Source organism: Grus americana, chromosome Z (assembly GCF_028858705.1).
Source record: "Grus americana isolate bGruAme1 chromosome Z, bGruAme1.mat, whole genome shotgun sequence".
In the NCBI taxonomy this organism is placed as follows: Eukaryota; Metazoa; Chordata; class Aves; order Gruiformes; family Gruidae; genus Grus; species Grus americana.
Genome location: NC_072891.1, coordinates 64,985,605 through 65,273,962, shown reverse-complemented (window position 1 = coordinate 65,273,962; position 288,358 = coordinate 64,985,605). Strand labels below are relative to the sequence as shown.

The window sequence follows — 288,358 nt, the reverse complement described above, 5'->3', positions numbered from 1 at the left end:
AAATATCTGGGCAAAAATGCTGCCTAGTGCTTTCAGAGAGCCAAAAACTGCTACAATATTTGTGCATACCCAAAATCCAAAGTTAAAAGAACAATTAAAATAACCAGAATATATATATTTAAATTTCTGCTCTATTTTTCCTCCATAGTTTTCCTACATCTAATTTGCAACCCAAAGCTCTAGTTTAATGGCCAGTGTGAAACCCTTCTTTGGGTATTTTATATGGTCTTTTGAAAAATCCTTTTTGGTTCTCCCTCTCTTGGTACCTCAACATTTTTTCTTCAACAGAGTTCAACTATTTCAGCTGCCACCTCCGTCTGGCTGGCCTTCAGAGTTGGTTTGCTTCCAGCTTTAATGACAGCAAGATTTGCTTTCTTGGGTCATTATTCAGATAACGTGGATCACCGTTCTTCATATCCTAAAAAATGTTTGTCCTTATTATCAATGGTTTATTAATTATGAAGTCAGTGGTACCATTCTGACCTTAGCATATTTTCTATATGGTCAAGTCAGTAGTTTAAATTGAGGTAGATAACTGGTTTAAGCATTATCAAAATACACTGTCAGGAACATTTAGCTCATGAAAAACAATGCTGTACAAGCTGTTGTCATAAGACCCTGTGTATTATTGCATTCTAGTTATTCTTATGTCAGTTGTGCTCTGTTGACAAGTGAAAAGGGTTTGGGTTTTTGGTTTTTTTTTTTCCTTAACTTTTTGGCTGTCTAATTCCCAAGGGATCTGAAAATGCAAGAGATCAACAGGAAGACAAAGGAAAACAGTAAAGAGCCTGACAGGACATAGAAAATGAGAAAAAGGAGACTGGTGAAGTTCAGTTAGTAAAAATAGCATCTACACCAAAGCTCATAGTGTCTTGAGAACCACAAGCACAATTTTGAACTGGATTTGGAAGTGAAGAGAAACCCAGTAAAAGAGAGAGAGAGAGTGTTATTGCCCTTTCTGGTGTGGAAGATTAGCTGAGCTTACTGAAAAGCATAATTTTTTGGTATTTTTTCTCTAAAAATAGCTGTGAGTTCTTGTGTGGTTCTTTTGAATGCTTCTAAAATAGTGGGAATGCTACCAGTGTGTACATAGATAGACTATGCATATTGTATGCTGTTAGTAAATAGAGTTTACTCATGCATAGGAATCTTTCTATTTTATCTGTGAGATAAAGTGTGAAAGGCATGCCAGTAGGAATGCAGCCATAGTATGAAAATGGAAATGTAGAAATTAAGTTTACAAAGTGTTCTGGTTTCTGTATGAGTTACAGCAAAACCAGGTCTGATTTAAAGAAAAATTCTGATGTGTGAGGTGGAGGTGGGGAGACAATGATTGATTTAAATGAACTGAGTATCCAGTCTATACTCTAAAATGCAGGTACTGTGGCTGTAATTGTCAAGCATGTATTCCTGTACATAATTGACCATTTGGATTGCTGATGCTAAATTCCCTGTTTCAATATTGGATGTACAGTTGAGAACTGTATAATATTTGTAATGCCTTGAAAATGAGGCCTGCAAAGGAAAATATTTTGTTTGAAGAAGTATTCTAGTCCATCACATTTTCCTCATTTACTGTAAAAGGACAGTATGTAAATATAAACTATATTGTATTATTCATGTCTCTTGTAAGTTAAATTGACACAGCTTTCAGAAGAATTCATTTTTTTGCTGCAGTTGTGCACTTCTACATTTACCCTTTTCTTTTCTTCTGAAGACTGATGGGGGTAGTGGTTTTGATATACCTCCATGTGTGATGTTTATGCATTTACTTGAATCTGATCCAGTGGTATAGTCACGCTACCCATGAAATAGCAATTGTGTAAACAAAACCCTATCATCTGCTTTGTACTTTACAACCTTCTTAGCACCATAGTTGGTACTCAGATTGCTGAGTCTGCTTTCCAGAAGTAATTTGTATTAACATCATGCATTTATGAAACTTCTAGCTGGTTGCAACTTTGCAATGACTTTCAGTTTATTTTCCCTATGACAACACAGCTTTCTTTCCGATGTGGTAAAATTAAGATTAGCTTTTGGGAGATACCGCTTAGCGAGGTCAGATTCTTTAATAATTTAATAATTCTTTAATAATGCTGTGAAACCCACTCAGGACCAAGAAAAGTAGGTAATTATTCTATGTATGGGCATTCCTCTATGTAGCAATGGTAGAGAATATCATATGAGAAGCAGAAAGAGAACTTATTTACCATCTCTCGATTCCTGTATACAGAAGTACACAATATGAACTGTCTGTCCAGGTATCCAAACAGTAACTTGCAAAAATTTTGAGGGTGAAGCTTAAGCAAATTCTCCCTGAGAGTGTATTATCGGAGATTTCTTGAGACCATTCTCTAAGGATGCATCCCACAGGCCTCATGAAACAGCTTGATGCATGTTGTACAGCAGAAGTTCTCTGATTCACTGGTAATGCTTTTTACCACAGGTAACCTACTTTCACTAAAACACTAAGTTAGGCTCTGAATCAACAGATATTTAAAGGAATGCTGTGCTTCAAGGCTGGAGCAGTCTTGCCTTTTAAAATATCACTTTCAGATCATCAAACATGTTACATTTCTTTATGATGACAACACTGACAGCTGGGAAAAACCCATGTGGGGTCATATCACTGAAAGGATGTAATAACCAGACTACTTGTTTAGAGTGCTAAAAATTGGGTTTTCTTTTGTTTTTACAAGTTACTCCACAGGAAGCTTTGTAAGAATGTTTTAGGTAGATAGTATTTTTGACACTGTAAAAACCCTTGGCCAAGCAGTGGCCTCAGCATTGTGCTAGAACTTAGTGGCAATGATGAAACCAGAACATTTCTATAATTAGAAGCTGAGCCTTTACTATGCAAGGTTTTGATGTACATGACTCATGTAGTCTGTGAAGTTACTGTAAAAGTGGTGTACAAGGACTTCTGAGAGGTACTATTGAAAAAAGCAAGAGTGGCTTGACGGTTGACTCATCATATACAAGCATAATTTTTCAAATAAGGGTTTTTGCAGGTATTTGCAATACAGACAGTGTAACTTATGCCATGACTAATAGCTATCCATGTATCTCCATGGTGCTATCCAGATGTCATGATGTTGTGGTTTAACCTGGCTGGAAGTTAAAACAACCACATAGCTGTTGACTCTCTTCCCCCCTACAGTGGGATGGGGGAGAGAATTGAAAAGGTAAAAAAAAGTAAAACTCGTGGACTGAGATAAAGACAGTTTAATAGGATGGAAAAGGAAGGTGATGATGATGGTGATGAAGATGATGATGATGATAATATACAAAACAAGCGATGCACAGCACAATTGCTCACCACCTGAAGCTGATGTACAGCTAGTTCCTGAGCTGCCTTGCCTCCTGGCCAACCCCCAGTTACACACTGAGCATGATGCCATATGGTATGGAATATCCCTGTGGCCAGTTGGAGTCAGCTGTCCTGACTGTGTCCCCTCCCAGCTTCTTGGTTGCCCCCCGCTTTCTCATTGGCAGGGCAGTATGAGAAGCTGAAAAGTCCTTAACTGCTTGGCAACAACTAAAAACATCAGTGTGTTATCAACATTATTCTCATCCTAAATCCAAAACACAGCACTACACCAGCTGCTAGGACGAAAATTAACTCTATCCTGCGAAAACCAGGACACGTAACAAAGTCTGTGGATGGATGTTGAACGGATTCACACACAATAAAATAGAGGCAGTCATCAGAAGAAGAAAAAAAATTGTCTTAAAATTTGTTGCAATTACTCTCCCCATAAACTCACATTAATTGTAATACTGACTTCATATAAAAATAGCGATTCAGATCTGTGAGCTGCCATTTGAAAAATGGGCACATACGCATTTCTACCCTGCTGTCTGTTCACATGCTGTGGAAGTGTTCATCATAATCTCACTTTAAAGCTTTTTGGCTGTCAAGAATAAGATGGCATGCAAATTACTCCATAAATTGTGTTTCTCGTAAAAATGGAACTGCAAAAACTGCTTTGTATCAGAAACCCCTTTTTGAGTTTTGTGAACACAGACTGGGAGCATTTGCAGAACAATTGCTGAAGTCAGTGTTGGAGGAGGGAGGAGAAACACCTAACTTAGAATCATAGATTCATAGAATGGTTTGGGTTTGAAGGGACCTCAAAGATCATCTAGTTCCAACCCCCCTGCTGAGGGCAAGGACACCCTCCACTAGACCACATTGCCCAAAGCCTCGTCCAACCTGGCCTTGAACACTTCCAGGGGTGGGGCAACCATAACCTCTCTGGGCAACCTGTTCCAGTACCTCACCACCCTCACAGTAAAGAATTTCTTCCTAATATCTCATCTAAATTGACCCTCCTTCAGCTTAAACCCATTACCCCTTGTCCTGTCACTACACTCCCTGATAAACAGTCCCTCTCCACCTTTCCTGTAGGCCCCTTCAGGTACTGGAAGGCCACAATTAGGTCTCCCCGGAGCCTTCTTTTCTCCAGGCTGAACAAGCCCAACTCTCTCAGCCTGTCCTCATAGGAGAGGTGCTCCAGCCCTCTGATCAGCTTCGTGGCCCTCCTCTGCCCTCACTCCAACAGCTCCATGTCTCTCCTGTACTGGGGCCCCCAGAGCTGGACGCAGTACTCCAGGTGGGGTCTCACAAGAGCGGAGTAGAGGGGCAGGATCACCTCCCTCAACCTGCTGGTCACGCTTCTTTTGATGCAGCCCAGGACATGGTTGGCTTTCTGGGCTGCAAGTGCACACTGCTGGCTCATGTTGAGCTTCTCATCAATCAATACCCCCAAGTCCTTCTCCTCAGGCTGCTTTCAATCCATTCCTCACCCAGCCTATGGTTGTGCTTGGGATTGCGCTGACCCGCATACAGGACCTGGCACTTGGCCTTGTTGGACTTCATGCGGTTCACATGGGCCCACCTCTCCAGCCTCTCAAGGTCCCTCTGGATGGCAGTGTGTCAACCGACCACACAGCTTGGTGTCGTCAGCAACCTTGCTGAGGGTGCACTCGATCCCACTGTCCATGTCGCCGACAAAGATGTTGAACAGTGCTGGTCCCAGTACCGACCCCTGAGGAACACCACTCGTCACTGTTCTCCACTTGGACATTGAGCTGTTGACCACAACTCTTTGAGTGCGACCATCCAGCCAATTCCTTATCCACCGAGTGGTCCATCCATCAAATCCATGTTTCTCTAATTCACAGACAAGGATGTCATGTGGGACAGTGTGAAATGCCTTGCAGAAGTCCAGGTAGATGACGTCAGTTGCCCTTCCCTTATCCACCAATGCCGTAACCTCATCATAGAAGGCCACCAAATTTGTCAGGCACAATTTTCCCTTAGTGAAGCTGTGTTGGCTGTCACCAATCACCTCCTTATTTTCCATGTGCCTGAGCATAGTCTCCAGGAGGGTCTGCTCCATGATCTTGCCAGGCACAGAGGTGAGACTGACCGGCCTGTAGTTCCCTGGGTCTTCCTTTTTACCCTTCTTAAAAATGGGGGTTATGTTCCCCCTCTTCCAGTCGGTGGAAACTTCGCCAGACTGCCAGGACTTCTCAAATATGATGGCGAGTGGCCTGGCCACTTCATCCACCAGTTCCCTCAAGACCCGTGGATGCAACTCATCAGGTCCCATGGACTTGTGCACCTTCAGGTTCCTTAGATATTCTTGAACGTGATCTTCTCCTACAGTGGGTGGTTCTGCATTCTCCCAGTCCCTGCCTTCTGTGACCTGGGCAGTGCGGCTCAAGCATTTGCCAGTGAAGACTGAGGCAAAGAAGCCGTTGAGTACCTCAGCCTTCTCCATATCCTGGGTAACCCGGTCACCCATTTCATTTCAGAGGGGCCCCCCATTTTCCCTCGTCTTCCTTTTATCACTGACATACCTATAGAAGCTTTTCTTGTTGTCCTTGACATCCCTGGCCAGACTAATTTCTGCCAGGGCTTTGGCTTTCCTAACCTGCTCACTCGCTCCTCGGACAGTTTCTCTGTATTCTTCCCAGGCTACCTGCCCTTGTTTCCACCCTCTGAAGGCTTCCTTTTTTTGTTTGACTTTGCCCAGGAGCTCCTTGTTCATCCATGGGGGCCTCTTGGTGGATTTGCTTCACTTTCTCTTTGTTGGGATGCATCGCTGCTGAGCTTGGAGGAGGTGACCCTTGAATGTAGGCCAGCTGTCTTGGGCCCCTCTTCCTTCCAGGGCTTTGTCCCATGGTATTCTACCAAGCAGATCCTTGAAGAGGCCAAAGTCTGCTCTCCTGAAGTCCAGGGTAGTGAGCTTGCTGAGTGCCCTCCTTGCTGCCCTGAGGATCCTGAATTCCACCATTTTGTAGTCACTGCAGCCAAGGCTGCCCTTGAGCTTCACATCCCCTACCAGCCCCTCCCTGTTGGTGAGAATAACGTCCAGCATGGCACCTCTCCTCGTGGGCTCCTCTATCACTTGGAGGAGAAAGTTGTCATCCACGCATTCCAGAAACTTCCTGGATTGCTTGTGCTCAGCTGTGTTGTCTCTCCAACAGATGTCGGGGTGGTTGAAGTCCCCCATAAGGACCAGGGCTTGTGAGTGTGAGGCTGCTCCTATCTGCCTATAGAGGGCTTCATCTGCTTGGTCCCCCTGGTCAGGTGGCCTGTAGCAGACCCCCACTATGATGTCCCCTGCCCCAGCCCTCCCTTTAATCCTGACCCATAGGCTCTCAGTGGGCTCCTTGTCCATCCCCAGGTGGAGCTCCATGCACTCCAGCTGGTCATTGACATAGAGGGCTACGCCCCCTCCTCACCTGCCCTGCCTGTTCTTCCTAAAGAGCCTGTACCCTTCCATCCCAACACCCCAGTCATAGGAGCTATCCCACCACGTCTCTGTAATGCCAATAAGGTCATAGCCTTGCAGGCACACACACGTCTCCAGCTCCTCTTGTTTATTCCCCATGCTCTGTGTGTTCGCGTAGAGGCATTTCAGTTGTGCCCCCGATGAGGCTGACTTATTGGCTGGGGTGGCTGGAATTCTTTTGATGTATCTTCCCAGTGTTACGCTGTTGGTTCCTGTTGCATCTGGAGCCCCTGGCTCGTCTCCTCTAGGCTTCGAGCGTGCTGTAGTGCATCCAGCACATCTCTGAGCAGTAGGCTGAGGGCCCTCGCTAGCACCCCGTCCCTCCAACCTGGGCACATCGTCCCACAACATGTCGCTGGCAAGCCTGATGTTATCACCCTCCCCCTTCAAGCCCAGTTTAAAGCTCTGTCGATGAGCCCCGCTAGCTCCTGGGCAAAGATCCTCTTCCTCCTTTGAGAGAGATGAATCCCATCAGGGTTCATCAGGCCCAGTGCCGTGTAGGCCGTCCCATTGTCAGAGAACCCAAAATTGTGGCGTTGATACCAGCCACGGAGCCATGCATTTATGGACTGTGTCTGCCTACCATTTACACAGAAAGCAGTTATGGTAGATAATTTTGCAACATTGATAATGACAGGGAAATGTTTAGACCAGCCTTCCTGCAATCCAGTGCTAACTTTTACAGTATTTCTTCATGGTGGTTCACCTTGAACTAGAGTATATTGTTACAGAAGACTTTTTTTCCTCTGGCTTCCTTTACTTCAGAAAATACGTTGTCAGCCCAGAATACCTTTTGGGTTAATGGTGTTTGTACTTGCTGTCAGTGTGTTCTAGTGCACTGTAATGGCTCTCCTTCTTGGGGAGAGTCTATAGACACTCCATAATCAGTAACAGATCAAGTAAATAGCATTTATTTTGTAGAAGTCTGTAGCACTTCAAGTTCACAGGAGCTCTCAAAACAGAATTCCTTGTGCTGGCATCTGCAAAGGGATTTAGGTTTAACCTAGTAGAAGATTCAAGCAGAACTGCAAAGTGGCTCTGGATGAAGTGCATATCTCCCAAGACAGATGAATGCCTAATGCAAAATTGGGTCCAGTTACTTTTTAATATGCCTTCATACTGCATGCTACTTCCAGATAAAACCACTCTTTTTCACTCAAGCTGCAAAGGAATAACCAGACAAATTATCTCCAGTATAACCAGACAAATTATCTCCTTTGTGTGTTCCTAAATGTCTTCAGTGTGACACTGATTTTTGTAATATATTTGCTACCAGTGATGTACAAACATATGTAAACAATTTTCTGTTTCTAATATGTTTTTTAAAATAGTCTTGCTGTATTTGCTGTTCATTTTACATATGTTACAAGACTGGGGTTTTTGCCACATAAGGTGCAGGCCCTAGATGTAGTACACCTAAGACTGGAGAAATCAACAGTTCAGGCATACTTTTTTTAAAAAAAAATCAAACCAAACAAACATGTAAACCATATTGGTAAGTAATTTTCAGCAATTTGTTTCATGTCATCATGAAAGCTTAAGACATATAAGAAATATAAAGGATTTGCCTTGAAGAGCAAGAGACCACAAATTCTACCTCTGTCTCATCCACTCTGTCCATAAAAAGTAGTGGCTTTGGCATTCCAAGATAGCCTCTGTGTGTGTGTGTACACCTATCATAATATACTTTGGTTTTGTGCAGGCTTCAGGCACACCATAACTTAAGTGGTTCATATTAACAGTAAATCAGATAAAGAAACTTTTATACTATAACAAATATGTCTGAAAACCTTTGTAATGAGCTGAAGCCATCTGAAAATTAGGAGTCTAATGAACTTGAGGGAATGAGGAACATTTTACATTTCAGATTTTGTTATAAGGCACATTACCATGATCTACCATAGATTCATGCTCTAATGGTTTAGAGTTTTAGTGTTACAGGATTCTTGGGTTAATTTTTGTGGCTGTGCTAGGAAAAGCCTCTGTAAATATTAGTAGATTTTTCAAAAGTAAACATTTCAGTTTCCCAGAGTTTTCCAGTCTGTATAATTCAGTAATGGCTAAAAAGATGTCAAACCAGGGGTCTTTATGTTTTCTTCTTAACTTGCAATTAGAACAAAATTGTGCTTAGGCCTTGAAAAGTATATGTATTTGAAGAAATGTGGAATTTCAAATCCATCTCAATCAGAGCTTCTTATATTAGGTCTACAAGTGATACACTGTGATATCAGAACTTTCAACTTATGTTATAGCCTTGAGTTAGAATCACCAATGGCCCAAGTCTACCAGGATGTTTTCTGATAATTTCATATCTGTGTAGGCTGACCTAAATCTCAGTCCTGTGTACTTTCAGTCAGATAGTGCACAGCACAGTTGGATGTCTTTGTTGCTGGGTTTCTCAGTGCACATGTCAAACTCTTAACTTTCTTGCCTGATAAATATTGGACCTCACTGGGAACATGAGGTGAAGGGAAGTAATGCATGTGCTTCCCACAGCAAGAGATGACATCACCTAGCGTATTTGGGGCCCTGGGTGTAAGTACTGGACAATAGATATGTTAGACAGGCCTAACTCCTGCTACAGTGCAAGAGATTTGGCAGGTCCATATGTGTACTATTTCACTCACATTGAGAGTAGTAATGCCAGTGTAATAACTGTTACCCAGTACAATTCTGACCAGTGTTCCTGGGAGTAAATACGAGTTTTTCTATCAGGTGCAGTTACTCTAGGATTAGGCCATAAATCAGTCTAGCATTTTCTGTGGAAAGTATTGTGTGTTTGTGCACCACATGTATGCATGCATGTATGTATTTTGTGCCTTGAAATATGTCTTTGAAATAAAACATGCTTCTCATGTACTCAAAGCACCCCTTTGCTATTGAGGAACTCACAAAAAGCTACCTTGTGATTCACTTTCTGTCTATTCTCAGTTTATTTCTTTTTGTGGCTTTTTTTTTTTTTTAAGATGCCATAAAAGTAGCAGTTTCTAGACTTTTCTAAGCTGTTGCCCTCCTCCAGTTCAGTTGGTGGCCCCAAATATCACCATAAATGTTTGGATTTCTGTCTGGACCTCTGAACATCAGTTGGAATTGTCATGAACCCAGCTGGGACCATGACACCTTTGAAAACCGTTATATTAAGGTGAATGTTACTGCACAGCTGAAGAGGGCAGCCAGTAAAAGCAGTCAGTATAAGGCAATATGTGATACTGTTTACATGGAAGTCATTTCACCTATTCAGTTGCCTGAATTTGGGAGTCTTGTTATTTAGTAAACCACCAAAATAAATGGAAATAAAATAGCTACTTCCAACACATGATTTTTCCCATCTGAGAAAAGGTAGTGAAAACATATGGTGTAAATTACTACCCGGAGGCACCTGTTTCTGCTTGGCGACTACAGAGAGAGCCTAGGTAAATAGCCCAGATACATCAATTTTAGAATATGAAGTTGAATGAAACAGTTCCTGTTCTCTGTGTAGATGGCTTTTTACAGTACTCATTCCCCACAGGCTGTGGTGGTGAATCTTGCAGCTGTCACAGCTCCAAAGAGCTAATGGCAAAATGCAGTTAAAGAAACAGCTTCAAGCAATGTCATCCCATGGCTTCTAATAATGATGTTCCAAATGCAGCCTCTGGCTCAGCAAGTTAATAAGTTGTAGGTTGTCGGAAGATGGGGGAGTTTTTCATATTTTAACCACTTAAACACTCTGTGTTCTTAAAGGATGTCTCTAATTATTTGACCCCCCAAAATAAGCACGATTTCTAAATCCACTCATGTTACCCATCTCCAGTAATGTCACAGATAAAAATACTATGGACCAAGTCCTGCAGTCTTTGCTTATTTCTTACAAGCATCTAAATATTTTCTGCCATAGATGCTTTGTAGCCATTTGTACTTCCTTGCAAGCTTAATATAAAATATCACTATTCTGATTGATCAGTGCTTTAAATCTACTTTGGGTGAGGATAAGTGAAAACTACAAAAAGCAGTTGTCATTTGGTATCTAGGGAACAATTTCAATCATGGCAAGAATGAAAAATAGATTTTGATACAGCATTGTGGGAATAAAGAGTAGGAAAGGAAGGTATTGTACAGAGGGCAGAAGTTGTAGAGACAGAATGAGTAGATAATACTTGAGTCCTGGATCAGCAAGTGAGATAAAGCTAAATAGAAAACATTTTCTACAATGGTGACAGATGTTTGCCCCTTTTAGAATATTTTCACTTGCTCAGGATCATAACAAAGTCTTTGGAAATAAACATGCACTGGGTTCACATTCTTCATTAGTGGATATAGGTATATTTGAGCTTATTGACTATGTAAATATAGACCTACATTGGAATAACTGATATCAGGATGCAGAAAGAATGTATTTTGATTGCCAATTCAGTAGTCTTCTGTGGATTTTATGACCTAACAATGAGTCAGTTCAGAATGTCTGAACTGTCTCTCAGTGTGTTATTCAACCAGTACATTTTGGTCTTTATTCCTCACTATTCTGATATGAATTTTTAAGAATTCAAGCTTTTTAAAAATATGATTTATGCCAGTGTTTAAGCAGCATTTGTCCTACTTGCTTTACACAAGCTTCTTACCTTTAATTTTGTGTCTACTTCTGTTTTTATAGTAGGGCAAGAGGGAAGAGGTGAGACAAATGAAACCTAGTAAATTAAAGAGGGATGCCGCCTGTAACACTTGATGTTATCACATACATACAAATATATTTCAGGGATTCCTTTTGTTTCTAGTGCTAGTTGTTAAATAATCAAACATCTTTACTCAAACTTTCCTAAATTTATATTTTGATGTATGCCCCAGAAAAGAATTGGATATGTACACAGGAAAACTGAACAGAGATCTGGATTCAAAATCCAAATATTATCTATTTTATGGCCCAAACCACTATGGTGAACTGGAGCACATTTCCCTTTGGAATGTTTAAAACTAGCATTAGCTGTGTAGGTCTCATCTCTTACAACAGTAAACTTCAAAATGCTTTGGAAGTTAAACAGTAATGCACTGGAAATTAAAAATGTCAACACTTTGAATCTGTTATTCTCATACATACTGTAAATTTGAGTTATGCCACCCAGACTTAAAATTTCCTTTAAATTCTCACTATTATCTCAGCAGCAAGAATTTCTGTTGTTGACCCTTTGATGTGCACAGGTGGGTATTTGAAAAGGCATTAGCACCTTCGGACTGAGGATGCAAAAGAAACAGTTGTCTTGCCATTGCTGCCACATGACAAATAGTGGCTCTGTAAAGATAATCTAAAATGCCCTATGGAAGTAAAGAGATGACTATGACTGTTATTTTTCCCGAGGGAAAGCTGAGTTTATACATCTGTGTGTTTTATTACTGCATATATGTGTGTGTATGTGTGTGTATATATACATGCATGTATATAAAAGAAAGCAACATGATGAAATACAATGTGCTAAATATAAGTAATTCATGACATAACCTTATAGAAGCTGTAAGGTACTGTTTTATGAGGTTTACTTAGCTTATCTAGAGACCTGGCAGCTCCAGAAAAATAAATATTTGATTTAGAAGACTATTCATTCCTTGATCTAATTGATACCTATCAATAGACAAGTCTGATTTGCTATGGCTAAAAATATTACTGAGAAAAAAAGATCTTTATGACTTTAGAGATCAGGTATTTCTGTTTGCACTCTATGTTTTATACTGCCTGGATCATTGTTTGCAGCAATGATTGTAACATCACAGAGATGCCATTATGATGATTTTCACCTGAGGGATAGGTAGCAAATCAGTAACAGAAAGCTAATGTTCTTAGTAATAAAACCATGGATAAAGAGCAGAAATACCTCATATATAGATGCAATATCTGCAGAACTGTTTCTAAGTGGAGGCTTTCTAGAGGTTTGTGTGGTGGTTCTGTAACTCTTTAAGGATAAACAGACAGTAACTATGCACAAAATCTATCTAGGATTAAAAAGCTCTATGGACAGTTCTCAAAAAACAAAGTGCCAGCTGGTGTCCTTTTATTAAGAAATATTACACAAATGGCATAATTTCTGATAAGCCATTTTCAGAAATAAAAGAGGTTGTATTGAGCAAAGATTTGGAAGCAGCATTTGGGAATATACATTTTAAAGAAGGCAAAAGATGGAAGCTACGGGCATGCTATAAAGAAAAATATTCCACAGAACCCATCTGCCTTAATCTGACATCTAGTTGTGTTTTATTTTTAATAGTTCCCATTGTTAAAGTATGTTCAGGTCTAGTTTTATCTCACTCTCGAGCACAAAATTTTGTGATTTGAGGTCTGGACCTAGTTCTGATTGTTGTGTCTTGCATGTCCCTTGGTTTAAAATTCTCTCCAAACCCAGAGGACTTTCTGGCTCAGCCTCTCAAGTATTGAGTGTCCTTAATACTCTGTTTTGGAATAGAGCAGCAGCACCATTTGGTAACTGATACTAAGATCCACATCTTTTATTTAACAAAATTTCTGGCCACTAGAAGCTCTGCAGAAAGACACATATAGTTGAACTTATGCATATATTTCCACCACTTATCCTTCGCAAGGCAGTGTAGAGAGTAAATGGCTGCAACTGGTTTATTGTTACCATCCAGTAGGTTTTCCTGACACACATTCTCGTTTGTGGAAGTCTACACAGCACCACCAGTAGATCACCACTGCCTGCTGTACTACCACTCTTTTTCAGGAGGAAAACTACTGGCACACTAGGACCATTGATAACTTTTCCATCATTCAGCACAAGGATTAAGTGTCTGTGGAAAATGAGCCTGATGTTATGGCTTCAGGGCACTGGAAGAGCAAGTCAGGCCATCTTTACTGCTTCACTGCTATGCACTGTATCTCCTCTCTTGACTTTGGTCACCAAGACTTAGTACCTCTCTCAAGCTCAGATTCACTCAGTACTTAAGAAAGGAGCTTGTTTTGGATATGGGGCCCTGTATTTTGCTTTATCATTTGAATTCCTCGTTAAAGGAGTATATGTTTTATGCGGCTGTGATTTTAGAACATAATTTCTGTAGCATCAAATAACATAGCAATGAGTCTTGTTTAACTGAAGATACTATTTTTGTGTTAATATAGTCTATCCCAAACTGAAAGCAATCTTTGTCAACTGCATGACTAAAGATTTTTACCTCCTTCTGTGCTTTATACATTGTAGGTGCTGGTGCTTTAGATATGGTATGAACAAACTGCAAACTGAGAGTGAGCTTTCCATTATTCATTTATATTATTACTGAAATACCCACATCTACAACATACAAAGCACAGAGGAAGATAAAATTCCTGGCTTATTTAGTAAGAGGAAACGGGCAAAAATTATATAGACTGTCCTGAATGACCAAGCATAGTAGCATTAAAGTACGATGAATTCAACTGCTAACATCAGTGCACTTCTGAGGTGCTTGTTGGAAGTCACTGTTAACACGCTTAAACCGCATAGTCTTTCTGCACTGTGCAAGTAGGTTTCTATTGTGTATTCTGTCCTAGCTCTGTGCATGGAGCTTACTGATGTCAATAAGACATCTGCATGCAGAACTGGGGCAGAATATGCAATAAAAATTCACACTGCAGATATGATAGGGCTCCAGTCTGGTGCCAGAAGAAATGTATTGCCATTAGGCTGCTGCTTCTTGAAATAATACAGAAGAATCTGTCTCTACTCAGGTAGCAGGCACATCTGGTAATATGTTATGGATTTCACATATTTATCTTTTCTGGATTTTTTAAACAATGGATGTATACAACATAAACAATGACAAACGGTTGAATTTCATTTAAACCATAATAGAGATGAAACCACATCTGTGGCTCTTTCATGTAAGGCACCTGTCTGATAAACAAAGAATAAAGCCATCAAGTGCTTGCAGTCTGAGGGGTAGTCTGATATTCATGGCTTCGCTTCTTTCTGTTCTGTGTCCTCAAGAAAATAACCTAAGAGTATAGTGAATCAGCTGTGCTATTTGCTGATTGAGCATAGTAAGTATATTATGCCCCAAAGTGTCTCTGTTGGAATATATTACTGGAAGCTGTAAGGTGATCCATCTTCTCCTCTGAAAGGTGTAGTGGAAAAGCAAAGAACTCTTAGCCTCAGAATCTGCTTCTACCATGCTTTCTACAAGAAACTTCCCAGTCACAACTGGGGCAACTGGGATATTTTACATTATACTGCATGTTGCCTATCCATTTCTCTGACTCTTTCTCTTAGATTTTTGAAGTTTTCTGCCTGATATTCAGGGGAAAAAAAGAATAAAAGAACACTTAAGCTGGGATTCTGAATTCATAATTTGGAAAATATTGGTTTTGTCTGAAGTTATTTACTTCAGCACACGCTGAATAAGGCTCAGTACATTATCACATCTCAGATGTGTGTGTAGCACATTTAAATTTGTGGAGTTCTTTTTTCTTCCATTGTATCAGTAAGAGGCAGGACATTAATGAGATTTTTTTAAATTTTATTTGAAAGTTTTAAATATATATGTTCTATTCCTACTGAAATACCCTTGCCAAAAGCTGCCAAAAAAAATTTTCAGTCTGAAAAACAAATTATGGACATAAGCTATGACCAAGATGATACATTATTGTTTGCATGTTTCCCATTTATGGTATAAAACCATACATGTACTTTCTAGATGTATGCTTATGAAGCTTCAGGAATTCAGTGCCCCTGCAGATAATGCTGCTTTATCTTAGAAAACTTAGTGTAAACTAAGAAGCACTTAGCACTGGGAATTATGGCCTATACTCAATTGCTTGTTCTACAAAGCCATAGATGGTAAACTTTAAATTTTATTCAACCTATTTTCAAATGAGTTAGTTTCTTACAGATTTTGCTGTCTGAGAGGTTTAAAAGTCACTGTAGCTACAGTCACTGACTGAAACTGAGCAAGATAGACTCATTTAAGTTTCCTGCATGAATGGTGTCCCTAGGTCAACCAGTCATGGTCTTTTGAGAACACAGAGTTAACCATCTCCCTGTTAGAAGTTGAAAATGGCATTTTAATGATACGTCTGGTCTCTGTTGCTTGGTCAGAGGTCTGTGCTCTGGTATGCCACATGAGACTGGCTGACACAGTATCAGACAGCTTTACAGTACATTCATCTGCTGTAGCTTTTTGTAACGTACTGAAATCTCTTTCTTGTGGGAGATTTTGTGTTTAGGTTTCACATTCTCTCACAAAAGTTCATGCTGTGTGCTTTGTTTTGCAGTCTCTTTTTTTAAGTGTCATCTTGAACCCTTTTACATTAATGTAGACTGAAAGTTCAACCCGAGCAAAAGTTTAGGTTTAGAATCTGGTTTAGGTTTAGATTCTCTGTGATAGAGGCATAAAAAACATGATGCAAATGCTGCTACAGACAGAGCATTTCTATCATCTCATTCATATAATTCAAAATATTATAACAATATTTCTCTCACTCTTCAGCTGATAGCATCTTTCAAAGCAACATGAATAGCAAGTAATCTGTAGTTACATTTAAGTCATAACATTGATATGTGCAAATGGTAGGCAAATCTCACTGTTGTGAAATTTGTTAAGCTTTGCTTCTGCTGTGGGAAAAGAAAAGCCACCAAGAGTTAGAAAATAAACGAGAAAGTATACAGGATCAGTAAATGATCTTTGTGATTGTGGCAGGTCTTGCTAACTACAGCTAGCAGTAGTAGTTGCTTCAGTAATCAGTGGTTAATAATTGTTGGGTTTTAGGAGATTGTAATAAAAAATGGCTGGGAAATTGAGGAAAACATCTAAAATGTGCATGAGAAGTGTTTATTCTCACTTTGTAATAAATTACAAAGAAATCTAAGGCATATCCACTGTGGAGAAAAGAAGAGGCTTGAAAAAGAAGCTACATGAAAGAAAGCAAGTAGTAGTAATTTTTTTTATTTATTTTTTTTTTTACATGAGTGTCCTGGTTTTGGCTGAGATAGAGTTAATTTTCTTTCTAGTAGCCAGCACAGTGTTGTGGTTTGGGTTTAGTATGAGAATAATGTTGATAACACACTGATGTTTTCAGTTGTTGCTAGCTAGTTGTTGTGTCTACACTAAGTCAGGGACTTTTCAGCTTCTCACGCCCTGCCAGGTGCACAAGAAGCTGGGAGAGCACAGCCAGGACAGCTGACCCGGGCCAGCCAAAGGGATATTCCCTACCATGTAACGTCTCGCTCCGGATATAACCAGGGAAACTAGCCAGGAGGCAGGATCGCTGCTCAGAAACAGACTGGGCATCAGGTGGTTGGGTTTTTTTCCCTTCCATTGTGGTGAGCAATTGCATTTGTGCATCACTTGTTTATTATTGTTATTGTTATTATTAATTATTATTATCATTATTATTTTCTTCCTTTGTTATCCTATCAATCTGTCTTTATCTCAACCCACAAGGTTTTTTTTTTCATTTTCCTCTCCATCCCCTTGGTGGAGGAGGGGTGACTGAGTGGCTACATGGTGCTTAGTTACTGGCTGGGGCAAAACCATGACAATGAGAGTGTTTTTCTTGTGAAGAATGAAATTTAAAAATCCTTTAAGATGTTGCTTTGTGAGTGTGGGAAAGAGTGAAGTGCCACTTACTTTAAGTACATGATTTTCTTAATAGATCAGGAATAATGATCAGAAGGAAGGTTGGCACTTTTCAGGTGACTTTGAAATACATGGTGTCCTTGGGCAGTGTTTGAATTTTGCAGTGATTGCCAACCTCTTGTACAACGTTTCAAAGGAGAAGGTAATTTTAAGTGTCATTTCTGCTTCTGATATAGCTAATTTCACACGTCATCTGATGGCAACCTGTTCTGACCTAAAACTCTCTGAAGGCAATTTAAAGTTCAGTGTGCCCTGAAACTTCAATTAACCTAGAAGGAGTATACATAAGCATGCTGTTGTAAAAGTTATGGAAATGTCAGATAACTCTGACAAAGCAAACATTTAATTATCCAGCCCTTGCCTATATGAGAAAATATCCCTTCTCATATAACAATTGTGCACACTGATTACCTACCAGCCTAGTCTTGGAGTGCCCAAGAGCTACTTTTGAGTCACTGAGCACTTTCCACTCCTCTTTTCAGTGCTGGTAGGGATCAAGCTTTGTCATTTTAGTAGATTTTAAGGCTTTATTTTTCATCTAATTGTTACATCTAAACTGAGGTGACAGCTGATCTGAGGACAGCAGTGACACAGGCTATGCAATTAATGAACACCTGCCTTTGTGCAACTGGGAGCAGGGCAGGGTGGGGTGATGAAGTGCAATGTATTACTGGAAGAGAAAAGAACAAAATCCATAATAAAAATGGCTAATATATTTGGGACAAACATGCTGATCTGCAGTTCTAGACAGGTGTCTTAATCCTGTCAAGTTTCTTTCCCCCTTCCACTGTTGTGGGGGGACCACTCACTTTTCCTCTACTATCTTGAGCACAAACACTCTTGCAGCATTCTTGTCTTCATGTATGATCAGTCTACACCACTGAGAAATTTTACTTGCATAGGTAAGCTGGTTAAAGTTGCGATCTTCCTTTATACTTTTGACATGACAGGAAAAGCCCTGATACAACACGGCCCAAGAGCAATGCCAGGGAGGGAACTGGTATATGTTAGGACAGTAGAAGTATTTAATTTTTATTTGGAGGATGATGGTAAAAAAGTAAGACTTAGTCCAGACTTAGTCCAGACTAAGCTTTAGACAGCTTAATATGCAAAGCCTTAGGAGGAAGGATGAAAATGAAATTAGAGAAGTTGTGATTCTTCACTGATTTTCCATTTCTCTGTGCTTTTCATGATCAATGGCACAAGTGCAAGCAGGACTTGAAATTCTGTACCTCATGGTAACAAAGTATAACAGCTCTTTGTACATATATAAATGACTCTGCAAGCTACAGTTAATCAAAGTATAATACTTTTTAACTTACAATGTTTGGTTTTGAGGTAAATGCTTTCTCTCCATTTTTCTACAGTCAATGAGCATTTTGTCTTTAAGACTTGTGGAAATTTCATCCCTAGGAAAGCACATCTATTTTGTGATATGGCCGTGAGATGATGAGACTAAAGTGTGTGTGTTAACCTGACCAGATTGTAAGCATCACAGATGGGAAAGGATGCATAGAACAAGAGCAAAATTTCTGACAAAGATCCATTGTAAAGATCTAGATCTTAGAGGGAAAACTGGTAGAGCTTATTGATCTGGCAGTGTGTCCTGCTCACTTTTTATTGCTTCAGGAGAAAACGCTTCATATTACCTTGCTGCTTATGCTTTATTCAGGTTTAGTTTTATTTGATATTTTCTAAGCTTGAAAAAACTTTCTTTATGTAGTAAGAAAGTCATTAATATGCCATGAATGACATAAAAGTATATATCTCCAGGGGTTAAGTCAGAAGAGCCATCAGAAGTCCAAGAGTTTAGTGATGTTCTCCCAGCAGCATCCATCCCGTTAAGCTTAGCAATGGTGGCCAGCCCACGTCTTCCCTCATAGTTCAAGTCCTTGCAGCCGAGGTGGTGTGGGTACATTTGGTTGCTACTGAGGGAGGTGAGGGACCAGAGACTGGTGCCAGGGTGAGGAGAAGTACCGACCAGCCTGAAGGAATGGGGAAGTTCAGAACCAGTGGTCCCCAAATCCTAATCCACACATTGTTGTTCAAATTTAGTTTTGATTTGTAACAGTACATATCCAGAACAACTCCACCGAGATCAATAATCAACTGTATAGTTGCACGCATATAATTTTGAAACTCTGTCCTGTCATCCTCATTGGAGTAAGTCTTAAAAATAACAAGAAATTATTGATGAACTTGGCTAATCTTCAAGTGATTTACTTAGACTATCAATCTTCTGATTCCTCCAAAAGACAATAACTGAAGATATTAATTCTAAAATAGCATGCAAGAAAGAACTTGCATGCAAATTTCAAGGAAACTAGGCTGTAAGAGAGACACAGCCCTAATGAATATTGGATTTGTATTTCCCTTTAACTTGTAATCTCTGCTCAGTTGCTCTGAACTCAGAAGCTATTCATGGAAGGTGACATGATATATTTTTGATGTTTGCTGCCAAATCAAGATGAAAACTTGGAGGCAATAAAAGAAATGGTCAACTGGATACGCTTGGGAGAAGTTCACATTTGTATAAAACCAAAACAAAATTTGTGAGTGTAGTCCAGGGCCTCATATTTCTTGATTTCAATCTTACTGTCACATATAAGTGACTACCTTGCATTTTTGGATGAAATATTTTCTCTGGAAAACATTGAAGTGACACCAGAACACAGCAGAATTTAAAAGAACACAGTACTCAGTTTTTTTATGCATAACTGAGTAACTGCTTGCATTAAACAAAGTGTCAGTATTCAAAACTTTCAAGAAAATGAATTCTAACTTTCAAAACACAGTCTTGTTTGAACAAATTACAGGAAAGTACTTCTAACAATTGCCAGACTGTTTTTTTTCTGGTTTTTTTTTTTCTGGGTTTTTTCTGTTTTTTTTTCTGGTGTTTTTGTTGTTGTTGTTGGGGGGGGGGGGTTTGTTGTTTGTTTGTTTTTTAAGAAAGTATCTTTTTAATTCCTTGGGTAGATGAAGAATATTTACTGGACTACTGTGGCTTACATCAGTTACCAGTGATGAGTCAGTGCTTAACATTTCAAGTTATCATCCAATAACTGAGGTATTTCTTAGTAAAAGGGTAGCTGAGGTGGCTAAGATATCACTGTGTTGGTGACTACAGGTCTTTTTTATTTTCTTCAAATTCTTTCTTTGTCATGCTGATGATGTGAGTCATTGCTGTGCTGATGCTATCTCCTGTGATATTGCTCCTGTGTGTAATTTAAAGCATTTTTACTTTCAAGCATTTCAACTTAGTATCTGCCAACACAACAGTCATACATCTAGTAAAACTTCAAGTACATGTCCATTAATTTTAAGGCTATTTTTGTCTTCTGAGATTTCTTACATCATAACACCTGAACTCCTGAACAATTGCAGTGAAGGAGAAAGTTTGGTTGATGTATTTCACCATCATAATCACAGAAATTTAGACATCAGTTAAGAAAAAAGAAAATAAACACTTCTAGTTAAGGAAGGAATGATTATTACTTTAGGACTTCTGTGACTTTTATTAATATGAGTTTGATTTAGAATGAGAAATAGGAGAACCCCTCTTCATTCTTTGAAAGACCTATGGAAATTAATAGGAATTAATCTGCAGATAAATGTGGTGGGTTTATATGATCATGTATAATGATCATGTCATAGAGAGGAGCAGCAGCAATTCTACCAGAAAACTTTCTGTCTCTGCCTTAGTTGTGGTTATACTTACATTCATTTACAAATGAGACACTTTCTTGCAAAATGCCCAATAAATAATTGTTTTTAAAACTTATTCTTTAAGAGAGAGGATTTATTGAAGGTTACACTGGGCATCACAGAATTATCTCAATGGCCTTGTAGGCAAATCTGCTGAGATCATCCAGTCCGTGTGGCTAGCAGAAACAATAAATCTTTCTTTTGGATTAACAGGGATGCTCTGTTGTTACCCACAGCCTAAAACTAGGAATGATTCTGCTGTGAATTGTTTGAGTCTCCTTTCAGTAAAATGCCGAGCATCATCTTTCATAAGCCAATGTGGCCCCGAGTCTTTTCCTGATGATTCATTTTCTTTAATAATCTGCTTGGAAACTGGTACCAAATGTCTGCATCTAGGCCTTGTGATCCTTGTGGGGGAAGCTGTTAGACCAAATATGCTTCTCTCTGGCAGTTGTTACTACAGGTACCGCTTCTTTAAAAGTAGCCTTTAATTCAGGAGTGACAGAAGTGCTGTCTTGATTCTGCTGGTCAGTCACCATCTGTCAGCATCAGAAAACATCAGAGATGTGGAATGAGAAATGTTAGTGGGGCCAGCCGTACTAGCTCGTACTGTTGAGTCAGTCCCCTGGTATCTCATCTCGGGGTGACATGTGAGCTAATAAATCTAGCTGTTCTACATCAACAGAGATAGAAAAAGTGATTGTAGTAACACACATTTACCAAAACGCATAGCTCATTCACTAGGACTGCAACTCTTACTGAGATAACAGTGAATTAATCTACATGTCAAGTACATGTCCTTGCTATGCCATGTAACTGCCTTGCCTCCACTGCTTCCCACCTGTGAGCAGGGAGAGCCTGATGTATGTTGTATGAGAAACATCAGAGGAAGGACATTACTGAAAAAGGAATGCTTACCCATAGCTTCTGTATTTTTGTGCTGTAACAACTTATAGCAGAAAATCAAGGTAGAGTTCAAGCTGATTGACTTAATGGCTCAGCTATTACTAAATCATGCCATGTAATTACTGAAAAGTTCTCACAGTTTGCCACAGCGCAACCAACAGACTTTCTTTTCGAGCCATTATTTCAAATAGCTGGAAAAATATAACCAAGCAGTCTTGTGATTGCAAAAGCCTTTCTCTCTATTGTAAACAAGTCACAAAGAGCCTCCTACTACAGTTGCATAGAGAAAGGCGTAAGTGAGAAGGATTAGGTGGAGGGAAGGTCTCCTACTGTTCCTGAATACTTATCTTGCAACTCAGAGATGGGTCACCAGTAACTGGTGCTGCCCCCAATTCATGCCACCTGTCAAAGCAAATCCATTTCTGTCCATCCAGTTTGGACTGGAGTTAGATAACAATTGAACTCCTTATAAAACCAGCAAACTGAACTGTGGGCTTTGTGGCAGGAATGTATGCACAATAACTGCCTGCTTTTCAGCCCTTACCACCCTGCTTCTGTCAGTGGGACTGCTGGGTGCTCCAGTCAAGAAACAGCTGTTTCTCAAACTTCCCATTCATTCACATTCAGATCTGTTGAAAAACTTCCACTCATCCTTGGCAGAAAAATAATGAAGCCAATCATCAGTACAATATGACTGAGATTAGCTGAACAACTGGTGCTTCTGGACGGCTGGTGGTACAGCTGCTGCAGGTGCCCCAGCCTGCCCTTCGTATTTGCTGCCAGGGCCAGGTACTAAAAGATGGGAAAAGGAGAATTAACCTGCGAGACAAGCAAGTTCACTTATGCAGCGCTTGAAAAAACACTGTTAAGCAGCAGCATAATTAGAAAGTGTCTTGCAAAATAAAAGAACTGCAGTGCAGTTTACAAACTGTTCATCAAAGACACCCTCTTCAGGAGAAGATGGGTAAGAATAGCTACTGACTGAGGAGGGCTTTATGAGATATTTTGGCCACAAAATTAAAGGCTGCTCTCATGAGGGGATAGGAAGTTCCACCTGAAGCTATCAGACTTTCCTTCTCCTGGGAAAAAGTAAAGAAGTTTGCCCACATTTTTGGTGTACATGGCAGAAATGCTCCCACTGTAGTATTTCCCATATTTTGTTCTAGTCTCTTTCTAAATGTTCTCCTTCTAAATGTTAACTGTCAACAGTAAATATCCTGATAAGATCATGTTGTCCAGAGATTTCAGCATTACCAACCCATATACATATATATATATACATATATATATATATTCCACTAGATGCTGGCTGCTTTCTGTTGTGATTTATGAATTGTAAGAGTTCAAAAAAGTAGAAGTTCAGATTCTTCTTTAACCATCTGACTTGAAGAGCTAGGCTGTAAACAAAGACCAAGTACAGCAACACTGAATCACAAAGGCATGCACCATTAGAGTTTGGATGTCCATGCTCTGTAAGGAAATTTTTGTGTATGCAAAGGGAAAAAAAAAAAAAGAAAGAAAAAAAAAAGAAAAAAAAAAAAAGAAAACGCAGAACACAGCATTAAAGAAATAGTTAAACTCTGGTTTAAAAAGTCCAGTGTGCACCTCACTTCTCTAAACCAGAGACTCTGAAAATCTGTTCACAGCTTTACAATTCTGTGTATAGTCTGCCTGGCCCACGCACAGGGATCAAGGGACGAGGAAAGAATCAAGTGGAAAGCAAATGCTCTGGGTCTTGGTGGAATAAGAGAAAAAAAGGTATGTGACTCATCTATATAGTCATTAGTCAAAAAGGGGGTAGAAAGAAGTCTACATGAAGCAAGAACTGTTAAAATAAAAGGGTTAAAATTAACAGAAGTGCATTAAAAGAGCTCTACATTTGAAGCACAGCACAAGACAGACTAACCTTTGGCAAACCTGAAAGTCAAAATATAAGGTTCAACGTAAAAATGAGGCAAATGCTGAAAAGTACACAAGGGTACTGCAGAGGTGACCTAAATCATCTTCATTCTGCTCTTGTGTTACCTATCTACAACGATAATCTATAAGGCAACTGTGGGAACAGGCTGTCCTGTATTAAATATTTCTGTGTAATGCCTAGTACCAGTAGGCATTGACCCCTGACTGGAGCATTCAGGCATTATCAAAATACACATAATAATTACATTAGTATTTTGTAGAATAACTAATTACATCAGAATGCAGCAAAGGCCATAACACTCTGATTCTGCAAGTACATGCATAAGCTTCATAATGCCAGTGGAGCATAATTACCTTGCCATCTGACGCGCCTGCAACATTACAATATTTCTTCAAAGGCATAGCTGAAAGGTGCCAGTAAAACTATTTGAAAAGGAGGCTATTTTGAGAAAGAGTGACAAAATTACTTGTTTACTGTATTCTGTGCAGTTAGTGGCACAGCCAGGATGAGATTTGAAGATCAGACTTATGCTTATTCAGTCCCTGAGCAAATGGGTGTTGCACACGTCAAGTAAAACGCATATTCAGACAAGAGGCCATCCTCTGAAAACCTTGTTCCTGGCAGGTCCATGAGGCACCACCATCCCAGCCCCCAGACTGGTGTTTAGATAAAAGCTCCCTGCCTTGTGCTGATCTGTTTGCTGCCAGTGATACGAGAACTCCCCCAGACAATTCACAACTTGTCACTGCATGTCAGTAGTCCAATTTAACTGACTGTAAACTGCCATGGAAGAAAAAATAGGAAGAGGTTGTTCCCAGAGATTACAGAAGTAAAATTGTCTCATAAATTAAGTGTTCAGTGATGATAATTTTAAACCACCTTGGAGGCTAAACCTTCAGGTTCATTCATCTCTGAAATCAGAAATATTACATTTTAAAAATGTAAAACCAAAATGACTGAAACAGTATTTCTGTGCCATAGAAATATTTTTCTTCTTATGATCAAGTTTTCTTACATTTTGCTGAGTAAATAGAGAAGACTAACATTATGTCTATTGTACTGCAGAATTATTTGGTAACATAGTATTTAAAAATCTGTCAAGAATCAAGCTTCCTCCTTCCCCACCCCCTCAGAGAAGGTATAGTCAATCCACCAAGAGGTCTGTATGTGCCAGGAATAAAAGGTTTAAAGACAGGTTTTGCCAAAGTCCTTTTTAATTCTATCATTCTTTTGTTCGTCCACACACACGAATTACTGTGTTTCAGAGTTAACTTAGGAATAGGTGAGGCATCTGCTGTTGAGTGGTCTTTCAATTAATGGTTTCATATAGGTGTAAATCATACAGCAAAAACTCTAACAGCCATTGATATGCTTCTTCATGGAGAAATTTAAATTGCATTATTTTACCAACTGTATTTTGTTGTTGTTATCATTACTCTCTGCTGATTTGGAAAAACAACAGTTCCAAAGAGTATCCTGGTGCACTAAATGCCCTTCAAATTCTGGTAAGTAAAGTGCAAAGAAGGAGTTAGAAATCTCTACTGTCAGTATACAACATTTAAAATACTACTTAGTTTTGCAGTAGAGTTGACTGAATAGGTCTTGGAAGAATCACTGGTTCTGATAAAGTACTTAAAATCAGATTCTGCTGTGGTTTTTTTATTTCCTTTTTTCTTCTTCTTTTTTTTCTTTTTTTTAAGAAAAGATCTTTTTTAGAAAACTCCCTTTTCAAATTACTTCAATACTGTTTAATTTGTGTGAAATACAGACTTAATGAGAAAAGGGAATTTTCTCTATGAGATACTGGCTTGAGCTATAAAATTAATACAAGCAAAGTACAAAGACATGAAATGTATCTATCTGAATAACTTCCATCCTGGGACCCATTAACACTTCTCTCAAGAATTGTTTTAGATAGATGGCTAGCAATTTCTGATGACCTATGCACTATTTTGTATTATCTTTGGGAGGGCTATGGCTGACGTTCTGTCCTCCAGGGTTTTCAAATTAATCAGATGAGCATTCAAAAAATAGGGCAATAAAAGGCATAAATTATTTCAAAAGGATCAAGGGAATTAATTAAAAGAATAGATAGCTCCTTTTAAGAAGTAGGGAGAATTTTTAGTTTATATATTTCTCTGTCACATCAAGGGGAAGCTTTGGAAGTATAATATTAAACTTCTCAAAATTATCAAGAACCCTTATTATGTGCTAATAGTTGAGATTGGTGCTGCCATTACAATGATCCAGTTGTAGTAATTTTCAAATGTTTGCGTTCTTCATGAAAATAATCTGGTAGCTTGGGATAAGGCATCTCTTTGTACCCAGGTTTTCTGCTTCACATGGGATCACAACAGGTGCAGAGCTTCCACTAACCTTCATAATCATTGCTGGGCATTGTATCGCTCAGATTACTTTCTCATATCACTGCCAATCATGGCATAGCTACCAGGTGGGAAGTTATGTGCTGTGCTTCTGAGATGGGCAAAGATTGATTCACTTTCAAATTATTTAATATATGTTACAGAATAAAGCTCAAACAGTGTTTTCCACAGAGGATCAACTTCTGCAGAGCAATCCCCTTTATATAGCATTTATGCTAAAGTACATTGTTTTCCTTGATTGTAGACATAGGGATTATGTTTGTAGGTGTTATATATGTAAATGTCTCTTGTAAAGTTAAGACTTGGATTAAATATTTGGCAGAATAAAGCCTTTGGTTTCTAGGAGGGAGGTTTTCCATGCTCAAATATAGATGTTTGCAGACAGCAAGTGACTGATTGGGCCCCTTTGCCTTCACCTCCATTATCATGCAACTGGAAAAGATTATTTTTGAACTATCCCATGGAATTCTGTATGACTTCAGATAATTTTCATTTTTTGTAATTTGATTATATTTTCAACTTAACTAGTACATGGGGTGCCTGAAAGAAACATCTAATTTTGTAGAGGTACTGTGACAGCAAATGTCAATTCAGAAATCTCAAAATACCTAGTTTTCAGGTTAGAAAAGGGAAACATATGCAGTGGATTTGATGCCCATGCTTAACTGCTTCTATATTATAGAAGCCATAGATAATTTTGTGATAATTTTTATTTATTTTCCTGGTTTAAAAAAGGACTGCAAGTTATACGAATGGAATACACAAGTCCATTTGGTTGAATTTGCCTTATCATAGGGAGCCTAAAGCACTTGCTAGTATGCAAAGTGCAGGTGAACTCACAATTCCATTATAGCTTTGGTCTATAGGAAACCAGTAGGACCAGCATTATGACCTAAGATGTCAGCAGTGGCTAGCCACTAATCAAATCTAATCTCCAAAATCTTTACAGAATGGTATGTGCTGGACTGCAGACTTGACACTCCTACCACTACCCTTCCAAGCAGGACCTGTTTCTGCTTGTCATGGTTTTTGGCTGGGATAGAGTTAATTTTCACAAGAAGCTGGGAGGGGACACAGCCAGGATAGCTGACCCAAACCAGCCAAAGGGATATTTGATACCATAATGCCATACTCTGGATATAAGTTGGGGGAGCTGGTGGGGGAGAAGGGGTTGCCGCTCGGATGGGCTGGGCATCAAGTTCCTGGCCATGAGCAAATTGCATTGTGTACCACTTGCTTTGTATATTCTAAGTACTGTTGTTGCTATTTCCCTCTCCCTTTGCTGTCCCAGTAAACTGTCCTTATACCAACCCAAGAGTTTCACCTTTTCTTCCCATTCTGCTCCTCATCCCACCTGGCAGGGGGATTGAGTGAGCAACTGTGTGGAGCTAAACCATGACACTGCTACAAATGGATTTATGTCACACACACATAAACACATACTGTGTTGTATAAACCAGAAGGTTGGGTTTCCTCATGGTTTATACCTTCCTATCCTTATTCCCAAAACTCAGACCCAGACAAAACTGCTCATGTGCCAGCCTTGCCAGTGTCCTGCAGGCTGCTTGTCAGTGTTTGTTACTGCAAGAAACTTTGCTTGCTCTGTGATGGGGAGCGTAAGGCTGCAACAGAAGCGCATAAAAGCATACCAGCACTTTGTCTCCTTCTAGAGGGCATTATAAAGGTGGCAAAACCCTCTTTCAGTCTGAGCTTACCACAGCTGATCTGGAAAATACCTTCCTGACTCCTGCTAAACGCACTGGTGAGACCTCCTGGGAGGTGTGATAGATGGGTTCCTCACCTTGTGCTGGAAATCAGACAGGGAGGTGCCTTCGCAGCCAGCTGTGATGTACAGGGAAATCAGACCCGTGCGTGTTGAAAGCCCTGGGTGCTGGAGACGGGTGATCGCCCAGGGGCAGGGTGCGGAGGGATGCCATCTGCCCCTTGGGGGATACGTCACCATGCCCCCCATCCTGAAGGTTCCCCCATCATGTCACGAGGTGGCAGTATTTCGTTTCCACGCTTCTGCTCTAGGTATGCTTACCATCACGTTCCGTGCCCCCCCCCCCCCGCCTTTTTTTTTTTTTTTCCAGTGGACATTTCTGCAGCGTGGTTGTCAGCGGTTCATTCTGTATACTCTGGACGTGGTCCTCAGCACTTGGTTCAGAGTGTCTGATCTGTGAGGCCACCTCAAAGTGAGGGGTGGGGACTGCATGATGAGTTTAAATATTTTGTTTCATTGCATTCATATTTCATCACTACAGCTATATGTGTGGTCTCAGATGTGCCAGGTGAGGTATGACCCCTAACCTGAGGTCTTTGGTTTATTCATTGGACTATTTAGTCTTTCCAGGAATATTTCTTTATTCAAGAGAGTCTGGATCAGGACAATGCAGATCCAGGGTCTCCCATCTGCAGTGGAAGTGGACTTAACATGACAGGAGGCTCTTGGCAGCCCTTGGAGGTTCATAGAATCATAGAATGGTTTGGGTTGGAAGGGACCTTAAAGATCATGTAGTTCCAACACCCCTGCTATAGACAGGGACACCCTCCACTAGATCAGGTTGCCCAAAGCCCCGTCCAACCTGGTCTTAAACACTTCCAGGGATGGGGCATCCACAGCCTCTCTGGGCAACCTGTGCCAGTGCCTCACCACTCTAACAGTAAAGAATTTCTTCCTAACATATCATCTAAATCAACCCTCCTTCAGCTTAAACCCATTATCCCTGATAAACAGTCCCTCTCCGGCTTTCCTGTAGGCCCCTTCAGGTACTGGTAAGCCACAATTACATCTCCCCAGGTCCTTCTTGTCTCCAGGCTGAACAACCCCAACTGTCTCAGCCTGTCCTCACAGGAGAGGTGCTCCAGCCCTCCGATCATCTTCGTGGCCCTCCTCTGGACTCTCTCCAACAGCTCCATGTCTCTCCTGTACTGGGGCCCCCAGAGCTGGATGCAGTACTCCAGGTGGGGTCTCACAAGAACAGACTAGAGGGGAAGGATCACCTGCCTCGACCTGCTGGTCACAGTCGAGGTCGAGATGCAAAATATTTCTTACATGTAAGCTTGGGTCAGCTTGATATCTGGAATGGTAGAATGTGGGTATGAAATGCAAATATCCAAAATGCTAGATTGCCTGTAATCAGGAGTTAATAGTAAGAATATGGTTGATAATCTGAGGTTTTATTCATTGAAAGTGAAGGAACATGAGGGTGACCTCAGTGAATTCAATCATCACAGAATTACTGTAGTTTGAATTGACTATGAGAAGAATAAGTGTGAAATGTTAGGCAAGTGATTTGCAATAGAGAGAGACACATTAATGTTCTTGTACAAGGCCATGGTGATAAATCTTACTGGGAACCTCAGAGACACTTCTGGTAGGGGATGCTCAGAAAGGGTGGGCTCAAACTGCAATAAGGGGATCAGGTATACAGAGATGATCTAGGGAGCAATTCAAAAGCATGAGTTTTCCATTGTCTTACATTAAGGCAGGGAGGAAGACTGATTGCTATCTATACGTATGTCATACTAGAGATGAAGTAGAAGCAAGATCAGAGCAGTGGGCCTTCCAAAAGGAGTGGAAAGAGAACATATCTACCTTAAAGGTGATCTTTAAACCTTTCAATTCAGAAAGAGGCATTATGATGGAAATAGTTCTTGATGACTTTTAGGAAGGCTCCATCCTGTCCTATTGTTCCTAGGAACACCTTTCAGTCATTTATCACAATTGCTTGAGACTGTCTATCTGAAATACCGATGAACTAGCTCAACATTAATGGATTTTCCAGATAATGATGCTGGAAAATGATGTCCAATTTAGATTAAAAAACCCCATTCGAATCAATGAAATATTATTTTTAAATCAAGCAGGGAATGTAGGCAGAATATTTCACAAGAAACAGGCCAATCAAGCTTGTAATGACATTTTCATTTCTTAGTACAATTTCTCTCGAATTTCACAAATCTATAAGATAACATATACCAAATTCTGTAGTCTCCACATGGATGAATAACTGGTGCTTACCTGTCATTCAGAAGCTTCTGAAAAAAGCTTGTTGTCTTCTGAAAACTGTGTTTGTTCTGAGATGCCTCTGCACTTTGCAAAGTGCTACCCCATTTTCCCCTCAGTCAGCTTTGGTATGGAGAGTGACTGTTCTTCGACCTCAGCCAATGCTATCCATATAAAAAAAAAAGGAATCAACACCACTAAAAAAGGTCAAGGGACAAAACCTTAATATTTTTCTACTGTAGTACATACATTTTTTACTGACATAAATTCTTGCAGTCTTACGTTGCTTGTAAACAAGAATTTGGAGAAAAATAATATATATATATTCTGGCTTGCAGTTTTCCAGGAAGGTCTCTTTAATGACTCTGCCCTGCTAAATAAGGCATTTTATTGGCTGTATACAGGCGTTCAGGAAAACAGAAGTTGAAGTCAGAAGAGGGAGAGGATCACAGGCTTTGTTCCACAAAGTATGAATAAAACTCCTGAGTTGATTTTTGGTCAGTTAGGATGTCTTCAGCTTTTTCAATTTGCAACCAAGATTACCAAGTGTACAAGTATTTAATTTCCTGTAACATCAGCTATAAGTCATTGTTGCATCTTCTCAAGTTTAATCCATCCAAATAATGAACAGAGAATTCTACAGGCTGCATTGTACAAAGTGTGCTCATTTATAGTAGTTTTCACATCCAATCAACCACTTAATTGACATCTAAAATAAAAATGCTTGAACATCCTATTAAATGAAGGCATGAGCATTTGTTTTTAATGTGTCTTCCTACGGGTTATGTGTAGCACCTTCATTTAGACCATTTTATAGCCTTTAATTTTTTTATACTGTTGCTGAAAGGTGGCCAAACATTTAAGGTGCCCAATACAAACTAGCTATGAAGCCCATGCTAGGAAAGCAACAGCTCCTTGTTAAGATCTTCACTCAGTTTCTGAGGCTTCAGGATTGAAAAATCCTTTTTACCCACAGTTGTTACCTGTAGAATGAAGTCCAACACAACTGACCGCAACTACAAAGATGGGCCCCAGCTTCAATCCTTCTGCTTCCAACAAATCACAGCCAAACCAGAATGGTTTCCTTAGGACTGCTGACCTAAATTCCTCTGAAACACAGGAAAATCATCTTCCTTTTCCCAGTCACTAAGGGTAAAGCACAGGTTCCGGTCTGTGTTTCCACAGACCATAATAGAAAACTCAGTAAAGAACATCCAGAATGTCCATATGTTTTAATGATCTAAAAAAATAGTCATAGAGTCAGTAGACAGTGCGAATAAAAAAATACCTACAGAATCATCCATGTGCACATTCCCTTCTGATCCCCTAAAACTTCTACCTCATTCTTAAACTAACATCGTATTTCACACTAATCTAGCAGGTGAACCACAGTTTTCAGGTGTAGAGGAGAGAATTCTGCAGGTCTTGGCATCTCTAAAGAATCCTAAAAAAACCCTTTGAAATGGAGTGTCTGGGAAGAGTGACTAAATGGTAGATGTACCTGCTGCACCGATGTCAAAGAGTGAAGAGTGCTTTTACTGCAGAGGTCCTGTTCAGAAGGATGATCTCAATGGCGGTTGTGGCTACACAGTTTCTTCCTGAGCTATGACACTCACAGCTGGAAGCTACACCCCAGCGGTTCCCTTGTTGCTATCTCATAACCTTCTTAAGCTTTAAGCTTAAGGTTTTTGTAAGCAGTCTTAGAGCTTCCATATAGTGTGAGGGAATTTGAAGACTTTCCCCTCCAACACACGCACAACCTGTCATTCTCCACCTTTGCCAGCATTTTTTTTTTCTTCTGGAGGAGCTGAAGCTTTGTTGTTGATTATTTCACACGATATTCTTTGCTCCAGTAGCATGCTCCCTCAATCAGCTTCTCCACTGAAAGAACAGCCTCGTGCAAACTCCAAGGCACTGTAGGAACTGTCCTCACAAGGAGAGTAGATAAACCAGCTGAAATGGGTACAATTTCCAGCATTATTCTGCAATAGGTACACTATGAACTGTAAAGAGAGGTGAACCCTTTCACCATTTCACAACCAGCAATTGTTGGAGGAAGAAGTTGCTTGTAAGTTGTCTTTGCAAGAGGAAATATAAATACCCTCATATACAGTCATTCCCCAACTCCTCCACACTCCACCCCCCACCCCCCCCCCCCCCCAGCTTGCAAAGTAACTGCATGTTTAGTTTAAGCTGTAGTTTCAAGAAATTCCAAAATTCCAGACAAGCTTGGAATGCTTTTTTATTTGGGAATGCAGATATTTTAAAGAAGAAAAAATATGAGTTCATTTTTATAAAAACAAAAGAGTGGCAGTTGTAGGAAGAGGAGAATTATTGAAATTAATTTACTGTTTACATCTTGAAAAAACACTGTAAGATAGTGTTTGGTATTGTTACTATGAAAATGTTATTTGCTGTAGAAGTAACTACCTACCTCAGAGTTGAAACACAGATAGTAATGCTTTTACTAGTTCACCTTGCATGAGTCATTCCCGAGAGCTCTCAATAGCATTCCTAGAAGTCTTAAGACCAGTATTTCTCTGGTTTTGCCTCTGATGTTCTACTGAAATTACCTGCTCCCTGATTATTTTGATTAGGTACAGTTTTCTTAAGTGCATTATTGAGTACCTCAACTTGGTTATTCACTTTATTTGCCCAATGTTACTGGCATTCCAGTATGATGATAATATTTTTTCCTTTCTGCTTAAGCTTTTCATCTTTCCATACATTTTCTGATCACAGATTCTGAATTCCAGATCTATCATTACTGACAGACATTCATTCAACTATTTCCAAATGCATTACATTTTCTGAAAAAGATTGGCATAAATATTCTTTGCTATAACAAAATGTGAAGGAAGGAAACAAAGATTTAATTACCAAGATTCAATTGCTGGCTCAGGCTTCTGCTGCCCTATAGAAATTGAGAGGAAAGGCTTTAATTAAAGTAAAATTACATTCTGTGTTCATTTTTTCTTTGTCTGCTTGTTGACTTCCTTGACAGGTTCCTTTCTTTTCCTGTGTACCTACCAGGATAAAAGGTTTTAAAAAGGTTTATTTAAAAGTAAACAAACCTGATTTTGAATGGGCTATGGCAAAATTGCCTAGTGCTTTCATGCTGCCTGTTTTGAGTTCTTTCAAGTCTACTAAATTTCAATATTTTGGACTGATACTTTCTGGTCAGGTCTCTACTTGAAGCTAGTTACTTGACAAGAGGTTTGACAGGAGAGAATGACAATCAAAATAGGTCCATTTATGAGAGGAAGGTGGAAATTTTAAGGCCTAGTACTTGAATCTTCCTGTGTGCTGGGCATTACAGCTTTCTGTTTTGCAAGGACTTGCTCTTCATGTCAGAAATACATTTTTGCTACCCCTAAATTTTTTCAGATTTTAGATCCTTGGGAAAAAAATACTGTCAGCAGAAGCACAGTCCAGAGTTTCGGTGATTTTTAGTGGATAATATCCCAGTGATTTCCTCTGTATTGAGCTCCAGGCAGGAGAGTGAACAGTTTATTTTGCAATTGCAAGTATGAGCTGTTCTGCTCTTTGCCGGTAAGGTGGCATCTTGAGTATGGTCCACATTTCAATAATAAGTGGATCAGCCTGCATCTAGAGGAGGACAGCAAAACCCAGGAAGCTGAAAAAATACAGCTTGTCTCGGCTATAATAGAGAAGACTAAAGCGAGACATTAGGGTAAGACAAACCAACTTTAAAATTAAGAAGGAAGACTGAGGCTGGATATTAAATAGTCTTACTAACAGCATAGACAAGCAATGTAATATGCTACTTAGCAAAGCTGTAGAACACCTATCATTGAAAGTTTTTCCAGAACAGTGAAGAAAAACATTATCTTCTGTGGTTGAGGCATGCTTGTTCCTGTCTTGAAGCAGATTATGGATTTAGAAGGTTATTTCCAGGCCTACGTTTGTATAAACATGAATGCGATCATAAACATTCAAAGTGAGACGTACGATATATGCAGCTTTCACCTTTACAACCTGCACCTGACAAAGATGGAAAATACAACAGACAAACTCTACAGTGGTTATGAACTGAGGCTTGTCTTCATTGCAAGAGTAACCATAAATTAACATCTCTGAATTATTCCTTCAAGGCAACCTCTTTCCAGGGAGAGAAGAATGACAGTGGCCATGATGCAGAACAGCACTAGAGCAGTAGAAGATGTTTTCTTAGCAGTGTAATTACATAATCAGCTGAAAAGCTGCACATGCATCTCTTGTTTTGCAATGTTGTAACTTGAGCTACTTTATCCCTCTTTCATTACCAGGTCAGATGTCGGCAGCACTTTAGTTTAAAGCCCCTTTCACCAAATGGCCATCAAGCTCTATACTAAAGTACCATTTAAGTCAAGCTGCAAATGCTTATGGCTAGAAAGACGCCTGGATAGGAACAAAATCTGAATTATAGTTTGGACAAAGGTCTTCGACATTTAGCAGTGCAAATCATACTGTGGCACACTATTAAGGAGCTACTCTTATCATATGCGTGCACAGTTGTCTGGATAATAGTTACCAGACCTATGCTAATGTGGCAGGAAGGAACACGAGTCAAGGTGTCAGGAGCTTTAGTTCACAGGTTTAATTTAAATTTCTGTTGTAAACTTTGATAAAGGAATGCTGAAGGCATAGGGACTATAATGTCCTCACCAGCTGCTTCTAAAATTTGCTTACTCTTAGGGTAAACTCGTTGTTCAAGCAATAGTTCAAATTTTCTCACCAAACTGATTTGTATCTATACATGACAGACCTAGTTTGGATCGTCTGACAGAGTGTCAACAGTGTAATGAATGCAGGTTCTCAGCAGCAAACCACTTAACTCCACAAGGAATCCATGGTCAGTGAGTACGATATCATGTCTGTGCTTTCAGTTTATGGAGTCATGTGGAGGAACTCCTTCACATTAATGAAGTTAATACCAAATGTGTATGCTTGGCATCCCACGAGCATAGGGGATTGATTATTTTAATTATTGATGTTAGTTAACAAGTGAGTATTTTTGTATTTAAAGTGTCTCTTGGTACTCTGCTTTCTATACATGCAGTGCAACAACAGCTTGTTTTAATAGCAGCTTCTGGTAGCCAGTAGCCAGTAATATGCTGTTATTGTTATTATAGCCCTACTTTTTCTTGTCTATATTTCCTGTAATTTTGACTCAATAATAAGAAATTATAGACGCAGAGAACTTTTTTACCTTATTGAAGGTGGAAGAACAGACTGAAATTAAAAGAACATCCACATCAAAAGAAAATGGGACATAGGAAAACACGAACAATTTTAAGTGTTCTTGTCTGCTTTCCCCAGTTTGCAACATATCCTGATTAATGGAATATTCATAAAAATGTTCAGAAGACTGGGAAAGGAACAACAAAGTGAGAGATCTCAATGTGAGAGCATTACTTAGACACAAATAGATACAAGTTTTGTAAACTACGTTTTAGCAAACAGAACTTATCCAGGGCATAAGGAACCCATGACAAATGGTCTCAAGCAACTCATACTTGGACAGTAAACCATTTAGAAAAGGCAGCTGAAAAAGAAAGAGACAGCGGGACTAAGTCAATAGTGTTTAAGCGGTATATCCTTTTCCCATTCATGAGGCAGAAACTCATTAGGTAAAATGGTGTTCATTTTGGTGTGGATTGAATTTCTGTCATCGCACATTTCTGTATCCACTTTGCAAAGACAAAGTGAGATGCAGGGGAAACTTCTGTCTTTCAAATACAGACAAAAGGGATTTGGGTTTCCTGACTTCTACAATTCTATCTAGTCAGTATGACTTCAAGACCATCCAGCATATCTCCTTATCAGACTGTGGGGACTGGAGACAGACACTGAGTACTGTCTTAATCCAAATAAGAAGAAATTAGCACTTATGAGTAATGACCAAGTGAAACAGGAAAAGATGCTTTTGGCTATATTGGCAGGAAGAGATATAAATTATTCTAAGTACCTTATTATTTTGGTTGACGTCCTCTGTAGAAGTAAGGCTAGAAGGCAGGCTACATGCCTGTGGAGTAATAAAAGTGGTAGAGCTCAATAACATCACAGACATGCAGTGATGCCCAGGAAAGAAACTGGTCAAATAAAATAACTGGAAGATAGAAGGTTACAAACTATTCTTCTCTCACTGCAGTTATGACTACTTGCATTGAGTGCCTGTTGATCATTTATATAGAAGCCACAGCTTTCTCTCCTATTTTATCACAGAAACTATACAAGGATGTGTCAGGAGCACATTTTTCATTTCCTATTAAAGTGACTTACAAAGACACACAAGTTAAAATTGGTGGCAAAAGTTGAATTTACACCCTTTAACTGGAGATTATCAAAACAAAAACAAGCCTCAGTACTTCTTTTTGTTTAAGTGGAAAGTGGAAGAGCTGAATATTATCTGAGCAGTACTACTGTTATTTCACTAATCCACTGTAACTGGAATTATCCTGTAAAACCACTTTCATTTGTCCTTCCTCAGATTTCTGGTAAATGTCCACTGAACCAAATGCCATGGGGTGAAGCCTATGCCAAGGCAATCCTCAGAGGAGTGAGACCTTGGCTACTTCTGCCCACCTTTATCTGATTAAAACAATCTGATATGAGCTGGAAAGCAGAAGCAATAGATGAACCTTGTTAGGTAAATGATGATAACTTCACACTCATGTAATATATTTGGAGTGGAATATCAGAGAATGAAAAAACACCTGTTGACAGGAGGAGACCAAACAGATTGGCCCGGGGCTATATCATCAGTGAGGCCATTGGCAGCATATGCCAAGAATCTACTGTATCAAGCTAAATCAGTAGGCCATGTTTGGCGGGGAAAACCTGCATGGGCATCCAACACTATGTTGAAGGCTAAGGGAGGTGGAAGTGCTCCATGCAGGGCCTGTGTGTCCAGCCAGGACCTGTTCAGTCAAGGAGTGGGAGCAAGCATTCTGCTTCCAGTCTGAACTGGCCCAGAGGAGCAGGGCATGTTTGTTGCAAGAGAGAAGTCTTAGAGCAGAAACCACTATCCACCCACCATGCCCATCCTACTGAGTAAATAAATTTTAGATTATATGCCCTTGAGGGTGCAGGTCGGTTCCTGTGGCCATCCCACCTAAATTCCCCTGTGACAACTGAGGAAACAGCTGCAGCGAGCTAAGAGATTTTTTTGCTGGCTGTTCATTAGAACCTTTTTTGGGGAGGCTATTGACCTCTTGGAGAGCAGGCAGACTAGAAGACATGCCCATGCCACAGAACTCACATTGATGTTCTGGTGTCTTAATTTAAAATCACTTCTTAGTTAGTGATGTATGCTAATATGCTGCTTTGTGAGCTGGAGTTTGGAGCTGAAGCACCACAGCTAGATTTGCCAGAGCAAACTGTCCATGTAATCTTTGCTATTTTTAGACCCTGATCCAGAAGAACCCATAAACACGTGCTTGTCTTTAAAATGCTTGCATGCTTAAAATTGAACATAGTATCTGAGACTTATCCACCCAGTGCTGAAATGTTTTAGTAATGTTTACATTAACATCTACAAGGACCCTGGATGTTTGAAATTACTGACAAACAGAAAAAAAGCTGGTTTAATGCACTATAGCATTTCTAATTTGGCAGAACCATTTCCCAAGTATTTCCCACACTCTTCAGTTAGGTGCATTTGACAATAACTTTTCAATTTCCATTAGTGTCAGGAATTGCCTGCACATGCATTTTTAAGTAAATATCTTCCCCAGTATACTTCGCAACAGACTATCTGAAGGAGTATTTCACGTGCTTGCTGATATCTATGATTAATTGGCAAAACTGGTCAGAATTTTTTAACTGAAACAATTTGGTATTGTAACACTACCACATTCTTTTTTTCAAAATCACATGTTTTACCAAAAATTATTTTCAAACATTCTGAGGAACATCATTAAGGTAAACAGTGTTGAAAAATTACTTTTCCATTTCCAACTGTATTTTGAAAGGTCTGTTCTTTAGAGGCAGCCTTTCAGGAGCCCTAGAAGCACTGCTGAAAAACTGCTTCACAAAAAAAAAAAGTGAATTTTTGATTGATTATCTCAAATCAGAACAACTTATCTCCTGAAACTTTAATTTGTTTCCCCAGTAAAGAAAAAAGAGAAAGGGAGGGGGAAAGGGAAAGTCTTCTCACCAAACCTGTTAATTTATGTGCAGGGCATTTATAGCATTATCTTGCAAAGCACTTTAATGAATTATTTTAAGTATTTTAGTTGAAACATGTCTTCCAGTTTGGTTAAAAAAATAAAAGTTAAAAAAAAAAAACCCAAACCCGAACCCTGCTTCTTTTAAAATGACGCAGAAGACCTCTTCAGAAGCAATGCAACACTAACTGGCCATCTAGATGTTCCAAACTGATTAAGAGCTCCCTCAGCCCTGACAGACGTTTATTGATATTTGAGGACTCTCTGTCAGTGAAAAAGCATCCTCCATTGCCTCCCTGCTTTCTACAGCTTGTCAATCTCAGGTGAAGATGAACATGTTAATTGACTGCCTTGCTAATTTATTAACGAGTAATGACAGAAAGAGTAGTGCTGAATGCTCATAAAATTCGTCTTTCAGTGAAGAACTATCCATGTTTTAAGAGAATACTTTTAACTACCTTTCATTACTAATTTACTCATCATTGTGCATTATACTTAAAGACCAACAACACCCAGCAAACTGCTGCATTATTATGGGGGTGAATGTATTGAAGAGGAAAGAATTACATGTACCAGACAACATTGGGGCTTTCATCTGTATTGTATTACAAGGAGAGACGAAACTGCATTAGCATTTGAAAGTAGGATGCAGAATAATTATATTCAATTAACTAAGGACTCCTTGGGCAGCAGCCCAACAGAGGACTGCACATGACAAGACCAGGCAGAAGGGAAGCAAGTAAACTGGTTTGAATTCTGCACTCCCCAAGTGCTAATAAATACAAGTACTGTGCCATGGCTCTTAAATATGCAGTTATCAGGAATGAATAGTTGGTTTAATCCCAGTAGAAGTGGCATTGTTTGCTGCTTTACAATAGTTCTGTAAGCATTACTGAGGCATGCAGGTGGTATTTGGCTTTGTCTGCAGGAAGTGCTGTCCAATATACACATGCAGTCCTGCTAAATACCTGTTTTCATACTTCACATTCTGCCTTACTCTGAAGTGAAAGAGTTTGCATTCATCATCAGGTATTCATGACTTCTTAAAGCTGCAGTAATAGCAACAAATCTTCTTACTAACAAGCGTATTCCACCACACGCAGGACAGTCATGTCTTTCAGAGGATTTCACTTACTGGTGTAAGTGAAGCAAATTGTGTCAGTCTCTGAATCTGGCAGTGAACAGAGGAGATGTATTCCCACACACTATATAGAGAGTGGACACACAGAAAGGTAAGTGGCTGCTTTCAAGACACTGCCATGAAGTCCCCAACCAAAACAGCATTAATATTTTCTTCAGAATTGCTTTCTACCCTCTGCTCCAAAGAGGAGCAGAGTTTTTTCCCAGATGCCATGACATTCACTGGGGCACATGTGGATATGGAGGCTTCCTCCAGCAGAAAAACTTCGCTGGCTAATGGAGAGAAGACTATGGTTGCAGCTAGTCAAATACCAGCTGGGAACACGTAAATTCTGTAGGGTTATATCCTCTAAACATGACCTCTTGATTAAAAAATATTAACATGCTTTTAAATGCTTTCATTTCTGTGAAACTTTACAACAGCTCTTGTAAAGACACATTCTAGTGAAACATTTCTAGATGGTTTTAGTAGTCTTCTTCCATAGCCCTTCTTTTTAAACCTGGTTGTTTAAAAGGTGATATGTCTGGGTTAGACCATATCTTGCTCAGTTGGTCGGCCTGTGTTTTTTATCTGCAGGAATGATGTAAGTGTCCTTCATAGAATCCTAGAGTACTTTGGGTTTGAAGAGACCTTAAAGATCATCTAGTTCTAACTCCCCTGCTGAGGGCAGGGACACCCTGCACTAGATCAGGTTGCCCAAAGCCCCATCCAACCTGGCCTTGAACACTTCCAGGGATGGGGCATCCACGACCTCTCTGGGCAACCTCTTCCAGTGCCTCACCACCCTCAGGGAGAAGTTTTTCCTAATATCTAAATCGACCCTCCTTCAGCTTAAACCCATTACCCCTTGTCCTATCACTACACTCCCTGATAAACAGTCCCTCACCATCTTTCCTGTAGGCCCCTTCAGGTACTGGAAGGCCGCAATTAGATCTCCCCAGAGCCTTGTTTTCTCCAGGCTGAACAACCCCAACTCTCTCAGCCTGTCTTCATAGGAGAGGTGCTCCAGCCCTCTGATCAGCTTCGTGGCCCTCCTCTGGACTCGCTCCAACTGTTCCATGTCTCTCCTGTACTGGGGCCCCCAGAGCTGGACGCAGTACTCCAGGTGGGGTCTCACTTCCCAGCTTGAGTTCATTGATACCAATACTCTCTATTTGTTTATATCATGAGTGTAGTCATATAGAGGCATGGCAATTAGCAGAGGAATTGTAACTGTTACAGTTTTGGCAGTGGCTTTTTGTACTTTTACTGCCTCCTTAGTTGTTACGTCTCAAATATAGGCAACTTTTTGTGTGCCCTAGTTTAGATGCCAAGGCGGATGGATAGAATTTCCTGCAACAAGTTAATCTGCATGGTCTTCTTGGTGTTTGGTTACCTCAAGAGATCAATAGGGTTCCTGCAAAGATTTTGACATGCTAGCAATTGTTACTATAAACCTAGCTGCAGCTCAGTGGAAGATGACTGCTGAAAACCCTACGTGAAAACAATCTTCTTTGCAAATACTTAGTATTATTATAAATAAGTTTTATTCTGGAGTTTTGTCTCAGACAGCTACTTTGTGTGCCAGTAAAAAAAAAAAAAAAGGGAAAAATATGCTTATGTCCGTTAGTGCTTCCTGATAATGCAAACTGCAGGTTTGAAGGTGTTCTCTTAAAAGATTGCTTTTCCTTCATACATTAATGATTTATGCAATGTAAGAATAAGTGGTGACAGAAGAACTGAAGTAATGGATTTGAAAGAAATGACTGAGAGATGGGCAGCCAAGAACCGACAGATTTTTTTTTATCAGACATTTGGATGCTTTGTTAGTTTCTCTTTTGTTAATAACTGTTTATCTCAAAGCTTGAATTGTCACTTGGGTGCAAGGATGGCTTTGGCAGCATTTCAGCAATGCCCTCTCAAGTCAGATCTTGAAGACACCTCTTTGAAAATTCTGACAAGTCCAGAATAATCAAGGAGGAGAAAATCTGAATTCATTTTATCACTTGAAACACACTTATGTGTAGTCAGTGGTGGAGGAAAACAAAGGCCCTAAATTTTCCAGATGGCTAGTTCATTAAACTTTAGGCATGTTTAGGAGAGAAGGGAAGAATGTCAGAAAGATCTTTAGGAAAAGTAAAGGAGAGAAATACACCAACATCTTAAATAAACCACATTAATCACCACACCCTCTAGGACTTGGGTCTTAACATTTGCGTGGCAAAACTATATAAATGTTACCTGCAATTCAATTTTAGTATGTTGTCTAACATATGTTAATGATACATTTATTAGTGGCATCCATGAAGCCTAGAAGGGAAAAGAATTTTGAAGAGGATTTTTACAGTGACTGATTTTTTTATTCTCTACTAATCCTTTCTGTGGTGGTTTCAATTTTTTTTTTTTTTTTTCAAAAGATTTATTCACTTGATCCAAAAGTCCATAGGAATATTCTATTTAGCTTCAGAGGACTTTTGAGGATGCTTAGTAAGAATAAGGATTAGTGTCTCTTTAATTAACATAATATCATATGCCTGTACAGTTTATTGTTCTGTTTTCACTGTTTGGCAAATTCTGCAAAATGTGGCTCTGAATTGCTATTGCAATAGGGAATGAATCTTGCTTTTTAAGAGAGAGACCTCTGATTTTGCAATTGAGCTGCATTGCTAAGTTAAGCTGTCTGTTGTCTTTGTAGGACATCTAAAGTGACATCTTCCTTGGCTTCAAGTCACAAATCTTATCTGAAAAGTGCATGGCTAGGCAAGTGTATTTTTTCTGAGGCAGCCCTTATAGAAGCTAAAGGAAGTCTGCTACTGCTGTGACTTACAGAGAAAAAAAGGGAAGTCACTTTTCACTCCTACCTGGAAAGCTCTCCTGAAATGGGGAATCTACTGATTTTAGTTGCAAATGTGTTCTCCTAAATTTGGGAAGAATCAGCATCACACACTTATCTAAATTGCTGCAGATTGCAGGTGACAGCACTAAAGTTAGGTACAAAGGTATCCACTGTAACAATGGTATGCAATCTCCTGAAAGTTAGCTTCAAATGAATGGGAAAAATATGTTTCCAAAGTCTCGTGTCTCAATTCAAATTTTGGTCAAGGTGTCTTTTGAAGTTAAATTTTGGCATTTTTCTAGTAAGAGTATTCCTTTTCTGGACCAGATCATGGCAGCAATATTTACAAGATGCACTCAATTTTTGATGAAATACTTTCTAAAGTCAGATTTTGCTTTCTCTTTCCAAATGAACTTTCCAAAGTTCATTTTCACCTCTCTTTATAAAAATCCCATTACTGATGAATAAATACCTATAGATTACTGCTCCCTTACCATTCTCATCCACAAATACATGCTTTGCTCCCCCATAAACTAATTGCTGTAAATCCTAAGAACAAGGGTTTGTCCTCCCCAGAAGAGCTGTGCATCTCTCTCTCTCCTTGTATGGCTCCTTTCCATGGAAATCAAGTCAGCCAAGTGAAGCAACCTGGAACCATGTCAGTGCACACAGTGTATCTGAAAGCTCTTTGTAAATCAGTCCTCTATAGTGAATGTTTTCACTTTACCGTATGTTACTGCTGAGTAATTTTTTGGGGGGTATTTTTTTTTTTTTTAATTCCTAATATGCCAAGGGTATTTAAGAATAGCATTTAAAGATAACAAATCCTATAATTGTCATTACTTGTTGTAGTTGTATGATAATTTATTCCTCTGTATCACAGCTTAATTTGCATCAGTGCTTAGCCTACCTTTGACAAGCCCAAAGGAAAACAATTGCATTTTCTTCGATCACATTAAACTTCACAGGAACAAGAGGTAGTACCTAACATTTAGGCACATTACCCACAGAATGGCTTTTTTTCCCATTTTATTTTAACAGTCTTGTAGATCTTTTATATTTGATGGGAGAGGATAAAATAATGAATGGCGTGCAGTAGATGTAATTCATATCGCTTAGAGTGCTCTTGGAAGAATCTCAGGTACAACTGAGAGGAGGGTGGGAATTAGAAGAAGGTAAAGTAGAAGAGAAGAATTTAATGAGTGCAACAATGCCTTTCAGTGGCTATTTCCAGAAGCAATATTGTCTCCTATTATCTGTCCTTGGACAGGATTTGCAAGACCAGCTTAGAATCTTCTAAGGCAGGTGTGACAGTCCTAGGCTTTTGAACCTGTGGACAAGAGTGTAGTCTCATCTTTTTTTTTGCAATGTATATAGTAGCTGTTGCTTGTTCTATAGAAATTCAATATATGCAGCTCATATATTATACGTGCAAACTCAACCATGTGCTTCTTCCTTAGGTTCCTAAAGTAATTTAGAAGTTTGAATGGGTATTCACTTCCTTCAGTGGAAATTTTTGCATCTGGTTGTAGTCTTGGCACATTCTAGCTAGGTAACTGACCTGGAAAACGAGTATCCAGATCCAGAGGTGAAGTAAACAGCACGTGTTTGTTGCTGTGTCAGAAGGTTTTGCATGTACAATATTCAACCTCAAAGCTAAATAAAGTTGCACTGCAGCAATTTGTATATTTGTCAGTGCTGAGGTAAAATACAAATAGATAGTCGTTATATGACCTTTAATGGGAATAGAGATTTGCAGGTGGAAATGATACCTTTAACAGAAGAAAACCAACCTCATCCTCGTCTGAGTGATGCCAGAGCAACCATTATCATTTACTTAAAGCTGAACTGGTCTAATTGGTAAGTTTGATTCAAGTTTCCACTGCCAGTTTTATGCTAATGAACTTCCACTGATTTCATTGTTTCTGTGCTAATGTAAAAGTGGAGTAATATGGAGAAAAATTGAAAACTTGCCTCTGAATAACAACTAATTATACCACCCTTTTTCATAGCTGAAATTTAAATTGTTTAATATAGACAGGGTAAAGAAAGTGGAGCAGTACTTATAGACAGTATTATCTTTAAATGAATCTTTAAACTGACACAAGAACTATGTCTGTGTGGCATATATGGCAGTTGGTGAGTAACTGTGAAGGGGAAGAATGTGCACTGGAGTAGGGCTACAGTAAATTTACAGCTAGTTTTTTTCTCTTAGGCTGCATGAGAAATATGTGCCTGCCTGCTCTCATGGCTCTCTGCCTGTTTTAGCAAGCTATGGGTATTTCATCTATGCCTCATCCCCTTGCTATGAACTATTCTTGTAAAGAATCTTATTCACTGTGTCATACTCACCAACGCAGAAAACAATTTAGAGCTCAAGCATGGAGTCATGATATCCCTGAGATCTTCTACTATTCTGTACCTACTTGAGCATCTAAATAGACGCTTATCTGACTTTGTATTTCAAACATAAGTCTTTGGAGTCTCCTTTCTAACTGCTGAGGTATGAAAAAAACAGTGTTATTGAGTAACAGGGCATTAGTCCATTTTAGTATACCTGTTATATTGTCTTTCTGGGCACCAAGACTGAACCAAAGCCATCCAGAGTTACCAGCGGGAGTTGTTGCTGTTCAGTTTGCTCTGCAGCAAACCGGGAGGCCTGTGACTGAAGAGGAAGGCAGGCTCCGCAGAAGTGCGTACTTACCAGTGTGTGAAGGCGGGCAGTTCGCTCTGAGCCTGCAAGGCGTGCATCCCTGGGCTTGGATTGCAGTTGTCATCAGATGTCTTCCTGGGACAGCTATCGTTTTGGTGGACACTGCAGACTGAACAAAGTGACCCGGGGAACTGACAGTGTGTCTTACCCACTTGAAAGAAATAGGGGGTGTAACCTTTATGAGCCAAGTGTGGCAAAGGACACATGAAAGGCATGGACTGGTGAGTTATGTTCACCTCAAACTGAAAATATTTTTTTTTTTAAATTGCTTTGATTCAAGGCAATAAAACAATCTTCAGAATTTCTATTTTTTTCTCCTCTTTTGTGTAGTTTAGTGTAAACTTCACGTTATGAAAACAGCAGAAAACTCAAAATTAGCCCTGAGGATCACAAGGGGAGAATATTCTAAAGTAGACCTCTAGGAGTAAAAACTTCTGGTTTTTTTTCAGTATTAACATATCTTGTGTGCAATTTACTTTAATTATTTTCCTGTTAAAAAAATTAATAACTTCATCCAGAAGATTTTAAATTGTGAATTAAGAGTACTAGTGCATTATTTAGTTAATACAATATTGACTTTTAGCTGCAATTGTATAAGAAAGGACAAAAACCAAGGGAGATTCAACATTCAGTAGTCAGTAGTTTAATCAGTTTGTGGGGACAAAAAGAAATGTGGTGAAGGTAGGGTAGGAGTAATGGGTTTGTTTTTACAAGGAATTCCACAGCTTTTCGTTACAGACTCAAAGCAGTCAGAATCAGAACTAGGTCTTCCTGTTTTCACAGCCTTATCTTTTTGTGCAAGGTCATATAGCTAAACATGAGAGGCCATGAGAGGACATGTAGCTAAAGTGCTTGACTTCTGAAACTCTTTAAACGTATGTTATTGATACAGCCTATAAAAGCAGTTTTTCTTTATAATATATAATTGTTATCAGAGTACAAGGAAACATCATAAGACTATTTATTTTCCCAGTAACACAGCACTACTAATTAGAAATGAAACTTTAGGACCAATGTATCAGGCAATAGAAATCAGTCTGTCCTTTTCTACCACAAACCAAAGCTGTCAATATTACCAACTTCTTTTTTTTTTTTTCAAAACAGCTACAGATACTGCACTATCATCTAGAAATGACTGCAAAGCTTGCACATCTGCATAATTTTTTTATGCAGGATGGGATGTTTATACATATTCATTTGGACAAATCTAGAGGACAGCTAGAGGACAGCTTGCAGCTTGTGGAAAGTGAACATGTAAGGACAGCAGAGAATGCATTGCATTCAAGTTAACTCACTCAAATTAGTCTGTCCCTGTAGCTTAGTGGTCAGACCTTATTGGTGTGATGGCATGGCAGAATAGGAAACATGAGGGGTGGATTTGAAAAGCAAGTTATCTGGCATTATTTACATTCATATTTATAATTTCCAAAATCTTCCATTTTCATTTTGCAGCAGACCTTTGTATTAGTTAATTGCTTTGGAGAAGTTGCCTAAAAGGAAAACAGAACCTCTTGCTTCTAAGTTCACAGTTTGAAGTTTTAGTATACTGGAAAATGTTTAAATTGGGGATCTGATGTACAATTGAGACTTTTGGATATAAGAAAGTAGATTTTTCCTAATCCTGCGGGAAGGACAAGTCTGACTTTATACCTGGGAATGACATGTTGCTCCTCTGCCTTCGGTTTCACTGAAATGTATACTTACTGTATATACCACTTAGCCTAGTAGCCTTCTACAGAGTACAGCACTGAAATCATCACGGAACAATTTCACACTGAACCAAAATGATCCTCATAGCATCATAATAGCCAAAGATTCAGAACATGATACCGTCAGTTTTGCATAAGTGTGATTCCGTGGATTCTCCTGAAGATGTTCTTGATCTAGCCCGGTATGAGAAAAGGATGAGATTTTCTCCTTCTCCTTTGTTTGTTTGTTTAATGGCAGCAAATATTTGGAGTCACAGTGATTTCTATTAGACAGTATTTTGTAGAGCTGCATGATGTATAAGTTCTCTCCAGAGCCTGCTTCTTAAAAAAGTATAACATAAATAGCTGTATCATCTACATCTGATTTTCATGAGCAGATGTATGCAATTACACACAAAATCATATAAAAAACATTGCACTTTTTATTTTAAAAAATTTGCTTATTTTGGAGAGTGAGAACTGCTATTGTCTCTTTCTGCTTAAGCTTTCTCTGACTGAGCTTAACAGCTATGCTAAATAACTCTGCTGGTGCTCTCTGGCTGCTCTGCCCATCACTTCTGTCAATGTCTGTCTGACTCCAATACTCCATAACCCATATCGTTTTCCTGTTGGAATAAGTCCTCATCAGTGTTGTCCGTTACTCCACATTATCACACTTATTTGTCTCCAGCCTAGTAATATCCCTTCACATCTGCCTTTCCTCCTGACTGTCCTTATTTGCCTCCTTTCTTATTATTCTTATCCTTTATCAGCTCTTGTTATGTGAACACCTACTATGAAGTACTTAATAAATAAAATTTTTTGGTAAATGTTTAATCAATTCATTATGCAGATCTGGAATTATTTGATGCATCATCACTGAGTTTCCCTTTGTTTTCCATTAGAAGGATGAGAGCATTTTTTTAAAATGTATTTCATCTGTACAGTTAACTAAGCATTAATAAAGAAAATAGAAAGGGAGGACCCCTACACATTTTCATATAGGTTATACTCAAGAGGCAATGCATGTAAAAATATGTGTTTATAGATAGAGTCTGTCTTTAACTCCTCAGTATCTAGTGTGCATCAGCAGTAACTCCTATGAACCCACCAGACTTACTTTAAACAAATGCCAGAGAAAGCAGTCATGGCCAGAGCAGCTGGGGCGATACACCACAGCATGGCATCAGGAACAGGCCTCTGAGGAGACAGAGCAGTGACAGCCGGGATACTGCGAATTAAATGTGTTCAGATTTCTGTTATTAATTACATGTCTGTTTCCTACATAAAACCACTATTAGTTCACCTTAAAACTGCCCTGATGTGGTGAGCTGTGACAAGTTTTTCGTGTGATTGAAACTTCACAAGACGAGAGGTTAAAAGATCCGTTTCAACAGAGGGGAGGGCTGTACAGCACCCCCTCCTCCGGACAACAGTAGATGCCATGGGATCCCTGGAGCCGAGGCTGTAAGGAGGCAGGCCAGTGCAGGAGGGTGATCTGGCACTGTTTGCTGGCATGTTCTTGGGCTTTTCTGGTTCTTTTCATTTTCAGTAACAGATTTTTTAAAAATATATAAAATCAAATGCTCCTTGCTCAAGATAAATTCTGAAAGTGTAAACCAAGTGGGAAGTAATGGTGCAATTTCAGCCCCCGATAGGGGTGCCAAGAGGGATAATCTCATGTACGCGCTGCAAACCACAGGAAGAAGTGGAGCCATGGCTGCGCTGACCCCCTCTAAAAAAGCAATCTGTTCCCCGTCTTATTTATGCCCTGCGGTACCCCATGAATGTCAGTAAAATGAAAATAGCCATTGTTTTCCTACCTATCTTAAAATGTTTTTCAGGTAAATTTGTCAGTCTTGGGAAGCACTCTCCTCATTATTAATATAATAGGTCTGTGATGCCACTTGGCAAACAGTTATGCAACCTTTAAAGCTCTTATACAGCAAAGCCTGAAAGGGCATATAAATTTAAGCTTTTCTCAAAGTCTTATGAAGGCACTTAGAGACATTGAACTGGGAAAGATTTCCTGTATACTGACTCTGCTCCTACTTTGGGCAACTGGGTCATACAAACTCATGAAGGAAGTCAGCAAGCTCCTTATGTATAAATATTTGGACTTTTTTGAGCAGTGAGGAAATCATACCTAACGAGTCACTTATCTCTAGGGTAAAGAAATATACCAGTATCAAGTAGTGACTTCTAAATATGATTATATATTCGCAGCACATAGCATTGGCAAATGTATTTGTAGATTAGGTATGGAACTGTACGTATATTTTGGATTTGCAAGAGGGTGACTGAACTGAAAAATCTCTTTGCTATTTTTTGGGGTAGGCACAAAGTGTGTAAATTTTCATTGATCACATATATCTTCTTCCTTCTTTATACCTAACTTATTATTCTAAAGCACAATGTTTTAAATTAAAACTCAGAAAAAACAAAGCAGATTGAAAGAAAGGGCTTCAACAGTATTAATATACCATTCTAAGTAATCCAGCTGAGTAACTCTTTCCCCTAACATTTTTGATCAATGCCAAAAAGGTCTCCTCAGTTCAAAATGCTATATATTATTTTTGTTTTACACTTGCAAAGAGGAATACAGAGATAAGAATCCCTTTCAGGCTTCAGGGTTATAGAAGCAATTTTCAAACCTGGCATCCCATACCAGCTCTGCAGATGGAGAGGTGCTGTCAGGGCTGCAGGCTGCTGTATGTTGATGCTGGAGACAGAGGCTGGTGGTTTCTAGCAAGTGAATTACCAAGGTCAGATACAGCAGTGTTCCAGCTCTTCGGGATGTAATTTCAGTGATATAATTAGCTATAAGCACATTAAAATAATAAGATTTTTCACTGTTCTTTCAGTTTCAGTATATTTGACCAATTTTATTGGTATCCTGGTTGGATCTGTGGCAAATTTTCCCATCAGTTTCTGGTTTAATGTTTGCCTGGCATTAGATTCCAGGTAGACATGAAGGTCCCCTTGCGTTGGCGACCATATAGTTTGCCCTGCCATAGGGAAAAGTTGTTTGTAGTCTGAGGTGATGATAGAATAATCTGTAATAAGAAAATCTGAGGTTTGCCAACAAAAAGGAGAGACGTGGTGGTAGTGAAAAATCAAGCCATGCACTTACACTGCTTAACTATTGCACAACAGGAGAGCCCCAAATTGTCTGAATTTTAAGACCATATAAACACACACAAAAATAACCTCAGATGCTATTCAAGCTGGCCTTTGCTTTTTGAAACTTGGCCAGCATTGCTCAGAACTTGCAGAGTTTTTATCCATGAAGTATGTTCTACACTAATAAATCACAAGGGTATTCCACCACATCCTGTCCTGTTCTGCCTTCACTCGGTACTGAGAGTCTTCCTCCGCCCTTCTGATATCAATGGAACAAATACCTACTTGCTAGTTTATGCTTATTTTAAATAACAAATCATCTTCTCCTTGAGAAAGACAATTAAAATAGCAACAAAATCACTGCTCAGAAAGAGTGAATATGGAATAGTTATTTCAATGCCTAGGAAAACACCTGAGGCAACTTTGAACAAAATTTTTAGGAGGTTTGAAACAGAAGGGATTTAGCACAGTAATTATATTTTTTTCCCCAGAAAAGCTGAAAATTTGCCTTCTTTTTTTGTTTTGATATAGAGAAACTTTGAGGCAGTGAGGTGCTGAGACTGATGATGACACAGTCTTTTTTCCAGCAGAAGCATAGATATTTGTAGAATTTCATTGATAGATTGTTCATATATAAAAGTAGGAGGCTATGTTTCTTTCTGTATAGGTCATGCCATAATGGTTCTGAAATGGGATTGTAAATTAGTGTGAGATTAGTCCATAGGGACAAAGACTCTTCTTCTCATATCAATTCAAAGAAGGGAGATGAAGGCTTCTCAGTCCTAAATTCCTCCATCTTTATCCTTTCTCTGTTCAATCTGATGGGATTACTGGGAATTAGGTAATTTTTCATTCCATTTTGTTCTGTTACATATGGATCTCTCTCTAAGTGCAATGTTCTCATGTGTTTTTCTCTACCACAGTATCAATCTCAATGCAGTTTTACAGATAGCTTGCAGCAGTATCAACTACTATCCAACTGATTCCATAGTATATTATTACAAGAACTTTGTTCAGAGTCTGTTAAAGATATAGTGGAAGAGATCCATCCATTCTAAGATCTAAGAAGAAAATCACGTTTTAAGGAGAAGCAGCCATTCTCTTACTTTGCCATCATATTCTTTAACATTATGAACATCACAGAGAGTTATTGTGTATTCACTCCCATCACTGAACAGTACATCAAAGCAGTATGTTCCCAGCTTCATCAGGTTTTCTAAAGTCACTTTTCTAACAGAACAGTGTAGTAGATCAACACATAGATCTGTCTGCCACTTGTTCTACATAATAAAAAAGTTTGACACTCAGTGCTTCTACATTAATTTTTTGTGCAAACTTGACTATGTGGTAGCACTAGAGAGAATTCACCTGGAAAATTATCAGCAGTCCCCAGAGAGTATCATACATAGACTTCTCATCTGGAACTGGTTTGAAGCATTTGGACATTTATTCACACACAGATTCCATTAATCTTACTCAAAAACACAGACACTTCACAACAAAATTTGCCCAGACAGCAAAGTCAAGTGTCCAATTCAAAGAACATAAAAAGCAGTATTAATTTTGTCTTGGAAGAAGGACAAAACAAGCTTAAACCATTCTAGTAAAAGGGCACTGAAATGTAAATCTAGACTAAATCTGATGGATTGATCTGAAAAACAGACTCAAGAAAAGGAAATGTAGTATAAATATTCAAAGGAGTTTTGATTACAGACATGCCTTCAGTTTCAGCAGGGCTGAAATAGAAGCTGTTCTTCAAATTGCAGCCGTCTACTAATGGTATATACTAATCCAGCACAGCAGTCTTCAGTTCTAGTCCAATTTTCATATGGGAATTGTAAGCTGAAATAAAGTTTTTTATGGACTCTTCCAAGAGTCCAACAAGGAAAATCCATGAAGTGTGGTCATAGCTATTAAATAAGTTTCCTGATAATGTTTCAAAATGGTACATTAATGCATCACAGAATTTATACTACTTGTTATTTAAAATGTGTTATATTTCAGTAAAGCCTTAATGTCCAGATACATTATTCTCAAAGGCTATGATACTCCAAAGACTCAGCTTTATATGTTGAGAACACTTCCTTGGAAAAGGATAGCTCACACCTAAGGATCTTCAGAGGGATCTGAACTATCGGGTGTCAACATGAAAGGGGTTAGCAAAATGTCATGTGTCCACATCTTTATCTGAGGTTCATTTTTAGTTCATGCCAACAGCAATTTCTTATTTCATGATAATCCACACTATCTTTGTAAATTCACTGTGTCTCAGTCAACACACATCATCACAGTTGACTCATCCTTAAGGTCATTTTGGTGCTTGCTGCTTGGTTTCTACAAACATCTCCTTTTCAAGGTCGTTTTCATTTACCTCCAAGACCTAATCTCTTCCTTTACGGTTGAATTCAGTTAACACATGTACTTACCTCAGAGTCTTTGAACTTTCAACACCTTTGACAGTCTTCCGTCAAGGCAAATATGTCGAAGTTGCAGCAATTCTGTGTGCTTCTGCCCACAGAACTGGATGAGCGGGCAGAGTGCACAACAGAAGAATAACCCAACTGCCTAAATCAAACAAGATCTCTAACAATAGAGATTACCCATGGTAGTGTGTCCAGTTGAAGCTGATGGGCCTTCTAGTGGTAGCTGATGGAAAACCATGCATTTCCAGATGACAGAGTTTCTACTACCTGGTGCATTTGCACCAGTAGAAACATTTCAACCAAGCATACTTTTGTTGAAGGACAGTGTTCTACTCTTTCTGATACCCAATTTTATGCATAAGTTCTGTATTTTTTCCTCAACATGACTGATGTTCAGCCTTTTCATGTTTTGGAGACCAAATAAGTTCTAAAGAAATGTAACAGAAAGAAATGTAACAGAAAGATACTTAAATTGCAAATGATGTTGCAAACCCAAACTTCATAATAAAATTGTAAAATGTGACAATGAAAGCGTCTTTTTTATTTTTTTTACCTCATTTGATAATGGACAATTTGATTGGCCTGGACTGATACACAAAGTTTGCCCTAATACATGCTGATACATTTTGAACAACATTAATCATATCCTGTCAATCCTATCGTAATGCATTGGCTTTTGAGACTGGAGTCATAGAGCTATAGAGCAGTCTTTCAATCAAATCTGGAAAGGGGGTCTATTGAGGCATCAAAATGAGAGCATTATGGATTTTAAGTGCTTCAATGATAGTGATTCTAGGTTGTCAGCTTTGATTTATGTAATTTTAAAGTTTGAAATACACAAATATACAGATTGCCCCAGCACTTAGCAAAGGACTGGATAGAATTTTGAAAGTATTGAAAGCTTATGGTCCTGTGGGTGGAACAACCCTTGAAGTACTGGGGCTCAGAAAATTTAGACGTTAAATCTGAATGGCCAGACAGATGTTGCAAAATATATATTTTGTCATGCTATTGCTTTAGCTGTTCCTTTCACTGCCTCTGAAAGTTTATCTATTTCCTGCTCTCTGAAAGTTTATCTATTTGAGTACCTATGTTGGAACTACAAAAACAAGGGTGGAAAGTCTGGCTGTGATAAGGTATACAGAGACACTATGACTGGTTAGTGAGCTGTTAATTATCATTCCTGTTTCTTAATTCTCTGAATGTACATGTTTACTGACCAGTCCAGTGAGCACAGGTATACCCTCTGGGAGATGGCAAGTCTACAAGCTATGGGTGCATTTGGAGAAGAAAAACGTTTGTTGTTTGTAAGGTGCCTGGAAGACAAATGTAGATCAGTGAAACCAAACAAAGTGAAGCCATCAGCCTTAGGAAATAGTTGCTTCCTTAACAATGAAAATCTCTTTACATGGATAAAGAACTGAAATCTCATTCCCTAAGTGTTACTCCTATTAAATCCCAAACTCTGCCATGAATATCTCCTAGATTTCATGAACCCTTACATCTAGCACTGAAGTATAGGAGAGATTGTGACAGAAAGCATGATTCTCTTTGTTTGCCAACATATATGCATGCTATGCATTATGCTTCAGCGAAAATGTATTTCTGGGCAATCTTGTCTTGGCTATTGCACGCTGGGCCATGGGAAAAATCTCTGCAAGTAAGTGGATATTTTCAGCAAGGGAGCATCTTGCTAGCATGCAGTGTCAGGCCAGGTGAAGAAAGGTACAGCCAGGAAGCAACTGAAGAACCAGTACAGACTCCCTGAGAGGAACAGAGAGGCAGACATCAGAGAGTGTGGAAAGAAAGAGACCCAGAAAGTCTGTAGCAGCTCAGGAAGTCACTGGAAAGTGCTGGACTGGGATCAAGCGTGAAAGAAATGGCCTGCCTTGAATGGACAGAGTGGGCAGCGTAGAGATTTTTGTTAGTTATTTTATTAATTTGTTCCACTGGGCAGATCTAGGACTCCCTCTAGTCAAAGTTCCCCTGTTCTGATGAAACAGCAAGAGAGTTTTGAAGATCTTGAGTACATTTTAAGGAAAAGGTGCAGGCAGGTCTGCCATAAAGCTCTGGCCGACACAGAGTCATATCAGAGTAACATGCCAAATTTCCATTTCTGATTCAAAGATTGTGTAGAGCCAAAGAAATGCTGTTAGCCCTTCATGGCAGAGTCAATATCTGCCCATGATTTGTTGTAATTAAAAAGATCCTTATATTGTACTTATGACCGTATTCTAACGCTGCTGTTAATTCTGAGTTCCTTATCCAATATGTAATGAATGCTTTCATAAGCAACTCCCATTGAAGCCACATAGGTATAAAAACGAGGCAAAACATAATGAATCTCCCACAATTAAGAAATTAAAAAAATAGACAATGAAAGTTATTGTTGTTAAACGATATCAATAAGCTGGGTTCATATAATTCACTTTCCCACAGAATCTCTCAAAGTACTTTCCAAAGAGGAATAATGTAGGTCTATGCCACCAATATAAACTAATAAGACTGTTTAACGTTTATAGATAATGTAACTGCGATTTGTAGCTTTTACAAAGATAATTTGTAAAAGAATTTCAGTTAATTTTCCATCTGTTTCTTCATTTAGAGAACATGTTTATTTCCTTATAGTAGATAGATAAATACCTTTAAATTAATCTGTTCTCTTCTGTATACCGGTGACATAAGGTATTAACAATCCAGACAAAAAGTAACCATAATACTGAAAGAAGACTGAAACGCGCGCACACACACACACGCACACACACAAAACCTGGCTACAGAAAAGATTCTGTTTCGCAAGGCACTTGAAAAGTAATTTCAGACAGGATAGAAGCTTCACTAGTTCTCTACATAATAGTAAAGCAATATTTAACAAATATTGCGATACTGTGTAGCAAAAAGCTACTGGAAATACATTGATTACTACTATGCAAGTGTGGACTAAGGAATGCCTACATGAATAAATCTTAAATGAAATGAAATACTGTAAGGTACATGTCAATATGCTTGTGCACGTGTGCCTCTGTGTGTCCGTGTCCAGAGTTCTCCTTAGCATCATTCTTTATTTTTTTTTTTCCTCATTTTACTCACTTTACTCTTGAAGGTTAAGCACAAGGTGGAGTGAAGCTAGAATCTATTCCTTCTCATTAGTCATGGACTGAACTGGTCCTGTACAAAATCAGTCAGCAACACACGAGCAAAGACATGTGAGCATAACTTGATGGTGATGGGCTGTACAAATATGGGTGTGCTAGTAATCTGAACCCTTTCTTGCAAGTCATGATGTGTAAGAGGGAAAAAGCCCAACTTGACCTTTACAGTTGAGGTTGAATATGCAAGACAGGTGGAGAGAAACTAATTGTTGTGAAATGGGCGAAGGCAAAGCCAGATGCATATAGACAGATGATGCATGTAGATTCACACAACTACATTATACAGGTCTCAGTGCAAAAGATTATTTTGCTGCTCATGTATTCTTATTTTTATATTCTTCTTCTCAACCTTTTCCCTTTCCTCATCTGACTCTGATACCTGGCTAATTCATAGCAAGTGAAATCCTGTAGTGCCTGCTTGTCATCTTCACTTTCCTTCTTTGGCACTCATCTGGCAAGGAGTGCAGATATCTTGATGGGTATTCATTACAGTGCCGGATGAAAGCTTGAGAACGCTGGCAGTGTCCGAATCTTTCTTTGATCCACAGATAGTATTTCAATCAAAGACAGATTTGGCAGTGCCTCTTGGTTTTCCATCAAACTTTACATCATAGCCTATTCCCCTTTCCCCTCCTACACTGGAATCTTCCAGGGAAATGTAATCTCATTATTATTATTTGTTTTTCAGACCCTTCTCAAGGACTTAGTCCTGGTCATATAACAGTACAACTCTTATTTGATATTACCCCTTTCAACTGTAGTGTTAGACTAGGATAATCCCTGTATGATTTTAAGTCCATTCTTCCCAATATAGAGTTCCTTTGTCTTCTATGCTTTATTTGCTTTGTTCTTAAGTATATGCCTTTACATTTAATGGTATTAAAACAGATTTTAGCTCCTTGCACTCAGTTTACCTGATGATGCACACCATTCTGTAGCAGGGACCCCACCTCTCATTTTGAAGAAGGTGAAGCATGTGTTGTATAAAGGAGAGGATGTTTATAGTAACAAAAAGAGTGATCGAAATATCAAATGAAATTAATTATTAAAAAAGAGAGCAAGAGTTAGAGAGTCTCAGAAAAAGGAGACTTGGAGACAAATTCATGCAGTTACAGGAGAAGAAGAGAAAAGTAGTATTTGTATGATTTAAAAAGACTTTACTGGATAAGTTAAATGCTGAAAAAAAAAGCATTTGCCAGTCATTTGTAAGAAATTATTTGGGCAACTGGAGAAACAGCTCACAAACAAGTAGATAAGCACTGGCACTCTTTCAATACAGCCACATCACAGTACAAATGGAAAGCTGGTAGTGAAGCTATGCTAACCAACACTAACCCTCCCTGCTGCAAACTCTAGGCAGATTTTTAGGGAAATTGCATGGGGGTTTTGAGACATTTATTCAAATCACAATGTCATCCCTGGATTCTACTAGGTGATTCTGTCTTAATCTGCATCCAGTGTATTATGGTTTGCAGTAATACATCACACTTCATCTTGAGAAGTTTTCAGGTTTTTTTATGTCCGAACTAGGAGAGTTTTCTTCCCAGCAGTGGTTTACATTGGGTGCAGATGGCATTACGTTGTCTTTACGAGTGCTGTTTACTGCTGCCTGGTAAGACATTTGTAACTTCCTTTTGTTCCTGGCTGCAGAACTGGGTGTTGGGGGGCCCAGGGGGTAGCCAGCCTGACAAAGTGAACCCATTGAGACACACACCCTGCCCAGCTTCCTGTGCATGGAGCCAGAACAAACCACTCTCTGGCTTTTCATTTAGAGCTCTATGTTTGACCATCATGAGCTGGCATTTTTTCCTTTGGCAGTTGATTTGTAACCCTTACTAAGGTTAGAATATAACACCTACACAGCAGTGCACAGCCCCTCTTCCCAGTTGCTGGCACTGAGATGTGAAAATCTTGCAACTTTTAGCTGGTTGGCCAAATAATAAGGTAGTTAGAGTGTAGCAACAGGTCATATTTAAATAACATATTATTATTAAAAATGCCTGCAAAATTTTTTAAAGGCCACGTATAATTTGTATAACTCTGATTTGTTCACACAAAAAAGGAAGGATTGGAGAACAACATACAACTGCCCTCAATACAGGACAGTCAGTCATTTCTGTTTCATCTCAGAATATGCTGGTCCAAAAAACCATTCCTGGTAACTTTTGAGATGAATAAACTCACTTGATCACCAACTAGTAATGTCCTTGGAACAAGATGTGTCTCCTAACAAAATCATTTTAAAGGAAAAAAAACCTTAAACCAAATCATAATTATATCTAGTTTTTCACTGAAATTTAACATTCTCCTAATCTGACATAATATAATCCTTCTAGGTTGCTGCCTAGGAAAAATTCTCTGCTGGCTTGTCCAGTGTTGGCTGTTAACATATGAAATTCTCCCACCTCAGAAATATTTTGTCTTCTGGCCTGTCATGGTTTGCAAGAAGAGGTAATACCTTGGTTTAGCTCAAACATCATAGTTACAAAAAAGGCAAATTTTTAGGTTCCAGCCCTCCTTTGGGTTTGGAAAACAGTAAATGTTTAGCTTCCTTTTGATCTCTGCACTTCCTAGTTGGTGAAATGAGGTGTTCAATACATAGGAGATAGGGACCTTGCAGAAGGTATTTTCCAAGAGTTCTTTTAAGAAGTGCTTATATTGAACTGTTGAGTGCTTTTTCCAGTTTGCTTTTTTCACAGTCCCATTTTAATTTAGATTGATAGAGTCTTGCAGTAAATTCTAGTTGATTTTCTGAATATCAGTGATTAAGGGACTTACAATACTCATACTATTGTTATATACTTATAGTAATACATTACTTATGTAATTACTTCAGTAATATTATTACCTTATGTAATTACTTAAGTGATACTTTACTACAAAGCACTGAACAAATACAGATGTACAGTTTTATGACTTCTATATTACATGCATATGGTTTGAAATGCTTTTCATTTGTGTGCCTGGGACATGAACTCGGGAAAGTAAGCTTTTGTATTCCAGGCAATTTATGCAAATGAAATTCACCTCTGGGCAGAGAGGAAGCACTGGTCTATGTATTGTGTAAGAACTTATTGTGCATATTAAATAAGCCCACGTGCTGGTTCACAGAGGCAAATTTCATCCACAACAAATGATTCTTACACAGACTGCACAATGACCTGTTAATGACTCCTCAGATATATAGTTGTTAATTGCTATTCTGTTAAGAAAGTGCACAGAATTATTGATGAGGGTCGTACTGTACTATGCTCCATTTCTTCCTATGTTATGGAGCGCAGAACCATGACAATGAGAAATAATATATTCTGCCATGTACTGGAAATGTAGTTTCCACTTCCAAAAAACAGACCACTGGATTGGTTTGGGTCACTGCCACATGGTACCAGGAAATACGGTGTGGAATAAAAAAAGTTATTCACTCAAAGGATGCTGTAGATTTAGACTGATTGTTGTAACTCAGAAAAATTTTCAGGCTTGAATTTTATCTGCTCTCCTTGAGTTCTGGTTTTCAGCTGTCACGTAATGGTGTTAACTACTTCAGGAATGTGATTGTGCTTCCTTTTGTTTTGTGCATTGCAGGCTCTTTCCTTGCTCATTATATACCTGGAATCTACGTCAAGTAATGCTCACGTTAAATGAAGTGACAGATAGAATATATAATGTGATTATATTAACAAGCCTGCTAAAGCTAGGAAAATTCTGATTGAGCTGCAGCAGGAAATAAAGCAAAATTGCCGTCAGCGTGAAAAGAAATGCAGGAAACTGCCACTTAAAGGGAGAATTACAAAATACACTGAAAGAAAACAGCAAACTCAGAACACATTTGATCTGAGAGACAAACGTGAGACTGACACAGCCCAGAGATGCTTCTAGCAGTATTTTGATTTGGGCCACTTTCTAAACCATTCACTGAGCATGGTCCTAAAAATGAAGTTTAGCTGGCAAATACAGGATACGTGTGGTCGTTCACAGAGAGAGACTACACATCAGAGACACAGCCAGAAGCAACAAATAGAGGAAGAAGCATGTCTTGCACTACAAATGATTATATGGATTATCAAAAATATATGTTGTAGCTGGGTCTAGCACAACTGAAACCCTTTATAACCAAGACTTTTTAAAACTTTTGTGGGAAGACCTAGCTGGAGACATTTCAAAGGGATTTGTGTCCAGAAGACAGATGCTTAGTATATTTGTAGGTTGGGACCCCTTCAGATTTAATCAGTAAAACTGAAGCACCCAGATGCCTTAATCACTGAAGAGTTTTTGTGTAGCCATCTGGTTTTGATGAGATTCCTCACAGAGAGCTTTGACTCTCATACTTCAGATTTGGACTTCCCTTTCTCAACAATTACTTGAATACAATTGCAAGTTGTTTGTAAAGATGAACTCATAGAAGATTACTTTCCTACTGAGCTGAAAGGAAGGAGGTCTATTCCTATGTAATTATTACTCAAGAAAGCACTACACAATCACTTTTTAGTTAGCTTTTTTCTTTAAATCATTTTAATTAAACATTTCAGAACTAAGGCAAGACAGAATTATTGACATAATCTTCTTTATTTCTGGTTGTGAATTCAATGCAGTTTTTGATTAATTAGGATTCTGTAAGGCAAGGTTTCAGATATGTTTCTGTGCTTACCAGTTAGCTTCAAAACTAGGATGTTGTTGCAAAATACCTGAAAACTTACAGTAAATTAATCAAATAATCTGATTGGCTTAGTTGCTTACCTGTCCTGAGGAGAAAGTCACTTTTCTTAACCAGTGGAATTCCCTCAGCAGTAAATGAATCTTTAAACTGAGTAAATGTATAGACAGTCTCAAAAGCATAAAAAGTGATTTTCCACAGTCTAAAGAGGGAATCTCATGGATGCTTCCATAATTCAGATTATTTTCCAAATCTCACATCACAAAATTATTAATGACAAAGAGCTTTTCTGATTTTTCTTAAGATCTTGATTTTTCATAACACATGAATAACGGAAATGAGGTAAAAGTTACTGTCTGCTTTGTGTCAATGATTTGACCTATTTCCCACCATTCCTTCCAAGTGGCTAAATCTCTCTCTGCCCTAGAAGTGAAACATATTGAACTAACAGTTTGGTTTGTTTAAAACATCTTTCTTAGTAACTGACTATATACATGTTTTGTCCTCTACTCAGTGAGGTTGTGTCCAAGTGAATCCCATTCCAAGGGAAAAAAAAAAAAAATCAGTTTTCCTGTAGATTGGAAGACTTTTAATTGTGTGAAATGGGGTCTGTTAAGAGTACTGATTACATTGAAAAAGTTTAGAGTAGCTCAAACCCTCTGAAAAGCAAATTGCTTTATCTTTGCTTATATTATATAAAAAATATAAACTATATGAGACTGAAAGTGTTTCTCAAATTTTGGGCAGTGCTACAAGCAATGATGCTGCTATCTTACCATAGCTTCTTAATAACATGTAACGTGTCAAAGCTCTTCTTATTTATCATTATCTCTGTTACAAATAAATATTATTAGTAGACTTATATGATAATTAGCACTATAGTATACAATACTAGTATTGCATTTCAGAAGTCTTTTATTTTCTTGTATAAGATGTTATTTTATATTCTGCCTCTCTTTTAATAGACCCAAGCTTTTGCCTAGTTTTGCTTAGGATTTCAGAAATTTAGTGACTAAATTGGACTTTATATAATCTCCTGATTCCTCTGGGAGAATTACTCATTGTTTCCATCACAAGCCCATCTCTCTGATGCCAGTTACATTCATAAAACTAAAATGCCTGTTGGTCCAACTCAACACAGCTGCCAAATAATAAAAATATTAGAGTAGCATTGTCCATTGTCAGCCTGTTTTGACTTCTGTATGATCATGCATATTTTGTTTTTAAAGGCAGTTTTATACTGTTAAATTTATTACTTGGCTACTTTTTCCATTTGGATTGCCCAGTTCTTGTTCAGTTCCATGCTGTTTTCCTTTGAGACTAATTACACTTCACACAGTGAAGAGTACAAGAAATACAACCTGTACAGGAAACATGGGGGGTTCTGATAGCATGGAAACTGCTGTCAAGGTGCAGTGTTGGTGTGCTTTCGTGAAGATCAGTTAAGGTACTATGAGTGGGAAATGAGAAGTTCAACTTTTAATAGTAATAGATTTCATTATTATTACAAGCGAACCTTCCAAGCAGCTTAAGTAGTACAGCCTTAGTGTCATTTTGTGATAGTAAACCAAGGAAAAATAATAGAACTTTAGCATTTTAAAAGCTTCTCTCTTTTTCCCATGTGTTGTCAGAAATTCTTTATGGCACAAGCCATTACGTTTTCCTGGCAGGCCCTTAATGAGCTGCTTATTACTCTAAGTAGTTGCTCTGTGTTTTCTGGATATTTGTAGCCATGTCTGTACTCTGATGCCAACATTGTGGTCCCTCTTGGCTTCACACAAGATGGTGCTTAGGCACCAACTTGGTCTCTTCCCACTGCTGTGCCTTGCTGCATTTTTTAATCCGTTATTTTTGGTATCTTTGTAGCTTTTTTTTTTTTCTTTCTCCGTATCCTGAGAATCAACCTCACTCTTACACAAATCCAAACCTCTGTCTTACTCTGATCTCTATCAGTATCAGTTTAAATGTAAACACGTGGTCTTTGTGTATATGAAGCCCAAACTTAGCTTGGCATCACAGTCTGAAGCTAGGCACTACACCTTCTCCTCACCTTTGTGAGCTAGACACCACTGATGCCAGTCCTGATTTCTGTCAAGAAGTGTGCCAAACACTCTTATTCCATCCAAAAGCGGTAGTTTGCTAAGACACATTGTATGGCTGCCATAGCCCTGCTGAAGTTACATTAGTTAAATTTATAACCTTGCATAAGGTTACCAATTAGACCAAGTGACATGAAAAAGCCAGTATGGGCGTTTAACATACTTTTTGGTATTTTGTAGGTTTTGGTACTTCTGGGCAAGATGAGAACTCTGGTTTGTCACTGACTGCCACAATGACCTAAGTTCAAACAAAGTCTTAGAGGGAGTTGAGTTGATGATCACCACATAACACCACATTACACAGAAGAAGGATGTTTGAGAAATGGCTAGGACAGGGCTTTAACGAAGCTTAGGTTTGCAGGTTTGATTTCATCTTATGTTGAGAGATATTACTAGACCATGGTAACAGAGGGGGTCAGAGGTACAGAGGTACAGCCAAGGTTTTTCATCAGATCACAGTTGCACTGGGGATGAAAGGAACTATTGGATCCCAATACTGTGGAACTTTTCTGACTCATTTGCATTATTGCGTTAAATTGACTCAGTTTCTCCTAAACAGTAGACTAAGCCTAAACGTAAAATGAACTCTGCAGCCTGTCAGGTACCTATGAACGCTTCTTTTACTGTAGCTTGTAGTTTCATTACATCCCCAAGACCCTAAACTCAGTCCTACTTTGAGGTCTAGTCCAGTAATCCCTGAATATAAAAAGCCAAACGTAAGAAGGGCATAAATTTCTACATCTAGTCTTGGTTTAGTCTAGATGATTTCTTTAACCTTTTTTAGATAACTGCACCTCATTTTCTTTTCCCTTTTTTAACCCTAACCATAATGAAATTCCAAACCAAGTCCGAAGCCTTTTGCATCAGCATTTACCTACCAAATCCCAGTATCACTAGCACAAAATCAGCACTGGAGTTTGACAGGCTCTAACTCTTATGGCTTCTAGGTCTCAATTGCATGTGTAATGCATCAAAAGTATTATATCACTGACTTAATTTACTTTTTTCCTGTTTTGTCTTGTTTTTCAAAAGAACAAGTAGAATGGATAAATATTCCTGTTAAAAAGAGGTTCTTTAACATGCATGATCAACACCTGAAACATTTTTCCATGTGAGCTATCATAAGATTTTTTACTCTGAGTTTAGGATAATCAAAAGTAATTTTAGCTAAAACAAAATTAAAAATTACAATTCCAATATTTCTTTAAATACATATTAAAAAGCACCCAACACTGGAAATAAGCTGGTTTAAACTCTGCTGAAGGGAATTAACTTTAAAGTTGTTTTTGAAAATGTTTTACAATGCTTTTAAAAACAGACTACCAGATGTAAGAATGGGAAGGCTTACTTTCTGGTAGAAGGCCATCTGACATACCATTCTTCTGAATCAAGCGTTCCAATAGAAATAGATTGACAGTATTCCAAGTTTATGTCCCTAAGTGTTTGCCTGCAACGAATTTTAAATGCAAAAATTTCTAACAAAAGATAAAACTTTAGTCTTTTATATTTATCTCAATTGCCTATGGCCACCACTGGAGACAGGAGAAATAGCTACAGGGATTTTTGATTTAGCACAGTGTGGTCATTTCCAGATTCACATTACTGTGAATGAAGTAGCTAGAGATCTAATTGCTAAATATTATTCTTCTAGTACATTGCAGTATTATTTGTGGAAGGGTCTGAGTTTATGTCTGGTAACAGTGCAAGCTCTATAGACATACACTGGTCATGCAGTTTATCTTGAATGTATTTCAGTTGAAAAGTTCAGGTTCTCTGTGTATACTTCCTACTTACACTGGTGCAGAAAACTGAGGATTTTTATTCCCTACACATAAGGTCATCAAAAACTTTTATCTCTTTTAAAAGTTTATCAAAATAATCAGAAATCTTATATGACTGTTAGGATTCTATGTTCCATCTTGATTGCCTTTCTTTCCTGAGCATGCTGTCCTTAACCTAAGAAGGAAGGGTGTGAAGACAGTCCATTAAGTTTGTGTAAAACGTTGAAAATAATTCTGAGCATATTTTTCAATCATTGTACCACTTTTTGAAATTTTAAATTCTTCCATCATGCTACTTTTAATCTGTAAAAAATCTGCAGTGATTGCTGAGTATATTTAAGTGTCCTTCATATGCTCAGCTAAGATGTGTGGGGATTTCAAATCAGGTTCTTTAAGGCAGCTGTCTAATTCCTCAGCACTGAAGTACTGAGCAACACAGAACCAAAGCTCATTTGTGGGTCTCAGCTGTGCTCCACTGTAAGGACTCAGGATGACAAGTTCCAAACTTTGGATAATTTTCTTTTTAGCACAAGATATACAAGTGAGGCTGGAATTTTCCTAAAATGGAGACATGCTTTTAATTTTCACAGAAGACAAAAATTGTTAAGGGATTTTGCTTAATGATTCCTGCTGAAAAAGGCAAAAAGCCACCCTGCCTGGTCTGAAACCCAACAGATGACTATCTCACAATGTAAAGACAAATAGACATATGAAACCAGGTCTTACCCCACAAACAGTTTTATAGTGTTTGCAGTAGGGAGGGGAACAATATCTGCTACAAGAGTGACTTGCCCCACCAATTGACTCATATATTTAAGTTGATCACTGTTGTTAGGATGGAAAGAGGGAAAACATGGAAAAGATTAAAGGAATATTCTAAGAAAGCAATAAATGTAATATTACAGTATTGCATAGCTAGCAGTTCCTTACTGAATAAGATGCAGCTGCAAGAATCATTAATCTCCTCTAATTCTTTGCCAATCTTGATGTTAGAGAAGCAGTGGGAGTAGAACTAATGGAATCTGAGTACGGATATTAATTCTCCTTTTGTAATTGCCTGTTTCATTTGTATTCAGTAGACTACTGTTGCATACAAAAGAGGAAATGAGACTTCAACAAGATATAAAACAAACAAGGATGTTAAAAAAAGAGATTAAGTAGCTCATAAGAATGAAGAACTGCCCAAACCTCAGTCATTTTTTATCTTTATTAGAAATGCCTCAGATTTACATCAGTTCATGACAAAGAATTTTCTTTCTTTTGCATATGTCCTTGCTGGTTCCCAAAATACCAGAAAAAACACCTAAAGAATTTTTCCTCCTTTTTATTCTCCTTCCTATTCTCCAATAAGCATAACGACCCTTATGTCAACACATACTCCAAATCTTCATTCCTCATCAATTTACAGTTCCCTCTAGGACTCAATAGGCTTATTCTATATTTGCCACAACTTAAAAAGCTACCATGGAATACCTCAGATAGGAGAGAGCAGTTCTGCAATCTTTCTTGTAAGCTTTTTTCCCTAATGATTACATATCATCTGGTTCATTTGTTGAATTATATTGAATTCAACCTTTTTCCTAGGAGTCAGCTCTGGTCTGAGTACTTTTGCCTCATCCAGCTAATAGCGGGGTGTAGGCGGTCCAGGGCAGAAGAACAAGCCAAGGGAACAACTGATCAGTGATGGCTTCACATTTACTTTTCTTCTTACAATACCTAGGATAAGACAAACAGAAGATATTGGACACAATAATGGGAGTCATCAGGAGATACACAGTCTCTGTGGAGGCCTTGAACTGCCAGCAAGAAGAGAGACTGCAGATTTCACAGACAGGGGAGCATGCTGTTCCAGGAGCTGGAGATGACAGACTAGTAGGGGCACCAGCAGCTACTATGGGTTTCTCAGCCCTATCCTATTTCTGGTGCTCCTGCTCCCATATCTGAGTAGTCAGAGCCCCACCAGCAAATCATCCCCTTCTTGACAAACTGACTGAGGGCCTGGAGTGGGTGGGTGTGGTGGGTTGACCCCGGCTGGAGGCCAGGTGCCCACCAGAGCCACTCTATCACTGTCCTCCTTAACTAGACAGGGGAGAAAAGGTATAACGAAAGGTTTGGGGGTCAAGATCAGCACAGGGAGAGATCACTCACTAATTACCATCACGAGCAAAACAGACTGAACGTAGAGAGAAAATTCATCTAATTTTTACCAAGCAAAACAGAGCAGAGGAGTGAGAAATAAACCCAAATCTTAACACCCCTTCCCCCCACCCCTCCCTTCTTCCCAGGCCCAACTTCACTCCCCATTTCTCTCTCTCCTCCCTGCAGCAGCACACGGGGACAGGGAATGGGGGTAGTGGTCAGTTCATCACACGGTGTCTCTGCTGCTCCTTCCTCCTCAGGGGGAGGACTCCTCACACTCTTCCCCCACTCCAGCATGGGGTCCCTCCCACAGGAGACAGTCCTCCACCACCTTCTCCAACGTGAGTCCTTCCCACGGGCTGCAGTTCTTCACCAAGTGCTCCAGCGTGGGTCCCTTCCACAGAGTCCAGTCCTTCAGGAACAGACTGCTCCAGGGTGGATCCCCCATGGGGTCACAACCTCCTTCAGGTGTCTCCACCTGCTCCAATGTGGGGTCTTCCATGGGCTGCAGGTGGAATCTCTACACCCCGTCATCCTTCCTCCAGAGGCTGCAGGGGGACAGCCTGCCTCACCATGGTCTTCTCCACAGGCTGCAGGAGAATCTCTGCTCTGGTGTCTGGAGCACCTCCTCCCCCTCCTTCTGCACTGACCTGGGTGACTGCAGAGTTTCTCACATCTTCTCACTCCTCTCTCTGGCTGCCAAAAACTCTCCACAGGTTGGTTTTTTCCTTCTTAACTCTGTTACCCCAGAGATGCTACCATCGTGGCTGATGGGCTCGGCCTTGGCCAGCAGTGGGTCTGTCTTGGAGCCGGCTGGCATTGGCTCTGTTGGACATGGGGGAAGCTTCTAGCAGCTTCTCTCAGAAGCCACCCCTGTAGCCCCCCCACTAGCAAAACCTTGCCATGCAAACCCAATACAGTGGGCAAGAGGAGGTAACTTCCCTGATACTGTGACAGTTACACTAAAGCTGGGGTTGCATCCAAACAAGATAAACTTTTTCATGTAGATGCATTGGCATTGCATGATATATATTGCGGTTACTTAAAAAAAAATACATTTCTGTAATATTAATTGGGGCTGAAATAATAGGGTTCCCATGGAGATTTGTAGGTCTTTATGAAATCTAGCTTCCTACAAGTCCCTTTTCCCAATTCTGCTAATTAATGGGTGAACAGGCTGTCAGTAGGTACAGCAGGCTGGCTGGGGACCCTAGGCTAGGAAGTAAATAGTGTGGGGTGGCAGCAGGGAGGGGTACTTTCTGCCAGAGTGAGTGTTAGCGGCCGCAATGATGAACAGCAGTGTGCTTTTAGCCCATGGGCAGGTGACTCAAGGCAGGAGGTAGTGATTGGTACCTGCCATTGAGATTCCTCTTGGGCTGAGGACCACAAGCAGGAAAATGGTCCCACAATGGCTTTAGTACCAGAGAGTGGTGTTGAAGAAGACCCCCAGTGCAGCTGGTGCCACTGATAATAGTGTCTATGAGTCCTCTCCAGTGGCCCTGCTGGGCTTGCAGGCCTGCAGAATGACAGAGGGAGACACTTGCCACTGGTGTCCAGATAGGAGCCACACCATGGCATGAGAATGCCAGAAACCGTCCCTTTGCAGTAGGGGAGGTCCTGCTGTACTTTGTTGATCAAGGGGATGTCTACCACAGTCAGGGTCTTTCTGGATCTTATCTAGCTCATACCGGTTGCCTGGTGAGATCTGAGGATAGTAAGGCTCCACTGCACAGCAGCACAAACAATGCCTCCTTCTCTGGTAAGGGATACTGGAAACTGACATGCTGATGCTTATTGTCAAAGGCCAGCTCTTTAGGAAGAGTTGTCCCTTCAGTTTATAAAGTTCACTATCCCTAGTTGATCATTCCCAGTAGTGGGAACTGATCCCATGATTGCAACATCTCCTCTCCACTGTGAGAACATTGGTAAGGGCAGCCATTGTCACCTCTCTATTGAATGGCAATATCCATGGCATCATCACTTCTGACAGCAGTCTTGTCCAAATTCCGGAGCTCCTTGACAAGCTGCTTACAGCATGTTTGGTGAGAGATGGTCCTATTGCCTGGATGTGAGCCAGCAATGTGCACTCACAGCCCAGAAAGCCAACCGCATCCTGGGCTGCATCAAAAGAAGGGTGGCCAGCCGGTCAAGGGAGGTGATTCTCCCCCTCTATTCTGCACTGGTGAGACTCCACCTGGAGTACTGCACTGAGCTCCTGAGTCCTCAATGCAAGAAAGACATGGACCTGCTGAAGCAGGTCCAGAGGAGGACCACTCAATCAGAGAGATGGAATACCTCTGCTATGAGGAAAGGCTGAAAGAGGTGGTATTGTTTAGCCCACAGAAGAGAAGGCTCCAGGGACACGTTGTTGTGTCCTTTCAATACTTAAAAGGGCTTATAAGAAAAATGGGGACAGATATTTTAGTAGGGCCTGTAGGGATAGGACAAGGGGTAATGGTTTTAAACTAAAAGAGGGTAGATTCAGACTACATAAAAGGGAGAATTTTTTTACGATGAGGATGGTGAGACACTGGAACAGGTTGTCCAGAGAGATTGTAGAAGCCCCATTCTTGGAAACATTCAAGGTCAGATTGGCCAGGGCTTTGAGCAACCTGATCTAGTTGAAGATGTCCCTGCTTATTCTAGGGGAGTTGGACTTGATGACCTTTAAAGGTCCCTTCTAACCCAAACTGTTCTGTGATTCTGTAATTCTGTGATTCTATGATTCTATGCAAAGTTATTAGAGCTGTATAGACGTGGGCAGGACTAAGCTGACTTTGAAATATTCAGAACATCTCAATACAACAAATGAACAATTCTGAATGTTTTTGCAAATTTCAAAGGCATTTGCTCTTGCTACTTTATCTTTTTTTGTTTGTTTGTTTATTTGTTTGGTTTTCAGTGTTTTTAATTATTTTTTTATCTGCATTTAGAACCTATTTCCTTTGATTAGGTGAGCTGTGTAGAAGAGACATGCTGAATGTCCTCAGAAGCAGGTTAGTCATGCCTTTCATGCACAAAGTTGGCAAGTCCCTTCAGTGCATCTGGTCTCACAGACCCAGTTAAGTAGGAACCCTAGCCTGATTTTAAATGCAGAGCTCCTAGATACCACATTTATTTGCAACAATCTTGCTCAGTTGGTTTCCCCATTTATTTTCTAATACGCATCTCTAATATACTTTATACAAATAGGAATTATTGCTTTTACTTCACATGATGTGCTCATGCACATCAACAATATTTAGTAACAAGAATCTTCATGGGATATATTTTAGGATTATTTAAAGTTTTGCTTATGCCATACCAAGTCTTCAGAGCAGAGTTTTCAACCAGAAAATTGATGTCAAATGAACTGGAGGATTTTGGAAACATAAACTTAAGTTTGTGGAAATGGGATACCGGCATTAAAATTGTGAAATGTATTGTATCCTGTAAAGCATCATTTCTTTCTCTCTGAGAAAGCAAGTAACAAACGATAGTTAGACCTGAAGACTAAATAAATTAAAAAGTGCAGTAAAACACTGAAATAAAATAGTTGACACATCTCTCTCTGACAGTTCTATCTTATTTCATCTTTATTTAGACATTTAAAATATGCTTTTGCTTGTGAAACAAGCCCAGGGCCATGGCTCAACAAGGCATTCCTTTAATTAGACATTATCTTTGTGGGCATAGTATATTGTAATGGCTTTGACAAGTGGACCTTCCTCAGATTCACGTAGGTAATAGAGATATTGATAGGTAATAGAGATAAGTAAGAATTAAAGAAGTTTTTACTTTAAATAAATCTGAAGAATTATTTGAAGAATCAGTTGCTTGAGCACATTTCTTCTCATGTTTTGCAAGTGTCTGATAGAACATACTATTTTATATAACGGACTCTATATCAACCATTTTGCTTTTGTTTGAGTTATAACAGTTTCTATCATATGGAAGAATTGGTTCTTGATATGTATTTGACCAACAACTAAAAGAAGATTTTTACCTTTATTTTATCATGATTTAAAAATTCCATAATAATTCTACTCTTTGTTACAACAATGTGCACGGTTTCAAGGACTGTTTCAACACTATTCCACCCAAGCAGATATTATCATATTATCAAATGCCAAGAAGATCTTTCTGACCAAGATGTGATATATTTAATATAAAATAAAAAAGAACAAAGTTTAATGTGCTCTCAAGGTTCAGCTGAAATATAAACCATCTAATTATATTTGAAATCCCAAAGGCCTCAAAGAACCATTTTCTGTTAAGATTTCTCCTTTTTGCATCCCAACAAAGAGGAAGTCAAGCAAAACCACCAAGAGGCCCCCAAAAAGGAACAAGGAGCTCCTGGGCAAAGTCAAACAAAAAAAGGAAGCCTTCAGAGGGTGGAAGCAAGGGCAGGTAGCCTGGGAAGAATACAGAGAAACTGTCCAAGCAGCCAGGGATCAGGTTAGGAAAGCCAAAGCCCTGATAGAAATTAGTCTGGCCAGGGATGTCAAGGACAACAAGAAAAGCTTCTATAGGTATGTCAGTGATAAAAGGAAGAGGAGGGAAAATGGGGGGCCCCTCCAGAATGAAACAGGTGACCTGGTTACCCAGGATATGGAGAAGGCTGAGGTACTCAATGACTTCTTTGCCTCAGTCTTCACTGGCAAATGCTTGAGCCACACTGCCCAGGTCACAGAAGGCAGGGACTGGGAGAATGCAGAACCACCCACTGTAGGAGAAGATCAGGTTCGACAATATCTAAGGAACCTGAAGGTGCACAAGTCCATAGGACCTGATGAGTTGCATCCACGGGTCTTGAGGGAACTGGTGGATGAAGTGGCCAGGCCACTTGCCATCATATTCAAGAAGTCCTGGCAGTCTGGCAAAGTTCCCACCAATTGGAAGAGGGGGAACATAAGCCCCATTTTTAAGAAGGGTAAAAAGGAAGACCCAGGGAACTACAAGCCGGTCAGTCTCACCTCCGTGCCTGGCAAGATTATGGAGCAGACCCTCCTGGAGACTATGCTCAGGCACATGGAAAATAAGGAGGTGATTGGTGACAGCCAACACGGCTTCACTAAGGGCAAATCGTGCCTGACAAACTTGGTGGCCTTCTATGATGGGGTTACAGCGTCTGTGGATAAGGGAAGGGCAACTGATGTCATCTACCTGGACTTGTGCAAGGCATTTGACACTGTCCCACATGACATCCTTGTCTCTGAATTAGAGAGACATGGATTCAATGGATGGACCACTCGGTGGATAAGGAATTGGCTGGATGGTCGCACTCAAAGAGTTGTGGTCAACGGCTCAATGTCCAAGTGGAGAATGGTGACGAGTGGTGTTCCTCAGGGGTCGGTACTGGGATCAGCACTGTTCAACATCTTTGTCAGCAACATGGACAATGGGATCGAGTGCACCCTCAGCAAGTTTGCTGACAACACCAACCTGTGTGGTGCAGTCGACACACTGGAGGGAAGGGATGCCATCCAGAGGGACCGTGAGAGGCTGGAGAGGTGGGCCTGTGCGAACCTCATGAAGTTCAACAAGGCCAAGTGCAGGGTCCTGCATGTGGGTCGGTGCAATCCCAAGCACAACTGTAGGCTGGGCAAGGAATGGATTGAAAGCAGCCCCGAGGAGGAGGACTTGGGGGTATAGATTGATGAGAAGCTCAACATGAGCCTGCAGTGTGCGCTTGCAGCCCAGAAAGCCAACCATGTCCTGGGCTGCATCAAAAGAAGTGTGACCAGCAGGTCGAGGGAGGTGATCCTGCCCCTCTACTCTGCTCTTGTGAGACCCCACCTGGAGTACTGTATCCAGCTCTGGGGGCCCCAGTACAGGAGAGACATGGATCTGCTCAACAGAGTCCAGAGGGCCACGAAGATGATCAGAGGGCTGGAGCACCTCTCCTATGAGGACAGGCTGAGAGAGTTGGGATTGTTCAGCCTGGAGAAGAGAAGGCTCCAGGGAGATCTAATGGCGGCCTTCCAGTACCTGAAGGGGCCTACAGGAAAGCTGGTGAGGGACTGTTTTATCAGGGAGTGTAGCGACAGGACAAGGGGTAATGGGTTGAAGCTGAAGGAGGGTCGATTTAGATTAGGTATTAGAAAGAAATTCTTTACTGTTAGAGCGGTGAGGCACTGGGACAGGTTGCCCAGAGAGGTTGTGGATGCCCCATCCCTGGAAGTGTTTAAGACCAGGTTGGATGAGGCTTTGGGCAATGTGATCTAGCAGAGGGGGTCCCTGCCCTCAGCAGGGGGGTTGGAACTAGATGATCTTTGAGGTCCCTTCCAACCCAAACCATTCTATGATTCTATGATTCTATGATTCTCACATTGCTTTCCAGATTCATGAAATCTGAACATTTAATTGCTTTGCCTGCCCTGGCTTTTGAGTTTTGCCTTTCATTGACACCTAAAATGCAGATGTTTGTTTTACTAGATAACTCTACAGAAAGCAGATAAGTGTGTCTAGGCCAATGGGATCAGTCAGAAAAACCAAAATGAATGCTACTATGCTAGAAAATGAAGGGATGTAAAAAAACCCCAACCAGCCAACAACAAAAACCAACAAAAAACTTTTGCAGCCTGAGATTGCCTTCAAACTAAGAGCACATACATACATTTTAAAGGCCCTCATTTTCAGGGGCGGGGGGGGGGGGAAGCAAGCTAGATTTAACAGCTCATGGGTGTCAACAGATCAAATAGGATAGTTGGACTATGCAGTGAAGCATTAGAAAGCTGAACACAAAGCTACAGAAAAAATTTTCACTCAAGAGTAAGGAGTTTAAATCTGAGTGGATTTAGTAACAAGCAAATCTTCAAAAGTTTACATATTGCATATTTTCTGTAACTAAAGAAGTACTCATCTTTATGCAAAGTATTTTGGAAGTTGTGGAACAATTTTTCTCTTTCCTTTATCTCTTTAGGAATATCTATGTCGTGCCAATAACCACTAAACCTTGCCCTCTCCTCCCATTGCCCTCACAAGCAGCTCAGCAGGATCATGCATTTTCATAAATGTTCTTTCTTTCCTTTCTACAAAAGAGAAGGGCAAATAAAGAAACTCTACAATTATTTTGTACCAACTGTAGCAACACTGAAAATCTTTGTAATCCAAAGCACTACTTTCCATGTGTGAAAACAGTTAATAGCAACTCCCTGTAGGTAACTGCAGTCTAAGCACTGGAGCAGTATTGAACAGTGATGTCTCTTTATGGAATATGAAGATCTTTCTTTAGTCCACAAAGTTGGCACTACTGTGCCTGTCACTGGCTGTCTCCCATACACAATGTCTGAAACCATAAGCATATGCAGAGGTGTTTGCAGTTACAAATGGTAATTTTCTCTTAATGAAGAAAAGAACAAAAAATCTTTTACAAAACCCCAAGCTGGGGAACACAAAAAGCAAATGCTGAGTTACCCTACCTTGTACATGAGCTGCATTTTTCCCTGATTGCACTTCAGCCACTGCAGGGAACCACCATACAGTGCCGGTGTCCATGGTCCTTCAGAAGAGCCGGTGGCAGGGCAGGGAAATATGTGTTGACTTCTACATCCTGGCATTTTCTAGGTTGTTCTAGGAAAGCAAGTCTTCACCACTGTCTGGACAGGGGATAAACCAACTGCTATAAAGACTTACTGGCTACCTCTTCACTACTCTCTGTTTAAAGGAAGGTGAGGTGGTAAAGGCACAAAGTTAAAGTCAATTTTAAAGACCTCTTGCCACCATGCTATGCAGTGTATAAGTATCGGGCTTGGTAAATTTCTAGAACACCTTCAATTACTTGTCAGCCAGGTCTCCCATTAGATCACCCTTTGAATAACTGAGAGGCAAAAGTGGCATCCAGCTGGCTCCAGGAAAGTGGTGAAAATAGCTTGATTTTTGTTTCCCTGTTTTATATCCCAAATGAAGACTGGCTAAACCATGCTTCAGAATCTGTACTGTTATGGAAGGGAACTGTCAGCTATGGCTTCTGAAATGCCTTTGAAGTGTTTTACGGCTAGATTTAATCTAATTCTAGGCAGTGTTTACAAAGACGAAGTGTGATACTACTACCTTTGTTGCTGTGAGTGAAGATTTGACCTATTTCACAACAGCCACAGTCAATTACTACAATGTTCCTTTGGAGTTCCCTTTGATTTTGCTTCATGCATGAATCTGATTGCCAAACTTAAAAGTGTCACTAAGAAAGACTTCTTGCTATGAAAGCTAAGCTAAAAGGCATCAGAAAATCATCTACATTTATCAGAACAGAAGAAGTTATTATTAATAGTTTCCTTTCTTCTGTGAGCTCAATGAGAAAAATGGTTAACACAAGAAAGTGCAGCGTTACCCTTTTCTAGGAAGCACAATGAAGCATTTTATACAACCCAATATAACAGAGAACAAAGTCAGTAAATCATTTCTTTGTTGTTATTGAGTTTAAAGGTGGAGTTAATTGCTTTACTAGGACAGTCAAACAAATCATAATGAGCAATATATTAATCTAATTGTGTCTCATGTGTTGCTCATGAAATATTTGGAAAGAGATCTTGAAATTAAACAATGCTGTTTTTTCTAAATAATCAACATGATAAATTTTCCATAACTTCTTATCTCATGATTTAGTATGAGCACCTCAGAATTCTCTGCATTTTGTTTCAGTGCAGAGTGGGGCTTCATTAAGATGCTGAATGTTCTTCAATAGTCTGGAATTTTGATTTTCCCTTGGTGAAAATTTTTGACCAGTTTTTTTCACAATTTGGTTGCTTTCTTCCACTTAGCAGTAGAGATGAGTTTTTCTCAGAAAAAATTGACATGGCTCCAAGGAATAATATTACAATGGAATCTCAAAGATTGGGAAGGCATTTAAGAAATAAGAAAAAATTTTCTGTTATAATTATATTAATTATATTAAATGGATAGCCTATTGCTCTTAGGAGGCTAGAGATTATCAGTAGGGACAAGTAGGCCTGGAGATTATCAGTAGGGATAGCTATGTCAAGTGAAAGATATCAGAAGAGAAGGATACATCAACATGACTAATGAAGAGGTCCAGGAGATGTGTTACAGCACTGGGTGCTGTGACTATCCACAAAATTTCAGTGTTAGTTCACTCCCTGACTCTGTTTTCAACCACTTAAATAGGGTCCTTCAAGGATAAATCTCTCCCAGGGGTGGCAAGCACTAAAGCAATGTCAAGACTAGCTGTAGCACCACTTGACACTTGGCTTTAGCACCACTGATCAGTGCTTGTCCCTCATTTATTTAGCAGTATGGACATAACAAGAGACATAGAGATGCTCAAAGGTAAGCAGTCAGTGATCTTGATTTTCACCTAACCTTGATGTTAGGCCCACTGTAAAAGCTTGCTCCTTCATCTTTTTTATAACACTTTTAGGTATACGGGTAAGAAGTGCTGTGTAAGTGCTAAATGTTGATTGATTACTATTATTACAAACATTGCAAGGTTGGCTTGCTGGGGTTGTTCAGAGTGAGGGCCCTAATCACAAGTAATGAGAGATCGGTGGGAAATGACATTGGTTCATGTAGCGTGCCATACTGCTGTACAGAAAGTGCTTTATTTTACCCCTCCTAAAACACTGATTGCTTTGTGTATTGTTTAGCATCCTGTAATTGCAGTAGTTGCAAAGAAGGAAAAATAAGTTGTTCTTTTTGGATTGGTTTGTTAGTGTGCATTTAGAAGGCCTAATGTGAAATTGTGATGACAGAGGCAAGTAGTAGGAAACCCAAGGGTGGCATAATCCCTTCTTAGAGAGCTTGAGCTTCCTATGTGCAAAATAAGATCATTAACATTTATAGGAGTTACACATGCCTATACTGCGAGGTGGCTAGCATCCCAGCTACAGAATATTATGGTGCAAATGCAATTAATGACTCTGCAGTGTGACATGCTAGTACCTCCCCATATATTGAACTGGAATTGAATTCCAAATGGCAAACAATAAGAAAGTTTAAGATATGCCTTTGTATTTTACAAAGTTGCAATTCTGAGATCTGAGATCATCTAGGGAAAATAGATGCAAAATAGAAAAAGAAGAGAAGCTTGTAATTGAAGCAGTTGTATACACAGACAAATAGTTTGTTACAGAATCTTTTAATAAAACATAGAATTGAGCTAAATGTATTTATTATGACTGTTTTCCTTACTTTCCCTCTGTCCGCAGTCAGTTTTCGTCCACATTAGTCTGATGGGGAGATATTTTGGTTCAGATAATATCTAGACTGTGACTGCCAGAGCAACAGCTGAAGGTGAGAGCTTGCAGAAATTAGGATAATTAGCACTGCTGGTCTGTGTCAACATATCCTAAGCCATGATAATCTGTTGATGTGGAGCTCTCAGTACTAAATTTTGTTTAAGAGTATGAATATATTACAGAAAAAAGTATACTTTAAAAGGTTAAGCAAAGAAATAAAGATATGTAATCTCTCAGATAAAAGCACTACTAAGAAAACTCTCAAGACTCATTACATATGCCAAAAATAAAACAAAATAAAATAGAAGAGCACACATGCTGATGTTAAAGAAAAAGTAGTTTCCTGAGAGCAATATAGGCATAGATTTTTCTGGTGCTTATTGAAAAAAAGTCTCTGTACTTGTCTTTTGTTACTGTGCTCACTTCCCTGTAATTTTACGTATTGAATTTAATGTTGTTAGACCTTGTGTACCTGGCACAGAGAAGTCTAATTATGAATGGGCATGCCTGTAAGCATATTGCAGGGGAGTATCTATTGAAATTCACAAATGTGCATTCTCATTATCTCCAGTATTGTATGTTAGTAGGAAACTGTGTCTAACACTCTTGCCAAAAACAGCCTGCATATTCTATTCCATAGTCAACACTGCTTAAGCATGGCACCAGTGAAGCACTCGTTCTCAAAAGTTGTAAGTACAGTATTTCTGTCTGTTGGTGTTAGTATAACTGGGAACTTTTACATGTAGAGAAAGACTGTAGAGACAGAACAACAAACTCAGACTGATTTGTCATCCTGACAGCTGCTGTCAATTCCTGAGCAGCATGGTGTGCCTACTGCATTCACGGAGAGCAGTAGTGTCACTAGGACTAAGCCTGTCCCCCTCCGACCTTGTCACAGGTAGTTCATCACTTTCTGCAATCAGGCAGGGAACCTGCTTAAAATTCCAAGCAGAAGGGAAATACTGGTCCAAAAGCTGCTCTTCCCCGCCCCCCCCCCATCTTTTTCTTTTTTTTTTCCTTGAAAGACAGTTTATGGAGAGCAGATGAGGGCTAAAACACAGGCTATAGTACAGCTACAAGCTATTGCATACTTTTCCCAGATAATAATAATCCTGATGTGTCCCAGAAGGGAAACTGAGATGTTTGTGTGACATCTGGGACACCTCAGAAACAAATTTAACAGTACTTGCTGCATAAATAGGCAAATTGAAATGCCTGTTAATTTGTTAATAGCTTTGTTTGAGTAGGAGAAGAAGATACTGGAATTTATCCATCAGCCCTTTTGATTTCAGTAGCAATGCCCCTGCACAATGAATGAAAGGTGACAGGAGGTTCTATACAGGTGTCTGTAGGGCCACATTCCAGATAAGTCATTCTTACTTTCTCTCCCTTTACTGCTTTTCCTTTCATTTCAAGTTTATTTGGTGGGAGGCTAGGGGGTGGAGAGGGTGGGGGTGGTTAAGGAGACAAGAAGAAATCACATTTTTAGACCAGTACAAATCTTTATTAAAAGAAATTTTTACGCAGTTGCTGCAACTGGAGATTTCAATCCAGTCATATAGACTAACTTTTTCTGTTATCCCAGACTCTTCTGCCCTGAAAATTGTCTTCCTTCTCCCAAGAGTCACACATTGTTACGCTCCCGTGCTGAAACTAGCAACACATATGTTTCATTTTAGCTGCCTTTTTTATGTCATAAGAGAATAAAAATTTCCACAAATGTGACATCCAATTTTCTTCTGATATTTGTGGTTCTTTCCCAAAGTCTTTTTTTTATCATTGGACCATTTCTACCAGTTTCAATCTTCCTTACATCACAGTTTATTTCTCTTAATCATGGTCTATGTAGTATTTTCTTCTGGCTGGATTTTTTTATCAGTTTATCACTACAGGCTGCTATGAGCAAATGTTTTGGTTACAGAATTGCTTGCTGTTTGCCATGTGGCTTCTCTAAACATTATTTCACTTCAGAAATAAACATTTACTTGATGTGAACCCTGTTCTCTTGTGTTATAAAAGGGTTTTCATGTACAATAGATGATTTAGTCAGTGCTTCACTGTACCCATTTCTGTTTCATTTCCCCCGTGTTCAACTTGTGGAGCCATTCTGACATTGCTTAAACAGGTAATCGATGCCTGAAGTGCCATGCTGATGCGTAGTGCTGAAACATACTTTTAGCTGTGGGTTCTTAGAATTGGCATAAGGAATAAAAGAATTAATATTTATGATACTAAAAAAACACTTCTGAACAGCGCATTCAGAAATTTAATTTGGCCCAGTATGTTTATTAGGGAATGGCCTGGGGCTAAAGAGTTATGATCTGAAAATTTAATTTGGAGACATTGCTAAGGGTATGTTTAATCTCTGTCTAACTGCAAAGCTTTCTCACATAAAAATTGCTTTGATGTTATCAGGCAGATCATGACAATAGCTGAGGTCAGCAGAGGTAGCAACTGGATGTCTACGGCAAGAGAGTGTGATCTAACTCCTTCCCAAGAAACAGTGGAATTACAGTCTGCAGGCCAATCATCTTGATTTGTGTGGACATTATTCCGAGCACAAGAGGAATTTTGAAATACTAGGGGCTGGAGGCAAGGAGGCAGATGATTAGAAGATAAATGGTCTTTGCATGAAGTCAGATAATTTTTCTGTAGGGGCCTTGTGATCAAATGTTCCTCTGGACATCTTGAATTAATTTCATCCTGAAATAGTACTGAACTCAGGTAAGTAGATGTAATGTGTTATGCAAACTTCCTTTTACTTTGCTCCTATTCTCTTTCTCTTATTTAAGACATTGTCTATGGATGAAATAGCATAATACAGAAGTAATAGGCCCTCTAAGTGCAGTGTTCTCTCCCTTATATAGAAGCTGAGTTAAGGCAAAAAGTGTGTCCATGGCTCAAAACCACAGTAACTGCTTTCATTAGGAGGCAGGAGTACCAAAACAAAAGGGATACCCAAAGTTCCTGCAGATAGATTGCTTAGGAAGGAGGAGCTATAGAACTCAAAGTGGAACTATGAGCCAAGGAAGTCTAGGTAATAAAGTTATTACCTAAAGCTTGTCGTGGTTTAGCCCCAGCCAGCAGCTAAGCATCATGCGGCCACTTGGTCACTCCTCCCTCCCCGGTGGGATGGGGAGGAGAATTGGAAAAAAAAAGGTAAACCTCATGGACTGGGATAAAGACAGTTCACTGGGACAGAAAAGGGAGAGGGAAATAACAATAGTACTTAGAACATATAAAGTGGATGATACACAATGCAATTTGCTCACCACCAAACTGATGCGCAGCCTGTCCCTGAGCAGTGGCCCCTCCTCCCTGGCCAGCCAATATGCAATAGCCCTTTGGCTACTTTGGGTCAGCTGCCCTGGCTGTGTCCCCTCCCAGCTTCTGGTGAAAATTAACTCTATCCTAGCTGAAAACCAGGACATTATCCACGCCTTATTCTATACCATCAACATCATGCCCAGATCTTACACTTTCCAATTAATTACCACCACTTTTCTTGTCTTTGATATAGAGATATATATATCTATTAAAAAAACCAACAAGCAAACCAAAACAAAACAGGACAAAGCTGAACACTACTGTGTTGTCTTCTGGCTATGTTTGAAACAAAAAAAATGGTGTGACCTGCTCATTCCTTTTAAAAGCCTCTGTGGTTTTGGAAGTGTGTAGACAGTAGATCTGAAATGGATGGATGCATCCAAGCTCCTGAGGGGCGTGGAAGGCCAGGCTGATACCAGTTAGTGAGCACTCTCCATTGCTTATCTGTGGCACACTGCTAGCGTGTGGTCTTTTCACCTTTCTGAAGCTCTAACTGTCCCAGCAAGCTGTATGGAGAACTGACTCTGGGTACTGGATTTCACTCGTGAGAGGCCTTTTGAGCTGTATTAAGATGCACAACAACACAGTATCAGCATATACATCAGTGAGGATGAGGTCCTCAGACTTGGGCTGATGAGTGAAGTTTGGCCAGTCTGAACATGGAAGTAATGAGAAGAGCTGAGAGTTGCCCAGGACTATTCTTATGCAATTGGCAGAGAAATGGCTGGGCTGAACCCACAGCCCAAGCAGAAAGGTAGAGGAGCAGCCCATGGATATGTGTGAGAGGAGATGTTAATTGCTGCTAGCCCAATGCTGGATGGGCATGCCCAGCCTGGTTTGGAAGCTGGGTACCTCAGTTGGCTTGCTGAGTGACAAAGTGTGTGTCTTGGTCACAGTATGTTAGCATAGATTTCGTCATTAGTGTAGCTACACAGCTTATGCACAAGAGCAGGCTTCAACCTGGCCAGCCTGAGTGCAGATGGAATAGAAGTTCTGCTTGCACTAAACTGGTACTAGACCTATTCTTAAACAGCTACATATAACAAGTGGAAGACAAAGGATCTGAAAGGAGGGCAGGAAAGTAATGAAGGTAACAGTACTTATAAATAGTTTGTAAAAGAGGAGAAGTAATCATGGCTCTCCAGTTTTTTAGTTTCCATTGAGTTTTGTCAGAGATTACCTTTAACTTTTTTCTGAAATTATTTACATACAAATTCTAAATGGCTGGGCTATTCCCATCTGGTGACTTCCATGAGAAATACAGCTTGGATCATTATGAAGTTACTTGGTGAAAATGTTTTTTCTTGGAAATTAACTGTCCTGGTTTCAGCTACGATAGAGTTAATTTTCAGCAGAAACTGGGAGGGGACACAAGCAGAACAGGTGACCCAAACTAGGCAAAGCGCTATTCCATTCCATATGACATCATGCTCAGTATAAAGGGGGCTAGTTGGGGAGGGGCAGCGTGGCTCTAAGTCCGGCTCTGGGAAGGTCTGAGTGTGTGGTTGTGTATGGTCATGTCATGTATGGTTGTGTCATGTATGGTCATTGTGTCGTGGGGTGAGAAATTGCATTGTGTATCACCCACTTTGTATACTCTTGTAGTCGTTATTTTCCTCTCCCTTTGCTGTCTTAGTAAACTGTCCTTATCCCACCCACGAGTTTTACTTTTTTCTTTTGATTCTCCTCTCCACCCCACAGTGCGGGGGAGGGGTGAGTGAGCAGCCACGTGGTGCTCAGCAGTTGGCTGGGGCTGAACCACAGCATAACAATTTCCCCTAAGAGCCCAGAAGACTATTTGACAATGGCAATATGAAAATAAGGACTCTTACACCTTTTGAAAGAAGAAAGTGAGAGATAAATACTTCCTGCGCTTTGGATATGCATGTGGTCCTCAGGGTCTAACCCATCATTTGAAGTGCTATCAGACTCAGAATTGGGACTACTGGTGTGGTGGGTTGACCCTGGCTGGGGGCCAGGTGCCCACCAGAGCCACTCTATCGCTCCCCTCCTTCACTAGACAGGGGAGAAAAAGTATAACGAAAAGCTTGTGGGTCAAGATAAGGACAGGGAGAGATCACTCACTAATCATCGTCACGAGCAAAACAGACTGAACTTAGAGACGGAATTCATCTAATTTATTACTAAGCAAAACAGAGTAGAGGAATGAGAAATAAAATCAACTCTTAAAACACCTCCTCCCACCCCTCCCAGCTTCCTGGGCTCAACTTCACTCCTGGCTTCAACCTCCCTCCCCCACCTCAGCGGCACAGGGGGGCAGGGAATGGGGGTTGCGGTCAGTTCAGCACATGTTGTTTCTGCCGCTTCTTTGTCCTCAGGGGGAGGACTCCTCTCATCGTTCCCCTGCTCCAACATGGAGTCTCTCTCACGGGAGACAGTCCTTCATGAACTTCTCCAAAGTGAGTCTCTCCCATGGGCTACAGTCCTTCACGAACTGCTCCAGCATGGACCTCTTCCATGGGGTGCAGACCTTCAGGAGCAAACTGCTCCAGCGTGGGGTCCCCCACAGGGTCACAAGTCCTGCCAGCAAACCTGCTCTGGTGTGGGCTCCTCTCTCCATGGGGCCACAGTTCTGCCAGGAGCTTGCTCCAGCACGGTCTTCCCACGGGCCACAGCCTCCTTCAGGTGCCTCCACCTGCTCCAGCGTGGGGTCCTCCGCGGGCTGCAGGTGGAATCTCTACACCCCCTCATCCTTCCTCCATGGGCTGCAGGGGGACAGCCTGCTTCACCATGGTCTTCACCACGGGCTGCAGGGGGATCTCTGCTCCGGCGCCTGGAGCACCTCCTCCCCCTCCTTCTGCACTGACCTTGGTGTCTGCAGAGTTTCTTACATCTTCTCACTCCTCTCTCTGGCTGCAAAAGCTCTCCCTAACTGTTTTTTTCCTTCTTAAATATGTTATCACAGAGGCGCTGATGGGCTGGGCCTTGGCCAGCGGCGGGTCCGTCTTAGAGCGGGCTGGCATTGGCTCTATCAGACACAGGGGAAGGTTCTAGCAGCTTCTCACAGAAGCCACCCCTGTAGCCCCCCCGCTACCAAAACCTTGCCACGCAAACCCAACGCAACTGGTAAAAAGAAGTTTTATGCAATTAAATTTGTGCTATCACAAAGCAGCTGGAAAGCAGCCAGGTTTCATCACTGATCATTTGGTAGACATTCTTTTATTATTCGCTTTCTTTTCACTGCCCCTCTGGATGAGCAAAAAGCTCCTGGAAAAACTCCAATGGAAGAAGGATGTTTACAATATGTGGAAAAAGGGATTGGCCACTTGGGAGGAATATAGGAATGTAGTCAGACTATGCAGGGATGCAATATGGAAGGCTAAGGCCCACTTGGAATTAAATCTGGCAAGGGATGTCAAGGACAACAAGAAGGACTTCTTCAAGTACATCAGCAGCAAAAGAAAGACTAGGAAAATGTGGGGCTGCTGCTGAATGAGGTGGGTGCCCTGGTGATGGAGGATACAGAGAAGGCAGAGTTACTGAATGTTGCCTTTCTTTGATCTTTACTATGAAGGCTGACCCTCAGGAAACAGAGGCCCTGGAGGTAAGAAGAAAGTCTGGAGAAAGGAGGACTTTGCTTTGGTCGAGGAGGATCAGGTTAAAGATCATTTAGGCAAACTCAACACCCACAAATCCATGGTCCCCGATGGGATGCACCCACGAGTGCTGAGGGAGCTGGCTGATGTTATTGCTGTGCCACTCTCCATCATCTTTGAGAGGTCATGGAGAACAGGAGAGGTGCCTGAGGACTGGAGGAAAGCCAATGTCACTCCAGTCTTCAAAAAGGGCAAGAAGGACGACCCAGGAAACTACAGGCCAGTCAGCCTCACCTCTGCCCCTGGAAAGGTGATGGAACAGCTCATTCTGGAGGTCATTTCTAAGCATGTGGAGGACAAGAAGGTTATCGGGTGGTCAACATGGATTCACCAAGGGGAAATCATGCCTGACCAATCTGATAGCCGCCTATGATGGCATGACTGGTTGGGTGGATGAGGGGAGAGCAGTGGATGTTGTCTACCTTGACTTCAGCAAGGCTTTTGATGCTGTCTTCCATAACATCCTCACAGGCAAGCTTAGGGAGTGTGGGTTGGATGAGTGGACAGTGAGGTGGATTGAGAACTGGCTGAATGGCAGGGCCCAGAGGGTTGTGATAAGCAGTGCAGGGTCTAGTTGGAGGTCTGTAGCTAACTGGGAGGAGTGACTGGTACACCAGAAGGCTGTGCTGCCATTCAACGAGACCCAGACAGGCTGGAGAGTTGGGCAGAGAGGAACAAAATTAAATTCAACAACAGCAAGTGTAGAATCCTGCACCTAGGTGGGAACAACCCCAAGCACCAGTTCAGGTTAGGGGTTGACCTGCTGGGATGCAGCTCTGCAGAAAAGGACCTGGGAGTCCCAGTGGACAACATGAGCCAGCAGTGTGCCCTCGTGGCCAAGAAGGCCAATGGTATCCTGAGGTGCATTAAAAAGACCATGGCTGGCAGGTCGAGGGAGGTTACCCTCCCACTCTACTCTGCCTTGGTGAGGCCACATCTGGAGTACTGTGTCCAGTTCTAGGCTCCCCAGTTGAAGAAAGACAGGGAACTACTGGAGAGAGTCCAGCGGAGGGCTACGAAGATGATTAGGGGACTGGAGCATCTCCTGTATGAAGAAAGGCTGAGAGACCTGGGTCTGGAGAAGAGAAGACTGAGAAGGGATCTTGTCAAGGCTTATAAATGCCTAAAGGGTGAGTGTCAAGAGGATGGGGCCAGACTCTTGTCAGTGGTGCCCAGTGACAGGACAAGGGGCAACAGACACAAACTGGAGCACAGGAAGTTCCATCTCAATATGACGAAAAGCTTCTTCACTCTGAGGGTGCCAGAGCACTGGAACAGGCTGCCCAGAGAGGTTGTGGAGTCTCCTTCTCTGGACATAATCAAAACCTGCCTGGATGTGATCCTGTGCAACCTGATCTAGGTGATCCCGCTCTAGCAGAGAGGGTTGGACTAGATGATCTCCAGAGGTCTCTTTTGTGAAACTGTGATTCTGTGATTGTGACATACAGTCAGCATATCTGTATTGTTTTACTACATCAGTTCTTAGTCTTAGACTTGATTTCCACATGTCACAGCCCAATCCAGCAATTACTCATTGTTATTTATATGTTAAAACATTGCATTGCTTGCTAAGACCCACGTATTGGAAATAAATATACCTCTGAGTGCAGTTCAGACTGTGCTGTTAACAGCACCCACATTTTCATTTGGGAATTTAAGAATCTGGGGATTTCAGAAGTAATCTTCTTGATTCCCTAGCTTCTTTATAACAGTCTTTTTTTTTTTTTTCTCATCCTCAGACCTACATATCTGTCATCAGGCCCTCCTCTTTAAAGAAATTCTTAAAAATTATAGAACTGCAGAGACCATTAAAGTAGACCTCCTTATTTAAAGCTAAGTGGATATCTTCCAAAGTGGTTTGATGTTTCTACCATATACACCATGATAGATAACTGCGTGAATTGGATTTATGAAGCAGCCGTAGCAGCCTCTGTTAAATACTACTCTCCGCTTCCAGTGAAATGGCAAAAGAGTCCATACACTCACAAAATGAGTAGATTTATCCTCACTTGTTGCTCCTCTAGTGCCAGCTATTGCTTCTCTCTATTTTGCTTCTTGCCAGTAGATAGAAAATTCCTGCATAGAGAGTGGAAGTCCTTTCTGAAGTTTTTCCTCCTTCCTTTATCTCCAGCTGAGAAGTGTTGTTATGAGGTATCCTCTCTACTCATCAGCTACTGTGGAACAGGAAATTACTGTATGGACATTCATATGATAGGCACATTAAGAGCAGGGGAAATTTCTGAAACAGTATATTAGCGTATGAGTACCAAATACAGACACTATTATTTTGTTTTACAAGGAATGTTTTTCTTACTGCTTCTGTCTCATTTCTATCTTGAGGTTGTCTGCACAGAAAACCTTTACAATAGGTAATTCAGATTCTGAGGCTACACGTAATGAAACTGTGACTTGATAGCCATCATTGCTATCAGATACTTGTTGGCCACCTGACAAAACTAAGACCAAGGAAATGCTGAATTCTTGCTGTACAGTGTATTGGCGTGGAAGACTGATAGATTCACTTTTGAAGACATTTCTTTACTGTGCTGAGAGTGTTAGATTCAAAGTAATAGTGATTCAGAACTGTTTTACCTTCCTGGGCTCATTAGAGTTCTTTAGGATTGATGTTGCAGAGAAAGCTGTTTTTCCAGTGTTTCTCTATAAATTTACTCTCTTAACTTTGAGGCATTTTCCTCAATTTTAGACCTCTTCTTTGTACTTAATATTTTGAATAGGTTAAAACAGTTGTGGCTGCCCAGGGAAGTGGTTGAGTCACCATCCCTGGGGATCTTTAAAAGGTGTAGATGTGGTGTTTAGGGACATGGTTTAGTGGTGGGCTTGGCAGTGTTAGGTTTACAGTTGGACTCAGTGATCTTAAGGGTCTTTTTCAACCTAAATGATTCTACGATTCAGTGTTTTTCTTTGTCTATCACCATTTTCTTTGTAAATTGGGCAGGCTGCATCACTAAGGCTAATCTGAAAAACTGGGTGTGTATATGTCTTCCTTTCCTTATAACCAATTACAAAGTTTTGTTTCCTGTCTTCTGGGTAAACTGTCAAGAGCTGTTACACTCTAGCTGTGTTATACTAAATTGCTAAGGGATTCATTCCAAGCACTAAAAATCCCATGGATTTCTGTTTGTTCAAACTAAGAAAATCCATGTCACTGGTATCTGAAACAGTCATTGTTTGTTAACTCAACCATGCAGTTGGGTTTTGTTGAAGTTTTTTAAAAAATAATGGTCTATGCCATCCACGGAAAAGCAATGAGAAAACTCTGATTCAACATGGGACTTGAACATCTGCTTGACAATAAGTATTCAGTAATCCCTCTGACTACAATTAAAATGTTGATGTGTTTAATGGTAAACACCTTATAAGTGCTTTTCTGGGTGAGACACGTGTTTTAAACTGATCTGACTCAAATACCATCAGCATAACAATAGCTCTAGAGATCCTGTGTTCGGTTTGCATGGCAAGGTGTTGGTAGCGGGGGGGCTACAGGGGTGGTTTCTGAGAGAAGCTGCTAGAAGCTTCCCCCATGTCCAACAGAGCCAATGCCAGCTCGCTCCAAGATGGACCCGCCGCTGGCCAAGGCCAAGCCAATCAGCGCCTCTGTGATAACATATTTAAGAAGGAAAAAAACAGTTAGGGAGAGCTTTTGCAGCCAGAGAGAGGAGTGAGAAGATGTAAGAAACTCTGCAGACACCAAGGTCAGTGCAGAAGGAGGGGGAGGAGGTGCTCCAGGCGCCGGAGCAGAGATCCCCCTGCAGCCCGTGGTGAAGGCCATGGTGAAGCAGGCTGTCCCCCTGCAGCCCATGGAGGAAGGATGAGGGGGTGTAGAGATTCCACCTGCAGCCCGTGGAGGACCCCACGCTGGAGCAGGTGGAGGCACCTGAAGGAGGCTGTGGCCCATGGGAAGCCCACGCTGGAGCAAGTTCCTGGCAGGACCTGTGGCCCCGTGGGGGACCCACGTTGGAGCAGTTTGGTCCTGAAGGTCTGCACCTTGTGGGAGAGACTCACATTGGAGAAGTTCGTGAAGGACTATCTCCCATGAGAGGGACTCCATGTTGGAGCAGGGGAACGATGAGAGGAGTTCTCCCCCTGAGGATGAAGAAGCGGTCAGAAGAACTGACCGTAACCCCCATTCCTCATCCCCCTGTGCCGTCTGGGGCGGGGTGGAGGTTGAAGCTGGGAGTGAAGTTGAGCCTGGGAAGATGGGAGGGGTGGGGGGAGGTGTTTTAAGATTTGATTTTATTTCTCATTCCTCTACTCTGTTTTGCTTAATAATAAATTAGGTGAATTTTCTCTCTAAGTTCAGTCTGTTTTGCTCGTGATGATAATTAGTGAGTGATCTCTGTCCTTATCTTGACCCATAAGCTTTTTGTTGTACTTTTTCTCCCGTCTAGTGAAGGAGGGGAGCGATAGAGCGGCTCTGGTGGGCACCTGGCCCCCAGCCAGGGTTAACCCACCACAGATCCTTATTATTAGACTTACTGAAACAAAAGACTTAAGTCTACAATTGTCCAGGCTACTTAATTGCCCAGACTATGGTTCAGGTCTTCTAATAAACTCAGCGCACCACTTAGCATAGGACTTCCCTAGATTTTTCATGGCATCTTTATAGTGGTTTTGCTTTGTTATATCCACTTTCTGGCTTTACAAAGTTCAGGTGCTGCTTACTTGTCTTTCTATAAAAAGCTCCAAGGAATTTAATTAACATTTAAATGTATTTGTAATCTAGACAGAGAAAGGCCTCCTCATTGTTGCCAAAGCCAGGTGATCAATTAGGCTTTACCCTCCAAATTGTCATGCTGTTGCAGGGCATTCTACAGCTGCAAAAACCAGGAGCTTTCACAGGGACTTCTGTCAGAATAATTCATGCATGTCATATGCTACCTTTGCTCAGAAGTGTAGTTTTTTTGCATGGGGTACTTTGTTTTCTTTCTTTAATGTCAGCTTCCAGCTTCCCCCACCCCACACATCCCCAGTCCCAGGATGTCTGTAGGCATCCCTAACTCTGTGACATTTAAAGAGGAAAAGATGGAAGAACTATGACGTGTAACTGATTCATGGAAGATTTAATATTTTAAATATGTATGTGCTTATTCCAGGTGTGTGGTAGTTACGTACACTTCTTGAGCTGAGTAAAATTCTAAGCTGAATAAAATTCTCAGTCTTTCATTTATTTTTTTTAATTTAGAAAGTTATTCAAACTATACTATAACCACATAGTTATTCATCAGCCCTGCAACAATCACTGTAGAAATATTATTTATGAATATTTACTAATTTTTTAGTAACTAAATAATTGTTTAGTTTCAGACCATTGCTTATTATAGCAACTCTTTTAATTTGCACATAGTGACCATAGAATAATCCCACAAAAATCTAGATTTAGTTACAAAAATGTGCTGTTCTGCTCAGCTACCCTCATAATTCATTTACTGCCATTTGCTTCCTCTGGAGTATGTTGGGGCTGGCTGAAAACTGGAGAGATAAGCTGCAGAAACATCTGTTTCTTTTCACTGTCTCCACTTAATTAAAATGGGTTGCCATCTAGTCTCCTCTCACCTGTATGTGTCTTGTCACAAACCCCTGTTCACTGGAGGCCTCTGCAAAATTACACCAGTATGAAATGTGTGCAAGTGGAGACACAGGCTGAGATTTCACAACCCATATGAGTCAGTCTAAGAAATGGTCCATCTGTCTGTCCCCACCCCAACTCCAAAGCTGAGATCTTGCTCCTGGGTGCTGTCTTCTGCTCAGAAGGCTAGAAATGTTACAAGCCTGATGGGTGCCCTGATGAAATTTGATGACTACATTGCAGCCAACAAGATCAGGTGTCAGCCCTGATCATAGATTGTGATTAGTGGTGTCAGGTTCATAAATCTTTTAAGTACCTTCACCATATTAACCTGAAATTTTGCCAGCTTCTTTTCTTAAGCCTTCGTCACTGAAAACGGAATCGGAGGGTAAATCATCTAGAGAGGGAAAAAAAGGATTTTTTTTTTTTTGCTAGTGCAAATAAAACTCAAAAGGTTACAATTATGTGCAATTATGAAAATTAAGCTGTACATAGTATGTGTAAAATTAATGAAGTAATGGATGTATGTTGCCATACAAAGGAAAACCCACAAGAATCAATTAGCTGACAAGCTGCCTTTCCACAAAGGGTGTCTGATACATGTTTTCCTCTTTTTCTCTTTTCTCCCACATCACCTTGCTTAGGATGTATTTTCTGAGGGGAGCATGTAAAGAGTGGACAATTTTATGTTGCATTAAATAATGACTTTAAAGTAATTTGCACACTGTAGAGTTTATTAACATATTTTAAAGAAACAGAACAGCAACTGACAGAAATTAGTCATGAAATAACAATACTAACCATGCTTTAGAAATTAAGAAAGCAGCTCCATCAGGAAATCAGTCATAGTCAGAGTCTGAAATGGAAGGGAAAAATTGAACATCAAAAGGGTTCTAAAATTCAAGAGCTTTTGGTGTAACATAAAGCCCCTCCCACAAACTCACAGCAAGCAAAGTATCGTAATTTCTGCCAGTCTCACCTCTTAATTTTCTCATTGCTCACAAGGCATCTAGTCATACTGAGTGTAATAACCCCACTGAATGCATGGATCATACTTTCTGAATGTTTTATAATAGCTTAAAGCCACCATCAGCTGAAGGGCAATGTATAATAATTTGGGGTGGCATTAGGGAGCAAACCTTCTTTGTGTGCAACCGGTAGAGACAGGTTATGGACAAGTGTGACTTTTTTATTTAGAGCAGCATACATCCTGCAGGCGTATTTCTGACCAAGTTAATCATTATTTCTGTCAAAATGGTTTTCAGCTACGTTACACAACGTTAGAAATTAACATTTTCCCAACAGCCCTCTTTGAATTCACTGCTTGTTTACAAAGAACAGATGATGGTTTTACAAAACCAAATATGAAATCAAATTTTTGTTTACAGAAATAGTTTGGTTGCTCTGGACATTCAGTATTCTGCACTCCCAAGAAAGATGAAGGTACACTTCTTATACTCAATCCTTATTGCCCATGAAATATGGGCCCATGCACAGAATAATCAGTGATTTTTTACATTCTGAACACCACAGTCCTTGCTGGCTGAACATTTCTTCTAAATAAAATCCTCTGTCTTTTGTGCTCTCCAGAGAAAAAATTGTGAGAAACTTCCGTCTGTATGGTCCTGAGCTTTGAAACACCCTACTCAGAATGTGAGATGGGTTGTTAACAGGAGTTTCCTTCACAATTAGAAGTGAGGACACAGTCATGAGGAAGCTGTTTATCTTACAGTTGATGTTAATAATGGTGCACAAACAAGCCTGAAACATCAAAATGAGTGCAGCTAGCCTTACAAAAACTTGAAGATGTCATTGTTCATGCATGCTTATTTGAAAAGCTCCTGGTGAATATCCAAGTGTGGCATTAACGGGAGATCTTCTGATCCTTAAGCGAGAGATCTAGCTGTTTTCAGTTGGGAGGTACAACAAAAAAGGCACAAATAAAGTACACTTTAATCCTATTTTTCATAATGTTGGCACCTGCAGCATCTGTGAAATGTTTATACTTTCTCTTTTTTTTTTCCATTTTCTTTAGCTTCCTGTTGGTCAAACTGTGACCAAAAACCAACATTTTGCTTTTGAGTTTTTCTGCAACAGACTTCTGCCAACGATAGTTCCTCTGCCCTTGCTAATCTTTGTAAGATGTCTGGCCTATTGACACAATGCAGTTGCGCTGGACATGTCTTATGTCAAAGCTTTTAAATCCAAAGCATTTTGTGACAGTGACCACTGATGAGTAAGAATTCCTTGTGAAAATTATTTTGATAAAGTCCTTTTTCCAATGACAGGGAAAAAGAGATGCACAGGGTATGGATTTCATCTCAGAAGGCTAACAGAGTTTATTTTGGTCCCATAACTGGATTAGGAAGAAAAGACTGAAAAGATCCTTCACGGAAAAACGTGCTGAGAGATATGTGGCTAATGTGCTTAAATCCAAAATGCAATGCGAGTTTTGGTTTCTGGTTTTTTTCTCTACTATCGTTATTTTGCAGGGTTGGATAATAAGTCAAATAACTTCAATTTTTAAATCTTAGCATTAGCTAACATTTTTATGGGAATATCATCATCAATGACAAATAAGAAAGACCTAGCTTACTTTGAAGGGCCCTATAAATGTTCATTTATAGTTTATATTCCAAATTAAAGGTAAACAAAGACTGATTTCTAGGCTGATCTCCTGCCTCTGGTGACCAGTGGTAGAACCTGAGGGAACGGAATGAAGATGCGACGGGGGAGGTTTAGGTTGGATATCAGGAAAAGGTTCTTCACTAAGAGGGTGGTCGGGCACTGGAACAGGCTCCCCAGGGAAGTGGTCACGGCACTGAGCTTGACTGAGTTCAAGAAGCGTCTGGATAACGCTCTCAGTCATATGCTCTGATTCGGCTGGTCCTGTGTGGAGCCAGGAGTTGGACTCGATGATCCTTATGGGTCCTTCCAACTCAGGATATCCTATGATTCTATGATCCTTTTCTTTGCTTCTGTATCTCCATCTATAATTTAGAGAAGTTCTAACCTTTCACAGCCAGGTTTGGGAATAACCGTCCATTACTTTTTGCTGAATTTTTGGATGCCTTCAGCTGCAGAAAAAGAAGAGTTTAAAAAGGTACTTGTATTTATTGTATGAAACGCATATAGAAATCTCTTAAGAGTCGTGACAACAATAATGTATATAATACTAATGTTAATCATATTACTATTTTTTCTGTAATAAACAAGGACAGTCTTTAAGTTCTAAATACCTTTCAAAGATGTTTATCTTCTGAAGTTTATAGCTAAACAAAAGTACCTGGTGAAAGGTTTTGACCAGAGAATCCTTGTTCTCTTTCATCTTACTTCCCTGAGAGTTACTATCTGACACATCCAAGAAACAATCATGCCCTGACATTTGAGCACAATTTCAGAGCTTCAAGCTATGCCTCTGAAATCCTTAGGTTTCTCTAAGCAACATGTTAGTTGTATGACTTATCACAGTTTAGAGCCTCTTCTTCTATATATTGTTTAGTACAGTGAGTCATATTTAAGCATTTATAATTTCACTACAATGTTGATATCTGCCTTTTGGAAAGAGTCCACAGAAGCCTCACAATCTGTCTGCGTGTAATAGTAGGGTATTGAATTTATTGGCTAATGTGCACTACCTATTTTTGCTGATCAATTTAAATGTATCACAATAAAAAGAATCAGAGACTCCGGAGATGGAAATGACCTACAATATTAGGTGCCTAACCTGTGCCATACATCACTCTGCACAGTATGTTATCCAGTATTATATTTTGTTTAGTTTTGAAGTTCTTCCATTTTCCTTGGGAATGCGTTCCACTTACAAGGTAATGAATTGTCATGGGCTATCCCTTGCATGTCTCCTATTCCTTTCCCCATTTCAGCTGAGCTAATACCTTGTAATTGGATTCCTCTATACTGTTCTAATTTCAAGTCTGTTTTTGCAGCTTAAGCAAATCTCGGATGAGTATATCTGGGGAATAACTGGCAACTTTGCCCATCAGAATAGTGAAAAAAAACCCTTATCTTTTGAATTCTTTGGGGGAGAGATTCTTTTTGCATTTGTGGTTTCCAGTGGTAAGCATGGTGGGATCTAATTCACAGCTGAGTTCCTATATAAAGCTGCAGGGCAAATTAAAATTACTTAATAAATGTAGCAGTGGGTAAGAACAACTTTCAAAGTAGATAGGTGTGTTACCTGAGGTAGGAATTTTCCACCAAAATGTTTTTTACATTTCTCTGAGGAAGTTTGATATTAGTGAGTGGTACTCAACCTACAGTATGCATAGCAGGATAATAGCAGAGTTTTTGTATGTCTTAATGTGATTATCCTGAGCATTCAGGTGCAGTGCACAAAAGCTTACTCAGTGAATGTTTGATGCTGAAGCAAAAAAAGGGGCATGGAGAATTACCAAAGTTCTAACCTCTTAATTTTAAAACCTTGAGAATTTTATGTTAAACCAAACCTCTTATCCAGTTCTTTGATAATGCCTATAATTTACTCATAGATATACATTCACTGGTTTTGTGTTCTGTCTTTTATAAAACTCTAATGGTTGTAATCCATAAGTGGTTGTCCTAGATATGACCTGCTTTAATACTTCTGTATTATTACAGTTAACAGTTATGCTTTGAGTCACCAGTGACTCAACTCAATGATTCCTTTGAAGAAATAATGAACGCACATATTAAACACATTTAATGTGCTATTCTTTATGACACACTTATATTAAGAAAGAGATAACTATATCCTGTAGATAAATGTATTGCATCATATAATTTATGGATAAGATGAAATATTATTCCTATTTGACCCCTGAAAAAATTATAGAGCATTATTCTTTTTCTAATTTTTTCTCACTATTCACATCCAGAAAATTATGTACTTATGGTAGCATCTAACGATTCATATTGCAAAGCTAGATTTACTGCACTGCAACCAGGGTTGGACAGAATCAAACAGTGAATGTTAAGATAAAACATGTGGGCAATCTATCCCTCTATGTATCTTCTTAGGAGCTTATACAGTGATTATTAAAATGATATCTGAGCACTTACAAAAAGGTACAGTATCATAAAACACCAATGGAAATGCACCAGAGTCATCCAGGACCAGGAGGACACAAAGTGAGTCCAGGCATGATTTCCTAATCATGTAAAGAGGTTCCATGCACTGTCAGAACTGTTCTTTCAGGTCATACTGCATTTGAGACCAAGAGGAGTCAGGCACCAGAAGCCCCCTCTACAATAATCTCCTAAGAAAAAGGCTAACTGGTGAAAGAAGCAGAAAGGACAAATCCTCTGGCAGTGCAGACCAGTGTTGCTCCACAGAGAGCAAGAGCCTAGCGTTCACTCATACCACCTGATGACCTAGCCTATTAGATACACAAATAACATGATTTGCTATGCATGTAGCAGTTACAAGCAAAGCTTTTTTAAGCGAAGCAAAGTGATATTTATCTTTGTCAAGATTTGCATTTGGTTTAATAGTGTTGTAGGTGTGGTTTTGGTACCCTGCACGATGAAAAGCACAGATGTTACCTTTTCAGGCCAGGTCTGGCTTGCTGCAGCTACTGCTGCTCTCAGACTTTCTGAATCCTCCTGCCCCATCTTTGCAGCACAACCTCCATCAGCAGCTTGGGAATCCCACCGATGCCAGCAGTGGGTGGGTTTGAGTGTCGCCTACAAAGGAAGGCTTAGCTTTGGGGATGATGCCTGAAGGGCCCGAGGAGAGGAAGATGGGCTTATTTTGTAACAGAACAGAGTTATTAGGGGCTCTGAGCTGAGAGAGAGAGAAAGAAATGGAAAAGGATGAAAGTCAGATGTCTTATAGTCACTAAATGTAGTATAATTCACTGTCCTTGAGGTGAAAAATAGTGATGTGAGACTTATGGTATTCAAAATCCAAGTGAAACGTCAATGAACAAGTGAAACACTGTGAACCTTATCTCCCTCAAAGAAATTGTTCCCATTTGAAAGCCCTGCCTTTTTAACCTCCCTCAACTGACAGTATTTGAAAGCAAATGACCAGCAGTTCTCTGAAGAGCACTGGGATATGTCCCCATGTCAGGAGTATAACCTTTCAAATATGATTCACTCATGAAATACCTTGAAGTCTTTCTCCTTTGGGAACAATTAGAGCAAAGACAGACCAAAATGTCCTGCAGATACTGGCTGTCTCATAGAAACCATTCAGCAACATCATCAAGGACAAAATTGCACAGTCCGCAGCCTTTTTCTCACTTCTCATTCAGACAAGGAGAATGCTACGTGCTCGCGCTGCAGCGTATCACTGGCAAGGCAGCAGCTGAGTGGAGCACCATACCTCTCTGCTACCAGCTATGACTTGGCAGGATACAGGCATATGTTAAAGCACTTCCTCTCATCAAGTGCATAGCTAAGGTGAAATTGTATTTTTTGAACAATATAAAAAGAAAGTCTTTGAAAAGGAAGACTTTCTGAATATCTGGCTCATCCTTTCTTTCTTCTCCCCTCTCAATGATAAATGAAGGATTGTAGTGCTTTCTCTGCATTAAATATTTTTTAATGTTCAGCTGATTTTTAAAGAAAGCTTTTATTATGAAGACAGCACTTTTGGACAATCATTCATTTTCTTTAAAACTGAATTTAACTTCATGACTATCATCCACAATATTGCTTTTTAAATTTGCTGAACATGCAGTAATAAGATTAATCTCAAGAACTTTTTTTTTAATTACAATGAACTATTAGTTAAAAGTGTTCTAAAAGTTATTTTAGAAATTAATTCTGAGTACAAAATATGCAGTTTTATTTCGGTTTCTGCATGCACAGTACAATTTTGGAATTTACTTGCAGTATCAGATCGGTGCTGTTTTTCAGTGAATTCAGATATAACGTTCTTATCACCTTCTACATGGACAATTGTATACTTTGTATACCTATAATATCACCAGAAATGCATGCTGATCACCTGTTGTACTCTGCTCTGATGAATAAGGTGCCAAGAAATTCTTCCAGTTTATCTTACATGTATGTGTGTGTATATATATATCTATCTATGTCTCCTTCTCACAGCCGTTTTCTTAATGGGAAGTATATTCCTTGGTAAAAGGGATGACAGTCAAGCACCTATGTATTGTAGTAATCTCTTGCAACCAGAAGAGGCTGGAAGGGCCAAGATACAGCTGCGTATGAGTGGAAACAATGCTGAAGATCCTCTAATCAATCATAGACTAGACTTGCTTCCCATCCTCCTTCCCATATCTATGGGGCAAAATCAGCGCAATTGCAAGGATTAGTCTGTGACAGTAATTTTCAGCAGTGCATGAATATCTAGAATCCTATCAAACACACTTCTGTTTGAGTGAATGGCTAAAAATTACAATTAATGCCCTTTATTTTACCACTATAAAGTGCAAAGCATATTTTTACAGGTAGAAATATAAAATTGTTCAGTACAGCTGTATCACAGTAAAGTCTTTTGGATGAAGAATTGACCTCATACACTTCTGCTATTTTACTTTTGGGCCCTTATTATGATGCTGTGCAAAAAAACCAAGGAGACATTTTTCCACTCTCATTGAAAGGATGCAAATTTGAGGTCTAGAAGGTTACCTGGGTTATTTCTATTTAAAATAATTCTTACCTTCTAGCAGCTGCGGTTAATGGATCTACTCAATACCATAACCACCTGGTTAAACATAATTAACTCCCACAATTTTCAGGTTGTCAGTATCTAAGATACTTCTGAAGCATTCAGGAAGATATTGTTCTTTTTCTCATGTGGGTGAAAGAAATTTATTCTGAGTCTAAAATAGGTTTATAATACTGTTTTCTTGATATATTGAATCATTGTTTGTATCCTGAGCAGCAAAAAATTCTTACAGATAGCAACTTGATTTGCAGTCATAATTCCTGAAAACAAGGCAGTAGAGAAGCAGATGCCTTTTATTTTCCTGTTTGAATTTAGGAGATCGAAAATACCTAATTTATCAATCTGTTGTCTGAGAGGAGACTGGCTTACTCCATCAATACAAGTGTAAGTGAATATTTTTGAAAAACATATTTCTCTGACCTAATAGAGAACAGAATAAAGGCTTTTACTTTGTCCTAGCTACTAACCTTTATTTATAGGATAATCAAAATATCATGTGTTGTAAGGACAGGAGAGGCTTAATGTCTGCCTGGAGAAAAAATTCTATTCAGAGAATGTTTGATAATTGAGGCTTCTTGAGATTCCCTGTATCCCTCCTTGAAACTTTGCTATGAGAAGTCTGTTTGACTTAAGTCAGGTGATTGTTTCTCTTCAGTAAGAACTCTGAAAAATTTTCTCCTTATCCTTTCATTTAGCTCAGTCTAGCTCTTCCTGAAACTTATGTTTAGATTGTGTATTTAGTGGTTCTTGCTCCTTCCAATTTGTAATATAAAAAGTAGGAATTAGTAAACACAAGATGTTATAAACACAAAACTATTCCTTCACTGATGTTCAGTAGTCATGCAACAAAAATGACCATTTTGCAGATAAAGTGTTCTGATCTTGTGCCTGATTTGGTTCTTCAACTGTTTAGTTTATTTGTTTGTCCAGTTTTTTATAACTATTTGAGCACTAAGATGTTTAAGTATTTTTAAGTGGTATCTAGGCTTCTTGCAAAAACCTAAAGAAAAAAAAAGAAAGAAAAAAGATTAATTTCCATCTTAATTCTGAGCATACACTGGCAATACAAATTGGTTAGGAATCAAATTGAGATTGGCAGAGACCTCTGGAGGTCGCCTGGTCCAAATCTCTGCTCAAGCAGGGCCATCTAGGGCTGGCTGCCAAGCACCGTGTCCAGGCGGCTTTTGAACACCTCCAAGGATGGAGAATTCTCAACATCCCTGGGCAACCTGTGCCAGTGCTTGGTCACCCTCACAGGGAAAAGGTGTTTGCTGGTGTTCAGAGGGAACCTCCTGTGTTTCTGTCTGTGTCTGTTGCCTCTGGTTCTGTCACTGGAAACCACTGAAAAGAGCCTGGCTACATCCTCTTGGCACCCTCTCTGCAGGTATGTATATACATTGAAGAAATCCTCCCAGATCCTTTTCTTCTCCAGGCTGAACAATCTCAGCTCTCTCAATCTTTCCTCATGTGAGAGATGCTCCATGCCTTTCATCATTTTGGTGGCCCTTCATTGTACTCTCTCCATTGTGTCCACGTCTTTGTCATACAGACAAGCCCAGAACTGGACCCAGCACTTGAGGTGTGGCCAAACCGTGCTTGAGGAGGGGGCAAGGATCGCCTCCCTTGACCTGCTGGCAACCCTGCCCCTCATGTAGCCCATGATACCATTCACCTTCTTTGCAGCAAGGACACATTGCTGGGCCACATTCAACTTGGTGTCCACCAGGACCCGCAGGTCCCTTTCTGCCAAGCTGCTTTGCAGCTGGGCGGCCCCCAGCCTGTGCTGGTGCCTGGGGCTGTTCCTCCCCAGGGGCAGGACTTTGTGCTTCCCCTGGCGGAACTGCCTGAGGTTCCTGTCAGCCCATGCCTCCAGCCTGTTGAGGTATCTCCCAAATCTTACTCGCTCTGCTAAGGGGTCAGGTCTTGCTTGTCAAGGTCTGTTTGAATTCTTGTTCAGAGGATCTAAATCCCGGCAGCTGACATCCTTTTCAAGTCATTCACATTGGCTACATTTTAGTGAATCTTTAAGGGAGAATTAAAAATACAAATTAACTGAATGGTCAATTTAAATACAGTGGGTTTGTATCAAGAGTGTTGAACTTGATTTAAAAGAAGGAATACAGCTACTCAGTGAAGTACATGACTGCCCAGTGTTTCAAATAAAAATTCAAAAGTCTGTCCTTCCTTCTTTGTTCCTTCCTCTGTTCAGCACACATTTAAACTTTTGTTTCTTATGTGGGTGTCCATTTGACGTCCTAATGAATTAAGTCAAACTGGTATCTTTTAACTACAGAAAGCTTGTGATATTCTTTCTAGCATTTAGAAGTCTATCACTTCTTCTTTATAACAGTTACCTTGCATAATCTATGTACGAGTTGGAGGTCTGTGGGTTTCTCATTTGCATGCAGAGAATACTGGATCAGTCCCTCTGTAGACAGTTATCTGAAAATCTTGAGGCATTGTGCTCATAGGCGTGGGCACTGCGGTCCAAGTGCCATGTATTGCTGTGCAGTGCAGCTCCCACGCCAGCCCATGCCCTGCAGCCTGCTGAGATAATGAAGCTCACCACAGGAGAGAAAGAGCACACCTGGCAGGTGGTGGAGCTCATGCTTTCCTTTAAGTAACAAGTAATGTGCCATAACACATGTGTACTGGAAATTGTTCTTAAGTGTGCTAAACACAAGATTTTTAGTTCTTCTTTCCAAAACTAGTTATAAACGTGATATAGTCTTGACAGAAGAGAAAATGAAGAAGCTATGCTGTGAACTTTTATTAAGTACAAAGATAAGCATTAATGGCAGATCACTAAAATGCTCCTAACTGGCACAGAGGTTTCTAGTAAGGAAGTGGCATAGTTATTTTCCCAATAGAAAATACCTCAGAAACATAATGCTGAGAGGTTCTTAATAGCAGCTAGTCTGCTGTGGAAAAGGTATCTAGAATATTTGTTTTAGTGCCAGGCTTGCCAGGTAAGTCTGGCTGGCTAACCAGGAGGGTGAAAGTTTGGTCTTGCTGAAGCTGGTGTGAGCTCACCCATTGACTCCTAGGATAACAACCTCCCTCTCGGTCTCTCTTTTAAAACTCTTGAGGGTATGACTCTCGGCTTTAACTGGGGCTTAATGTTTCATAAACTATTTATTCCCTTTCCATCATACAAAGCTAAAGCTTCAAATTCACTTATTTCCTTCAGGATGTTAGTTTTTAATAAAATTACTGGTCCTCTGGCTATTTTGTCATGAAACTTAGAACATAAAAGATAATGACCTTCGGATTTTCCTCTAATGACTTCCTCCTATATTAAGGTTTTCTTTGAATTCCCTGGTGAAATGAAGCACATCAAAACAGCAACAGGATACTGGTTATGTAGTAATAGGTTTGCTAAGCCTATTCAATTTTTTTCTAGTTTGTTGTATAGCCTGTTGAGCACACCAAGGACTAGGTCGTTGAAAAAAGATGAAAAGATCCCAGCAACCTCAGAAGAAAGACTTCAGAGGTCATTTAGTTTATTGCCCTGGCAGTACGAAGGTTTTTTTCATAGTGTCTAAGTAACGCTCTGTAAAGCCTAATTTTAAATCCCCAAGCTCAGGATCCCACATTCCCGTTTTACCGGTGTATGACTTGTGATATGCACTCCATCTCTTGTCACTCCTGTGTCCAATGTTTTATTGTACAAAGAAGAATAATAATAAACTAAAAGGGATACTTTTTCCCCCAGAGATACCCAGAAGCATGCTAATTTTTACATAGAACACCTTATGCTAGTAGTCAGCAACAATCTAATCAACCTCTCAAAAGCAGTAAAAGTAACAAGGTGTGTCCTGAGGAAGAGCCACAGTAGTGAGTGATGTGGGCTGTGGTTTGGGCCATCCTTTCAGAGATGTTGGAGCCTTGGAGCACAGGGCCCTGCTCCATCCTGAATCTCGGAGCCTCTCTGCAGCTTTCAGACCTCCCTTGAAGTATCGTATGAGCAGGTTCCCTACTCTAAGCAGCTGACACTTGCTCCTCAGCTCCATCACAGTCCATCCCAGACCTGAGCTCTGCCTGGCTGCTGCTGCTGGAGGGGCCCAGTCTGTCAGCTGTGTTCACATTGCACACAACTGGCATGAAGGGACAGGGAGAAGCAAGCTATTCTGTGGACAGCTTGAGCATTTCTAGCAAAAAAAAAAAAAAAGAGAAGCATGAGAAGGAGAAGCAAGGTGTTAGCCAAGTATGGATGTTTGATACACAGGACTTCACCTGCAACATGAGAAGTGGGAAGAAAATCACAATGCTGAGGAAGATGCTGATAGCTGCTAGATTTAAGAGAAAGAGCAGTCTGCACAAATAAGAGAGGATATGGAGGAGAAGAGAGCAGAGGAACAGATGAGTCAGGCCAGGACATGTGACTTAACCTCTGGAACAACAGAGACAAAGCTTGTGTATTTCCTCCTTTCTGCCTCTCTGTTCAAGTGCCCAGTCCTGCATTTTTCACTGTAGCAGCTGCCATGCAAATTATGCTTATGTTGCTTCTCAGTTTTGTTACAATAAGACTCCTTCGAGGAGAGTTGAAGGAAAGCGGTAGAGGAACGTGCTTTTTTAGCAGTGTGGCTGATTTTGCCTCCCTTCTCACCACCCCCCCCCAACCCCAAATCTATATTACCAGACATACATATCTCTGGATAAGCAGTTCTTTCTTATTTTTTTGTTAGATCAACTTTTCCTTAAAGTTCTTGTTAAACCTGTGGGTTTAGGTTACTGATTTTGTTTGTGTGTAGGCAGTACAGTTTTCTCTCTTAATTGCTCCAATTTGCCTCTTTTCCTATAAGGGAGCATTCCAGAAAGAATTGCTTTATTTCACATATGACCGCAGTAAAGCTGCTTAGACAGAATTTGTGACTTTGTTTTCCACTGTATAGAAACTGAAACTGTGCTATGCCTTTTAATACCCCGTGGCCTTGCACATGCGTGCATTTGCAATTTACTGTTGCTGCCACAATAAATCTTTTAGCCGCTTTACTGCCCAGGTTCTCCTGACTTTTTCAACTTCTTCTTCCTTGTGCCTTATTGGAAAAGAGTTCTTATTTGGGTTAGCAAGAAAAACAATTTCATGCCTGTAGTCTTTTCAATTTACAGCATTTGTTCTTCTTCCCATCTTACTTTGGCTTCAGCTTGTTAAATCTTCCAGAACTAGCCAAGTAGCATTACTATTTTGAAATTCAGAATTTTCTGCCTTCTCACCTTCTACAAGTATGTGATTTGATTAATACATTTAAATTTAAAAAATCAGGTAAGTATCTGAACAATTTTGTTCATTGATCACCTGTCTCTAGAACTTCCAGTAGTCTTTCTGTAAGGATCAACACCCTATTGTTAAAAAAAAAATTAAAAAAAAAAACTTTGATGCTTTGTGATGTCCCATCCTCCTTTGTACTCATGGTTTCTAAATGGTGAAGACATCCTAGCTCAGTAATTTTTGTGCTTTTCACTTTCCTTAGATGTTTGTATGCTCTTAGAGTTTCATCTTCTTCCTATGTAACCAAAGGTAAATATCGCGCAGATCTCCAGGGATACTCATAAGCATTTCCTATTTCTTATGGATTTAAGCAAAGCTTTAAAGAAATCTCCTCCTACAGTAATAACAATTTGAATTTTTGTTGCATCAGTGATGTTTCTCTACAGTGTTGTGCTATATGTTGCTTAAGAAAAGATATAGAATCTTTGTGAATCCAGATCCAGAGTTCCAGGTAGGAACAAAACAACACAAATTCTTCATAGCAAAACTATGAGATATGATTAGGAATAAGATCAAGATTTGAGCTGATGTCTTAAGAGATAAGGTAAGTGTTAGAGAGTTCTTCAATGGGACCTTCTGATGGTTTTGTGGGCTGGAATCATGCTTAAAGCTAGATGAATGAGCAAAGGAAATGTAAACTTACTAAGGGAACTCTGCACCATGACTGAGGTCATCAGTTTGGCCCGTCTACAGCCCTCAAAGTAAAATTTTGAATCACCTCACTAAGAAAGGGCTGAAGTCTTTACACCTGAGGAGAAAGACTATAAGAGCTGTGATATCCTCCAATCCTGTTAGAATCTAGGTGAGGACTTTGAATTGCAAGACAACTTCTTCCTGAAATTTGTGAAATCCATGATGTAGACCAGTGGTGTGGATGGGGTGGGAAGAGTCATGTATGAAGGTGAAGATACAGAAGTATGGCCTTAAAGTAAACAATTCAACCAGATGATGTAGCAGGGCAGGGAAAATAACGTTTTTCATCATGTTTTTCATGCCCTTCTGAAATAAATTTAATGTGAAGTAAAATTTAAGTTAGTCTGTTATTTAGCTAGACAATGTCAGGGATAGGAGTTTGTTGGTATACGAGCCAGAAGAGAAGGTCAGCAAAGACGAAAGTGACTTGGAATCAGTTGCAGCTTGAGGACTGTCATCTCCACCTGGCTGCATCTTATGGCCAATGAGTCTCATCAGGCTAGTGTCCAATGCAAAGGGATGGCCAAGGCCCAGAAGGAACACAATGGCAGCAGTTTAAAAGACCTTAACTCTTGGATGGAGAGCCATCTTGCACAAGGGAAGAACTGAATGAGAGTTGAAGACCCTGAAGCTTACATGAGTAGGTGTTGAGAAGGCACCGGTATACCTATCGAGTAAGTGACCTGGCCTGTGGGACCATCTAGCTCCTTTTGTACTTCCTTTGCACTTTTGAAGAAGTAAATGGGAAAAGGACTACATTTTCATCTTGGGTGCTGGCATATTTCTGATATGTTTCTTTTATTGTTACTGGAAAATGTCAAGATGACATTTCTCAGATCTTCCTACAATCCTTCTATGACTGTTGAGCCATAAGTCAGGATGAACTATGCAATTGCAGCACTTAACTGCTGGGTCCTAAATTTCAATGCTACTGTTTCTTACTCTGTGTTTTTATGGTGAGCTTGAAAGAACTTCAACTCCCATGTGACTTAAAATAATATTGTGGTACAAGCCAAATAAAAGAAAAAGGAAGAATGTCTTTTGCTCTGGAGAGTTCTCCTGCATCATCCATCTAGCCTACCTCCTTCCCAAAGGGAGCAATAAGAAAGTTAATTCTCTTCATGTTCATTCCAGTATCAAAATGGTACTGTATCACAGACATTTCTCACAAAATAATACACTGTATAGATATACAATAATTTTAATAACTTACTGAATAAACAAAAAAAAAATCTGGCTCATAGCAGAGTTCAAGAGAAGAATTTACACAATTGGGTTGTTCACTGTGATGTAAAACAGCATAGAATTCATAGAGCTGTCATCGATTCTGTGCTGAATTCTTTTGGAAAAGCTGGTTAGTATCACTTTCTGCAGTCCTTAGCTCTTTCATCAAGTACTTACTAGTCTTGAGGCTACTGAGTACCCTAGAGGACAAAATTAATGATAGTGGTCACTTGGTTGCCATGGAATGAATAGCAACCCTGTAACAGATGATGATGAAACATTAAAAAATAATGAAACAATATTTAAGCATAGTGAGAAAATTACTAGAAGCACTAAATAAACACTTATAACTGAAGGGACCTACCTCATGCTGAAATGTGGTCAGAGATTTGAATGGTGCTCATTGCCAGGCTGCAGCATTGGAAGAACAGAAATATTTCAGATTCTTGAGATTAATATTTCTTTTTATAGTATCTGAATTTAAGAGATGCTAAGAGTCATAGCATCCAAAGGCAAATTGTAATCAGTGAGGTTAAAAACTGTCTTAAATCATTCAATGTGGTGCAGGAGAAATCCAGGAATCCAGTGTCCACTATGAACAAAATTAGCTGGGAAGCATGTGGGTTTTCTTGTCTCTAGATGACTGTCATTGTCCAATCAGAGGGGGGAAAGTTTTCATGCAAATACATTTTGTTACTTTATGTCCCTAACCAGAAAAAACTAACTTGACAAAGTCTACTACTACTATTGTAAGTAGTGCAAAATGCTAATTTACTAAGAACTTATATTAAAAAAAGACAAATTCCCCTATGACCCCTGGAATGTAGATTAAAAAGGGCAACAGGACACAATCTAAAAGCTGAAAATAGCTGAAATAAACCAGGAGCACTGGTTAACTCTGGGGCAGAAGAGGAGATTGACAAGTCTAGGATATCGCCAGGGAGCAAACACTCTGCAAGAGGCAGGAGCGAGAGCTGAGGGTGGTAGGGAGGCTGGCAGGACTATGTCTGCATCAGCTGGGCTACGGACCCACCACACCCCAACAAGGAGAGCGGTGCAGGGCTGGGACAGAGACCAGGACTGGCCAAGGGATGTGTGGTAACCACAGCAGACCCACTGATGGGGCAGGTCCAGGGTCAGTCAGGAAGCCAAGTCAGAAGGTCAGAGACAGCAAGGGGCAAGGGCCTGAGCTGACGTGCGGCTCCCACGCCAGGGAGGGAGCAGTGCTCGCTGGGTCACCTCACAGCTCATCCTCACAACACAGCTGTTTTCCCAGCAGTTTTGTCCAAGGCTGCACCTTGGCAGAGCTGACCGTGAACGCAGGCAGCTAAACACTTGTGGCACAGTTGGTGCGCTGAGTGCCAGACAGATAAGGACTTTAAAAATGTCAGGGCATGGAGCTGCTGTCAGTTTCCTGTAAGTATAAATAATACAGTCTTGTGTTAACTAACATTAATGTAGAAGACCCAAGAGAAAAGAACTGGTACGATTACAAAAACAAAAACCCATAGAGAGATATTTAATAAAGATGATGGAATTGTTTATGTCCCAGTAGCTTTTAATGTGCTACACATGGAACAGAATTTATTCTGAAGTGTAATGTTTGTTGTCTTATAAACCTCTTTGCTGGTTTTGGCTGCTGCTTCCTCTATCATAAATCTGGATCAGCACAGTACAAAGTCACTCCCTGATAAAAATCTGACCTGAATCAGGCATGGCATGTGATCGCACTTCTGTAGAATTTGCCAAAGGATGCGGTAAAGAAAAAGACAAAATCTTGTTGTACTTTCATTAGCCAGCATAAAACTAGCCTGAAGCCTGCTTATGCAAACTTGATCTTTCTGTGAGAACGTGATCTACCCAAGTTGGTTTATACCACAGCAGGGCTGCAGCATCTTCTGGTCCAGCACTGGGAGTCCAAGAGCTCAAGGCACCATGTTCATAGCTGTGCAGTGTTAACCCCTTGGTTAACCATGGATTTGATGGCACTAGAATCACATTTAGATCTTCTTAGTCAAACCTGATGTTTACACACATATTTTACCCTGTCTTGAAAGAGATAATGCAGTTACTCTTGTGTAAATGTGAAATGTATTTAGAACAGAGATGGAATTCTGCTCTTTCATGGGGTTAGAAAGGACCCTATGCGTCTAGTTCATTACTGTGAATTTGCTTCTTAAAGAATGCATTCGTTTCATTCATATCTTCTTCAGGGATTTTTTTTTGTTGGGTTTTTTTTGGGGGGGGAGTTGTTTGTTTTTTTAAGATCTTCTCTTAATTTTGTGTAAGATTTCAAACTTTTTGTGAACACTTAATCTAAAAGGATGATGCAGGATGATTTCATGCTGGAAAACATGAATCTAACATATCATGTGTGGTCTCCACAATGACGACTGTATCTCAGTATAAAAAAAAAAACCCTTCTATTTGAGCTATTCTTACATTTTACGTAGGCTGCAAGCAATGTATTACGCAATAGTAAAGACACCATTCAGAGTGGGGTGGAAAGCTGTGCTCATAAACTAAATAGCCTTCAAGCACATCAGAAGCCTAGGCCCAGAAAAGACCTGTCAATGTTCATACCTCTGAAGGCGTGGAACAGGAAATATCTTGAAATGTTGAGTTCTTCTATATTGACTTTTAAATTTCAAACTAATTCTGGAGGTATGCTAGCCAGTATGGGAAAAGATAAAGGTTTCAAGATCAATGCACCTCAGTTTTAACATCTGGGAGGGCTATAAGCAATTCTAAACAATTTTCCAGCACAGACAAGAAACTAAACTGGGAAGAGATCAGTCCTGATCTCTGCAAAGTGCAAATCTGTACCAGAGAGTGCATAAAAAGAAGCAGTTTGTATAGAGGTGTATGGTAAGGACCCAAGACTTGGGGTTGTTTCCTGCTGAGTTGATAAAACTCAGCATGGGGGTTGCTATTACCAAGTGCTAAGGAAGAATTGCCTCCTTGAGGCATAAGCCTGTGCATCTCTGCAAAAAGCAGAAAACTGAAAGGAACTCCACATGCATGCACAAACCTGGATCTTTGTACTTCTGCACTGGCTTTCCATCACAGGTTTGCTGTTGTATCAAATTCAGTGTACACATGATGCTTCTATCTTTTACTGGTGTCAGGTGTTGAAGTACAGAGGCAGATTTGTTGCTGTACAGCAAGGTAATTGGAGGTAAACATAAATTAAACCAGCCTTGACTGTGCTAGTCAGTAGGAAGAAAGTAGGTCCTTACTATCAGAGTTACAAAGGAAATTGCCTTGATTGAAATTACTCACAGGTAGAGTAAGGAATTTACCCAAACAATATCAAAACAATGCATGCTTTCCTTGTATAATGTGATAAAGGGAGTTGCCTTTACCTTCCCACTCTTGTGGGAAGTTACTTGCTTGTAACTGTCATGGAGGACTGCAGACATATGGATCACAAAAAATGTCAGGTAAAAATCATCAACTAATCATTATTTTGCTTCCCTTACTGGCTGAGCCTCTCCCAGTCTTCCTTCCTATATCTGTCTCTCTTTTCATTTTGGTAATGCTGAAAGGAGTTGAAATGTCCTAGTAGCATAACCAAATCAGAAAATGAATGTGGAGTCCGACTGATGTACCTCAGACTTCTGGCACCTTCAGAATTGTGTTATCTTCATTCATTTCAACCCACAGCTTTTATAATCAAATGTTCCCTTCTCCAACAATAAATGTGAAGGGCAGAAAAAATGAATTTAGTATCTGTTGGAATTAGAGAGATAGTGGAGGGAAGTAGTAACTGAGTAAGTCACTGCTGCAGGTATTTTCATCTGAAAAATAAAATCAGCCTTCTGTTCTTAATACTAAAGTTTGTGACCATATCAGACAACTACTCTTCCCTTTCTCATTTCCTACTTGGGAATTCAGTTCTCAAAAGGCAATAGTAGCTTCTGATGGAAATTTCAGTATGATTACAGAGGAGAAGAGTTGTGAGTATCTCAAACAACTAGTAGAAACTACATAGCTGTGGAGGAAAGTGATTCTGAGATTTTTGTTTTTCTGCTGGGGAAGAAGTCTGATGGTGGCAGATCTCAAAGTTAAAGAACCTATCTTCAAGGAACAGTTTTGCTAAAGAATAGATGTCCTAATTTGCAGCTAGAAATCTGTTCCTGACTCTAAGCTTCCAGGTGCCAGACTTTTTTTGGCATGTTACCCACACGGACTCTGCCCAGGAAAGCAGACTCTCAGTGGTTCTGAGCCTCTGTATAACCCAGGGAAACTGGAGAAACTGCTGAAAAAAGATGCCCCACTGCTGCCCCAAGCAGTAGTTTGCTCTCTGCAACCGCATTCTGCATGCAGCAGTTGAGGAAAAAAAAAAAATCCTTGGCTCTGATTTATCTCTCTCCCCCCCTCCTTTTTTTTTTTTTTTTTTTTTTAAAGGATAGGTTGAAGAATGAGGGAGAAGAGTCTTTTTTAAATGCTTGTTTCCTTTGGACCCCACATGCTATATTCAACTCTGCTTTATTTGCATGTCAAATAAACTTTGTCAGCAGTTTTAATTCTTCTTATGTTATTTATCTTGTCTTCTCTGAAAGCTTTTGGGCTAACTAAAGTGAGAAAAAGCAACACTTTGATGTAATAAAGGGATAAGGTTTGGTTTTGTTCTGCAGCCACTCACGTGACCTTTGCAACAAAGATTTTCAGAATGGATTTGGGAAGACTGTGTAATAACTGTGCTCATCAATATTAACAAACACAAGAATTTGCTGACATCGCTGTCTTGGACTTTTTGAGGGTTTTTTGTAGATATGATATTATCTCTGAATTTTCATGAGACAAATGTGCAGTCTTGCAAAGTCCTCATGATGGCTGGATACTCATTCAGAAAGATATTTTTTTATCTGCAAAGGTTTGGAACAGGACCAATGCCAAAGTCCACTTGCTCTATATCACTGTGATGATTTCAAAATGCCTGGAGAATAACTCTTTTTTATCCTGCTAGGTAATCCAACAAAGAATTATAACTTGTATCCATGCAATACGGCATGTGGAAGAGTTGATGGCAGTGGTGAGGAGAGTCACTGCTGGGTATTTTTTGCAGCTTTTCCAGGGTTAATTTATCTCAGGCATGCACAAAGCTGTAATTCTTCACATATATTCATCAGTTACATCTCTGTTTTAGAAGAAAGATAAATTTCAGCTCTCCAGATCACCAAACCACAAATGTTATCAGAAACTCCCTTGATGTGAGAAAGACCACACAAAATAAACCAGCTAAGGAATAAATATGAAGTACATAAATGAACTTGAGAAGGGTTGTCCTCTGTCTGCTCTTCCAAAAGCAGCAACGGACTAGTCTTTCACCTAGGAAGCAAGCCAAGTGTAAGCGGAGCCATGTCTGGTCAGGTATGTCAAGACATTCAAAGAACAAGCCACTTCAGTGTACTTCATACGAGTGTTGCATTAGCTTCTGAAGTCCTCGATGCCTTACAGTAATGTCTAGAGCTTGTTCTGTCAAATGTAATGGACTTACATCAAATGAGAATAAACAAGTGCTGATAATAGAAAACTTGTATTCTGCTGGAGTAAAAGAAAGAAAACATGAGAAGTCTCTCTTAAAACAGGAAAAAAAAAAGAAAAAAGAAAAAAAGACATGCTTCTGTGGTTTACTGTGATCCTTTCCAAACATAGAGAGTATTTCTCTGCCAGTTGTAGGCCACAGTATTTGGTATGTGTAGAGAGATGTTAGTAAGTACAGCACAATGGCTTCTTTGCAGTGTAGTTGATGCCGTAAGTATGCAAAGGAAGCCAAGAGATGCAATGGTGCAACTGCAAAAAGGCAGAGGCTTCTGTGGAAGCACAGCAGTTCTCACATATAGAAAACAATATTTGGAAGAGGTTGAAAAGCTTTGGAAATATATTCTCCTCCCTTCTGCAGAGCGTGGTGGGTGCTTTCTAAAGTAATTCGCTGAGAATGAAGGTCAGCTGGGACAGAGTAGAGTATGGGAGTAGATTTCATTAAATGAAAATGGATGTGATGGGGTAGGAAAGAATAGAGAGACTATCAAACTAAGAACTTTTAATAACCCTGAGTGACTTCTGGATAAGGAGCAGTAGTGATAGGCCTCAGGGTCCAGTGCTGCTGCCAGCTGGACTCATGTCAACATACAGGAGTTGTTGAAACCAGAACCTTGCCCAAAATGTGTGAAAAAGTTGATGTAAATGACAGAACATGACTGTAATTTGTGTGCTATTAAGCTAGTATAATCCTACCAATTGCATGGCTAAAACATCTTAAACTGATTTCTTTCGGAAAGCACGTGTGAGTGGTGTGTGAGCAACTCAATGCTTATACACAAACAGGCATACTGTTTGAAAATTTAGTGTTGCACGGTAAAAATTTCTTTTCCTGAGGGAAATTAAAATTTCAATAAAAGGGTTGAATTTGAAAGATGAGATAGCTCAGAGTAGCAACATTTATATGCCAGCAACTTGCAGAAGTTTGTGTGATTATGGAATATGGTGCTGCATTTTTAAAAAGCAAAAAACGGCAAGTTTACCATAGCAACCTTTTGCTACATAGTTCACATGCTAAAAAGATACATGGCAACTTGCTCAGGAAACTCCCACACAAATAGACATTACCTATTTGTGAAGATTTTGTGGAGATTGTTTAAAGAAACAATTCCCAGCATCTAAATACAAATGTTGGGTGAGAGAAGAGGAATCAGAGTGTTTTCTGTTCTTCCTGTTTGGCAAAGAATTATTTCTTAGGATCACAAAAAATGCAAAGATTCGGTGATCCAGATAGCATTTGATTTTTTCTGTTGTGCTGCATGAAAGTGAATAGCAAAGTAGCAAGTGCCTGATCTACGGGAGTTGATTGTAATCAACAGCACTTTGAAAGTACTCCAGATTAGACTAACTCTTCGGCATAGATAATCCTGTACAAATTAAAGAACTAAAACTCCCCTAATGGGCACTCAATTCACTGGAATGATTGCAACCGGTTCTCAGCGAGTGTCTTCAGAGATTTCTGACATGTTCTGAAAACAGAACTGAAATTACTAGTTGATTTGATGCCTAGGGGCTGCAGTGCAGCAGACCTGAACAAATATGTGAGAGGGAATATCCCTTCCCTGAAGTAGATATAATTTGAAAATTCATCCTGATTTCTGTTTTTGACAACTCCTGGGATCCTACACAGGCTGTGCAGGCTGATTGGCATGCAGTTTTATGGGGAGGGTGAGAAGAAAGATCTGCTTGTCATGGATTTCCCCACCTGCTGCCCCCTCTTAAACATGATCAAATTCTGAAGGAATCCACCAGGCTGTCCTGCTTTCTGCCCCTGGCAGGCTGGCTGCTTGTTAGCCTTGCGAAAGGAAGTAGGCAGGGGAGGGCAGGATAGCAGCTGCTCAGAACATTTCAGGGAGGGCATCCCTGAAAGAAAGTGCAAAAGCAACTGCGGAAGTGGTAGCCTGGTGAATCCTCCAGATGAGTTTGTGATGTTGATACTTGATACATCTGTCTCTGGTTCTAAAGTTGTCTTTGTCAGGGACCAGCTGCTCCACAAATGCTGGGAGCCAAGGGTGACAGAGAGGCAGGCAGAGCCATGCCCTCACCGACAAGGACACAGGACCACAGCAACCCAACAAGGAGAGCTGCATAGGGCTGGGACAGTGAGGAGGGGCAGCCAGGGGACCTGTGGCCACTACAACAGCTTCACCAATGAGGCTCAGCAAAGTACAAGGCCAGGAAGTGCATATCTGCAAGACGGCTCAGGCAAGGACCAAGGAGCAAGAGCCTGAGCTTAAATGCAACTCCTGAGCCAAGGCAAAAAGGGTGCTCTATGAGGCATCTCACAGCTCTTTCTCACAACATAGCTGTTTCCACAGGAGTTTCATCCAAGGCTGCATGGCTGCAAAGTGGCAGAGCTAACCTTGAACACAGGCAGCCAAACCCTGAGGAGCAGGATGGAAAGATTGCAGTGTCTCCCCTCCTCACACAGGGCCCTGACATTCTGCAGCATTTTTAAGATGTTCATCTCACTTAATTTTTAAATTTAAACAGCTCCAGCCTCATGGTAATATGATACTTCATGGGTTTTCTGTTATACTCATCTTTCAACTCTGCACTATAGATTATGGACCTGGAAAACATGCTGCAAATAGTAACGTGTCAGGCATGCTAATAAAGTTGATTTCCTTCAAATGCTCAGTTGCCAGTAAGCAGAATGAATGTGTATTATGAAATTATATTCTTCTGACTTGCTCCTCTTAACAGGGCATTGCAACCACAGAAAGTATTAGAAATGGAAAACTCTTAGCCTTATCTTGGCTCACTGCCTTGCCTCCAGTACTACGTGCTGCCAGCAGAAATCTGTGATTCCTTGCTCCCATTCCTGCTGAGTCTGCTCTCCAGTTCCAAAAACGAAAGTGGCAGACACACGGTCCTCCTCTGAACCCTTGCCTTCCAAACCTCCTCCTGGCACTACTTCTTCTAGCAAACCAAGTGGCAGGAAGGGATGCGATGGAGCATCTGCAGTAATGGGGATGGAGGCTTTGTGCAGGCATGTGAAAGAGGCAAGGCTTTGCTCAGCCTTGAGCCTACCGTGTTAACTCTGTTTGTTACCATGTGAGCTTGAGCATTGCACATATCTGCCTGCGTTGGCAGATATACGCAATGTTGTGAGAACTGAGTGTGAAATGCTGTGATGTGTTCAAATCAAACATGTTATAAATGGGGAAAATATCACTTAAGTTGTGGGGGCAAGGACTTCTTATACTCAAATGAGCTTGACAGTTCTCGAGGATGAACTCCTGCCTTTCAGTTTCCTCTCTCCTTCTCTCCCCTTTTGACCTGATGTACTACCAAAATGACCAATAAAGTAGAAAGGTCAGATTTTGCGAGCATACTACACTGACAGCTCTGTATTTGTGAGGGTGAAATCATATTTGATTTGAGCTGGTCAGCAAAAGATATCCCTCCTCTTTTCCTTTGTAAATGTGCTACCTATTATTATTTGATCCTGATTTTTTTTTAGCTTTGGGTGCTACCAAGGCGGGGTTCTGTAAGACCTGTCTAAATGTCATCTTCCTATAAATCCACCCAGGAGCAGATGCAGCCCTGGGTGGTGAACCAACCCTTGTCCTGTCTTGTCTTGCAGCAAATGACAGGCGTGAGACTGCAAACAGGGCTGCAGGCGGCGAGCCAACCCCTTCCCTGAGGAACACTGCAGATCCAGTCGAATGCCCCCTTTCTGGCCGATGGGACAAAAGAGGGCTGGGAAGCTTGGGACTAACGCAGGCAGAGAGCCAACCACCCTCACTGTGTTTCTTTGCTCCCTTACTCCAGCCGCAAGCTGCTGTTTTGAGTTCAGAGCTGGAAAATGGTAGAGGTAGGACTAATGCTAGAGTCCTGGAGGCTGTCGCTGGGCTGAACTGCTGTGGTTTGTTCAAAACCCTTTCAAGTGCTGTGCTGCTTGAACACCCCAAATCAGGGCTGGGCCCCAGACTGCCAGTTTGCCCTAGCCATGCATAGCTAACCTCACTTATTGCAAATATTGAAAAATTTGTGCAGCACTTGTATATCCACATGCTTTCTGATATCTGTGCAAAGACCTGTTTTTTGGACTCTTTGTTTGGTTTTTGTTTCTTTGTTGTTGGTTGTTGTTGGTTTTGGTTTTGGTTTTGTTTTAACTGGATTTGCATCTCCTCTTGCCCTCTATGTGCCTCTAGTTACAGAAGGGAGAACTTGTGGCAGATGAACTAGACACAGTGCAGAGTGCAGCTGCTGCTCTCGGGTGTTCTTGGGATCTGGGTGCATTCTGTCTCTGCAGATACCTCATCAAGGAGTTCTCACCTGCTTTCCTCATTCCCCCGGTTTAGATTTTTGCACAAGTTTTTATAGAAGTAAATTTCTTGCTAGTACTACAAAGCCAGTATTATGGTCTATGCATATCAAAGCCTCCTGTTTGTATTAAATGCATATCTGGAAACTTCTGTAAAGTAACGTGTGCTGAGTTTCTACATTAATACGTAGTGGCAACATCCAGAAATATGGCTCAGAATTTGGCAATCCTTTTACAATGCTTATAGTTGTCTATTTTTCACCTTGTTAGGGAAAAGCAACATTTAGGAGAGTCCTACGCTCTGTCTTATGTAGCAGAGGAGAGAGATGAAATATAAGGTGGTTTAACTTGCATTGTGAGTAATTCTAGATTCTTTAATTTTTATTTTTAAATATACAAGGTCAGCTGTTGTCTTCCTGGTAGTTAGTGAGTTGGCTCCTTCAGTCACCTACTGGTGAGAGAACCACTATCAGTTCTTGAAAGTCTGGTCGGTTAGTCTTTGCAAGAAATCAAAACAGATAAATGAACTTTCTAACCCAGGGAGGTTTTAAAAATTCCTCTGACTCTGGTATTGAGAGAATTCCTTCCTGAGGCTGGAAAAAGCTCTCTGTGAGGAGCTCGCAGTTTAACAGCACTGAAGCTGAACTCCTCAGACACAGCTGCTCTTTACAGGCTATTTTGTTCCACAGTCTTCCCTCCAGTACGGTTCAAGTTTCATGGTGATTTCAACAAGCCCTTACAAACAGCTGCTACATTTTAACAGAAGACTCCTGGATTCTGACACTGCCAAGCTTTCCCTCTGAGCTACTGACAGAATGGCTAATTGAAAAAAAAAAAAAAAAAAAAAAAAAAAAAAAAAAAGTGGTGTTTCATCATTATCTCATTTTCAGAATATGATATTTGGGACCAGTCTGAGCTAATTGAACTTTCCTCTTATGACACTGGGATTGACAGTATTTATAGCAACCTAGTTTAAGTTTTCACTTCCCCAAATGGATATGCTGTTAATACTAAGTTTAAAGAAGTACTTGGATCTCCCAGCAGGCTCAGTTTTCTGGTCTAGAAGGCTATTGTAAGTGGTATTTAGCCAGCTGCTGGAAAACAGCCTTGTGCTTTCAACAGTTCATTTGGTGAACTGGCAGCAGTGTTTGCTTTTCTCCTTTCTTAATCAATTTGCTCAGGTTAAACTGCCCTGGAACTTCAGTCCGTTGGCAGAAATGAATGACTGCTATAGGGCTACAGATTTGTGAAGTTAAAAAACAAGTTTTGGGTGCTATAATATTTAAATGACAGGTTTCTTCTCTTGAGTGTGGGTAGCAGGGAAGGTTTTCGCACCCTGTGATTATGAGCATTCCCCACTACCTATCTCCACCTTTGCCCTCCCCAAATCTCTTTAAAAATTAGTTAAGCTTATTTGATATATGTGCTGATTTGAGATACCAGGTTTGTGTTCTCATGTTTTTCATTGTACCCAACACTTGTCAGTAGGTAAAAGAAAAGTTGAAGTAATACTTGGTCAACAGGATTCCCTGTCACAGATTGCAGACAGTTAAGAAGCTGGTCACAGTATCATCATCTGCATTTTGTTAATGAGTCTTTGCATCTCCCTTATGTCACGCCTTGCCTTTTCAACAACCCATTACCTTCCAGCTGCAACTGTAGTTTCAGAAAAATAAGTCCTGCTGACATTTGATGATCTCAATCATAACCCAGGAGATTTTCACAGATTCTTCACAAACAAAATGAACTTTTGAGGTGGGAAAAAAACCCCAAGCCAAACTCCAGATTGTTCAGGGTTTTTTGGTGCAAAGAGATGGATTTTTATTTACAATAAAAATCTCTGCAAATCTTCAGTGTTATCTTTCCTAAAGCAGTAGTCATGCTGGTTTATTCCATTTTTTGAGGGCTTCCACATTCACAAAGGAGAGTGAAATGGCCGCTGTCAATGGTTTAATGGTAGTCACCAAACTCTTCATACTCTTTTGAAACTTTCCTCTAACTGTCCAGCAAGTGGTCCTTAATTCTGGTTCTGTGGCTTTTGAGATAAATGATGCTGAGTCCTGTAGTCTAAACAAAGCTTCCCAGTTTTGGCTAGGATTCATGCCATGACCAGAGGTAAAGGATCAAGATTTATTACTCAGTCATGAGCTCTGTCATTTAGATGCTTTCCTTGTTGTTCATGAGGAGACTACAGCTTACATCATTGCAAGGCAGCTTACCCATGTGGAAGCTATGTTTGTTAGGTCACTCCAGGGCCAGCAGCTGTGGTGCTCAGCAGGGGTAGCCACGGAAGTCCTTCATCTTGTGAGACCCCACCTGGAGTACTGCATCCAGCTCTGGGGGCCCCAGTACAAGAAAGACATGGAACAGTTGGAGAGAGTCCAGACGAGGCCCACGAAGCTGATCAGAGGGCTGGAGCACCTCTCCTGTGAGGACAGGCTGAGAGAGTTGGGATTGTTCAGCCTGGAGAAAAGAAGGCTCCAGGGACATCTAATGGCGGCCTTCCAGTACCTGAAGGGGCCTACAGGAAAGCTGGTGAGGGACTGTTTATCAGGGAGTGTAGTGACAGGACAAGGGGTAATGGGTTTAAGCTGAAGGAGGGTCGACTTAGATGAGATGTTAGAAAGAAATTCTTTACTGTGAGGGTGGTGAGGCACTGGAACAGGTTGCCCAGAGAGGTTGTGGATGCCCCATGCCTGGCAGTGTTCAAGGCCAGGTTGGATGAGGCTTTGGGCAACCTGGTCTAGTGGAGGGTGTCCCTGCCCAGAGCAGGGGGGTTGGAACTAGATGATCTTTAAGGTCCCTTCCAACCCAAACCATTCTATGATTCTATGATCTGTGGAGAACTGCTGTATCTTTCTGTGAAGATGCAATTCAGGCCAGAAACACTGCTATCACCCAGACTAACCAAATCCAGTTATATACCTAATCTGTCCCAACTACACATCCAGTTGTTGTTGGGGAGAAACAGCTGTACATGGCACACACAGTATTCCTGCAGAGTCCCGAACCTCGTCTTTTTTTGTGACTGCAATAAGCCGAAACCAAAGCCCTTAGCTGCATTAGCTTCTGATCAAGACTGTAAAGCAGCAAGGTAAAATTGCATAGGGCTGGGGCCCTCTTTCTTTATTACTGCTTTGTGCTAAGAACAAACAGACCCAGTGTATGTTTCCTACTCTAGTTGCACACTCTGAAGGTATGTAAGGCTTATGTCTGCACATGGACCCTCCACTATTTAATGGTCCTGAGGGAAAAAAAAAGAAAAGTCTAGTTGATGCTAAAAGACAGTCCACAAAGGAACTTACTGCTAGCAGAGCCAGAAATGAATTATTATTCCAGTGTGATCATGGCCAGAAATATCATTGCCTAGACAAGTTTAGACATAAGTAGTTATTTGCTTAGGAAGATAGAACAACATTCAGTTCTAATCGTATCTTTACAACTGTGATTTTAGCACCTTCTTGAGAAACATAGTATCTCTGACCTATACATCTCAAGGTGCAGTTTCAGAAGTGCAGTGCTAAGATGAACCTACTTTAGGTTTCCCCTCAACTCAAAATACACTGCTTTTCATCCCCAGTGGGATTTCCTTAAATGTAAAAGAAGTTTTTAGTCGAATTAAGAAAATTTTGAAATAAAGTCATGTAGGATACCATATTCTATATTGGTGTCAGACACTAAACAGCTCAGCCAGAGTGTCTTTGGATATATGCGATGCTGGCTGAGGCTGCCTTTGACATTAATGTATTACGGGACAAGAGACCACAAGAGAAACAAGTGCAGTTGTTCCCTGTTTTATTTGCCATCACTGGATCTTCACGTTAATTCTTGGATGTAGTCAGTGTTGTATATTGTTGTCCAGCTGCCAAGGTAATAGTTCACATGAGAAGATGTAGAGTGCTGCTGTCTGCAGGGGAGACTGTAGTTAAGATTTATTTTGCAACATGATACTTAAACATGTTTTGCAATATGATACTTAAACTTATTTTGCAATATGATACTTAACATTCTTAATAGGTACTTAATATGAACTTCATATTTTCCTTTTAGCATTAACTTATTCAAGAAAAACAGTTCTGCAGCAACTCAAGGATATTTGATTATATTGTCTTGGGCTTCAAACACGTTTGAGAGAGACTCCAATTCTCTGACAGAGAATACAGTAATTAAGGCAGAACTATTTATTTTCATGTCCAATTTCACCTGATTGCTAATGCCTTGTATTTTCTTTTTGTTTTCTGTTACTGCCCTGTCAGCCATTTATCTCCAGGAATCATTGCAGTAACTGGAAGGACAGCTGATCTTTGTTCTTTCTGCAACTAATTTTGTTAGCAGGCAACAGAAACCTTCCGTTTCAAGAGATCTTGCAGGAGGACGTCTGTCTTCTTTATGTGCTCTAGTGCTAAGCAACCCTTCCTCTTGGATTGCTGGTTGTCCTGGATATGCCTTGGAGAAGAAAAAAATGCACTATAGACACGTTTACTGAATCTCTACTGAAATTTGAAAGACTCAAAAACTCCTTGAGATGGTTACAGGGTGTCAATTAAAATTCAACTTACTTAAGAGAATGGGGACTTAGTATCTGCAACAACAGCACCAGATGATTCAAATACACTTCAAATTCAGTTATTTGGAGGGTACAGCCAAAGAGGTTGTAGTTGGCTGAAATTAGACAATGCTTTTTTGTTTACATTACAGGCAGCAGTTTCACTTATTCACAGAAAACATAAAATAACTTATTTAAACAGACAGGATTTTAAAAATTTAGAAGGGTATCCTGTTGTTTAGGGATGCAAACTACTATCCAAGTATTATAATATGTGAGGCACTAGGAAATTTGATAGAAGCTAATGCATTCTCCAAGTTCTAAAATTAAGCTGGTTATTTATGCACTGGCATATGGATTTAGGCACTATATGGGGACACTTTTAAGGCCAACAGGAAGAAGTCAATATTTCTCCACAAACTTGCTCACTCAGAAATGTGTGACCATGTAACTATGTACAAAGGCTAATATTCAGTCCTGCTAACAGAATTAAAACTTGGAAGTTTATTTACTGTATTTAGGAAAATCAAGGTGTACCTTGTACTGCACCAAGCATTTGGTTTATTTATTGACATCCGTTTTCTCTACAATTATTTTTCATATAGCATCATCCTGTCAATCTTTTTTTCCATATGTGGTAAGTAGAAGCTAGACAGATGTTCAGATTTAATGAACTGGGCCCTTTAGTAAAAACTTTTGAGGACAAAGTGTCCTAAAAAGGAAAGTTCATAACTGATTTGCCAAAGTAATATTTGCAAGACTTTTATTCCCAGTAAAGAGCTAATGCTAACTGATTTTTGGGAGAAGCATTTTGGTCTGTTTTAATTCTTGCATGTATAAATGTGATGTATGTCCTGTGCATTGGAGTAACACATGATTAGTGTCTTCAGAACCATAAACTTACACTGCAGAGGAGTTGGTCTTGGACATGACTGCCAAGATATGCACAAAAAATTGAGAATTAGTAGGAATATGTGTAAATTTTTGCCAGTTTTGAATGTGGAGTGGAATGCACTGCAAAGATGAAGACATGTTTATTGGATGTAAGTGTTTAGGAGGACACTACTGTGGTGGTAGGCTTTCTTCTCCCATGAAAGCACAAGTTTGGGGTATTTGGTAGAATGGAGATGAGGGACAAGGGAATGAAAATCTTCAGCTTTGTTGTCAGGCTAAAGACAACTGCACAACTTATTTCCCTTTCACTGCCTAGCCTTCACTTCTTAAGATCTTTAAGGGTGTGGGTTGAGTTGTCCTACCATAACAGTGAACATACAAACATTGAAAAATAGAATTGATAGCTAATAGCACATTATGTTGAGGAGAAATAAAAACATCAGTGGTAAATGTGGGCTGAGAGCAGAAGTTAGACTTCTTTATGTGTCCATGAGCAAATGTTGGTGTGCTTTAATATTCACATGACTAGATTGCTCTGACCTGGAAAGCTGTCTTACAAGCTAGTGAGAGTCTGAGATATTCTAGATGCTGGGTACTCCAACTCTTAAGGAACTGCCAATGCTTTCTAAGTAGTCCTGTAGTACATGCATGAAGCATATGTTAGGAGTCTATAGGCAAAAATTCCTTCTTTTCTTCTACACCTCCACTCTGTAGCTGCCTCTGAAAGGTCAGCCAGGAGATTTAATTAACAAATACCTGTGTATGAAAGGAGCCTTGTGGAGACTTCTGAGCTAGACATCCATTTTAAAATTCTCTGCAGTTGTTGGGGAACCAGATTTTGTGACTCAGTGATTCCCAGTCAGCTCTGTGTTACCAAAAACTGTGCAATAGCTCGCTAGCTAGGTAGTCTTGGTAGAGATAAGTACCTCTGTGGGAATATATAAAATGCTTTGACCTGGCTTCCTAAAGCAGCAAGGCACGCAAGATTATGCAATCAATCAGTCCCTTCTTTCCTCTTGAGTTGGCTAATTTCAGAAAAATTTAACCATAGAGTAGAAGAGTAAAACAAAACATTTTTACAAAACCTCTAGGACCTTAGCAGCTGGGACAAGAGAGGATCTACTACTATACTTCTAGTGGAAGGGCTGTGGTATGCCAGCATCCATGCAAGAGCTGGATCCTCAGCCAGGGTCTGTTGGGCAACCATTTTTGTGGTCCCTCCACTGTTCAACTGTGAGTCTTTGTGAATCACATATAGGGTGTCGAGTGATGTGTTTGGAGAAAGATGGAGGGGGGGGGTTGTTGTTGTTAGTTTGTTGTTTGTTTGTTTGTTTGTTTGTTTGTTTGTTTTAAAGCAAATGATGATCTGAGCCTGACTGGTCTGGAATCCCACACTGTCTTTCTTGCAACAGCAGACATATTTCAGTCATCTCTTCTAGACCAGTTTGTGACAATCAAGCTAAAACCACCTCTCTGAAGTTTGGTAACAAAGTTAATAGCTGTGCAGATCCAGCTACGTGTGAGAAGGAAGGGTGCTGAGGTTTACAAGCATCCATGACAGTTCCAGTTTGATTAAGCTGAGCTGACATTCAGCAGTCCACTGTCGCCAGTCATATGATTGCGCCTGTTCATCTGAAAGACTCAGCTATGGTCAAGGACCCTCTTCCTGCTTTAACAAGAGTATCAAAACTTGCAAGTACCTGTAAGGAAAGTCCAGAGATCGTGAAAGGGTTTCCCACTTCTTTTCTTGCCTGGCAACACTGCTTTTAATTAGCATGGGGTCCCCTCCTTCCTTTTTCAGCTTCACCTGTCTCTAAAAGCATTTCTGGTTTGGACTCTCTTGAATTCCCCAAGGAGGCTTGCAGCTTGTTTGGTCTCTGGCTCCGTTCCCTCAGGGGAAGTAACTATGCAAGACTGTAGGGACTGAAGTTCCTTAGCAAGAGTTTCAAAGCAAAGAGAGAAATTGCATAAATTGACAGGAATTAGGAACAGAAAGAAAATATCAAAGATGAAATATATAGGTAAATTCATTTTAGAAATACATTTTTTTCATCTTAATTCTTGCAAATGGGTTCTCTACAATGTTAGCTTTTTATTTAGCTTTCTTAATTTTAGATAGACAGCAGTCTTCAAATCCCTATGGTATTTGGTACTGTTCCAAGTTAGTTGCCATGGCCAAGGATGTTGCAGTGGATTTGTAGGCAGACGTCAAACCCTGAAACCAACATAAAACGAAAAATGAAAGGGAAACTCCGCAAGGAGCAGCACAAAAATCCAAAGACTTAGTAAAAGCATTTAGATTTTTTGCACTATCCCTTGCTAGGGTCAAAAAGATTACTTTGGACAACAGATATCTTGGCCCAAAGGCACTGTCTCAATATAGGGTAAAAGTGGTACTAATAAAATTGACACACTGACATATTGGCCCTTCAAAAAAAAAAACCAAAAAACCAACCAAGCAAACAAAAAAACTCCACAGGATCTGGCAAACGAAAACTTCAGTCATGTGAGAGCTGCACATTTCCTTGTTCATTCTGTGTGACACTGACTACCAAAGTTAGGTGTCAAGGATTTGCAGGCAATGTATCTGAAAGGTTATGTCTTTTTGAAATATGATATGCAAATTCCATGTGCTTAGCAGAGAGCTCCCAAGAGCTTGCTGGTAGAAATGCTGGTAGAGCAGCAGGTGGCCTATGAGCTTAGGGGCCCAGTCTCGATTGAGACCTCCAAATTCTGCCATAGTTTCATGTGGTGAACTTGGTGGATGAGTTTCCTCCATGCTTTTTAACTTGTAGAGACTTAGATGCCTTTGGGAGAGGATAGGGATAGTCTCACTGCGTGCAGTGACACACAAAACCGAGACAACCCCAATCTTTGCTAACCAGAATAGACTTATTTTGTCCTATTGTCAATATAGATCATCCAAAATACTAGTAATAAAGAAAATAAAACAGAGAAGGTAGCACATACTTTCAATGATGTGCAGGTGGATTGTATCTGATGATCACACCTATTCATTTCAGGAACCTGTTGCTTTGGTATGCTGCTTTCTGTTTAGTGCTCTGGTAGATGTCCAATAGCTTGAAGCAGAGTGAATAAAATAACTGCAAAGATGAACAGATTTCTGTAAACAAATTTGATTTTGTGCACCTCAAATAAAACCAAAGGAAGTACTCTGTTGTTACTGAAGGAAAACAAATGAATAATGTATAAGCATCTCCATTAAGTGAAAAAATTGTACCTTAAGGGAAAAAATACTCTAAGCTGTACTTAACTGTAAAAAGATGTATTACACGATTGAAAGGCTCTGGGCTTTTAAACAAGGACATAACTGACAGAGTAAGGTGGTAACCATTCTAGGCGGTGAGGAAAATAACACTGAGCATCTTTGTGCCCTGTGAGCTATGTTTGCATCTCACTGATAAAATCTGCTGGTACTGGTAGTAGTGCCATTTGCTTCCCTTCAAAAAAAAAAAGTTTAACAGGTGTCACAACTGATCTATAGCTAAGAGCAAATGAATGATAAATGCAAATTTGTATTACGAGTCTGACCTTATCTACAGAGTCTATAGTGCACTGCCTTTCTAACTTAGTCTACTGAGAAGTAAATACTGCTCCACACTGGGTCTGTTGACCAAACTGTGGCGTAGGAAGAGGCACACATTCTGTAGGGGGAAGTTGGCCAAATGTGCTTTCAATGTTTTTTTCATTGAGGACGGATAATTTAATGGACAAGTGTTGTTCTCCTTCATGACTTAGAAAAAGTGAGGAAGACTTCTGCTGTATTGCAAATGAGTATGTGTCTGAAATGTGTCCAACGCAAGTATAAAATATCACTATTTGATTTGTAGGAAAATGTTAGTCTTATATGTGTTGCCAAGCAGGGATTGAACCAGCATCTCCAGGAATACCCCTGTCCTGTGCCCTTAGCAGCATGCTGTAGAACCACTTTATTTATCATCAATACCTTTGAAAGTCATCTTTTTTTTTTTTTTTTTTTTTAATCTTTGTTCCCATACAGAACAAAATCAAGTGTTATAAGCTGTGGTGCTGAACTTTTTCCTCCCTGTCCTCAAGATCTCTGCAGTAACATAGCTTCGCAGCTCCCAGGGACTGCAGCAGCAAGGTGGCAGGGCCTCTGCCCTCCCTTAGTGCTGGGGAGCCACAACAGACACTGCCTTGATTTGCTTTTCCTTGATAGCTGTTATTTGCTAGAAGCTGCAGTAGTAGTGAACTTCCCTTCTTGCCTCCTGGGGAACAAACATGCAGCAAAGTTCCTTCTTTCCTTTGGGAGATGTTAACAGGTCATGAAGATCCAGTGTGCGAATATGTAAAATTTTTACAGGACTTAAGAAACTGTTAATGATAGCTGAGAAGATGAATTTATATAGTAACAGAGGTGTGTTAATCTTACAACAATGACAGGTGCTTTAGAAAGTTAAATCTTAAATTAAAATTATTTATTAATTAAGTATTAATTTTTGATTGATTTATATATATGTGTGTGTGTGTATATATATATATAAATTGAAGTTTGGGTGCACCATCCTCCATTAATTTTTACTTATTTTCTCTCCACTAGTGTCAGGGAACAGCTGCATTCTCTTTGCTTATAATACGATAAGGCCCACAATTCACCACACTCACACAGGGTGCCAGCTATTTGATGTTCTAGTATTCTCCCCCTGGCATTACCTGATTTTCTCAGAAGTTAGTAACAACCTGTTGAAAATCCACTGGGAGGATTTCTAGTTAGCGAGTGGGCAGCTGCTGCTGAAGTTAACCCTTTGCAACTTGTGGAAACAAGAGAGTCCCTTCCAGAGAGGAATGAAGGAGGAGTTCAGTTGTAGATCACTGACAATAGTTAACTAAACTTCCAGCAGAGCTGAGAGTGGATGCTGTTGTTCATTAAGAACTGAATGGATCGTTTCACAGAAACAGTAAATATATTCAGAGTTAAAAGGCTGTAGCTGCCACAGGTAAAACTGCACTGGGTCTCAGCATCTGACCGAGAGGTGAGATGTACTATTTACACATTGCGCACCTGTTAAACCACTAATGACTCTGTTTAAAGCCTGTTGAAAACTGTTTAAAAGGCTGTCATTAATCTAAACTGACATTGTTTCCAAAATACTTCTGTGGGGTTTTTTTGTGGGTTTGGTTTTAATCAATAGCCTTTATAGTCTTTCTGTAATCCTATTCCCTGTCTGTTCCCTGTTATCGGCATACTTGATGTTTTTCCTCTGGTTGTCTTTGTTACAGAACTGACAGGAAATGGCTGAAATTAGATGGATGTAAATTTTCTGTAGTCCAATGAATTTTGAGCTTTCCTGGTTGGGAGGAAAAGCAAGGTGTTGAGTAACAAAAACATGACTCCAGATCACTTGATGTGCCCCTGGTACCCATGCTAGGCTTCTATGCGTTTGTCACTACTTAAAGAAAATACAAATGACAAGTGTGCGGAAGTCCAAAGAAAGCAGGTCATTGACAGTGAACCAGGAGTCATTTTTTGTGTAAGATTTGAAATGAGCATCCATATTTTAAAATAAATCTTAAAACTCTGCATGGAGTTTTTTCTTCAAACCACAGCACTCATCTCTTGCCAGTAATTCAAGGAATATTGAAATAATGCAAATCTGAAAGAAGGGAGAAGCATAACATGTCAACTTATCTCAGGTACTTCTTTTAGAGTCTAGTATAGTTGGAAACAGTGATGTTGCATAAATATTTCATAAGAAAATCCCCATGTGATTCTTTTTAAGTGACTGGTTAATGCTCAAATGGTTGCATGCTACAAATTACCTCTGAAATTGGTGAACTTCTTGTAAGAAATCACTTACAGCATTTTACATCTCATTAAATTCTTGCAATGTTTTAAGTGAAAAGTAAACGGCAATAACACTGCTGGTTTAGCTTTTTCCCTGTGCGCTTGGTAGGGACAGAAAAAGCCTACAACTAACTTCACAAGAGGCATTTAATAATGGCATTATTTCTCAAAGTGTTTCTAGCACTTGCATCATTGAGGTCCTCTCTGTCTGATTTGCTTCCAAATCCCACCAGAAACAGCTTTATTTTTTTTTAATATTACACTTGCACAGTGTTGCCTGATGCAAAAGTTCAGACCGTCTCTGACTCCACAGAGGAAGGAGCAAAGCACCAAGTCACCAGGGCTTCCTCCCAGCCAATAAGACAAGAAAGAGGCTGTATGGAATTACATATTTAGTACTTTTTGCAGGGACCTGAGCCCGGCTTTCCAGCTTTCTAGGGAAGAGCACCCTACCACAGGGAGAATGAAGATGATGGATGGGTAGTTGTTACGGTGTGCACCTGGAAAGGAGTAGGAGAAGAAAACTGCATGCCAGTTCTTGCTCTAATAAGTATCTTTATATTTGAATCATCTGAAAATCATACTGAATCATACTGAAAATAGACGGCTGAACCCAACCACCTTGCAGAAATGAAAAATCTTTTTTTTTTTCCTATGACTGTCATTGCTACCATGCTTTTGGGTTAATTCAAATGTTTTTCCTCAAAAAAACCCACCAAAACCACAAACACAAAAAAACCAAAAACCAGGAAATGTCTTCTTTTTTGGCGCAAGCGCTGAACTCCAAGTATATTCACAGGTGTGGGTGACGTACATCCATCCCTGAGGGGTTAGAAATCAAATCTCAGGGAAAAGAGTTGTATTCCTTATAGATTACTTTGGATAGATAACTTCTCGGTGACTTCCCTTCCATCAGAGACTTATCTAGCAGAAAGGCCAGGCCTTGCAGCAGAAATTAATTTATTTGCCATCAAGATTTTCTGACAGTCATTTTGCAAATTACTTGGAGCAATAATACACATTGCTTCAGGGAAGCTTCAGGCTCTGTTTAAGTGAATTAAGTCTTCATTCGCAAGACTGAAATCACCACATCCTTTGCTGGGCTCCTTTGTGCAGTTGCCTTGTACCCAGCCTTGGTGCTCAGCACATTTGTCATGCACTCAGCTGAACTGAACCAGAACTGTTCAAACAACAGTGAAACAACTTGTGAAGCAGTGTGAGGCATGCTGTTCTGCAGCTCCTTGCAGGGCGAATAGTGTGAGTCAAAGCAGGTGGAACTTCATATCCTGAATTGTGCATTCAAATGCCATCACCTAGAATCTGGCCATTTCATACACACATAACAGGTATTTTCTCCACCAACTTAGAAGGTTACAAAAGGCCTCTGCTTCTGACAATGTCTTTTTTACATCCACTATGCAAAGATCAAAGAGAGGGAGTTTGAAGACAGCTTTAGAAAAAAGAGAGACTTGCCAATCTGTTTGTCATTTAGAAAAAGCTTAATGTATAAATGTCATGGAAACAAGCTGTTCCTACTGAATAAAACCAACACTTTTCTTCATATTTCTTCCTTCTTAATATTTTCAATGCAGAGGAAAAAAGAAGGCAAATGTTAAACATTTAAAAGCAAATATTTTCTATGGTAGCAGTCTAGCTGTCTGTATTTTTTTTTTTTTTTTTTTTGTCTAGTCCTCTTTGAATGTTGTATGCTACAGCTGGAGATCTTTGAGCAGAAAGCTGGCAGGGGAAGTAGATATTCACATGCACTAAATGTGGGCTGCAGACAGAGGCCACCAGACACCAGACCATGTCTACATTGTCTGTAGAGATGGCCTACATCTTCTCCATGGCAGAGGTGGACATGGCCTCTAAAGGACAATTCAGACCTATCCACTGACCACCAATAGAGAGACTGCAGGTTGTGCCAGCTGAGGATCTAACAATTCTGGAATTTGTTGCAAAACTTATTTGAAAGCCTACCCACTACTTGCCCATCTTTCTTCTGTTTCCCTTCTGCTGGAAAGAATATCTGCAGTTCTGGAAATGCACATATTTTATGCTGCTGTATTACAGCGATTGCTTCAAATTGAAAATAAATATAGCTGAATCACTAAATAAATTTTATAGGCTGGAGAAAATAGGGTAGCAAGGCAGGAAATATAACCTTCAATATGGGAGTTCTGGAAAAGCGGTCTATTTCTTATGTACAATTTTTATGTATTTTTTCATGCACTTGATAACAGAAATAAATATGGCCTAATTTCCTACCACTGCACTTTTGATATCTGATTAGCTTCCTCTGTGTATAGATTGTAACTAAAAAATCTAAAGGGACAGAAATGCTTCCAGCTATTCCTGCATTATCTTCCAAAGTAGCTTGGGAAATCATGGCAAAGCTGCTTCTCTCAAGACCTAATTGGGGATGATGTGCTGAGCAGCCAGTAAAAGGTGTTACAGCATCTGCTAACCAGGTGAATTCAATGGGCACAGACATCTTCTGGCATGTCTCTGGAAATGGCCAGGTAGTCAGACCTGCCTGCAGTCCATACACTCCTCAGGGGGCCCTGAGCCCAGCAGCAGGAGGTGCTTTCAAAGTGTGTTGAAACTGCAGATAATACACTATGTTTGATTCACCTTTATTAGCCAAATGGTCTGAAAGCTCTACTTTAAAGGAAGCTAATGAAGCAAGGTGGCTTGCTAGCACATTTCAGCCTTGATATTGTCTTCTGAACTTGTGTGCTCAGGAGTGAAACTGCAGGTCTTTTGTCTCATTGTCACGCAGCATAAGTGGGTAGACTTTAATGTTTAACCACTTAGAAGCTAAGCTCCTAAATCTCATTGCCCAGCTAGAACACCTTACTAAGGTTTATTTCCCTTGAATCTTGATAACTGGTGTTGGGGCAGCACTGTCGGTTTTGATCTCGAAAGTGGCAAGTTGTCTGCAAGGGTCCTGCTGAGCGGCACAGTGTTGCCCTGTGTTTGTAGTGGAGCAGCAGACATCGTGCCTTCCTCACAGCAGTGGCACTGCCTGTCAAAACAAGTGAGGTCTTATCATGCTTGAGATGTGATAGGAAAAGCATTTTTCAGTCCATAACACCATTTGAGAAATACGAGAATGTAGTGATACAGTGATGCAGGAGGAAGAACAGATGGAGTCATCATAACCTCCATGTTACATGCTGCTGCCCTGCCGAGGGGGCCATGACCACCTTCGGTTTGAGTCTTCCTATCTGCTCTCTCCAGTTACATGCTCTGGGCCAGTGGCCTCTCAAGTGCCCCAGGGCCACCTCGCCTTTCCGATCAGTACTGGCGGCTCTGTACCAGGGATGCCAACAGAGGCAGCCGCCGTTCCCCATGCTCAGCAGCTGTGGGAGGAAAATGTGTAGAGCAAAGGGTTGAGGGTTGGCAGGAGCAATGGGGGGAGTGTGGGTGGCATGCACTGTTGAGAGATGTTTTAACCAAAGCGCATGTGCATGCATGTGTGTGCAAAAATGAAGCCTTGGAGCTCTGGTCATTACTGCAATGTTAGCCAGTATGCCACAAGTATTTGAAACTGCAGGTTGAGTTTAGGTGTGATTCTTAATACAGTTTTCTTGTACTCCTACACACAACAGGTTCACGTGCTGACCATTGGACATTTCTAACTTCTCCAGCAGGAATATGGACTCAGTCACTTTGGAGAGGTAGACCACTGCCACACTTCATTTTGCACAGAGTTGTGCTACTCAGCACATTGCATAGGATTGTTGTTGGGGTTTTTTTTAAAGGGCAATTCTGAGTGTGCAAAATTGCTCCTGAGGTATTTTATTTGTTTGATTTTTGCTTTGGACTACTTGAAACCTCATCTCTCACAATTTTTCCGGAAGCTAGGTGCCTGTCTTTTGAGACTGTAATCTAGCACAAACTCTCTCAGGTTTTCTCCTCATTTCTATTACAGTTCAGAGTTCTTTGTTAAAAAATCTTGCTTTATTTCTGTGTGATGAGCAGCCCTCATTCTTCTGTAATAGTTTGACAACTTCTTCTTATAAAGTGATAAACAGTGTTAAACACAGTGTGTCCCTATTGTTCATTGTTGGGAAATATAATTGCAGTCTCTTACTTTTCATTCATAACCATCACTTTCAGACCTGGAGTGAGGCTTCACTTAAACCCCTTCTAAGCTCCAAAGCCTGTAGCTGGTCAATTCACCCACTTGAATGTTTTCTTTTAACTTCATTATTATCCCTGGCGCCACATGATGTTTCATCATTTATCTGGACTGGAGATGCTCTTCCTCTCAGAGACCTGCTTTGTTGTAATCACATAGTAGAACATGCAGCTCCTCTTTAGATTCAAGACATTTTGAAATGCAGGTTTGGATGGCAACAAGAGATCAGAATAGGCATTGTTTTAAAGTAGAACCTTTTAGTCTAACTAAAAGCTTGTTGCTTGCTTCACGTATAATTGAAAACAGCCTAGATTCTACTAAATATTTGAAGATACTAATGGGTTGAAGTGAATCTGAATGCAAGGGAAGTCAGCATAAAGCATTTTATGCTTCACTTCTCCATCTGATTTGGTTACTTGCCACGTTAGATTGCAACAGGTTCATGTCTGTGGCTTACGGGGGTTTTTTTGCACTGCAGCTGTGCTGCATATCCTCCATTATCCAGAAAGGCTTGTAGTCCTCTGCAGGAGAATATTCTTCATATAAAAGCCTGAAAATTATTGACCTAATGGAACTTCAACTCAAGAGTCTAATATACAGCAATATGGTCATGCTAATTCTGGCAAGTGCCTCCATTTTAGCTTTCTCAGAGCATGCCTACACACCCTAGCCCCGACTATGCTGCACCTGCTCCATCCATGTGCTGTACTGCCCAGCTGCAAGCAATTCTTGGCAGGGAGTCAAGTGTCTGCATTAGGCTTGGTGCTATGCTAACCCCTAAGTCTTGAGCAGAGTTGCATAAATTAACACAGGTCTCCTCTCCTTTTTATTGTGATCATCCTGCCCATCAGGCTGTTCTTGAGAGATGTGACTTATTCGCTCAGTGCTGCGCTAACTCACTCTACAGTGAGTGAAACCTGTGGTTTCTGGAGTGAGTGAAACCACGTGGTTTCTGGACCAGAGTTGATATGCAGATGGTGAGGCATTCAGGCAGATCAGACTGCACACCTGACTGCAGAGTGTCTCCTAAGCATCTCTTTTTCTTTATTCTGTCAGTCATGGAGACAGCAAAGATCCTTATAGATACTCCTTACAAGGTCTGGAGAAAAAGGTCTAACAGAAATTACAGTTTAGTCTTCTCTGCACTTGTGCTAACAGGTACAGGACCAGATTCATAAGCCTTGATTGACAGATGTTGGTTAATTTCATTATGCATACATAAAGTTCCACATAGCTAAATGGTTGGGTCTGAATGTGCGTAAGCTCCACCTCAGGACTGTACTGATAAGGCAGTGCTCTTCCTGGGCTACAGCTGGCTTGCACCTAGGTAGCCAGGAGTGCTGGTGGAGGAAAAGTTTGACTGTGTCCTCCTGAGCATGTAGATATGCTGGTGAGGGGTAGGTTTCTGAAAGTGAGACACAGCAGTGTTAGCTCTTTCGTCCCTTCCCCTCTTTATTTGGCTGCTTCTCACCACTTAATAATCATCTTGAGAGGGGTGGACTGAAAAGGCAAAAGGAACCTCTTTTTTAAAAAAGAAACAGTATGAGCCACAAAAAAATTGGCAGAACATCTTACTCATCAGAAAATTTTCCTTCCGTAGATAAAACTTACCAAGAATTTTTCATAACTTAGGGGGAAAGAGCTTTCCGACAATTTCCATTTGTAGTACTGATATGGGTAGTAGGTTTAATTCTGAATATTAGACACTTATATTTAAACCATTTATTCTTTTATGTTTAGATATGCTTTTAGCGTGCTGTGTACCAATCTGAATGTCCTATGTACGATCTGACATGGTGTGCTGGTTTTGGATGGGATAGAGTTAATTTTCTTCATAGCAGCTGTTATGGGGCTGTGTTTTAGATTTGTGCTGAAAACAGTGTTGATAACACAGAGATGTTTTTGTTACTGCTGAGCAGTGCTCACACAGAGCCAAGGCCTTTTCTGCTCCTCACCCCACCCCACCAGCGAGGAGGCTGGGGGTGCACAAGGACTTGGGAGGGGACACAGCCAGGACAGCTGACCCCAACTGCCCACAGGGATATTCCATACCATATGATGTCATGCTCAGCATATACAGCTGGGGGAAGAAGACGGAAGGGGGTGACATTCGGAGTGATGGCGTTTGTCTTCCCAAGTCACTGTTAGGTGTGCTGGAGCCCTGCTTTCCTGGAGATGGCTGAAAACCTGCCTGCCCATGGGAAGTGGGGAATGAATTCCTTGTCTTGCTTTGCTTGTGTGTGTGACTTTTGCTTTACCTATTAAACTGTCTGTATCTCAACCCATGAGTTTTCTCACTTTCACTCTTCTGATTCTCTCCCCCATCCCACCAGGGAGGAATAGGTGAGTGGCTGTGTGGGGCTGAGCTGCCAACTGAGGCAAAACCACAGCACATAGAAAGAGTCTTACAAACCGAGCAGCAGTAAAAACAGTATGTCTGTCACGTGTCTTTGACCTCTAATGATGACAGTGATTCAGACTCAGTCTGGGGAGCCATTGTTTTTAAATAGCTCACAAGGAAAGGTATGGAGTTCCAGAAGGCGTTCCGTGCTTGTAAGCTTGATGGTTAACATTTAGATAGTGAAGCTCTTTCCATATCATATCCATCTTTATGGAGCAGCAGAAAGTAAAGAAAGGCTGAGTCACACAAGTCAGTCTGGGAAGATCTGCAGGCTTACAACAGATAATGATTTGAAGAATTAAAAACTTGAAGGCTGGGAAAGAGTGGCTGGAAAGTTGTCCAGTGGAAAAGGACCTGGAGGTGTTGGTTGACAGCCAGCTGAATATGAGCCAGCAGTGTGCCCGGGTGGCCAAGAAGGCCAAGAGCATCCTGGCTTGTATCAGAAGTGGTGTGGCCAGCAGGAGCAGGGAAGTGATCGTCCCTCTGTACTTGCCACTGGTGACGCTGCACCTTGACTCCTGTGTTCAGTTTTGGGCCCCTCAGTACAAGAAAGACATTGAGGTGCTGGAGCACGTCCAGAGAAGGGCAATGAAGCTGATGAAGGGTCTAGAGCACAAGTCCTGTGAGGAGCGGCTGAGGGAACTGGGGTTGTTTAGCCTGGAGAAAAGGAGGCTGAGGGGAGACCTTCTCGCTCTCTACAACTACCTGACAGGAGGTTTTAGCCAGGTGGGTGTTGGTCTCTTCTCCCAAGTAACAAGGAACAGGACAAGAGGAAATGGCCTCAAGTTGCACCAGGGGAGGTTTAGATTGGATATTAGGAAAAATTTCTTCACGGAAAGGGTTGTCAATCATTGGAACAGGCTGCCCAGGGAAGTGGTTGAGTCACCATTCCTGGAAGTATTTAAAACACAGGTAGATGTGGTGCTTAGGGACATGGTTTAGTGGTTGGACTTGGCAGTGCTATGTTAAAGGTTGGACTCGATGATCTTAAAGGTCTTTTCCAATGAAAACAATTCTATGATTCTATGATTCAGAACTGCAGAGCATTTGCAAGTATAGTATCTGTGAATGTATTATTCTGATCCTACAAAAACTTAAATGTAACTAAAAAATACTATTTAAATCAATGTACTTCGTTTTAAGCATGGTAAATAGACTCCTTACAGGCAAAATATCTTTCCTAAGTGTCATTAAAAATGTAGGGATTAGCAACAAGACTCCAAAGTAACAGATAAATGGAATCGGTGTCTGGAATGCAGTGAAGTTCAACAGCAACTCAAAGCTGAATTTTCCTGTTGGTGAGGCTAAAGGAAAAGGTGCATGAAGCTTTTCAACTGTAACACGGTAAATATGCTATATGCTTTGAGAAAGATTCCGTGTTGTTTGTAAACAGTCTTTCAAGGAAAAATCTATATTCAACTGCACAAGCAGTTCCAGAGATCTGTCATAACACTACTTTTTCCTTTTTGGTGAGCTCATACACTGAACAAAGTGTGGGAGCTTACATTTCAGAAATAAAATATCAGTAATTGAATTTGTGGTACTACAAAACTCAAACAAGGAAAGATTAAAAGAATTTTTCTATCAGGAGTAAGAAGATCAAACCCATATTGCTTTGTGCTCTCCTGAATTTAAGTTTATATCTGTCCTTTCTTGGACTGGATTCACAGATAGTGCCTAAGTGCTTTTCAAAACTAGGTATTTAGAAGAAAAGAAGCGTCAGCACCCAAAATGCAGATAAAATACTTCTAGTGAGCTTTAGAGTAAAGCAGGCTGGAGCACCTCTCCCATGAGGACAGGCTGAGAGAGTTGGGGTTGCACAGCCTGGAGAAGAGAAGGCTCCAGGGAGATCTAATGGCGGCCTTCCAGTACCTGAAGGAGCCTGCAGGAAAGCTGGAGAGGGACTGTTTATCAGGGAATGTAGTGACAGGACAAGGGGTAATGCCTTTAAGCTGAAGGAGGGTCGACTTAGGTTAGATCTTAGGAAGAAATTCTTCACTCTGAGAGTGGTGAGGTACAGGAACAGGTTGCCCAGAGAGGTTGTGGAGGCCCCATCCCTGGAAGTGTTCAAGGCCAGGTTGGATGGGGCTTTGGGCAACGTGGTCTAGTGGAGGGTGTCCCTGCCCATGGCAGGGGGGTTGGAACTAGGTGGTCTTTGAGGTCTCTTCCAACCCGAACCATTCTATTATTCTATAATTCTAAATTAAGAAATTGAACTGGAGTATTCCATGTTGTCATCATTTATTGTTTGCTTTAAAAACAAAGGAATCAAAAAACATTGGCAGGTTGTTACAGAACCCTGCTGATGGGGATAGTCCTGGTACATCTCACAGCCCTCCTTGCATAAAGCTGCTGCAAGAATTTGGTAGGTTCAAACTCCTAAGTCCTACTGTGTAAAAGAAATTGAGAGGTCAAAGATGACAGTTGCTCTTTCACATCAGAATAAAACAGCTCAATACTTATAGCTAGATCTTAATTCAAACTTAACTCTGACAGATTAGCAAGAATTTTCAATGTGGAGCTACAGTTCTTTAAAAACCCAGTTCTACAATCCAGAGGAGAAAAAAACCCAGGTCTTACAAAAAAAAAAAAAAAAAGATGTTGTAAACAATGAAAGAGCTAGTTCAAGCTGACAGAACAAGAAGGAATGTATCCAAGCTACAGCAAGTGCATTTCACATTCAGTAACAGGAAAAATATTCTAAATTAAACACAAAAAATGGGAGAATGGACAAACAAAAATCTTAAAAAAAAAGAGAATTCTGAAACTTGACTATTACATTCCAATATTATTAATCACTACTTCTAATCTGGCCAACAATGTAAAGTGGGTGGCCTCATGACCACTCAAAATCTCATCTAGTTTAAGACTGGGCTAGCACAGCATTAGCACTATATAATATCCATCTTTTCCTTTAGAAATGAACTTCATAACCACAAAAGCAGAACTGCAAAAACTGCTTATTATTTCCAGTCACAAAATACCAGTCTGTAAACAAGGCACTCCAAAGGCATTCAACTGTCCTGCTCGTCTAGGGGGAAAATACTGCAAAGTCATCATTTTTCTCAAGGACATAAAAAGTGTTGGAGAAACCCTTGACCTTTTCATGAACAAGCAATGCCTCTGGATGTAACTTATATTCATCAGTTAGAGGCAGACCCTTTATTTTAAATAAGCGTGAAGTGTTTGCTGTTTTTCAGATTATGTATTTGGTTTGGGGAATTTCGGGTGCTGGGGAGAACAGCTTTTCTGCCTTGCCCAGCACAGCTCTGCTCTGGCTCTCAGCAGTACTGTCTTCCCTGCCTGTGGCTACTGATCAGAACTCACAATGTCTCATGGAGCAATGGGCATTTCCTCCAACATGTGTGTTACTTCTAGGTAGATATAGTATTCCTCAGAAACAGTCAGCCATGCCTACTTACTATACTTAACTATAGTGACATGCTTGTCTGTAAATTCAGGGTGAGGGTGGTGGGACTAGCCTACTTCATAAATATCAAGTACTATAAAATATTTCATAAAGTCAAATAGGTTCCTGTTTATAATTAGGAATTATGAATCCAAGTTGCATGTGCTGAGCATTTAAGCTTACCTAGTTTTGCTACTCTGGAATATAAACCAGGAGGAAAGTCAGCCAGAATTTTTTCACAACCATGTACACTATGCTTTGTGGTTGGCTTTTTTTGGGTTTTTTTTGTTGGTTTTGTTTTTTAGTGGGTTTTTTTTTTAAGAAAGCAGGAGACCTTACTATTTCTGCATGAAAGTAAAGTACCACTGATACCCCACTGCCATAACTCCAGTCTACAGCAGGGTTTTTTACAACAGTTTTTGGAAATAGTACTAAAAGTGTCTTGCTAAACTTCACTGCATAGCAGAGACCATGGGGATTACCCAGACATAATATATACAGAACACTGTGCTGCCACAACGCAATTGTGTATACTATAACTCCATGTGTGAGTCATTCACTCCAGAAACATTAAACACAAAAAAGGGAGTGCAGAAAGTAGCAACCTAACACTTTCGAAACCCAAAGAGTGTTAATGGGACACTTCCAGCTTGAAAGTCATGTTTCTGTCTGGGCATACTTACCTGGCATAATTATGAGACTCTGAATAAATGAACAGGACTCTACCTGTGCTTTTTGCATGCCAGTAGCTTTAAAAATAGTCAGTTTAAAAGATCTTTGCCATGGGCATTGCATAAATAATTTTATATACATAAGTATATATGTATATATATTATCTATGTGTGTGTACAAATGCATGTTAAACAAAAGCCCTAAGAGATTTCAAAAACCCATAGCATACTTCATAACTTATTTTCTAGGATAAACTATATTTTTAATTAATTACTTCAGAAATCGAAGCTGTCAGTGACCTTTTAAAATGACTATACATATAGAGCACACTGTTAGATGACTATTGATTTTTTTCCCCCTCCACTGCAAGCAAAGTTCAGAGAATTAGTTTTCATACTGAGAGATGATTATTAAGCTTCAATTTTGTTTCTTAAAAGTTTAATTAGGCCTTTTGATTGTGAATTTTTTTTCAGTTGTTAAGTCCAAGTAACCAAGCAACTATGTGCAGAAATTAACCTTTTTATTATGTTATATAATGTAGTAGTAAAGTTTGTTTGAAGTGCATGAATAAAAAGTTAGTGAAATTACAGGAGGAACAATCTAATATAGCAATAATAGGTGCATTCACTGTGCATCTGAGAGGAGGAGGGGGGAAAAAAGAAGAGTTTTCACTCATTTTGGCCTAAAACATGTTCAGGTTTCCAGGATTCTGACATCAGAACCCAGATAACTCTGGTTAGAACCATAGGGCTTTACAATAAAAGCTAAAATATTGACCATATGATGGCAAAAAGTCTTTATTTTGTGGTTAACTTATTCTCTTCTAGCTACTCTCTGATGAAGTTGGTGGTGCTGTGGAGGATGATCTCCTTCTTCTTGACAAAGATCGTGATCGTTCAGCACTGTAGGCAACATGCTTATCAAAATTTTGTATCTGAGACTCGAGGAAATCCCTCTGTTGCTGGCTGATTGTCTGGCTAATCAGTCCAGGGAGAGCTTGAATGCTACCAATTAAAGTTTCCAGTTTAGTTTCCAGAGTAACAATTCTCTTCTCAAAATCTTCGCTTCTCTCATTTAAGTCAGAAATCATGTCATACATGATGTTTTGAGTCTGAAAGTAGAAGGATGTAAACAAAGGTTTAGAGAGACCTTACTTATATTATAACAAGCAGCACAACTCTACACAGGTTTGTAAAAGCTTTTGCGCTTGACCAAAAAAAGGATATGAATATTATAACAATATCTAGTCTTGTGAAATTATTTTCCTTGTAGATTCAGAATAAACTTTCTACTAAATTTCTTGAGCAGAAATGTAATATATTTTGAGTAGCACTTTGCATGTCAATGTCTAAATGAATTAGACAAAAGACGAGAGCTTTTTTGGAAGTTCAGTTGCTTAGAAATGCACCGTGCTAAGCTCTGTGAATAGTCAGTTGTGTAAGCCACCAGGAAACCGAAGGCTCCAAAGCTGTGATCCATCCTTGACTCTTCTGTATTTCCTCCAACTTAAGAGTAGTAGGGTGGATTGTTTTTGATTGTTTTTGATTGTGCAAGGAGTAAAAATTCAATTGTGTGTTTCTCTACTTCTGCGTTCCTCAATCTATCTGCCCTCTGCAAAACAGTGTTTGGTTACAGCAAGTATATAGGGTGTACTTTAAAATGCTGTAGTGGTCAGTAAAAATGTAATCTGAAATGTGTTATTTCACAGACTTGGAACTGGTTAAAAATAATTTCTCCCTCTGATAGACTGAGACTTCAAATTAGACTTAAACTAGAGTCAAAACTGGATGTAATGCAGTAGATAAACTGAAGTTCATAAACCAAAGGGAATGAAAGTTAATTGAATGACTTCCTGCCTGAAGTGTAAAGCACTTCAGTATCAGATGAATGTCGATAACGCATTTCTCTACCCCCTGTTTTAAGATGCTAGCATAACCCTTGAAAGCCAAGTAGTCTACATTAAATAGTATCTGAAAAGTCCTTATCAGTTGCCAGAAGCATTAGATTGAAATGTATTTTCAGCAACTGAAGTTGTCAGGTGGTTCTCTAAAGCAAAAGGGGAATGAACTCTGAAGAGTTTAATCTTTGCTTTGATATACTTCAAATTGAGGAGGGTTCCAAGGTACATGAAGAGGTGCACAAGAAACCCTTAGAAAAAGCCCATTAATGCCTCTAATGGGGCCTCAAATTAAGATTAAAGTAACTGTTGCATATTGAGGTCTAATGTGAAACCTGGAATGTTATCAGCTCAGCCCTCTCTCTAGGTTTTTTTTTATATTAATGAAAAATCTAGCAACACCAGACAAGCAGTTTGCAACTGAATAGCATCTTTTACCTCATCTCAAAGGGCTTAAAAAAGATTAATAATATCATCAAAGCAGGCAAGTATTATTCATTATCAAAACTTAAACAAATGCAAACCTACATTGACTTGTCCAAAGTCACTGCTGCATAAGACAACAGGGATAGAAAACCAGAACCTCTAATTCCAGTCTGTGTGTGAGCCTGTGTACTACGATCACTCGTGGCACAGTCACTATCGCTGGATGGGAAATCTCTTTACTACGTAGCACTAAACTACTATGGCTGACTCACAGCTCAGCATTTACCATGACCACTGCAGTCACTTCAGGAGCTCTCAGGATCAGCCTCTCAATTGTGAAATATTTTTTCAAATGTACAAAAAAAAAAATACAGTGCATTCAAACTTTGGTCAGAGCCACAAACAAGATGTTTCATTCAGTAGGTGTTACCACAAAACACACAGATTTTAATTTTCTACAAATAGTAAACTTGTTAACAATATTTGCATGTATAATGCATAACATTTTCACTTATAAACTCTTCATTTTGATGAAGGATGAATGTTAAAACAACAGTAATTGCCTACTAACCTTTGCCAGGTCCACCAAAGTGTTGGCTTGATCATTCAGTTTCCTTTGTTCCATTTTTACACTTCTTAATCTAAAAAGTGGAATTTTAAGTCAGATTTTTTGTGTAGGTGGACGTATAAGGATTTCTAAAAAGCATGCACAAAACTTACAAGAGCAAGTAACTGCATGGACAATGCCTTGAGTACTTCGTGTACAGTCAGAATTGGTCATGTGCCTGCTACAATGAGAAGCATGCTTCTTCAACACCGCAAAAAAGGAAAGAGCAAGGAAATGTGATGTCCTCGAGAATACCATTTGCCATGGTCAAACTTGAATTCAAAAAGGGAGATAACAATTTATCCAGACTATATGAAAGAAAGCCAAAACATTCCTCAAAGCCTCAGTATCGTGACAAGTAGATATAGGAAGAAACATAGAACAACTAGTTTTTGACATTGATGTTGTAGCAATCAAGAATCTTCCCATGCCTACATGACTAGATACAGGTATTAGCCCTGTTCTGTCGGAAATGGATTGGGTTAGCAGGTGTTTGAACCTGATGGAAATACAGTGATAAGTGAGTTTCTCATTGCTTTAAAGAGAACTTCCATCTGAACAGCAGCTAAATAACCAACATACTTGCCAATACATTTGATTTTCTTACATAATTTGTGAATCTAAATACGATTACATTTTAAACTTACATTAGACATTCCTTTTCAATGCACTATTTAAACTACAGCATTGAAAAACTATGAAAGAAGCAGGAAGGTATATTTTTCTCTTTGATGCCTACCTATCTGCATTAGTATTAGTTATCCACATTCTTTGAGAGATATGTACATGACCTTTCTTATGTGTTTGCTGAAACCAAGTCCATGTCTTTCAGATTAACTATTACAGGAGTGGTTTGTAGATGTGATTTTCACAAATAAGCCACTGGTCCCTTAAGTATGAGTCATTTGTTCAACATTTCCCAACAGAGAAATACTTGGACTTTCAATGACTTTTCTGGTGGCTGTTCTAAGCAGGGAATAGCATTTTTCAAAAACAACATATCAAATTATAAACAATGTGTGATACGATACCATGCAGTCTATTAGTATGTCAAGGGCCAACCAAACCAACCATTTGGTTAGCTGTCAAATGAAAATAAAGGCAGCATTTTGTGGCAGGTGGTTTGCTAATACATATTCTGCCTATTTCTCAATGATGGTGTTACTTAGAAAGCTAGCTGAAAGAAAGTCTTCTTGTAGATATTCCAAAATCAGGAAGTTTCTGTTCATATCATTAGTTACCAAGCATTTCCTTTCATATCTAGGCTAATTGGCACGAGAAAGTAAGTTATGAAGAGTGAAATATCTTTTAAAACACATGGAAATAACTCTATTAAGGTAGAAATCAATTGCTCACATAAAATTGATATTCCAGAGGTTTGTTACTGGAACGTCATACGCTCTTCTTCCCCTGCAGGCTTCCTTCACAGCACAACATAAATGCAGACTGTTGGAATGGTGCTTTCAAAGGCTATAAGCCAGAGCTATTCTAAAGCAAAAAATATGGAGGAGTCTCCAAGGTATGGAGTTATATCATTACAGTCTCAAAACAGAATAATTACTCCAAGGTAAGCATGTAATGATTTAACTAGAGAATAACAACCCTAGTGTTTTCGTAAGCATCTCTCAAATAATTTGCAGAATAAGTGTTTTCTGCTTTTCTTAAGATTCATTGACTCATCTGTTTGCCAGTTAGTATTTTAATCTTAAAATTTGAAGAAATCCATTGTTATTGTAGCAATACAAGTATCAGCTGATACCAAAAGAATAATTCCTCACGGCAACCAACCCAATACCTATCACAGACTGTAAAAACATATCTCTAGGTAATGGCAAGTCTTTAGCTGCAGCAGCCGGATTTAAAGAAAACTGTCAGACTTTGATTCCTAAATTCATTAAGAGAAAACATGAAACATCTTGATTTTATGAACTTCACTTATCACAGCAAGAGATCATGATTCTGGATCGCATTTCCATGGCAGCAATCAGACCACTGAAGTTCACAAATAAAGACTCTATTTTTTGCATGCAGACAGTGGTAAATTCTGCAAATTTAGAAAGGAACAGCTTATACAACTTACTTCCGAGCTCTATTTTCATTTTGTTGAAATAAAAAGACAAAACAAAAGAAAACAAACTGTAAAATATACTAAAACAACCAAATGAGCACAGTGGGCTCGATTCAGCAGGTGGGAAGTCCTAGGGAGCTGCTACTTCTTTCAATCAGTAACTGCCTGAGGTGGAGTCTAACACTTGCATTCATGAAGGAACCCGCAAGAGCTTCAAACCTTCTCTTTTAACTATCGTCTGTGTATTTTCTTATTCATACAATACATGACATGCCTTTTAATAGTATCATGTACAGTGATGATTTCGCCTTCATCTTATTTAGTGTGCATGAGAAGTAAAAAAGACCCAGACCAGCTGAAGACAGTTTTAGAGACTCTTATCATGATCTGCCCTGGTTTCTTATATAAAACAGGCTCTGAAATTTCACTCCTTTTATTTCTGTCTCCAGTGAAATGGTTGGAAAGGTGAAGGAGGGGGACCAATAAAAACCTAAGAATCCAGAAAGATGGAAAAGAGACATGTACTACCATGAGTCACTTGAGAAAAGTTCAAAGACGCAAAGGGATAAAAAAGAATTTGCACCCATCTACTCTGCTACAGGTGGAAGAAAGCAAACTGCTGGAGCAATGTTTTCATCCATGGCACACTCTTCATCATGTTGAGAAAATTATCTTTTTTTTTTTTTCTTCTTAAATAGAAAAGTTTTGGGAATGGGATGCAGAGTGCTAAAGGACAGAGGCAAATGCATTAGTAACATAGCTGTTCAAAGTTTTGCTAGCACAGCTAGGAAGGAATTACTGCTGCCACCTTCTTCACCCCACCTGATTAATGAATTTTTAAAGCAGGTGTAGAACATTTTACACCCTATGAAGCTCTTCTGGGCTTGAATGATATATAAAGCTGCAGATCGAGCCTGCTGTGCTTTTTAGCTTCTTCTCTGAATATGTGCACGCGCGTGCGCGCACACACACACAGAGAATGAATAGAAAAGTTAAAATGTTAAGGAATAACCTTTGCAATCAAGGATTCAAGTCCATCAAGGGATGCACAGGACATGCCATCCTCTATCCCAGAACCTCTACCACTCCTTTCTGCCTCCCAATCCTTTAAGCTAAGCAGGATGACCAAACTGGGAAAATAAACCTTTTATATCCATATAAAAATGCCTTGACTTTTGTTGTCTTTTTATTCCTTCAAGTATTTCTGCAATAGCACAGTAACATTTAATCCTGCAAGTTTGCTGAATATAATATAGTAATGAAGGTTTATAGAATACTCCATACCTTAAGCTTAGCTATCCATTGCTTTAAAACATTGCTTTGAAACAGAGGAACAAAGACTGTTAGCCTAAATTTACTAATAGGAAATATGATAACCTGGCCTATCCTTCCTGTCTTTCCTGCAAGATGACACATAGGTGTTCTTTCCATGATGGATGCTTCCCTCACATCTCCTCACAGGTTGGCTCAGACACAGACCCACGCTCAAAAGTTATCAAAACATCAGTTCGAAATTAAACTTACTTAATTTATCTACATCTGCCTAGTATCTCATGGGAACAAATTTCATACACTGTACAAATGGCTGCCTAAGGCTGGATGGGGACATTGAATAGAGCAGACAAATAGTGACATGGGTCCTGACCGTTCCTCAAGAAGAATCTGTGGTTCTTGGGGGCAAAAGTCTCTTTTTTTTGTCCCATGTAGTCCAAGGAAGACTAAGTGAATCATTATGCAATTCTACTGGTTTTGATGTGCTATATGACAAATATGTATTATGAATTTTAGATAAATATTTATAGTCTGGCAATACCACAATTCTGCTTAATCCTACTACTGGTTACAGTTCTCAGGCTTGTTTTCAACCCCTTAAGATTTCAGTAGAACTGAAGAACTCATCTGAATCACACCAGAGGTGCTCAAAGGTCACACAAAGACTGCTGGCATATACTTCCATTTTCTAGAACGGATGTCAGGGGTCATAGCTGACATACTAACACTCGATTTTATGCACTGAGAACATGTGGTGAAGAGAGGCAACTAATTGCTGTTGGGCTGTACAATGACGCTTGATGTGTATTCTTTTCATTGAACGCTACATACATACTCATAGGGTCTCTTCTATCTTATCATTCTGATATTAAATTATTAAAACGTCTACTACAAATGAAAAGTTTTTCATTTTCTTCTGTCTGTTGTAGCTTGTGTCTTACTACCAGTAAGCAAATGCATAATAACAAAGGATAGTCTCAGTGGCAAAAGACAAAAAAAGTCTTAGATAATTCAAGAAACATGGGAACTTCTGAAAAAAAGAAACAAGTTTGAGTTACCCTATATTGGACATACACAGCCAGCATATTCTTCGATTTTTTTGGAAACAGGTAATACAGTAAAACTTTATCTTTTTCTTAGTCTTAGAGAAAAATCAACTTCAAGAGCAATGTTCTATGAAGGGGGAGAGACAGAGTGGGGGTGGACAGAAGGGAGTAGGCAGGATGGGACACGGACTAAGAGTGGCTGTGAAGGAGAGGGAAGCTAAGAGAGAAAACACCTGGAGAGGAAAACCAAAACAAAATAGTACTTACTGATGAATAGCTTGCAAGAATTTGCGTTGATGTTTCCTTACTTTTGCATGGTCTATCTTTTTAACCAGCTTTGTGTTTTTATAAATTAACCATGTTTCCCTGAGTACATTGGCAGCTGCATTTTTCACCTGTTTAATAAAAGAAAAACACAAAAGTAGCATTACGTCATGTTTTCTCTTTTCTGGTATAAACTCTTTCTAAAGCACTTAAGACCTTGCCTAACCGTGGGAAGTGGGTACATCAAGAAGTTGCAGCACTGAGGCCAGAAAGCAATAACTGGACCAAGGGGACTGCTGAGCAATTTCTGTGTTACTTAAAAATGTGATATTGGGACCAGCTCTCTTTGCATTGAAGAATACTTTGTCCCTCTTTAAAAAGTTAGAGCTGTTTGGTGTTTACAGCAATATAAATTACAGTGAGGAAATACTAATGCATTATCTGTATGATAGGTAACTAAATGTATTTAACAGGATCTTAAAATGTCTCTCTCTCTCTTGTTCTGTGATTGGTACCTATTAATTCTCTTAGCAATTTAACAGTCTTTTAAACTTCCAGAGCTGTTTGAGCATACTTTTTTTAAATATATTTTTATTCTTGTTTCTTTTTTACCATTCTCCAATGAGATGCAAAAAAATCTTGTCAATTTATTTGGTCAGTATTCATAAGTCCTTTGAATTTTATTTTTAAGTGAGACTTTCCATAAAATGTTAAAAGTAAAAGTACCTATAGTTCCTTCTTAGGTCCTCCAAAATTTTCAAGAATGCTTGAAAACAACAGACAAAAAATTTCAGTGCAATGCTGATTAATGACAGAATGACTAGGTTACTTGCAAAGGAAAACTGTCCTTATTGTTCATCTTTATTTTCTCTCCTTGCAACTTTATATCATGCCTGTCACTGCATCATCAGAGCTAAATCAATGTCTACGTAAAGGCATCGCAGCAATGCCGTGCAGTAGCTCTTCCAGCAAGAGGTCCCCACCTTGTACCTGTGGAAGTGTTGGAGAACCTTGGATGTGACTTCAGTGGAAGCACAATCACATTTTAGAGACCTCCTCACAATCTCTTCCTAGTCCTTGCATTTCCACAAGGCATGGCTATCTTCAGGTTGTGAGGAGACCTCTCTGGTATCTGCGTAACTGATTTGTGACCTGACGTGCATCTCAGATTTGTTTGCTGGGTTTGTTTTTCATGAGTTTTGAGTTTCATCAGTTTGAATCTACCAAAGCATCACTTGGATACAGTATTAGACTGATATTTAGATTTATATGAAGGATGGCTGAATAAAATAAAATTTTCAAGGCACAAATGAACACCAGACTCAAAATCTGGCCAATCCTTACAAAACCTTTTTCACCCCTGAAAGACATTTTGAGCTCAGCTGTCAGATTACACTAGAAAAGTGCCTGTGTTAGGAAGGGACAAATTGTCCATGGTCTAGTATCAACAAGACCTTAACTGGCTATAATAGGAGTGTAAATCAAGAAGCTCAGATAGACACCTCAAGTCAGACACCCTTTATATCTATATAACAACTGCCTTCCCACCCATCCTTAGTCTTTCCCCACCATGACTGTTTAGGGGAGATACAAGCTGTCAGTGGTGACCAGCATAGAAACATGAGAGCCAGCACAACCAGAGCGGTGTGCTGATGTGTCCTGGAAACACAGCGTGTAGAGACATGGCACGTCTCTTGGCAGCAGAGGACCTGTGGCAGAGCAGCACTACTCTGCTGCAAGGAGCTGGGCTGAGGGAGCCAACCTCCTTCCTGCCTGGAGCAGAGCTGTGATTTCCAGCTCGGAGCAGAGCCGTGGTTTCCAGCTTGGGCATTGACATCCCTCTCCACCCATCTGTAAAAACAAGGTCTGCTGAGTTCCTCCTGTGAGTGCAAGGACCTTCCTCTCTGTACTGGCTCTTCTCAGTAACGACAACTAAACGAGTTGAGAGGACTGTGTAGCTCCTACTCATTTTCTTCTTCCCTCATCACTGACCTGGTTTATTTCAATAAAGGATTTCTATTGCCTCAGTTGTTGAATTCTTTCATTTTCCAAGATGTTATAGTAATTTAAACTATATTTCATAAGGAAAAAACTAAAGTATTTTTTATGAATTCTAATGGCTTCTAGAGGTTTTTTTTAAAATAATCTCTTCTAAAAATATTATTATCTACAATCATCTTTCAAGGCACTTCAGTACTGTGTGCCATTATGTGAACCCTGTGTTGAGTACACAAAGCAATTGGAAAGACTATCTCACTCACAAACTATGAATATGTCTTTTTTTTAAGAACATCCTTCATAGCTTGAAATTCTTGTATGTATCAGTCATTTCACCTATTTTAGCTACAAAATTTTTATATATTCTTCTCATATGCTGCATGAACATTTTTTAGTTTAATATAACAGTCTTTAGTTTCACAACATTCAACTGTTGATTATCCCAATTATTTTAGAGCTGCAAGGACCCTTTACGAAAGAGTGTTCAAATCGTCAAAATCTGCTGAGAACTTGCAGTTGCTCTCAATTCAGAGAAAAGCTCAAGGCATTCAATTCCTCTTCCTTGCAAAATCACACCTGTGAAAAAGTTCAGCAGAAGAACAGAGCAAGAGACTATTTAAAACAAATGCAGAAATAAATTAACACACATTTCCTTTTCAGTTGTGAATATAAAGTGTGACTTACTCTTTTAGTTAGCTGGGTGTCCATCATGAAATTATGCACATGTTTTTCAGCTTTGGTAAGTTCTAACTTCCTTGCCACCACAGCTACCACCAGTGCAGTGCACCCAGCACCCTGAAAACAATAAAACCCCCCCCCAAGATGTTACTACTGCATTTTGCAGAATTTTTAGTGGAAGTTTCTCCTTTGCTGTAGAAATATGGCAGGCATCAGGTGATTCATCCCTGGTAAATATAGTGAACTTGCTACAGCTATTTCAGTTCAGAGTAATAGGAAAAGTCAGTAATTACAGGCTGGTAAACTGTCAAGGCATAAAAATAATTAGTGAGCAGCATCATTTAAAAGTTCTGCTTTTTTTTCTGCAGGGGTTGAAAATTTGAACACATGTCATTTCTAGTGCATAAACAAAGGGGGTGATCAAAATAACTTCTAAAACCAAGAATATTAGTAAATAAATGCAGAATACCTTGTTCTTAACAATTATCTCAAGGTTACAGCAATTGCTAAAGAGGAACTAAGAATAGATTAGCATTTAACACATAATAAAAGAAAAATTTCTTAGGATTTTCGGTAGGGCCTAAAAATAATCATTAATTTAGTATTTAATCACTTTAGTACACTTCCCTGTTGTTCTCTGAGTCCTTCAACAATCTTTTCCATAGTATTTCTGCTTATCCTATTACCATTTAAAAATAGCATACATACACAAGACCATTTCTTCAAAACCTGGATGGAGAAAATATCAAATTTCTAATTCGTGCTGTGTATATGTATGCATATGCATACATATACACAGACATGCATGTTCACAACAGGCCAAGGCCAGTAGGTGACTGTCCTTTGACATGACAGTGTCTTTATCAGCATGACAAATTTATTTTTTGGGGGGAGGGGAAAGGAAAGGGGGCTAAAATGAGCCAGGTAATGAGAAGCAGCGTCTATTATACACATCTAGAGGTACCATTTACTATATGCTATTAATAAATTCTGCTGCCTTAGTCTTTTTTTTTTTTTAAACAAATATTTACAGGTTCTTTTTAACAAAGTACAAAAATCACATTAAATATACGAGGCTGTGTTTAACTTGCAGGTTCACCCCAATCTAGTTGTTATTGCCCCCCATGTCAGTTACTCTCCAGTATAAAGCAATCTCCTGTTGCACATTGGAGCCTACCACAATTTCATTTGCAAAGCTTTCTTCCACTCTTTCTATATTTCTCCTATTGAATTAAATTTCTCCTATTTCTCCTAAGTTACCCTCTCTCCATTCCCTACCTCCATAACTGCCTTACTCTCTCCAGAAAATCCAGAAGAAATCTCTGAATCTAGCTTCCAAAATACAAATTCCATTAATAAACACATAGAGACTGCAAAATAAACTGATTGGAAACCCCTATTCATATAGTGTCCTCAGAAAAATGAATCTGCTCTCTCTGCTTACTTACTGAGGCACCCAATGAGTTTTGTGAAAGTCTCCAATTAATTAATTCTCCATTCCCATGGATTGTTCCAAGAAATCCATCTGCTCCCTTGCAAACACCTGATTCTCTGCAATTAGTTCTCACCTATCAAATCTTCTATCCCCAACAGCTCCCAGCATTCCCTTGAATAAGTCCCTTGTAATTTTGCTGCATTTTCTGCTTCTCTTCTGTCCTCAGTACTAAGCTTTGTATCTTTGCTGTTCTCTCTCCCTCTGTTCTCCAACCCCATGTCGATAGAAGTTCATGGAAATTTAATTGAAGTCTTGCTCTCTCAATGAGCTAAGTCAAAATGGGGCTGTAAGTTCCTTTGCTTCTCCAGGTCCCCCTAAGAGTTAAAAAGGAAGAAGACAGTCAACGCAGCTTAAGGCTGAGCACTTCAGAAATGCATCGAGCCTTCTGAGAAGAAGATTAGGCAGGAGATGCTCTACCATACGCCCTACCTCCCCAGAAAATAGGTCTCCTTTGGGCTCCTTCCTGTGAATATGCTTCTGCTAATATGCAGAAGACTTCTCAGAGGGCAAATAAATAAATAAAACACGCCATAAAATAGCAAGAACAGGAAGAGAAAAGCAGACAAATTTTGGCCCAGTGTGTCAGGATAACAGACCAGATGTTGATTTAATGACATAACTTGAGTTCTGCCTCCTTACGGCAAGAATGCTAAGACAGAATGAGATTATACATACAGACACCACTAGCAAAGTGGCAGAAAACAGCTGTCTATACCAAGTTAACAGGGGAGAGAAATATTAGATCCCCCTTCCCAGCCCCCCAAAAAAAGGCTAGAGGAATGGTGGCAGACAAAAGGAATTTGGTTTAGGTGAAATTATTCCAGCCATTGCGATTAACTCTCATGCTTTTTCAAAGAGACACAGCAGTTATAAGGGCCAAATGCCGTTAAAAACAGCAGCTTTGTATCTCACATGAAAGACACTGCCTGCAGCAGCAGAATATTGTCACCGACAAGCTATGACAACCACCTCTATGGTAAGCATGCATTGCTATCTTCCTTATCTCCAGAGCAGCTTACTGAAACTGCAAGGTATTCTAGATGCAGGTTACCCCCCCTTGGCTTTGTGGGATATAATGGTATATCAGTATAGCAAAATGAGCTCTTTTAGCATTTCTGCAAAAGAAGGAAGTATTTTATTATCTGCAAGTTTACGTTTCTCAGTACCACAAAGGAAAACAAATTATGTTCATTCTTTAAACAACAGCTTATAGAAATAAGATTGAAATTCCACTTAAAGTACATGATGCTAATTAATATTTTATGTTACAATGCTCTGCACTGTTATACAGCTCCCCTAAAGATCTCAGCATCCTTAAAAATACTAATAAAGTGAGAATTATTCCAAATTGCAGAAAGTAAATAGATGCAATGCAGTTACTTTAAAATGGTAGCATTGTAAGCATCATACTTGCCATCCTGATTCACATGAAAGTTAGTACAATGAATCGAATGAATTCATGCTCATATACTCAGGTTTTTTCTTATATCAATACTGCATAATGCAGCACCTACTTCTTTATTAAAATGACAGGCTAAGTAAAAGTACCACGATAATTATTTCAGTTGCAAGAAGGATTCCTTTGAGAGTAAAATTCTAAAAACTCTTATATTTGATTACTGCATTTTATAATTTCCAACAACATTCTTTTTATACTGTTTTGAATTAAATAATAAACTAAATCACTGCTTTAAGCTCTTGCTTAAATTTCAGGGGTATTATATATCATATAAAGGAAATGAAAAAGGCAGAAATGTATATCTTTTCAAGTATCAAGGCAGTAATTAATTCTACCTGGAATTTGCACTCCTCAGTCAGCCTCCTGCATTACAGAGTTATTGTGGTGTATTTTGGCTTGGTAAGCAGCCTGATTTTAAGGACACTTAGGACTTTCAGGATGTCATAATTTGAAGAAAAAGGGAATGAAAGAATGAATATTCATAACATTCCCTCATCAGTCCACTGCAGCTTTAGATATACACACACGCGCGCACACACACATATATACACGAAAGCCACCAACTACTACCCCATTGAACACTCCATTCAAGGTCCATACCTTCTCCTTCAGATCCTGCTGTGGTTTTACCCAGATCATGTATGAATATACTTATTATATACTATAATAGCTGAGATGCCTTTAGCAGTCTAATCACAGTCCTCTGTCCTGCTCTTCACTGCTGCAGCCCACCCTGAGCTATCTGCTGTTATCATCAGAACCACCAGACCAAAGCTGACTAAAAGTTACCACAGAGAATTTTACATTATGGTAAACTGCAGCAGACATAGCCATGGCAGCTAGAAGGGAAAAGCTGGTGTTGCCCAAAGTATCTGAGGAGGGTGAGGCTATGAAGTTTGGATCAAGACCGTGCCTTTCCTACTGCTCAAAAGTGCTAAGACTGAGGGTTCACACTGGTCCAATACACAGTGATTGCAAAACTGCAGAGTTTGGGCTTCAATAAAGTCTAGCATTTGCATCTAACATTCTGGTAAGTGTCTAGTTCTAGTGATAACCAGAGAGAGGTGCTTGCAACTCTTCAACTAAAGGGTTATCTAAGGCAAAGAATGGATAGCACTGGCTGGTAAGCCGTACTGAAAATATCCTTCAGTCAGCAGAGAAACCCTGTACTTCTCCTCTAAGTAAACACCTCTGGCATTTCCACTTGGTTCTTTCTTTGGTAAGGTTCCAAAATACCTTTACAAGACAACAATTAATTGAGCCATTTCTGCAACCGCCTGGAGGACATATACATATATATATATATATATATACACACACACACACATATATATATATATACCTGGAGGGTGCTCTTGGTGAGAAAGGAAGCAGCACTGTGTATCAATGTCTCAGCTGAAAGTCGCCTGGCAGCTTTGGTTTACTGGACTGAGAGCGAAGTGCAGTCTTCAGTGCTGTAGTTGTCACAAAAATGTCCTGCTATACTTGCCTGCGGCTGAAAGAAGGCAGTTGCCATATTTTTTGCTCATTTCCCTTGGGATCCACTGAGGGAGAGAGAGAAGGTCCACTTTGCAGACCTATGGTTCTGATGGGAAATTCAGCTCTGCATCAGAAAAAGCACAACATTCCTCCTGCTGTTGTGCATAAAATGAAAATCCTGTAAGAATTTAAACAGGTATTCTGTTCATTTGGCTCTCTAGAAGTTGGGCTTACAGGACCACCAGGGAAGGGGGAAAAAATTTTTTTAAAAAAATCTTGCCTGACGTAAAAAAAACCTCTCCAAAACAAGCAATGCAAAAGTTGAGGGAGGAATCCAGCCACAAGACAGATAGAGGCTACAGAAATGGCATTGTATAAAGGTGATTTTGCATTTGTCATTGTTTACTGGGAGAGATGTGTAACCTTGCTACACTGAAACAAAATAGGATGAGTAATAAATAGGACAGCAGCTATGCCATCTCAGCCAAAAAGGTGAACTAAAATAGTTTAGCATTATTTATACTTTCATACATTTAATACTTGCCTAGCTACTGTTGTCTTCAGTGGAGTTTGCACCACTAGCTAGAATTGTATTGCAACATTTAAACTTCTAACCTATACAACAGCAGGTGACTAGATTCCTTTACTTCTAATTAGTCCATAAGGTTTTTAGCAATGTTGCAAAAATAAAAATTATGAAGAGCATTAAATGTCATACACAAATATGAAATTGATTAAATACTCTCAGACATAATAATGGGTAGTGGTAGCGGGGGTGAAGTAAACTTTTCTTGAGTAATGCAACCTGGGTACTGGGAACGGCTTTTGAGACAGCACAGAAAATGATGATGTATAAAATGAACACAATCTCTCCTCTACAGGGGAACCTAGAAATGATAGCAGTGTTAACTCAGAGAAGACTAAGAATTGAATCCACCCTGTCGGCTGGGCTGCTGGGAAACTCTGAATGGTCGTAACACCTAAACATGCCCCCCGGAGATCAAGACAGTTTCTGCCAATGTGCAAAACACTTCTTGCTGAGCAAGGAGGTGAAATCTGATTTCACTAAACAAGGAGGCTCAACAGCCTATAATACTGATGGGAAACATTAATAATTCACGATGATGGCTACCAATGATGTTCTCGTCCAACACCTGTGTTGTAAATACTAAAGTTTCATGAGAATACCTGTAAAAATATATTAAAGTTGCTGTATTAAATCTGAAGTTATTGCAGATGAAACCAAACCAAATTACGTTTTTTCAAAAAAAAGCAGAAGTTCTGCTGTAATAGCCATCAGCTTCAGTAATATCTATGTAAAAGAAGATATCATGGGACAACTGCTGTAAATTCCAGTCAGTAACTGACTGCCTTGAACTTGCTGAAATGTATCTGTAACTCCGAGCTACATGTAAGTGGCAAACAGTTCCCTGTCGTCTTCAAAAACTTCAAAAACTTCCCTGCTCTATTGATACAAACTGAAGACCTTCCAATGGAGTTTTTTTCCTTATTTTTTCTAATTCTAAAAGAAGGTTACACTTGTTCTCAGAAACACCTCATCCTCATAACTTTTTTCATCGTGCACAGGAAAGGAATTCTGATTTTTTTGAACTAAATGCAGACTTCCACAAGGACATTAAAAGCTGTGGCATGAGAAGCTTTAAAATCAAATCTGATTTATTTGTGATTCCTGACTTAGAACTAATAAAAACTAGTATCCTTAAGGCCAGATTGTACACATTGACTGCATTGTGACTGCTCTAATAAGAATTCTTCACCTACCTGAGTGGTGTTCAAATTCTGTAGTTAAAAGATGTTCCTATAAAATTTTCTAAAAGAAACACCTAATCTTGTCCACCTCTATGATGTAAATTTAAGAAAACTTTCCTAATTTATTTGGCCCTTTCATAGGCTTAACGATCTCTTTGGAGTTCCTTTCAATATCAGAACCATTTAAGCTGCACTTTCAGCGTTAGGGAGGAAGACATTCTGAAATAACATTTAAAGCAATCTTCATCCAAGCTATAGCTAACCACTCTGTGCAGGACAATGGCAACTCATCCATTTTGCTGCAGCGACATAGGTTTTACCTACTTGTTCTGTATGTCTGCTTCTAACGGTTGGTGGTTGGCTCTGCAGGAAGATTCTGCATCCTTGGCTTTGCACCATACAATAAATGCATTAGCTCATCATGTAATGCTGGACGTAAAAAGAAAAGAGTTCTTCTGAAACCTTGTGGTAGATCCTTAGATCTGGAGTCAGAAGAGTGAATTGCCATTATTTTATCTTGCATAGGTACAAAAGCTTACAAAGATCTGTAAAAATTATCCATCTCATAGTCAATAATTATGCATCTTCCCATATCTTCTCACACTTGCCCCCCCCCCCCCCTTACTTCTACCAATTTCTACTTCCTTTCGTTAATTTTTTGCTAATTTCATTATACTCCTCATAAAGCAAGGAAAATTTGGCAAATCACTCCAAGGCCCTAACTCCAAAAAGCCATTAAGGAGGTGGAAATGCTGCTTATATTAGCAGTTCCACTTAGCACCATCACCAACAAAGTGCTCCACTGGTAGCTGAGCTCAGCCTGCTGACCAGGATCTGAGAGATCTGCTTGGGTGTGCACTGACAAGCATTGGATGGCATCTTCGGTGACTCCGACAAGCTGCATGGCATGGTGAAGATGCCATAGATCTCCTCATCTTCTTTATATCCTGTTCTGATAACAGTGTCAGCACTCATACTTCATCCATCCATCATGCTCTTGCAGACCTACCTAATGTGCACAGAAGGCAAAGGACATATTTGCTCTCTGACTTAAAAGTCCACCTGGCCCATAGTCTACTACTGCTGCCTAGGGAAATCTCATTGCAAAAACACTGTTAAGTAATTGAGTTGCGGTAGTCAATTCGGTTTCACTTGCCTGTCTGTAAAGTGTCTCTGCATTAACCCATGCCATCAACTCTGTATCGCGCTGTGTCAGTATTTTCATTAACGCTTCACATATTTAAGTGTTTTACAAGATCAAAAAGTAAATTTTTCAATATGATAGTACATGTTTTTTCAGCATTTGTCTTCTTTGTTCACAGGTTTTTTTTAAAAAAATAGTAATTGTAATACATTAATCAGACTGCTGGCTTATTCTTAATGATTCTCAAGTCGTCTTTCCTTTTCGTATAATCTGAATATATGTAAAGATTTCCCTATTTTCCAGCAGTGTGCACTTGCAGAATTTAAAAGATGTCACTTGAACCAGTGCCTCAAGATAGAAGTAGCTGCAGTTTGAATAGCCAGCACAACTTAGTGCCATGAGCAGACTGCATAAAGTCCACTTCCCAGGCTGGAGCACAGTGCATAGTTCAGCCCAAGCAGTCCAATTTCCATCGCACATAAAGCAGTTCCTGAGGCAGAAGCAGGAGGACAGCCAGGGCACCTGGGCTCTCCCTTCGTTGGGGTCAAGACACCTAAGGAGCCCTCCATGGGCCACCAGTTTTCCAAAGCCAATATGAACTCTTCAGTGGTCTGTGTAACTACTCTTGTATTCACAAGTATTTCTATTTATTCTCCCTTCCACACTTTTTAACAGTGACCTTATCCAAAAGCAAAACCTCAGTGGCATATGGTATTGATCACACTAATCCGATAATGTATTTGCTACTTCGGAGGCCAGGGAATCACGTTTTCCCTCTTAAGATCACATACATGGTTTGATTTTGTTACACTCATACAACAATTATCCTGGTATACCTTTTAAGTAGACCATCAGCCACTTCTATTGAAATAAAAATCAGTAGGTCTGTTCTTTTAGGATCTTATCTTTTCCACAACAAACATTAATTAGTTACTGAACAAGTTTCAGAAGAGTAGCTGGTTTTAAAGAATTATATTCAAGACCTATAAGCTTTTTGGTATTGCAGGTTAGGCTGGAAGATAGTTCATTATTATGTTCACTGTTTCACACTTTGTATCTTTCAGATCCTTTATTTAAAAAAAAAAAAAAGAGTAATTTCAACATCTGACTCTCTCCCATTGCTCCATATTTTCTTTCTCAAAGAAGACTTCTGCCAAAGCCATATTGCAGATGTCCTTAAAAATGTAATTGGGGGTCAGGCTTTCAGTACTGTTTTACTTATCATCACACACTAGCTACCTGGCTTGTTTTTTGGTTAGGAATGATTTCTGTCTGTGAAGGTATTTATCCCAAACTCATTACCATGAGATACTGATTGGAGCCTTCATGCTTCCAAAGCAGCTGCAGAATTTTTAATCATAAAAACCAAACAAAGACATGAAGGTGAGTATCATCCATACATTTTACAAGTCTAATTTTCAATGGAATCTTGTTTCAGTTGTGAAAAGGAAATGCCATGTGTGCAAATTGTATGATTAATCAGTACTTTAGTTTTTCACCAAAGCAGTGGAAGCAACTGCCATAAATAATTTTACATCTGAATCCAAATGGTGCTGTCATAAGCAAAATGGCAAATATATCTTATAATTTCAGCTTCTGTGTGGTTCATTCAAAGGCGTATAGAATAATATTTGCAATAATCTGGAGTCTGCTTTTCTGATTTTATTTTTACCTTGTTTTCATCATAATAAAATCATAAGCCCACTCAAAATAAGCTATTCAAAATAACAGTCCAGATGCTGCTATCATTTGCACTAGCATAAACGCAATAGCAGTGTGAAACCCATAGATGATTAGTATCAATACTACTATTCTCATTGCACTTCAGCAGGGCTTTGAAAGTCCTAGATTTCTGTACATTTTTTTCATAATGAAATGCTGGAAAGTGCTGAGCAATTTGAGTGAACAAAATGATCTGATACCTGCATCTTCAAGTATTTGCTTCTGATTTCTAAACAGTGCCTGGGAAGAAGGAAAGCTTTATAGCTGGGTCCTGCCCCCATTCTGCACATCCCCATGGTAACATATACTGATTGTCCCCCTTTTTTCCTAATGAACTTATGACCACATTTTATTCTCTCTGGCATCAAAATCCAGCTCAGAAAGAGAAGCAAAGGCAAATACCCCAGAAGATGGCAGATTTGAGCTTAGCCAACAGCTTTTAAAAAAGCTTTCCGAGTCATTCTTCTGCTTTTAGCCCGCACTTTCCAACCAAATTGCAAACTCTGTATTTAAGGAGATATGCATTTGCCACCATCGGCAAAATATACTGGAAGTCTTTTTCAATAAAGATCAACGACCTGAAACCTGTCAGATGTTTAAAAAAAAAAAATTTTTGGAAAAATTCTTAAACATTACAAAAATGCATTCATGCTCTTTGGACACAAAATACACTCTTAAAAAAAAATTTTCACCAAAACACCTCTTCAAAAGGGGCAATATATCATTTGTTTTCAGCCAAAATCCCAATATACCTGTTTTAATAGAAGGTAGATATTGGAGCTGCATTACTTATGATCAACGGCAAAAATTCACAAGTATGTATCTTACTGTTATATACTGTATATATGATGCTCATTCTGCCCTTCTCATTCACAGGAACATTTACACAGGAGTTGATACAAATAAAAGCGGCAGAATTTGGAGCCTTTTTTACTTCTAATTTACTGCAGATATGTGTAAATTTCCCAGACATTATAATACATCACCTTACTCCCTCCCTGACTTTGACCAAATGGTGCAATACAGAAAAATTAACACCAGAGAGATTAGCCACCATCACGTTTGTTTGTGAGTAACTTAATTTTAAGAAACAAAAGTCAGAACTGAGATTAATTATTAGTACTGGTCCAATTACACATGTCCAAAGATAACTGAGATTATATAAAACCTTAACATTTTCTGAAAGACTCTATTGAGATTTTGAAGCTGTAAATTATGTCAGGGTGGAATTTGTTTCTCTGTATTTCATTACACAGCTGCTAAACTTTAGGTAAAGAAGAAGAAACCCCTCCATTCCATTACTAGGAATTAAAGACCATGGAAATGGTGTGAGTAAGTATATATACTCCACAAGCCAGCAAATAAATGTTTCTTTATGTCTACCACAAGTTTTGGGATTAATTGCAGGAAACTCAATCTCATATCCAATGAATAAATTCAGAAGCACTCACCATGATTCCAGTGAGTAAACAGACTCCTTTCCCACAGTATGTATTAGGTACCATGTCACCATATCCAATGGATAGAAAAGTTATTGAAATCAACCACATTGCTCCAAGGAAGTTGCTAGTAACATCCTGTTGATCATGGTACCTGAAAAGAAAAAGATAACAATTTCTTTATCCTGAAAAATTTTGTTAAACTTTTGTGTTGTTGGAAAGAAATATCATTAACTGGTCATACAACCATTCTTGTATTATATAATTATGTCCTTTTCACACGCAGCTATAAGGAATTAAATAAAACTCAAATACAATGCCATCAGCAGTAAAGAAACAGAAGGTACAACAATAGCACCAGTAGGAGAGCTACTCAGGATGGTTTATAATTCAGTGATTCAGTGTTAATATGATTAAAATAGCAGAAACCTCTTGTTTTTTAATAGAATCTGTTTATCAGGGTACAAGTCCTGCTAATCCTCTGCAGTGGCATAAGACACCAGTCTACTACAGCTGCTGCAGTCTGAGGCAAATATGAAAGTCAAAAAAGGATATGTGGGCAAGCAGACAGCAGAGCACATCACCATCTCCTTGGCCTAAATGTAAGTCTGTGATCCGAAATCTGATCATGAACTATCATGTAAATGCTGACTTAGATAACCCAAGATCTTCCCTCTCCTTCAACATGTTCAAGATAAATAGAAAAGTATGCCATTGTATTTCTCGTCATCAAAAGATAGAATAGACTATTTCAGTTGGAAGGGACCTACAACCATCATCTAGTCCAACTGCCTGACCACTTCAGGGCTGACCAAAAGTTAAATGAAATTATTAAGGACTTAGTCCAAATGCATCTTAAACACTGACACCACCTCTCTAGGAAGCCTGTTCCGGCATATAACCATCCTCTCAGTTAAGAAACGCTTCCTAATGCCCAGTCTGAACCTCCTCTGGCACAGCTTTGAACCATCCCCATGCATCCTGTCACTGAACAGGAGAAGAGCTCAGCACCGCCCTCTCCACTTCCCTCTTCAGGAAGCTGTAGAGAGCAATGAGGTCACCCCTCAGTCTCCTCTCCTCCAAACTAGACAAACCCAAAGTTCCCAGCTGCAGGACATGCCTTCCAGCCCTTTCATGAGCTTTGTTGACCTCCTCTGGACACATTCAAGGACCTTCACATTTTTCTTAAATTGTGGGGCTCTGAACTCAACACAACACTCAAGGTGAGGCCTCACCATCACTAAATATAGCGGGACAATCCCCTCCTTTGACCGGCTGGCTAGGCCATGTTTCATGCCCCCCAGGATGGGGTTTGCCCTCTTGGCTGCCAGGGCACACTGCTGGCTCATAGTCAGCTGCTGTCGACCTGCACCCCCAGATCCCTTTCTGCAGGGCTGCTCTCCAGCCACTCCTCTCCCCATTTATACTTGTGCCTGGTGTTACTCTGTCCTAGGTGCAGGATCCGGCATTTGGACTCATTAAATTTCATCCCATTAATCACTGCCCAATGCTCCAATCTATCTAGATCCCTCTGCAAGGCCTCTTGTCACTTCAGAGAGTCAACAGCACCTCCCAGTTTGGTGTCATTAGCAAACTTGCTAATGGTGCATTCAATTCCTGCATCCCAATCATTGATAAAGACATTGAACAGAACTGGCCCTAGAATTGAGCTCTGAGGAACACTGCTGGTGACCAGTCACCAGTCAGATGTAGCCCCATTTGCTACGATCCGTTGAGCTCTGCCCTTCAGCCAGCTCTTCACCCAGCACACCATGAACCTGCTCATCCCACAATGGACAACCTGTCCAGAAGGATGCTGTGGAGGACAGTATCAAAAGCCTTACTAAAATAAAAAACCCCTACATCCACCACCTTCCCTTCATCCACTAGGTGGGAGATCTTTACCTTAAACTTAGCTAAACCTCCCTTTTGTGTTGTCAGCTATTAAGTGTAATTTCCTGATGTGCCATGTGTTGCCTTAGTTTTACTATTCTAGTGGAATATACTCATTTTCTCCTTTGAAGAGAACAAGTTCAATTGAATAATCTAGTCTTCACATGACATATACACCTAATCAACTGGGAAGCCACAAGGACACATTTTAGGGCTAAAACATGTTGTCACCACTCAGCCTGTGGAGGAAAAACAGCCTAATGTAGGTGGAATTTTGCTTCCTGGACAGAGTAGTTCTGCAACAGAGACTATCTGTGGCAGCCACTGCGGCCTCAAGGTTGCAATAACCCCTGCAGCTGCTGTGAAGCCTCAGATTAGCTATCTATGCTGTTGGATCCTCAAGAGTATTATTTTAACCAGTTCCTAAATCCGTGTCTCACAGTGGGTCACAGAGGGCCATTAGGGAATTAGCTCACAAATCCATAAGCAACCTGCTTTCCACAAATGAAATAATTACTTCAGTTTTCTTCCTGTCTGGACCGCAGTCTCCATGACAGAGCAGGAACACAGAGTGAGCACAAAGACACTCTCAGGAAATTCCCTATTCTCTCACCTGCAAGATATTCACTATAAATATCTGCAAAATGCCTTCTTCAAAGTCTCACCTATGCCCTGATGATTACAACAACCTAAAAACTCTTTGACTGCCAGAGACTACAGCGATCCCTCCAAACATGTCTGTTCCACATTTTGCCTGTACTCTTCTCTCTCCTGGTGTCAATGTTGTCTTTCTCAAATCCTCTATACAAGCTTGCAAAGATTTTTTTTTTTTTTTTTGTTCTGCACCTAGAACAATGCAGTAACAGCCCACATTTGGAGCTCCTAAGGATGACAGTGACACAAATAATGATAACCACAACAGCAACAATGGTAGTAAGAAAAATGACAGCAAACTTGATTTAACTCATGACCACAGAGCTCTACACAACAAAAAGAGATCTGACATTGCTTTTTTGCAGTCCACATTAAATGTTATGGATTTTAGTAACAAACTTAGCAAATAACGGCTGTGAAATATATGGATGCAGGGAGAGAGACACATTCATCCCATCCAGGAAGCAAGAAGAAAGCCTATGTATCATGCAAGTCCCTGCGGAGTATCATGTAAGCGATACGACACATAGGCTTCAGATGAGCTTCACAGAAGGGTGCTATAGTCACAACACATACTCTAAGCCTAGCAACTCAGTTAAATAGCAGTAAATGCTTACATAAATATTTATAATACATTTCTTTAATGCCCCTCTTTGGGTTTTGAACCTGCCCATTTCTGTACTTCAGATAGAAAACAGTTTTCCTACGAAGAGGAAAATAAAATGCAATGCTTTTGATTTTTTCAACATTTTGTCCAAATAGTTATATTCTTACAAAATTTCACCCCTACATGGTGATAATTATAGAAGTCTTGATATGACTGAAAACAGAACATTCAAATCCAACTCAGTAAGTTCCTGAAATAAACACCAGTTTCACATAAAGACTGTCAAAACCTCTCTCTTAAGCCTCGAACAATACAGGGAAAAAATAATGGAGTCTTTATACATTTATCCTCCTTTACCTATGCCAGAAAACACAGAAGCCAATCTACACATAGATCATTTGACAGAGGTGACATAGGTTTAAATTTTAAAAAGCACAACAGTAGTTTTCCAAGTTTCATTGGAGACATGGATCTTAATTAGTAAGGTCCCCTAGATGAAATATTCATTAAAGACATTTGCATCCATATTTAGTAGCACACTTCAAGGACCTGTTCAAATGTTTTTATCTCGTTAGCTCAGCGCTCTTGGATTTCCTACTCTGAATATTTCACCTGGTTGTGATTAACGTTATAGTTCGGCAATCAAATGGTTCACACAATTTAAAAATAATCATCAATACTTATGACTTTACTGTGACTAAGAAAGGATACTTTGCATCCTTCTCTATGGGCTTAACTGCTTGAGCACAGCAAAGCATGCAAGTTACAACCTAATTTCATCTTTCAGCAAAACCAAAACCTCTTTTTCTCTCACAACTATGCAGAGAAAGTTGAAGGAGTGACTTCTCAAGTTAAAAAACTGTAAGTAAAATAAAGACAATCTAAAAGCGGGGTGGGTAGGTGGGTGTCACTCTCCTGACAATCCCAACATGTCTGTGCCAGATTTATAGGAAGGTGGATTGGTTTTGTCTTGTTTTTTTTGCAACCTCACTCATGATTTTTGAATCTCTAGTATATAGTAATTCTGGTACATGTCTACATCCTTCTGATTTTCGTAAGATTACAGTTGTGCCAGCATACGCTTCCAAGTGCTGTGCTATGTCATTAGGCACCACCATTGCTTGGGATTCAAGCCTGAATGAGCAAAGCCAGGGGAGTCTTTGGCTACCCTGTGTCCACCATCAGGCAGCAAATTATTGCATCTATATCACAACAGGAAAAGTAGTTTCTTAAAAAACTAGGGATTGCAACATTGTATTTGTACAGCCATGGGAATGGCTGAAAATGAGCCCTGGAGACATTGAAATTGCTTTGTTTTGAGGAGGGGGAAGAAATCTACTTATTGCCTTTTTGACTGGCTTTCAAAGTCATCACAGGCCTAAAGACTGAACTTCTCCATTTATGCAGGGAACAGTAAGATGAACATAGCAGAAGTTAAACTTTCCCACGTTTTTCTATCAGTGCACCTCTGATGTCTTGCAGTCAAGTCACCAGAAGGCCTGAGAAAAGTCATTCCCGTCACTGTGTTTTTCACTTCACTATTGAGACCATCCCCAGCAGAGCCAATTGCAACAGACGTTACAGTGAGGAGAAAAGCCGTCCACACGAGCAGCTGGAGCAGAGCTGCCTCGCTCACTGTCAGTCGTCATCAGCCACTACAAACATCTCCTCCTTCCAGCTGGGCTGTGAAAGACAGCTGGTATGTAACACACTCCAGAATTCAACTGCAGTTTTCCTAAACTATCCATTCACTCTGTAACTGAAAGCTCTGAAATCTGACATGAAAATATTGTATACCATGAACAGCTCAGAAACCCAAAAGCTCAGGAAGTAAAGAAACAAATACTTCCTTTCAGTGACAAGTTCCACTCAAAGCAAAATGCAGTCATTACCAACCAGATTCCAAAACGTAAGCTTTTTGACGTAATTCCAAACGTAATCTTCACTTTGACTTTTTTTAATTTTTTCTAAAGATTTTCAGTTTTTTAGATTTGAATCACTAGAAAAATATTTATTTAAATATTTAAAGCCCACTATTCTTAGTGAATAAAAAGTTGCACTAGAAACACAGTGAGCCACTTGAAGATAACAGCTATTATTTAATTGTGTTAAAACTGCAGCTATAAACAGGCTGATTTTCTGGATCACATCCAGCCTCACTCGGCAGCAGAATAAAGGGTCATTTAGAAAAGCTGTGTATTCCCCTGAGGTAGGAAAATCCTTGGCTGAAGTCACACAGGCATAAGTATTATTTATAACTTTTTCTCTCCTTCTCTAATAAGGAATGTGCTAGCAGGCAGGCACTGCTGCAGCTGGAACACTCTGCTCACCAGGCAATCCTCACCCTGTGAAACATCATTATCCAGTTCTCACCAACCAGCATATATAAGTCCTGAGACTACTCTAATTTAAACTAAAAATAGCTGAATGATTAGATTTTTGCAGAAACAGCATGGCTCAATTCCTTCCCAAGCCAAACTGAGTGGGAGTTTTACCATTCATCTCAGGAAGACACAAATATATTCCTCAGCTGACAATACTGCAGTGGCTTGGGTTGTCAAAGCAATATTCCAGATTTTTTATCAAACAGCAGTCCTTTTCTTCTGGTTTCACTTTCAGTATCATGATTTTCAGTACTGCTTTCCTTCAGAACTATGCTCGTATTTGATGACGTTTCATTTAACCAGTAAAACATCTGCTTTTTAGCTGCATGCAGTTATCAGACATTGACATCGTGACATCTCAGACACATTCACCTTAAAAAGAGCTGAATAAGAAGAAATCAAGTATACGTTAAGCTTGACCACCAGCACATTAATTCACACTTAGCAGTTTCATTTCAGTTTATCTTGCCTCCATGGACAGCCTCTGATAACTTTGCCATCTTTGGTTTTCCTTTCTTGAACAAGTCAAGTAAAGAACTGAAAAAAAGGTTGAAAAGATGACCCTTTTTGTAGGGAAGAAAATGGCCTGCTTTTACCATAATCATGGAGAAATTCCTGGCCTGCACTACAATGACAATCCAGACTGAGTTTAGTCTTGTCAAACCTTAAAAACTTTTAGACTAATAACAGGTGGAAACAAGCTCAGCCCATTAAATCAGAAACTTGTCAAGACTCTGTTGAGACACTGATTGATCTAACCAGCTATTAGAGCTCTTCCACGGTATCAGGCCATTCTGTTACTAAGTGCCTTTGTAATCTTAGTTAGACAGTAGGTACTTGCAGCGTTTTATCTGTTAATATAGTGATGATAATTGACGGGACTTTTTATTCCTTCTCACTTCCTTCTTTTTAAAAGAAAGAAAATAAAAAAGAAAACCACAATGGCACTTGGAAGGAACAGCAGAGCTGACTCCCAGTCTAATGAAGTCATCTGAAGAAATTTTACCTGCCTTGATGTGTTTAGGATCAGAAAGGCAGCTTGAAAAGTGCATGTCACTCCTTGTCTTTTTTCTAACATGTCTGTTGATAACCCCCACATATTTATGAACAGCAGTTCATGTCACAAAAACTGCTTCATGAAAGTGCAAAACACCATTGGCAAACGTCTGGATTTCATGCAGACAGATTCACATCAGTAGCAGTTCTGAACCAAAACAAAAGTAATGGGTGTGAGAAAGCTGTCTGGATTACTTCCACAGGGGTCAAAATGTTCATGGTTTTTCTATTACGCATATTTGTGGATTATTTATGGAAAATTAATAAATCCAACAGAGAAATGTTAAATATCATTATATAAGTAGCATATGTTGCTATGTTATCTAAGATGGATGGAAAAATTAATCTAAAAGAAAACTAGAGGACAGAGGAGTGAGAGAAATCAACACAAAAATAGAAGGGTGAGATGGCATATTTTAAGAAATTTTATCATTATTCTTGAATATAAATTGCAGTTTACATATAAGTGTTAAGATAAAATTATTTAAACCCCTAGCTGCTGTTGAGATATCTAGCTATCAATGCCTGGGCAATGGGTAACCTGCCAGTAGAGAAATAAGGGCTAATTGCCATTTTTTTCAAAGATTACCAAACTTTTACTTGACCTCCACTGGTGAAGGTCTTGCCTTGTTTTCCTGGTGCCGTAAAGAGCTGATGTTCTGCTAAATTGGTATACCTATCTGCAGCCATGGTAGATAGAAAGATTTTCCATCTTTCCAAGAGAAGCCATTCAGCTACAAGCATAATCTGAAGATATCAAAGTTGCTGAAGCTCCTTGAAAGTATTACCTGCTTTTTTTCTTTTTTTTAACATGCGTTCAGTAAATGTGTAAGAGTGTTAAGGATAATCTGTTGAATCAATTCTACAAGTATTGCAAAACTCAGAAACCTTTAAATTTGTGACAGACAGCAATCCACTACAATGACCAGCAGCAAAGATAGGAATGCTCAGTATCAGTGTACAAAAAAGTACTGCTGTGAATAAAGTGAAACTACTGCTTCAGAAGGTCTTAGACCATATGAAAACACTAATGTGTTTTACAAAAGATTTTAGAGTTTGTTCAAGGAGAAATTTTTCTTGTCTTGACTGATACACACCTCCCCCAAACCCCACCTTTGGGGCCTATCTCCCAATATAATCATATTCTTACTCCCACTGTTCTTTTCAGCAGTTTCAAGCTATTTTGTTCCTGCAATAGCATAACTGAAGTAAAATCTTATCTCCACTGAGGTCAGCAGCAAAGATCCCATTGACTTCAGTGGGACTAAGATTTCCATTCTGGTTTTTTTTTTTTTGGTCAGTTTCCACTGATCATCCTTTAAAATGTTTCCATGCTTACCCATTTCAGAATTCTTACTTTGTCTTTGTCTTCATCTCACATTTTGGATGCCAATAAAGCTTAGCTGTTATGAGTATCATTATATCAGGTTATCAAGAAACATCCTAATAAAATTGCTAAGCTAATTAAACTAAAAAAATGTAAAAATTTATGCTTCTCCTCTTCAACATTTAGAAGCATAATAATAAAATGAAATGCTTGTTTGGGCATTTAAACTTAGCTATAATGTATATTTACTTCCAACATGCTTGTTGTGACTCAGTAGAATAATGAGTAAAGTTGTACTCAAAGTCTTAAACCAACTCTCAATTCCTAGAGATCTGAATGAGCTCTGTTTGCAGCAGGGTTTTTTAAACATATATCCTGACTGCTTTGAAAAACAATTGGGTTCACTGTGTCTAAATATGGCTCATTTTAATAAAGTATGCACAAGAGAAATAGAAAAGAAAGTAAGGCCAGCTGGAATAACTTTCTGTCTCTCAGAAATGAAAGCTGGGACTAATAGTAGGAGCTGTCATGAATGTTATATGACTGATTCTTCCCATTTCAGAAAACTTATATTAATTATCCTTTGTGCAAAATTCTGCTCAATGTGAAGTATTTGGACTAATACATTTTATCATATTCAGACAATCTTGGATAGATCTAGCTTCCTCATGCTATGGAGTAGGCTCAGGGATTCAGCTTTTCCCTACTGAAATTTGTTTACATTTGATGTTATTGTCTCCAACAAAAACAGATTTTATGTTTCACAAGGCTGCCTTCAGATTTTAAAAACTCAACTCTTTAGCCTTTCCCAACTCCTACATCCATGTCCCGACTGTGCAGAAAAACTAAGCATGCTTCGTATCGTTCAAGTGCTAAGAGGCAAACTCAGGCTCTAACGGTTGTTGGCACTAAAACTGTAAGGTCTGGAACAATCTTTATTCATGAACTTTGTACTGCAATGCGCTCCATAATTCCATGATCATATGCTACTTCTCAGTCTTCACAAAAACACACTAGTACCTTTTCTTCAGTGCAAAGTACAGCTCCGCTCCAGGGATGAACAACTGTAGCACAAAATACTTTACTGTCATACAAACTTTTGCCTCTTTTTTTTTTTTTAATTGAAAAAATCACGTTTTAATTTTTGATAGCTCTCTGACAGACTTTCTGCATGAAGCTAACCATCTCTGTTACAGTTTATCATTATTTTGGTGGTCTTCACCTTCTGAGCTTTCAGCTCCGTACTTCAAGGTTTGATTAGCCTGGATGCTGAAAGTGACAAAACCCCAATGAACTCAAAGTCCTCTATAAAGACACATATGTTTAAAAATAAATCTCTTAAATTAGACATCCAAAATTCTTCACTTTGCCATAAATAGCATCATGTCCTGAAGCAGCAAAATAGTCCTTTAAATGCCTCAGTATCTATATGTGAAGCAAGATGGATGGAAAAATTCTTAGGAAACAAGTAACCGATCAGACTTCCCACAATGCACAGCTAAAAGACCTGTTGATACCCTTTTTTTACTTTAGTGGGTTAATGATGCATTCACCCTCGGGAGCAAACTCCCTTTAAGTCTCTTCTCAAGCACAAAGCTGATTCACACCAACATATTCATCTCACTGCCCTACCCGTTAGGATATAGATTGTGAAAGTATCTTGGAACATCTTTTTGAAATTATTTCAACTTTAAATTGAATTCAAAATGGAGAAAGCATGACTCCCTAATCTGTTGCCTAAAAGGATTTGGACAGGAGCTGGAGAAGGGAACATGTCTGTTCCAATCCCTGACAAACCACTCTTCCGAGTAAATAATAGCTCTGCTTTCAAAGCAAAATTCAACAAGTTATCCAGAAAGTACTGAGACCACAAACACATTATAGAACCCAAAGCTGCTTCTTCTGTAGTTCTGTATATCACCTTTATCAAATGAGGTTCAGTAAAAGAAGCTACTATAAATACACAGTTAAAAGAATATTACAATGCATGAATATAAAAGAAGTAAACTGAAGTGACATAAGCAATCTTGAGGAAAAACTTCTGTTTTTCAGTACTGCACTTTGCCTTCTTATTTTAAAAGATATGTATACATGTGTGTATATTTCCTTTCTGCAGTCATGAGGGTTTTTTGCACAGTATAATCTTTGAAATTTGTCAATACAGTAAGAATGACTCTTGTTTTTAAGGTCTGTTCTAATTTTTCAAAGTGTGTAACAGCATTGGTTAAAGCTATGTTATGATAGAAATATGCATCATTCAAAGTCAAAGATTTTTTTAATAAGCTCTACTGTGAATCATTCAATATATTCACTTGCAACTAATTCCCTTCTAAATTTTTGCTCTATCTTGCATTTTGCATTTTCTCTGGAGACACCTTGTTACTATTTCATACACAAGCGCCCCTCAGAAGGAGGAAAGGTATGTATTCTGTTCTTTTTTTTAAGTAGAGAGCATCAGAATGAATTGATGTCTAAAGAATTTCAAGTAATTTGCTGAAAAAAACCTTCAGAAATAGAAGTTTTATAAACTAGAAACTGAATTAATCATTATGCACTTAAAAATAAGCCCATCCTTTTTTTTCTGACCTAAAATGGCAGAATTAGGTAAAAGTTAGCCTTCCTTTTCCCCTTTATGTGGGAAAAGGGGGGAGAAAAGAAGAGGAGTCAGAGAAGACTTTCTGACAAACTGAGCACTCTGAATATATTTTTCTCTTATGGAACTAATTTCATTTATTGACATGCAAATCACTATTTTTTAATATCTTGGTTTTCTACAGCAGAAGATGATTTGTTGCCCTCCGTAAAAAAGAATGAAGTACAAGCTCACAGCCATAAAGCTTGCTTTTTTTTGGTCCAAACTTCATGACAATGTCAACAATTTTACCAAATACACATGTTCTCTAATGAAATGAACACTGGAAACGGACAACAAAAAAAAAAAAAAAGGAGCGGGAAAAAAAAGCCCAAGCCATTTTCATTTTCTTTAGAAATAACCAAAAAAACCCCCCTAAACCTACAGATTCATCAAAACATATGTTCTGGATAAACTGGAGAATAAAACTGCCTTATATAGCACAGCACCTTCCAAGCAACCATTTTACAAAATCTAGGCAGAATTTTTTTTAAACTAACTTTGGATCAGAGTGGAAGCTTGTGGTCAGTCAAAAAAAATCCATTGACAGCCTCAGATTTGGTACTAGGCTTACACCCTGTATCACAGACACTGCTGTAGCCATATGCTTAACTTAAATTAAGCTTAAGTGTACTTATTCCTTGAATATATTTTAGTTTCCTGTATGAAAAGGAAAGGCTGTATTGAGTTTAGCTTCTATAAGTCACACTGCTTGAAACTAGACAGATTTTACTGAATATTTATAAAGACAATTCCAAACCCGAAGTCTGTGTACTTTTGAGAGTCATCTGAAAGTTGTGCCAAATTTCACCAACAGTTTGTTACTGATGTCCTGGGGACAGTATAGTACCTTTAATGTTATGAAACATAAAGAAGTATAAAAACATAACTCTATATAGCAATATATATAGCAATATAGCAATATAGCTATGTAGCAAATGAAACAAGGAAAGCACTTGTAACATAAATATTTTCCTCTTATATTTTTATGTATGAAACTTCAGCATGAGGCTGTCAATATTTAAAAAAAAAGTGTTCTGCCTTTTTCAGTTCTGTTCTTTTCATCAAACCGATTATAAGGCTAGGAAAATACTTCAGGGTGAATTTTGTCATTAATCTGGAGATGTTCATTTACTAGGGTTCAAGATGGGTTATCTACACAGAAAATTTTTGTGTCTCTCTGGTACCATACGCCTTCCAGTGGAATGAGTGCATACATGGATCAACTATGGGACAGGCTTCTGTCCCAAGTCTCTCAAGGCAAATGGAAGCTGAGAAAATACCACAGTTTCAGTCAGGCTATCAGAAATGTAACACAGCTGTACAGAATGCTTAACTCTGGTGATGATAATAAAGGAATGTCATCCTCATTTGCTTAGACAGACTTCTGCCGTGCCAGATCTGAAGACAGAAATACTGCCCAGCTAAATGCCCCCCAAAAGAAAATGCTTAAGAGACCTTCACCATAGCATGTTAAAAATGCTAGATGCAGTCAGGGTTTTCTTTGCTCTGTTTTAAGCCTTGTCATGTTGCTGTCAAATTCTGTAATACTGGGAGTGTGAGATTATATGAAGTTTGACTCTTTACCTTCTTCCCTACTTTCTCATTAAAAAAAAAGATTAAAATCAGGCTTTTTGTTTTTGCTAATTTTGCATTTTCAAGCTAATTTGTTGTTTGTATTCAGGACAGAATAACTTTTAAGTTCACTTACACTGTAGGGATTATCCTCATTTTGATGACAAACATTTACCAAAAAAGAAAAGAAGAAAAAAAGGAAAAAACACCTTGAAGTATTTTCTCTAAAGACCATGCACATGACAGAGTTCTTTCTACTGCCAAATTCTTTTTACCAAGATCATTTTGTGGCCTGATATCTTGGCCTTCATTCAAGGCTTTTAATTTCTGTGAAGCACTGAAGAAAGAAATGAAATTCTGTGTTCTGAAGGAACTTGAGCAGGTGACATTTTCAGCAAGAAAGAGCAGTTACGTATTGTCACCCTGTGTTGTACTGGAGGGGAGAAGCATGGATGGACTGGCAACTGACTTTACCTTTTGCACTGTCTACACTTACAGCATGCGTCTTGTGGTCTACATGTTGAACATGTTGGAAAAATCCTTTAATAAAATAGAAATTATCTAATGCCTATTAATTCCTCTTTTGGTAATTTCTATACATTTCTTACAGTAGATGTATGAGGTATCTAAGTGACTTTCACACTTAAACTCAACTCTTTGGTCAAGATTCAAGGCAGCAAAACACACGAATGGGTCATGTTTAGCTAAGGATGTACAGCATGGGAACATGTGAATTTGGGCATGTTGTCTAACTATACTGGCTTGATATGAAAACTAGATTTAATTTCAACTGTTACTACATTTTCCTTTTTCAGACTCTGGAATGGTTCACAAAGGCTGTCAATGAGCAGGAAGATGAAATATTAAACAAACTCAAAATCTAATTTACAGTGCTGTCTTGGCCCTAGAAACAAGACGAGTTCACTGATCGGACAAACATGAGCAATTGTATATGCACGAGCAGGTCTAGTTCTAGCAAGAAGAATGCTGCCCTTAGGGAGCTATTAATCCTCCTCTCACTTGCCTGGCAGAACTGGCCTTCTGCAAGAGTTTACATATACCACAGAAAGTTAATCCAATTGAAAAAAATAAATAATCACATGCATTTGCTGAGCTCCAAATGTGACCTCAGAGCTAAAACTTTTCTGGTATCTTAACTGTTTCAGCTGTCCAGCTTCATAAAAAGTATCTGGGATTATAATTTGAAAGCAATACAAAGGCTAACAAAAAGAGACTATTTTGGGGGGGGTTTGCCCCTCATTTTAAATGAGTAATGACCACCATCTTACAGATCGAAGACACCTTCTTCCATTTGCAAAACTCCATGACATTAACGAATAAACAAGTCCGAGATACTCAGTAGAAGATGTTTGGTTTGGGAGAGGAAAAAGAGGACTAGACACTGAACTGAAGATGTGTGTCTCATTCTAGTAGAGTTGGGAACACTTCATACCTAAATTGTATTTCTGCAGCTACAAAATATTCATTATAAAAATTTATAAATAAGGCATATTTAACATAGACTAAAAATTTTCCTATAAGAGTTCAAGTACATTTGAGTGTTACCTTTTATAGATCTCAAGAAAAGATGTGACTAAAAGTGACATTCTCTTTCATCTTTAAAAGAAAAAAAATCTTGGGTTCCTCTAAATTGCAACTTTTGAGTTCAAGAAAAGGACAAAGAATATGGATTAAAAATCCCTGGGAAATATACGAGATCTGCAATCTTACCTTCCTATGCCACTCAACTGCAGTCAATTTCTCCTTTACATTTAGGAGTTGTGACTGAAGAGAATATGTGCGGAGCTGCAGTACAGCCATGCAGCCTTCCGCAGGGGATGGCCTACATTTTCTGAATATCTTTCCCCAAAGCTTGAGAAAGCAAAATGCAAGCGTACAGAATTAACAGCATTTCCTCCATTTTCACACCCCTCCTCTTGCTCCTCAGAATGGGTATAGCTAGATTGCATCTCTACCTGTACAACAATTTTAAACAATGTAAAAGCATTAGCACCATTGCTGGGTAAGTTCAAACCCTTTTATTACCCAGTATAAGGACATCACACCAAACAATAACAGTAGATGTAATTCTCTGCATGGAATAAACACAAATGGCTTAACTAAAGTGACTTTCTTCAAGGTCACAACAGAACTGTAGGATGGATTCTCTATTTCATGCTTTAACAAACAGAACATCTTCTATATCAATAAACAATGGTATTTTCCACTAAAAAAATCCACTTTTTAATACTTTTGTGATTTTATACATTATGTGGATACATTCAGCATACTTTTGTTGGTATACTAAGACCTTCACTTCAATGTTCCATACTACCAACCACACTACTGCTGCTTACCTGAAAAACAGCAAAGCATTAGGGTTGATCCTACTAAAAACATGTTAACATTGTTTTAGTCTAAATTTTGTTTTTCTTTGAAAGAAACTGAAAATGAACTGATAGAATGTGTAGTTCCTGGTGCAGATATTTGGATCTCCAGCAGACACTAGAACATCAGGCCACAGCATCAGCTTCTTGGCCAATTATCTGTACTAGATCCCTTTTTCCCAAAAACAAGAGAAATCATACTTCTTGCCATCAGAAATACAATCACTGAAGGACAACAGTGTCCTGCTGTGGTACACTGATTGCGTCAGTAGGTCTTCCGCCTGCCAGCACACAAAGAACAAGGAAAGCAACCAATGTGATCTGCTTGCGAGGAGATTCAACTGTTTGAGCAAATACCACTCTAAAACCAGTATTATCAAGAATTATCACACACAACTTCTTGTTAAATGCTGGTAGGCTTGGAAAAGGAAGAAAAGTATTACTGAGAGCTGACAAGCATCTTTGGTGTTAAATTAAGTAAATGTAACATATAATTTGCTTTTGAATACTTTGGAAAGAATCTACTGTGAAAGACTGCAATTTAACAAAAAAGTTTAAACAGTCAAGGTTACAATTTTAGAAGCTCATTAGTCTGAAGGTGTATGATGGTTTTTTGAAATGCTGAATGATTAAAAACAAAGTCAAAAGGAAAAGACATTTGGTCATGAATACTTGATCTGAAATCCCACCGTTCAATTTCAGGCAAAGTTGCATCTCTATGATTTCAGATTGTGGGAAGCTTTGCAGGTTACATCTACTGCATTTGTTAAAGTATAAAATACATAAGGATCAGTCTTTACTCGAGGAATTAGAATATCAAGTATCCTTATTCTGAAAGTCAGTAAAGAGATAAATTGTTTTTTATTAGAAGACTATTACTTAACGTAAATAATTTGCAAGGTCGTTTCCCACATACGCTATTGCATGCCCAGAAATATGCAGTCCAGCCCCTGGACTGACACTAAGGTCAGCAAAGAAAACATTCTGGACAATTCTCAGGTCAAGCCAATTAAACTAATTGTCTACACAACTGATAAATTTAGGTTATTCAGTAACAACAAAAAATGCAGGACAAAGATTAACGTCATCCCTCTGTAACTACCAAAAGCAAGCCTGAAGCAGCGAATTGATGGTGCAGTTGTGAAACAGCACCTGCACCAGAATAAACCACACATTCTCCTACCACCAACCCACTGCAAACCCAGCAGTCAGTGTGCAACGTTTTATAAACCCATGTTTAAGATTCCCCCTCAGATAGCCAAATACTGAATTCAAAACAAAGCCACTGACCCTTCTGACATGACTATTACAAACCAAAATACCTTCCAAGCTCTTCTCCAGAGCTGGAATGAGGTAACAGCATTTCCCCTTTAGATTTCATGTCCTATATCCATCCTATACCTACTAGAGAGGTGGCAGCAGTAGAAAACAAGCCAAAAAAAAGAAAATGAGCTCAGCCAAAATCCTCCTTTCCTCTCAATCGGCATCAAGCTGCAATAGGACTAAAGTATTTTTTCTTCCTTCTATATCAAATTCTTCTGTTTAACACTTACACAGTCAGCTAGGCCAAGAATATCTTTTGATTCCTTGTTGTTTTGTTTCATTTCAAAAACATCCAGACAGCATGAAACAGTTAATATGCAGCAAACTAAGGGCAGAAAAGCATTACTGCCTCGTCGTCCTTTTTGCAAAGACAAGGTAATTCAGCTAAGTTTTTTTATATTATTATCTCTCATGTTCATGGAAAAAAATCATAGACTTTAAAGATTATATTAAGGCACCGGTTTAAGTCCTATAAAAATTACATTTCCATATCACAGAATTGTTAACTCCTAGATAGTTTAGCACCAGTATTCCATCAGTACCCATTACTGAACATAGATTTTCATGGCTCAAGCTGACTTATTTTATGAGAGCATGAGATCACCAGGTCACAGCTTGAACCTGCATAGGTTTTGACAGCTAAGCCCCAATTTTAAAGATTTTTAGTCACATCTCTACTTAACTGTTTGGTCTACTGGACAATGACCAGAAGCATATCACTCTGAAACTGTGTCCTTTATATCTTTGTTGGTCTGCTATTGATCCTAAGAAACACCGAACAAAAGATACAAGGATTAAATAAAATGGAAGTTCGGCTACTCTGCTCAAGCAGCAAGGTGCAAATGTTTAATTTTCTACAAATGAAGAACGTGTTCCAAAATGGATATGCATAAGCTAGAAGTGCCTTGGGTCATAATCACTAAATTTTACTCTAACAAGTAGGAACTACACTTCCTCTGCTTGAAAGGGACAGTTAGTAGCTCAAGAGATCAATCCCCAATGTGGAATGGTATAAAGTCCTACAGGAAAAAGCCAGAAGGCCAGTCAGGCTGGTTGGTCTGGCTGGAGCCAGGGAGGATCATCCATCCATCAATGGCACCAGCCCAGCAAGAGGTGGCAACACAGCAGCACAAAGGACTGCTGCTGGGAGCTGTGGAGGCCTGACCTTCACCAGCAGGCCAGAAAAGGCTCTTTTGGTCTCTTACTGGGGTGGTGAGTGTCCTCACTTTTAGTCTAGTAGTTCACTAAATTCCAGCTAGCTTCCAGGTGCATTAGTAATAATTGCTTTGTACTTTCAAGCTGTGATACCCTGCTTGTAGAGTCACTTTGCACCTGCTGAAGATGCCCAAATAATTGGCCCCAAAGAGGGGTGACAGCATTATAGGCAAGGAAATTAAAGCATAGCCGTAGTAAGTGAAAACCCCTGGATTGCAGAGATGGCTCTGGAAAAGCTGATTTTTAGCATCCTAATCTTCTTATACAAAATCCTGATCTTTCAAAGAATATGTTCATTTGTTCAGCCCACACAACTCAATTCCTAGGTTTTTAAAACCTTTCTGCTTTGTACTCTGAAGTTGCCTACAATGCAAAATATTTTTAACGCAGTCTGTCCAATGAGACGAAACAAATGCTATGGAACTATATTTGTATATACTCTAATTTACAATTATTAAGAATACTCTAACATGATCATGTCTGCTTTATTATGTCATCATAATAAAATAAACACTGGAGAACAACACATCACTGCAATCCTAAGTCTTGGACACAATCTTGCAGTCCTGGCATACCCTCAATATGAATCCCATTCACTTTATGTTAAGTGAATCATTTGCTTACCCTTCTAGGTGATCATGATTATCACAGAAGTCTACAGTAACATTAATGTTAATAAAAATCTTCTGTCTTACAGTTACATCTTTAATCATTCTGTGATTTCTTTTTTATGTATTACAGTATGTTTTATTGTTTCAAAGATGGCATACACTTTTTAACTGCTATTTTCACCTTATAAGTAGTCCTTTGCAAGTCAATGTTATTTGACGTAGTGAATTAATGGAATAAATAAATCTTCTAAAAACAAAAAAGCCCCACCCAAAACAGCTGTTTTATTTGTAGTTGTTGCCAGACATCCTTTTTCCTTTCTATCCCTCTCTCACACAAATGCGCACTGAGATAGATATTCTAAGCTGATGATAACATTGCTTTTCATGCACACTGATGCCAGTGACAGTGGTTGCAGACTTTTTTTCTGCCATGCATCCCTACTTCCTAGCATTGCAAAACCTACTGTCAGACCTGTACACAATTCCTTACAACTCATACTTAACTTTGTACCTGAGGCTCATCCCAACAACTTGGCATGATTTGCATGATTACACAGTCAGGATGAAATCATTTTAGCTCCATCATCAAAGGCCTTGAAGTCAATGCAAGTTCACTGGCTTTCACAGATTTTACATCAGGTTCCAAACCAGGCAGTAGCCCCATGGCAGTGACATCATCTATTACTGTTTCTCTTCTTATCCTATTCAGGTAACTGCTACTCTGGGACATTTGTAACATTTTTTTACCTTCGTTGCACCTTCCCAGTGGTTAGGGACTGGTCTCTTTTGCTGTCAAGCTTGGCATCAGAAGATACACTTAAGCGCTGCATCACAGATGCCATAAACGAAAGATCAACACAGACACCCCAGTTTAGTACCAGGCTCAACCTAATGTGTGTTTGCAGCATAGTGCTGTGCACAGCACTTGCATACACCTAATAGGAGTACAGCTGACTGACCCTACTAGATAGTGGATTTAAGGTCCCACCGCCCAGACTGACATGAGCTAAGCTTCCCCTCTGCAAGTAAGACTACAGAGCCTCTCACCTCAGCCTTCTCCACTCTGGACAGCAAGTCCCTGTGGGGAACACAAGCCAGCTAGCTGGGCATTACTCCTCCCTGGGCAGCGTTCTCAGCGTAAGCCGTCGGCACGGTCAGCATCGATCAAAACGGAACAGTTCATCTTGAACTGCTATATCAACACATGAAAGCATTCATCTTCATCTGAACGTCACCAGTTTTCAGAAGTGTCCTCACTAGAAATTATTACATTTATTAGTACTGCAATACCCAATATATGTGTTATTCTCAGATACCACTATGCTAAGCAGTGTGCAAACACAGAGGAAAGACAGTCCCTGACCCAGAAGTTTGCAACCTAAATAATCTTAGATACTTGTCCAATTCACATTGCACTGATAGCTTCAGTTTTCCATTAACATACTTCAATTCAGCGAACCTGTCTTGTGGAAACCCACAGGAATTTTGCCCATGTATTTCATTTAACACAGAACAAGGTTTAAAAAGAAATACTGGATATCACTCTGTTTTAGAGCAAAATCACTGCAGGTAGATTCATGGTCTATTTTCTAATTCAGGAATGTTCTTGACTGATCAGCCTACAAGCTCAGAACTAGTATAACATCACTGGTTTTGGAAGCATGAGTGTAGCTAATAACACACACCAACACTTGCACAGTTAAAAGATTAAGAGAGAAAGTCACGTATCATGGCCCTAACTCCAAAGTCATTGTTAGTGAGCAGTGTGCATCTGAGAACACTGAGATCACAGGAACACATGCATATCCCACTGATAATGACGGAGGAAAAAGGAGACAAGCTTCTTTTAAAAAACAAATCATAATGCATTCTTTCTGATTCAGTTACCCAAATACAAATGTCTAAAACATACAACAAATGTTAGAATGTAGGGTATTTTTATTAAAATATTTAAAATAAATCAGTATAAAAGTGAAAAAGGTGTCTGGATTTCAGTCCAGAAATACCATTGAAGCTTTACAGAAATACCAGTATCAGGGATGAGAATTCCTGTGTTTTGGGCCAAAATGGGGAAGACTTGAATTTTTTGAAAATTCCCAATCAAAAGAATTATTTAATGTCTAAGGTCAGAGTTCAGTCAGCGTATTGCCCATTTATTAGTACTGAAGTGACACCCATGATACAAACTCCTTACTGTGGCCTGATATCCAGATCAAGAAGCAAAAGAAAACGAGTAGTAAAACCTAAATCCCCATTTCAGGGTGCATTTTTCAAATCCATTAAGCTACTGGAGCAACAAATTATATTTTGAAGTGACAAGAAATTGATTTCTGCTTCAATATGATCGTATTTTCCAAGAACTGCTTTTAAGGTATTATGGCAAATAGTTTTGACTCCCTTTGAAGCAAAATAGTTTAAGTTGTTGGTTAAAATGGAAAGAAAAAAAATGAGCTGCCACATTTTAAAATGCAAGGACCAGAGAATGTATCTTTGGATCCAGTAATGAAATAATGATTAAAAAAATTCCATAAATTGCTCTGTTATCTGAAAGAATTTGGAGTGCATACAATCATTCTTGCGGAACAGAAGAAAGATCGTTCCCTGAATTATGTTTTACAGATTTAAGATTAATGAAAAAGAATTTTGTCCTTGAAAGCACGTAACTAGTCCTTTGCAGGGATTCTCATTCTCTTCAGACTTTTGCATTTAGAGAAATAGTTTTCACTTTGTTCACCATTCTTATGAGACCCTGGAGCTATACATGAGCTTCTTCACTTCGCTCTGTTCTCATACTACTGCTGTACATATAAATCCTTTGTAAATAAAAGGGAATTTAACCTAAAAAAAGTTTTCCTGCTCTAGTTAGATGACCCTGAAAAACAGGTATAAGATATTTTTTAAGTAAGCAAGGAGATTTTTTTTTGTGCTTGTTTTTACTTTTTGTCTTTTGCACTCCCTTCCCGCAAGTTGGGTCTGCTATTTTTGCACTAAACACCAATCTATCTTGGCTTGATAATTTTTTTGTGAAGGGATGACTATATCCACTGAGTTGCTGCACCAGTTATTGTTACTTTCCATACCTATAAGGTTAATTCTATAAATCCAAACTGAAAAATATGTTCTTACTTGTATTCCCAAAATTCTTTTGCTGAGAGTACACAAACAGCATTGTTCCAAAGGGGAGGAAAATATGAATTTAAAAGAAGAGCAGTCAAACTCTACATGGATTAGATAGGTGCCTCTGCTTCCTCCATTAAATGTACATAAACTGTTTTGTCTTCAAGCAGCTGAAGAACACATCATTTAGCTACTAATCCTTCTGCATACACCTAGCAAACCAATTTTTTATTTGGATCAATTGCTCTTTCTCAGATCTGGGTTATGCATATCAGACATTCACCTATGTACTGCTCTGATAGACTCCCTTGTTGCCTTCATTGTTTGATAAAACTATATATCTGATGTCTATTGATAACATTTGCAATGAAAATGCAACCAGTTACATCTCAGTTTAGTTATGAGTTGCTTTGAAATGTAAATCCTATAAAAGAGTAACCTAACATTTACAGTTCATCTACACTCAGTCTGCAAAATCAGGAATTAAGCCTAATAGAGAATCATTTGTTCATAGCACAAATTCAAGTCAAGATGATGATGGGTCATTTTTGATCACTGTTGTGTTGAATGAATATTTGACAGTTAACTTTTGCCACCACTCAGGAGAAACCTAACTGCAAGTAGCACATTTAGGTTTCAGTGAGCCAAGAGAAGGTAAAAAACTGTGATAAACAGCCTGCACTGTCAATACGCAAGCATTATTTGATCCATTGACAGGAATTAGACATATTAACTAGAAAAAATAAAAATGATATGTCATTGCTTCTGAGCTTTTGGGGCTAAAAACAGGTTTAAAACTAAATACCCAAGCTTGATTTGTTTGTTGTTTGGGGTTTTTTTAACTACTAGCAAGAACCTTCACACTGGCACTGCAGAGACTGCTAATGGCAATTTTGCAGCAGACTGTGGCTTTGGGATTACATGTGCAGTGTACAACCTGAGATAAGGTCCTCAAGCCAACCAAAGAAGTCAAACACATACTACAAGGAAATTAGATCGCTAAGAAACATTTTTTCCTGCATGAGTTACAACTGAAAGTCTTAGTGCATCCACCTGCTTGTATCAAATGAGCCCTTAACATTTGCCTAGCAGTTGTCATGTGTGAGCTGCTTACTGGAAGCTTTATGATGGCATCATATTTCCAAGAATTAAGACAGATATTTATTTATTTGTAGAAAACAAGAATGAGCAGACAGCAGAAAAGGATTTCACCTTCACACACAGATGGATTTTTTTGGGTGGTTCTTTTTGTTTGTTTTTGTTAAATCAAGGAAAGAATACAGAGCAGAAGCTGATGGGAGAAAGAAATGCTGACTAAACAAACCACTCAATCTGAAATGACTTCATTGCCAGAAGTTAGAGAGAGGTACAAACAGAACCAAAAATGGTGCCAAAAATGTGCTCTCTGGGGAAACAGAAAATCCACTTCTGTTCTGAGTTCTGCTGCTGTAAATCCGCAGTAACTCCAGGCATGTGATACGAGCTGTTCTGGACGTACCAGAGTGTAACGTGGCCACATGTGGCTCATGTTGCCCTGATACACGGGCACATTATAGTCATGTGTGCATTCAGAAGGCAAGGTTCTTTCTTCATTTGCACAGAAAAAACAGATCAACGAGAGCGACTACCTTCTACATAACCTAGATCACAGCAGAGACAAGTCTTCTCCAGAACAGCGAAGCTAATTTGTCAGACTTCAATGACATAATGCTATGCGTATTAACCATTTTTTTTTTTTGAGAAACCGAATATTTCTATTTTAACTGCTATAAACAACTGATGACCATGCACTGAGCTATTTCAGTAACAAGATCAGTATGAGAGACTGCAAAAAGTAATCTGCTTACAGGGCTCATAATTCATACATGAAAGTAACATATTCCTAAGTGTTCTAGATCGTGTGCCTTAGAGATGTTATAAACACAAACATCTATTGAATTAGACCTAATAAAAAATTTAGATTTTCAATATGAAGCCCATGTATGACAGACAGCAATATACTGATGCTGGCAATGAAAAGGCAGATATTAAAACCTATGTAATGTAATCTTCCCCTCAAACAGGCATAAAAACCTGAGCAATAAAAAAGCAAGAGTTTCTGGCATTGTGTATTCAACAACACTTCCGTGCTTTCCCCATCTTTTCCTCCCAAACTCCCTCAGCCAGATTACTCTGCAGCCCTAGCAAACCATTTATACTCAGCTAGCTGTCCACCACCGTTATCTGTACCACATTCTGCCCTCATGGATGACCTTAAACTGCAATCCTGGAAAATACCTTGCTCACCAACCCAAAGTGTCACTTGCTATAATTAGCATTCAGGGAGCTAACAATACAGCCATTAAGGCACTGAGAAAGACACATGGCCTGCCTTACTTCAGCATGTAACAAGTGATCAGGCAGATGACCATTAAAGCAGTGAAGTCTTTATTCAGATGGTCAACTCATCTGCCTCAACCCACAACCTCGCTCTACAGGGTTTTCCTTAAGAGAGATGGGTAATGATGCTCTTTCACGTTATCTTCCTCACTATGAAATGTGGTGCTTCCAAATCTCCCTTCCTATTCCCCGGACAGCCTGCAATGAGAAAAATCTGACTTCTTACAGAAGAACAGTCTCAAAATCAGGCTGCAATTCAGCAGCAACAGCTTTTGCTGAGCACACACAACTTCACAGTAAGGACAGTGCCCACTGTGACTTCCCCCCTCTCTAAGGACATGGAATAGCATGAGAATATTTCATCTCCATTCCAAAATTTTAATATTTTAATCTATTAAATCTTGTCACCACCATCCCGTTCCAATTTGGATGGCCAGCTAACTGATAGTACACTGAAGAAATACTGAACCCGCTAGCACAAAGTTTTATGAAAAACTACTATATAATATAAAAAACTTGGTGCTAGAGGAATGCTGAGAACCATTTACACCATTCCTGTAAATCCCCTCTCATCAAAAAAAGGCCACTAGACATCTGCCTAATTCCTAATTTCTGCTAAATATATGAAAATTCACTAAAGTTTCATGTATAGTATCAAGTGGAATAGCAAATAGTCCTGCTAATGGTAACATTTATTTTCAGGATCATTTTTGTGTACATAAAATAGTCTATTCCAACAAATAGAGATTTCTTCTAGTTAAAACTGAATAAAAAAAAATCAACTTAAGAGCAGATGAAAGAAATGTATTTTCGTTGTGTAAACTAAACTTTTAACTACTGAGCAAATCAAAGCCATTAAGATCTCAGGAGACATCTTCTGAGGACTATGACATCTATGCAGCACAGAATGGATTCAGCAGCCATATTTGTCCTTTCCCATGACAAATGGCTATTACATCTGTCTCCAGGTACACAATAAGAGATGTTTAGTTTCAGATCACAGAGTGTTAAGAGCATTCCAGTGTGCGGGGTTTGGGGATTTTCTTCTGAGAGCTTTTTTTTTTTTTAATGTACTTCTATGAGCTATGGATCTACAGGATTTTGGTGGACTAATTAGTAGCTGAAATTCAGAGCCAGTATCATTCATTTGAAAAATTACTTACATACTCTCTCCAAGGAAAATCTGAGGCAGGTATCTAATTCCCAATGCCAAAATATATCCCTTTCAGTGTTCTTGAAACATAAAATTAACAATTTGTTTAAATGTGAAGAAATATAATCTTGGGCTGGATTCCACTGACAGAAGGTAATTATGCTAGAAACATATTAATCTAATATTTCAATATTTAATTTGTTTTTAGTTGTGTTTTGTTTCAGTTTTAGAGGAGTCAGTGGCTATCCAGTTTACTGTCCAAACCATTACAGTCACTTCAAGGACAGCAATGTAAATTAAAATGTGGAAAATCCATTACTAGTTTCACAGAGAGTTGAAGAAAATTCAGCCTTGTTTGCAACCCTGAGTTCAGTGTACCTGACCAAACAAATAAGCTTCTTCCCAGGATCACAGTGATGCAGAAGTGCCTCAGTTCTTTTTCAGTAATTTTCACTGTGAGAGGCACAAGATTTATAAACTTATTCATCTTGAATGTGCATCTATTAAAAAGTTAATAACATGACTATTTAATGCTTAATAATAATAATAAATTATTAAATAATAAATTGTTGTTGTTATCATCATCATCATTGTCGTCATCATCCAGTGATATGCAAAACAGTGACAGCAACAGATGCTGAAGTTATTCAGAGCCACCTCACAAGTGACGATTTGGGAGATGCCTGAGTAGACACTCAGGAATTCCTAAGCTGTAATTCTGTCGAAAGAAAACTGGTGGGAAAAGAGGTGAAGAATGTGAAACAAAGAGGAGAGGCTTTGCAGAAGTTAGTTGCATCTGAAACAAGAAGATGCTTACTAAAATACGACTATTATAGTTTGAGTCAATATCTAGAGTGCTCCATCTGCTCACACTATGGGGAATATTTTGAAACTATAATATGTCACTGTTAACATGGCATTTTCAGAACATTCTTAAATGATTAGTCTTGCCATAACATGAGTAAACAACATTGACACAAAACATCTACTGTAACAAACTACATTCCACAATTCTGGCAATAAAAACTGTAATATTAGCATGATCTCTACACTCGGTTTATAAGATAAGATATTTTTCTATATGTAACAAATTGAGAAGTAATGCAAGCAGTAACTTCCAAAAGTAACATAACCATAACGGTGTGCAATTTAACTGCTGATTTAAATCAGCTAGCTGTTACAAATAACTCCCCTAAACTACTTCTAAAATGGGCAGACATGGACAGGAAGAGAAACAAAATGGTCAACAACCAGCAGCAGAAATGCCTTAAATATGTTGAAGATCTTCCAGCTTAAATAAGGAGAAATTCAGTCCAGGATCTAAGAGCTGTGCCAGACATTAAATCTTTCATAGAGAATCCTAATTGTCTCCTTAGAGTTAACCTATCTTAAATTCCTAAGCAATTCTATCCAATTAGAAGCTTGTTTCTTTTTTGTTAAAGCTATATTTGAGAAATTCAATTGCAAGCTGTCAGCACCAATAGCCATTTATTCTGCACCTACACTGAATTCTGTGGGAGGGGGAGGTTGGAAAACTAGCTGAAATGAATGAAAGTCTGCCTCTCAAACACAGTTTTCTGATTTTTAGGGAAAGAAAAAAGAGTTATTACTGTAATTGTTCTGCCTGTTCCCCTTTTATGATCTTGCCAACTTCCCAACAATATTTTGCACTTTTTTTTTGCAGGACAACAGAACTCAAATTAAAAACCCTCCGAATATTTTCCATTGGAATTTTACATGGCCATTGTTATCTACCTTATCCTCAATAAATTTACCTTACCCCCCCCCCAAAAAAAAAGTAAAAAAGCAAGCTGATATCAATGCAGAATATCAACAACTAGTCTTAAAGATATTTTATGGTATCTGTCCACTGTATTTTAGCAAACATACCTACAGTTATATCAAAACACTGAAATCAAATTGCAATGCTACAGTAAAGAGTGTGGCACAAACCTCTCTGCAGAAGTCCTTCAGATTAAAAGGCAAAGCATTCCTGACAATCCATGACACAGAATACCACCCAACCAACACTCAAAATATCAAGGATCTGGAAGCTCCATTCCATTAAGAATTTAGTTCCCCTGAATCCAAAACTGAAGAGGCAAAACAAGAGAAAAATAGACAGAAAGAACTAAACAAACAGAACAACCTTACCTTTCACAAGCTCGGACAGTCCATGCAGCAATTATCCATAATGAGATACTAAAAACCAACAGTACAGTTCCTGGACATATTGTCATTAGAGTCTTCATAACAAAACGTGTATTGAAGTTTATCTTATTTAATGCTCCAATGCTTCTAGATGAGGCATCAGTGAAAAGTTTGCTATGCAAAAGCATAACTCTGGCAATAAGATATAGTCTTAAGAACATTGGTATAGATAAAATAATATCCACATCAGCTGTTGTTGTGGATGGAGCGTAAGAAAAGGCGAGCCGGGCTGTCCAAGTGAATGTATAGTTCCCAGGTATGGGATGTATAGCACACACCAGTATTTCCAAGCAGATAAAGAAAATACGCTCATAAGTCATGGCTATTCTCCAGTCATCTGCTCCATTGTCCACCATGAACAACTGAAATAATAAAATATAAGGTTAAATTTAGTACGTCATTAACAAACCTTGTTATAATTCCATTTTAAAATACTATAGTTTTCAGAGCTGCCAATGACCACTAAAAAGAAAATAAAAATGCCATTTCAGAAAATGACATTACTACATCACTATGAAGTGAAACATAACTGGTTAAGACAAAAAGAATTTTTTCATGCACTATTTTTAAAACTGTACATGAAACTGATTTTTCACATATTATTTACTAAGAATTCCTCATATTTTCTTTAATTGTCATTTCTGATAAAACAAAACTCTGGACCAATTAAGCCTTGTCCCTTCAAAATCAATTGCTTACTCAAAGTTCATAAAATTGAGAAAAATTTTAAGAAGTGTTTTCAGAATGGGTATTAAAAATACTTTCTAAGATGCAATGTTAAGCCCGCACTAGAGCATATCTATGCTTCAGCCAGGGTGATATTATAGCCTCTGTAGAACTATCCAAGCTTTCTTAAAGCTTTGTGCACCAATACAGATAAATGTAGGATGCAAAACCACGTAAGAAACTGCACAAAGACTCAAAAAGATATCTCGTGCTGAAAATCTGAAGAACAAAAGCTGGCAAATAGCAGAGTAGGCCAGGCAGCCAGGTGATGTCTACTAGTAGCTGAAAATTAAATGCACATATTGGTTCTTGCACAATCAAGGCCTTCACTTTACCACCCAAGAACAAAGGTACTGAAACATTTCACATTGTTTAGTAAATGTCATTCGTGACGATTTACTAAATAAATATTTAATCAAACTATTTGTCACTAGTAGCAAGTAGCAGTCTGCAAGAAGTTGCAAATAGGCAACTTTTCAAAAAAGGAACATAACTCATAATAACAAAGAAGATACAATCTTAGTGACAGAAGACTATCTCATCACTTCAACTATAGTCCAAATCTAAACAAGGCTGTTCAGTAAATAGGTAGAAGAAATAAAAATACTTTGCAGGATTTTTAAAATTAGATTATTCAAAAATGTGCAAGTAATTCAATAGGTGAAAAGGAAAAGTACACAAAGAATGTCGTCCTTAATGTAAAAAGAGTATTTTCATCATGCTACACAGACAAAAAACAATTACTCATCTGCACTGCTCTTTGCCCCTTTTTCATTTTTCAAGAGTTTAGAAATATGAGCCTGATCACTCTGTATATTTTTAGAGATTGAAAACACACTCTACATCCTCCTTCCAATGCATTCAGTTTGTCTTTCAAAAAATTGCTCCATTTGTTTAGACAAGTGATAATCACAAATTAACTTTATTGTAGTCAAACTGATACTAAAAGAAAAAAAAGAAGTTAACCATAGTAAGAAACAAAACAAAACAAATTTCTGTATTTGTGGACCTGTTTTTCATCCCTTTGTGTTCCTTCCTTCCATCTTACTGTACTGAGTGCCAGTGACAAAGTTTTGGTACCAAGGGGACTGCAGAGGTGGTGTATGCAAAAAGAGGTCAGGGGCTGCTCTGCAATGGACCCACTGCAGGACATAGCTGATCTCATCAGTGAAGCTGGTGGTCCTTCTGTGAAAGCATGTCTAAGAAAGGGCAAAACACTACCCAGGCAATGAGGAGTGATGGGAAAAAAAGTGTGAGAAACAACCCGCCAGACACCAAGGTCAAGAGAAGAAGAAGGGGGAGGAGGTGCTCCAGTCACTGGAACAGAGATTTCCCTTCAGCCCACAGAGAGGACCATGGTTAAGGACATATTTCCCTGAAGCCCAGGGAGAGGACCACACTGGAGGTGATACCTACGCTGCAGCCCATGGAGGACCCCATGCCAGAGCAAGGTGGATATTTCCTGAAGGAACTGCCACCTGCAGAGAGCTCACGCTGGAACAGATTCTCCTTACAAGAACTAATGGCCATGGATGACCAATGCTGGAGCAGGTTTAACCAGAAGGGCTGCCGACCACAGAGAGGATCCACACTGGAGCAGTGGAAAAGTGTAAGGAGGAAGGAGTGGCAGACAGGAACTGTCATGAACAGACTCCCATTCTCCATATTGCCTGCACCTCTCATGGGGATAAGACAGAGGAGCTGGGAATGAAGGACAGATGTTGAGCCTAGGAAGAGGGGGACAGGGCAAGGTGATTTAGTTTTTGTCTTTGTTTCTCACCATCCTACTCTACTTTTAACTGGAAATAAGTTGAAGTAATTTTCCCCAAGTTGAACTTGTTTTGCCAATGCCAGTAATTGGTAAGGGATCTCCCCATCTTTATCTGAATTCACGAACTTTTTCATCTCATTTTCTCTCCTTGTCCTGTTGAGGAGGGAGAGTGAGAGAGTGGCCGAGTGGGCGTGTGGCAGCTGGCCATGGTCAAGCCACCACACTTACATATAATTCTTACCTCCACTGCTATATTATTGAAGGCAAAGAAACACAAAACACTCAGTGAATTCAATGTATGCAACATGAGCACATATACGTTCTTTTACCTGTGGTCATTCAGCAAACTTTGCATACTAGATATGCGAATTGATACTGGAAAGCCTATGTATGTATGTATGTATGATTACCAAGAGACTGTTGGTTTTAAATTAGCAAATGTACTATTTGGTATGAAGGACCAAACTTTCAAAGCACAGTAAAGCTCAAGTGTATTTGATTTTGTGATTAGCCTGTAAATGCTGTCAGTCAGATCACAGAAGTGCTACATCAGCTATGAAGAGGTCCAGGTATTTAGAACACCCAGAATACAGATGAACAGTAACCAGCTTGACTGAAAAAGAGATAGATAATATGAAATCTCTCAAATGCTGTGTGGGTTTCTGAAGAAAAGAATAAATTAACAACAGAGTTAAATATTTCAATTCTCAGATACATATCAAATGCATGTCTGTCGTGGTTTAGGCCCAGCCGGTAGCTGGGTGCCACGCGGCCGCTCACTCACCCCTCCCCCAGCGGGATGGGAGAGGAGAAGTGTAACAAAAGGCTTGGGTCGAGATAAGGACAGGGAGAGATCACTCACTAATTACCGTCACGAGCAAAACGGACTGAATGTAGAGAGGAGATTCATCTAATTTATTACCAGGCAAAACAGAGTAGAGCAATGAGAAAATACAATCAAGTCATAAAACAACTCCCCCCACCCCTCCCATCTTCCCGGGCTCAACTTCACTCCCGGCTTCAACCTTCCCCCCCCTCAGCGGCACAAGGGGGCAGGGAATGGGGGTTGCGGTCAGTTCAGCACACATTGTCTCTGCCGCTTCTTTGTCCTCAGGGGGAGGACTCCTCTCAACATTCCCCTCCTCCAACATGGAGTCTCTCCCACGGGCTACAGTCCTTCACGAACTGCTCCAGCGTAGTCTCTCCCACAGGGTGCAGACCTTCAGGAGCAGACTGCTCCAGCGTGGGGTCTCTCCCACAGGGTGCAGACCTTCAGGAGCAGACTGCTCCAGCGTGGGCTCTCTCCCACAGGGTCACAAGTCCTGCCAGCAAACCTGCCCTGGCGTGGGCTCCCCTCTTCACGGGTCTACCGGTCCGGCCCGGACTTGCTCCAGCGTGGGCTTCCCACGGGCCACAGCCTCCTTCAGGTGCCTCCACCTGCTCCAGCGTGGGGTCCTCCACGGGCTGCAGGTGGAATCTCTACACCCCCTCATCCTTCCTCCATGGGCTGCAGGGGGACAGCCTGCTTCACCATGGTCTTCACCACGGGCTGCAGGGGGATCTTTGCTCTGGCGCCTGGAGCACCTCCTCCCCCTCCTTCCTCACTAACCTTGGTGTCTGCAGAGTTTCTTACATCTTCTCACTCTTCTCTCCGGTTGTAAAAGCTCTCTAACTGTTTTGTTTTCCTTCTTAAATATGTTATCACAGAGGCGCTGATTGGCTTGGCCTTGGCCAGAGGCGGATCCATCTTGGAGCCGGCTGGCATTGGCTCTATCAGACACAGGGGAAGCTTCTAGCAGCTTCTCACAGAAGCCCCCCCTGTAGCCCCTCCCGCTACCAAAACCTTGCCACGCAAACCCAACACAATGTCAAACTGGCAATGTTTAAAAATTTCTTTTAAAGTTTCAAAATCTGCTAAAAAAAGCAATGGTCTTTTGTCCTCCCTTTTTACCTACCATCTTCACAGATTTCAAAAAGAATTCTGTATGCAGAAAGGCAATTCAAGAAAAATTATACCTTCAGTACTGATTCAATTTAAAAAATGAAAATAGAAGAATGTTGAGTTAAACTTAGGCATTAAAATTTGATCTTACAATTTTCATAGAAGAAAATGTTATTTAATCACTGAGTTTTTAAAAATCTTTAAGATGTCTTTATGGAATACATACTTGATGACATATTTACCTGTCAGCAGAAGAAATCCTAACATGCTACAAAGAAAGAAGTTTCTCTGTAGTGCTCAGTGGAAGGGGTTACATTTGCAGATAAAGAAGAACCCTATCGACTTGCCTTGACTTCTGCAGTGCCAATTTCTTCTAAGGAAAATAATATTTTAAAGTGATAATATCTTCAGCTGTCACATAACGAGGTTTAAGAGGTGAAAACATAGACGGTAGAAAACACCAAAAGTCACAAAGAACCACAGATCCAGTACAAACATTTCGATTAACATTTCAAAATCATTTTTATGAGGAAGATTTCCTTACAATTCTGTGTCTCTAAATTCAAACTATGATGGATATCAAACATTCTGAAACAAATACAGGCGTCTAAAACAGGCTGTGAGTAACAATTAAATTGGGACATACCGAAAGGACACAGAAATTAGAACAGGATTTCATGTACATTTTCTATACTTGCAATTATGCAACCTATTAAATGCAAATTGCACTTTTAATTTGGAGGATACAGATATATTTGTGCATGCCTCTGTGCTTGGCTGGGTACCTTTCCTATTCGGAAAGCAAGTAAGGTAAATGAATGAAGACAAGAAAGGAAAGACGAACAGCACAATTTAAAGGGTACGTATACAGCCTCTCAGCTGTTCTCAGTCAATCCTGTTACAATACTGTGCATTAATTTCAAGATACTAGTCTCCATCTGAATGGAGAATGATGCTAGCAATAAAAAGAGAACATAATAAAAGAGTGAGGAAACTCTTCCTATAGAATTGAGTCCTGCTCTCCACAGAGAAGGACAAACTCCAGTCAAGGTCAAAGATGTTATGCCTGTTCATAGCTTTCAAATTTCTTATAATTATTCAGTGTTAAAATCTAATGCAAGTACTTCATCAGTGTTCTGCAAGGTTCTTCAAATACAGAACTCTCATAAATCTTTACTAGGTCTGCACTGTATAAGAAAAATTTCAAAGTTATTTTCACCTGAAATTATGTAATGTATTTCCAGCACGTTGTATGTAAATGTAAGACATAAATCAATCTTTAACTTCAAATGAACTTGATATTAATAAAGCCACACATAAAAATAACTATAATATCATAGTTATTTATATAGGTATCTATATATTTACATAAGACTTTGTTAAATTCACCTAACACCAGATAAGAAAATGAGAAATACTTTCAAAGTACACAGATTGCACACAATGACGACTTAGATCAGAGACTCCCTGAAGCTACTTAAAACAAAAAGAGAGAAGTTAATTTTGTAAATCATTAGTATATCAAAACAGATTCATAGCAGGCTATCAGAGGATGTTGGTGAATGCAAAGAACAAGGAAACTAGCCATTCTCTAAAAATGCCTTTACAATCCAGGTAAAAGAACAAATCTGAAAAATGTATCACTACCCTGCTGTAATACTGTGGGGATACGTTAACACAGAAGTAAAAAGGAAGCAATAAACAGTGATGAAGTAGCATCAGCTATACTCCTGGAAGCATTCCTTCCAGAACGGGAATCAACTATACTGACGAACATATTGTTGCAATTGTTTAATTTAAAAAATGCAAATTTAAAATGGTTATAAATAAACTGATGGGACTACAATTCAGAGTAGTAAAATATAGCCTTTGGGGCTGATGATTTACCAAAATTTTTGACCAGACATTTTTCTATAGTTTGTAGTCCCCAAAATATAGTTTATGCAACCAAAAAGACCACTATGTTACTCAGAGAGTAAACAGCCAACACTACGCTAAACAGCGAAGTTATTGCCACGCAGCAACCCAGTAAATACAAATTATTTGAAACCATATGGTGGTGGGAGGAGACAGACATCTCAAGCCTTTAACACAGTTCCCCCTAACTAGGGGATGAAAGGACCTTATTCCATCATCAGGAGGCACATAACGAAATGGTCTGTAAGATATCTAAAGGCCTGTCCTTGACCTTGGAGAGCCTGCAGAGTTTCTGAGGACTGCTGTACTCCTCATCCTAAATACAATGCCACAGAGCAGAGATATTAGTGGGTTTAAGTCGTATGTAAATTCATGAGGCATTGAATAACTTCTGCATGCAAAGTCCAGAAGTCAAAGAACATGTTTTTTCACAAAAATTGCATGAGGGCTTGGCTATCTTACATTTTCCAGGATCCTTCCCACATTCAGAGGTAAGCCCAAACTTTCTAGTAGGTCATTAGAAATTGATCCACAAAGTCTTGTAGATATACCTATCTACCAAATGAAACATGCTAAGTTAATTCAAATAGCGAAGCTAGACTGCTCTATCACCTATACATGTATACATGCATAGCACCCCCCCACCCCCCAATTATAAAAATGCCGGTTTAAATAGAGGATTGTAAAAGTCTGGTTCTTTGCTTCAGCACAAAAATTATTATTTGCATAGTATATTTATTTAAATTTGGCATCTCTGTGCAAAATGAGTTTTTCATCGTTATTGATATTTTGCTATAAACACTGTGTACGTCAATGCATGTAAAGAAAACTTCATGTTAACGTGTGCTGATGGCTAAGCAGGCTCAAAATCCTTCTCTCAAAGACTGCGTTTAAGCCTTGCTATCTCAGGAAAGAATGCATAAAAGAGGCTCAGACCATTTACAGTCTTTGTGAACCACATTTTCAGAAATGCAGCATCAGAAACTTTACATTAAAATACATCTGAATAATACATCTTAGTTACTCTGACAGGCCACACGTAACCACAACCATTTTAAAAAAATGAGTATGTGTTAAACAACGCTCTTACCAAGTTTGTCCACATCTTTTCTTTTAACATCTGTCCCTCAGATCATTATAAAAAACCAACCCCAAATACTCTATGAGATTTTTTACAAAGAAAGGACATTTATAATCACGTAAACTAACATAGGGTTATATTCTGCCTAAGTACGCAAAGTTAAATTCTGCCTACCCATATTACTGACAGTATTCTTTCTAGCTTTTTCTCTCCAAAGATATTTAGATGCATTCCTCAATATTTTTAAATGGTACTGGTCAGACTTTCAGCTCTATCATTCATCTCAAACAACTGTGAAATAGCTTAACCCCCCAACAGCCTACAATGCCAAAAGACCATTATAGCACTCAGCAATTGCTGGGACATGCATAATTTCATAGGATCGTAGAGTGGTTTGAGCTGGAAGGGACCTCAAAGATCATGTTGTCCAACCCCCCGCCATAAGCAGAGACACCCTCCACTAGACCACGTTGCCCAAAGCCCCATCCAACCTGGCCTTAAACACTTCCAGGGATGGGGCACCCACAACCTCTCTGGGCAACCTGTTCCAGTGCCTCACCACCCTCACAGTAAAGAATTTCTTCCTTATATCTAATCTAAATCGACCCTCCTTCAGCTTAAACCCATTACCCCTTGTCCTCTCACTACATTCCCTGATAAACAGTCCCTCTCCAGCTTTCTTGTAGGCCCCTTCAGGCTGCTATAAGGTCTCCCTTGAGCCTTCTCTAATTTCATTTCATACAGGTCTCTCCGTATATATATATGTGCTCCAAGGACCCAAAGAATTTGAGTTGCTCCTGAAAATGCCATTCTTTCTACCCAGTAACTTTCTATGGAGGTAATAGCATTAAGAATTGAACTCCAAGGACTACAAAGAAAAAAAAAAAAAAGACACTCCAAGGTATCAAGATTTCTTTCCCAATGCTATGGAGAACAAGAATCCCCTGAGAAAAGCATAATTATGAATCAAAGTAAGAAAGCATCACAAGTTTATAAATATATAACAAAATTAAAAGAATTAGATAATGAATGTATTGACAGAAAGGGCTGATTTAAAAAAGGACAATATCAGAACTTTTTTTTTTCACTTTCATTATTAAAAAGATACTTCACATGATAATCTCCTAATTTAATTGTTTGGACTCTTGCAGGAACAATAACAGCTGAGTTTCCTTAGATCTGTAATCAACAGGGAGATATTTAGTTATATGAAATTTTATGAACCTTTGAGCCAAATCAGAGGTCCAGAAATAAAAGTCAGGGTTACTATATTCATTTGAGATACTCAGTAGACCCACCAGTAAGTGACTGAATTAAACTGACTGAAGCAGACGTTTCTGCAAAGTCAATGTCCTCAGCAGGTATTTCTTAGTTTTAAAAATATTCTTAATTTAACAACCATTTCATTGTATTAAAGTTTCAGATTCCACCCCTTCCAGCCACGTAAAACAGAATGAGAATGAGCTTCCTCAGTAACCACACGTAGAAAGGTTCCATCCAGCACAAGCAGTTCCCAAAAGCTTTTGTGACTGGGGTTAACAGTCAAAAATGTTCTCCAAGCAGATGCAGAAGGAGCATCACTGAACAAAGCTCTAAATATCACTTAAGCGCAGGAAGAATAATAGAGAAGGAACAATTGAGACAGGTCTCCTGCATAAACATGCAAAACGGGAAAATGGGACGAATTCACTAAAAAAGCATTAATCTTGTTTTATACTATTACTTTCTTATTTAAAAAGCAAGGAAGAAATAACAAAGAATATAAAAGGAATATGTGTATTACTAGGTAACAGATCCATTTACTAGAGAACACAGCAGGTGACCCACACCAACCCAGAATAGCGGCTTCATACAATTGACAGAGACGGAATAAAAAAGATACATAGTTTTCAACCACAGCTTCCCCCCCACCCCCACCCCCACCCCCCCACCCCCCCACCCCCCCCCCCGAGAACCTAAGGACTGCATAAGGTTATCTGGATGTAGCAAGCCCTTAGGAAATATTTCTGCATCTAAACCTAACCTAACCACAACACAATTTGCTGAGAACTCAGCTTCCATCAGCTGCCCCTCCACAGGACCCCCTGCTTTTGCTGGCCTGCTCTGGCTCACCGTCGCTGCTAAGAGAGTGCAGCGGGACACGAGCTATGCCAGCTTTATTGCATCCAAAATGGAAAGCTGCAAGTAAACAGTGAATGAATTGCTTAGGTTCCCTTTGCACTTTCACAAATATAAACAAATGACCACTTTAAACAAATTACTGTGCTAATAAAATAATCCCCGAACAACAAAAATGTCTCTTTAAAAACTTCTTCTGTGTTCTAGGTCTGCTACAACCACTACACTGATCTCAGCAGTACAGGGATGGAAACACTAATTTCAAAGTTAGGGATTAATTTTGCACTGAAGCAGCAGTTCCAAAACTTTGTATACAAAGAACACAGCACATCTTCCCACAAAATAACAGTGCTATTTTACAGAACTAATTTTGTGAATGAGTTTTGTAAGAAAGCTAGTGGTCTGTGTTGTATTTTCCCCCATTTTGAGTACATCAGAAATAAAGTAACTCTGATTCCACAATCTTCTTCCAGAAGCAAAACTCACTGCAGAGAACTGTCTATGTTTCAATATCTATATGTTGTTAATTTAAAATTATTATTTTACAATTCTTCATTTAGGATTTGTTTTTCTTCATTCAGTACTAAAAATAATTTGTTCTACAGATCACTGCACGAAGAAATGCCATCTCCCAAAACGGCTGCCATCTGCCACTGTTCCCAGTGTGAGAGAAGCCTCACTCTATTCAGGGATGATCAGCTTCATTACTCCTGGGAAAACTGGAACCAATTAAAAAAAAAGATGTGTTTTCTGAAGAAATTGGCAATATTTTTGCAAGAGAATAGGGGAAACAGAAGTTAAAGGAAGAAACATTGAATGTGAAGCTAGATAAAATGAGCTAACCCATTCATTCTGCCAAAGGAGTACACCTGTGACTCTAAACTTAGGAACTTGTTTTTAAGGAATGACTGGTACTCCTTTAGCTTTTACTTATGCCATAAATATTTCAGGTATTTTGGAAAGTTTGTGTGTTTGTTTTTAAACTGAGTAAATTTTTATTTAACTGACAATGGGTGAATACACATCAGTACCACAGGAACTATAAAGTCCCTGTAGTGTTTTTACTGTCTCAGAAACACAGTTAAACTGGGATTTTCATTTAAGGATATATTGAAAATAATAACAAATACAGAAATGTAAAATCTAGGAATTTAAGCATTGTCCTAAAGCATGACCACTTAAATAAGGGAAACTAAGAACTGGGCAGCAGGAAAAGCAGGGGGGAGTTAGATGTACTTTTGTATTTAAAAATCCTAATAAATATAGTTATGCACTAATCCTAAGTCTACAGAGGCATTCCTGCAAGAAGTGCCTCTGTAATTCAGCCTGGCAAGTAAAACTGGGAGGGAGCAGCAGTAAAGCAGCTATTTAGTTAATACCTGTTCCTCCTGAAAGCCTAAAGCTGGCTTCTGGCTAAACCATACAGCAGACATAGTCTTCAAACTGCTCCAAAGATTAAGTTAAAATATGTTTAAGAAGGGCAACTTTCAACATCAGTTTAAATAATAGACATGAGTTTCTTTACAGTTATTTACCTGTATTTCTTTATAAGTAAAATACTGTTTTATTTGATCACTACTAATTACAACTGCAGCTGCTTCCTCAGGAAAAAAAAAAAAACAAAACAACAAACCCAACAAACAACAACAACAACAAAAACCCTAAACAACTCCCGAAAAACCCAAATCCCAGCATATTCTGTCAAACACCTCTTAGCATACACAGTTCTTGTTACTGCCCCATTAATTATTTGAATGTTACAGCTTCATCAAATCCGTCTACTTTACAGCAGCTCTCTCAGGTAAAAGATGCTCTGTCCTCAAAGCTACTGGGGTTTTTTAAGAAGTCTGCAAACCAAATACATGAAACAAGTCTGCACTGAGTACTGCCAATCCCATTATCTTCCACAGTTTAAACATAAAATTGCTATTCAAAACGTTTTAGAAAGCTTTATTTTCACAACCATTATGCTCATAGTCCATGATGCCAGGATAGTCCATGACAGCAAGTCTGATGTCCAGCAGTTGACACAGGATAACACCAGCCACAACATACATACAAATGTCACAGGTGAAATGCAAGAATTATTCATTTGGGATGAGCTGACATCTCTGATCACAGGCTGGATATAAAAAACCTGTTCATCTCTTTTATTTTCCTTCGAGGTGTCAAATTGCAGGGGAAAAGAATGGTCTGCCAGCTTACAGCCACACTACTGAATTTCTCATCTGGCTCCGCTGCATCCCATCCTGCTGTTGGGAGGTAGACAAATGTCTTTTCATATATGGCTGCACATAAAGATAGAGAACCAAACATTTTCCTATCTGACAACCAAATCTGGAAAGCAGACTGGCCATGGGTAATCTTATAACAATTTTTTTTTTTTTTAATTTTTTTTTTTTTACACATTTTGCCATTAGAGTATCTTAAAACTATATGGAAGCTGAACTGGGAATACATCGGGCCCAGCACTGGTCTGTCCTACTGCATAAGGATTTAGTTATTCTAAACTATCATACTGCAGAAATCACAACAGAATGCAAGTTACTGGCTTTTAACATGAAGTCCAAACTTGAATAAGAACAAAAGGAGTGGGTGGGCTTAGTGCGAAGCCACTCTACCCATGACACCATTCAGGTGAAGATGATGTTCAGTAGTAGCTGTCACGAGGTATCTTTTCTGCTATACTGGAATTTGGATAGACAAGAATGTCTCCTGTATCAGTCCTTTCCTCATGCAGAGCCCAGGAATAACTCTTGGGCAGTATCCTACAAAGGAATCTATAATCAAAGGAGCCCACTACAATCTAGGTGTAGTAGCTGCATGGTGAAAACTGAATTTTACACCTAATGCAGTGAGCAGGTCCGTGGGCAATGAAAAAGTGCCTAAAGAGCATCCTTACTTGATTCATATATCAATGTCTGTTCAAGAGTTTCCACATCTTCTTGAAAAGATTTTAATAATGATGCAGGCGTTAGGGACCAAATCTTTAGCATATAATGAGGATGCTCCAAATTGAAAGGCTTTAAAGGTCGCATTAATTTAGGTACTCACAGATTCTCCTCTGAAGTCAAAACACACCTCAAATGTGCATGACTGGTGTAAAAACGGTAACTAATGTTGTATCAGAAATGCAGTGAGAATACTTTTGACAAAAAGTTCATTAAACCTAGGTGCTATCAGTGAATGCTCAGTGCTAGTTGTATTTATTATTTGTTTCAGGTAGGAAACAATTTATTTTGTGTTGTCTAGCCAAAACTGCATATTCAGTCTTTCTCCAGTTTCCTACACTGAAATCAGAGTTCTATTTATGTGAATTTTATGAATGCAATGGTACAAACTGAATCAAAGCTACTATGCAATTTTTAATTAAATATATGCCTCATTCCCTGGCTGTAACAGATCTTATTCTTAAAAGCATAACAACTGTCACAAAACAAGAAATACCATTCACCACCTGGGATGAATCTTTGTTTTGTTAAGAGACTGAAAATGAAGCATTGCTTCATAATGCATTATTCTAGTGGAAGACACTGTTGTCAGAGGTCGGGGTAGGGCAGGTGTGAATGCCTGCATACACCAGTGGTAACACTGCAGAAGTTACAGTGCTATGAAAGCTGGAATAAACAATTGTAAAAGGAATAAAATACTTCATAAAGATTGCCAACAGTATGTCATTAGGACATACTGTGGAGCAGTGCATTCATTTTACATTGCAGTGTTTGGGACATCCGCTAAAACAGGCTGTTCTTGAAAATTACAGGCATAGCTGGATGGCAACAACGGTGTCTTATTTACTTGACAAATGGCTGATCTGAGCATAAGATTACAAGACACGCAAGTCTGAGATTCAAATGTAGTTACAAAGCTTTCCCCACATTACTTCCATGGCACTTGAACTCTTGGTCTCAGCATTCCCTTTTGTAAAAATATCATTTAAGTGACAGAAAAAAATGTGAGGATTTGTCCAGGTAATTCCCTTAGACAATGAAAACTATAATATAAATGCTTGTTATACGTATGTTTCCTTCCTTACAGGCTAACTTGCACCTACCCATCAAACCACAGAACTGATGTATAACTGTTTATGGAAGACACACAGCTACACTCTAAAATACTACAAGCAACAATATTTATTGCACACTACAGGTAAGAAAGCTCCAGAAGCTCTTTACTCACATGTGACAACAAAATCTATGGATATGAGCCCATATATATTTACTTCTTGATCTTTTTTTTTTCATTTCAAATATGCTCTTTTACAAGCAAAAACTTTTCCTTTCGTATCTTCTTCTGAGTACCCAGACTCAATATCAAGGCTAGGTCCCTTCCTGCAGACACATTCTTACCACCAGCTGTGGTTTTGCAAGACAAATTATACTTACAGTTACACCTGTACAGCCTTTTAACTCTCTATTTATGACCCTCATGGCTCATGCAGTCTTCAGTAACTTTGTGATATGTATTCAATCAGAATTCAATAAGCAATTCTGTTGGTCAGTCACATAACTCAGAACACAGCTTTCCCCTATTCATCACAATAGCTCTACAGTATTAATATGCATAAAAGTTTAGAAGGTGCCATTTTGACAGAGTGGGTTTTTCTTTTAATAAGTATGTTTCTTTACAGAATAAACAACCCAGAGCAAGTTACTCTTAAAAAGACTAAGAGTAGCAATTTTAAAACATAAAGATATTAAGGCCTACCCTTTGGTTTTACTTTATATTGAATTCACAGGGGTATTTCCATCGGTCCTGAAAAGGTTTAGCATTTCCTCAAAAGTGATTTAATTCTGAAAGGTCTGTCAGTCTCCACCAAAACGAATGAGATAAGGAGGCACCTTAGAAGATACACATATCCCTCTTCGGAATTCATCCCTCTTCACTCCTTCATGTATTGAATATTCACATTGTTTTTGAAATGTCAATATAAAACTATGTTTATTAAAGACTGTTTTCACACAGCTAAAGAAACAATCGCAGGGAATGCTCAAGAGGGAAAAGTTCAATGAGTCACTAAGTTACAAATGTGTGATTCCCAGCAACTACATTAAAACAGTATTATATAAAATATTCTATGAGTTATGTATGATATTAACTTAACATTTTTGGTTGCAAAGGCCTGGGTTCAGATATGCCAGTTTAAAGTGTAAAATGTTCATGTTTTATGACTCCCTTTACACAAGAATTCTTTCTAAGCTGTAAAACAAGTTTTCATGACAATCTCTTCTGATCTTCTGACAGATGTAAGAAGAAATTACTCAATGTAGCTTTTATTAAACTAATGGGATAAAGTCAATTTACACAACTTCATTAAAAATACACTGTGATACACAGGTATTTCACATATCTTGAATGGAAGTTTTTTCCATTCACATGTTTCAATAAAATATAGTTTATGTTATTAAAAAAAAGCATGAAAAAGTGATACTGAATTCTAATTTCTTTTGTATTTTCATGACATGTAACTTCTCTTTTCCACAGAATAGAGCTGTGGAAACTTCCTCATAAAATTACCTGTTTTCCTGCCTACTTTACAGTTTATTTTCACTTAATGAAAGAAATTTTGTACAACGACCAATATATCCAGCTTAGCTGAAAGCTAATTACAAGATCAGTTACAGCCTCTTCTCTTAGGGATAATCTATACCCTAAAAGGAGCTTCATAGGCTCAGAGCAGTAATTCATCCTCTAGTAAGAAAATATGACAACAACTTTCATTATGAAAATCAAGGGTGAAAACAGCTGATTGAAGTTGCATAGAAGCTTCTGCACAGCTTTTTGATTCTCCCAGGTCCTAAGCAGCAGCCATTCCTGTTCTGACCTTTGCTCAAAACGGACCACAAATATGTCTCAAATCAAATTCAAAGCCCAGAATACTACATTTAGTAGATCACATACAAACCAGAACCAGAATCACAAGGGCGTTACTCTACACTTGTCAGTCTTGGCACAATTTCACTTAAAAGGCAAACCAGAGCTGTGGTCAAGTACCTGACAGAATTTTCTTAAGTCCCCACAGCTGAAGGATGTGACATGTGCAATACTTTCACATTAAGATGTGCATGCAGAATGCCTCTGAGATCTTAGACAACAGTATCTCTGTTGATTTCTGCTAAGCTACACAATTTATACAAAGCCAGAATCTGATCTCTGGTTACAAATGCTCTCCTCCAACACAGGCAATAACATACCTTCTCACACTTCATTATGCACTACTATGTCTTGATAAACTTCTAACAGCCTCATTAAAAAATGGTCAGAACAACGGTGAATACAAATAGATAATCCTAGGCATGGCCAGGCGAACCGTTCAGTGCCCTGACCATCAGGTACAACCTCCTCCTACATTCTAATGGAGCCTGTTGGAAACAGAGGCATCTTCTACATGTAACTTTAATGCAAAAGGCCTCAGATCTTTTTGGATGCTGACCAACGTTAAAGGCTTTTCTAGCCTGCCTTCCGTGCTGTATGCATTACAGCGCTGCATTTTGTAGACACTGGGCACCTGTAACTTCTCCTAGGTTAACAGATTTTATCAAAAATGTATTGAATGGAACTAAAACTAAGTATTTTCACAAAAATTCTCTAACGTGTTAATTTGACAGATACAGTGTTAATTTTACAGATATGGTGTCCTTGGATTCCTATATGATTTTCTGTTGTTCAATACACATATGGAATATTCTGTTTAACACACATATGGAATACATATTAACCTTGATTGGTAGAAGGGAATTTTCGAGTCTGTACATGAAGTTACTGTATCCTGGATCAAAAAAGCTACACAATGAGTTTTGTTCTTGCCTGATCTAAGGCGTATTACAATAAATAGGGAAAAAAAATCACTCATTCTCAATAGACTTTAGATCAGAATAAATTTATCACTCAAACTTTCTTTCTTGATTTTCACCTGTTATTCAGGACCCTTGTTCTCTGTGCTCTTAATCTAACTCATTTCTGCAGCAGCAGTTTTACAGTCTGTGTGAGCAATCCCTGATGTTTCAATATACCTAAGAAAAGGCAAGTTAGACTCAGCAGAGTCAACAGATGGCCAACAAGACAGCTAATGAGATGTACGTGTACCATGCCAGTGAAGGCAAAGCAATAACATAGATAAAAACAAATAAATAATTTGGCCTGCAGAACACCCATTGCCTCTTATGACAGGAAACTGTAAGGGAGTTTAACTTCACATTTGTTCGTGAGCAAAAAAATTTTACTGCAGAACTTTGCACTGATGACAATAAGATAATGAAACTCCTGTCCACAGTGTTACTATTACACATTATGGAATTTATTTGCACAATAAGCAGGTCAAGATATGTATTCGCTACCATCCTTTGCTGTTTCCTAATACTGCCTGTTCGTTTTCTTCAAGTTTTCAGGAACATGGAATTGAAGAAAAGATTCTTGATTCTTCAGCAAGATATTTGGGCTCTCAGCTGTGGTAACTTGCCATAAAGTTAATGAAGACTGAAAGTGTTTCACTCCAAATCCATCAGTAGCACATTATTTTCCCACCACTTCAGAACCATCTAGGGACTGAAGGTGCTTTCTCCCTGGAGCCCTGGGAGGCTCTACTGTGAAAGCAATGGTTTAACCTTAACCTTGGAATTTGCAAGACAGGCGTTCTACCTAAGTATGAACTAGCAATACGTTTTAAAAGTGGTTAGAAATCAGAACTGACAGACAAAACCATGAAGATTTCTGTTAACTTCTACCAAATACCAACAGACCATCTGTACTGGGGAGAAGGAAAAGAGATTCAGATTCTGTCCAGGAGAGCACAGGTTAGCATTACACAGGTTACTATTATTCAGGACAGGCAATAAAAAGGCAGAAGGGATACACTAAGCAGTCCAGCATCAAAGGAAAAGTGTTCCAGTGGATACATTCCTCCAGTGACCATCATGTCTCAAGAAATACCAGGCTATGGTGGAATGCCTGACAAAAGACATTAAAGACCTCCTACTGGCAACCTCAGAGAATTTTTATTTTAATCCTTTGCTCTGAGTAATACAAGAAAGTGCCAGTAGAACTTCAAGAGTGCATACTTAAAAAGCATTTCTATCTCCAGCAATACTAGAGAGAGAGAGAGAGAGGTCTATTTTTCAATAAAAGTAGAAAACCTGCAGCTTTACCATGTAAGCTGTGACCCAAAACTTTCTTAAATTCCACATTATTTATTGATCTAACAGCAAATTCTGCTAGAGAAATGTGGAATGGAACAATAAGTTGTCTAGGAACTACAATTTTAACCATGTTCCACGCTGCTGCTTTAATTATGTAAAATAGAATTAAGTAACAAACTGTTTATGCATGAAGTGGGTAATTTATGCATCAAAAATTATTATGATAATTGGATCATGCTATCTTCCTAGCTCTTCCCTCCTCCACCTCTTCAAAATCTCAAGTGGAGTAATAGTCAGAGAAATACCTGCTCTAGGCTGGGATAATGATGAATTACATTTTTCCAATTGATCTTCCAAACACAGTGCACTTGCTCTGAAGAACTGAATCAACAACCACACATGCTTGGAGAGACAGCAATGCATATTTCATAATCTCCCACATGTGACGTTTTTAACAGCATTATAGGCATGACAACAATGGACCGAAAGGGGAATACACACATTTGAGGTTGTCACTATCCTCAACTACAACATGGTTTAGTGGTTGGACTTGGCAGTGTTAGGTTAATGGTTGGACTTGATGATCTTAAAGGTCTTTTCCAACCAAAACAATTCTATGATTCTATCATTACTGATGTTCATATGGTATTTGTTTTCTAGGAGGGGGAGAGATGTGACGGAAACTTGCTTATAACTTCTATCCTCTTTCCTGGATGTGATAATGTTAGCTATGAAATGTCATTTAAATCTACCTGGTTTCATTTGACTTTTATTATAGTCTTAACACTAACTCAGATTTATTAAACTTAATAACAGCTCCTGCCTTATTCTTAAAGTTATACAGAATAACTAATACAGTGCAATCACTGAAAACGTATTTGATGAAAATATTTTAACATTTCCAGTATTTCACAAGACTACGCAGAATCCAAACAGTAATTCTTGTCTGAACACTGCAGCTACACCCTTCTGGAGACTTTGGTCTGTCAGAGGCAGAGCTCTGGGTGAGTTCCTGGGAATTCGAAAAACAAAGCCGTGTTGCTAACAGGTTTTGAACACGAAGCTAAAAACGTACCCAGGGGGGATGCAGGCGCCGCTGGGCGAGCGCCGCTGGCGGCGGGGGAGCTTCGCTGGGAGCGGGCGGCCGCCCCCCGCCGCTGCCGCTGCCGCTGCGCCCGGCCGGGCCCCGCCGGACCGTGCGCGACGTGCGGAGCTGTCTGCGGTGCTGAAAAGGCGGCGGCGGAAAACGCCCCGCCACCCCACCCTGAGAGCCGGAAGGTGCTCCAGCTCCTTCACCGCACAGCAACCACGGTCTAAGCGGGGGAAAAGAGGAAAACGAAAACTCATTTGCCTCACGTCCATACATTACTCTCGGCTCTTGGGAAGAATTCCTACAAGTCTTTATAAACTTGCCTTCCAACTCCCATAAAACGTTCCGCAGGTCTGGGACAGGCAAACTCTGGAGTTTGGTTTAACTGACTGGCTGACTGTTTTCAAAGCAAAACAGATAGGCAAGGTCATTTTAATGGAACAACTAGAGTCACCTGCTATGCTGCTAGGAACTGCCCCATAGACTTGCTTGCAGCATGGCTGTTCAGACTTCCTACCAAGAAATCAAGGTCACAGACTACTGAAAAGAATGAAAAAGCTGATTTCCGTTTGCCAGCATTTTAGGTCAACATGAGTTTCTAAATATTAAATCTGCAATCAGTAATAATTACTAAACTGCCATCTTTTCATTTCCCAACATGTTCTGTCTCACGCTTTGTACAAAAATCTACTTATGTTTTGGTTGGTTTGCTTCCACCAGAGTATGAAAGATACCACACCGCAAGCAGAATACATTGACCTTCTCCTGTTCTATAGAACAATTTTTCTTCTCTGAATTAATTCCTGCTTATTTACACTATACCCACTGGTAAAGTGTAAGTATGCTTCAGACAAGAATTAAAAAGGAATGTTCAAACTTGAACAGGATTGACAAATAGCCGGTGCAAACAGGCCTCTAGGACACAATCAACCATCTGTGGGCACGATTCTACAGACGAGATTCACTCTACTGCACAGAACAGGGTATTTGCTTGAATTAAAGGTACATGTGCCTTCAGAAAACAATAATCTTTAAAGATTATTTAAACAACCCTTTACATTATCAGGGTTACATAGCATTTTCTTTTATCTGGAGAAGATTCCTGCACGTTCCTAAGCCTAAGTATTTTAAAAGTACTTCTTGTTTTCAGACATCAAGTGTAACATAAATTTACAACCGTAGATGGATGTAATTTTTGCTCTGCTGTTCTTCATTTTTTTTTTTTTAAAGTCAAGTATGTGTACAAAACCAGACTATGACTAAATTAAAAAGCTACCAGATATCTAACAGCTAAGGGTGGTACTCTGCTCTTTCCTTTTAACAAGCGCCTTGAAAAAGAGAACTTCCTTCTCATTTTCAACAAGAATGACAGAGCCCCATGAAGCTGCAGCTCACTCCAGGTCCTGCCATGACTACTGCAATTTTCAGTGTCTCTAAGACAAAAACACATGATATTGCTGTTTTACAGGCCAGTATACTTATGTTCTGTACTGTCAGGCAGCACTGAAAACTACATTAACCTTCATTAAGTCACAGGATTGCATAACTCCTTCCATGTAGTCACATACATGAGGAAGTTCTTTGAAATGATTAATAAAAATAAACTAAAACAGAATTATAACTTTAGGGTTTTAAAATTGTTTTTTCTGATCCGTAACACACTCCTAAGGGAATGAAAATTTGTAACTATTTACCTGAAAAGAACTCCAACCGAATCTTGGAGTAACTACTTAGCATAAGCTGATGCATACTGGGACCTACAACTATTTTGTTATCTTGCATAAAATTTTCCATTTAAAGTTTCTGCAAAATGCATGGAGTAATTCAAATGTTTACAAAAATGCTTTTTTCAGCTTTGCTCTTCATGACTCAAGCACCACTTGTGGGAAAATACACCAGAGAAGAAGGCTCCCACATTGCAGCAGCGCCGGTTATTTATTTTTATACAGATAAAGAAACCTCTTCATCAGTACTCCAGTAGTTTATAGAGATGCTCTTTCACCAGAACACTTGTTTATGGAGTACAATATCATTAACCAGCTTTCAATAACTTTGATGTTAATGCAGAGAAACTGGGTTCTGAGCCAGGATTAGAAGTTTTGCATGTGCAAGGACTGCACAACTGGATCCAATTTGGCAAAGAGTCTTCAGTAACATAATACTTCTCTAACATTACACTAAGTAGGAGACTATGGTACCATTTCACATTGAAACTACAGCCCTCATTTGCACACTAGCAGGGTGCGATACAATTCTTATTTTTTTTTTTTTTACTGATCAGTACCAGTGGAAAAGTCTTCTTTCTCCTTGAAAGCTGTCATTTCAGCTTGTAGCTCAAGGTTTCTCTAACAAATCTGAAAAAGCAAAAGCACCGATGTATTTATGAGTAAGGTATTTTCCCTTCAAAACCTGGAAATCTCTCTGTTGTGCATTTCAGTTGAGCTGAAATGCCAAAATTTAATTTCTTGGTCAAAAAAATTACAACTGCAATTAGAATGAAGTTCCTCAGACAGAACCTGTGACAGTATTTGTGAGACTTATTCTACAGCTTTGATCATTATGTTCCTCCTACCTTTAGCCCTGCCTTTCTTGACAGTTTTCCTCTGTCACATTCCGAGTGGCTGTGCAGCATTAAATAAAACAAGTCAAGTAAAAGTCTTCCCTCTCCTCTTAAACATTCTCCTGGAGTATGCTCGTATCTGAGACAGCACAGTGAAGATTACATACCTTGCACAGTGAAGACAATTAACCTTGCCATCAACAGAAAATGCACAGCATGAGATTTAGTCATTGGGAAATAAGACTGTTGCTGTACATCTGCTGCAGAAGACGGCAGGCATGTCACCAAGAAAGTGTGTTATAACCTATGGGCTAAGCAATCCTATAGCATAACCACAGGCAACAGTCCCTAGCCAGCAGAGCTCCCTGGCACATATACGCACGCCGTGTTTCTCTCCAGGGCTGAGATCCATTCACCAACTTCAGCAGGCGCGCAGAGATCACTTTTGCTTTCTGAATCAGCGGGAAGTGCCAAGTACTTACCACCACTACGCCCTGAGACAAACTGCCTCGCACCCCCAGCTATGCCCGCAAGGACCACTGACCCACAGAAGGCAACCTTACCTGGATTTCCCTTGCGTGGTACACGATGATAAGCCCGAGCAGGATAATCGTGGAGAGGCTAATAAGGCATTTCAGAGCGAGGGAATACAGCGACTCCTGCAAGAGAAAGACACCGCCGTCGCTCAGAGACCCCCGCGCAGGGGCCGCTCCCGCCTCACCGCCACCCCCGGCCCCGGGGACGGCCGCCTCGCCTCGCGGTGCCGGGGACAGAGCGGGGCCGCGGGGGAGCGCCTCGGGCCGGGGAGGGGACGGGAGGGGGGATGAGCAGCCCTGGCGCGCTGGGCTCTCTGAGGGGCCGGGGCCGGTCGGACCGGCTGCCGGGACGGGCCGGGCGTGAGGCGGCGGGTACCTTGGTGTAGGCGCCCCAGGACAGCTCGGTCTCGATGACCATGACGACGATGCCGAACATGCCGAAGATGAGCGCGTAGTCGCTGAGGCGCTTGCGCTTCTCGAAGAGCGCCCGGCGGTGCCCCAGCTTGTAGCCGATGTTCTGGTTCTTCTTCTTGCTGGACTTGCCCCCGCCGTTATTGGCGCCGCCCGGGCCGGGGCCGGGGCCGGCGGGGCCGTAGAGCGCCAGGTTGTTGGAGTTGTTGTGCTCGGGCTTGGAGACCACGATCTCCGGAGCGGCGGGGGTGCCGGCGGCAGCGGCGGCGGCGGGGCTGGCGAGCGGCGGCTGGAGCGGCTGCGACTCGGAGTCCAGCTCGTGCAGGTTCCTGCGGGACGAGCTCAGGTTGCTGAGCGGCCGCATGACGCCGCCGTTGTACCTGCAGCTGCTCATGGCTATTTCGGTGAAGGGGTTGCTCTCCCGGCGCTGCTGCTGCTGCTGCTGGTGGTGGTGGTGGTGGTGGTGGTGGTGGTGGTGGGTGCTGCCGCTGCTGACACTGCTGCTGGGGCTGGCTGCCTGCTGCTGCTGCAGGCTATGGCACTGGTGGTACTGGGGATACTGGTGAGACTGCCTGGGCGCACCGGCATGGCTGGAGGGGGTGAGCTCGCTGACGTTGAGCTGGCTGCCCTGCCGGGAGGAGGCGGCGGAAGAGAGCGGCGACGAGTGAGTCCGGAAGGCGCCCGATAGGGGCGAAGAGGCGCGGAGCAGCAGGGGCAAGTTATCCCCCGCGGCTGCCGCAGCAGCCCCGTAGTAGGCGCAGTTATTGCACTGGAGGCATGGGCTCCGTTGCTGCTGCTGCTGCTGCTGCTGCTGCTGCTGGAGGCTCTGCTTGTCCTGGCCGTGCTGCTGCTGACAGTGCGGCGGCGGCGGGCGCTGCTGCTGTTGCTGCTGCTCGGGGCCGAAGCCCGCCGGGAACTGCCGCGGCGCGTCCATGCCGGGGCCGTTAAAGCCGCAGGAGGACCGGGCGGTGGTGCACCCTGCGCAATGCGTTATGGTCGGCAGGGGAGAGTCCTGCTGCCGCCACGAAGGGCCCATCCCGGCTCCCGTAGAATCCAGCCGCCGCGTCCGATTGGTCGGGCGGACCAAAACAACGGGCATCACGTCACCTGGAGGGGGGGACCGGCCGCGGCGTGAGGCGGCGGGGGCGGCGCAGGGTCCCCCCGCCGCCCCGCCCCGCTCCGCCCCGCGCGGGGATCCCGCCTCCCGCCCGCGCCGCGCCAGCAGGTAAGGGCTGCCCTCGCCCCCCGCCCCCGCGCCCGCCCCGCCCGCCGCGGGGAGCCCCGCGTCGCGGAAACCCGGGGGTTTCCGGGGGCGGGGAGCGCGCTCGCTCCCGGGATCGCCCCTCCGGGAAGGGGCCGCCGCGGCGGGGCTCCCCCGCTGCGCGCCGCCGCTCACATCTGCGCCGTCTCCGGAACATGGGCGCCGCGCCGCGCTGCGGAGCTGTCCAGCGGCGCCTCCCGCCCGCCGCCGCCGTCCTGCAAAACACAACGTCGCGCTGGCTCCCCTCCGCCGCCCCGGCGGGCCCGCGCCTCCTGACGCCCGCGCCGAGGCCTCGGGCCGTCGGGGGAAACTGCGAGAGGCCGCGGCCCCCGCGGGCTGCAGCGGGGCCGGGTTGCGGGGAGCCCTCCCCAGCACATCGCGGGCCTGTCACGGAGGTGGGGTGGAGGGGACGGGACCGACGTCTGTCAGCTGCTCCTTCCCTCAGCTGGGGAAGGGAGAGCCGGCCGCCGCCGTGTGAGGCCACCACCCGAGACACCGCAGGGGCTGGCTTAGGGGCTGGAGGCCTGCTCCGGCGGGTCGGCAGGAGCTTTACCGTGAAACGGGATCGGTGTCACTGAGTGGCTGCATTCCCCTCCGGCTCCGGTTTCCTAGCATGCAGTGCCAGTGCAGTCCTTAAGCTGGTCGCCTGCTACCATTTTGCCTCTTCCCCTTCCTTTCCCTCCCAAACTCTCACTGAATAATTCAGTCCCGCAGCTCCCTTTGGCAATGTCTGCACCAGGTAAAGTCTCTTTTCTGCGTTTATTTAAGGGAAGATTCTTTAAGGGAAGAATGGTGAAAACGGTAAGTGATTTACCTTGTTACAGCAGTGCCATTCTTGTCACCTAGGTGAGATTATAAGAAGGGTTTCTTTCTTTTTTTTTTTTTTTCCCCCCAGTCAGGCAGCACTCTCTTTGAGGCTTGAAAAATCAACTGCAAAATCTGATTGTGTGGAAGGTTTCCTTACATTCTTTAACTTCTCACTAAAGCCAAAATTCACTAAGCCTTTCTAGGATAAAAGCCTATGTCCTTATAATTTCTGTGTCTCATACGACATTCAGTTTCCTTTGAAACTCTACACCCTTGAATGGCTTGCATTTTAGAAATTTGAGTGAGGCACCATCAATAACAAAGTTTTAAAATATTCTCTGCTATAAAATTTCAATGACTTATCTCCTAGCCAAGGTATACCTTTTAAAGCAAGCACATAATCCACACACACAAACAACCCTTACTAATGTTGTAAATATCATGGTTGTACAATATAGGTAGATTACTCAGAGAGTGATCAAAAATTAAAAATCTCTGAGTATGTTTACATAGCATCGGTTATTTTGGAAAAAGCACCCATAAATAGGAGTATGTGTGATATACAGCACCATAATGCCTTGTGATAATTCACAATTTGCTTAACAACCAAATTTTGAAGAAAAAGCCACACACACATTCTTGCATGAATGATAAAGCACTTTCCAAATATAGCACTCTCTGTTTTTAAAATATACTAAACTGTATTTGGATGCTGTCCATTGCATTCAGTTCTCTTGAGCACCAAAAAAAAAAAAAAGAGCTTTTATTTTTAAGAATGAACAGTCTGTTTGACACAGCTTCACATTTTCCATTGTTTGAAAAACCATGGTGCTATAATTCCATCTCACTGGTCCTATTTTGCGTGTGTTCTCAAACACACAGATGAATTGCATGGATCTTAGAAAATGGAAGTCTTAGGGAACCTGGGCTTTTATCACTCTGTAAATAGAAGTCCTGCACAAATGTGCTGTCAGAATATATATTTTGTGAACTAGTTGAAGATTTAGATAGGCCCAGGTTTCATTTTTCCTTTTTTGTGCATGCCATGTCCTTAATGTTTGCTTAAAGATACTTTCTTTTAAGTGTTTTCCTTAACAGAAGATAAAGTCCTCAGGACCTAGCTTACCATGAAAGGCTTTTTAAGAAATTGGTAAATCTTCATGTTTTATTTAGAAGCCACCAAGGCTCTGTCCTGTTACTTCATCTACTCTGGTCATGCAAGGTTTTATTAGAAATGTGAAGAAAAAAATTGATCTTTTTAAAGTCTTGGTACAGTAAAATATACGATAGCTGTGTTCTGTATGGGGAGATGATCACATTTATTTTTCTAATTCATATATAAAAGTTATAAGTCCCAGTTTTACTACATCTGCTGCTGCTATCCTGTTTGTAGAAAAGGCAAGGACAATGCTGTTACTAGCTTTTGGATATTTCATCTACTTGCTTGATTGTTTCATTATGCGAATAAACAAATGAATATTCCCATGTTTAACACAAGAGGTCATACTAATCACACAGCATGTTATAAAACTAATCAACTAAGGTTTTTATTTCAGTTCCATTGTGCAACCTGGGATATCTCATCACGGTTTCAAGGTCTGAAATCAGAATTATTGAGAGTTTGCATTTTCATAGCTAAAGAGGTAAACCTTCCTCTCTATGACACTGATTAATGAGCTGGAATAGAAAGATGCTATTTAATCTAACATCTTCCATTGTAAAATAATTTTGAAGTTTAGTTTTAAAAATGAGTGTATTTATTTTCAGAAATAAAAGACATTTTTTACGTGAACTGAATTGTTATATTCTTTTGTATCACAAATAAATTTAGCCTGGGCAGTTTGGAACTGCTGAATCATACTAAACTAGTAACAGTAAACCCCTAGGAAACAAACATTCTCTTTTTGGGATTGGAGGCTTTGGTTTTTTCCTAATTTTTCATTATATACTGGATGGAACTGCTCTTTACTAATTATAATGGGTCCTGTGGCTGATTTGCCAAAGAGATTGTTTTTACACACATATGTATGTGTGTGTGTGTGTGTACACATTTATATAAAGTAAGAGAGAGACAATTACTGCAGATCTCATTTGATAATAATGATTATCAGAGATGTTTGGAAAAGAGGGGTTTTTTTTTTCTAAACCCACTAATAGCGAGAACAAGGTAAATACTGTTGAGAAAACTGTTATCAATAGCAGGACAGGAAACTCAAAAGACACAGGAAAAATTAGATTTCTGAGAGGAAAAAACACTATGAAATATTTGAAGTGACAGCTAATGGCTAGTCATTTGAAAAGCTCACATAACAACATCCAGTGGAGATGCAACACCTACAGGCTACAATAAAACATATTAGAAAGCTATTTTGGCTGTTCTCGTATTGCCCTTGCTCATCCTGTTAAAATCACCGAGGATTCTGCACTTATAAAAATGTCAAAAAATATAGGAAGGCAGCAACAAAAAGGAAACAAAAGGAATGAAAAAAAAAAAAAAAGGGCTAGGAAGTTCCATTCTGTAACAGTATTTTGAACTCAAAGTGTATTCTGCCCAAGACCTAGGAGTTTCTGGAAAGCACTAAAGTAAAGATCCTTGTCCAGTTCAAAAAAAGCAAGCAGGTACGTAGCTCAGTGTATACACAGAAGGATGCCATTCAGTGAAAGCAGAGTCACGTTAATAAAAGCAGAGGTAACACCGACAGCAGTAGGGTATCATGAGATCGTTCAGGGGTATCCATGCAGCAGTAAAAATGCTTTGGGAGATAACACCAAAATGACTGCAGTACAGCTGCCAAGACAATGGCATGGAAATAATGATATGAGTGACATGTGTAAATTACCTTTTGCATACCATCTGGCAGGGCTTTTCCTCACCAGATGTCTTGCAACATTCACCCCGGCAAGTTCTGTTGTCAGCCAGTTACACGCCCTAACTGGAATCCCACCCTTGCTGGACCTGTGCTCATTTCAAAGACCTTTTGATAATGTTCCACAGTAGTGGGGGAAGGAGAAGAAATACCAAACGATGACTCTATGCAGATAGTACGGCTACGTATTTAGAAGGAGGCATGCTTTACTGTTTCTACTTTTGATTTAATACCATTCCACTAATCTACACTTTCTTCTGCTTCTCCAGCATATCAACAATGAAAATGCAGATTCACTCTAGTTCAAAATCTTCATCCATTATCTAGGACATACAGGATACAAAAGATAAGGACACTGGATTGACAGCTCTAAAATGCTAACCAAAATTTTCAAACATGGGGATACCTTAATTCACAGTTTAGGAAATATACAGAATTGCTGCACACCTTTCCTCCCATCAAGGGGCCTTCCTCAAGGGATGGAGTTTTTTCAGTATTTTTTTGCTGACAAAATATTTTAATACTATTAAAGATGTTGAAAATATTGGGTGGGGTCCACAAAACATCTGGGAAAAGTATTTCTTCCCTTAATTCAATTTCCCATCCTTTCTGGATATTTTTACAGTACTCAGAGATCACACAAATCTAATGACTTCCTTTCTTACCCATACTTTTTTCTCATTATGAAGGGATACTGCCACACACAAGGAATTTCTTAGCTAGCTAATTGCATCAGCATTAATACTATGTTGCAGAGCCGTTACAGGTGCTCAGCAGGTGGCTATTACATTATGTTTAATGTGACTGCCTTCTGTTATTCTCACAAATCAGTCCAGTTTTGTAACTCAGTACAATTACTGAAATGATAACATCAGGCAGTATTTCTATTTCAGCCTATCAAAAAGCACAAAGTAACTTTGAGTGTGTGGGGTGTTATCAAGTCTGTGAGCTTACTTTTAACCTTGCAGAATCCAGTATTGGAAGAATTTTGACCCATTGAGACAGTGTTTACATCTAAATATAAGATCATACCTTGCAAAGTTGGTAGTCGGCAAACTGAGTATTTTAGCAGCACTTTTCCTCTCCATACAATATGTCATTTCCCATTCATATAGTAATTGATTCTAAATAATTACATTTCATTTGCCCATATTTGCAAAATAAATATTTTTTTCCATTGGTACTTTACCATCACTGCTTCCATTTACCATCAGAACATAGTTACTATGGATTGCACTGTCATTGTATTTGGAAAATTCATTCTAGGTTACTTAACACAATCCCTTATTAGGCTGTAAAATGTGAGAAATGGACTTTGCTTTTATCAGGTGACAAATGTGTGGTGTGTATGATTGCTTTCAAATCTTAAATGCGCTGTAGGTTCTTCCAGTCAGTAGCCCTCACAATTCAAAACATGTATAAAGTGTAAGAGAGCTTCTTTGGTTGTCTTTACTGGCGGCTTTCTCATTTGTTTCTGCAGTGCTGATTCCCTGAAGGACTCTACAATTTCCACAGCACGCTCAACTCTCATGTCATGAAAGTCCATTTGCTCGTTGTTGTCATCATCATACCTAAACCCTTTTGGATACCTTCATAATACAAATGTTGTGGTCCTGTTTGTGGAAATCATCTCTCTAAAAAGTTCAGAATACACTTGCAGAACAAATGGAAGCAGGGAAAAGATGAGAGGCAATGTCCGATTTTATGTTACCTGCAGTCCTAGTTGCTATTTGATACACACTTAATTGTACTTGGGTAGTTGTTTTTCTAATTTATGAGATGGCTGGTCTTGAGGAACAAGTTTGGGACAGAGGAATGGGGCAGCTGCTACAGGAAGAACATCTCACTCCTTTCCTAGCTAGGTTTGTCTGCAGCACCTTCTTTTCTCCCCTCGTCTTCACATTACCCCTTCTTCTTGCCCTTCCCAACTGCAGAGGAGAAAGACACTTAGTCTTATGGTACCTGACAGCACTCCTGGGTCAGGTGGCGGGAGACAGGGAAGAGTTCTGCAGCTTAGCTCTTGTCAAAGCAAGGAGTTATTCAAGCGATCTGTGCTTTAAGCTGGCTCTGGCTTGATAAGCTCAGCGACTGAGCAACTATTTGAAGTGATATTCTGGAAAGTGCTGGCAAGTTTTATAAAATTTTCATTTCTTCTCATTTCTCTCCTTTATCCCTTATATTTCCATACTACTCAACCAAAAATTAACTGTGTTTTAGAGGAAAGGACTAGGCAGTTTTAATTATCGAAACTAAGTTTAAGGAGAAAGGAGAAAGTGACATTTAAAAATACATATAACACTGTTGACTGCTTTAAAAAGTTAGGATAACCAGATCATTTCTCAAAGGAAAAACTTAATTTTTTTTCATTCTGTCAACAACTTCACACATTCAAAATATATGCGACATTAGAATAGCCTGATGCAGAAATGGGAAATATAGGGACAGTATGGTTTCTTCACTCCTGACCAGCATTTTAGATTCTTTATCTTTTCAGAAGATCAAAAACAAGTTTGAAATGGAAAAGGTTTTCTAGCTTGAATTATGAAATCTCTACCGTAACTATTATAAAGTATGTCCTAGAAGTCCTTTCTCAGACTAATTTTCCTAATATTAAAAATGTATCAGTGTTCAAGCTGGTCTGAAAAAACCTAGTTTTTCTGTCTCACAGAAGCCTGTCCTCTGGAGAAGAAAGCCACCCGTAGGGCATGGTAGGAATCCATTTTCCGCTTTGCAATCATTACTGCAGAACTAACAAGGCAACAAAGGTAAAAGATCTTCCCATACTGTCTCAGGAAACAGCAATGTAGGTGTCAGACAGTGTTGAAAGCAACAGGTCATCACATTGTCACGTACTACTTGGTAATGCCATTTCTTTTTAAGGACAGAATTCCAGTATTTAGCCAGCCGTGTTCTCTGAAGGGTGGAGATGCTACATCCACCTGCACCTCCACGCACCTCATTTGTAGGCACCTGATCCCCACTGCAGAGCTCAAACACATGGATTAAAGGGTTAGCAACCCAGTGTGCAGAGCTTGAGCTAGCCAGGAGTATGAATTGAGGACAGGGACGCAACCTCAAGACTTAACACTTAATCAATGACACTCCTATTCAGGAGAACGCTCTCCTGATGGGGTAGGAGCCTAAGCATTTTCTTTTCAATACCATCAGCCATTGTGTTTTCCTTTTAAATGTAAGCTAGATGGGTCTCAGTGTTTCTTCTCCACATAAACACAGCAGGGAAGAAAAAGTTGTTTTCCTTTCTGCCAGCCTGGGTGGGCTCACACACATACTGCGTCTCAGAGGCCAGGTCCTAAAAACCAAGCTGTATCATAGCTGGGGGAAGGAACAACCAATCCCTCCCCTAACAGTTGTCTACCCATGAAATGTGAGATGATTCAGTGGGTCAGACAGAATGAGAATACACAACACACATGTATCTAGCCAAAAACCAGTCACTGTCTTTGGAGTAGGAAGAGAAATACCCTTAGGAGATAAAGGGAGACCCTTTCACAGACCCCTCTCCAAGAGCAGTATGCAAAGACCTACCAAACCCCCACAACATCTACCACTGTTCCCTTCGGACAGGCCACAGGAGCTGGTTGGCCTTCTCCAGATTTTCTCATGTTCAGGCTTCTATGGCTGCTGCAGCGCAGTAGCAGCATTTGAATAACCAGGGGAGCACGCAGCACTTTCCACTTAAAGATACTTTCAGAATTGGCCTCAAGTCTTGAGGTTCAAATGGCATTTGCTAAAAGTTTCTAACAAAAATCTAAGTGTTTATTCTGACATTCAAGAATCGCTTATACTTTACAATACCCCAGACTGTGGTCACTGTTAGTCTTGCATGTGAAATTCAACATTTCATCTGTCCTGTTAAATACATAGGACAAGGACGATTCACTGCAAGCTAATGTCATCATATTCATTTGTCATGCAGTTAACATGCAGCTGTCAGTTTGGATGAGTTTTTGTCCTGCTGCCCTTCTCATGCACATGCTACATAGTTGACAGGACTGTCATTCCAAGACGTGAAGCTGCTATGTGACTGCCAGTTTAAAGCAATTTTAACTGTCTGCATGTGCTCTTTACTACCTCTAGAGAGCCACTTTAGCTTTGGCAATTTCTTTTTCAACTTCACCAAGCTTTTTTATGATTTATGCTTTATAAGCATGTTTTGCATAACAGAAAAAGGAAAAAAGACTTTACGTTTGATGTAAAATAGCCACAATTTTATTTATAACATGTAAAATGTGGTATTAATGGAAGAAAAGAAGCCACATTACAAAAGGTTTGGATATATTTATTCACAAAAACTGCCTAGACTATTTTTACTATGATCTACTAGAAATTTACTCCTTAAACTCCTTAGGAAAACTTACCAAATCAGTATTCAATGGTAGCTAAAATGATCGATCACAATTGTCCCTCTGAAATGTTCCTATCTTCTAGACCTAGTGGCTAGTTTTACAGAATTTAGGAGTTTGGTTCTACTTTATTTTATTTTTTTGACTGCCATGAACATGAACAGGCTATCTAATTTACTATTAAATAGCATGACTTTGCAGAAAGTACACTCCGGGTTGTATTTGCCTGTTAAGTTAGTCAGTGCTACCATGCAAACAAAAGCAATATCAACAAAAGTAGGTGAGGTTGCAGGACTACGTGATGTGGCAATTCCATAAAGGCTAGAAGTAGTTATGATGGGGAATAAAGAAATAAAAAAAAAATGATACTACATGTTGAGAGTTTCTAGTTTCATCAGGAATGAAAAAGAACTCCTAAATCTGGTATGATGTGAACCTAAACTTCCTAATAACCCTACTGAAAAATAAATTATTCACAGTTTTACTCCTTCTAACTTTTTTTTCAATTCTGTTTCAAGTGTAATGCTTACATTTCTACAGGCAAGTATTTACACAGACCAAATGTGTGTGCCAGTGAATGTTTGCTCATGTCTTTCTACGAAAGTATCTCTTTGCAGATGTAAACGTATATTTTGTAGACATAGTCTGAATGTTTGCTTTTGAAAACTGTCCTAGAAGACAGTGGCAGATGTAATTGGGGAATCGAGGTCAGAATGATAAATCTACAGCAAGTGAAATACAGGAAGCATTAATAAAAAGACATACAATTATAGGTGTCATTTTCTAATGAAATGTAATGGCTTACATTTGCAGAAAGGCGGCTGCTGTGTGGTAGGCACAAACCCTGCCAATATGCTTGCATCTGCATGTGTACCTGTGTAACTTCAGGGCTGCAAGCAGGCTGGGAAGTTGGGTGCTAAAGCACTGGAAATAGATGCACGGTTCCCACACTGGAGGGAAGAGTGTCCCTTCTGCCTATTATGCAGCAAAGCGTGAACTCACATGAAGATGCCCCCTAGTATGCTCATAAACAATTTCTTTGTAAGTGGCTAAAAGCCATTCAAGTGGATCAGTATTGCTTATTGGTCTCTGATCTGTAATATAAAATTAACTCATGACAGCAGAGCTAGAAATGAAAATAAGACAGCAGTCACTATGAAGGAATACTGGAACTATAGACATGAACTATGTGAGGTGGAAAGAATGGTAATGAAGGATAAAAAAAGCTGCAATTCCAAAATAGATGTGACAGCAGATGTTAAAAAAAAAAAAATCTGAGACATGGGGATTGAAAAGTGTAATTACAAGAATAAGAGGTGATGTTTTGGCCAGAAATACAATATACATACAAAATAAATTGTCTAAATTTGATGTGTCACCAGCACTGAATTTCTTAAAATGCAAGAATGTCAGTAATGAAATGCCAATGATCAATTCTAGGAACAGATTTTATCTGTGTAGAATACAAATATAATTTTGGCCTAAATCCTGAACAACAAAAGTTGGCTTGCTGATGTAAGATACATGCTCCTTTAAGAGCAGTTCTACCAGCGAGAAGATCTCGTCATCTTTACAAACTTGATCTAGGTCCTCAGCAGATGGAGGAGATGGCTGACGTGCCCCTCCACTCATGCTCAGCTTTAGAAGGCGAATAAGGCCCGTGAGTACCAGCACTGCCCCTCTTTGTAATCTGAGGGAGAAGGCAGCGCCCAGGCTCCAAGTTTAGGCAAGTACCCTGTCCCCTGTCCCTGATGGGAGCTAATCAGAGATTCGGTAGATGGAGAGTGCTGCGTCCTTGGCAGTAGATACAGGGATAATATATCCCCCTTGCTGGTGCTTACAGAGGCAGGAGAAGAGGGGATGTGTTCAGGCTGAGTTTGAAAGGCGTGGGCAGCAGAAGCCTGGTGACGGGTGTGGAAAGGTCGGTCCACGTGGAGGGAGGGACAAGCATAGCTCTGCTGCTGGTAGAAGCCCCGTTCCAGTGCCTCTCCAGCATGCAGCGGGCCATCGGGGCAGGCGTGCCTGTCTTGTCTAAGCTCTGCCCCGCAGGAGTTTTGGCAGCGATGGCTATGAGAAAATGGGTTGGATCTCTCTTCCAAGGTCTCTTATTTGAAATACTAGATATAAATCTAAATTGATACCCCAGCCATCTTCTAATCCCTCTGAGCTCAAAGCTCAGGCTTATCAAGACAGTAATTTGCAAAGGTTCACATTTTATGAATCCCATTATAAATTTTGAATAACCCATTTCCAATATTGCATTTACTTGCTATAACTTTTCTGTAAGAGAGGGAAGACACAGGTCCTGTTCTGTTTTTCTGTAGCATGTATTTTAGGCCCTTTTATTTGAAAAACTATTCTTATAACACTGTGGAGCACAGATATTTAGAATACTGCTCAGAAAAGCGAAGAAGTGAGGAGGGCAGGTATTATGTTTTTTTCACAAGTGTTTTCTATGCCTGGCCAATGGAAATTATCCCTTTCTCAGCATCCTTTAGCACTGAAGTGCCCTTCTTGAAAGTGAATGTCCAGTGCAGCACTTCAGAGAAGGCGGCTACCACATTGTCTTCAAAGTTATTAAGCTATTCTTGTTATTATTCATCCTATTACTTATGTATGCATCTTTGGCTGTGACTGCATATTGAAGCTGTTTACTGAGCTACCTGCAGTGACGGATAATATTCCTACCTCAGGTGATTTTGTAAAAGAAGGTTAAAAATTGTTAATTTATTGCTACATTAAAGCAGTAGTTTCCTAAGGTTCCCAACTTTATGTCATTTTCCTAAGCTATGCTTATCTACAAAGTCCAAGAAAAGAACTCATAATTAGTAATAACCAGCCCACCCTAACATTTTTTATCCTGTTAAAGGCATATGCAGAGATTAACCCAGTTTACATTTCAGCAGATTTATGACCTTTCAGGTTTTTCTAAATGTGCATGAAACAGAGCAGTGCAGTCAAGATTTGTTTCTGCTGTACCTGTGAGGAATATGGCTCAGGCACCCATCAAGTTATGTCAGACTCTTGGAGGCAGTGTGCCAGATCTTTTGGAACTTATTAGCTGATGTATTTTGCCAAACTGGCAATTAGATCAGGTGTGTAGCAATTCTGAAAATTAAGCCAATTACTATGATACTGACAGATTTAAAACTCTTTCTTAATTCTAGTACAAGCTTTTATTTTTCAATACTAGGCAGAAGAAGGGTGTAAGTATTCCAGGGCTAAAGAAAATAGTGGCACAGTGCCAGTGCAAGCAAACACAGGTGATTTCCCTGGATGTAAAGACTTTTTCTAAAATAATATAAAACAGTGTCTTTCATAAGGTTATGGAGAAGATGGATACTGAATATGTGCTTAGTGAACTATCTGAGAAGAAAGTATTAGGCTAATCGGTAGTTTTGATTTGAGACAGCTATTTTTTGTGGTGGCATTCATTCTCTTGTAGCATTAAAGTAAGAGTATTAAATAGATATAGACATCATATCAAAAGTAGATTACTGGAATTATGCTAGTTCAGGGAGGAGGGAAATACATGAAAAGAGGCATTAAATATTCAAATCAGACATAATGGAAAACTGGAAAGTACTTTCTTGGTAACTATGACAGTGGACACAAATAAGACATGCTAGATGAGAAGAACTTTCAAGGAGAAGCCTGAGAAATCTGTGTATGAAATTTGAAGAACTGTGCACAATATTATTTGCTTTGTCCAGCTGTAGCACTCTTGTATTTCAGTGTAAAGGGATTGCATAAATATGTGTATTGCATGAACATGTTCTTATATATGGTCTTGATTTATATATGAATGAATGAAACAGGCAAAGAGATTCAAAGCAGAAGATTATCTCTACTTCTTACATAAAGCAAATCCTTAATTTAGGTTTATATAGTTGCCTGAAACAATACAGCCTCTAAGAAATCTCCAAAATTAGAATTACCTGATAACGTTTTTGTATAATTCTAGAAATTTCCTATTATAAGCAGTCATGCCTGTACATCTATTTTACTAAAGAGAATCCCTCTCATTCTGAGTAAATGAGGGAAAATGAAAGAACAAGGTCACTGATGAATATTAAGATGTTTAACAACAATACGCATTCACCTCTGAATAAATAGTTAATAATAATGAATAAACATTAATTGACTGCTAGCAGTTTTTCCCCACAACTCCTGCATGTAGTAATAATATTTATTGCAATACCATTTCCAGTCCATCATGGATGTCAACATCTACTTTTTCAATAAACTAAGTAAAATTATTCTCCTTTGGCAAGGGGAATATCAGCATTTTTATAACACGTGTTAAAAAAATCCTATTGCATTTTCTTCATTTTCTCTGAATACCTGCATTCCCTGAGTATCTCAAGAGTGAACTTCTAAATTACCCATCTCCAGTCAGCTTTTTCCAGTGATCCAGTTGAGCACTAAGTACATGACCAAACTGGGATGAAAATGTCTCATAATCCTGATACTTGAGAAATGATAAAGGATCGGTGAAGCGCAGGAGACCATTGGCAAAACAAGAAACTATTAGAAGAGAATCCAGATTAGTAGCTCAATACGTCACAATCTTATCTTTGAACTGTATTTTCTTAATTTTAGAAATTAATTTGAAAAGGTGCTCACTTAAGTTAGACAAATATTATGTATCCCAGAACATAGCTGCTCAATAGCTTGCATATTGTAAGTTCTTGGTTCCAGAAAGCTTCCTAGTAGATGGATTTCTTAATCATGGTTTACATTAATTATCTCTCACCTGCATATATCTTCACAATAATTGTGTAAAAAGATGAACTCTATTACACTAGAACATAAATGATATACCTCTAAACTATTTAACCAGTGAAACTCCTCACTTCTGAATACCCACTCAGCTCCACAGAGCATCACTTAACATCTGGGAAAAGAACTAGATTTTCAAAAGCTGTGCCCCACATCAGCAGTAGTAATAAATGCTGTATTTCTCAGCACTATAACATTTCTTGGGTATCTAGCCACTAACATAATCCAGAACCTTTACTTGCCGATTACAACTTGAAACTTTCCACAATACACTGGAAGAGTTAGTCATCTAACTGTGAAATTGAGAAGCAACACATGAACGTGATCTAGCCAGTAGACAACTGCCATCTGAGGGATGATGGGATTTCACAAAAATAAGATGCTACCATACAGTACACAAGATAGACTCCCAGATCCAAACTATTTCCTGGGGCACAGAGTTCATTGCCACTCCCTGCAAAATGGAAGGGAGGTTGAAAAAGGAAGAAGAGAATGCAGAAGTGCTTGTGCCATGTTTCACCTGCTCAGCACACACCCAAGATGCAGAACAAATAGGGTCAATATCTTCCTCTGCCTGATGAGCTTTAATATGCGTCTCTAAGCTGAATGCTTTAGCCACTAACCTAGAGGGTTTTCCGAAATGGGACTCTTAACAGAATATACTTTAAACACCATTAGTACAGGGACTGGAATCCAGGCTTGCCAGTCCCAAATGACTTCCTCAGCCATTAATCTGTAGAGCTTTGCAATGGCTATTTAATTATTCTGTTCAACAGTAAGAATAATTGAGAAAACCTTACCCTATATTCTGGCAATTAGAGAATCCAGCTCAGAGGGATTTAAGATTTTATCACACAGGAGAGATCAACAGCACGGTCTTTCACATGCTAGGGGACAGTCCTAGCCCCTAAGATTATTTAATAAGTGAATTTGTGGGAACAGGTAGCAGCACCTCTGTTTTGGAAATAACAGTGAGGGAAGGAGAGAAACTAGGTAGCAAGTTGCAAAAACGCCTGCTGGAGTTGACCATGATGGTGAGAGAGGTAGAAGAAATACTCAAGATCAGTTTGTTCTGGGCAGACAAAGACAGGAGCTGGGGGCTTAGCTGATCATTACATGTAAGATTTTAGCCCTGGGCATCCCCAAAACCGAGTGACTTGAGAATTTGACTAACAGAAGAGACAACATCTATATAATCAAGGAGCAGATGTGATGGGGGCCTCAAAGCCTTGAGTCCTGATCTTACATCTTTCAACAAGTCTTCCATAAAGAAGAGATCCAGATGGACAATTTGAATACCTATCCCATATTGATTTCTCAGTAAAAGAGGATATGGGAAGAACAAATAAAGGAGGGAGCATTAGCCAGTGTTTGGCGATGCATTTGGTGATTCAAGATGAAATAGCTGTATTACTAACTGCAGAATGTATCACCTCTTGCTTAAGACTACATCAACGCCAGACAGCTGGCAAATGGCCAATATGATGCCAAGGCTCCTGGAAAGATGTGACACTACAGACCAGTAAACCTGATGTCAGGACTGCAAAACTGAGTAAGAACTATAATAAAAGATAGAAGTAATACACACATGAATCAGTATGATTTTGAGAAAGAATCAAATATTTTTTCTTCCCCTTCAGAAGGGGCCCTATCTAAAAATTCAATGGATTTCCTTGAGGAATTCAACAAAATGATGTTAACAATGGAGAACCATTTAATGCTTTTGGATTTTCAAAAGGCAATTTAGTAGAACCCTGAAATCAAGTTGTCTTTGCAGTAAATAATCATTACTTTTTTTCCCCCCACTGTATAATTTTTCTTAAGCATTAAAATAGACTGTTATATGGCAAGGCCACAGCACTAAAATTTAATAAATCATTTCTTTTACTGACGCACAATAAAAAGCCACTTCCTCAAAACGTTTCAAACCCATTAATACTAATTATGTTTTTTTTATCTCTGCATATGCAATTGAAGATTGAAAGTACTAAGGGGGTGTATAGCAGCCCTGATAATCTTACTGCTCTTTCAACAAGGCCCTACTGCAAATAAATAAAACAGAGGAAAATGGCAGCTGAATATGAACAAATTTTGCATCAAAATGCAGCATGCCTTTATTTTGCCTGTTGTGAGGGTGAAAGTCATGTGGCAGGATGGCTCGGTGACTGGTCGGTAGGCAAAGAGACAGACTCCTCCAGCAAACCATTCCGGGAACTAAATCCTGAAAAAGCTTTGTTTTTCTGCTTTTAGAGGAAGACTATTCATACAACTGAGTTAGCTGAATAATCAGAGCAATTAGATTTTAAAGTGAAGCATAAAGAGCCTTTTATCAAAAGTGATAGTTTCACCAAGGATGATCCACAGAAAGGTTTCTCCTCCTCTTTTGTGCAGTGTATTTTTTTCTCCCTTTTCCTGCCACCCTGTGTGCAACAGTAGCAACAGCTTGAGTTTTATACGTAACTATATGCAATTGCAGACTGATTTAATTAAAAAAAAACAAGGGGGGGAATAGGGTCCTTGAGTCACTTTTTAACTGACAGCTGGTCAATACTTTTCATGCAACATTTTTTTTCATCTTCTCATGAGGAATCTTATACCTAACATTTTTTTATCATGGGGAGAAAAAAGACGTTTCAGATTTTAGGATTTTATTCCTTTTCTGTTGCACTCTATTTATCTTCTTCAGTAAACTGGTTTTGGGAAGCAGTTTTAGCTGACAATATTGATTTCAATTATATGAAGAGGGAAGATATAGAAGGATTATTGAAAGAGAAAAAGGAAAAGAGGAACAATGTTGAGAAATGCTGATCTTACCAAAACAGAAGCACCATTGTAGTGGAGATATTCAGTTAATGAAAGATAAGCCAAATCCTCTTTGTATATTAATTTCTCCTTTGAATTCTCTGTCTTTCATCTAACAGGAGTAGCATTATCAGTCTACACAAAAATAATCATGCTTATCTTGTAACCTTGTAATTGTAAGAAAAATAAAAGAGAAATGAAGAAATTGAACTTCAACATTTGCAGCTGGACTATTTATATCCAATCTATAAATATATAGGACATTGTTTTGTACTCCCTTTGTTTTATTGTACTTCCTCACATGGCTAAGCCAAAGACAAAAAAAGGATCTATTTTAGATTTAGTTACAGCTTTTGCAGCACTCAGCACTGAGAAAAAGACAGCTTTCTACTTCAAAACTGCTTCCCATAATATTTGTACTTTTCAGATGAGTTACAAAAGCTTTGATTTTAATTTGGGGTAGAGGAATTGAAAATTACTGAGGCATCAGCGAACTGGATAATCCTTCTAAATCTCTTGTTCATAAATTGAGTTGAGAGCTGGATGACACCGTATGGATTTTTATCCCATAATATGTATAACCATACCTTATGTTCATTTGCTTAATTCATTGGTCTGCTTCTTGATAAGTGCTTTGCTAAAGAACTTAATTTTTCTGTATCTTTTAAACCTTTTTTTTTTTTCTTTCAGAAATGGCTTTAAAATTTGACTGTCTTATTTCTTGATAGTAATACTTGCCACTTTAAAAAGGCCTGAGTTTCAGAAGGTGCTGAGAATCCAACCTTAACTATCAGGCCGTGTAAATACATGAGGTTAGGCACTGAAAGCAGTGGTTCCAATATCATTGCAGGCTTGTGAAAGTCTCGGTCTTACTACCTGCGCTATGTAACTGCAGCCGATGCAAGGAGAAATATCAATCCCTATACAAAATCCCTGTCAGAATTGTTTGAGCCTACTTTTTAGTCCTCTGTTTCCTGAAGTGTGTAAGCCAAATTCCTCACCTCAGAATCAAATATTCAGTAGGATCACATACCTACAAGAGTAAGTGAAAATATATTTATTTCAATAGATGCTGGATCAAACCTGTATGTACAGTAATATCTATGTACTGTACCCTCTCTGTATCTGTCACATTTAGCACACTACATTGTGAAGCCACTCTGGTGTCACAGTGCTGAGCATTGCAAACACCTGACTTCAGGTAGTGGAACCCAGCCTTAAGCACCTAAGCTCCCTGTGCAGAAGAATGAGGGGTTTCCAAACAGAATCCACAAGAGCCCGCTAATAGGTGAACACAAGCTTCAAAAATATAGTTTATATGCAGCCTATTCCCCAGGTTAGTAAGCATCGGAGGTGAGCACCTGTCTCCAAATTCAGAGCCTCAGATCTCTCCTGAACACACGTCAGTATAAAAGCAAGCCAGAAACAGGAACAGCATCTTCCCTCCTACATCATAGTCTTGGGATTAGAAACTCATCTCCTACCTTTTGGAAACACTCCCAGAATAATATTTTACTGTCTGTATCTCTCTCCTGCCAAAGCATTGAATAAAGTCGTTGAGAAAGAAAAAGAAGAGGGCATGACTATACAGCCTATGGGCTTCAGCATTCAGTGAGGCAGGGATTCCTGACGTCCAAAACTCTGATATTTGTCCTATACCAGTCCAGAGCATCACCTACATCCCCTCTTGCAGCTGTGTTTTGAAGAAAGCAATGTCTGTGGTTATATTTCATGAAAAGTGCAGTACTCTAGGTTTTTTAACAATGTGTGCTGTATGAAAGCCTACAAGACCACTGCCTCAAAGAGACCGATGTAGTAACATCTAATTTCTGCGTCCAAGTGAGATTATGTGTTAACTGTTCTGCAAAGATAAGACAATGCATCCTGGTGTAGGAAAACTTTAGAGGCAGAAGCTAAGGTGATTGTGGATTAGGTCCTGTGGATTAGCATTGAACAGACCCCTGAAGACCTCCCAGATGAAAGTTAGTCTTTGTGAATACTTATTGTATTTTGCTGCCTGCTTTCGGGTGGACAAGGAGAAGAGAGTGTATAAAAAGCCCTCTCATCTTCTGTATCTATGTATCGACACAGCAGCAAAGCACAGCTGCAATCTTGAGCTCCCTTGTGTTGCCATTTCTTGGCATGCCTGCATTGCTTCAGTGATTCAGAGCCTGCCTACATTTCCCATGTGACTGGTCCATAATAAGAAAGAAAAGACAAAATACCCGTGGTTCATTTGAGGTCTCTCATTTGTGATTCATTAGCAAAAACTTTAGGGTTTTGTAAAAATATGTTTATTGAACTCAAGCAAGATGGCTAACAGCAACAATGATTCTGTCTTTGCTGGTGTAATATTCCCAGGGTTGAATTTTAAGTATTTATGTGTATTTGACTATATTCATCCTTCTAACTGCTTTTTTCCCCTCATGAGACTTGTAGATCTGTTAATGCAAAAGATACAAATTGAATAAGGAAAATTGTTGAGAGCACATTACCTGGAGCTAGGAAGCACAAGCTACTTGTCCAGCCAGCTCAGGTATGTCCCACAGCCTTGTTCCCTGCGCTTATGGTCTCAGGGTAGGCAGTAGAAGGAAGCAAGCCCAAGTCTGTCTGACCCCATTAGTGTAAAAATGCCCTAAGTCTTGCTGCTCTCCAAGGCTTCTTCCTTAACCAAGCATCCTCTTCCAGTCACTTGTGGTTCATGGTCTGGAGTTACCTGTCTGAGGTAGAAGCCTCTCTCCTTTTGAAAAAACAGGAGCTGACAAGAATACATATTAAAATGCAGTTTGGAACATTTTTTTTCAGAACTTGAATTCCATGCCTCCTCTGCTTAAGGTAATTCTCAGGGAGAGCCCAGATCACCCTGCTCCAGGCTGGGCTTAGGGACAGATGGCCCCTTCAGGCTTTCCTCCTGAAGCTAGGCCACAATTTGTAAAGAAAGTAAAATTCACTGGGCCAAAATGAGTTAAGATATCCCTGTGTTTTTTTCCTTTATAAGCAATTACAACAAATGCATTTAAAATTTTCAGTAAATGAAGAATGCCAGATGGAATATGCATATTAGCAATTACTGAAATTGACCATATATATATACATATACACACCCCATATATTATCGGATGTAGAAATCACTTTTTTCCTGTTGGTAAAACAATTGAACCTTATCATCATTGCCAAACTGATAAAGTATGTTTCCTGTTTTCTTTTCTGTATAGGTTTCCTGACTTCTGAAAAGTTCATGACAGGGGTGCCACTCCAACAGGCAGATATGTGTAACTATAAATATGTGGAAGCCAAAGAAAATGTTTACTTAATAAAGTTTTTTGAACAGACAGAAGTATGTAAGAAGTTGGAGCATCAGCTCGGTATTTTATTTGTGCAGTTCTTTGCAAGAAACAGTGGCGAGCAGGTTAATAGAGCTGCATAACAAAGGCTAGAAATGCAGGCATTTACAATGCATGGAAGATGGTAGTGTAGCACTTGTTACAGCAGAGACTTGCATGTCAGTGAAGTGATTTAGCAAGAGAAATTTTGCTAGACGTTAATTAAGACAGACACAGATGAGGTGAAATTTCTCTTCTTCTGTATACATTTGTCTTTGACTGAGGAAGGGTAACTTTGTTATCTTTCTGTTTATAGCTTCTGCATTTTCTGGCATGCCCTAGACAAGCTCAAAGGGAAGAATTGCATTTATTCAAAATTATGCTTTCCTGTGCTTCCTTATCCTGCAATTTCTCAGTGTCCTGTCTGTGCCAAGTCTCTTAGAGAAACTCTGGCCCCAGCACACGACGAGAACAAGAGATTTGTGCTGTGTGTGGCCTGACCACAGACCTTCTCGCTTGGTATTCCACAGAAATGCTCATTTCTTCTCAGCCATGTTCCCCCTCGATTTGTGAAAACAGAAGTGTCTTTACATCATGCTGTAAGAGTGTTGTAGTTTCCATTTTCCCTCTAGCTACATTAGCACAGCCAGGCATCTTTCTGTATGTGGGCCAGTCCTATCGCACCTTCCAGTAACATCGTGGTTTACAGTCTGTAAGCTGCGAAAGCAGTACAGTTACATTGCTCGTGTCTCAAGACTTGGGTGGCTTGTTCCTAGTGCAACATACAGCCTTAGCACATCAGAAAGCAGAGCTTGCCTACACCTCTTCTCCATCTATAGTAAACTCACCAGAGTAACAAAGTTATTGAAGGTCAGGAAGACACTTTTCAGCCTGAAAAGATCCTGATTCTTTTTTCATCACTATACTTAGAGATGTTAGTGAGAATGTTATGGTTGAAATCCTGCCTGTCATACCTATGTGATTAATCACATTATGAACTAAACCTTGAGAAGGGCTAAACACTTGAAAGAATAATTAACTACATCTTGATATAATCAGTATTCATAGTTCTCATTGATTTAAGCTATGTTCAGTACCTTTCATGAATAAGGCTGGATCTGACCCTAAATATTTGCCTCTCAAAATAAAATCAATTGTAAATAGATTAAACTCAGTAGCATTCAAGCTGTACAGCCCAAGATAGATAAATATTTAAAGATGTGATTTGTAATTGTGGTCTACCATTCCCCTAAACCATTGTGAAGTGATAAAAATGAAACACTTTTGCCCCTCAGTTAATTTTTGGCATCCTTCTAAAGTGAAAAGGAAACTAAAATGGTTTGGAATTTAATTTGACAACATAGTGAAAAGAATAAATCTTTCCAAATAGACAAACACAAGGCTCAACAGCTGTCAGTCTTTTGCCATTCAACATAATCAGGCTGTGCCTGATCAGAAACAAAAACTTCTTTGCATAGCAATCTCCCTTCTCCAAGCAAGTAGCATCATACCAAACTTCCAGAACATCCCTGAGCTGCTGGGTACACTTTTTACAATTAAAAATTTCATTTTTAAGAGGCAGCATTCTGTTTTCTCAGATATCTGTGAATTCTGCATTTATATAGCATGGGTCAGATTTAATTATTTATTACTGTACCACCATTCACCCTGTCACCTTCTATTCAGCCATATAAAGCATTAAATACAAGCACACATGAAGCTAGGGAAATCATATTATCTGTTGATAAATAATTGACATAAGTATTAACATAGAATGGAAATATTCATATAATCAATAACCTTATTGTATGACAGCATGGGAGACATCCTAGTAGGAAGATTCAAATCGTTACACATGCACTGCCTTTAAAATGGTATTCTGAGAAATTTCTCAAGTAGGTGATGCAACATGTAGGTACTACACTTGATTCCCCTCAAGGGGATTTGAATTTTGGTGAGAATAGCCAATGATTTAAATTGTACGATGTTGATTGCTACATAATATTGCATGTCACCACTACTATGATTGCTATATGCCATAACAACGGTATTACAGCAAGAATCACCCAGACTAATGAAGAATGAACTTCTGTGAAGCTGATCAAGGTGCAGAGGTGATGAAACCAAAACTGGTTTCAGCAACAAACACCCAGCAACTTCCTTGAGACGGGCATTGTCAACCTGCAGAAGAGAGCACAGCCAGGACAGCTGACCCAGGCTGGCCAAAGGGATATTCCATACCATGTAATGTCTTGCTTCCTATATAGCTGGGGAAGCTAGCCGGGAGGTGGGATTGCTGCTCAGAAATAGACTGGGCATTGAGTTGTTTTTTTTCTGCATGTGGTGAGCAAGTGCATTTGTGCATCACTTTTTTATTATTATTATTACTATTATTTTTGTTATTACTGTTGTTATTATTTTTATTCTCTTCCTTTGTTACCCTGTTAAACTCTCTTTATCTCATCTCACGAGGGTTTTTTATCTGTTCTCCTCCCCAGGGGTGAGTGAGCAGCTGCACGGTGCTCAGTTACTGGCTGGGGTTAAAGCTTGACAGTTATCCACAATGAGTTTACTTGTTTGCCAGTACTTGTGTTATTAATCACAAGTATTCAATGCTTACATCTGTAGCCCAAATGTTTTCAGTACATGTATTCACATCTACAGAATAAGGGATGAGAGCTTACACATTGGTTTACAAATCAAATCTCAGCCTATTTTAATATTCCTGAGAGAATCCAGAATGCCTTTCTCTTAAGACTGAAGTTGTTGAGGAAATTAAACAAACTTAACTGGGCAACAAAGAAACATTGGAAACAACAAAAAAAAGCCAGCTTCATAAGATTATACCAGAATATCCATTCAGTCAAAACAAAATGGCTTACTGTTTTGTTTGTTGATTACAACAGGAAATAGCATAGCAAATTCTTGCAATTCACATTTACCGAAACATAATAATTGCCATTTCCCCCTAAAAGAGAGATACAAATTAAGAAACTAGGGTTGACAATACATGGTTAAGAGAAAACTAAGCTTTCAGAAATGGCATATCCAGAACATCAGTTTCTGCCACTGCCCACCTTCTGTGCAATCCAATCTTGCTACCTAAGCCTCACAGAAATATTAAGATAACTGTCATGTAGTTTTTATATGCACGTGTTTAATGTGTTTGTGCAATGGGAAACATGGAAATAAGGTGTTAGGCATCACTACCTGTACTACAGAAGGGCTGGAGTAAAAAAATGGATCACGATATAACTCTTACTTGACGAAAAACTGAATCTTGATAGAGATAAAAGTCTGGTTTCTAAACTGCATGTATTAAGTAGTACTAAGCTTTTGTAGCACTAAGCTTTTGTACTGCCAGGATAGTAATCACAAGGGCTAGATGGATACAAACCATGGCTGAGGCTGGAGACAACTCTGACATCAACAGCAAGTTATCACATGCAGGTAAAAGGGAAAACAAAACCTGTTTATCCCCTCTATACTCCTTTCCCAGCATTTCTTTACCCTGACGGCTGTGAAGAGAAACAGCTAATACATCTCTTTTCAATGCATCTCAAAGCACTTGTCTTTAAAACATGGCTCACAACTCTCCCTTTCAGCTCATTGTTCCTTCTGAAATGACACGCAGAATTGTATCACACCTCAGCTCTGCAAAGAGAGAGGTGGACACAAACTTGGGCCAGAGCCAAGGATGTGCAAGTGACTCCTGCAACTCCATGGAGGCTGCTTTAAACTCTATTGGTTTCAAAACTCCAGTGTCAAAGCCATTGAAACTTGTTGGTGGCTTTGCAAGTAGAAAAATGACAGCAGAGCAGATGGGAACTAAGGGAGTCCAGTGCAAACTGACAAGTTATTTATATTGGCAGGACATAAAATATACAACTACCAAGATATGAAAGCAGAGACTCCACTAATTTTACTATGGGATCAATCCTTACTTAAGAATGAGATGTATTCCTGAATAACCTCTTTCCATTTCCCAAATATTTTTTTTCACTAATAACCCATTATATCTCCTTGTTCCAGCTCTTTCCTGGAGCACATGTAATTGAGTTTTCTGTGATAAGTCTCTGTAGGCTTGATTCATCAGGCTTATATAAAGCTAGCAGAATGCCAAAGAACAATCTAGCCAGCACTGGCTTTCTATCACAGGAAACTGGGATGAAATGGACCTCAAGATGTCATCCAGTCAATTCCCTTAGCCAATTCCCTTCTGGCATTCCTGACATCAGTTTGTCTAACCTAAAAGCCATGAGTAAGGGAGAATACATTGTCCTCCAAGACAGTGTCCTCAAAGGCTACAAAAATACTAGCAAGCTTTGTAGATAGACAAAAGATAGTAGATGCAATATCTCTTGCTTCAGGGAGGGTGTTGACTGTCTCTTATGACCTTTCCATAAGTGTACTGCAGAAAGTCCAGGTGGGAGCTACCATGAAACAAATGTAGAAGTGATTAGAAAAATCATAGTCAGAGCAGTTCTTAATATTTCACCATCAAACTGTAAAAATATATGAAATGGGTTTTCACATTAATGATCCGAATCCTTGAGTAGACAGCGCACTTAATAAGTTTGCATGTGGATGAAGTGGAAAAGATTGCACTCACTTTGGCAGATAGAGAGCATTTAAAATTGTCTTGACAAGTCAAGGAAATCATCTGTGCACAATATTATGTTTCTGTGGGAATAATCAACTACAGAAGTTCAACTTGAAGAACATCTATGCAGCAGCTTTGCGGGAAAGGAGCTGGGGATGGAATGACTCACAGACCAAAGAGGCTTTACCAACTCATACTTCTGCAATATGGCATCATCTGAGGTATTAATAGGATTATCAGTAGTCAAGACTGACTAAGGAACCCACATGATTAAAAGCCTTACTAATGGGAATACTCCGCTCTACCACAGCTTAGAAACTATTGTGTTAGGAAAGCTTCCAGGGAAAGACTAACAACTGGAAACATAACGGGCAGGATGGGTGGTTGAGTCGGAGATGACAGGGATACTTACTTAGTCTAGGGACTACACTGCAATGAAAAAAATCAGTAAATATTTCCCTGTCTCTCCTGGATGTAGGAGGAGAAGCAATAATCCTGAATTGCATATAGATTAAGATGTCTTTGATTGTGTGGATGGTTAAGGGCAAGAATGGATTATCTGAGAAATATTATAGCATCTCCTAGAATAAAGCATTTGGTAGGAAACTTTCAGGCAGAGATCCTGAGGTTGGGAATGAACTAGATAATCTTAAAAGGTCCCTTCCAGCCATATTCTTTGTTGTTCTATCTATAAGAGCTGAGCATCCAGCTCCTGCTGTCAGCTAGTTTTAGAAAAGCTCACAACATATTCTTGGCCCAATGTATATAATGGCTCACCAGCTTAAATCATTAATTTCCTGCTGCGGACCTCATCTACACAATGCACGCCATTCTTTCCACAGTCAATACTGCTGTCTCTCACTGACATCTCCAGCACCACCATCAAAAGCCTATGTTTCCTGAACTACCTTGTGTTTGTCTCCCTGAGACATTACTGGAGGGCAGATTCCTTTTCCAAACTCGAATTTGTTTGGCTTTTAATTAAGATTTATTTTAAAACTTCCAGTAATGCTCCAGACTTTTCTTTTTTTTCCTCAGCAGCTCTGCAGTGGTGACACAATTTAACTTTCCATCTACTGGCACACAAAGACAGATAGTTCTCCTCACTCAAAGTTTGGGGCTCTGGTGTTATGCCAATGCCATATGATGCAAACGTGAGCAACATTGTGTTCACATGCATATTAGAGCACAATGTGCAATGCAGCACAATACCATGTGTCAGCTTTTGTCTCTTGGCAATAACTCCTTGAGCCAAATGCATCAATGTATCAGAACAATAGATTTTTTTGCTGTTTCTAATTTAGAGTAACAAATGGCTTTTACTTATTTCAACTATAGTTAGTTCCGGTAATAGAGCTGGACTGATACCCACAGAAACCAAATCTGTGTGTTCACCCTTTCTTCTCTGTTATTGCTGCAGAAAAACAGCTTTAAGACATAAATACTTTAAATATGGTGTAGGTAATCTATCTGATGAAAAAACACTTAAATTTTCCTCTCTTCCTACTATCATCACAGAATTATCTTCAATAACTTTTTTTTTCCCCTCCATAGGAAATTGTGTAACATTTCTGAGTACAACTTCTGGTCCTGAAGAACAATTCATACTTTGACTGAGAGAATGACAGTGTCCACTACTGGAAAACTTCTCTCAGATCTCAGGTTTGTCAGCCTCTCTTATTTTCATAGCAAGACTAGATACAGAAATTTCTCCAGTTACTCTGAATCTTCAACCTCACTTCTTCAGAAAAACATTTAGAAAGTAATCAAAACTAAATTCAGACATCTAAAATCAACCTTCAGCATGGAGATGCCATGCAAGTCTGGAGTAACAGAGGACAGATTACCTCAAAAAACTGACTGGAACACGATCTTACATGCACATCCCAAATTGTCTTAATTTAGTAAAGAGCAATGAAACTTAACAGATCACTAGATCAAGATGATGGGGTGATATTAATGGCACAACTGCCCCTTTATATCTCCAGCTCACTAGAAACTGCTGCTCCCCAAAGAGCAGAACCTGGTTGCAGCAATCTTGCAAACAAGTCTTCTCCATCCAAGACTGTGGTAAACCTTACATGTGAAAAGTATACACATCTAAAAATGTAGAAATAGTTTGGTTATCATGTGACATGCCAAAATCTGTCTCAGTTTGTCCATGCAAGGCTCTAGTTTGTTTTGACTGCAGATATTCAAAGACATGGTTACTCCAGAGGCATGTCCCTCTCCAGGAGTCCTTTAAGACCATTGCATTCTTCTGAAGCAACACAAACCCCACAGGTGAAGCAAGTGAGAAGAAGAGAGAAAAATACTTCTCTCTGAGGCCCTCATGGATTGAATTTCTAGAAGAGCTCGGTTCACTTTTGCCACATTGCAAAATTGTCCCTGTAGAAGTTCTCCTGACCATAACCATGGAAGGCAAAAAAAAAAAAAAAAGACATGCACTATGCAATCTCCCTCAGGTAGATTCTTCTGTACAAGCACAGACAAGAGTAAAGCTTCTTGCAATCCACCAGACACTCCTGACCTGCAAATCCAGTTTGCTAGGGTATTGCCTAGGTGACAGTTGTTTTAGAAATTTCCTAATGCAGATTAACACTCTGGGCAACCACTTATTCAGTAATTCACAGCCAAATCCTGAACATACAGCAGTGTTGCAGACCTCTTGTGATTCTCGTGAGAGCTGCATAATCTATGAACATGTTGGCACACAAAAGTGTGTGCTAATTAATAGATTCATTATCACAATGTGATGCACATCATCAAATTTTTACATTGTCTTTGGCCCAACAGTCACTGGCAATATTACAATGCATGGTAACAACTTTAAGTTATATTATTATCCTTCTATGCATGTTTAAAATTTCCATGTCTGCAAAGCATGAATTTTTTTTCACAGTTGGGGTTTCTGTATGTGGATGTCTCACTTGAGCAGTTCAAAGCAAGAACTGAAGTCTCTCTGCCAAAACTTTTCATTTATTTTTGAAACCCCTGAGTGACACTTTAGCTGCCTTGAAAATACTTCCTCTTTGTAATGAGCAGGAGGCACTGTTGCTTTTGTATCATAATGCCTCTCTTTTTTTTTTTTTTTACCAAATTATCATTTCAGTCAATAGAATATGCAGCCCTGAGGAGAAGGACTTGGGGGTCTTGATTGATGAGAAGCTCAACATGAGCCAGCAGTATGTGCTTGCAGCCCAGAAAGCCAATCGTGTCCTGGGCTGCATCAGAAGAGGTGTGACCAGCGGGTTGAGGGAGGTGATTCTGCCCCTCTACTCTGCTCTTGTGAGACCCCACCTGGAGTACTGCGTCCAGCTCTGGGGGCCCCAGTACAGGAGAGACACTGAGCTGTTGGACAGAGTCCAGAGGAGGGCCACGAAGCTGATCAGAGGGCTGGAGCACCTCTCCTGTGAAGACAGGCTGAGAGAGTTGGGCTTGTTCAGCCTGGAGAAGAGAAGGCTCCAGGGAGATCTAATGGCGGCCTTCCAGTACCTGAAGGGGCCTACAGGAAAGCTGGAGAGGGACTGTTTATCAGGGAATGTAGTGACAGGACAAGGGGTAATGGGTTTAAGCTGAAGGAGGGTCGATTTAGATTAGATGTTAGAAAGAAATTCTTTACTGTGAGGGTGATGAGGCACTGGCACAGGTTGCCCAGAGAGGCTGTGGATGCCCCATCCCTGGAAGTGTTCAAGGCCAGGTTGGACGGGGCTTTGGGCAACATGGTCTAGTGGAGGGTGTCCCTGCCTGCAGCAGGGGGGTTGGAACTAGATGATCTTAAGAGGTCCCTTCCAACCCAAACCATTCTATGATTCTATGATCCTATAATATTTTAATTAATTATTTGCATGCATCAGTCAGCAGCCAAAGAAGAAATTAAAATGCCAATATATCTTCATATGTTATGGAAGGAATTCCATATAAAAAAATCAGCACTTGCAGTTTTGCTGCATGAAATCTAAGTGCTTGATCTTTTACTAATGTTGTGGAAAAAAAACCCTCCATCCACAGGCTCTCTCCACCCCAAAATGAGAAGGAACACCCAAGAAAACTGTGTGGTCATTTTGCCCATGACAGACGCTATCTGTTGTGCTCTTGCCTTGGATCTATATGTTCTTTTAAGAAGACTGAGGCAGACAGAGCTCCCTGGAGGGAGGGCAAAGGAGGGGGCTTTGTCCTTCTACTTGACCCTTCTCAAGTGAAAGCACCATCTCACTGGGGAGATGTTCCAGCAACAATATCATTTGGCTGGCAAGGGAGCATTGGACAGCGTGTCTTATACAGACCCTTTTTACTTCTGTTCTGCCCTAATTAGTTGTTCTGTACTTTCTTTATTTCAAAAAAGTTATGTTTCTAGCTTTTTCAATGAAAAATGGTATTTTCTGATTTTAAAAGACTTTTGGTCTTCCCTTGGGAGTTCACTATAAGGAGAAGACCTGAGCAGATCCATCTCAGAGTTTGGACCAGGTTGCCCTCCCATCCAAATGCCTATAAAGCAGTATATCTGCATTGCTGAAAACAGATGATACTTCCCCATCACTTTACAATTTCATATAAAACATGAACATCACACAGTGTCATAGTCACCAGGCAATCTCAGCATGGCATATTGCAGGTACTTGAATCAGGGTCAGTGCATGCCGCAAAATGAAGAGAGTAACGGCAATGACTAAACGATGCATGTAGAAAAAGAAATTGGAGGAGGAATAAAGTCAAGGGATAGGGTTTTATTTTTAAGGGCTGTAGAAAAAGTATTTATTTAGAGACTCTGTATTTGAGGTTTTTCACTTTTATAGTTTTTAAGCAAGGAAAGTTCTCTTATTGCATCAAATACAAATAGCAATATCTGAATCTTATGAGCAAGGATCTACTTACATATCATACATATTTTTGTTCCAAATCTGGCCTGACAAACTGCACCCAGTTCAAACGGGTTTAAATAATGGAGAAAGAAGCATAAGGGGAAAGATAATCACATGACCAAAACCCACAAAACCCAAAATACCCTTCGCTACCAACAGAACAATGGAAACTTTAATTTTAGTATCTATAGTTACATTAAAAACATGAGATAAATGTTTCTGTTTTACTAGAACAAGACTTGTGAAAATAACCTAGTCATAATTCCACTAAGAAAACTGGGAAATCTTATATCGCAGCATTTTGAGACTCAGGTTCAAAACTTTAATTTTGAATGAATTACCACATGTTGCATTTCATACAACTTACATGTTCTGCAGACCTATTAGGAAATCACCCTATTTTACCAACATTTCCAAATTAACGTCTCTCCCAAATCAGATCACAAAATGTTGATGTTTCCCAGAGTGAAAAATTATCACAAAAATTTCAGATGGAAAATATTCAAAATATGCAGATTATTAAGGACTGCTAACACCTTTATAGTCGAAGCAAAGTAAATTGGAATTTTTTGTTTGTTCATTTGTTGTTATTGCACATAGAGAGAAAATTGTGCTTGTAGACCTCAAAATAATTTACCAGTTTATCAGAATAACATTGGAAACGATGTCTTTAAGCCTTTCCTTACATACTTCCATCAAAACAGGATGGGAACCAGGAACAGATGCTTACTGAAGCAATTGCTGCAATGGTTTATGATGTTACTGCCCCAAGTTCAGTTCCTACACCAGAGCCAGTGATATGAAATCATGCTCTTTCTTCTTCTCAGAGGTCAGCAACTTGGTTAGGTTAATATGGTTTTCTTTGTCCTAAACATAATGACGAACACTGGAAAGATCCTTTCCATTCGTTTGAAGTTCTGGCAAAGAGACAGTAGCAAACAATCCTAGGAAAATAGCTTTTTAATCCACTGCATTTCTGAAGTGAGCATCTGAGTGAGGCTTGATAAATTTTTCACTGTGTTAATTCTACCATCTAAATCACAGAACTACAACCACCTAGAGCAACTTTTAGCAGCATACTAATGAAACACGCTGCAGACTAATCCTTTTCCTTGAAAAAGAAAAGCTGTCTCCTGCTTCCCACAGACTGTCATGAAGCCATGCACATGCACACAAGGTTGTGGCCTCCTTTTATCTTTGGTAACCCGTCCAAAGCTTAACGGGAATGCTGAAAGAAGTTACATTAGCAACAAATGTGACTTAATAGACCAAACTTTCCTGCACACAAACTCCTTTCTTTAGTGAACATGAAACAGTGGATTTGAACTAGCCAAAGGTCTAGACTTGAAAATTAATTGAAAAAGTAATGGCAGTCCTTGCCAGCCAAAAGCTAATTAGCTGTACAGTCACCTTCTGTGCTTATTACCTTCCCCCTCCTGAAGAGAAAGAGCATGTTTAAAGTTTGCTGGGGCCACATGGCATTGAGCTGCACTGCTTGTGTTCCATTACTTTGCTTTACTTTAAGCTAGTACTGGTAGCTCCCTGCTACTGCCTCGAGCCAATGTTACAAAAAGGGAGAATCAGGGAGCCAAACCCACCTCCCAGCTGCCGCTCACCCCCGGTGTCACAGAGAATGGGGACAAGGAGATTTTATCCCCCTCAGTTACGGTGTTTAAGTGATACAGCAGAACAGTGTGCAAACATTCAGTTTAACAGGAAAAGACGGAGTCAAAATTTGCAAATAGATCCCTTGCAGCCACAGTGAGAGCTGGAGGAAATGCTAAAAGAGCACAGGGTGTTATGGCTTGACAGAGAGAGAAAAAAAACAGAGTTATGATAAATGCTCATCATGCTGTGTGTGTTGCTAGCTATGAAGCCCTCCTATTGCTCATCGTACCCGTTTTAGCTTTTCCTCAATTCAGAAAACTATATGTGTCCAAAGAACTACATATATTCTCACTTGTGTTCCTACATTATCAGCATAGCAGAGCTCCTGTCTTAGGCTAGGATAGTTTAGTGCAGCAGCAACACAATAATAATAATAGTAATAATAATGCTGATATTCTTTACAGATCCTGTAGGATGCTAAGTTAAGGATTGTAAAGCAGTTAGTGTTACTATGGGAACTGATTTCTTGGTTAGTCACACATTCAATGTATTTATCTCACGCTGCACTTACACGAAAACTGTTTGGTGATTTTGTTCCAGGGCTACCTGAGTTGCATGGAAAGAAGGATTCAATTTATTAGAGCTTTTTTCCTATAGTAACACATTAAATCAAACCAGGCTACAGTATTTTCTGATGAAAGCTGGATGCACTTTTAATTCCAACAGACTTAAGGTGTGGAGGAGCAATTAAACTTCTTAATCGTGACAGCCTCTGCAAGGTTGCAGAAACTTTAGTGCTTAGACTGGTGCCTCACTAGCCTACTCATGTGGAAAATTCCCAATGGCCGTTATTTCCTATAGAAATGACAGAGTTTTTCTCTTCTTACTGACCAACAACTCTCACAATTTCCTTTCCATAGTAAATTAAAATCACTTCACAAACAACATCAGACAACAACAATAAAAATGCCTGTAGATCCAGGATTAATTTTATGTCAGAACACATATACATGCATCTGAAGAAGTTCTGGCATTTGTCTGCAACACTGGAATCAAAGGTCGAAGACTCAACAGTAATTGGTAGAGACTGCGCTTGAACCCAGGTTAAATTTAAGTGTTACGTGTTTCTCTCACAGGTTTTTCTCTGATGTTCTCTACCCTATTGAGTTATGCCACACAACTGGGGGTAGAAGCAGGGGGATGTGATGAAAACACTTTGATTTCTCCCCCACCCAAGTGCACTCTTATGTACAAAATCAGGTTCTTTCTCCGAAGAGCTCAGAGAGTAAATTGTCACACACTTTTGGAGAATGAAAAAATTGCTCACTTAGAACACTGTTTTATTCTTCTTTCATAACTAACTATGTTAAATATTTGTGGACCCAAGGCAAAGAATAAGCCAGGACTCAGCATTTTTTTTTATTTTTCCAGTTCACTAAGAGATTGCCAATGTTCAATATTTTTGCAGAACCCATCCTTTTCCCCTCCACAAACATTTTCTCCTCACTCTCTCAATTAGAATAATTAAATATATATATTACATATGTATATTTATATATATATAATATATATATAAAAAATCAGTGTTTCAGGCTTTGTGTATGAAAACCTAGAACATCACTTACTATGTTTACACTTCACAGATGTCATAGATTTTAGGCATCCTAGAAGAAAACAATCACTCTGGAAATTTTATTCACCTTTTATTACTTCAAAATTGTTATAATACCTGTAACATCTATATAAATTACATTTTTTAACTATCCCTGCAAGTCTCAAATAGTCATCTGAAGTATACTGCAATAAAAGATGCTAGTAAAGGGTGGGAATGTGGCCCTTGTGAGGTATGCATGTGTAAGAAAAACGTATTTGTTTTAACAGCACACTCTCTGAAGAGTGATAAATTGTTCTTACAGAAATGTAAGAGTCTTGCGACTCATTAGGCTGTATCAGAAGTGACAAAATACAAGGTTCTTACAGAGCTAATGGCATAACAGCAGATCATCCACAGACTACAACTGCTAGCTACTGGGAAACTGATAAGCAGATGACCCCTTGGGATCTAATTCGACAGTAAAACCTACCAAACTAACGACAAGAAAACCCACAAAAGATCACTGAATACCCAAATATTTGCTGATACACTGCAAAAGCAGGTGGGCAGAATTTAAACCGGTCCCCTGATGATTATTAACTGCAATATCTGCTATAATCTGGCCTGAAGATTTACAGCTTGACAAAGGTTAGAGAACAAAAGTTAGCCTCCTGGGCTGAAAGCCCTAAATCCTCAGCATTTCTGCGTACTCCTGCTTTCCTCTGTTACAATTCTGTCCATGCTATATATAGTAGCTTTCAAGTATTCTGATTATTACAATCTTTCATTTTAAAAAGCCTAGAAAATAAACAAGTGAGGTTTTTTTCCAGATAACTGAAGAAATGCACCCACAACAGGGCTTGAGGGGAGGGATGGAGATAAATAACAAAATCACTTAAGCTCAGCAGTACCTGAATGTGGAGTGTCAGGAGGGAAACAGCATGAAATCATACCTTTACTTTGAGTTTTGATTTCTACTGTTTCTAACTTAGAGACAAAAACAGTTTACTATGATCAAAACCAATCCTATTTAAGAATATAGGACCAGTACAAGTGCCTTGCCCTAGGTGACAATAACAAATTGGCACGACTGCCATTTTCTGATACTCATGGTATAAAAATCCAGTGGGGGGGAATTTCTGTCTGGCACTAGGCTCACAGTTCAGGGAGAACTGATTACATCAAATACATGCAATATGCAGTAGATTTTGGCATCATTATGATGCCAATGTTGTGGCAGATCCTGATAACCACAGTGACAATTTCACTGAAGTATGTGACATGGAATTAGAGAATCTTGTTTTGCATTCAAGGTCTGGGCCACTAACACATTTGGGAAGGAAGGGAGTACCTCATAGTACTTGTCATATTATCATACCTCTTGCTATAAAAAAAAAAAAAATCATTTTCCATTAGCAAAGGGCAGCACTGATTCTTTATCTGATCCAAATCCCACTCCCACTGAAGCTGCCAGAAGCAGAGGCACATTATTCTTGTATGGGTAAATTTCCAATTACGTGCCTCTCAGTGAGCAGTATTTTCATTTAACGTATGACCACCTGCTTGAAGGTAGCAATTTTTCCATGTGTTTTGATATAGAAAAGCAAAATCACAAGTTGGAGCAGTTTTGAGTCACACTTCTTCAGAAAAAAAAGAAATTGCCATTGGCTCATGGAAAGTTTTCCAACACAGCTGCTTTTCCTGGAGCTTTGACAACAGAGCTGTGCCTCTGAATTGTAAACATAGCTGCTGCTTTGGCCATTAGAAATTTGGTTCAAAAATATAAACACTTTTGAATAAAATGGGCTTGGACTGTAATACCCTGTGAGTTATTGAAAAAGATGCAGATACAATTGGAATCCATTCTTTCCCAAACACTCAGAAACCACAGCAATAGTAATTATTTTTCCTCAAAGGCTTTTAAGCTCACTCCAGCCATTGTTCAGTAATTTGTAGGCTCTGCAGAAAAACAGATGGTGTGCTTTGACCGTTGTTTAATTTTACCAGCCAATTTTATTCCACTGTTGTTTCATATCCTTTCTCCTGCTTGTTGCATCTGCTTGTTTCTTCAGGTTATACTTGAGTAACCGTCCTTGGCAAGGGCAATTTTTGTGTTGTGTGTGGATGGTGCCTAACACAGGATGGCTCTGCCCCTAGTGCAGGTCTCTGGAGGCAAAGGTTAGACACTAAACAATCTTTAGGTCCCCTGTGCTATCTTGGGTCACTTGAGGTGTAACTTCAAGGTTTTCATCACTGTAATTTTTGCCCAATTAAGAGACCCAGTAGACAGGAAAGCACACTTCACTTGGTGGATTTCAGGAGAGAGAAGGTGTCTAAGAAGCAGCAGAAATAGTCTGAATGATGGTCCACTCAACCTTCCTTAGGGAAAAAGAAATGTGAAAAGACATAGGCAAAGCAAGGAAAACTGTTGACAGTCCCGTCAATCCCACAGGCAGTCAGAAGTGACACTGAGGAACCACGTATGTGATCTTCAGTATTTGATTCTCTGTAAGCCAACAGACAACAGAGGTCCTCTAATCCTCATCTACCTTGTTCTAGCAAAAATGAAAGTAGACTCAAATTCACAGAGCAACTCATCCCAGTTACCTAACTGGAGGCAACCCAAACCTTTGGCTACACAGACTATTTTGATTTGAAGTGGCACACCCAAAGAAAACAATGGGTGAGTACTAGGTAATAGCACCACGGTTCAGTTTCCAACCAGTAGAAACAAGTACATCTTTTCTGTTTTAAGCAGTTTTTTCCTAAGCAAATGATTCATGAAAAACCAAACCATGACTTTTTAAAATGTCCCTGGTTTATTACTCAGCTCTCTTTTACTGTTAATTTTCAATATCATGTAAGAATCGATACACAGATGAAGAACAGATGCTTCCTTTTGATTAGTCTTAATGCAACTCATTTACTTAACAAACAAACAAAAAACCCCAACACATCAGCTTTGATCAGCATTTGCACTATATTCTGCCACTGGACACCTCAACCTTATTTTCTGCTGTATGGTCTGTGTATGCAACTACGTCACGCCATCACAATGAATCACTGCTGTAGGGATCAGCTGTTTCATTTGTACATTTTAAATAAAGAAAAGGAACACTTCTGAGTTGTTATTTAAAATGTAAACTCTTTGTAAATTGCTGGATCAGATGAGCTGAACGTGTAAGTGGACTTGTCCTGTGTCTGCCTAGGTACTTCCTGTGGCATCACTAGTCCATGAACAGACTATGAAGTACTTCAGTTCTCTGGCACTGCAGCGTGGAGACTGTCCCGTCCACACATCCAACCTGGCAGCGTGTGGTTACATTGCCCCTTTACAAGAAACCAAGGAACAAGTTCAAGGAGAAATGTGCACTATGTTGCGAAGCGGCAACATGTCTGGTGCGTGAGAAATGACAGAAGCAGCTAAAGCAGCAACAGCTGCCCTGGGAGGAACAAAGAAAAGGGTCACTGTTGTAAGCCAGAGAACATGTCTGCACGGGTTTCCTGCCCAGTCAGAGCCAAGGTTTGATGGTACCTTCCAACACAAATGCACAAGCACCCACAGTGTCTCCGGGGAGGGGAAATGGAGGGAGATGCTAGATGGCAAATCCAACAAAGAGAAACCACTGCAAAAGCTACCCAAGCTTTCACCAGCCAACAGACAAACTCTGCTTGTGAGTTGTTTCTCTTTCCCCACTTTTTTGGGGGATTCGGATATTTAGATTGCTTATTTTTCAGAGACAGCATAACAAGCCCTCACTCTTAGTTGCTTACAGACATGTCTAACATCAATGAGAAGAGTAACAATGAACTGTAGTGCTAAATAACTCTGCTGGGTGAAAGCTAGTGAAGATTATATAGAAGAAGTCACTAATGCTACTTCAAGCATGAGAGGCTGAAATGACAGTAATCTAAACAGAAGGAATAACAGCTAGAGTACAAGCAGGAATTCCAACGATGAGATGAAATTTGAACGCACCCTTTAGAAGGACCTCAGAGACCTGTCCAAGCCTGATGAGTCTGTGTTTGCCACATACACAGCACTGCTGTCACAACAGCTATTCCAGAGATGCTCTAGAGCAAATGGAGCTCCTGCTGCAAGCTGGGCATTGAAAGGAACGGCTTCAAGAGGAGTGAACAAGAACAGTTCTACCAGAGAGTATGTTGTAACGTAGGAGGTAAAACAACATGGTAGGACATGTGGGGTGAAATCACTTCATGGGTGAAAGAAAGAGTCTCCATGCTGAGCTGCTCAATGAAAGAAGGCCACCAGCTTCTTTTCTGGTCGTTTTTGAAGAGACTGAGGCAAGAAGCACCCACAAAGGCTTAAGTAAAGGAGGACCCACACAGCCGAACACTGTCTGCACAGATGTCTGGTGACTGAAGAATGCTAAAAGCCTCAGTGCCTGCAGGCTGAGAGGAAACTGAGCAGAGAGCTTCTGAATATCTAAATTTTGGGCTTACACACTTCTAATGAAAGCTAAGCACATAAATCTTTTTTTAAACATAACTCTCCTTGTGAAAAAAGGCATCACTATAGGATGTCATGAGGTTCTCTGGAGATTTTAGGGTTTGTTTCTGGTCTGTGGTACAAAATTTAAGCCAGAGAAAATGCCGCAGAGAAAAGTGGAATGTGCTAGTCTAAAAAGTGTTAAATGAGACCAAAATTTGTCCCATGACCAGAGATGTTTGTAAAGACTGGATGTTGTTTGACGCATTATGTAACACATTGCAGCAAAACATTCCACTGCTTCCAGGACTCTGAACAGTAACAAAAATAAAGCTATTTTTAAAAGAGATGAAGCTATGACTTTTAAGAATTATGCTGATTAAATTTTTGTCCATCTGACTTCTTGTATATGAAAGTGTATTATTAAAAGTAGCACTGAGTCACTTTAGTTTCAAAATAAATGTCCTTTAACTTTGTTCTGTGAAGGATAGGAGGGTGGGGTAAGAGGAAGCTGAAAAATTAACACCAACTCTTTGAAATGGAAATTGCCTAATAAAAGATTATCAGTGATAACAGATGATTTGTAGAATGCCATAATGCATCATGGAAATGGTTTTTGAAATGCTGATGCACACAAGCCTCTAAAATAGATTTTTATTGCTGTGACATGTCCAAAAGATCTTGTCTTCCTTACTGCACTTTTCAAGTATGTCTATGCATACTAAGATTGGCAATTTACCTGGTATATTAATGAAAAATTAATGATTTTGAAAGAACATGTAGGTGATGCAGCAGCCATGACTTCTGCAGTAAACAGTAAAAAACTACTGCTATTGTTCTCTGGACTTTGATTTGTAAAGATTTTAAGTAGTAAAACAAGGTTTCTAAAGTGTCTATAAATTTTTTGGAGCTTGGACTTTATGCTTGGACTTTAAGTTTTCAGATAACTACAAATTAATCACAAACCACAGAAAAGTGGATTCAGTGGGGGAAGAATGAGGAGAGGGCTTGTAAGAAACTATTTTCATTTCAGATCACTGTCAGACTTTGCAGTCTTATCCATTTTTGTATAAAATATTACCAGTGTGCCCTGGTTATTAAAGTGTCTTTCAATGACAGTAAGAGAAGAAATCCTAGCAACAAATAGGCAATATCGATTTCTAGTTTATTGAACAATTTATATGTTTGGAATTGTATTTATATGCATTGCTCAGTCACATGTGTTAGTTCTATTTTTGGGATTATGCACTTTTTGATGTTTGCCTAGAATAGTTTAATCTGTTCTTCCAGTTACACCTGTGCACTTCTCTAATTGTACGGCATGAAGTCTGGGTGAGACTGAGTAGTAATGTCAGGGCTCAGTGCAGGCTGGAGGGGTGCTAGGAGCCGCAGGGGTTCTGTCACATAAAAGGGTGTGAGTCTGATGCATGGCTGAGGGAGGCCCTCCCATTGAGTCACAAGGTTCAGAAAGGACCCCCTTGCTTTCTAAACTCCTTCTCAGAGAGCAGCCTAGGGGCTGCTAGGTCCAGTCTTAGTCCCAGACTTGGTCAACAGTTCATGTTGAAAGAATTATGTATAGCCACTTATTAGAGTCAATGTTTGCCTGTCAGGGCCCCTTAAAGGACTTTCACTGAGACAGTTTCAATTAAAGCAACAGATATAAAGAGTTCAGAATTGCCGTTGATAAATGCACTTACTGCAGTAGCGCTAACATATGATGATAGTGCCAGCCAAATGCCATCCCGGGTATTCTTCACCAAGAGGTGAAGGCGCGGTGCTTACCAGGAAGGTGTTCTTATCTTGGGTGGAGGAGAAGGAGCACAGCCTGTCGACTGCCTCTTCTGGGTCTTCAATCTCTTCTCTCCCTTCTGGGGGTACTTTCCTCAGTATCTTTTATACACTAACCTTAGCTGTTCCCTCCCTGGCGTGACGTTTAACATGATTTGGGTGGAGAGTTGAATACTATAGCCATACATGTTTAGCATGTACTTCTTTTAGCTCATTATCATACTTAGGGGTGTCAACTTTAATATTCATTTCACAGATAATGAAGCAAAAGGTCTCACTCCGGGCACCATGACCTTCAAGATTCTGTGTAAAAACCGTTTATCTGTTTATTTTGCATTCTCTAGACACAACAAAGCCGTCTAGCTGCTGTAAGACTCCCTCCTTCAGCTGCTTCTCATACCAATCTTGCAGATCTCCATCCACAATGTTTGCATAAGAGATAAGCAGACACCAGTGCTTTTAACCTCTTATGTGCAATTCTCACAGGCTCCCTGGGGGTGTAGCTGGGCAGTGCATTGCCACCCAGCGCCATTGCATTGCCTTAGCCAGGGTGCTCGGATGCTCTGCAATGCCACGTGGCCTCTGTGCATGTAGCAGTCACAAACAACCTCTGTGTCTCGTGATGACTCTGATGGAGTGCACCACCTCATTCACAGCAATGCCACTTTCTCTCATCCACATCATCCTTTGCAGCCTGCTCCAGAGCTGTTTTATCTTGGAAATATACGTGACAAGGAGAAGGGATCCTTTCAATAACATAAGGACCAAGTGTTAACAGAGTTGTCCTCCTATCACAGCCTCTGGGTTTGCGCCCTTTGCGTGCCTGGAGACTGGATACCAAGCTGAAGTTTGCAATACTGGGAGTCAGCAAGCTTCACAGACGCACTGAAGCTGGCACTAGTTTTCACGCTCAACACCTGCAGAAGGAGGGAGAGAAGAGCCTACATATGATATATGGACCCCAGCTCATTAATTTTTTCAGCTCTAATGTGAGTAACAGCAGAGAGAGAGAGTTTGATTAGGGCACACTGTAACAGCGATAAAGTGGGAGGGAAGTCAGAGTCAGCTGCACACCAGGCTCCCAGATCGCAGTTCCTGGCCCTGCAAGGTGAAGCTCCCTCAGAGTGGATCCCCGTCTTGGAGAGAGATCCTATGGTATGGGGAGGGTGTTAGTTGGGGTGATATGGCGTGTGCGGAGGGAAAGAGGGAAGCAGCCATTTCACTTCATAGTAAAGCAGGTTCAGTACACAACAGACACACGGTTCTTAGTGACAGGGAATTGCACAGAAATAACCTTTTCACCACTTTCTACTGATCTACTAAAACGACGACTCTAAATCCATGTTATTTCAAAACTCTACAACTAGGAAATTTCTCAATGAATTCTACTGGGGTCCAGATGCACAACAGGTGTAAGAGACACAGTGAACATTTACACCAGTCCCCTCCTACAAAATCCTTAGCTCCTTAATCAGACTACAGTATTCTGTACTTCCAGTGCTGAACTCCCCATTTTGAATCTGTAGGAAGCAGCTGAAACATTCATTTTCATCCTAAAGAGAGGGAGGTCTGGTACACATGGTGTGTGCACCTCAAGGTTTCTTTGATCAAAAGGAATGTGTAACCCGCTCGTAACATGTTAGAGGGTCCCCTTCTGTGTCTTACCCAGAGGAAGGTGCCAGTTGCTAGTCACTGATTACAGAAAGTTGATGGAAGTAGCCCAGAAATTCCCCAAATGTCACCCACATTAAACATAAAAGGAAACAAAACTGAAAAACAAAACCCAAACCCAGCAAAAACTCCCACCAAACCCTAGACTTTTTGAACAGGTACTATGCATACCTGACACTCTGAATAACTCATATGTCTGTGCAAAGTGCAACAACAGCTTAAAGAAACAATTAGTTTTTCCAAACCAAATTGTGACTAAATGTCTGTTCTATATTTGAAAAACAGAGTGGTGATCGGCTTGCATCCAGACTGAACTGCTGAGTCTGTGAAAGTTTCAGCTGGTGATTTCAGTTTGGATTAATTACAGAAATGAAGGATTCAAGCTGCTTCATATCTAGACAAGTTGGTTGCTTTTGTATTTAATGAAAATAGCTTTCCCAGTTAGGAAATAGGTGCAGGGAGGGAATAGGGTGTTTTCTTAAGTACTAGAGGAATATCTCTGTACAGAATCACTCCAACAGAAATAGTGATAACAAGAAGTTTAACTGATTTCAAGATGCAGCTACTACCTACATTTTATGAAATTGGGACAACCTACAACAATATAGGGCTGGCCTTTAGAAAGTCATTTTTCCTTCGTTAAAAATATTTCACCCTCTGAAAGACTAAATATAAAAACCTACAGAAAGCATTCATTTCAACAGGCTTTGAATGAGTCACCAGAAGATGTTTGACTGAATATCACTACGTCACTTTTTCAGTTATCTAACATTCTCCCTTCACATTTTCAAGACTGTCTTCTCTCATACTTGACACTGTACCATGAATGTTTCCTTAATTAGAAAGAGAAGCCTAGAATTTCTATTATTTCTGTCAAACTAAGTATAGAGGCTATTCTTCAACACATATGAAAAGTGAACCCATTTTGGATAAACAAACAGCTTTATCTGGTGTTTGGTTTTTTTTTACTTCCTTCTACTGTAGTATGACACGCTTTCACAGCATTTCTGTTACAGAAAGTTTTTGTCTGTTTTTATTTTCTTTAAGTTCATCTTGCTTTGTTCCATTCACTCAGGTGCAATGATAGGGTAATTGAAGGTTTTCTTCATATCTTTCCAACAAGGAAAGTCTTGCCTCACCCTTGATCCTCAAGGACATCAGTTTAAGAGATTTAGACTGACTATTGATGAGTAACTTCATCTTCCTGTGAAACTGCGATAGGTGCCAGCCAAAACATAGAAGCCCATTCTGAAGGACAAAAGCCAAAGGAAAATCCGAAGGTATTCCCTTGCTTATTTCTAGCTGAATACCTAAAAACCAGCACAGACGCAAACAGACTAAGTAAAATCCTGGAATTCCTGATGCAAATAAGGATTTTGGCAAGTACAACATTGTAGAAAGGATTTCATACACCATCACTTGAACACCCAGCCAATCTACTGCTCCAACGTCCGAACCTCCTTTGCTCCTACCAAAATCAAATCCCACCTTTGCAAAATAATTCCAGTGCTAAATACTGCCCCCTTTTTTGTTGTTGTTTCATTGTTATTTTTTTTTTCTCAGAGCAAATATTTTTCTTTTAATCTATTTAAGAAATGTATTTTCAGAGAATCATTTATATATCTACGGAAATACTTTATCTATTTTAAGGAGGTTGTCTTCACCAGGTGTGGTCCCTCTCCCCCTTAAACTCCCATGCAATCTATTTATTTATATTCTGATAACAAAGCAAATAACAAGATAGTATATATTAAAAATGAGAAAGATTAATTCAGTACAAAATGTTTCATTATGACTTTATTGCACTTTCATTAGGCCAAGTGCAAGGTCCTGCACGTGGGTCGGGGCAATCCCCAGTGTCGATACAGGCTGGGGGATGGATGCATTGTGAGCAGAGAAGGCCTTGGGGATCCCGGTGGATGAAAAACTGGACATGAGCTGACAATGTGCGCTTGCAGCCCTGAAAGCCAACCACATCCTGGGCTGCATCAAAAGAAGCATTGCCAGCAGGTCAAGGGAGGTGATCCTGCCCCTCTGCTCTCATGAGACCCCGTCTGGAGTACTGCGTCCAACTCTGGTGTTCTCAGCACAAGAAAGACATGGAGCTGTTAGAGCAGTTCCAGAGAAGGGCCACGGAAATGGTCAGGGGGATGAAACATCTGTGCTAGGTTGAGAGAGTTGGAGTTGCTCAGCCTGGAGAAGAGAAGGCTCTGGGGGACTTTATTGTGGCCTTTCAGTAAAGGAAAGGTGGAGAGAGACTTTTTACTAAGGCTTGTTGAGATAGGATGAGGGACAACGGTTTTAAACTAAAAAAGGGTGAATTTACATTGCATATAAGGATATATTTTTTATGCTGAGGGTGGTGAGGCACTGGAACAGGTTGCCCAGAGAGGTTGTGGATGCCCCCTCCCTGGAAGTGTTCAAGGCCAGGTTGGATGGGGCTTTGGGCAACCGGATCTAGTGAAGGATGTCCCTGCCCTTGGCAGGGGGGTTGGCCTAGGTGATCTTAAAAGGTCCCTTCCAACCCAAACCATTCTGTCATTCTATGACTTCTTACTGACAGATTTAATTCATACAACAGGATATTGTTTTCCTACACAGACCGTTCTGCATGAGGTGTCAAAGATGTAAGAGCCAGGTTTGTGCATCTCATTCCACGTTCATTTGTTCTCCAAACCAAGTCTCCTCTCCCCGTGTACTTCCACTCCTTCTGTATTATCTCAAAAGACCTATGCAAAGGCTGTCTCAAATGCTTTTCTTCTCCGCAACCCTGTCCTTTTACTGATCTTTCATTCCAGTTCTGAGTTCACTGCTTTTTCCTGGTGACCTTGACCATTTGCAATACTTCTCCCCTACTCCATTAAACCTCTGTCCCACAAAGTTCTCAACTCAAATGTCCGCCTTGGTGTATGAGGAATCCAGTGCAGTTCAGCCTATACGAATATATGCACTGCTTATACATTCAAAGTGAAATGCCTTGCTGTATTTGACAACAGTGAGTCCTATGGATTCTTATGCCCATTTTTCATGGAAACCATAAACAGATTTGAGGAGGTTTTTTTCACTTTTAATTAACCTAATAAGAAACTCTGAGTTGGTTTTAAAGTTATTCCATTAACCATTTTGTGCACTACAGACTAGCAGCTCAGAACAACCCTTTCAACCAATTGCCCAAGGAGGCTGGTTATTAGAGCTAATGACCATCACCTAAAGGCTTTCAGGTGCCTTAAAATCTGCAGTCCTAAATGAAGCCAAGAACTTATTTCTCCTTTTTTTCAAATACTTTAAATACAATAAGTCTTCATTAAACCTTCTTACTTGCCAGGTGGTTATTTTTCCCTGTTTTCATTTTTTTTTTTTTCATTCAACAGGCTGCACAATAAAAAACATAAAATAGATATCAGATGGTTAAACTGCAGCAATACTAATTGTGGTATGAAAAAAGTTCAGGGCTTATAAGCCTTTCATTTTTCTGTTTCCATGGCAAATAATGGCATCTTAGTCCACTTCTAAGTGACATATCAGAAAAGAAATGCCATCTTCATTCAGCATTTCTACAATAAACTCATGAATTCTCAAAAGGAAATGCAGCCTTAATAGGTGTGTAAATGATCATTATAGAGAACCCGATTTGTTAGGAATTTCCACCTAAAGGCATTTTCAACATCGATTTTTCTCTATTAGCAAATGTTGACTTTTTAATGAGATCATTGCTGCAGTCTCTGGTGGTGCTATTTCAGTTCATCTCCAATTATAAACTCAGTAGGTCACAGCACTGCCTGAGAAAAAAGAAAAAAGAAAAAAAAGAAAAAACCCAAAACAAAACACAGAAAAGGAAAAATCCACAGAGAAGCAAACCTATCAATATTCCCATTAAAAATATAAAGTAGAAACTCTGGGCTGAGGAGGCAACCAGCAGACACAGTTTCACAGTTTCATTTTATGCTGAAAAAATTACTAACATGTCCCCAAACTGATTACATTTAAACCTCATACGCCCAGGGGTTTCACTTGCAGAAATAAAGGCAGTCCATCTCAAGTACTCCAGGGTCATCACCTCAAGTCTGCAGCAGAGGCATGCCAGTATTACGAACATCCCTTGTCAATCTTCCACAGTAAAAAGGAATAAGGACATAGACCCATTAGCATTGTAGGCCAGATGGGGCATGTGCTTCTGAAGAGAACTTTCCAATCACCTCCACATGTGTTGGTTCATAACCATAACTCAGACCACAAAAGCTATATTCCTTCTGGATGACACTGGAGAGGTACGCGGTCTCCAGGGACTTGCCTAATGCACTCCAACCACTAATGGGCATCCAGATCAGACGACCAGACTAACGCTTCTTTGAAACAACCCCACCCCACCTCCAAAACATGTCAGAGAGACAACGTCAGTACCGTAGCACTAACCTTGTCAGCTCCTAACAGGTCACACTACCTATGATCATAGACACAGCTGAAATGTAACATGACAAGAGACAACTGCAACTCAGATGGTGTAACTACATCACTGAGAATATTTTGCTTTACCTTAAGCAATTTTCTATTCCACTCGAAAGTACTCAGAAACTTTAAAAACTGACTCATTAGCAGAGCTTCCTTACAGAAAGAAAAGTTGTCTTTGCAGCTACTTAGTTAGCAATAGGACTGAAGGATGGAAATGTCACAGGAAATTAACGTTATTGCCAGAACAACTCCAAGCACTGTTTTGCCCAAACCACAAGGGGAGAGGGACGAAAGGTGGGATAAATTGATCGTGAATACGCTTAGACTGGAGATCAAAAAGAGACTTGTAATCCATAAAGGAGTCAGAAGTTGAAAGCATCTAGAGGTTGCTGTTATCACTATTTCTAGCCAGTTCAAAGATGGAGCTTGATCATATTTTTAAAGGGATTATATGATATACCTGGCTGTAAATACTGTAAGTTAGACTCTGTGCCCCAGTAAATCTCTTTCACTCCTATTTTCTCCTAAGCTCCTCAAACAGAGATGTACTAAAGGTAAGCATGAATATCAGCAGGGATAAGGACTTGTTACCACTGCCTTAGTAGGTGAGGACTGGCACAGTTCCTTCTCGTCAAGCACTCCTTCGAAGCCTGGAAAAGGAGAAGGACAAGACAGCCTAAGCAAACTGATTGGACACCACTGTTTCTCGTGTCTCTGTCTCCCATTCCTGACAATTACTAACACAATAGTGGATGCTTATGTTAAAAGATTCTCTAGTTTTCAGGGAAGATATGCAACCAAAATCATGGTATTTTAGCAGCATATATAGAGAGAAGAGTACATGGTTATCAATCCTAATATAAGAAGATATTAACGTTTAGGTAAAAACACTTCTAGTGAATGTGGCAAGAAACAAAGCAATACTGCTGTGCATGCAGGTAGAGATGTGTGTATCAGTCAATAGTGAGGGATTACAAAGATAGATGAAGCTGTTTGGTAATTCACAATTTCCCACTTTATTCAAAAAGCTGAAAAATGCTTCACAGAAAGGAAAGTCGATACTATTTCCATGTTTTAAGTGCAGAGACAAATGAGAGGGGCATACTCTTTCAACCTTACTACAGAATTAGCAGTGTCCTACTCTGCAGATAGCAGTATGGTTCACCTGGGGTACGGGGGGGACCCAACACTGATCTGTCCAAAGCCACAGAGCAAGCTGGTGAAGTCAGGAACTTCACTGTCATCCTCAAGTAGTACACCTTTCCACACACTTTTTGCTTCCCTGCAGTTGGTTCCTTTTTGGTTCATCTCTTATTACTTGCCACCAAGTCTTTATTACAGGTTTTTCTTCAGCAATGTCAGGCATTCAGCTCAGCCAGTGCTCCATAGGAAATAGCTCCCTGTGCTGTTAAAGGACATGTAGTGCAGCTGCACCATCGCTAATCGTAACAAAAAATGAAAGCCTTATGATTACTAGGAAAAAAGGTTTGATACAGCAGAACAGAAGGTCCTAAACAAAATACGTTTAAAATCATCTTGTACCATTCTGTCATCTTTGTTCTGCAAACTCCAGCCATGAAAGTGACTTGGGTTCATCCTAAAGTATCAGTTTCTTTTACATTAATTGCCTCAAGGACATCGTTCTCCTTTTTCAAGAATGAGAGTGTTCTTAAAGTTTAAAAAAAAAAAAGTTTATATTAACACTACATGAATGTGACAAGAAGCCAACTTATTTATATAAATGCCTATCAGACCGCATATTTAGGCTCCAGGCACTTTGACAGAGAATTTCTTACTGACAAAAACACCTGAACACCTGGGCATTGCAAAAGGTACGAAAAGGAGAAGTGGATGAGAAGGGGAAAGAAAAAAAAAAACCAAAAAGACCTCTCTTCAGACTTTAACGAATAAGAGAGATTCTAATCAACACTAGTTTCTGCTAATGGCATCATCCATTTAATAGAAGCTGGCTTACAGGCTGACACTATATACATCATTGACACTTGGAAATAAACAGGGAAAATAAGCTGCAAAACAAAACTCAATGGAAATTTTATCTTATTACCTGTCAGTACAAGTCCAGAAGAATATCAAGTGGTTTTGGTTTTAGGATGGCTTCAGATTCTACTATGCCATGCTCACACTATTTAGGGCTGCCACAGAAGCAATCCTTTCTCCATCCAGAGAAAGCCCCTGAATACCCACGTTAACAAAAATTGTATAGATAATAACTTTATTTCATTTTTTACATCAGATACTTGAAGAACATAGCTCTAGGGAGTAGGTAAATCTTCCCAGTTCTATTCAGTTATATATACTCAGTTATATATTTCTGCAACTGATACTTTTATGAAATATGCTTAAGTATCATGAGAAAAACTGGGCATACAGTGCTGGAGTTGTGGAACCTGCTGCAGAAGACTTACTGAAACCAATGGCCTAGTGCTCCAATGAATGTCTAAAAACTGGGGCTGAACATAGTCTATGCATAGAGGGAGATCAGAAAACTGGTAGTGATACCTCATTCTGAAAAACACTTGTCAGCCCCAATCATGCTTGTTTTATGCAATGCCCATCAGTGTGACAATAAATATTTTTGTTTGGATTTCTTTCAAAGATGGTAGTATAAAATAATGTAAATATTATGTTAGAGCTGAGGTTTTTCTATCTGCAACAGTGATGCCCCATACATGCCAAGACCTAAAGTCAAAAGACTTGCCAAGTGTCTCAGTGAAGTTTGTTACTCTTCCCCCTAAATTGAGCATCTTTTGCACTCCTCCAGATTGTTTCCCTTCAACCTGCACCTCACTTACACCTCAACATTAAGTATCATATGTATCTTTCAACTCTTCTGCCAAGTCTGACACTCCATTTGGCCAACATGCTAGATAAAATAGCATCCTGAACCTCTGGGAAAGCTTTTGGCATACCTGTGCCATTGCTGAGCATAATGAAAAGTTAGATAATATCATGCTTACAATGGAAGCAAAATGTTTTGGCAGAAGAATACCTGGAAAATGAATAAGTAGCTGAATGAGACAGGAAAAAGAAGTACATGGAAAGGGGTTCAAAATTCAGAGGACAGATGCAAAAGCTGGGAAACTAGAAATAAACAGAACATGGAAAGAAGCACAGAGAATAATTCCTCCCAAAAGGGATTTGTAATAAAGTCAGTAGCTTCCAATGAGGGCATCTGGGATTCCCCGAGGTCAGTGAAAGTTTTGCCACTGAGATCAGAAGGATCTGAAGTTTCATGACCGGAGGCTTGGCATTCCTCTCAAGAGTGCTTGTTTTTACAGGAATGAAGTTTGCTTGTTAGAGCAAAGATCAGACTGTTGTATTTGTCTGAGCCAGCAGCGGCAATTATGTCTCTGGAGAAAGTGAAATACTACATTAGTGTGTCAGAAAAAAAAATAATATTGAAAGTACATTTAAGTGGCAGCTGTTTACTCTTAAAATCCACCATAATTGTAATTTACATCAGCTGTAGCACTTAATGGTTATTTACATGCAGCAGTGAGCCAATACATCATTTTTGGTACCTGTTAGCACATTTTCAAGGCTTTATGGAACTGCCAAGAATTGTACTAGGAGGAAGTCCATCGGTTTCCAGCTCACCTTTACTCTACTGGGAAAAGTTCTTATCTCCCCAATGGGAGAAGCACCCAAGTTGTTGCTGTAATAAATATTATTTTAAAAATTCTGGGTGAATTTTAGCAATGCAGAGTACATTAATGGTATTTAAAGAGTTCTGTTGTCTCAGGTCCTTTTAGTTTTAAGGATCTCTATCAAGATAAAAAGCCGTCCTGTCAGCAACATGATTTCAATGTCCCTGACACTTCCTAGAAGCTGCAAGATTTAAAAACAAGTTATATTTTGATGAGGAGTCTGCTACACAGGATGCCTGCATTAGATACCCACAGGCCAGTTGCAGACACATCTAGTGTGTCTAGAGAACGACCCGGCAGCATTGTACACTTTGCCATAATATTATATACGTTAGTATTTCCTACACTAAACTCGTTTTGCAGCCTGAAGCATTCAGGCTTCAATTTGCTCCCTGTTCAATGCCCTCCTTTGGAGGTAACGTAAGCCAGCACCCAGAGACCAGTGCTGCTCCCAGCCAGAACACAGGCATGCAAGAGAGTGAACAGGACTATGCCCACACGCAGACATCCTTCTGCACTGCCGAAGCCCAAAGACATTTGCCGTGACCTCAAGCAATTTGTTGTAGGCTGCTCGCTCAGAGTGCAGCCAAGCAGGGAGGTGGATCTGAACCCCACTTGGATTTCACTTTATAATGAGTGAGTGGCATTTTAGGTAGCTATTAAAATTGGGAAAAAAGGAACCTAAACACCATTATCATTTGCTCTGGTGAAGGCAAGTTGTAGCTGCAAGTACTTGTCTGACAAATTACATTGAACAACACATTCAGTGCTGTTTTTAAATCATCAGACCTGAATTATTTCTAATTAAAGGAGAGTTTATAACTTTCAACAGCTTCTGTCCAAAATGAGAAGATTTCCATTTTAGTGAGATAAAAGTACTTGTGTCTTAAAATAAAATAAAATAAAATAAAATAAAATAAAATAAAATAAAATAAAATAAAATAAAATACAATCCACCTTTCAATTTCATTTACAACAGTCATAGAATAAAACAACACTCGCACAGGACTCTCTGTCAGATGCTTTCCAAACATTTTTACAACAGAATGGAAGCGTAAACAGGTGAGGAAGAATGAAGTAAAGCAAAAGTAGGTATATGACTCTATTGGGTGCTGGTGTTCGGGTGTTGGCAGTGGCGCTATCTAAGAAAGGGTAAAAACACCAGACAGAGAGAGGGGGAGAGGGAAGGAAAAAAAAAAAAGTGTAAAACAGCAACATGGACACCAAGGTCTGAGAAGGAGGGGCGGGAGGAGGTGCCCCATGGCAGAGCAGATGTACTCACTGCAGCCCATGGGGATGAGCCCATGCTGTAGCAGTTCATGACAGACTGTATTGCATGGGAAGGACCCACGCTGGAGCAGGGGAATTGTGTGAGGAGGAAGGAGCAGCAGAGAAGAGCTGTTACGGACTGACCCCAACCCCCATTATCCATCCCCCTGCACTGGCTGGAGGGGAAAAGAGGTAGAGGAGTGAAGTTGAGCCTGGAAAAGGGTCTGAGGGAAGATATTGTTTTAATTTTTGTCTTTGTTTCTCAGCATCCTACTGTGCTTTTAATCGGCGATAAATTGAATTAATTTTCTGCAAGTGGAATCTGTTTGGCCTGAGACAGTAATTGGTAAGTGATCTCCCTGTCCTTACCTTGACCCACCAGCTTTCTCAGCCTGTTGTCTCCCCCTGCCCTGCCGCAGTGGGGTAGTGAGAGAGCGGCTGGGTGGGAGCGTGGCTGCGTGCCAAGGCTAACTCACCACGATGACTTGCTGAAGGTGACATAGCAATTCACGGTAGCAAAGCCAAGAACAAAAACCAGCTCTCTGGCTTCCCAGTCCAGCGTATATTATTATTAGCGAGCTCTCTAACATCCCCCTGGGAACAGCTGCAGGAGGATGACCCAATTCATACAGACTTGCACAGGAAATATCAACAAGGTAGAGAGTAGCCAACAAGAGCCCTGAGGCTGTGACTAATCCCTGACCCTGGGCAGCGCGACCAACTTCACAGGAAGCATTGCACTGGCACAGTATGGCTGGGGCGCGAGAGGCCGTACAGTTGATTTCAGTAAGTGCTTTTGGCACTAGCCACATCAGAAACATTGCATGCAAATAGCGTCTGCAGAACGTCAAGAAGTCATGTCAGAATAATGTTACGTTATTTTTACACTCAGATTTATCATCTGCTGTTCGCTTTAAAGACCTAGCTGTTGCAGAAGATAAACCTTACACAAGAGAGTAGGGGGAAAGCAAAAACCCTTAACTTTTTTTTCCTCTTAATATTTTCACGTCTTCTAGACCATCACCGTGTAATCATGCCTGACTTAAGATGCAAAAAGTCTTAACTTTTATGACATGCAGTTGAAAAATGATTTCTATCTGAATCAGGAGAGGTGGAAAATAAACCACAGTCAAAGTATATGTGTATATTTAAAGCATATTTAAAGGAACTAGAATGGAATTTCACTAATATATCTACAGTAAGTACTTTTGTCGAAGAAACTCTCATATCTATACTGGATTTTGGAAAAATTCCAATTTATATTGGAAAATGCCCCATTGATACTGGAAAAAAATAACAGTTTTTTTCTCCTCTCTAGTTTCATTCTAATTGGCTCTGTTCCAATTCAGTACACTTCCAAAAACCCCCACAAAATATCCCAGTCACAATATGTATATATGGATAATACACACAGAGCTTCCAAAAGAACTAAAAATCACATTGGCATGGTCAGATGTCCCAGTCTAAAGGTATTTTTTGGCTTTTTGATCTGTATTACCTACCCACCAGGACAGAACAAGCACATAGCTGCAAATGGTCAGTGACCACATCAACTGTCGTATATTTTTTTAGATTTCCCTGTGAGCAGAGGCAAAGCTAGTTATTCTGCTAAGCAAGTTGTCAACCATTTATTCTGAATGTCCCATAATTTCAGGATCGGTTTGTTTTAGCATGTGTTGTGCCCTACTATTAAGGTACGAACGCTTGAAAATTTTTTCAAGTTGTACGAGTGGTAGCAACTTACCCTATGGCAGAAAATAATGTAAAAGATTATATTCATGGAATGAAGTTGCACATTTATAAGAGAAAGCCAAAGTGATTAACTGTTTCAGTACTTTTGCCTCATGCATCTCTGGCTGTATTTCAGTATTTTCAAGGCTGCTTACAAAAATAAGATGTGTTACAGTAGTAGTAACACTTGAGAAGATAATAGAAGTTTTGCACGAGTTTTCCTTTCCCCAAATAAAAATGGCCAGTTAACTTTTTACAGAGGTGTTTAAATAACAATCACTTGCAATGCAAGGTTATTACCAACAATATTCTTAGTCAGGTTAGCATCACAGAGGTTTGCTGTGCTTTGTCTCACACTGTACTACGCCAATAAATATTAAAAGACGTTAATGTATTTCTGTGGATGTGTACTGAGACATGCAATCAGGACATGTTATCACTCTCACAAATTAAATATTTTAAGATGCATTCTCAGCACACTAACAAACACAAATATAATCTTAAAGCTTTGATCTTGTTTAAATCCTCAGGCTACAGAAAATCTTTGATTTTACACTGATATTTGAGAGCTGTGAATTAGAACAGGCCATAGAAGATTGGAAACAGAATCAAAATAACTTTGGTCACGATAAGCTTGTGCTGAGTCTACAAGACAGAGTGCATAGCCGAGAATTAGAGAAGAGAACAATGTTGGAGCATATGCCAGTGAGTTGGGAAAGATCTAAGATCAATAGTGATAAAGTTTTTACAGTAAAAGTGGAAGGAAAGGTGTAGACACTAAACTCTGTAAGTAATCCAGTGATGACAATCTCATCTGGTTTTGAATGTAAAACAAACAATATTCATTGCCCAAGAAATGCATGTTGTTCTTTCTATTTTACTCATAACAGTTCTTAACAGGTGAAATAAAAAAGCTTTCAAAGTTCCTGTCTTTGCGCTTTAGAGTAAAACGTAAGTCACATGGGGGAATACAAAATAAAGGATAATGTTTTCCATCTGCCACTTGTATTTCATCGGATCGTACTGTGAATTCAGATGTGACACTATCCCCAAGTACAGGTACAATAAAAATGCTCTCTGTTCATTATTTGAAAGTTAAGCAGTACATTTCTAAGGTTTGAGAAGTGCTGTTGATCCAGTAAAGCTCCAAACCAGCTATTTTACCTGTATTGAATAGCAGCCCACAATCTAGGTAGCCCTGCTCACCTCAGTGTGGACCAGAAACACAGATCTGGAAAAGGAAAGACTTGCATTCTCAAGTAAAGTATGCTGTAATTAAATGAACTTCAGCTAACTGAGGAGCTGGAGAAGCTTAAAGAGAAATGGATTGCTTGATGCTAAAAAAAAAGTAAAAGAAAGAGATGAGTGAGAATTACATAATCTGGTTCACCCTTGCTTGAAATTCTTGCCTCAAAAAATATTCCAGCTGTCAGAAGCACCTAACTGGCAAACTCTGTATTTCCCTAAGAACAAAATAATTTCTCAGCTTACCTGTTTTGTCTGTCTATCAGCTCAAAGTGGTCCTGTTCTGACGCCTTTTCTTTCAGCTGTTGGAATCAGTGATACTGGCCCCAAAGGGCTCTTGCTCCTAGGATGTGGTGACTGACCGTGGGCTGTGATCTCCTCCGCCCTCACAGTCTTCTTCCTTGGCTGTGCCTGTGCCACTGCAGGGTTCCTTGTGAGGGGGAGTGCTTGAGGGGCAAGACCTGCGGGTTTATTTCACTCACGCCCCTGACTATCCTGTCACTTCAAGTTGCATGCCCTTAAGGTAGACAAAGCAGCAGGTGAAGAAGAAAATAACCATTTGTACACAAGGCTTAAAGTTTAAAGAGAAAAACTAGTAAAGTCTTCTGAGATATAAAACAACTGCTTTCAGAGTCAGTCAACTGCTGCTGCTGCTGAGAGGAATTGGGGAAAAAAAGAGAGAGGAGCTTCTGTGCTTCTAGGGGAGATATCTGACAGGAAAGCAGCTTATTGAAGAGGCTACAGAAACATTTGCATGACCAAGAGCCTTTTGATTCCTTTTCTTTCTTCTGCACAGTGAAAGGGACACCTGGATACAAAAATAATGCACAGATAGTTGTCTTCATATCTGCAAGAGATGATATCTATTTGCCTTTTAACCCAACTCCAACAAACAGGCATTTCTAGGTATAGTTTTGCTATGCTCCCTGCTTCTGTATTTGATGATTACTCTTGTGTTTTACATGTCACAAAGCATACTGGGTTTTTAATTATTTTGGTTTTACAAAAGTATAAATCATTTAACTATAAACCATTTCCTCTTGCTTTTGGATACAACTTTAACTTGCTTTTGGGTAATCCTACATTTCTGTTCCTTTCATTGGAGAAAGGTCAACAAGAAAGGAACTGTGACCCTGAATATCAATACTATTCAGTAAGGCACAGTTTTCATCATTCTTTGTCACCCTTTTTGCATTAAGTGTCCTCACTGATTTCAGTGGGGCTTCTTAATCATAGAAATCCTCAGTGGGCAGGTAGTGTGAGCTATGCAGCAGCAGGCTGCAAGTAGTTATTTAAATAAAAAAGAAAATGTTGGCTTCAAGTCCAGAGACCAGTCTGCTATTTATCCCAAATTCAGCTGATCAAATGGAAACACAGCCTTCACTTAATCAGCTGTAGCTAAACAGTAGTCAGTATGGACAAGAAAAATAAATTACCTTTTTTCTTTAAAAAATCAGTTAGTTCATGATTTCCCCACCAAGTAAACAATACAGATTGTTCTGGATTTCACTGACTTTTGTAATGTCCCTGTTCACTTTAAAGTGCTTTGCATGAACTCAGATCCTGTCAGTGTTGTGCAAGGTGGACTGCCACTACTTTTCAGTTAAGACAACAACCATCTTCCTGGTGGAAAAAAACCCTATTAACAGAATACTGCTTAAAGACTCTGTATTCTGATAAGTCACACAGGCTATTTTTACTTTTAGTGATCACACGTTTTATTTCCCACAGTAATTCATAGTAATTCTCCTTGACTGTAGTATATTTTCTGTATATTTTTAGAACAACAAATTGTGTCATCTCTGTGGGTAGTCTTTCCAGTATAAGAATCAATCACTGATGTTATAAGATCAGTCTCATCTAACTTTTCACGTCGCTTTACTTTGTTCTTAATTGCATCCAATTACTGTCCTTTGAAAGAGTACTGGACATTCAGAACATGCTCGATTTCATGTCTCGGCACACATCTTTGTTATCAAGTGGGATGATGGCCTGCTGCTGTTAAAGAATTAATAGCTTGACATAATTTTGAGGGGAGATGGACATCACACGTGGGCATGGAAGCTGCAAGTACAAATAAGGAATGAATAATGTGGTTTATATCCTATGATGCAGCTTAGAGAGTTCTGTATTACAAGGCAGATATACTGTGGAGCAGATATTAGGAATATGTAATTCTCTAGGTATAAATATTGACAAATTACAGCTTGGTATTTTAGTCCAGAACCTCTAGTTCTGACGGGACTGAAGGCAGTATGTTATAAAAACATTAGTCAGAGGATACCCCACACGAGCAATCTGGTGAACAAGATATCGAAAGAAGAATCTCAAATTATTTTAGAGAGAATGCAGTACATGTATTAACTCCCTTGAAATTACATTGCCAAATAATGCACTGCATTTCTTGTAAATATTTTTGACTTCACAATTCTTTCTAGACAAAAGAGCTTAATTTTGAAATATTGCTTAAGTACCATTCTTCTTATACATTTTATATGGTGAGTGATGCACAGAAGGCAAAGTAAAAGAATTGAAACTAAAGTGGTAGGCTCACAGGAGTAACTACTGTACTAAAGGGACTTTGATAAAGAGAGTGAAAGAAATGGGCAGAGAAAGCAACAGATGGCATGAAGAACTACCTAGTTTTCCATGCAAAATGCACATGATCAGAGTGCTTCAGAGAGCAGTTTGTCCAACCTACCCATCTATAGACAGTCAAAACCACCTACAGTCAGAAAGCAGCTCCTGTTGTAAAATGTAAGTCCTTCCTTGCTGATTGTGTTAGTTTCTTCCTGTCCTTGCCCACAGAAGACTTAGGGAACCATCACTGTTCCCTGCACGACACCTTTTGTGCTTCAGGAAGTGTTGCCCAAACACGTTCTTCCTGCTGCTCCCTTCATGACTCTCTGCTGTGTTTTTGTTTCTTCAGAAAGGCACACATCCTACAGCTGAACTTGAGTAGCCCCAAACAAAGCAGCACTGTTATTTCCCTCCTTCCTTATAACGCCCCCCCAGTGAAGTACTATAGAAGAGTGTTTGCCTTTTTAAGCTGGCATCATGTTACTGACTCGCACGCTTGTCTGCCTCACAAGCGTTCTCTGATTAGTGACTGAAATCACTAATGGCAATATCCAGTTAAACAAGGCCTGGGAGAAATCACCAAAGCACCTCAAGCTTTTTCAGTTTGACACCAAACCATGACAATCACTCTGAGAGTAACTGGTTTCCAACCCATTATATTTAGGAAAATTTCCATGATACTACTGTAAAGAGTGGCTTGCGGAGTACTCTTGGGCTTGGTATGAAGGCAGGACCGGTCACATCTTGCTTCACCTTCTTCCTCACTAAGCGATTGGCTTTAACAAAAAAGAAAATCATATTAACTTGACTGTCAGATCTTAAAAATGTTCATGCTGGCTTTTTTGGGTTGTTGGCTTTTTGGGTTGTTAACTTTTTAAATTGGCTAATTGAATTTATTTATCACATGATTTACACCCCAGGTTTTAACAAATGAAATTAACTTTTTTTTTTAATTAGATCTCTCCAAGAATCAGAGTTATGTTAACCAACCAGTACTTTTCTAGTTGCTCCTCCTTAAAAGACTAAATGTTATGTCACCATTGTCATGAAACCTATTAGGTCTCTAATTATTAGTTATCTAACCAGTGAAAGAAAAGAGCAGATCTTCCACAGTGTATGAGTATACCTTCCACTGTCTTTAATGAGCAGAAAAAAAGAAATGTGGCAGGATTGCATCTTTCATTGGTTGTTGGTATTTTACTGTTGATAGATAATATAGATATCTGATTTAATAATGGACTGTTTATGCATCTGAGTTACCATAGCCATTAAATATTAAAAAACATACTAAATCCTGAAAAAAAGAAATAAGCTCATCATCATCTATGTAAAAATACACACATGTAGGACAGCTGTACAGAAGACACCAAGCTGATAAACTATAGTTTTCCACGTTCTACTCAGCAAGTTTCAATGGACAAACTCCATGCCTTCCCCATGAGTGCCAGGTATACTCTGTCTCCCCTGACCCCGTGTTGCTAGCCCGCTTTGGCTCACCTCTGGGTCCCCACACCACCTGCCCCCCTGGCGCGCCGTGGGGCTGCGGCTCTGCTTTCCCCTGGCTTCACCAGCTGCAGCAGCTGGGCAAGGACAAGGGGAACGCCACAGCTGCCAGTGCGCGAAATGCCGGGGGGGGTGGTAAGGAGCCTTCTGGAAACAGTTTGCTAGCGGCAGCGTAGCGCAAAACCTGACCCTTTCTCCTTCTTTGTCTCGAATCTTTGCTGATACTTATCCGTTCTGAATTTGTAGTTTTTGAAAAGCTGCTTATGAAACGCTTTATCAGCAGATTGAGGGAATTTCTACCTCTGGGAATTTGGCGGAGGGCTGTATTTTCTCTGCTATTGCTGGAGTCTTGAGCTCTGCTATTATTAACTGCTGAGGCTAATCTGTTTTCATGTCATTCTCTGTTGTTATGTTGTGGTATTTTTTTCATCTCAGTCTTCATTCTCACTTGTTTCTGCATTGCCCTGAATTTTCTTTAAGTACTTCCTTTTCTCCTTTGCTGCTTTGTATTTGGCTTTGGGCTTATTTGGTATTTTTTGTTTTACATCCAAATAAGTTGCTTTGTTATTAGTTTCTATCTTGCATTACGGTTGTCAGCCTATTTTTACCAAATGGCTTTCTTTGCTTAATTCAGAAATATCTTTGTGTAATAAAAGTGTACAAAGGAACTGTTTAACTTGTGGTTTCTATGAAACTATATGCAGATAGAAACTATAAATTAATTAAAAATGTAAAGACCTATACTTTAAGTAAATGTTAGCTAAGCAAAGCCATCTAAAGTGTGCCAGATACGTAAAGGAGAAAGGACTCATATCAAAACAAACCCATTACCCCTTGTCCTGATAAATAGATAAAAAATAAAATAAAATAAAATAAAATAAAATAAAATAAAATAAAATAAGGTAGATTTAGATTAGATATTAGAAAGAAATTCTTTACTGTGAGGGTGGTGAGGCACTGGAACACGTTTTCCAGAGAAGCTGTGGCAGCCCCATCCCTGGAAGTGCTCAAGGCCAGGTTGGATGGGGCTTTGGGCAACCTGGTCTAGGGGAGGGTGTCCCTGCCCATGGCAGGGGGGTTGGAACTAGAAGATCTTTGAGGTTCCTTCCAACCCAAACCATTCTATGATTCTATGAAAATATGTTTTAAATAGAAAATCATTGATCAACAGCAGAAATAATACTTATATTTAAAGAATTATACTGTTTTTTTCTTAGACACTGCAAATGACAGAGCTAGTAGAAAATTTCATGAACTAGTTAAATAAACTGAAATGGAAAATTCTCTCTTTTTTATTCCTGTTGCAGAGGTGACACTTTTAGAGGTGGTGTAGTGCTATAGCAAAATATTCTTTTCAGTTAATGCATGATGCTGATCACTTCTTTCCTTTTAATGTTCAACAGTAAATGTGTTCTGATTGAATAAAGTTGAAATTAAAAGATGGTAACCTTAAGCCTTGCCAAATTGCTATAATATAAACTTCCACATCTTTAAAAGTTTGTTGTATTTTTTTTTTCAGAAAAAGTAAATAAAAATAGATCACCTTGGCAGAAATGCCTTATGTTTCTACTAAACTGTCAGGACAAAGATATCACTTCATTCTGGCCTATCAATTACGTTTATCAAGGAAAGAAGCTGAAAAGGTATTGTGGTTTAACGTGGCAGGCAGCTAAAACAACCACACAGCCATTTTCTCACCCCCCACCCCCCCACCCCCCACCCCCCACCGGGATGAAGGACAGAATCAAAAAGAAAAAAAAAAAAAGCTAAAACTTGTGGGTTGAGATAAAGGCAGTTTAACAGAACAGAAAAGGAAAATTATGATAATAGTAATAGAATATACAAAACAAGTGATGCATAGCACAATTGCCCACCATCAAAACCCAATATTCAGCTAGTTCTCAAGCCAAACTGCCTCCCAGCCTGCCCCCCCAGCTACATACGGAGCATGACATCATACGGTATGGAAACCCCCTGTGGCCAGTTCAGTTCAGCTGCCCAGGCTGTGTCCCCTCCCAGCTTCTTGTGCACCCCCCACCTTCTCATTGGCAGGCCAGTAAGAAAGCTGAAAAGTCCTTGACTGGCAACAACTAAAAACATTAATGTGATATCAACATTATTCTCATCCTGTATCCAAAACACAGCACTAAACTAGCTACCGGAAAAAACAAATTAGCTCTATCTCCGCCAAAACCAGGACAAAAAGTTGCATAAATAGTACACATTAAATTAGCTTGACGATAGGGGTTGATGATTGACTGCGTTGAAGATCATAGTGTTCTTCTCAACACATACACCAGTACAGTTGGATTTCCTTTGCTGACAAAATAGTTATGGTACAATGTATCCCCCTCTCATACTCTGTAGGTAACTGCCAACAGCCTGTGTGGAAGCTAATTTACTGCCTAAAAGGAAAATATTGATTAGGATTTGTGGAGGAGAGCTGATTAATTTATTCATTTACCCATGGTATACCATGGTAGGGAATGGATTATGGCTATGGGTTCAAGGTTTTGTCACACCAGTGCTCTGAGAAACAACTGATTTGTCCTGCTCCTTGCCAGGGTCCCTGTTTCTCCATACTGTCAAACCACTAGATTGTCTTTCAGTGAATTCTGGCAGTCCCTGAGGAATGAAACCTGGGAAAGCACCCCATTCTCCCAGTGACTCCCAGTTACCCACCAAACGACTAGTCTGCATAACCTGCATTCCCAGATGCCTCCTGAAAATATTCCAGAACTTCCTACTGCATAGCCCAAATCATCACCATGCTATGTTGCACTGAATTCCTTTGAGGTCTCATTCAAAATGCTTTCTCCTTGCCACCCCCAAGTCAGCGTCTCTTTCTTAACGAAGAACACACTACACCAGTAACCGGTGACAGCTGTGCAAAAAGCATCGCCATGCTTGTCTCTGCATGGGGTGAGAGTATGCACAGAGGTACGGTTTTGGCAAGAACACCTGAAATGTATCTAGACAAAAATCAGTGTGGGGGTGGACCAAGTAGAGAATACACAGATCACAGGCAAGTACCAAATCAGGCTGGATAAGCTGAAAAGGCTATCATGAAGTCTAAAAAGAGGAATAAATGTCCAAAGTGAAGGTGGCAAAACATCTCTTGCTTCACAAAGTGTTCTTGGAAGTCCTGAACAGAGAGCACAGCCCATTCTTACCACACTACAGATTTTAGCAGAATAATGGCAGCGCAGATAGAAAAGAACTAAGTCCTAAGAGGCCTCACTAATTAGGATTTTAAGTACTTGGCAGGAGGAGTACGCAGAGTAGCCTGCTTTTAATCCAAAAAGCTGTACATTAATTGGGAAACATAAATCAACTTTGCATTACCTAGGGAAAAGATACAACCACATAGTTCCTCATCAGCTAGAAACACATACAGACTAAAAGCAGTTTTCTTTTGGTAATAGATATTTTGAAAAGCATCTGCCTCTAGCAACCAATCCCTGTCCCATTCAAGAGGAGAGGGACCTGGACTGCAATTGCATCCTGTCCCCACAGTCATTCCTGTTGCAGGAGTCAAGCCTCCACTATCTCAGCAGCAAACAGCATGCTGGCAGACATTTCTCAGTCACCCACCAGAGGCTGGAATTTAGCAAGATTAGAAAATTTTTAAAGAGCTCGTGCGAAGAGCAAGAGACAGATTATTTTCAACTAGAAAACCTTACCAACTCCCATGGTCCCTCCAGCATTAACCCAAACAGTGGAGAACATACTGTCTTCACAGCATGCAGCAATCAGTTCCTGGGAAAGGATCAGCAGTAGCTACAACAGACCTGGGAGGAATAACACCTTGCTGAAGATGACCCAGCCCTTGTCAGCTCCAAAAAAAAGGATGAGATGTCAGAAGCCAGGCAACACAAGAGATTTCTGGCAGTGAAGTCCCTACCATTTCAACTACAGCCCCCTGGAACACTGTTGCTCTTCACTAACCTCAAAGTTCATCAGAAAATGCTCCTGTGACATATCTACTGTAGGCACTGACGGGCAGTAAGAGTCCTAAGCAGTAGGCATTATGTGGGGCCATAGGGTGCAGATATGCCCCACAGAGGGGAACAGAAGGGCATGCGGCAGGAGCAATGGGGATGTTCATCAGCAGTGGCTAGATTGCGGCTGGGGTGTTCTGGAGGTGACGGCATGGGTTTTGGCAAGAGCTGGTCCTCCAGTCCTGCTAGCCTCAGTAGGACAATCGCTGTGAATGACAAAATGAAACAGTAGGACACAACCGGGGACAGGATAAAATTGTCCATTAAAATTCTAATTTAGGATTAGAGACAATTTTGAGAAAATACTTATGAAAGTAATAAATCAAGGAAAGCAGTTATCACAATCTATTTCAGACAAAAATAACAGGGGAAAAAATGAGTTCTATACATATTGCTGTGTTCTAAATTAATCTATCAGGGAAAACAGTGAAGTTTTATTGATAAATGAATGAAAGCATCTCTGTTCAATTATGAAAAGAAATGAAGACAAGAAAAGAAAACATTCAACTAAACAAAGAAAGGTAAAATACTGAAACGATTGCCCTGTAAATTCTGATATGAAGCAATTTAACATGACTGTACAAATCTAGCAACACTTGTCCCAAAGGGAGACATAAAGAGAGAGCAAAGTACAGTTAAGCCACAGATTGCAGGAGGCAAAACTAGACTTTGTCCAATCGAAGGCAAAGACACGTGAGAATACACTGGAATAAATTGGGACTGCTTAATTAGACTAAGGAACAGGAATGGGTGTAAAAACAGTGAATGACTGGGACAAGACAAAGTGAAGTATATTACAAAACAGATAAAAAAAATCTTTTTCCTACAGCTTAGTCAATATTTGGGACTGCAAACAAAGGCCCCGAGACAGCAAAAACCAACACTTGGTGAGACTCGAAGTCTTTATAATGTAGCTAATAAGAACATCCATAGGGTTCATTTGCAAACAAAATGAGGCAGATTTGAACCCTTATTTTTCAAGACAAATGGTTATTCCAGTAACTATCCATTGAGTGATTTCTGGCAATTTTCCCTGAAACACTACTATCACTACTGAAGCTACTATCAAAAACAATACCAGACTGGATGAATTATTCATCTAATACAGAATGGCAATTGTATCCTGTTGTACGCGTAACCCTATTTATGTCCCGCTCTTTGTTGCATGCTACTCTGGTGTTTTTCTGGAACTCAGGACCCTCAGCTGTTTTTTCTATTGCCTCCTTTTTTTTTTTTTAATTGGATTTGGTATCTTGAGCTATTTTGAAAAAAAAGGCAACAGCTGAAAAATGCTGTTCTAAAACCAGTACTCACAAACATGTAGTGATGTAGCAAAGCCAAAGGTGTTGGAGTATTTCTGTCCACTGCATGTCTTCAAAGTTGAAATATACCAAAGTTAGCAATTTAAAATAAAAAAATAGGGAAAAAAGACAACATGGAAACATGGACACAAATGAAAAAATACTCTATGTTTGGGCTATAGATTGTGACAGCAGATGAATCAGAAAGCTGCTTCCTGGTCCCAGAAAACTTTAAACATTTCCCATACTGCATGAGCAAGATGTCAGTGGTTTTTCTGAGAAAAAAAATCTGGAAACAAACATGAAAATAACAACAACAACAAAAGAGAATAAATGAGATCAGAAGTAATGGCTGGTTAGTTACAACACTTACCCAAGGTGTTTCTTCATGTTTGTTGAACTGACTGCTCTGTCACCCACCCAGTGCCTGGAGGAGGAATACTTTAGTCACTGGACTTGTTCTGGGTTAGGTAACTCTTGATATTAACCTTTGATGCTGTTCCTCTGTGTCCGTATATATTCCACTTCCAAGCTGGCTCAGGATGGAAACTCTTCGTTATCCCCGACGTGCTCTAATCTGGGTTAGAGAGAGAGCTGGTTTCAGACACTCTCTTTGGAATTCAAAAATACGTGGAAAATCAGGAATTTCTATGTGGTCAACTGCAGATGTAAAACATGAGTATAAGTCTTCACAGCATATAACTAATACCAAATGTGGCTACCATTTATCCACTCTGCTTCTAGCTAGTACTTTGTGAAAAGGAGCTACAGTCCCAATCTTCCTGTCATGCCACTTTCTGTTGGGACTTATTAAAAAAGCATAAGCCAGGACAGGGTGACCTCAGTTCCCCTCTTGCTCTGCTCCAAGACTATTACTGTGTCTGTCTCTAATGGCACTTGTTCATCTGTTCTCATAGGTTCCCAAAATCAGAGACTCTGGCCAATCTATCTAGCACTCCCTCATTTTGTCATCAGAAAATTTTTCTTACCGCCTAATCTGAATGGTCCTCATTACAGATTTCATCCCATCCCATCTTGTCCCAGCAGGGACAACAGATAAGCATCACTGGTTTTGCAGCTGTTTGTACATATGAAACGACCATGTTCTCTCAGCTCCTGCACTTCTCTTAACTGTTCTACACAGCTCATGTTTGCCAGAGAGATGATCATCACCAATGCTCTCTCCTGGCCTTTATCTCCTCTGTCTGTGCCCTCCCCAACCTGTCAATGCCTTTCTTTAAGCACTGTACCTAAAACTGGACAGAGCAGTGCAAGAAAACCTTGCCAGTGTGGTAGGGCACTAGGTGCCTCTTAGTTCAGTGTCTCCATCACTTTATGAGGCCTGTGGGGCAGGGGGGTGCTACAGGATCTGAGTCCCAACAATGATCTTTCCCTAGGCATAACCCCTTTGCACTGCAGCTAAGAGCATGGCAAAAGCAGAGAGGGAATATTTGTAGCCAGATCCTTGGCTCTGAACTTCACTGGAAGGAAACAAAAAGTATAAGAAAGACGTGGTGACTGATAACCTATTCTGAAAGCAACTGTCGGGACACAATAAGAGTGTGTCAAGAAATGGGAGAGAGTAGGAGTCTGAAACATCCTGACTCCTACACAGACCCCCAGTTCAATTCCACCAGCACAGCAGTGGTAGAGATATCAGACCAGAAAACCCAGCCATTTTAAAGCCCAGCCATCCTCCCTGCTGAGGTACTGCTAACATGAGGCACTGTGCCAAGAAAGCCATCAGCCTGGCAGGATTTTTTTCACATTCATTTAACAAACACCTTCTGTGCCACTTGCACTGTCTGCTACCCAGAGGTTAATCAAGAAAACAGAGTGGACAGATGGGAGCACAGCTCCCAGGATATCATGCGAAGGCAAGGCTAGGTTCAGTGGCAAAAGGGCATGAAACCAAAATCACAGTGGCCAGAAGGCTGTTAAAAAGCTAGGGCAGCAGGGACAGGCCTTGCTATCAGCATCGCTCCATCACATTCCCCTGCCTGCCTTCTACCTGCATCTCTTCAGGTCTCATATCCTTATTTCTTTTCTCTTCTCAACTGAAGGTTGCCAACTTAAGCAAAAGGAAATCTCTGCCAACTGAACCATAGATCCTGAATTGCTCTGGTGAAAAAAGAGCATTATGGGTACATTATTTTTCAGGAAAAAAAATAATTTTAGGACTTCTCCATGAAGGTAAGTAACTGTTTTTACTGAAAAAATAAGTACCAAGTGTGGATATGCTGTGAGTTCAGACTGAAATCCCCACAGCTGTTGAGCCAATGCCTATATTCAAGACAGACAGCAGTGCAAGAAAAGCATTTATGAATATCAGCCAATGTTTATCACCTGATAGAAACCTTAGGTCATACCTTGAAGCCAAGAAAGGAAGCTGAAAACAAACACCTCTTATCCACACCACCTCTTAATTTTCTTCTCACTAGGAGAGCACAAAACAAATGATGAATTTTCATTGAGGGTCTAATGAATTACATTAATATACCTTTCCAATTGATGAAATACTTCCATATGGCTGTAGTTAAATGCCATGGAAATGATCATCATGTACTTGAACACTACAACAGCAACAACCAAGAAAAACATTCAGTTTGCATCAGCCATTTCACCCAGGAGCAGCCATACTTCCTCCACCACCACTTTCCTACCCTCCTTTGCTGACTCCTAGTTACAACTTAATTTTCGCTGAATTGCTAGCACCTCTTAAAATAATTTTCCTGCTTTGAGTAAGACTGCCAGTCCAGAAAAGGTTCTAAGCATTTCATCAGTCTAAACCATTAAGCCAACTGAGCTTTAATTTCTCTGTGCCATTCAGAAAATTGAGGACATTCCCTTTAGGACTCTACCATAAATTTGAGATTACCAGGTACTCCTTTTGATCAGCCAAATATCAACCAGGAAAATAATACACTTCCTTATAACCCATGTTAGAGGTTTACAGTTTGTGTTGGAGGCTCAGACTAAGCAGGAACAGCTCAGTCTTAACTCCTTTACAATTTCTCCACTTCTCAAAATACTTTAATTTGTTCCTTTAGGTTTGGGAGGATTTCTTTTTCTTCTTCTAAAAATACTTAATAAAAGGTCTCTGTTCCAGATCAATGTCTCTAACTTATAACCTCTTTCAGCACACCGGTAAGGTGTAAATTTGTACTCGGGAAAGGAAGAGTAAAAAATGTAGAATGTGCACAGTCATACAGAGTCTTTTCTCCTCACTATCCCTCCATACCAGTGTACCAGCCTACCAGGTTTTTTCCTTGTTCTTGTTTGTATTGCCAAGTATCTCTGACCCAAAAATAATAATTTAAAAATTGTTTTGTATTTAAAAAATAAAACTAATCCTGCAGTGATCCATTCTTCATTGCTCATTGTTTTACTTACTCTGCATAACCTTATATTAGCTGAGTCAGAACTGGAAAACAAAGTCAAGGTGCGGTTCATACTCCATAGAAAAGGAAAAGGAAAGAGTTTCTCAAAAGGGAACTACAGCTGTAAAAATAGCAGGTAATTCTACTGCAGCCCATTTATAAAATATGCAAAATATGTTTGGCTCTGTTTTCTACAGCAGATACCATTTGCCCCTGAGTAGTTATTTCCCTAGAGGAAGGACACACACGAACGTATACCCATGCTTACACTCCTGCACCATACAGTGTTCTTACTGAGCTTGCAAAGACACAGAAAGAGTCTAAATCACTTGGTGCAATTGTGTCCCTAATCTGAGTGTGATTTCAGTAGAAAGGAAATAGCAGAAGACAGAATAATAATAAACACACTTTCGATATCTCAAGATCACCCTATAAAATGATTGTTGTAATCTAAAAATCCCCTCCTTCAGGTCAATATCAACATCTAGTTTAGCTAACAAAGTTCAGCTGTAAGTCAAATTATTACAGCCATAACTAAGTTAATGAAACCATGCTTCAGTGCTCAGGATTGAATATGCACTTTCTATGTTGAGCTGTGTGGGTTCTAAATGCATAAATATCCAGACTGCTCTTTAAGGGGGTCGTTGCTACTCATATTTCCTCCTTGCAACTATACCTAGCGCAGACTGTGGACCTTCTAATTATTTCTAATGGCCTCCACAACAGCATCAGTCATTTCAGAATAGGTCAGGGCACCTAAGAATTTTCATACTCAGCTTGTACATGCTGTTTACTTTATTCTCACTGGACTGGGTAAGCTGATCAGTAGAACTTTAATCTGGTCATACATCTGCTAGCTATATTTGTATTCCCACGGGAAAGGAGGTATACATTAGAGAAATTTGCCAAGTACAAACTGGTCCTAAAACAGAGAATTATAGGTCCCTTATCTACTTAAAAATGCATAATAATTTCAAATTTAAAAATGGATAAAAGGCCTAGAAATTATTTTTAAATTAGTTCTGATAACAAGAACTCTTATTAAAGATTATAAATAGTTTTGTTAGTATTGTATAATTTTTTGAAGGTTAGAAAGCAATCTGTTTTCAGATCATTTGGGGGCTGCCAAAAAATTACTTTGTCTCTAAATTAATGATATATTCAGACAATCAAACAATTGTTGTCATGACCATCATTACAGTCCCAATCTAAAATAGTCACAGATAGCTCTAATAACTATCTTCATAGCTAATTTTACCCAAAGAACATGAAAAAAAACCCCTTTGATTTTTTTCCCAGTCATTCCACTAACAGCTGTCTCACTGCAGGTATCATGTGGATCAGAACCACAGGGTAAATCTCAGCTCATCTTAGGTAACTCTCACACAGTTCTGCTGAAGACGACAACAGTCAGATGTGAGGGTTACGGTGGGGCTACGGAATTAAGTAAAGCGGATCCAGCTTCAGGGAGACTGTGTGGGAGGGGAAGGAGAATCAGTCAATGTGTAGGTCTTAATCCTTCCTTATTGGTCTGGTGAAGACACATGTGGGCTTCAGACAACTTCACTGCTTGGGCTATGGCAGCCTCAGCTGCTGCACGTTGTTCTTTTCAACACAATGCCAGTGCCCATCTCAATATTTTGCCTCAGCCTCTCAATTTGTTTCTTAGATCTCAAGTAGACACAAATTAGTCATCAAAACCCAGAGACACCAAGCATCAAGGAAAGACTCCAGGTTTAGTGGATTTTGTGCCTATGCGGCATACGTTATTTTGTTCACATGATTCTTACCCCCCAATTAGCAGTCTGGAATTTAGGAGGTTACACAGCAAGCAACGTTGCATTGTGGTTAAGTGAAACTTTATCCATGCAATCTTCTGGCAAACTCAGATAAAGAAATATCTTATTTCCATCAGATGTGCAAAGGAATATGCATGTATGTGCATACAATTTGAGTTAGAAAAATAAAGAGGTAAGCAAAAAAAAAGACTTTGGGAAGGATTTAAGACCCTTGATATCTGTGCAAAGAAGACCTGGAGAACACTCTGACATCCATTTCACTGTTGTTTGGAAAGGAGCATTTCTAGTACGTGTAGTCATCACGTATATATGTATGAACAAGCAGCCCTCCCTTCCCCCTCCAACATTATAATAGAGGTGCAAGACTGCCCTTCCTGGCATCTCAGCTTTCTGGTAACCTGACGCTGCATCCACATGTTGGGCATGTAGTACCTACTCTATGCCATGTCAATGAACCTTCAACAGAAACTCTGGAATACAAGAAATTATTAAAACCTTAGAAAAAAATAATTTTCCTTTGCTCTCAGGCTTAATATCTATAGGCATCAATTTTGATACATGAACTCAAAATTTAGCATGGGTAGAATTCAAATCTCCTTATATTTTAAGACCATTTGAATTAAGAAGTCAAGATAAATCTAGCCCCACTCTTTCCTTCAATGGTGTTTATGCAGTTTTCCTGTCTGTAAGCAGATGTTGTCATCAACAGTTATATCAAAGAGACTTTTGAGTTTAATATTTGCAAGCTATTCCCTTTTTTGTTTTTGTTAGCAGCTTCGCTTGTACATATTAATTACTGCAGACCTCTGCCAACATGTGTTAATATCCAAGCACAGTCTCTTTCAAAGGGAAATGTCAAAGATTAAATTCAAATGAAGGATGACATTTCAGTCTGCATATTCCATGTATAATGGTCCTGCTCTACCTTCTAGAAGCTTCAGCTGAGGAAAAATGTAATATTTAAAGTAAAACCCAAACAAAGTTTCACTTTATTCTTTTATATAATAGGTAGGTCTCCAAATATTTTTTCCAGAGGCAGAAAAATCTTACAGGACAAAAAATATCAGAAATCAAATTTAAATATTTCATGATATACATGTTTTACTTGTCAGGTGCTAACAGACAACTGTCAGAAAAATAATAAAATATATCCCATTCTTCTGCTTTTGCTTTTCCTGACTGCATGCTTGGGCAGAATGTATTAATAAGCACTTCTGCTTCTCCTAGACAACGTTCACCACTTTAGACTAATTTGCTCTCGTTGGCAGTTTTCTATGCACATGTCAGGAAGCAGCAAGGACAAGCTGCTCTGCAATGGAAGGTGAACCAGGACCAAGTATCACAAGGATGGCAGAGGCAGTGATCCACTGAGAAGGGCACAGGTCCACTACACTTGAATGAGGAGAGCGATGTGGAGCTGGGATAGTGACCCAGGTGGCCAAGGGACCTGTGTCTGCCACAGCAGCCCCTGGAGTGAAGGAGGTCTGAGGTCAATACAGGGAGCCAAGTCAGCAAGTCAGGGGACTAGGCACAGCATCCGTAATATAGCTCAGGCAGAGACCAAGGGCGACAGCTCAGCTCAAAAGCAGATCCCAAGAGAAGGGAAGGTGAGATCCATAGACAGAGCTTCTCACAGCCACACAGCTGCCCTGTCAAAGCTGGGTCCCTTCCCAGGTATCTGAACCTCTAGTAGTGGGGAGAGGCTGCTGATACACTCAGCTCTGATAGTACTATCAGGGAGAGGAAGTCACTAGGACTACTTTTGGAGGGTGTATAGAAGAAAGCCATGGCAATCAAGATGATTATTCATAGACTTGAGTTTACTATATGAAGAATTTGCAGTTTCATTGAAAACATTTTGGCAACCTGCAAGTTGAAGAGCACTGATAAGCACTAGTCTCAGGAAACTTTTGGACTGAGTGCACTGCTCTTTCCTGTGGTTTTCTCAATGGCCATCTTATACCCATACAGACTTCTTTAAAGTTTCTCTGAATTAAAAGAAAAAAAACAATGTTGAAAGTGATAGATAAGCTAGATCTGCGACAACTTAACTGCTCTTAAGAGAAATGTCCTTGAGACTCACTCAAGTGAACATGCCTTCTCTTCAGCTGCTTTTCTCCTCTGGAGAGTCTTAGTGTTACCAGTACTGTATTTGAGGGGAAAAACATGGAAAAGACAACAGCTGTCTCAAAGAGTTAAAATTTATGAAAAAATAGAGACTTGAAGAGACAAAGAGGGGCCTATCATGAGAAAAGAGGACTGAAACATGAACATTCTTTTGCTGTAATGCCTTAGACTTACAGACTGGTGGAACTAGCACTCTGATAAGCTAGAAACAGCTATGAGAGTCAATAGCCTTAATGAATTTGTCAGCAGAGGAAGAATGATTGGCATACCCATTCTGGGATAACTAGTGAGATGGCGATATTCAGACATAACCTGCATATATGAGCCCTACTAAAACTGAAAAACCACATAGACAGGAATTAATATCCTTGTTTGGAACAACCGTGAATATCATAGTCATTTGATACACTCCTTCAGCCTTTTCCTGGTCTTAACAAGTCCCTGGATGATTTAACCAAGCATACATTAGACATCACTTCTTGGTTTGATTTTATAACATAGCCAGTGTTACTTTCCAGTGTATTTTCTTAACTTTTGTAATCTTGGCTTGATATCTCAATAATATACAACATTAGCAGTGACATTTAGGTTCCCTGGTTCTCAGTGGGACTCAGAACTAGTCCCACTACCCATTTCCTAGTGAGCTGAAAGATAAGCAGTGACTAAACGCAAAATACAGAAGCTCAAAAGTTCTGCCTTACAAGCTTTGGGCATTCTGTAAACACAAACTAAAGAGTAATTCTCAGTCATTTGTCTAGAACCTTCATGAAATATCGTATAGTATACATACAATTGAATAGAGGGGAGAAGAATCTGAACCACATTACAAAATTTAATAAAGAATCAAATCATTGTTATAATGATAACTCAGGAAGCCTCTAAAATATATATTTATACTAATCAAATATCTCATATGTCTTATTTAAGATCCTGAAGTTCATATGAAATGGACTATTAATGACCAACATCCATTCTTTTTTAAGCAATTTTCTTGTCACTCTGTAAGAAGTTTTATAATAAGAAATAGACCTTATTCCCTTGTCTCTGTTTTGTCTCAACAAAACACATAGTCTCTATATTCATCTTAACTGGCAGATATTTGACATAACAGCATTTTGTAGATTAGAATTTGTATTTGTTTGCTGCTGCCATTGACTTTCCTTGTTCAGATGATTTTAATAAATTCTACTTCTTTTAATTGATTTTGAGGGCTGCCTATTTTTAGAAGATGCAAAATGTGACCAATAGAGTAGAACTTCAGAGAGTAGCAACACCATAGAATCATAGAATCATAGAATACCAGGTTGGAAGAGACCTCAAGGATCATCCGGTCCAAACTTTCTTGCTAAAAGCTCCATCTAGACAAAAGCACCATCTAGACAAATGGCCCAGCACCCCATCCAGCCGAATCTTAAGTGTCCAATGTTGGGGAATCCACCACTTTCCTGGGGAGATAATTCCAATGGTTGATTGTTCTCATTGTGAAAAATTTTCCTCTTGTGTCCAGTCGGAATGTCCCCCAGAATAACTTGCACCCGTTACCTCTCACCTTCTCCATGTGACTCCTTGTAAACAGGGAGTCTCCATCTTTTTTGTAGTCACCCTTTAAGTACTGCAACACGGTGATGAGGTCACCCCTAAGCCTTCTTTTCTCAATAAATCCAACTCTGTCAGCCTTTCCTCATATGGCAAGCTTCGCAGTCCTTTGATCATCCTGGTGGCCCTCCTCTGGACCCTCTCCAGCCTGTTCACATCTTTTTTGTATAGCAGGGACCAAAACGCTTGAAGCCTAGAGGAGACGAGCCGGGGGCTCCAGATGCAACAGGAACCAACGGGGTAACACTAGGAAGATACATCAAAAGAATTCCAGCCACCCCAGCCAATAAGTCAGCCTCATCGGGGGCACAACTGAAATGCCTCTACACGAACACACAGAGCATGGGGAATAAACAAGAGGAGCTGGAGACGTGTGTGTGCCTGCAAGGCTATGACCTTATTGGCATTACAGAGACGTGGTGGGACAGCTCCTATGACTGGGGTGTTGGGATGGAAGGGTACAGGCTCTTCAGGAAGAACAGGCAGGGCAGGTGAGGAGGGGGCGTAGCCCTCTACATCAATGACCAGCTGGAGTGCATGGAGCTCCACCTGGGGATGGACAAGGAGCCCACTGAGAGCCTATGGGTCAGGATTAAAGGGAGGGCTGGGGCAGGGGACATCATAGTGGGGGTCTGCTACAGGCCACCTGACCAGGGGGACTGAGCAGATGAAGCCCTCTATAGGCAGATAGGAGCAGCCTCACACTCACAAGCCCTGGTCCTTATGGGGGACTTCAACCACCCCGACATCTGTTGGAGAGACAACACAGCTGAGCACAAGCAATCCAGGAAGTTTCTGGAATGCGTGGATGACAACTTTCTCCTCCAAGTGATAGAGGAGCCCACGAGGAGAGGTGCCATGCTGGATGTTATTCTCACCAACAAGGAGGGGCTGGTAGGGGATGTGAAGCTCAAGGGCAGCCTTGGCTGCAGTGACTACAAAATGGTGGAATTCAGGATCCTCAGGGCAGCAAGGAGGGCACGCAGCAAGCTCACTACCCTGGACTTCAGGAGAGCAGACTTTGGCCTCTTCAGGGATCTGCTTGGTAGAATACCATGGGACAAAGCCCTGGAAGGAAGAGGGGCCCAAGACAGCTGGCTAATATTCAAGCATCAACTCCTCCAAGCTCAGCAGCGATGCATCCCAACAAAGAGAAAGTGAAGCAAATCCACCAAGAGGCCCCCATGGATGAACAAGGAGCTCCTGGGCAAAGTCAAACAAAAAAAGGAAGCCTTCAGAGTGTGGAAACAAGGGCAGGTAGCCTGGGAAGAATACAGAGAAACTGTCTGAGCAGCCAGGGATCAGGTTAGGAAAGCCAAAGCCCTGATAGAAATTAGTCTGGCCAGGGATGTCAAGGACAACAAGAAAAGCTTCTATAGATATGCCAGTGATAAGAGGAGGATGAGGGAAAACGTGGGTCCCCTCCGGAATGAGACGGGTGACCGGGTTACCCAGGATATGGAGAAGGCTGAGGTACTCAACGGCTTCTTTGCCTCAGTCTTCACTGGCAAATGCTTGAGCCACACTGGCCAGGTCCCACAAGGCAGGGACTGGGAGAATGCAGAACCACCCACTGTAGGAGAAGATCAGGTTCAAGAATATCTAAGGAACCTGAAGGTGCACAAGTCCATGGGACCTGAGGAGTTGCACCCGTGGGTCTTGAGGGAACTGGCGGATGAAGTGGCCAGGCCACTCGCCATCATATTTGAGAAGTCCTGGCAGTCTGGCGAAGTTCCCACCGACTGGAAGAGGGGGAACATAACCCCCATTTTTAAGAAGGGAAAAAAGGAAGACCCAGGGAACTACAGGCCGGTCAGTCTCACCTCTGTTCCTGGCAAGATTATGGAGCAGACCCTCCTCGAGACTGTGCTCGGGCACATGGAAGATAAGGAGGTGATTGGTGACAGCCAACACAGCTTCACTAGGGGCAAATCATGCCTGACAGACTTGGTGGCCTTCTATGATGGGGTTACAGCGTCTGTGGATAAGGGAAGGGCAACTGACATCATCTACCTGGACTTGTGCAAGGCAACTGACACTGTCCCGCACGACATCCTTGTCCCTAAATTAGAGAGACATGCATTTGATGGATGGACCACTTGGTGGATAAGGAATTGGCTGGACTGTCGCACTCAAAGAGTTGTGGTCAACAGCTCAATGTCCAAGTGAGCAACAGTGATGAGAGGTGTTCCTTAGGGGCTGATACTGGGACCGGCACTGTTCAACATCTTTGTCAGTGACATGGACAGTGGGATCGAGTGCACCCTCAGCAAGGTTGCTGATGACACCAAGCTGTGTGGTGGGGTCAAAACGCTGGAGGGAAGGGATGCCATCCAGAGGGACCTTGACAGGCTTGAGAGGTGGGCCCGTGCAAACCGCATGAAGTTCAACAAGGCCAAGTGTATGTGGGTCAGCGCAATCCCAAGCACAACTATAGGCTGGGCGAGGAATGGATTGAAAGCAGCCCCGAGGAGAAGGACTTGGGGGTGTTGATTGATGAGAAGCTCAACATGAGCCGGCAGTGTGCGCTTGCAGCCCAGAAAGCCAACTGTGTCCTGGGCTGCATCAAAACAAGTGTGACCAGCAGGTCGAGGGAGGTGATCCTGCCCCTCTACTCTGCTCTTGTGAGACCCCACCTGGAGTACTGCGTCCAGCTCTGGGGGCCCCAGTACAGGAGAGACATGGAGCTGTTGGAGTGAGACCAGAGGAGGGCCACAAAGCTGATTGGAGGGCTGGAGCACCTCTCCTGTAAGGACAGGCTGAGAGAGTTGGGCTTGTTCAGCCTGGAGAAAAGAAGGCTCCAGGGAGATGTAATTGTGGCTTACCAGTACCTGAAGGGGCCTACAGGAAAGCTGGAGAGGGACTGTTTATCAGGGACTGTAGTGACAGGACAAGGGGTAATGGGTTTAAGCTGAAGGAGGGTCGATTTAGATCAGATGTTAGAAAGAAATTCTTTACTGTGAGGGTGGTGAGGTACTGGAACAGGTTGCCCAGAGAGGTTGTGGATACCCCCATCCCTGGAAGTGTTTAAGGCCAGGTTGGATGAGGCTTTGGGCAACGTGGTCTAGTGGAGGGTGTCCCTGCCCTCAGCAGGGGGGTTGGAACTAGATGATCTTTGAGGTCCCTTCCAACCCAAACCACTCTATGATTCTATGAAAACTGAACACAGTATTCCAGGTATGGCCTGACAAGCACAGAGTAGAGTGAGATAATGACTTCTTTATTTCTACTGGTGATGCCCTTGTTGATGCAGCCCAGCATCCTGTTGGCTTTCTTTGCTGCTGCAGCATACTGTTGACTCATATTGAGCTTGCTGTCCACCATGACCCCTAAGTCTCTTTCCACAGAGATGCTCTCCAGCTACATGGACCACAGCCTTTGTTACACTCCTCTATACTGTTTTCCCAGGTGCAAGGCCTTATGCTTGTCCTTGTTAAACTTCATAAGGTTCTTGTTAGCCCACTCTTCCAGCCTATCTAGGTCTTCCTGCAGGGTGTCTCTCCAAACTGTCTAGTTCCCCACTCAGTTTGGTATCATCTGCAAACTTCATCAGGGTGCACTTGATTCCACCATCCATATTGCTTATGAAGAAATTAAACAGCATTGTGCCCAGTATCAATCCCTTGGGGACCCCACTTGTGATAGGTTGCCAGATTGAAAAAGAGCTATTTACCATCACTCTCTGGCTGTTGCCTGTCAGCCAGTTCCACACCCACCGCACGGACCACTTGTCTAGACTGTAACACATCCGTTTCTCTGGGAGGAGGCCACAAGGAACATATTCAAAAGCCTTGGAAAAATCCAGTGGAGAAAGTCCACTGATTGCCCCGCATCAGCTGAGCAGGTTACTTTGTTGTAGAAGGCAATGAGTTCTGTCAAGCATGATTTGCCCTTGGTGAGTCCATGCTGGCTTTTCCCAATCACGTGCTTCATGTGGCTTCTGATAGCCTCCAGGAGGATTCATTCCATAACTTCCCCAGGAATTGAAGTAAGACTGATGGGTCTGTACTTTCCTGGATCCTCCTCTAAGCCCTTCTTGTAGATGGGGGTGACATTTGCCTTCCTCCAGTCTTCTGGGATTTCCCCTAATCTCCATGACTTCTCAATGATTATGCACAGTAGCCTCACAGTGATGTCAGCCAGCTCTCTTAACACCCTCAGGTGGATATTGTCAGGGCCCATCTATTTGTAAGTGTCATGCTCCTGTAATAGTTCACATACCAACTCTTCCTTCATGGATGGCAGGTCTGTGTCTGCATCGACCTGGATTTTTGTTCCCAAGGCCTGGGGCCTGACAGTGCTGGTGGTGAAGAAAATATTGAGAACTTCTGCCTTTTCAGCATTGTTGGTGACTAATTCACCTCTCCTGTTTAACAGTGGGCCAGTATTATCCTTCTGCTTCTGCTCGGTCTTTATGTACCTGAAGAATCCTTTCTTGTAGTTTTTGACATCTCTGGCCAATTTCAATTTGAGCTGAACTTGTAAGGTTGCAGCTTGTGGTGTCATTTGTGTCCACATGAAAGAGTAGCAATCAGAATATTGCAATCATGTTGCAATCAGAATAACAGTGAAGTGCTGGTACCATCAATATGGCTGAATGCCATTTTTAAAGGCCATTTGGTTTTGATATTCCATCCAGAGTTATATTAAACTATGTTATCTGCACAATGGATCATGTTTGTTCTTCCACCTTCCAGAACGTTTACAAGCCAAGCATCCAATAGTGCAAACACTGAAACATACATAGAAATGCATGGACTTTACACAATATATTAATAGGATTATATTAAAATAACCCTTTATATGCATGAAATGAAAGAGCTGGTTGTAAATGGGCCTTTGGCCACAAACCAGAACAGTGGTGCTAGGCACCACTGTCCCTTCTGTGTCTGAACAGGACTACCCATAGTGTGGTCCCTCACTGGGAGGGAAAGGCAGAGTTCTCCTTCACCCACCCAGCCCCACTGCCCAGCGTGCAGGCAAGTGGTAGGGGTGGGTCCACGGCACCTGCCATACCATCACAGATGACAGCACAACCTGCAGCCCCTAAACACACTCGGGTAATTACATCTTCCCACAACTCCCTGAGAACAACCAAAGTGTCCAGAGGAATCTCCCGTGAAAGGTGTCAGGAGATGTCTCGTGTGTCTAAAGCACAGGGTGGATGCAACAGAGGAACTGCACACCAGAGGGGGGTTTGCAGGTGCTGTCTGCTCTCAGGCAGCTCTGGGACAGACTATCCCAGGCTTTGCACTTGGCAGATTCACCTCAAGGCATGCAGAATTAGGTATACACACAACTGTACCACTACCACCCAAAGGCTCATTTATGTTTCTAATGTATTTTTCCCAATATTTAATCCACAAATAATATTCAGGATCTTAGATTTATTTTGTCCTGCTGTTGGAGTACTGTTTCTTAATGTAGTCTTTTACTCCAACCAGCATTCATTTCCCACCTCTGTTCTTTCCTGATGATTTCATCCTTTGGTCTTTTGAACTCCATCTCCATACATTTGCCTCAAGGAGTTTTGCAGCTGCAGCATATCAATAACCTTACAGAAGATGCTGCATGACTGATTCACATCTATTGCTGCAAACCAAGAATGAAGAGATGATCTCATTGATAGAAGTAATTGCAATTTTCCATTCCTGATTCACAAGCAAGCCAACCAAATGGGTCATCATCCAAAAAAGGTATTAAAATTAACTGGTGACTTCTAAAACAGAAATAAATAGGAAAGCACTGATTTGCTTAGAACAAAAATAGAACAGAAAAAACTCAGTAGCTCATCAATGCATGCACAGTCTGCACAGCTGAACATTTGAGCTTACTACTTTCATTGCTAAAACAAAATGTACATTGAATTCACAATAAAAACAATGGGCCAAATCTTACGTTCCTGACATTAATAATATTTTTCCTGCACAAAGGGCCCTGAACACCCTGGACCCAAGCTACAGCATCTATAATTCTCCTGTACTATTCAAATTTAAGTAATAATGAATTCAGTGGGTATTGAAGAACTCGGATCAGAAGATCCTGGCATAATTAGTAAGACATCAAACAAATCTTTAAAAGAGGTTGTTTATGCTTTCAGTTTTCATTTGCCTTGTTCCAGACTATCAAAAACCCCTCTCTTCTCCCCCCTCTTTTTTTCCCACTTATAAATCCTTTAAATTTTAACCAGTAAAGAGAAATAGCAAGAGTTGGAGATGTAAATTAAGGTACCACCTGATGTTGTTTCTAAGTAAGTACCTTACTGACAGATGGGTTCGTACTGAGCGCCTGACCAGCTGTGAGTTAGTTACCATGTTATATTTTCATAACAAAACATTATCAATCATAAAAAATAATAATTTCCGTTTTAATGCCTGTCACCCCTATGGGCCCCAAACTGTGAATTTACCATGTCAGGACCATAAATTTAAGCAATCATTCATTCACTGCTGCTATTCAGTCTTCACTGGGTAGGAGCACAAAAATGATGCTGAAACAGCATCCATTTTTGGAAAGCTTAAGGAAAGAAATTTTGCAACCTCTCATGAACTATGTAGATGGCATCTGTATACACATTGCCGCGCGTGAGCTCCTGAGGGTGCTTTTTGAAGAATTTTAACTTTAGTGCAGAAGAAGGGTTGCTGCTAAAGGAAGTGATATGGTCATTTTTAAAACCAAATCACAAATAACTGCCTATCCTATCCGCTGCAGATAACTTCCCCGTATCTAAGGACATCTGTGACGTTAACTCAAGCAGCACTATGTATCCTTCCCTTGACTCTTGCATATTTTTGAATGAAAGACAGCACGATACGTATTCTTCTGTTTCTTTCCTGTAACTCATTTCTGTTGTCACATTATTCCTAATGTCTTAACAACATTGTAAAAATCACTAAGAATTATGAGACTAGCATTTCAATATTTCTGGAAAACTTCTGGAAAATTAACAAGATCTAGGATTCAACATGCCTTTCACTAGATTTCCACCTCTGTTTGAGGAATGAAAGAGATTTAAGGTACAATATCGTGACAACACTGTTATTTTGTAGGAATGGGGCATATAGTTTCTTGCAAATTAGTACTAACAACATTTTTCTCCTGTGTTTCATGCAGTGTTTGCACTGCTGCTTTTTCCATTGAATTTTAGCTATTACTGAAATACCTCAAAAAAAGTTAAGCTAATCAAACCTCAGATCTCTCCCTCAAACTAGAAAAATTTGAATCATCAGTTACTTGGATTTTTGATGCAAGAGCACAGATTAGTCAGATGTAACTGAAAAATTAATATGTGGTGCATTTCTATGAGTTTCTAGATTATAGGGAACCTATATCAAAACTAACATTGGCTTTGAATTTGTAGAGAAATCTAAAATTATATTTCTCATGAGTTGGCTTGAATGTAAGCAGAGTTGGCTTGAATATCAACTAGGGTTTATATTCAAGAATATAAACATGAGTTTGTATATACATATATAAGAGGTTTTATAACATATATATATATATAACATGAGTTTATGTTCTGTGGTCTGCTGCAAGGCTGACTGCAAGTCAGTGTCAGACTGTACACAAAACTGTACGTGCAGCCTTCAGCTGTTCACATTCCAAGTGCTATGTTCATTTGGGAAAAATTGGTCTATACTAAATGGAATTTTGACATGAAATTTTGCTGTATTAGAGATTCACACACAGATGCACACACAGATTAAAAAAAAAAAAATTAGCAAAGGAACCAAGCCCAGAAGATTTAACTAATTGCAATGAAAACATCAGGAAATTAGCAAGTCTGCTGCCTCCTCCACTTCCTGTTCAACTGACTATGTTAACAAAGCTGTGGAAGGTCTTGGTGAGCAAAAAAGAAACTGAACTAACTGCTGTTTGCACTATGTTTTTTGAAAATAAAAAAATATTTTCTCCACTTGTAAAATATGTCTAATTTACAGCAATAGTTCTGCTCTGTTCAGCACCTTGCTATGGCAATTATGGATGCATTTTTACACTTTCATCTTCATGCTTTGCTGCCATTACAAATATAGTAAAAAATGAAGAAATCTTTTAACTTTCAAAATTTAATTAAGCATTCTTTTTTGTGTGCTGTGTGATATCTTTTGACATAACAGGAATACAGAGCACTATTTATAAACCATTCATTTACATTGTTTTTATAAATGTGCAGGAAAAGAGAATAACGGTGATTTTATCACTTGGCTTTTAATGTGCTTAGTGAGCCATTTTCCTCTAATGCATAACTTATCAGCATTGCATCAAATTATATTCGATTAATTTCAATCTATCCTTGGATCAGTTCTATTTCTTGTTGGCATTGCCATATGAAAAGTCTGCAATGTTGACAGCTGTGCTTTTGTCTTTTACAAATTGCAGATAAACTATGCATTTACCTCAGTAAGATTTCAATGACTGTTCTTGTGTTTATCTTCTTCGATGCATGGATCTTATTATCTGCACAGATGAACAAGTAAATCCTGAACAAACTCAAATGCAAAAAAGAAGCCTACAGAGGGTGGAAGCAGGGGCAGGTAGCCTGGGAGGAATGCAGAGAAATTGTCTGAGCAGCCAGGGATCAGGCTGGGGAGCTAAATTCCTGATAGAATTAAATCTGGCCAGGGATGTCAGGGGCAACAAGAAAAGTTTCTATAGGTACATCAGTGATAAAAAGAAGATGAGGAAAATGTGGCCCCCCTCTGGAATGATACAGGAGGCCTGGTTACCCAGGATATGGAGAAGCCTGAAGTACTCAAAGACTTTTTTGCCTGTTTTCAATGGCAACTGCTCTACCTACACCGCCCATGCCTCAGAAGGCAGAGGCAGGGACTGGGACAATGGAGAACCTCCCACTGTAGAAGATCGCATTTGACACTGAGGAACCTGAAGGTGCACAAGTCCATGGGACCTGATGAGATGCATCCATGGGTCCTGAGAGAACTGGCAGATGAAGTGGCTAAGCCACTCTCCATCATATTGGAAAAGTCATGGCAGTCCAGTGAAGTTCCCACTGACTGGAAAAAGGGAAACAAACCCCCCATTTTTAAAAAGAGAAAAAAGGAAGACCTGGGGAACTACAGGCCAGTCAGTCTCACCTCTGTGCCTAGCAAGATCATGGAGCAGATCCTCCATGTTCAGGCACATGGAGGTGACTGATGACAGCCAGCATGGCTTCACTAAGGGCAAATCATACCTGACAAATTTTGTGGCCTTTTACAACAGGCTTAGAGAGTTGGTGGAAAAGGCAAGAGCAACTGATGTCATCTACCTGGACTTGTGCAAAGCATTTGACAATGTCCTGCACAATGTCCTTGTCTGAATTGGACAGACACGGACTTGACAGATGGACCACTCAGTGGATAAGGAATTGGCTGGATGGTTGCACTCAAAGAGTTGTGGTCAATGGCTTGATGTCCAAGTAGAGATCAGTGACAAGTGGTGTTCCTCGGGGGTTGCTACTGGGACCAGTGCTGTTCGAAATCTTTATTGGTGACATGGAGAGCGAGATCAAGTGCATCCTCAGCAAGTTTTCCGATGACACCAGCTGTGTGGTGTGGTTGACACGCTGGAGGGAAGGGATGCCATCCAGAGGGACCTTGACAGGCTGGAGAGGTGGGCCCCTGCTGACCTCATGAAGTTTAACAAGGCCAAGTGCAAGGTCCTGCACATGGGTTGGGGTAATCCCAAGCACAACTATAGGCCGGGCAGAGAATGGATTGAGAGCAGCCCTGAGGAAAAGGACTTGGGGATGTTGGTGGATGATAAGCTTGATGTGACCCAGCAATGTGAGCTTGCAGCCCAGAAAGACAACTGCATCTTGGGCTGCATCAAAAGCAGCATGACCATCAGGTCAAGGGAGGTCATTCTGCCCCTCTACTCCGCTCTTGTGAGACCCCACCTGGAATACTGCATCCAGCTCTGGGGTCTCCAACATAAGAAGGACATGGACCTATTGGAGAGAGTCCAGAGGAGGGCCACAAAGATGATCCGAGGGCTGGAGCACCTCTCCTACAAAGACAGACTGAGAGAGTTGGGGTTGCTCAGCTTGGAGAAGGCTCCAGGGAGACCTTATAGAAGCCTTCCAGTACCTAAAGGGGACCTACAAGAAAGTTGGAGAGGGACTGTTTACAAGGGCATGCAGTGAGAGGACAAGGGGTAATGGCTTTAAGTTGAAGGAGAGTAGATTTAGATTAGATACAAGCAAGAAATTCTTTACTGTGAGGGTGGTGAGACACTGGAACATGTTGCCCAAAGAGGTAGTAGATGTTTCCTCCCTGGAAGTGTTCAAGGCCAGGCTGGATAGGGCTTTGGTCTGGTGGAGGGTGTCCCTGCCCATGGCAGGGGTTTTGGAACTAAATGATCTTTAAGGTCCCTTTCAACTGAAATCATTCTATGATTCTCTGACTCTGTGATTTCATGAGTCTATGATTCTATGATTCTTCTAGTTGCCCCATAGGAAGTACCAGTGACCACTGATCCTTTTGCTACAGTTTCTGCCCTGAGGTAAGGCTCTGGCAGTTGCTTCTAGACCATGAGAGCCCTATAGGTTCTTGAAATGCACACATGCTTTACAAAATAACTGTTGAAATTCTGGGCATCTATGCCTGGAGAAAACCAAATTTCTTCAGTAAGTGCTGCTGCCTGACTGCTTACATGGTGAACAAAAGTTCACTTTGATAAGAGAAAAAAAATTTCAAATTAACTTCACTTTCAGAAAATTATCCCAGCCTTTTCATGTCCCACAGTGTTGCCATCCCACAGCGCAGCAGTAGGGGACAACTAAGAGGAGTTTGCAACATGTCCAGTGCAAGTTGATTGCATCATTATCACAGTAACTTACAAGACTTCCAGTCATTCATTCTGTAACATACAAATCATTTAACTAAGGTCCATGCATAAAACATGGGATTTTGGCTTACAATCCTCATCAGGATTTCAGTGTGACAATTTATGTGAAGAAGTGTTATTAAACATTGATAAATGACTTGTATTTTGACCCCTGTTAGTCTCCTCATTAGTAGAACCAGAAGAACGGAAACTAGTTTTCAACTGCATTTGTCAGCACGACTGTACATAATAACCACGTTCAACTCTGCTATGACATGGACTAGTTCAATTCTACTATCTTCAGAAGTCCTTATTCTTTTGAGTAACTTAGCATGGATTAGTAGACAAGAGACAGAATCAAACCAGCAATTTGTGGAACATCTATTTTTCAAGTAGTTTGTTACAGATGATATTTACTTAGGTCAAGTTTTTCCAACTGTGTATAGTCAAAGAAAAATCACAAAGAAATCATAATTTGAAGAGAATATCTAAAGTCACTATATATGATCAAATTTGCTTTGATTTGCTCTGGTCATTATTTGCAGAAAATTAGTGGGCCTTTGGGTGGAACGGCAGGAGAGTATGTTGCAGATCTGTTTCAAGAAGTCAGTTAGGTTACCACAATGTTAAAAGTTATTGGGAATCTATACTGAATTTAGGAGTTTATCAATGCCAGTTAATAAAATCTAGAGTTTTCTAAATTATTTAAATGCTATTGCAGAGGTTTTCTGTTTGTACACACATTACTGAAAATTCAGGTACTTGATGGTGGTAGTAGTAGTAGTAGTAGCAGCAGTAGTAGTAGTAATTTGTTTATTATTATTATTATTATTGTTGTTGTTGTTATTTGTTATTAGTTGCTGTTCTGTTATTGGTTGAACGTTCCCCACAAAAAAAGAAAAAAAATTACTTTAGGGGTTTTGTGTTTGTTGTGTTTTTTTCCCAGATATCACACTATTTGCCCACTACCCTTATCAGAGTTTGGACACTGGAACACAGCAGGACAATCACTGAATATTTTCCCAGGAAAAAGTAAGGAAGATGTGTGTAGCTTTACTATTAAA

The 288,358-nt window shown here is 39.8% G+C and overlaps 1 protein-coding gene and 1 long non-coding RNA gene across 4 annotated transcripts; one reads left to right on the top strand and one right to left on the bottom strand.

Annotated features, from left to right (window-relative positions):
- Window positions 1-135,915: 135,915 nt before the first annotated feature.
- On the bottom strand, window positions 135,916-206,490 carry KCNN2 (potassium calcium-activated channel subfamily N member 2). Of its 3 annotated transcripts, XM_054810805.1 has the most exons (9): window positions 206,433-206,490; window positions 205,002-206,143; window positions 204,653-204,748; window positions 182,693-183,111; window positions 156,238-156,379; window positions 145,724-145,834; window positions 143,045-143,172; window positions 138,356-138,425; window positions 135,916-136,572 (listed from the first exon to the last, which is right to left on the bottom strand). In XM_054810805.1, the coding sequence occupies exons 1-9, from the start codon at window positions 206,452-206,454 to the stop codon at window positions 136,285-136,287; spliced, it is 2,418 nt and encodes an 805-aa protein (XP_054666780.1). In that variant the 5' UTR covers window positions 206,455-206,490; the 3' UTR covers window positions 135,916-136,284. The 3 variants fall into 3 exon arrangements, with proteins under 3 accessions (XP_054666780.1, XP_054666781.1, XP_054666782.1); XM_054810806.1 differs by lacking the exon at window positions 145,724-145,834; XM_054810807.1 differs by lacking the exons at window positions 205,002-206,143; window positions 206,433-206,490 and having other exon boundaries at window positions 183,028-183,111; window positions 204,653-204,747.
- On the top strand, window positions 206,186-242,714 carry LOC129199786 (uncharacterized). The gene is made up of 3 exons (XR_008574743.1): window positions 206,186-206,261; window positions 231,400-231,507; window positions 241,119-242,714. It is a non-coding gene; the product is annotated as an uncharacterized LOC129199786 (long non-coding RNA).
- Window positions 242,715-288,358: the final 45,644 nt, after the last annotated feature.

Bases quoted from the DNA above. Each gene is read 5' to 3' on its own strand.
- KCNN2 (XM_054810805.1), bottom strand. From the start codon at position 206,454: ATGTTCCGGAGACGGCGCAGAT. The intron at 206,144-206,432 runs GTGAGCGGCGGC...CCCCCCCTCCAG, and splicing joins GTTCCGGAGACGGCGCAGAT to GTGACGTGATGCCCGTTGTT. The intron at 145,835-156,237 runs GTGAGTGCTTCT...TATTGTTTTCAG, and splicing joins GTTTACTCACTGGAATCATG to GGTGCTGGGTGCACTGCACT.